The following is a 288,358-nucleotide window of genomic DNA, read 5'->3' as shown; positions in this document are numbered from 1 at the left end:
AGCCTGATTGTTCCACGTAAGGCACTGTGGGAAAAATTTACTCTATGGTCCTTAAAAAAACTTGAAGCTTTTTTGCTGTGGTTCGATCTGAGAGTCGGTTAAGTTCAGTAACTTCGTTTTTAAATAGGAAACGGTTTGAGTGGCTTTTTAGTGCAATTGGAATTTACTTAATAAATTTTAAAGGTTTTCGTTTCAGTACTTATCCAGAGACCTTAATGTTTTTGCAACTAAGGTAAAAAAGTAAAAACATACTGGGCCCATACCAAACATTTAGACATGTGCCAAAGTATCATTCAGGCACTAAAAAATTTGCAGAAGAGCTCATCGGTCCTAGGGGTGCCCAATGCCCACACTGCCCACTGCCTAGAGCCACAGCCAGCTCTACAGCATACAACGAGGCTTCCACGCGCCTCCCCCCGCCCGCCCCGCAAGCCCATTGGTCCCCGCAGGCCTCCGACCCGCCCCTCTCCCCCCCGCACCACATAAATACCGCGCAATCACCGCGAGCTCCTCATTCCCCACTCGCAACCCGTGTACGACGCACGTGTGACGCGCCCGCGTATTATCCATATCGAACCAGTGCTAGTATCGTGTGTGAATTATGAAGGCTATAACAGCAGTGTGCGCGACCGGCGCTTCCGTCCCCGCTATCGCTGGAGGCAGAATCCACAGACATCGGGATGGAGAAAACGCAGAAATCCAAATGTATCTGTCGAAGCTACAGGACCTGGTTCCTTTCATGCCGAAGAACAGGAAGATTTCCAAGTTGGAGGTGATCCAGCACGTTATCGACTACATCTGTGACTTGCAGTCAGCATTGGAGTCGCACCCTGCAGTGAGCCAGTTCGACGCGGAGACGGCGCTGGCGGCGGCCGCGCAGCTCCCGCCCGCCCCGCCGGCGCCGCGGCGGCAGCCCCTCGGGCCCCGCCCTGCGCCCAACACCATCCTCCGCAAATCTCCCGCCACCCCCACGGAACACAGGACTCATCCGACGGTAAGTTCCTACTTTTTATTTTCGACTGAAACTAATAAGTACCTACTTACATTTTAAGATTTCAATATAACCAATCCTACAATGTTCAACTGTGGCATTAGATACAGGTACAAATAATTTGAGTCAATGCACAAGATTTTCCTTATACCATACGTAATCATTCTGTATACCTAAGTACCTACTCATCAAACTTAGCATTAGGATACAATACTAAAACAGCAACTAATGCCTACTTGTTTATAATCCCACAAGAACCAGCGCGCATAGGCCGCTGTAAACTTAAAGTAGAGATTCGAGTTGTTGCACAAAAAGTAAATGATCTCTGGCTGGTTGGCGTTTTTATTGCGCGCACCTGCACAAGTTTCGCAAGCGAAGCGCGGGAATGTACAAGCGGAGATGAGTTTCACAATGCGCCGGCGATGCGTCGAACGCACCGTTTACTTTTTTATGGTAACCATAGGTTTTACTTTCAAAGACCGTACAAAAAATATAAAAGTAGGTATAATACCAAATGTTGGTCCAAATACAACAGCCACATATCTTTCCTTCTTTTTCATGAATACGACACTTTAAAAAGCTACACCTACTAATAGGAGCCTTAGAAGGTAGTGATTTCATAAAGTATGTTCAAACATTGTTCATAACTCTAAGTAAACATAAACTCGCAATCTAAACCGCTGCTCACGCATGCGTGACGGCTGTTTTGAATTTCAGCCTTGAGTAAGCCACCTGCGCCGGCGCCGCATAAACGACCATGTACCAACACACAATCTGAATATTCAACAACTATTTATGTAGAGACACTTAAAATTCCTCTTGACACCTGACTGTGATTAGCGTTTCGTCAACTCTATTAAGGTTAACAGCGTTTCAGAGGATTCCTCTTTTTCCTTCGTGCCAGCAAATAATTAATATATTTTTTGTAATTTTTATGTCAGTTATACAATGTAGATAGATATTTTATTGTACAGACATTTTAAGCCGTGACTTTATAAGTATGACCAGCAGGTGCGTCCCAAAGGATTTATGCATGAGCCGGTTCTCACAAGTGCGCCAGTTGTTAATACTTACGAGCGACACCTAAATTTTAATCACTGCCAGGAATGCCAAAGCGAGTTGTTTTTGCTATTTAAGTCCATTTCAAAACCAAATAATCTAAATTCTTTATGATCCATAAATGAATGTCATAGTATACTACAACAGATTCATTTTAATCATACATGATGTTACGCGATGACAAGATCATACGCATTTTTCTATTGATTGTTTAAATCATCAATCAGGAAAAAATGAGTTTACCCACATAAAATATTATGTTTCTGACAGAAGATCTGTACTGGCTGACGCAAACCCCAAGAGAACTAATAGGTCAAGCAAAATAACAAAAGTCATAGCCGCGGGCGCCGGCGATATCTTACTACCTTCAATAATATGCTTGTGGAATGTGGACCAAATTCTTGGAAAAAAGCGCAGAATTTCTCTGTAGGATATGGTTTCATCTATATTTAATAACCAAATTATGCATAATTTAAGAAATACCATATAGGCCTAAAATTTGATAAAAGTAATGCAGGTATATTTTTGGAATATCTGCAGTTTCTTAGTCTTGATACTCTCGATAGGTAAGTCGTGAGGCGGCATTTCACGGAATTATCGGGCTTGGCATCGGCGGGCTCTCGCGTTCCAGCCTCGACGGTCACGACCATACGCCACAACCGCTCGTGCACTAACCGACAGTAATTGTCGTGGCGCAGCTGCCGCCGCGGGCCTGGCGTCGATCACGACCCCGTGAGAGCTCTCTCTGTCTAATAAATACACGTACTAGATAACTGCTCTTCTTTAATGCCGAAGCGAGATTCACAATCGCTCCCACATATAGTTCAACTACAACTACACCGCGAGCATTGTTTCCTCGCTGCCCTTTCACCTTCACGACTGTAAATGCCAGTGCACTCATGAATGTTTGACTTTTCGCTTCGACCGTAATAAGCTGTTAAGTAGCATAATGAGTAAGGTTAGGCGTGTAATCCACCACGACACCCTATTATTTTCTGTATAAAGGGTCTCACCCCATTCATAATCATATCGCTTTTATCGTTGAGTTTATCTATGAACATTTATTTGTGTTCATTGTGCAGCGAGAGAAAGTCTCACGTACTTGATCTCATCTCAGCTTGTTAAATAACCTGTCAATATCACTCAGTCACCCAATTAGTAGCCCGCATACCGCCTTTTATATAGCATTTCAAAATTGATTGTGTCCAAAGATAGTTTATGTTTTTTTTTATGAATCAGTTATATTCTTTTTCCAACTCCAATAATAATCTCAATAGGAATATAATAAGTTGATAAAACATCGCGTGTATCGCGACAAGAAGCAACACTAACGAACCGTCGCCAGGTGTCCCTCACCCTCGCATTTGCTTCTCTCAATATCTTTGTCTCCGCAAAACACCTATATAAATTGAGTACGTGAAAGTTTTACGAGCGGCTTATGTTCTCGCTTCTTTGAACGAATAAAGCGAGTGCATGGTTGAGAGCGGCTATAGAAGGTTCCCAGCAATGTCCAACCTTCACCGCAAATGTCTCCGCACACGTGCAATGATTTCACCGATAGCTGCGATCGATGGATCGGCCGAGGGCATTGTGCGAGTAACGGTCGCTCACAGCTGCGCTGTATGAACATAAGACACGGCGCCGGTGGCCGGATAGCTAAATAAATGCGACGTATTCATTATCCATCCGACAATGCGTGCTTCATAAAGGGATTTCACGTGTGCGTTCTCGCGAAGTCCCGATCCGTTTCGGGACATGTGTGCGCTCCCTTTGATACGTATGTGTCCGTAAATAGGGTGTCCGCACGTGGCCGCGACGCTCAGCTGCGCGCCAGCCACGGATGTACCAGATTGGACGGGAAGCTCCGTGACGCTTAGTACATAGGTAGAGCCATTGGAGTACCGCCCCAACTCGACCGCATTGCCACATGTCACTGCAGCACCGGCAATTCGCTTAATCAAGCAATCTTTTGAGTTGCGTCCCATGCCACTTCCTAATTTAGGGTGATAAAACAACCGGTACATTGTTCGAGTACTAATGAATTAAAACTCTGTTGAAACAGAGCACATATGCGATGACAGATGGCCGGACGCGGGCAGGCGGGATGCGCATGTGCCACCCGATACTCTATTTGTCGCAATCACTAATAACTCGTTAAATGAAGAGGGGTGTCGAATACATTCAGCTACTGTCTAAAGTGAACATTGGGATGGTTTATTGTTATAATCTGATATAGCCAATAAAAAATAATATTAGCTCAAATTAGAACAGTTGTTTTAATCTAGAATCAGTAGTTGACATGGCATGTGCGCGCGCATCTGTGCCTTGATTGGTGCCTCCTACACCCTCTTCCCACTAACGGAGACTCGCCCTCTATTGTTTTGTTAAATTAAAACGTCCATTACGAAAATGGAACTGCCTTCTTCACTTTTACTGATCGATTCTTTTCTTTTGTTACAGACGCCTGAAAAACACATTGATCGGCCGATGTCGTGCTAAGCAGTGTTGAAAATTAAAAGGACAGTACAATTTTCGGTAATTGTTCAATGTACATGTAAAAAGCTGCTGCTATGAGAAGCACGGCAGAGTGAGTCCTCGGGAGTGGAGATGAAGAGATATCCAGTGTTATTCATCCTCGGAGATGATGTCCTAAGTACGATCTCGTTATGATCAATGTATCTTTATTTAATTGTATGAACTTGTGGCATTACATCAGAAGACTTGTGCATTACAATGCAATCGACGTCGTCGTTGTGATGACAGATTGTTTTGTTATCATGTTATGTAAAAAGCTTTATTAGTTTTTAATCCACTTGTAATTAGACATGTTTGTACATAATGTTGAGTGATTTGAGAACAACCTGTATGGACTGCCACCTTGTATTGCAGCTTGACTGTATTTTTCCATTTATTTTCTACGTTTGAACTTAAACCTTATTCTTTAGTTTCTAAAACAATGCTTCCATTTATATCAAAGATGTAAACCAATTATAAGTTGGTTTCAATAATTTTATTACTTTTTAAGTTAATTTCTTGAGTGTGATTTGTATAGCGACATGTTGCTATTAGAATAAATGTATGGAGTTTATTTTGTGAATTATGAACGCAATTTATTTCTAATTAATTTATAATTTGCGTCATCGAGAGTGATGTATGTAAATAATGTAAGTAATAAAGTGACTATAAAAATTAGTGAAAACTATCGATTTGAGACCTATATGATTTTTATTTTGAATATAAGGTGGAAATGCTTTAATTATCTTTTATGATTCTTATTACTTTATCGCGTAGTTTAATTTAAAATAGACTGTTATAGAATTAGTTATTGAGTATTGTGTTATTTTGATAATTGAAGTGATTGTTGATGGATGTGGAATGATATCTGAAGCAAATTATGAAATGTTACTTACAAACGCTGAGTGTCACAAACATGTAACTATGAACTAACAATTGTCAATGTGTTCCTTTTTTGTTTTAAAAAAATATCACATTTTCAAACATCTGGACACAAATAAACAACAAAATAAAATATTCTGATATATTGAAACCTCTGATTTTCCTTTTTTATATCCTAACCCTACCTATTACTGTAGAATCAAACAAAATTCAACTTAAAATGCATTTTAAAATGAAATACAAACATGGTAATATTAACCCGCCAGTGGTGACGTATATGTCTGTGAGACCGGGTGGTTTGAAAAAGTCGAATAACTTTCTTATTAGCCATCTATTTTTGTTGTGATTTCGGGTAGCTGCCTCATTTCCCATCCCCCATCGTCAGTCCACCCCGCGACGATGACTCGTGCGCAGGTTTCGGAGTTTTGGCGCCAACCCGGTGCGTGAGACCGGGGTCACCGACTATGTAAGTAAAATTTAAAGGTATTTTTTAAATTTTTCATTTATTTTTATATTTTTCTTTACTATATTTTTGTTTTGTTATTATATTTTTCATGATTGAACTATTTTTAATAGATATTTGTAGGTATATATACAAATATAAGTACTTTATAGATTTCAACAAGTTTTTATAGTAATATCAGCTAGTTTCAGCATGTCCTTGAAAATGAAGACGGAGACAGCTGGACCTTCAAGAAATGGTCAATGTTATGAATGTGGATGGTGAAATAAACAGAATAACAAAATACATTTGTCACAAAATGTAAGAAATATTTGTGTCACGAACATTTATAGTGCCGTCTTGCAGAGACTGTTTGGCTGTGGAGGAACAATGACTTTTAGTGTATTTTTTAATTATTTTTTTGGTAGAAGTATAACAATTTTTGTTATTTCTTATGAAGTTCGTAGTGTTATAAAACTATAAAAGGCAGATTTAGTTATAAAAAATTACATCATTGTTTTATTTTTAATTTTTTAAGATGATAGGTGAAAATTTATCTAAATATTAAGTGTTCTAAGTACCATCGTGAAAGGACTAATAAACGAGCCGTGATTTATGATAATGCTTTGTTTTATTGTCAAACAAATACTTATCTTTAAAATTAAACTAATTTTGGGTAGCATGTGTAGTTAATTATGTAAAAAAAATAAGTTTGAAAATCCCGGTGCGTGAGACCGGCGTCACCAACGATGTAAGTCAAATTGACGTCACCACTGGCGGGTTAATAACGAAGACATGATGATATCTAAAAAAGATTTTGAAAGATGTCTAGATGTGGTAGACACCTAGGCAACTTTCTAAAAGCTACATTCTCTAAATGAGACCTCATCTTAGTTAAAATCTTTTAAAAGCGTGATTACATCATGGGCAATTATCGTTGTCATAGAGTAAATAATTTGCAACGACAATATTTGATCAGCTGTGCGCTGTGCCTATATTAACAATTGAAAATTACGATTTAAACTTAACCATAACATGATACGATAAAGACTAAATTCCAATGAACAAGATAACCATGACTTGTGTAAACGAAACAACACCTTATGTTGTTGGCACAGAGTCAAAACGGGGTAGGGTAGGTACATGTGAAAGTAAATATGAAGAAGTTTGTGTTGTATGTAGGTAAACGCGAATAATTCATTGTATTGAACACGCACAAAGAGGTAAAATGATATGAAAATACATTAATACATAAATAAGTATCTGATGATGAGAATACAAAATAGAATCAAGTGTCAATCGTTTGTTTCATAAGCTACAATATTATTGTATAATGAAGTTAACTTCATGAACCAATTTAAGTACTTATAAAAAGAAAATATGATTATAATGGAATGAAAATTACAAAAAGATTTCGCGACCCTGCCAGGATTCGAACCTGGAATCTTCTGATCCGTAGTCAGACGCGTTATCCATTGCGCCACAGGGCCGGTTGAACGTGGGAGCCAATTATGCCGGTTCGTTCGCAGTCAATACAATCTACCCTATAAATAGTGGCTAGGCAGTTACACTACACTTGTTAGGGTGCTTTTCCACCAGAGATGTGCTATGGTACGATGCTATGGATGCGTTTGATATCCACCAATCATATTATTGGTGCACATAGCTTAGCACTGGTGGAAACGGATTCAACTAAGATATGTTTTTTGTATGGAATGATGCGTGCTATGGATGTGTGCTATGGATGCGTGCTATGGATATGTGCTATGGACCATCGCGAGTAGTGTAGCTATGTATGTGCAGAGCAGACCTACAGTATGCCCGCGTTTTTCACTGAAAGTAGACATGCCATCGTGGAAGCAAAAAGTTATTTTGTATCTCGCATGCGCATCTTTCTCGCACAGCTACTTTGCGGCGGCGCATCTTCGTAGCGCATCTTCCTCGCACAGCTACCTAGCGTAGTATTGGTGGAAACGGTCACATATTTTCGTAGCGTAGATATCACATCTTCGCAGCATAGCTGCATAGCACATCTCTGGTGGAAAAGCACCCTTATGCGTTTCGAAAACAAACAAGCACATCGGACTGCGACAAAAAATTTGGCAAGGCAAGATTGAAGGCTAGCGAGAATACGATCATCTCGGATAGACTAATCAGATCATTCGACTACGGTAGGTACGGTTCATTAATAATTAGAATATAGGTAGGTAAGTACTTGACAGTTGATCAAACTGTCTGAACTAGTTATAGTTATAGGCGGAAGACATCAGAGAAGGCTGGCTGCAAAGCGCATGCAACATTGTTGGGTCGTCTGTATTCGGAAAAATGTCTATCTATGTAACTTTTTATTCTTTTCCACTTCTATTGCTCTCTGGTATATATCTTTTCTCCTGGTCGTTCCGGATTGAGCCACACTCAAGCATTTCTCCGTTCACATCATTAAATGAGGTTTATCCCTCAGAGGGCTAAGGTAAAGGGTATCTCTGGTATAGTAGGTTATCGACGCATAGCCGTTAAGCTAGTCATATCTTAACTAATTATAGTGTAAGTAGTTAGTATAGTTTTCGATTCAATAGTTTACTTGACAGCTGTTGATACATTTTGATGATGTTTTGTACGAATTTGACCAACTGTCAAGTAAAATCATCCTTTAGTCATTCTAAAATAAAAATTTGAAGCGGTGGCGGAGATCTGCTGTAAATAATATAAGTGACTAAAGACATTTACTCACTTACATAGACTTAAAAACAGGCTTAGCATAAGTCTAACAGGAAATTCCATAGTGTTGGGTGGGCATATTTACAGTTGTTGTTAGTACACCGATAAGACGGGCAGGTGGCACACAGGTGGCGGAAAGCTCCGAGCGGCGGTGGGAAATTGTTTTTGGAAAACATAGGAAGTATATAATGTACTAAGTACCTGCTTGGGTTATATGCCATTGATATGGTGCTGTAGTGTTAGTGGGCCTTGTAGTGTTTGACTCACGTGAAACATTATTCGCTTAGACCTAGGTAGAAAAACAGAATCACACAAGAACTCTGGTTTTAAAAATAAGAACATCAAAACATTTAGGGAGTCATCCTCATTGATCAGGTCTTAATGAACATAATAAGAATAAGTTAAGAATATTAGTAAGAAGTCACACAATTAATTACAATAGTGATGCAACGATAAATTATGAACACGGTAAAATAATTGTAAGAATAATAGAAATAGCCTAGAATGTGGCATAGTACCGTATTACCTATTATATTTTTTTTTATAACCTAACCTTGGTGACATAGTAGTAAGTAGTGAATTTAACTAACGAAGGTGAATGAGAAAGTGGGTCTAGATCTAACCTAAAAACTCCGACGGTCAAAACAAATTAGAGCATAACAGAAATTCGTGAAATATGGTTAGGTACTTCGTAGAATACTTTCTATGAAGTCACCTCTCAGAAAACAAAACACAACAATATTCAATCGCATTTGTGGTCGGCGCTCCCTCATTATTTACTATAAGTACTTACTTAAATTTCGGAGGTGAGTAAAGTACCAACATGGTTTTCATAAAGCGTCATTCATATAATTCCATAGACATATACTAAGTCTATGACAGTCTATGTATAATTCTATGTTTAAGGTTCTGCGGGTTCTCAAGTGGGACGCCCTCCAGTCCGCCAGACTACTGGGTAGTATAAGAGGGGTTTTACTTGGAGGCGTTACTTGGGAGAGTCCTATATTGTGACTCTTCGTATATGCAGCACTGTCAAATAATTTACTGATCAACAACCAACAACTGAACAGCTGAACGTTTAGGTCAGGAAGATATGTTCTTTAATATTCCCCGTATAATAATTTATCGATAATGTTATCATCTTACGATGGCTATAAATGTATACGAGTAATGTATGCTATGCCACTCCTTTACGCCACCATCGAGTAAAAATAAGGTAAATATGTAGAGACAGGTGTCTGCACTTGTAGAAGCAGTGTATGTGTACCGACAAAGATAATGATAACTGTAAAAGGCTATAGCGATAACAAGTAAGTAGGCAGGTTCTAGTAGGTAGAGATCGTCACGGCTCAAAGGTGCCATTGCATTGGGCCAAAGATCAGTCGTTTGTCGGTTAGTTTTTGCACATATGCAATTATGCATGTCTATAACCATTGACCACGAATGTTAGCTCCAAAAAGGATAGACTCATTCGATTGTATTATTTAAGTAAGATTATAAATTAAATAAGTAGGTTTGTAACTTACTTAGCTTATTTGATATTTAAAAAAAAGTTGGAAAAAATATAGGCTATAAAATTGGTGGAAGACAATAAATTAAATAGTTGTTTTAGATACTTACCTATGTATTTTTACTTATTAACAATGAACTAGTTTTTTTCTTTTTTAATTTTTCGGGTTAGTCAGTCCAAGTCAGTCAAACCTTCGGATAGTCGTACTCTAGAAACCTAACTAAAAGTATTAAGCCAGATTCGAGGTATACAGCCGTAAATATTGATAGGTACCAAAATGCTGCATGATATATTAGGTTCAAAGTCCACAAGTAATATATATGCAATATCGTCTCCAAAGTAATTTAAGTACCTTTAGATTGGTTTTTTATAAAGTGAGAACTTTACATAAGTACTTACCACATCGGACGATACTAAGATAAGTATGGTACTTTAGTTAGGAGATTAAAAATCATCCAAGGAACTGCGTAAAAACTGTGTCAGGTGTTTGCACTTGCCGTTACCAGTACATATGTACTTAGGATTGATACAATGTGATAAAACAATACACGTAGCTAATATTTATAATGAGCACGATAAACTTTTAATCTATTCTTTTGAATCAACCGCACTGAAGTTTTCATACCTAGATGATTTATGCTCGTTACGAACAAACGGACAGACAGGTGTGAAAATTTATCACTGAACTTCCTGGAAGCAACTATTATTAGGCCTTACCTAAGCAAAGTTGCTTTGAGGAAGTTCAAACAACCAACCACCTATCAGCAGAAAAATATTCACGATAAAATTATGTAAATACTCTAAGTAAGTCAAAATACGAGTACCTACGTGGTTGGTTAAGGTTTAGGCACTGAAAATAACACATTATTGTGCTTTAATTTGTTTTGCTAAAACTGTAAACATGAGGCAGTTCAACTTCTCAACACAAAGCAACACAAAAGTGTGAGCCAGCACGGAAATCACACCTACTACACTCACGAGCCATGAAAAATTACCATTGAGAAAATCACCAAATTATGCCTAAATGGAAAAAACCAACTTAATGACACCTTCTGCAATATTTAAGTACATTTAACGGTGCATCAGAATATCACCAACTATTCGTAAATATTTTGTTAAATATTCCTTTCAAATCATTAGGGCCATTTGGTGTCTGAATTTTGAAAGTGGAACTGTTCTTTGCCCGTGACTGTATGTGGTAATATCTAGGCGATACTTTATACAAACAACTTAAACAAAAACAAAAAAAAAACAATAAGCATATGTTGGTACTTATGTAAGTGGTAACTAAAGGATTTAATACTTACTTACATACTAATATATGTACTTACACATATATACAGATGTCAGATGTAATTAGTTACTGAAACTATGTCAATTTTAGTAACATTACTGTAGCACGTTATAGTAGTAATGAATCCCTGTCAAGTGTTTTAAGGGTTTTCCTCGTATTTAGGTAAGTATTTAGTAGCTGGAGTTAGTTCACATTACAATAATTCAGTACATTAGGTACAATCTGAGTGCTGAACACCTGAACCTCCGGGTAGATAAGCCACCAACACTCATGGCTTCATCAGATAAACCTTGTAATTTAGATTTTAGATTTCTGTAGGCCTAGAATACATGTATTGATAGTTTGTATGAACTATGATAGTTTATGTTTTCTCGTATGCTCGTTCTTGTGGATATTATCTTAAAACGTCGGAAAACAGCACTTTTTGAGGTTAAGGCGGGATCAGATGGTTCATTCGAGTGAACATTACAAGAACACGAGTGAACGGTTCATTTTTGTTTGCACTCTTGTTTCATTTTGTGTTCACGTTCACACGTATCATTTCGAATGAAAGACAGAAATGAACGAAAAATGAACCGTCTGATCCCGCCTTTCGCGAAAAGGTGTCATACTAGATAGGTACTTACTCATATTTAATGGTTTTTTATTTATAAATATTATAAAGTAGCTGTTCCCGCGAGCTTCGCTTCGCCTTAAAAAGTTTTCCCCGTGGGAATTCCGGGATAAAAGTAGCCTATGTTCTTTCCCAGGGTCTAGATCATATGTATACCAAATTTCATTTAAATACGTTTAGTAGTTTTGGCGTAAAAGAGTAACAGACATACAGACAGACAGACAGACACAGTTACTTTCGCATTTATAATATTAGTTAGGATTAGGATAAAACAAAATCTACAACAAAAACTGAAATACTAACATTGTGATTGAAATGGAATTAAGTACTTATACCTAATTGCTTCTGACCTACCCCGGTACCCAGGTATAACCCTGTTAATTAAGACTCTAATTCGCGGATCCCTAATTCTATACTTAGGTACCACGAATAAACAAAATAGGCCATGATAAGAGGCAATCAGTAAAGTAAACAGCAATCTAAATTAAGTGGTTTATCTGATGTCAACGATGACTATGTAGACTTATCTACACTGAGGTTCAGGTGTTAAGCACCTAGATTGTACCTAATGCACTAAGCTCTTATCATTTCAATACGTAGAAAAGCATAGTAAAATACAATAGTATATAGGGGATTTTCCTTACGGGAAACTTTAAGATTTAAGTGCTTCTTGCACTGCTACGCGGCTACGAATGTGCTACGGTCAACTTCGTAGGCTTTCATAATTTTAAGCAGTGAGAGTGATCTTCTTTGACAAACACTAGAGGGTAGTAACCGTTGTAAAAGCATTGTGATATCAAATAAATGTATACCTTATATCCTTTAGTTACATTACGACTAGGTATAAGTACTTATTATAAACAATATTTGGGTCAGTCAACACATTACTAGTTTCCAGCATAACTATTTACCAGAGTAAATTTAATACGAAAGTGAAGTAAAAAGTAAAAATAGCATTTATTGCCAAAAACCAATGAAACCTACTACATAAATACTTAATTCTATAGTAAAAATTAACACATGACATTTTTAACAAGGACAGTAACTAGACTTAACATAAGAGTTATAAAATAGGTAAGTAGGTACTACAGTTCTGGAAAATGGCATCATGCTCAACAATGTCGACTGAAAGCTTGTTTCATAACGACGCTGTTTTTCAGCATGCTCCAGCTCCAATACCTACCTACTTCCGTTTGTTAAATAGTACTCTATCCCTCTTATTCATAAAAAACTTACAGAACGTTTTAGCTGATGCATAGCTAAAACGTTCTGTAACTTTTCTATGAGTAAGGGGGTATATGCCTACCGAAACCGCCATATTGAATAACTAAAAGCGAAACAAAGTTAAAATGTGAACATGACTACACTACAGCAGCACAAAGGTCGGGGGTGACGGCTGCCGAGGCTCCGAAGGGCAAGGCTTTAAATATTCAAAGGGTGTAAAGGGCAACACTCATAAGGAAATTTCCCCTGAGAACTCAAAATGTCTATAGCACCCTATGAATAATTTCGGGACGGGAAATGGGTAGACTATTGTTTTTGTTGGAAGTCAATATTATGTTTTGACTTTGTGAGAATTTACATATTTTTTGTCACTATCATGAATACCAAATTATAGTCACACTTTCCTCAAAATTATTTCGTCCAGAAAATGTCAAATCCATTTTATTTTCACTTTATTTTTCATCGATGCAGATATCGTACGATTCGTATGCATTCGACCCAAGGTTGCAGTGCAGTGTAGTGAATAAATTGATTGAAATTGAATCACGGCTAAATTCAGCTCGCGTCATTGTCTACTTGCATGTGTTGTTGTATACATAGAACAATGTCTGCCCACCAAGTCGAGCAAAAAGCGGCACGGCCGTAGCATCCTTTTCTCGAAGCAATTCAGGCCTTTTCCGTTTAGCAGTAATTTTGTGCTTAACATAAAGATGAGTGAGTATACCTAGAGTAATTACAACATTTTGTCGAGCATTTCTATGTAAATGTAAAGTTTTTACAGGCCAAAGACAGAGATAGTGGTTTACTTGTCTAAGGCCAAAGATGACTAAAAGTTCGTAAAAGCATGATACACTATCAGAGAGCGGCTCGTTGTTCTGTTACAAGTAAATGTTGTAGTCTATCTATAATCACCTCAAAAGTATTTACCTATATAGTACCTCTACGCAGTACGTACCTTCTACATGCATTGAGTATAGTGGTCTGAATCAGGGTGAGGTCACGGAGCGAGGCGGGACTGGAGGGCCGCTCCGCCGCCGCCGCGCCATTGTCCACGTCACGGCGGCTGCGTGTCATGGAATCCCTGCTACAATACAGTGAATGAATTTGACACACACCATGCTATTACGTGCATCCTACCTAGGTCAATATGAATGGGATATGATGCCCTTTGCATGAATTTGTCCTATTAATGATAAAATTTCTAAAATTATGTTGAGTAAGTAAGTACCTAAAAAAATATTTTTTTGAATCTAGACGTAAAATAAGACTGGGGCAGAATTTATAAACTGTAAGTAAGTAATAAGTACAAAAACTTACTTGTCATGTTTCAGTTTAATCTCGCGAATGTAGGGACGGGGATGGGTCCCTTAATGGGTCTTTGAACTGAACGACATTTTTCATAAACGACAATAAATAAGTCATAATTTGTGTCATCAACTTTTTAATTCAGCACATTACTGCCTAAAGTCTAAAAAGTAATATGATAGATAATTTCACCTCATTGAGCATGGCAGCCGTGGCCGAGCGGTTAAGGCGTCTGACTAGAAATCAGATTCCCTCTGGGAGCGTAGGTTCGAATCCTACCGGCTGCGAATCTTTTTGCAATTATTTATTTCATCAATAAAATAATTACATTTTGTTGTATTATTTTTTTATTATAATACATATTTCATACGAGGTTTCATTATTATAGTAGACAGGATACAAATTAGCCGAATCAGAAAAAATAATGAAGAAATATTTTATCTCCTCCATCGAAGTTGTCTGGAAGAAATTACTTTTAGTTGGATAACCGCCAATTGTAACATATATTTTTGTTTATAATCCTTAAATCCTAATGTGTATGCACGTGTGCAACAAAGACATCAGCCTATCTATGTATAATCTGGCACAATCCGTCGCGGGAAGATGAAGTGAAGGTGGTTGTCCGGAGACAGGGCCTCATTAAGAGAGTGCACGTGCAGCGCCCGCGGCCGGACTCAGACTTTTACCGCCCCCGCCCCCCGCTCCCCGCCGCGCCCCCCGCAGGGCTGCGACAAGCGAACGATCGCCGATCCGATAACGTAACACTTGCAAAACGAAGCGATATGATCACGAAAACTGACACTTTTGTTTTTAACAAGCATTTTGTGCTACGCGTAATGCCCTAGATTTTGTAAAACACAACAACGTGTCGGAGCAGTAAATTTTAAAGAGGTAAGTTTTTCAGGTATAAAAGAAAACAAATCCAGAGTAGAAGGGCTTTCAGTAACAACGTTACCTACATAGAACAACACAACAAATCGACTAAAACACAATTTGCGAATCCAAATGAAACACAAAACCGCATTAGCTCCGGCCAACTGGCACCCCTGCACTAACTTCTCGTCATGGGATTACGAGTGCGTACCAGGGATTTAAGGTTTCATTACTTTGCTTCTCCCCTCCGCACCCCTCCCCACCCCAGGCAGCGGGGGAGGGCATCCAGCCGAGACCTCTAATGTACAAATATTGCGGACGAAACAAAATATACGCTCCGGACCCTCCTCTAAAAGCGAACAAGTGCACGTTTTGATTAAGTTGTACAGTGTCACATAAAATCGCGATATGAATACGATATGACGTCGTAATTTGACAGATGGCCTGTAAATTCGTCGGTGTATGAACATGTCATTTCACTTCAGTAGTTTTATAAATATTGTGACACTTTACAAACATAACTTCAATTACTTAAATATATGTACAACATAGGTACTTACATGAATCGAATGCGAAATGGGTTTGATTTAACGAGGAAAGACAAAAGCCTTTAAAACGACATAAAAAAAATAAAACTCGTTTAAGAAACTGACCTACAGTAAAATATCTTTATCAAGGTGATTTATACGTGTAAGTACCTACTATAGGTATTTATCTGCCGACTAGTGCCGATACACCTTGTTATTCCATAATAATACTGAAACCTTATTTACCTCTTAAAGGTTTAATATCCCTACTCCACGGCATAATAAGGAGTATGTACCTACTAGCTACGCTACGACTTTTTTAAACGAGTTAATCATAGAACAACCCGGACACGTCCTCAACGGAGTTAACAAACAAATGCATCCAACTGTCGCAAAGTTAAAAACCATGTTTGTACAGAACATCGCCAGTTGCACTCCACCGAACCAATCTCGCGACCGGCCGTCCCAACAGACCTAACTCCTAATACTCCATATGGCGTAACACAATGTGCAATCCGTAAACAACCATCCCTCAGTACCCCTGAAATCTTCTGTAACCCTTACACGCCCGCTCATGAGCGAGGGTCAACAGAAAATGGTGATGGTCTATGCAGATAGCTATAGGGTGACTATGGTGCGGGCGACATATGCAAGCATTAGCCCTGATGAGACAGAGGACACCAGCGGGCTTAGCCACTTAATTTGGACAACTGCCGAGCGCCGCTATTGGATATGGCACGGTCAATGGTCATAAATGGTCAGTTGGCTATAAAACACGACACTCAATTCACTTATGATTATTATAATTGCTGGGTGGGTAAGCTGTACGCCTGCATAAATATCGCGCGGTGGTATACAGAACATCTACTTAGGTAGGTACTAATCTATCTATTGGTAAGTATCTGAAAATTACCGATGGATAGAGGCTAAAGGCTAGGAAAACTGGCAGTTAACATCGGTCGATGACTAAATTCGCTGAATTATTTCTTCATTAAAATCACACGCCAGATCGAATCAGTCTCCACTGTGGTCAGCAGTCTCCTGTGTCCACAATTCTTAGAAATATCAGGTGCTGGCGCCATCAACGATATAATGGCGGAACTCGACACCAAGTCGCATGCCGCATTCCTTCCGGGCGAATACATGAACTTTGATCCTTGTGGTCAAGACCAACGAATAATGCATGCTATTTCAAACCATTCTTAATCAAGCTGCAAGAGGATTCTAGATTGTTAGGTACTTATTATCTAGTTTTATTTTAACATTGAAATGAGTCTTACTTGTGCAGATAACTAAAATTTTAAAGACTTTACACCTACAAGTTTGTTAGGTACTTATTATCTAGTTTTATTTTAACATTGAAATGAGTCTTACTTGTGCAGATAACTAAAATTTTAAAGACTTTACACCTACAAGTACTAAAGGCTGAGGATAAAGACCTCATAAACTATACATGACATGCAGTCCTTGGAGCTTGGGCAATGGTCACCCAGTTGTGTTTGTGTTTCCCACGGCGCCCACGCACCGCGCTGACCCTTGATAAGCAAACACCAGCTATCAACCTCTAGCCGGCAATGCCGGACCTACCTATCCTATACCTATTATGATTGAAAACTTTTTGTTATGACTAATTGAGAAAACTGAACAGGAGAATGAATCGAGAATTAATTTTAAACAACGTTTATGCCGATAAAGGAAACTTTAGAAAATTTTGAATTTCGTACCACCCAATGTTACTTTCAAAATGTCAAAATGAATTCACAATACTATGGCTAATGTGCTTTTGTAATTATCAAAGCTAAAGCACCATGTACACTGTACAGGCATTTCCTTTTACAATGTTTATATTAGTCGACATTAGTTTACATCTCGCATGATGGATCTGCAAATTTCATTAACTCTGTAGCGTAGAGTTCATGATACTTAGCGGTTAGCGTAAACACTTCATCTCACAGCGCTGGAGCTCAGAAGAAGTGTGAAGTGTATATCTGTCATCGTGAACGCTCTATGAAGCTTGTTTATTAGATCTCAGAATACTGGAGTGGTTGGCGATGATATGCGCTTTTCGCGTTTATTTCAACGACTCGAGTCGTAAATAAACTTTGTTGTAATTTTTTAGTTCGGCCATGAATCGTTATAAAAATACTAAAATTTTTGTTTGTAAGAGGTAGGTATATTAATAAAATAAGACTACTCTAAATATGGTTGACTGATAGAAAATGCTTAAGTACTTTAGCATTTATCTTTGGTTCATATAAATAAATTAAACTGTATTTTGTGCACAGATCTTTTATGCAGTATAAAATATGTTTAAGTATATATAACTTTATAGGTATAGTGCAGATATGAGTATATTCTAGAGGTAGGTAGGTACTATCGGTAAGTACTAATAACTTTTTAGTTAAGTACCTACTTGCCAAAAATATTTAGCTATCTAAGAGAGATGAAAAGAACATAATAAGGTAACATGATATCAGCTTACCTAATTTAAATATTTTTTGGTAACATCGGAGGTTGAAACTTTTATCATAGTGATGTATGTATAGTGATGGCGCCAACTTGGCCTCCGATGAAATGCTAATGGCCTACCGTGAAATCTCAACTGCTAATTTATTCAAATTAGATTTAGTGAATGTTGTATAGGATGTAAAATATCCGTCAGTAAAGTTAAGATTTATCTGTTCATAAAGACTCTTGATAGTAGACGGAGCTTGGTGTTAAGTATATTTTTTCTTTCGCATATATTTTCTATAAGCATATAAATAGACGTAAACTATATAGTTATGCTGCATCATAAAAATAAACAACTATAAATATTCAAATTAAATCAGCATTACAGCAGTGGCAGCGTCGTAAATAACCAAAAAGCACGTACAAAACCTTCTAAATGGTGAACAATCAATAGCAAATTAGAAGTGCTTGCGCAGTAGCGCCGCCCCCGCTAGCGGCCGGAGCGTGTACTAATGAGCGCACGTGAGCTGCACGCGGCCGCGGCCTCTTTTATACTAATGGTTTTTATTGAGTACTATTGCACTAATTAGTTTAATGATCTCTATTGATCACAGCTGCAGCTGAACTACATTGTGTAACAAAACAATACAGTTTCGTTAAACTAAAGTAAATAAAGCCACGTGACAAAACTCTGTGTCGTAAATAAAGTTATGCGACTTTTCAGCATTTTGAGTCTGATGAAGATAAAACCATAAATTAGTGGAAAATTATACAATTATGTTGTACACATAAATTTTGACCCGATTACCAACTGGCCCTGTGGCGCAACGGATAACGCGTCTGACTACGGATCAGAAGATTCCAGGTTCGAATCCTGGCAGGGTCGCGATATTTCTTTTTTGTTATTATTCATAAAAAATTAAAATATATTCGTCACATTATTAAACTAATATTTTTTTAATCATAGGTAGATTCATTATAAATAATATGCTTTGCTAAACTTAGCAATATCTTATCTACCATATTTATAATAGTCCAAGTGGAGCAAAAAATCTACTCTTAACAAATCCACAACAAATCTTTCTTGTGTTGAAATTTTTATTGCTCTTGTTATCTCCTCCGCTCCTCAAATGTGTCAAAATATTGGAATAGCTCCATAATCTTTCAGATATATCGTAGCATGTATAAAAAACAGTGCTGTACCTAAATCAACCATAATAGTTATAAGTAGTATTTTTTTACATTAAAATTGTTATTTTGTTATCAATATAGTTATGTCAGCGTTATCGTGTAAAGGTCAAGACCACCATCCGCTCAGTCCGTCATGATGAACGTATAGATAACACCAACGTATGATATGACTAGTACCCATAGATGTTAATGTAAAAGGCCGTACTGCAGTATAATAATTTAACGATCAATTCTAAATAACTGCTATAATCATCTAGATTCAAGGCACAAATATAAATAAAGTATGATTTGAAATGAAAGATCTAATGATATCAGTATTCATTATTACAAAACTATTGGAAAATTAATTACCTAGTTATAGTTAAATTTTAAAATAACCCAATTAATTGTTTGTATGTAATAATAAAAGGTAAACTAGCAGGTATTTTATTTCAACAAGGACTGAATTTTGCTTTAACATTCTTACATATAGATACATACAGCATACAACATCCGAAAACAACATTCATTATTTGATTAATTTTAAACATTTTGTATTAATAACTTCAATCTAAGGAAGTTATCCTGTTTTACATATGTTTTACATGTGTACTTACCTAATACATACGAAGGAGATACAGGGGGGACCCTCTCTAAATCGTTGCAGTTTTGTTTTCACGAAGCTTCGGAGCGCTGCACTAACCAAGACTCTATCCTTCTATCTCGTTGTGCGGATTGAGTGACAATTCTCGTTCGTTCGTCGATTAAAGAGTGATCCCCAGCACCCTTGATCTTCACGCATAAATCTGACTTTAACCGAGAAGTTTGTAAAGTTTATCTTATTTAAAAATGAGTCTTTCAAATATTTCCGTAGGCTGTTAGCACACGGTTGTTGTTTGAGGTCAGAGCGGCAAACATCCTGCCACAAATATTGACGGCTCATCTCCAAGTCAACCTCCGTCGGATATCGCGGACACTCGCTAAACTAGTCAGTGTGAATGTGATAGAACATTACTAATGTATCACCATTCTCTTACCTGGTAGGGTCGTAGGTAGGTGAGTAGCATAGTGAGTAGGTACCTTAATCTGTCATTTTGAAGTTTAGAATTAGAAGTTTATCTAGAGAACTTCCAGCCAGTCAAAGTCGCCAGACTGACGCTACGAGTAACTTTAAAGTCCATCGTTTCACTAGACAACACTAGCATTAGTTTGTCACTGACACGCTTAGAAAAATTGTGACGATATATAAATAAATAAGATAGGTACTTACCTACATTATTATATGACAAAATATGTGTAAGTATAAACATACATAGATAAAGCTAAAACCATTAAGTTAAAAGCCTAGGATGTATAACATTCCGTATCGTGCGACCCTTGATAGAAGCCACGTGGCCACGACATTTCGCTTCCTAGCTCCTTATGAGTGTGGTAATAAGAGCTACAATAACGTGTAGGGTGAATTTTTTTTACATATCTTAATGCATGTCGTGTGGACACAGTAGGCGCGTGGCCGGCGGGTGACGGGGAAATGAACTTACAATATTAAATGCATTACAGGATGAATGGGTGACATGCCATTTTTAAACCACCCCGGAAAAAATAAGGGTGTTACAAGATACAAGTCTATCTGTCTGCGGCCTGCGGCAAATTTGTCTAAATTGGAGGAGCGGTTTACAATTTCATCGATTTTGATATTCATGGTTGTACAATAGTCATGAAACTATTATTTTTCAACTTCAAGAGTGTCTAACATGGATAAGTTAAGTAATTTACTCATAGAGACATCCCACAACTCACAACGAACGAGCCTTCAAAAGCCCACATACATACAGATTGGTGTTATACTTACATACAGTTATGACCAAAATATCGTAATACTATAAGTACCTAGGTACATAGGCATGTACCGCATAATACGCAAGCACAGAAACGTGGAAACGCATAGATTTCCATCACATTGAAAATGGTGGAAACTCACGTACTTCCGGCGGCGCACGCGCAGGCACATCCGGCCGACACGCGCCGGAAGTGACGGAGTCAGCGCCACCCTCCGCCGCTCCCCACGCGTGGGAAACTACATTTTCTACAAAACCAACTTTTAATATAGTTTTTGTAAGTACTTATCTTGATTTAAATCATTTAATCAAACTGTAAATATCTATGTACACAATACAATCTAAATAACTTATTCTAAACTTAAGAAAAACTTATGACTATAGGTACCTAGCCTAACTATAAACAAAACAAAAAAAAACTATATGTCTTCGCTCCGGAACGCATCCGACGCAAAGGGACCTAAGGCGCTGGCAGCGTTGCCTCGCTGTACAGCCAGAGAGATCCTCTGCATCTTGATTTTATATTTTGATGTAGGGAGTGTATAGGTACTTCAGCTACATATTTATGGGAAAAACTTTAAAAACCAGACAACCCGGCTATTAATATACTTCATGTGCCACCAGTATGACTTGATGGCGAGTAGTCCAGTGATAAAATTTCACCATGTAAATTGGTATCTATGATGTACCTAACTAAACTAGGTAAGTAACTAACAACTTTTTATAGTTATAGGGCATTGCCTTTTTGATATTCACCTGACTCTCTGTACAATAATTCGTCACTGAAGGTCGCGAGATGGTCACTTGACAACAAACAATGGGCAAATTTTGACTTATTGCGTTCATATTTTTTATGTAATTGTTCGTTTTAATGTTAATATTGCTAAGGTACTCAAACGTTGCGATAATTATTTAAAATTATGAACAATATATGGACAGCAGTCAATCACAATTCAAAGAGGAGGTAGGGGAAATTTTGCGTGTGGAGCCATGTAGATAAGTGCATAGATATCTGTGTACTTATTAGTTATTTATTTTGGGCCGAAGTTCTTGTGCTCTTTGCATACTCATGTTGTTGGGGTTTTTAAAGTGTCCATAAGTACACCCTATATGTATAACATTGGCACTATTAAAATAATCGCAGACGAAAATGTACTTAAAGCAATATAAGTACCTTTTATGCAGCTACAATTTAGTGATGACTTTATAACTTGTAATTTTTTATCATAGGCATTATTGTTTTCGATGGATGGTTGTTCGTCCCTAACAACCTCATGTGACAAGTGAGTACAATCACCTTAAAAATGACGCCATCAATGCAAAAATCTAATATAAAAACTTGAAATCTCCAAGTAAAATCATTCATTTCAGAAGAGTCACGCAAGTTACAGTGGTATTCAGCATCATGTGGAAGATAACTATTGTTTTATTCGCTCTGGCATTTTGTGTCTATGGTAAGAATACTTAAATTCAAATTAAGTATGATAAAGCCAATACTTGAGTTATTTCCAAAGGTATCATTGCGTCTATAAAAGGCACACTATCTAATAATGAATATTTTATTCCATTCTATGTAAAATATTTTATGTACTTTAAATATTTTTTCCAACCTAATCAAACATTTTTAATAGTTGTACTTATATCACGGATAACAAATCATTTATTATTTTCTCAGCTGAAGAGGCCGTTGCGGCAGCAGCTGCAGCGGTCGACGGTCCAGCTGATGCAGAAGTAGCACCGGGGCTCGACGATACTGGAGCTAAGCCTAATGATGAACCTACTGGCACAAGCGATGCCACAGTCGAAACCTCTAGTACAGTACCGGAGAATCCTGACGACAACGAAACAGACAACCTCGAAGACGCTAACACGACTGAACCTTCAGAAGTCAGTGAATCAACCGGATCTTCAGTAGCCTCTACTGTAGCCTCTTCAGTAGCCACTGAAGATCCGAGCGCCCCGGCTGATGCCACGGCTTCCGGAGACTCAGGCAACAAGGAGAATGGTACTGACAGCAAAAGGGACTCGGAGAACAAGTTCCCATTTAACCTCCTGAACCTGCCCTCGATGCCTTCGATGCCGACCATGCCTTTGATGCCAACCATGCCGCCCATGCCGTCGGTCGCTGATATCATTGCCAGTATGCCGACTATTGTAAGTACCTGCATTAATTATACTCGTACTTTTGCATAACAATACTTTTAGTGTCGACTTTTATTGAAGTTGTCGGTGAACTTGAGGTTTGAATACGGACCAGATGTACAGATTTTAGGTAACAAAAATCATTGTGTTTGTTAAATAATAACAAGCATTTACATATTTATACATTACAATATTTCATCCGTTTCAATGAGATTTTGCTGACATATTTGGGATGAAGTGCTCATATTTTCATTTTAACTAAATACTTCTAGAGCTCCTAGTTTTATTTACATACCTATTAACTACAGTCCACATGTATCCTATCCTACTAATATTAGGCAACAGCTAGTAAAACATAACAATAACAGAACATGAACCGCCAGACTCAAACCCCAACCTCCTCTTCCAGAAGCCCCTGACCCCCGAGGACATCGCCAACATGACGCCGGGCCCCGACGGGCAGGTGTACGGCGCCTCGTCCAGCATCAGCAAGAACGTGGTCATGGAGAACGGCAAGGAGGTGGTCCATGACGTCACCGGGTCCACCACCATCAACAACAACGGCAATGTCACTACTACCACCTTCTAATAAGGTGATTCAGTAATATTCAGTATACATTCCGCTCTATACTTACTTCTTTTCAGCTAAGATGATTCCTGTGACGTTTTGAGGTTTACGGTACAGTTATTAAAGTCTATCAACTTACTTGCAATATGTAATACAGGTACACAGCAATGATCTTATCCGAAAAGAACTAAAAACGAAAGCAAAAGCGAGCGTTTTTCTGGTACGACTGGAACGGTGGGAACAACTCACTGACCACATCCTCATTTGGACCTTATCTAACGTCATCTTGCGCTCTCATCTTCGCTTTCTTCTAGGGCGGAAAATTTTACTGAATTCCATAGCTGGTAGTAACTTTGTTCGAGCGGTGGAAGGGAACGACAAAGCCAAAGAGTTTCCAAATACATATCAAAACATATCTTCAATAGCAAAAAACTGATGATACTTACATACTACAGTGTACAGTTTTGAATAGTATTTTGTTTAAGTATTATTATCACAAATCCACATGTTTTTGTTTAAAAGTTGCCTACTTTTCAAGATTTCAGCACAGCGCACCATGTTTTTTTTCGTAAGACCTAATTGTTATTTCTATGATATGCACCACTATACTGTAATGCATTTAACTTATTCACTAGTATCTCTAAGCATAATTTTGTACATTAACTGTTTATATTTTCAAAAAAATAAAATGTTTTAATAACAACAAGTGCTTTGCCTATTTTATTCATTACAGTAGGTATTATCCTTCTCCAAGAAATAATGCACAGAAATTCGGTCCATTACCTACTGTAAAAACATACACCGTGGAGTAATAGAGTACCTATAACCACGGATATCCAACCAGATGAATAAAAAATACATGTCGAAGAGTCAATGACGCCTAGCATCGTCGGGGCGGGGCGGGGCGGGGCGCGGGGCGCGGGGGACAGCCCCCGGGGACCTCCACAGCAAGGGTTGCAAATCGTCCGAACAGACTGCGACTTTGCATAGAACAAATGTTCCGTAACAAACAACCCATCGAAACGAAGAATGAGATCGGTCCATCTGCCTAAATTGCCAGATATTTTATTATAGAAGATGAAATAGAAAATATGCGAATATATTGGTACGATAATGAGCATTGGGACTAACATAATACTCTGGCGAAAAGTGGGTGCAGCAATGCACCTCTGCCTACCCCGCAAGGGAGTACAAGGTGTGAGTGCGTGTTTTTTTTTTATAATGAGCATTATTAGGAAATTGAGGAATAACTATTCCTACAATTAAATTCATGGTTTCACATGCAAGAATTTAAATTTTGATCGGTAATTTCTGAATACACTGGTAGTGGTGGGTAATTGGGTAACTGACTTCATCTCATAAAACTTGTGGCATAAAACTCCTCAATATCTCGCCAACAAAAATTATTATCATTAAACGATCGAGTAAGGTTCACTCCGACCATTTGTGCTAAAGACCATAGTCGAAAGTGCGTGGTCATAACATTTTGACACGTTTAATTAAGTTCTTACTCAATGCCAGTTATAGCGGCATGGCCAATCTATGCCTTCACTTCGCTCATTATAATTTTAACTTTAACACTAGGGCGTACGGTATTATTTCGAAGATTTATTGTACGATCAGTAACATCAGCATCACCGTTGGCCATTGGCGCAGATGTTTTGAAGTGTTTTTTCTTCATCAATTTTGAGCATCAATGTAATGACCGTCCAGTACCCATATTCAGCACGAGTTGATCTCCCCTGGAGGCTGCACTGTGAAATATAATCATAACTGCTTGTTCACAGTATGAGGATACTGTGCAAAATACGTAAAATTTCTTTACTATAGTATCGCTACTGAACATGGATGCAACCACTAACCCTGTAAATACTAAACACCTTGGCAGTATAGCTAAAAAATATACAGACATCACTTAACTCGTACCATCGGAAACACATATAAACTTCATACGATAACCACAAAAGATAGGTGCATAAAATTCTTAATACCGTTGTAGTAGCGTTGCGTAAATTCCGCCTAGAAACTGCAAACAGAAAAACAGCTAGCTTACTTATACAATACAATACACAACCATATCGCGTATTATGAACTCTGACGACGCAACACTTTTATTTCCCTTACGAGAGGTGCACGTGCAATATTGGCATGAAGTCGTCTTACACCGTTTTCCACTTGCCTCGACGGAATTACCCGAAACGTGATCGGAATTCACAAATATCCCTCATCTCGGCTGGCGCCCCTCCCGGCGGTCGAGCGTAAAAATATTACGATAAACCATCGATGTATCGCACCGCAGTAAAAGCTGAATATTTTATGTCTGAAAAAGAGGTTCTCTAAACAGGACTAAATAATGTATTTGGTGCGATAGATTTTCCTAAAGCCGTAAACTTTTTTATGGACGCTTTATCCGACACAGAAATAGTAATAATAGCAGATGGTGGAGAATTTAATAACGAAACGAATGCACGCAAAAGTAAGTGATACACCAAACAAACGAATCTAATTTACGTAAAACGTCAATGGAATTAATCATACGGGCGAGCCCATACAAGTCGCCCAGCTGGCCGCCCCCGCCGCTCTAGCAATTTAATAAAAAGGTTTCCATCGAGATTAGTGCTGTACTTGCTAAGACCTGCCAATTTAGATGTATCGCCCAATAGATCTACTGGAACTCTATCGTGTTTGTCATAGGGACTATTTTCATATGGGGCACTACTTGTGTAAATTTGTCGAGGTGTAAATGAAGCTCCCTGCCACTGTACACGTGCGGTCGTATTAATGCTGTCGTCTGCGACTTTCTCTGGTTTCATTACTTTAGTTTAATTGATTTAGAAATGTAGTAGTGCCAAGTAAAATATACTTAAGTATGTTTAGTTATTTACGCTTGTTGTTGCCATTTTATGCATGAAAAGAGCCTAGAGGTATTAACTGTATCTTTACATTGTAGGTATCTTGTCAACCTTCAGTGTTTGCTACCGACATAACGTTGTTTTTTAATCGCTAACTCTTTTAAATATACTTCTTAAACTGTTTATTGTAAAACAACATACTTACTTACTTAAATGTAATACACACTAAATTGTCATATTCGTAGTCATCTGTTCTATTAGGTCCATGATAGGGGTTCTTAACGAAGGGTTCTGATTAAGTTACATGACATGGACTCGACAATTTGTATCACAAAGTGTTCACCCCGAGTCACAAACTCACAACCCTATAAGTTATAAAATCTTCATGCAAATATGAATTGTATCCCAAAAGAAATAAGGGTAAAGAATAGGGGTGTTAGAACATAAAACACTATAAACTAATTGCATTACCTTTTTATTTGTTTAGTAGTAAATTAAATTACCTATTTGCTAAAAGGGTGGTGAACTGCACTGTAAACCAGCTACGTACTAAAAACAGTATTAAATGAATAAATAAAATCCCATGTAAATCGGCTGCAAACGAAAATAATTCGCATAGATTTTTTTAAACACCAACATACAGTGAAACTATAAAGTCCTGAAATTAAATGAGGGCACTGCTATCTTTCATGTAGCAACCCTATATAGCGAAACATAACTGACTTTGATACTTGAAATTTTGCCTGTTAACTTCCTACCTATTTATGTATTTTAAAAACAACTTACCATCCACAAAAAAGCTCTTACTTACAAGCTAGAAAGTGTTAATATGAAGGCTAATAGTGAAACCAATAAATATTTATTTAGATAACGTTATTACAACTGTATAAAAAACTGGATCTGTTGACGAAGGGCACACATAGTAAAGACATCAATTTCTCTTTTTGGACGGCCAGTTCTGTTTCTTCCAGGAGTTAGAAATATTCCATATTTTGCCCTCTTTGGCACGCTGGTCCGATATAACTATAAAATAAAATAAAAAAATCTTTTTGAGTTACACAATGCCCCCCAAATTCACACAATGTGAATTTAGTGAGTAAACAAAAAATATATCTTCAAGTATCAAAAGGTTAAGGTTTGACTCAACTGAAACCAGATGAAACCTACAATCAGTGGTATGTAAACAATGTTCGACTTGGGCTCTAAACCTAGGTTTATCGATAAATGAAGCTTTGTTACTAATATAAAATGAGTTATTACAATTTGTACAATGCTACATACCCGTCATAGACGCTATACGAGCGTAAACATCCTCCAAATTCGACAAAATGTGTCCATCTTGATGTTCCGCTAAACATTGTATTAAAACTCGATAAATAACTTCACTAGCTTGACTACGAATATTTTTCTTCATCTTCCTAATCGCAACCAAGCGTAAATTGTTGCTTTTATCTAGATTATCCTTATAATTAATAAGAAAATTCAAAAAACAGCCAACCGCCTATTGACATAAACAATTATTATGACTTTTATGTTTCTTTTCTAATGGTGCCAGGCTCCTGAAAATTTTAGTTCTTCAAACATTAATTTCAGGACTTTATAGTTTCACTGTATGTTTTATCGCAACTTATTACGATACACAGTAAAAAAAGAAGAATCTGGAAAGGAAGCAGTGTACAATGGCTGCCAAAAACACACAGGCAAGTAGGTAAGTAACACTCTTTTAGCTCAAAACATACTAAGTTACCAAGATTTTCTTTCGAAAAACCTTAGCCCAGAGTCCGACTTATTTCTGCCGACAATTCTTTTTTCTCCTCAGCTTCCTTCCATCAAGACTTCCTTCCCCGATGTATATTTGGCCGGTCGGTTAGACAAACAGCGGGGCGGCGCCGGCGCAGCGGATTATGATCTCGCATGATTGATGGCGAATACACATCACCATCACCACGTGCACTAACTAGACCCGCTTGTTGTTAGAGAGTTAGAGATGCACAACGGATTATCCGTAATTATATTACACACTTTACCGTACTGGCAATAGTTCTTAGAGCTTCTAAGAGCATTCAAAACAGGAAAGAAGATCGCAGTTCCACAAAACGTGTGGCAGCAGCCCCGGTCAATAAAGCAGCAGACTGAAACGACGTTAAAATCATAAATTGAGACAATGAAATAAGACCGACCGGTGTTATAATTACCGTCTCATAACGAAAACTAGATTGCACATGTTTTGGTAGAATTTATGGATGCGAGTGGTTTAATAAAGTGAGTATATTTCATTAGAAGGCACCTATCGTTCCCACTTCGTTATGATAGTGGAGACGCGAGCGCATGTGCGGCGCCGGACGCGTCCAATAAATCACGGGGAGCGCCCGCGCGCCGCCACACTGCAGCGGGCGCATGCCTCGTACTGATGCACTCCTGAAAAGTCTGAAACGAGAGGAAATAAGAGTATATTTGCTATGTATTGAAAATCTGGATCCAAGTTGATTGTAATACAAATGGGAGGCTGTTTCTCAAACAACGGTAGTATTGTTAGAAAGATAGAACTTGCGTTAGAAAATCTTCCAAAATGTGAAGTACTAAGTCATAGAAGTCTCAAAAGGATGCGAATGCGATGTGCGACTGAAGACTGAAGTAAAAGTCAGAGTAATGCCATGAGCCCAGGCGTGCCTGCCGTGACGGACGCGTGCCAGTGGCGGACAGATGTCTCCAACTCGCCGCGTGACTCACTTACACCTCGACTAATTACGGACACCAACTGATGGACTCATCCGATATACGGTGCCAGATAACAAAACAGACATGGACGAAAACACAGCGGGTTTCAGCGTGGATGCAGAAAATGCTTTTCCAAGAATGACCAATGTGCAATGTGAAAACTTTTCCAGATGAAATTCTTGGAATGGCATGTTTATAACGGGGTTGATCCGAGCTAATCTGCGACCAGCCGGCAAGATTGATGAGTGCTTTATTTATAAACATTGACTATTAATTTGTTGTAATACAAAGCCGTGCAATTCCCGTGAGTAATGTCGGACAGCGGGTGTGACAGCCACTCTCGGTTACAAGTGGGTCGCAGCTGCGGCGGGATGCGCAGACAACAGTTGCGCGCGCGCATGAGCGCCGCTGTGTGCGCAGACTCAGCGGATCTAGAGCTACTTAGATAGTAGGATAACGGTTCTGACGGTACGGAAGACATAATATATAGGGTGTCCCAAAAGTCAACGTCATCCCTTAAAGGGCTGATAGGTCAGCTCATGAGAGGCCAGAATATCACAATATGACCTTAGTAAAAACTCGATAATTTTCGAGATATTGACACTTTTATAAATTTGCTGAAAATCGACACCTTGGATCAGTTTTTTGCGTGCCGCCGGTACAAAAACCATATTGTTAGAATTTGTTTGGTGTTGCATCACCCTGTATAGGCCTGCTATTGATCGCAGTCAAAAAAAATATCGTGTAATGCTGTATTTTTAAAAAAAACACGGTTTTCAAAGTCATAAAAGGTAATCGTATTTTTTTATAAACAACTTTGACTCTACATACTGTAAAAAAAAATATACCTCGCAAACCTGGCACCTTATTTGAAAAGATTGTTCATTTAATGCAGTTTCCAAAATGGTATAAAACGTTGCTATTGTTTCAATTAACAAAAAAGTTATTGCTATTTTAGTACAAAACGACCTCGATGTAAAATTGTTTGAAGGAAATTTATCTGACTGAATTTATTAAGGGTAAGTCATGTTGGAATGAGTAAAAGTAAAATAGGTGGTGTGGCCGGGAGTGGGAGAAGAGACAACGTTGTCACAGTTAATGAAAAAAACGCATTTTGAGTATCTTTCTCTAAAAAAGTGGACTATAGCAACTCCACATTCCCCATAAATGTAGCGCATGGTAACGTACATTCCTGGATAGTGCTAATGTGTGATATTGTACAAGTAAAACGCTTACACATGTACATTGTACACCCACAGTATCCAAAAAAGGGACAGATCAGTTTGTCATTAACATTACCTCTAATTACTTGTTATTTATATTAAAGTTATTTTTAAACAAAATCAAACTCTCAAAATTATGATTATGACCATTAATGAGTATTAGTTTTTGCTGATTATGTACTTAATATAATAATGTGGTGTTATAATATTTAGAAATAAAAATAAAAGTCAATAAATGTTTGTTTTTTTTCAATAAGGTGTAAAAAACGCAAAATATGTTTTATAAGAGTTTGGTAAGTTTTTTCTTAGCTATTTTTGCGTCATCTATGTTGCCACGGCTGACCCCACCACCTATTTTACTTTTACTCATTCCAACATCACTTACCCTTAATAAATTCAGTCAGATAAATTTCCTTCAAACAATTTTACATCGAGGTCGTTTTGTACTAAAATAGCAATAACTTTTTTGTTAATTGAAACAATAGCAACGTTTTATACCATTTTGGAAACTGCATTAAATGAGCAATCTTTTCAAATAAGGTGCCAGGTTTGCGTGGTATATTTTTTTTACATTATGTAGAGTCAAAGTTGTTTATACAAAAATACGATTACCTTTTATGACTTTGAAAACCGTGTTTTTTTTAAACATACAGCATTACACGATATTTTTTTTGACTGCGATCAATAGCAGGCCTATACAGGGTGATGCAACACCAAACAAATTCTAACAATATGGATTTTTGTACCGGCGGCACGCAAAAAACTGATCCAAGGTGTCGATTTTCAGCAAATTTATAAAAGTGTCAATATCTCGAAAATTATCGAGTTTTTACTAAGGTCATATTGTGATATTCTGGCCTCTCATAAGCTGACCTATCAGCCCTTTAAGGGATGACGTTGACTTTTGGGACACCCTGTATAAGGCACCATGGCCCCTACGTCCGTAACGTTCCGTTGGTAAGAAGACCATCGCAGTGTACGCAAAAGTGTACAAGAAGGGAACTTTCCAGGCCTTTCGGGGTACCGAAACTTCACTAAGATTCACTAAATAATGCAAGTCATTATTTACCACGCTTTGTACTCTTAAATAATTTTACTCATGGTTTTTAAGTTAGTATAAACTCTTTAGAAGAAATCTGCTTTGACAGCAAAGATCACAACGGTTTAAATTTCCACGACCCAGTAAGACATTTACGGTCACATAAATATTGTATTAATTTCTATAATAAATGTGTAACATTTGCTACAACAGCTGCTGACAGACAGACAGACGGCAGTTGTCGCGGATGTGGACCGCGCGAGTGTCTCTGCGCAACACTCCACCAATCAAACAACAGACGCCATTTTCCCGAGTGAAATTATTACAAAAAACAAAGGAAAAATTCTCCAGCTGAAGGCAACCTGAAGAATGTTCTTCGATTACGTAATACCTTAAAAAAAATGAATTATGTTGCAAATGAGGAGTCAGAAATTGAATAAAGGCTCATTTATAATGACTTTAATGACCGAGCCGAATGTGAGATGTTCAAGAAACTTGTCAGGAATTTCCCGTGGAAAGCCATTAGTAATGTTTATAAAAAATGTAGAGGTTGTCACACGCTGAGCAGTGGCCGCTCGGCCGCGGCGCCGACGACCATTCATTTGTTCTGGAATTCTTTTATGACAACTGTCAAATTGATATTTTAAATATTTCGATGCCGCTCACTTGTTCTCATTCCATTAACTTGTTAAAATTGTTTTATAAAGGTATGCGTGCACATCGCATTCAGTATTATTTGTATAGAAATTCACACAACTGCATATTGCTGACGCCGTTTCTTCATGAAAATCTGTTTAGTCCAATACGTACGATACCGATAGGTGGACGCTTACCTTAATATTTTGACACTTATTTTAGCATATCCGCGGCCAACTCTAGACCTGGACTAGTGTGCCGCAGTAGCCAGTTTTACAGAGTACACCGTTCATACGATCATACGCCTCTTATTAGCTAAAAAAACGCATTTATAAGTGCTGAAACATCCATCATTGTAATAATTCCAGATTGGTTGTACTTGTACGTACCTTTATAAATACCAGTGGAAGTAAAATACGTACAACACCATTACAAGTCATGAAAATCAATTAGCTAAATCCGATGAATAGTCGATAACAGTCAACAAAGCCATCAGTGTCGTACACAAGTTAGCCGGCGCTGGTGAAACATGGAGCTAATTGGCGGACGTCTGTAGCTGTCTCATTGGTCCTTCTAAATGCGGCGCGATGCGGCGCCCGCGCACCGCAGACACAATGAGGGGCCTGTCTGCTAAATTCCTAATGTTAACGAAAGAGTAACTAAATCTGTGGCGGTCTAGATAAGTGCCCAACAATAAATGTACCTTTGAGACATAAAATGTACTTACCTACCTTTTATTTCAATATAAGTATAAAGGCACCCCTTCTGTAGGACATTGGATTTAGAAAACATCGTTGGTATTTGGTTAATTATATACGGCTGTTGGGATTGTAGTTTATGAAACCAATACGAACAACTGCGACGTGTGGCATTCCTCTCGACTTGTTCCCAAACAATACGGATTCCTCAGAATCAAAACTGCTGCTAAAATGCCAACAAAATGTTTTCCATACAGTAAGTAGTTAAGTGTTAATTTTGTATTTCTTTCTTCAGATCCTTTGATCTTTTTCACAATATATTTAAAGCTCTCATTAATTATTCTTTGCGACCATAACCAGGGCTTAAAATATTATATTTTATTAACAACTATTATCAAGCATCCAAAATATAACAGCCGCAATCTCGGGAGATTTATTGTAATTCAGTTTATTCAGGGCGCAATGTAGCAAGCTGACTAAAAATATAGCTGGATAAACGCACAATGGTCGGGGCTAAAAACTGTGGTCCTCCCGTGATGGACTGCCGGCGCGGCTGGATGGCAGCGATAATGCGAAAATCGCTGCGCGCGCGCCGCCTCGCCGCCGCCGGCCGCCATCCATCACCGGTGAAACGCTCCGACTCCATGAAAATTGCTAGATGATTTGCATGTAACAGCGAACGATGAGAGATATACGCGGCCCACTACCCACTAGCGGCGTCGGTAATGGCCGGATTGATCGGCTGTGGAGCGCGCGCTGGAATTTCCGTCAACAAGCTGCGCGCATACGCTTTCCACCGGAAGCGCGTTACGCGGTGTATATCGGGCCATCGGGCGGGGGAGAAGGAAAAATGTCCAGATGAGCGCTGTATCTTGTGACATGAACGAAAATAATTTGACGCAGCCGGTGGTGGTGCGGCGACATACGGCGACACGTGGCCGCGATATATTACAGGCGGCCGCGCACTAAAAATATTGTGTTGGCAAATTAATGGGCATTCTGTTTGGTAGGAGGTGGGATGAAAGGAGATGGGTAAGTTCGTCGGCGGAGCAGCCGCCCGCACCTGCTCGGCGCGTCGCCGCCCGACCGCGGGCCCGGGCTGGGAGGGTCGCTGGAGCTTCATGAAAACGATAATATTTGTTGGAAAGCTTGCTATGCCATTTGTTTTAAGGTAATACGACGGGGTCGTGGTTAGCGCAGCAGAGAGTGACCCTCAAGTAGACCCATAAGCCCATAAGTAACGTATTGGGATTGCCGATTGGGATGATCATTCATCTGATCTCATTAATATTCTGGGCTAATGAGGTCTATTCTTGGATCCTAGGTCCAATAATAAGACAATTTATCATGGAGAAATAAATAACTGACTGAAATAACTGCATATTAGGTCTAGCAATATGATGTTCAATGGGTCGATTTGAACTTCTTATCTACAATAATTCACGATAATGTGATATCCCTTCCATTAGAGCAGTAGCTAGCAATAAGTTCCTAGTGGTAGCCCTATCATGAAGCTCGTTTTGTGCCCGGTTGTCACTAAACAAGACGTCTGCCGGTCTGCTGATGATAAATTAGCGGACTTTACATAGAAGCTGTCTTCATATAATTTCATGAATCGTGACATGTGTAATCATGACGATAAACAGGTAAATTGTATAGGTACGGTACTTATTTAATTTTATCTAACAAATCTTCTACTTTTTTTTTTGCATTACAGACACAGACTACCGGAGACCTCAGGCAGCCAGCAGCCAGGGATGTGTCAGCAATCCCATGGACCAACTGTTTGTTGAGTATCTCTTGGGAAGAGGCATATGTCCAACAGTGCACTAGTGTATTAGCTGCGATGATGATACATGGTGAATGTACAAGTACAAGAAGGCGAATCTGAGCCCTGCCTAAGTAGTGAGAGGGGCGTCGATCATCGTCCTGGTATAAATACGTAACATCGCACGTGCGCGGGCGCAGCTGCCGGCCACGTGGTCGCCTCTTTACGCGATCCACGTAAAAATAGATCATTGTCATTGTAAACCAGACGTCAGTACTACAACCAACAACTAAACCAACAGAACACAAGTAGATAACACCAGGAACGCCGGTAGCTCCCGCACTGCCGACCGCTTTACCCCGCATTGTCTTGAGCCACCGCGAACACGCCCACCAAACAGATAAAACATCAAACGTTGATAGTAAAAAGTCGGTTCATCCACCGGATTTGACGTTCCATTGTATGATCGTGATCACACGTGCAACAATGGAAATAGGAGAATGTTTTATTAGTTCAGTAGTCTGTCTAAAATTGTACGGTACTGGTAACGGATGTTATGGCAAACAAATTTGAATTTGGAGTTTGCTGTTTTTAAAACAATGAACGTGCCTGCATCGATGACTGATACGGAATAAAAAATATGGACATTGGTAGTGTTTTGGTACCGTTTCCAATGAGTAATTTACACACTTTCACTACCTTTGTAGGTAACTACTTACATCAAGTAACGACAATATTAATACTAATAGATAAAATATGTATGTAGCCACTAACCATTCATTGTGAAACAATAAGGCCTAAGTGTTTCATCTTTGAGCCATCGGTATACTATGCTGCTAGGTAGAGTTCGCTGGGCTGAGTGACACACGGCTACATTGTCCCGCGAAGTATCAACAAGGGGCAGGAGTCGACTCTACTTCCGCCACGGAACGAGGAAGCCAAGACAACGAAGAAGCGGAGAGGTCAAATGCCATATTGGGGTTCGTAGTCAGAAGATTTTACTAAAGATTTAAAACATAGAGACTATTTGAGATCTTTTTCATTACATGTACAGAAAATAAGCAGAGTGATAATATTTTCCAAATAAAGAAAAATGTATTCTTCGACACTTCGGTGTGTCTGCCTGTTCCTCTATGTAACTTTGCATCATAATAAAATTATAATCTACGTCCAGCCTACACTCGTGAATCACTACAACTTATCAAATTAATGTAGGTAGAAAAGATATGTAACATTCTCGTATAATGAGTCCATTGTTTTGTTCGGCGTGACATTTAGTGTCAGCCAATCAGGAGCTAACGCCGGAACATCTTCTAAATTCAAAAATACACACGCACGTGCGTCTGTGCGCCTATTGTTGCGTCGAGTAACGATTATTATGATACCATCGGGCTTTGTACATGTTATGCAGTCTTCACTGGAGAAAGACATTTGGTTTACAAATATACGTCTACGCTGACGACACTCATAACTCATTTCTGCTGAACTTTTGTGAATGGCAAGAAAGCCTCTTGCGTTTATGATTTTCAGTTTCAGAAAACATAATAATCTTCTACTAGGTATTCATTATGTAGAAAATTGCACTTTACTTTCAGGTAAAACCTAAACTATAATCTAAATACAATGATAAAATCATAGAAATACTTATATGTTCATAATATTGTGTATGGTAGCAGCGGTATCAACATTATGTCAGGTTCAACCTCGAGTCGACGTAACCAGAAATCCACTGAAAACGAGACGGGGTGGAAAACTGTGTCTATTGCGAAATTTTCGCCCCTCACCTTCGCTCCCTCCTACGCGGCGCGATCGATAGCCGCCGCCATCTTGAATTTTCCGACCAATGCGCGTCGTAGCCATGGAAAGCCGTTGCCTAGCAACCGCGTAGCCCCTGTCGCCTGAAGGGGTCGTGAATAGGGGAAGGTTCTATTTCTAAAAAGCGTTTGTTATCGTTGTAGGTGGATAGTGGCACCTACATTTAGATATACTTACTGCTGTTTGTGTTTATCTATGTACTTACGAAGTATGTAGATAAAAGTAAATAGGTTTGTCGGAAATTTTCATTTGACATCTGAATTTCTATCTGAATACAAACTGAATTTCTTCAGTTACGTTGGATCCTTCTTTCCCTGAATTACTTTATGTTTATGGAGGATACTGTCCTGACCTACCTACTGTTTATTTCTAGTAAACCCTTGTTAAATTTGATTTGATCGTATAGCATATAATATGTATGTATTGAAGATACAACTAAATTAAGTAAGTAGAAACATTTGTTCTTTTTTACATTTAAGATATAAAAGTAGACACCAGACTCCTTTTTATCTTCGGCCTAAGTGGCCATTGTCGACGAAACAATGGATAGTGATATCTACAAACACATAAATAGGCTTAGGGTCTGTATATAGCCTATACACCATCCTCTTCAAACATAGCGTAATATTGCTCCAACACTGTTACTTTACAATACTTACATCATAATTGAAATATCTCCGTTTCGCTAAATGAGAACAATGCACAACGAGCAACTTCCTCTCCTTTCATAGTAATCCTTTAACAAACCGCATCGGGCATTGATGCTTTATGGGTGCTCGACATTGTTTATTATTGGCTTGTTTACAATTGCGGAGGCCCTTGTTGCAGCGACACCTGCGACCCGCCAGTACCTGTAGTACGGGGAACCAGCGTCTCTCCGCCGACAGGACTTTACAGTTTCCTGCGTTTGTGAAGGAACAATGGCCAATAAGCGGCGCGGGCGCAGCGCTTGACAGCCGATGCGTATTGCATTCACACCGCCCGCCGCCGCCGCCGCCGCCGGCTCTCTCCGCATTGTCCCATTCACCATGTAACAAGAAACTCACCTGAGAATACCTCCATTGCAAAGTCTCCTTTATTATTTGCTAACAAACATAAATAGAAATGGCTGGAAACTTTTGAGAAATCCAAGTAGCCTTTCAACTCAATGAGCGCTTACAGTGTACTCTGTTGCGGGTGTCTCTTTATTACTGTAATACTTTAAGCTATACATGGTAAGCTATCTGTGCGCCTCATTGAGACACGGTAAAGCATAATGCCGGAGTAACGAACTACTATTAGCCACATTTCGCTCAAAGGCGTTGGCGTTGTTTGTAGAGCGCGCACAAAAGGCCAGACAAACTCTCTCACGCTCGCTCGCACATAGGTAAGTACCGTAATTACTGAACGGGACCAATTGTCTGCTACACGACTGCCAAATCAATCACCTCCGTGCTTGAAAGTCATGTTGGCCGTAATCAAACGATCAAGTAGAGTCATGATTTTATGGATTCGGTATTCAAAAGGTTACACCAGTTATTTTGACCGAATTCTAAAAAAAATTCTAATACATGTTACATAACAATCTGTTTACCGATATTGTAACTGTTACAAGTTCTTTTATTACGTTTTATTTTTGTATTTATTATTATTCTTGCCCACATTTGTGGCTCTACCTGGGTCTATCTTATCTGTGATCGTGTAAAGAATGAACAAAACTGAATTCCTATTGACGGCGTGTGCACGTGTGATGGTGGGAATGATGGGATCATTGTTAAACTTGTAAAATCAGTTTTTCAGTGTTTGCTTGCATAATGCTGGATGCGATCACACTTCCCAATATAGCTAATCTATCTATAGGTAGGTATTAAAAATATGTAAGTTAGTAAGTAAATATTTTTGTAAGTAGGTATTTAAATTTAAATCGAAACATTGTTTTCTGAATCAACAATTATCATCAATTAAGTTCTCTATCTTACTATGATCTTAACAATCCCACTCCTCCGGTGCAATTCAATTTATTTATCCAGCCGCATCGCAACAATAAATCCGAGTTTCAGTAAGAATAAAAATAAAGCAGAATCTCAAATGGAAGTAGCAGACCGCACAGGCCACACACGTGCAGCGCCGACGCAGGGGGGTCACTCTATGTATACGACGAAAAACTAACATTCGAAATGTGAGCCACGACTCTATCTCGTCGTGCGGCTTGCACGACAGGCTCTCTTTCGTTAGTTTTTCATCAGTATAGAGTGACCCTGCAGGAGCGTTGACTCTGCGCAGGTGCCTCCGCCCCCGCCCTGTGACGTCATCACGTGCATCGAGGCCTCTTGCTAGAGGTCTAGGGTTTCAGCCATGGAGCGGCGGGCGTGTCCGTGCAAACACTATACTGCTGGTATAGCGTTTGTCACCGTGTTTAAAGGATTACTTAGGCAGGCACGTTATGAACATGCTGCATGTTGTTGTCGCTGAATCCACAGAAATGAAAAGCCACAGAGAAAAATAACACTAGCGGTGATGAGAAAAATATATCTATTGAGTTAACAGTACATCTACTCGTATATCTAACAGGTACTACGGAATCTGGGTCTGTGTGTTAAAAGTGCCCAGCCATACAATGCTAATCTGGATCTGAAAGAAAACAAATAAGTACTTTTGCCGTGAACTTATATACAATAGCATTTTTTAACCACCATTAATCGAGAATAAATTCGGACAAATATGAACACACATAAATAAAACAGCAGGTAGTTAATAGGATCAATTATGTCAATTAAATCTTGATTCACTATACTTTATATGTAGCTGGGTAAAAAAACTCAACATAGTTTGCTCGTTTTCCTTTTAGACATGATCGGCCATATATTATGTATGCCTCGGCCATATACGGAGCAAGCATTCGCCCGCTTCAGGAGAGAACGCACTGATTTCTTTTACTACGCCCGTATAGTCAGTTGAGAGGAAACCTGCTTCATTAAAGTCACCTATATCATATCTATGTAGGGTCTGGTTCAGAAACAAGAAAATGTATCCATAGCTGAAGAATTATCATCATTATATTTAGTGCGGCATGAAAGAAAATTCACTGCGCTAGGAGATGTCCTTTAGTTTATACTAATACTTCTAAGCATACCGATATCCGAGATAACTGCCAATTTAAGGTAACATCAACTTTTCTTCTCAGGACCGAAGTAAAAACTCCAAGCAGGAGATACAAACATGGCTGTAGCACATCACGATTCACGATCACGCCAAAACAAGCTTACGAGAAAAAGTCTCGGCAATAAATCTAAACATCATGCTCCTTACGATCTCAGTCCTCCTTATTAAAACAAAACCTATACCAGGTTACCAGGTATGTATTTAACTGCAGGTTTAACCACGAACTCATGTAAGGTTTTTTTCTAGTAGTGGTTCAGTTTTTCAGCTCTTTTTTATGAAATCTGTTGTAAGGAAGAACTTCTAAGTTCATAAATTAATTTGCGTTTTTCACCGACATAGTTTGTCCCGTAAATGGTATAAAGATCTCAACCCAAGTAACCGGGGAAATATATGATGTGACATCATACACGGTTACATCACACATCAGTTATGCCGAACTGATTTAATATACATACGTATATCAGTCGGAGCCCGACCCACTGGCGCCTATACTTATCACTTGTCCCTCTAGCCACAGCTCATCAGTGCCGACATGGAATGCGTCGGTGACCGAGCCGACTGGCACGCAGCCGCGTCACCGCCGATAACTACACCCAGGAATAGTAAACAAAACGAACCATTGTTTACACTCACAGTAAGTTTATTCAATAGTTTTCTCTATGAAAGAAAGATTTCATTGATCCTGTCGCGAATATCAATCATGTGGTCATCATGAATGAAGGACATTAACTGAGACAGAATGTTTTTGTTTCTATTAATAAAATTAATAAATAAGGCATTACGAGCCTTTTACAAAAACGAACGACCCTAAAGATCCAATTTAGATTCCTCGACATAAACTGCCCCAAATTTATAACGACCCTGAATGACTAGTCGAAATTCACTTATTAACAAATCTTGGGAAACTTCTTGACGCTACAAAACCCTTAAAACATTACAAAAAAATCAAAAGTTTTTCTGTGCACCTGACAATGAAGGCGGGGACCGCTTAACTAATATGCCACTAATGTGACTGAGGCAACCACAGTCTCCTCCACCTACGATTCATTGAAGAGTATCTTAAAACAGTCTGTGACACCATCACACTAGAGCAGCAATGGTACTAGAACCGGAGAAATATTCGTGTAGTATCGATCTATTCGGCTGCTGAGGTGGGGCAGGTAGTGGAGTATAATTCGTTTAGTCCGGGGTGCGCCCACATTTTTTCCTAAGGCCCACACAGGTGCGTCTGGGTTCGATTCTCAGACGAGACATTCATATTTAATGGTCCTTTGTTGAACAGATTTCGTGGCCCGGATTCCTAATTTGGACAATTTATTTGGGGATTAACTCTGAGTTACTTTGGACACTTTAAGATAAGTTGTTAGATGCTTTAGAACTTCACTTTTAAAAGTATCTACCGTTTCATTACTTTGCAGACAACTTCTAGATGTGGTGGATCTTCTCTTCACAATTTTGCCAGGAGCCTTAATTGTGCCTAGTCACTGCCATCCAGTTGCTTTAAGACCTTCATTATCTGGTTACAAAAGACTTGATCGATTTACCGTCTCTTCGTGATCGGTGCATGTCGTGGCAGCCACGTGCGTCACGACTGCCTGCAGTCTAGCCCGGTCTACCTACTGTCCAGTTTTTACCACCGCTAACGACTTATTGTTTCCTACTGAGGAAAATTATGATTGACATGAAATTCGCGGGCGGCTTGCGAAACAGCTTCGAGCTCGTGTGTTTGTGTGGGCACGGCTGGGCAACGTTGGCGTTGCAAAGCAGTGCCCAGAATTTCGATTTTGTATGCTATGCTATTTTTAATTTATGAAAAGTTGGAGCAAGCATTTTCATTTCCCTGCTACCAGTTAGATACTTATGTAGTTGTTCCTTACGACATCAATAATTATCGCTGACAAAGACAATGCATGGTGGCACCTATACGGTTCGGAAAGCCTGTTTCTACGTTTTACTATTACATAAACATATTATAAAATCAAATGTTAATCATAACACGTACTGGCAAAGGAAGTATTTAATCGTACAAGTCAGGAGGCGATAGTCGGCTCTGTAATGCAATAAAACTGTGGCGCCATTTTGAATTCGTTTTGAATGCAATCGCATTGTCGCTGGGAGGTCCGCATCCGGCGCCATTTGCATTGGGCGCGACAGGAATCGATGATTAAATTAACTAAAATCGATTTCGAGTCGCCTCCAGCTAGCGGCGGCGGTGGCAGCGGCAGCGCGGCGGCGGCGGCGGCGGCGCTGCAACCGTGGCGTAATTTCCTAGTGGATTGTCGAAGTAGCGAGACACTTGGGTTGGTTGGAATTGGAATATTTTTCGAAACGATTTAGGAAATCCACGATTGGCAGAATGCATATATCTCAATGTCTTATATCTTTATCACTAGCGTCCTTTTGAAATCATTGTAAGCAGTATACTTGATGTTGTATGTTAGCGAATGCATCCCAGCAGTAGCTACGTCACTACCGGATGTACATTTTAATATTAGTAGGGATTTGAATTATTGTTTATATGTTGATCAAATTATTGTTAAGGTTTATAGAATATGATTTATATCTGAAATTATAAATATACAGTTATAAATAGCTTTATAATATTACATTATTTTCGCACTAGCGACAGTGGCGCCATTATACTACCGGAACAGTTAAATTAAGTATCAAGTTTTGTTATATATTTAAAAGAACCATTTTAAAAATATTATTAATATGTAGTAATTATAATCTAAATAATTAATGATTTTACGAGTTGTTTTGGATTATATAATTTTAATATTTAGAATATCCAGATACTGTAAGCGTTTCCATTTCCGTTTAGATTACGATACTTTTCAAATTGTTGGGAGTTCTTATAAAACTAGATGTAAGGGCCGAGAGAGCCTCACTCTTTACTGCACCGTCACCTAGACACCTAGTTAAGGGGAACCTCTGCCCGAAAATAAAATAAAGTGAAAGTGCCAGCCATCTTTATTTTTCGCCATCCTTCGCCACCTGTTATACCTCAGAAGTGGGATCAGCCCAAGATGTCCGGCCCATATGCTGCTGGTTTGGGCATGAGGAAGAGGACAATCAGCCACGTGTCCACCACCGACGACGAAGAAAACGAAGAAAATTTTTTTTCTTCCAACGACGCCATGCCTGCTCCGACGAAAAGACGGCGAGTCACGCATGCCGACGCTGAAGTAGTCCCAAAATTTCGACCAGAAGACAGCAACAGCAGCGTCAGTAGCTGGCTACACAAGATCGACCAGCTGGGAGACGTCTACGGATGGGACGCGACCGAGAAGCAGTTCGTGATGCAACTCCGCCTGCGAGGTTCAGCTCGACGTTGGTATGACGAGCTAGAAAACTACAATCTACGCTGGGAAGATTGGAAAAGTGCACTACGAACTGCATTTCCACGATCAACTGACTACGTGGATCGTCTTGAGGCCATGTTGTCGAGAACAAAAAGGGACACGGAAACCATGACAAACTATTTCCACGACAAAGTTTCACTCCTCAAAAAGTGTGAAATAGAAGGTGAAAGTGCAATCTCATGCATTATTCGTGGTCTGCCTGTGGAACTGCGCGCTAATGCTAAAGCGTATCAATGCGAAACACCTGAGCTTCTCTATTACGGCTACCTGTCGTCACTAGAAAACTACCGAAAAGTCGAAGCGGCCGCATCAACCAAGCGGTCAACATGGAGAAGAGGCGCGACTGACGTATATGTCGCAACATCACAGCCGTCTGGAGTGAAGCGGTGCTACGCGTGCCGACGAGTGGGACATGACGCACGGGACTGCCGGACTCAACAACGCTGCGACACCTGCCAGCGGGCCGGCCACACCTCTACCACCTGCTGGTTTGCATCCGCCCCAAGTTCATCTCGGGCACCGGTGCAGCAGGCGCCATCACGGGTGAGTCGTATTATGTTTACAACTATCAGTACCTGTCAGGACATCTATAAACGACTAGTTTACATTGGTGCGATTGTTCTATTGGCATTCATTGATACTGGCAGTAAATTGAATATACTTACATCAAAGCGGGCCAAAATGCTAGATCTTAATGTCGTTCCATCGGATATAGTAATGAGAGGATTTGGGGGTGCTCATATAAAATCGTTAGGCAGAACGCGCATAGATGTATCAATAGATGATATTTGCTTAAGTGGAGAAGTTGAAATTACTGATTACGATTTATCAGATATAGATCTAATCATAGGACAGTCTATGATCAATCAACCTGGTATTAGTCTAGTCACTACCACAAATACTGTAGAGTTCGTACAAACTAAGGAGGTAGAAAACTGTCTTATGAATTGTAAACTAGAGGACAATGATTTCAACTCAAAGTATTGTGTGTATCTCAAGTGTGATGTTAAAATACCAGCTCAAAGCGCCTGTTACATTAACGTATTTGTAGATATTGAAAGTAATGACAATAGTTGTTGTTTTCTGACTAATTCGATATATGTTCATAACGGTCAGATGTGCTATGCTATACCCGGGCGAGTTATCTGCATCGAGGGATATTTGAAATTCATTAACTTAAGTGATGAGGTCATATTTTTACCAGCCCATAAATTAGTGGCCCGAGCCGAGCTTGTTTCGCTGGTTCCTGATAATTTTCGCGACGTCATGGCTGTTGAATTACATACAAAGTCCACACGTAACGTGCCATTATTAGATCCTAACGAAATTGACATAGGTGAACTTTCAGGAGAAGATAATGATAAATTATTGACCTTGCTTAGTAAATATAGTCATATGTTTGCCAAAGATACGAAAGACTTAGGCTGCACAGATCTAATTAAGATGCAAATTCAGACAACGACTGACAAACCAGTTCATTTTAAGCCATACCGATTGTCACTGAAAACGTGTACCAAATAGATGAGTCTGATTGGCTTGTGACCCTTCAGTTACAGGATGATAATTTACAAAATATTATTACCCAATTACGAGAAAATACAACCAACCCAGATATAACCAACAATTATATTCTGAAAGAAAATCTTTTGTACCGAAAAACATTGCACGGAGAACGCTTTGTAATACCAAAATTAGCAAAATATGGCCTTTTACAAAAGTACCATGATCAAATAGGACATCCGGGGTTTGATAGGTGCGAGAAAACTATTAAGGAACAATTTTGGTTTCCGGGTATGACACGGTTTATCAGAAAATACTTGAATTCCTGTCTACAGTGCGCTTATGGCAAGTCAGAGTATGGTAGAGCGCAGGGTGAGCTATACCCAATCGAAAAACAACCGATCCCCATGCATACTTTGCATGCAGATCACTTAGGCCCCTTTACAAAAACTCGAAAAGGAAATACATACATCTTGGTGGTAATAGACTCTTTCACAAAGTTCGTGTTTGCAAGACCTGTCAGAAACTGCAGCTCTATAGAAACAGTAAAACACATGAAAGAAATTATTACAATGTTTGGAAATCCAAATAGAGTCATTACAGATCGAGGAAAGGCCTTTACGAGTCGTTATTTTAAGCAGTTCGCGGAAGAAACCCAATTTAAACACATTCTCAATGCTATAGCTAGTCCTAGGTCGAATGGCCAAGTTGAGCGTGTCAACCGCACTATCATAGATGGTCTCAATACAATGTGTGAGAGCGAGAGTACTTGGGACGATAAACTTGCTGATATTGTGTGGGGAATCAACAATACGCCTAATGCTACTACCTCATTCCCCCCATTCAAACTTATGTTCGGACACGAAAACTCCCGTTTGCCGGCCTACCCTACTAATAGGCCTACTTCTCAAGAGGAAGCTTTAAAAGATAGGAGAGAGAACGCAAAGTTACGTATTGATAGGAATATGACACTAATGAAAAGTCGATTCGATCGTTCCCGTAAGAAGTGCAAAAAATACACAGTAGGTCAATTAGTTTTGTGGAAAGGCGGCGCTAGTAGAGTAACGACAGCAAAAGTTTCACAAAAACTGAAAAGTCCGTACAGCGGGCCGTACAGGGTATGCAAGGCAGAACCAAACATAGATCGTTATACAATATGTAGTGTAAAAGGGATGAAAGGATATAAGAAATTCAGTGCAGTTGTTCGGGGTGAAGTATTAAGACCATATAAATCATGTGTTTCCGATGCAGATAGCTGTTCATCTAGTGATAAAGATGTGGATAGAGATGATTTAATAGACTTGCTAGAGAGTTAATGATGTATAAAATAAGTAAAGGTTAATCCTGTAAATAGACTGTTCATAATCAAAATAGAACTTCGCAAAATAATGTCGAATAATTACGATGTTATAGGCTTGATTCACTAACTATTAACTTATATCTTGTGTACGAGTATGAAATTAAAAGCAGGCCAAATAGTATGTTTAATAGAAATAATGATTTACAGAGTCTTGGTATTTTGAATATATGGTAAACAGTACAAACAATATTATGGATATAAGTAGGTACATTATCTGGCTGAATACTTGCAACTCCACGAAGATCTTCTTATGCGGTTAACTCGGTAAACTGCAATTAAAAACATATATAGCATTATTGATAACCGTTACCTAACCTAAGTCTATGTGACAAAACTAGTCTGTGTGACGTCATGGCGCCTTGCGAATTTTAAACATACTTAGCTCTTAAGGTCTATGTGACACGTAGAAGCAAGCACATGGTGTGTGATGATGTGTATAACATTTAGCTCTTAAGGTCTATGTGACACGTAGAAGCAAGCACATGGTGTGTGATGATGTGCATAACATAATAATGGGTCTATGTGACAATTCTAGGTGCAACAAAGTCTGTGTGACAATGCTAGGTGTTATTTAAAGTCTGTGTGACTGCCAATAAGTCCATGAGATCAAAAATGTCTGTGTGACATGTTTTAACAATGAGGGGTACTTACTAATAAAAAATAAGTCTGTGTGACTTGAACAAAATGTAGACATGAAAGCAATTGAATATACATATTATACTTTACTAACTTACCATTCGCTTGAGGAACGAGATGTTGCTTCACTTTCAATAATATAAGTATACTTCATCACTCCACTTTATATTTTATTCGACGACCAATTTTCTGCCTGAATTTATTATTTTTCAGATACAAAATGGAGGCAGCGGCAGCGGCAGCGGTGGAGACTCCGGGTGCAGCCCGAGCGACGTGGGACACGCGCTTTCCAGGATGGCCGAGTGTTAGCGAATGCATCCCAGCAGTAGCTACGTCACTACCGGATGTACATTTTAATATTAGTAGGGATTTGAATTATTGTTTATATGTTGATCAAATTATTGTTAAGGTTTATAGAATACTAGCTGTCCCCGCGCGCTTCGCTTCGCCTTAAAAAGTTTTCCCGTGGGAATTCCGGGATAAAAAGTAGCCTATGTTCTTTCCCAGGGTCTAGACCGTATGTATACCAAATTTCATTCAAATCCGTTCAGTAGTTTTGGCGTGAAAGAGTAACAGACAGACAGACAGACAGACAGACAGACAGACACAGTTACTTTCGCATTTATAATATTAGTTAGGATGATTTATATCTGAAATTATAAATATACAGTTATAAATAGCTTTATAATATTACATTATTTTCGCACTAGCGACAGTGGCGCCATTATACTACCGGAACAGTTAAATTAAGTATCAAGTTTTGTTATATATTTAAAAGAACCATTTTAAAAATATTATTAATATGTAGTAATTATAATCTAAATAATTAATGATTTTACGAGTTGTTTTGGATTATATAATTTTAATATTTAGAATATCCAGATACTGTAAGCGTTTCCATTTCCGTTTAGATTACGATACTTTTCAAATTGTTGGGAGTTCTTATAAAACTAGATGTAAGGGCCGAGAGAGCCTCACTCTTTACTGCACCGTCACCTAGACACCTAGTTAAGGGGAACCTCTGCCCGAAAATAAAATAAAGTGAAAGTGCCAGCCATCTTTATTTTTCGCCATCCTTCGCCACCTGTTATATGTACCAACAGTCCTAAACCTCACCTATTTTGGTAGTTCTCCGTATGATAGAAATCCAACCTCCAACAATAATCCACATCACCGCACCACTGACAAGAATTATAACATCTGACAACCGCTTGATCCCTTTCTTTGAAGGCTGCAATTACTCGCAGTGCTGTATTCATTTGCGGAGAGAACAAGTGCAGCATCGGACAGGTGGCCCCGCACGTGCCGACTCAGATATAACGCAATGAATGTCAAATGTCGCCTCCGACCTCCGACCAAACCGCGCCTAAACAAAAACAATCCACCTCCCAAAAGAACCCTCCGCCAAAAGTAATAAAACCCTATTCACACGCGCCGACGCCGTCGCTTCGGACCCTCTGTCACCGTCCACTTCGAAGATACTATCTGATTCTATATCATCCAAGTTATTACCAGATACGAGGCATCGTTTAATTTTAGCGACTCTGCTTTAGGTCATAAAACTTAGTTTCGCGGGCGCGAGGGGAGGGCACCCTCGCTGACTGCCTGACTTTTCATTATCGAGATGTTTTATTAAAGAAGGGCAACTGGTAGGAGGGAAGTTAGGGTTGTATTGCTAGTCTGGACAATTATATTAGCATTTAGGACTTTTATTGTTATGTTATATAGCTTTTTCTTCAAATTTAAGGCCTTGTTTTGTTCTTAAATATATTTTTCGTATATAGGTATATATAGCTAAGTTTAAATGGATTCCAAAACCAAAATTGTTAATAATTATAAATTAATTTTGACACCGCTATCATTTTGGCAACCCTAAATGCAAACTGGGGGTGGACGTGTACTGTGGTGTGGGCTTACACGAGGAATATTACATTCCTACACTCATAGATCGCGAGACTACCCCTTATTTTATCTTTTTACATTTCAGAATCACGTCAGACTATTAGCAAACTATCTTTGTCAGATGAACCACAAAACTCAAAATGGTATGAAACTTTCAGGAATTTTATTTTGGCCTTGCGCTAAATTATCGCATTCCTGAAGGCCAAGGCTTCAAGGGTATTATGTCGTAATAGCTATTACGTATGTCCTACTCACATTTATTGCCTTTTAGCTGCTAAGTCTACCTACTTTATTGCTACTGCATTAGATCTACTAAATCTGACAATGAAAATGTAAACTGCATTCAAGTCATGTTTGATCGTCGTGATCATGCGTGAGTCAACAACCAACGATCCATGTTCTAATAACATTCACTTGTTGTGCCACAAAACAAAGACCATTTCAGTGTTAATTAATTAATCAAATTCAGTGAATGCAAGACATGACATGCGACTACTTTTAAACAATAGCGAGTCATCGATATTATTCGATGTGAGTTTAACGATGCAATTAATACTTACTCCAAGAAATTACAATTATATGAATAAATAAACATTAAAGTATCATATCATAACAGGCAAACAGCTAATTATACCGTATATAAGTTTTTTTTTTCATTTAGTCTCGGTACCAGTACCTGTACCCAACGTGCCATATACAGATTTGGTACCGACTTATTCGACTTGTCTCTTATTATTTTCACTGCACTAATTTACCCGTAACTGGCATAAAACGGACTGTGCATAATAACGAGGCGTGCGGTAAATACTGGTTAAAATGTGCGAAGAGGCTGAATTATGCTGTACCTCATCAGTAAATCTGCATTTTGTGCAATAAACTTCATTAAGCACGTTGCACCGACAAATAAACGTATTTTTTTCCGGCACTCCTTAATTGGGCATCGAGCGCCCGACGCTTCGCACTATAAACATACTACGATTGGTATCAAAAATGTTGCACGCGTCGCATGTTACGCCATGAGGGCTGCTTTCATTTAGTTACTGGGCTTCTCGGGCTTTAAACGGGAGTATGGTATATATGTATAAGGCAAAGAGAAGTTTTTTTTTTACACACACTCACGCCTTGTACTAATGTACTCCCTTGCGGGGTAGGCAGAGGTGCATTGCTGCACCCACTTTTCGCCAAAGAGAAGAATATTATCAGAAAAATATCAAACCTTCAAAAATATCAAAAGTCATCATCCACCTTCTGTTTATGTTCGCCGATTAGGTACCTAACATCTTTAATTTTATTCAAAAACAAATGTGATTGTTGATATTCCCGGGTCCTTAGACACGCTGGATCACGTCATTAACAAAATGTTCCACGAACCAGATACGCACGCAAAAGTCCTACCAAAGCAGTAGTTAGCGTACTTCTTATAAAATTACGAGTTCCTCGCAGCCTCACGAGATGGCAGATTAAACTCGTTGCATTCATAATGCCCGGGAGCTGCCCGATATTGAAATTCAAAGACTTCTGTCCTGTCGCTTTGCATTTAAAGACCTTAGAAACCTGCAGCTTTGATCGTTTTCCGAGGATTTCGCACACAAAACTAACCGTTTAAGTTCTCGTATCCCATAGAATCGCAATGGCTTTAGAGCACTTTTGCGAAATGGCATATAACTTCACGACTTTCATTCGAACAGTCCCACGTCATATCGCAAATCGATGTGTCAAGAGTTGCGCCTCCCGTGCTCCGTCCGCTGCCATTAGCATTAATACAAAAAAAAAAAAAAAAAAAACACGCACTCACGCCTTGTACTAATGTACTCCCTTGCGGGGTAGGCAGAGGTGCATTGCTGCACCCACTTTTCGTATTAATACCTGCTGTCGATAAACCCGATGATAACTCCTGCCGACCACATAAGTATATCTGTCGGGTTTGCTCGAGAACGGCCAAGATGCATTATCCGGGCCCGGCTGTGGGCCGGCGTGGGCCGAGAGATACGGGCTGGCTGCACAGATAGCAATGATGCTAATAAATAGGCTGCTTGCTACCTATTGTGCTATTTGTTGGTAATAGGATAAGTTATGGTTATTCCTTGTAGTGGGAAAGTGGGTATGGATGGAGATTAGAGGTGACTCTCATTGATAATGATAAGTTTCTTTAAAATATAGTACCTTTGCTACTACGATGATAACTTAGAGAAGTAATCTGGATGAAAATGAATACATATACCAAGCTACTGTGGAAAATAAGCACGTGTTATGTCATGTCTATACCTATCTATCTATCCAATAAGGACCAATCTTTTGATTATTTTCATTTGGTGGTGGTCATCGGCGGCATCAAGGTGGATAAATGTATTTTTTTATTCACAATATTATAATAAGTAAGTACTTATTGAGTTTCGATTGTAAAGCAGTCTACAGCAGACGTAAAGCATAATGTCTAAGCAAGGACAGAAATACCAATCTTGGCATAACTTGGCTTCTCAGTTATGGCTGCCTTGTCTATTTGAAAATAATACGTTGTCAGAGTCGCGGTGACCGGTAGGTTGGCTTGTCGAATCGACCAGTCTATCTATACGATCGATGTCGGCTACCGGTGTTCGACTAATTGCTACGATTGGGCCGATTGGCCACGCTACAACTAAACAACGACACGGTTGCCTAGATAAATCTAGATAGGTATAGGTTTAGGATTGAGGCCGTCTGGGCAGCTGCAAACCTCTTAGCAAGAATCGTAACTAAGATCACCTAATAGCACTTAATATAATAGGTACTTAAGTATATACGAAATTTATTTAAAATTAATACAATATCGCTTTATTTTAAAAATACACATCATATGTTAGTATTTCAAAGTAAGAATAAGCACAATAGGCGGCCTTATAGCTCTCTTCCATCCAGGCAACCTTTGGACGAATGAAAGACACACTTGCTATAAATTACATCGTGGTAAGTACCAAGTATTCTCATATTTTCTCTGAATCGGAATAACATCGGCAGAGAGAACGCTTGACATTCGAGCTTTTATAATTTAGAGCCCACCAAACATGGCGATACTTTAAATGCCGAGCGCCATAAGTTTATCCTGAGAAATGTGGTGGAGATTTAAAGGAGGCGGCTTGACAAAGCCCACGGTCGAATACTCAGGTGCGCCTCGCTACAAACTACAATGTGCCGGTCGGAGGCGGCGGCCGCGACACAAAATAGAATTAAAAGACGCCGCGCCATCCCACAATGCAATGAACAGAACCGAAGCTCTTTCAATTTCAAAACCTGTGCACATGTAAGTATTATTGGAATTTTAAATACTTAGTTAATACTTAGCGCAAAACTTATACTATCTAATCAACATAAATTATGTAATATCTGCTACCATACCACCCCCAGTAAAATGAGAGTCTGAGGTGAATCCTAGATGAGGGCTGGGCTGATGAATTAGAGAGCTTTCATCTTATACAGGGTGTCACATAACTACGGCGATGCCATACGAAGGCCTTCATCAAGGGGAAGGGGATTTAACTTTTTAGTGTTAGCTTCACTATGTAGTGATGAACGCATATTATTTATATAAATATTATATATAAATTTGTAAAACAACACTATATGTATTGATATAATCATGAATGTGGCTGAGCCGGAAACCGGAAATCAAACCACCTCAATGAGTTAAAAAAAAACTTGCGTTTTTACATCTAGTTCTAGGTACTTACACGATTACGCAAACGGAGGTGTTAGCATTTTTGTGGGTCACCTTTAGACCATGGACTCTACACCACATTACTGTATTTTACTAAGGTATACTTATAATGGCATACATACTCCACACAAAATCTACGAATAACAAAATACATCCACCACTACCGTGATTCTGATCCAAATCACCATGTGCTGCCATCTAGGATTCGGAAAGTAAACTAATAAAATGTGCGTCATCTGTTGTTGAGTAGCAAAACTAATACAATGAGTACCATGCACAGAGGCGTGCCATTCAATATTTATGATAGATGCGCCATCTGTTATTGAGTAGCAAACTAATAAAGAGCACCATAGACATTCTATAGACAAGCCATAGACAGACTCAATTTTTTAACACTGGTAACCTTTGCATATAAAAGCGAACGCCATCTTTCAAAATTCTCTTTCGTGATTGGTCAGTGAAGAATAGAACAACTTGGTGTTCGTGAAACAAATCGAAATGGCAAAATTCGGCGCCATTTTGTGCCGGTATCAGCGTCGTTGTGAATGTGGTGTTCAAGAAAGAAATAATTTTATCGAGCCGCATAGCGGCCATCGGCCCTTCATTATAAACGGTAAGCTCTCCTGACTTCCTATTTTCAGTTTTCGTTACGGATTTCTCTATTATTTGCACTACATGGTATCTCCACAATGATTTTGTCCATAATTATCGTGGTCGTTATATTGGTGCAATACTAAAGTAAGCTCACCCATTCGGAAACACACTATTTCTTTCTGTTTTCGTTAGTTACGAGCCCAACATTGAATACAAATTGTAATCTGATCTGCCGAAATCTTGATAACCTCGTTCTCTACTAACCTCTTCAACCATTTTCCAGGTGTAGGATAAACCGATACAAAGATGTATTTGTATAACTTGACCCTTCAAGGCTCTACAGCCATTACCCATGCTGTCCATGGTAATTTTTCTGGGACCAAACAGCAAGAGATAGTGATATCACGTGGTAAAACTCTGGAGATGCTTCGGCCAGACCCTAACACCGGAAAAGTACACACGCTCATGAAAGTGGAGATCTTCGGCATCATAAGGTCCATGATGGCATTTCGACTTACCGGCGGAACTAAAGGTCAGTGAACTCTCATTTTAGTTTAACCTAACCTCTACGAGTACGTACCGCATGTCCCCAATATGCATTGTCTTGCTCCATGCGTCTTATAAAACGATAGTATGGGATAACTAGATGCATAGATTAAAGTAGCCATCGCGTCGCTCGTGGCAATTAATAACAAACATTGCCAGGTCTGAATGGTGTTTGGCACATTTGACCTAGTTTTAGGTATCTAGTATTATTTACGAAGGTAGGCTCTTTTCTAACTTGAGGAATTCTTTCAGATTACATCGTGATTGGATCAGACTCTGGACGGATAGTGATCTTGGAATACATTCCTGCTAAGAACATTCTAGAAAAGGTTCACCAAGAAACATTTGGGAAGTCTGGTTGCCGTAGAATTGTACCTGGACAGTATTTGTCCATTGATCCAAAAGGCCGGGCTGTAATGATTGGTAAGTTTATTTTTATGTTTATCATCTACATATTAAAAGACTACTACTTAATGATGCATAACCCTAGTCCTCCAATTTATCATAAGAAACCTTGATGCCAACAGCACCAGATCTGAATCTACTTTTTATGTTATAACTTGCAACCAACAGTATCTTACAAATTTTCATAAATTCTTTTTATTTTTAGGTGCAATTGAAAAGCAGAAGCTTGTTTACATTTTGAACAGAGATGCAGAGGCTCGCTTGACAATATCATCACCACTGGAGGCACATAAGTCCAACACACTGGTCTACCACATGGTCGGAGTAGATGTTGGCTTTGAGAACCCCATGTTTGCTTGTCTGGAAATAGACTATGAAGAGGCTGACTCCGATCCTACTGGTATGTACCTACCTATCTCCATTATTTTTATTTCACACTGTCAAATGATTATTTGAGGTCCGTGTTTCCGACTGGCAGTGATGTAAAATCCTCATTAACTTTTATGATGATTGTATTATATTAATATCCATTTATGAAGATATTGTATAAATATTAATTTATATTGTTTTTTCAGGTGAAGCTGCTCAAAAAACACAACAAACCCTCACATTTTATGAATTGGACTTGGGATTAAATCATGTTGTCCGAAAATATTCAGAACCTTTGGAAGAGCATGCCAATTTCCTTATCACAGTTCCAGGTGGCAATGACGGCCCATCTGGTGTACTTATTTGCTCAGAAAACTATTTAACTTACAAGAATCTTGGAGACCAGCATGACATCAGATGCCCCATACCTCGACGAAGAAATGACTTGGATGACCCTGAGAGAGGAATGATCTTTGTCTGCTCCGCTACTCACAAAACAAAATCCATGTTCTTCTTCCTAGCACAGACTGAACAGGGAGATATTTTCAAAATAACCATTGAAACTGATGAAGACATGGTGACAGAGATCAAACTGAAATACTTTGACACAGTACCTGTAGCTACATCTATGTGTGTTTTGAAGACTGGATTTTTGTTCGTAGCTTGTGAATTTGGAAACCAGTAAGTATTTGGTTTGTCTATTGATTAGCATGTGAGCCTGTGTGGTTAGATTTCCGTTTTATCAACACAGTTAATTTTATAAACATGCTTAAATTAGAAGTCTCTGAACCAAGGTCTCTCTTTAATTATGGAGAGAGTGCACACTGATATGAGACACACAAATGCTCCATGCTAAAAAAAAATACCATACGTAACCAACAGAACAGCCCATTTATTCTCTATTGTTTCTTTCCAGTTACTTGTATCAGATAGCTCACTTGGGAGATGATGATGATGAACCAGAATTCAGCTCTGCTATGCCCTTAGAAGAAGGAGACACATTCTTTTTCGCACCCAGACCATTGAGGAACTTAGTGCTGGTGGATGAATTGGACTCTCTTTCTCCAATATTATGTAAGTTAAAAATAACCAAAAAGGGACATATTAATGTTCGAAACTTGCCTTGAAATAGCTTATGATGAAAAACTTTTTTCTAACCATTCATATTTTGTTGTAGCTTGCCATGTTGCCGATCTGACTGGCGAAGACACCCCTCAAGTGTACTTGGCTTGCGGCCGAGGACCCAGGTCCTCCCTGAGGGCCTTGAGGCATGGTCTGGAAGTGGCTGAAATGGCTGTTTCTGAACTACCTGGCTCCCCTAATGCTGTGTGGACCGTTCGAAGACACAAAGATGGTGAGTTAACTAACCTATTGACCTCAACACCTTCAGCAACAGATTTAATTAGCAATACTAGTATTTGTTTATTAGATCCAGATTATAAGGAGCTTGATGATTATACAAATTGGTCCGTGTTACTGATATACTGTGACGTTACCAACAAACCACTTATGAATGCTCCTCCTTATAAACAAAATACTAATAAAACCCTGGTTGTTTGTCATACATAAACAGCAGTGGTTTTTCGTTTTAGAATCACCTATGCGGGGATGAACGAATTGAGACCTGGCCAATGGTGAACAGGTAGGCATCTCCAGACCAGTCATTACATCAATGGACACACCAGCATCTGTCGACTCTATACTTTAAATTACAGGACTTGACTTGTAGAACATACTTTACCATTGATTTTTTCTTTGGTTGCAGAGGAATTTGATTCTTACATCATAGTGTCATTCGTAAACGCCACCCTTGTACTGTCTATCGGTGAGACGGTGGAGGAGGTGACTGACTCGGGGTTCCTGGGCACGACGCCGACGCTCAGCTGCCACGCGCTCGGCAACGACGCGCTCGTGCAGGTGTACCCCGACGGCATCCGACACATCCGCGCTGACAAGAGGGTCAACGAGTGGAAGGCGCCCGGCAAGAAAACTATCGTCAAGTGCGCCGTCAACCAGAGACAAGTCGTCATCGCCTTGACGGGCGGCGAACTCGTCTATTTCGAAATGGACCCTGTAAGTTTCCACTTCCACTTACTGTTTATAATCACCGACGTGTTTGTGCGAGGCGTCTGCCTTCGGGTGGATGCTTCGTATGAGAGTGGTGCGTAGCTGCACCATGCAGTGATAAGCCCACAACGTCGCAGAGCATACTAATCTCCCATTTATTTGGTTGAGGTTAGAACTCGGCATATTCCATAGCCAAACTGGAGTCATTCAGACTGTGAAGGTGGCAAAACCATGCCGTGGACAAACTTATATACTTTACATTTAATTACAATAAATGTATAACAATAAATACTAATAACATTATTACGACTTTCCAGACTGGTCAACTAAATGAGTATACAGAAAGGAAGAAGTTGTCATCAGATGTATCCTGCATGGCATTGGGATCTGTAGCAGCAGGAGCTCAAAGGGCATGGTTTCTGGCTGTTGGCTTAAATGACAACACAGTCCGAATTATATCTTTGGATCCAGCGGTAAGAATCTTTCATGAGTTTATTTTTTATGCCAATTTTAATAAATAATTAAATATAGATTTTGAATGATGATAAAAGGACACCACTGATTTTTTGTGATTATAACAACCCAAAAATGCGTTATTCTTAAACAAATACTGACTTAGCGCTTACCCAATAATAAAATATTGGTTTTATATTCCTCTACTAATGACATAACACTTTCAGGACTGTCTGGCTCCGCGCTCCATGCAAGCTTTGCCGGCGGCTGCCGAGTCCCTATGCATTGTGGAACAACCATTTGAATCGGGAGCAAAGGCTGCCCTTCACCTCAACATTGGGCTGAGCAATGGAGTACTACTTAGAACCACACTAGACTCCGTCACCGGCGACTTGGCAGACACGAGGACAAGGTAACTACTCCTCATTGACTTAATACATTATGCTATCTATAAACTACCCAATGATGTAACAACTAGCTCCGTGTTTCATCTGAAATACATTGACGATTAATTAACCAGATCTGAGGTCCTTAAAAACACATAATTTTGTATGATACACATTTATTGTTACTATAGCCAAGTCATATTTCAGATACCTGGGATCGAGACCGGTCAAGCTGTTCAAAGTGCGCGTCCAGGCAGCCGAGGCTGTGCTGGCAGTGTCGTCGAGGACCTGGCTCGGATATCACTATCAAAATCGATTCCATTTAACTCCACTATCCTATGAATGCTTGGAATATGCTGCCGGTTTCAGTTCAGGTAAATATATTTAATTGTTATGATGTAGGTCTATGAATGCGGCAACACATTGAACACAATGATGACAAAAAATATCGCTCCTTTTATCACCGAATGTTTGTGACGATCCATTAACCAGAGCTGAGTTTAATACATAATATTTTTGATTTAGTACTTATATCTTGAAATATTCTAATCACTTCCATTTATTACAGAACAATGTGCGGAAGGTATCGTCGCCATCTCTTCAAACACGCTTCGGATTCTCGCACTAGAAAAGCTCGGCGCAGTTTTCAATCAGACCTGCATACCATTAGAATACACTCCCAGGAAGTTCGTTATCAACCCAGACACCAACCATATCATAATATTGGAAACTGACCATAACGCGTACACTGAGGAGATGAAGAAGCAGCGGCGCGTGCAGATGGCGCAGGAGATGCGCGAGGCGGCGGCGGGCGGCGGGCCCGACGAGCAGCAGCTAGCCAACGAAATGGCCGACGCCTTTGTATCTGACGTTCTCCCAGAAAACATATTCTGTTCACCTAAAGCTGGTGCAGGTAAATATCTCCCTCTTCTATTTCACTTAATTAATTCTTAGCCACGTTCTCTGGGCAAGAGCAGAACTTGTCAATGAGCATACTGTCTCTAATCGGATGTGGCAATATCATATCCCAGCGTTAATCCCAGATTACCTAATATAGGTTATTTGATTCTAGCTAGGGAAACATTTCACTTTCTTCATACTATAAATTTATTGTAATTTGGCAAGTTTTTAATTATTGATTTGTTGTGCAGGCATGTGGGCGTCGCAGATCCGCGTGGTGGAGCTGAGCGCGGGCGGCGCGGGCACGCTGTGCAAGCTGCCGCTGGAGCAGAACGAGGCGGCCGTGTCGCTGTGCGTGCTGCGCTGGGCCGCGCACGGGGACGCCGCCGCGCCGCACCTCGTCGTCGGCGTCGCCAAGGACATGATCCTGTCGCCGCGCTGCTGCACCGAGGGCAGCCTACACGTCTATAAGGTGAGATTAGGTACCAATCTAGTGAGATGACTGATGGTAGTTCACATGATGACAAAATTACACAAGTAACTGATTTTTGTGCGGATACTCCTGCAGTCCTGACTTATTTATCAAACACATTCATATTTACGGTATATAAGACCAGCATTACAATAGATTGTTCACTATTTCAGATCACACCTGGTGGTAAACTAGAGCTGGTGCACAAGACGCCGGTGGACGAGTACCCGGGCGCGCTGGCGGCCTTCCACGGCAAGCTGCTGGTGGGCGTGGGGCGCATGCTGCGGCTCTACGACATCGGCCGCCGCAAGCTGCTGCGCAAGTGCGAGAACCGACACGTGCCCAACCTCATCGCGGACATCAAGACCATCGGACAGAGAATATACGCATGCGATGTTCAAGAATCAGTATTTTGCGTCAAATATAAGAAGCGGGAAAACCAGCTGATTATATTTGCTGACGACACCAATCCCAGATGGATCACAAACAGTTGTATTCTGGACTATGATACAGTAGCCATGTCTGACAAATTTGGGAACATTGCTATTATAAGACTGCCGCACTCCATCAGCGATGACGTAGATGAAGACCCTACTGGAAACAAGGCTTTGTGGGATAGAGGTGAGGAAAACTCCTTTTTTTTTATTTTATACTTATTGGTAATAATACTATGATGATATCAAATTTTCACATGCTAGACTAATGAAATTCAATGATTATTTTTTCCGATCTGATGTTTACTTCCGTAAATACAATGCTATTTTTCAAAGTGATTTGTTCTAAACCCTAGTTTTCTTTACCAGGATTACTGAATGGAGCGTCACAAAAGGGTGAAATAATCGTAAACTTCCACATCGGGGAGACGGTGACCTCCCTGCAGCGGGCCACGCTGATCCCGGGCGGGTCGGAGGCGCTGCTGTACGCCACCGCCAGCGGCTCGCTCGGCGTGCTGCTGCCCTTCACCTCCAGGGAGGACCACGATTTCTTCCAGCACCTGGAGATGCACATGAGAAGTGAAAACTCGCCACTATGTGGTCGGGATCACTTGTCGTTTAGGAGCTACTATTATCCAGTCAAGGTAATTATAGCCGAATTACATGTTATAGGTATCCAAAGTTTGTCAACAACTGCATGCCAAGCGGCGGCAGCTGTGTTACACTGTTGGTAGAGCATGCGCCGGCTGCGGCCGCCGCGTGCTAGCCGTTATGGCGGGCCTCGGCGCGCTGCGGCCGGCGGGCCTTCCGGAGAGTCGGGCGCGTCGCTGTCGGCACTCCCGTAGTACTTGGAATGAACATTACCACCCACATCACTACATCATTATTATCAAATCAACCTCTTCACATGGATTTTAATGTTGTGTTATGTGATTGTTACAGAATGTGATAGACGGCGATCTCTGCGAGCAGTTCAACTCGCTCGAGCCGGCGAAGCAGAAGTCGATAGCGGGCGACCTCGAGAGGACTCCCGCCGAAGTGTCGAAAAAGCTAGAAGACATAAGAACACGATATGCGTTCTAGGATGATAGTGTGTGTGCTTTAGAATATAATTTAATTTAATAAATAAGGACTTAACTTTACAATTATTTCTCTTGTTCCTATTTACATCCTTAGTAAAATAATATCACTTACATCAGCTTAAGGCCTCTACACACCAAAGCCTTTACTCGTAATTATTACAAATATTGATTATTTATACGTGTGTAGATATTTGGGCAATTAGCCTTGACTCTTGACATCACGCAAGGTCATCGAAAACGAAGGATTGATGATAGCTCAGATAGGAGTAGGGAGGGGGGGTATAATTAGGCTGCCATGGTGGTGTAATCCATCTGTGCTTGATAAATCAAACACCTACTGTTGGACATAAAATTAGGGTGGAATTTTATCAGTTGATTTCCTGAAAGCTGACCCCGTAGTACCCAACGCATAAACTTCCAAAGGGACTAAATTCTAGTAAATTACTACCTACCTACGTAATCACGAGAAAAATCCGTTCATACTTCGGAGTAGGTATTCAAATTCATTTTGGTTTGTTCCATAAGCAGATAATAGGTAAGGGACTTAAGTCAGTCGAGATATTTTATGTTATGTTTAAAATTACGTGCGTCGGAACAATAAGAAATCCATTACATAGTTATTATCGACAGATTAAAGTTCCTTCGACAAACCATGGAAATTACATCTCATTGCTTTGGACCGATAAACCTATGAAAATTCAATTCATTACAATATAAACAAAGAACATTCTACTTTTGTTTCCGGATCGGGATTTAATCCCGGCCGGGGCGGGCCATCGACTCAATCAATAAAAATGTATACCTGGTAGTGATGTAACGAATATTCGCATTCGCGAATATTCGCATATTTTTGGATATTCGCATTCGCATTCGCAAAATTTTGTGCGAATGTTTTGCGAATATCAGTAGGTACTTTTTAGAAAAAACTATTTGAAAATAATGGTAGGTTAACAAAGTCAAAATCCATTGTCTACAACTTTTTAAATACAAGTTACCCTTTTAATCACATAACCAGTCTTACTTTATCATATTTAGTTTTATTTAGGTGATGGCAAAGATAGCCCTATTCCTTAGATAGAACGCCCGGATAAGTTAAAATTTCGCTCTAATGTTTGGTTAGTTCCATATAAAAATGGCCTACGATTTACAACCTCATGTTTACAAACTTTTTAGTATTTCTTTAAAACAACAAACTATTTTCGTTTTTTTTCCGATACAGACTTTAGTAGGTTCTGCATGTATTCTTTGTTCTTTTTTAATTAGTTCTTGTCGCCGTGAAAAGCTCCTATGAAGGCTAACCACCAAGATGCCAAGATGGCCTGGGCCTTATAGGACTGTACACTATACTATATCATTGTTTCTTTGGAAGATGAATGAGACAATGAGTGATTTCGGCTATATTTTTTATTATTATGTTTTATTCAAATATTTACACTAAACTTTAAGCGTAGTTAGGGTCTTTTAAGTACCTACTTTCCAATTTCAGTACATACTTATTAAATTAATAAAAAATCAAAAATATTTCTTTATAAACCCAATAAAGCCCACAAAAACATTGAAGCATTGTTTTTATTTTTATGAATTTGTAAAAAAATATTTTTACTTTAAAAAGTTGTTAGAATAACAGAAGAACATTTTTATTATTTTTCAAAAAAACGATAGTAATTGACTAATTAACCAAGGACAAAGAGGCTTATATTTTTGTTTATTTAAGTTTTACGTAAAAAACATGTTTTTTTTTTGATAGCATTTATAAATTATTTTATTAATTTCGGGCCATGATAAGTGCCTATGTTCCTAAGAATTAGAGGCCACATTAGAGGTTTTTGAAAATGATTTTTTCAGTAAAGAAGCTTGATTTAATCTGACGATTTATATGTTGATTAATATTCAAAAATAAATGGAGAAAATAGTAATCAATTTTATTTTCTTAAATTGTTTATTTTTTTATTTTTTGCAAAAATATAGGGGTCGTACATGTATACCTTACGTTTAAATGTTCCGTCTAAGTCGCCCTCAAAAACCGCATACAGTCGCAATATGTCGTTAAAGTTACGGAGCTAAATAAAAAAATTAAAAAAAAACTGCGACTAGTATTGGCTAGTCTGATTCGGAATGCGCCTAGAACGAAACGTACCTCTAGTTCAGTACGAGACTGCCACCAAACCATACAAATGGCGAAAAATTTGAACACAAACTGGATATTCGCATTCGCGAATGTCGATATCAGATATTCGCATTCGCGAATGTCCAAAAACACACATTCGTTACATCACTAATACCTAGTTAAAGTATGATGTCACACTCCCTATTATGATATCATTGTGCCTAGTCCATTTAACTTTCGTCTTCCGGTCATTTCACTCGTGCCGATAGACTGACTCTGAATACCAATAAGTGAATGTAGGCTGGAACTTTCCAGCAGTCCCCGGCGGCGGCGACCCTCTTTTGTAAATGTGTAGGTAGTTACAGCACAGCTACTCGTATTGTGGGTTAATAACTCTTGTACCCACTTAACCACAGTAATAATTACGCGTCACACCTCTTGGCCTGAAAGCCTGAAATGCAAATAAGAAAAAAGCTCGCGGCACGTGAAACAAACGTCGTCATGGCGACCGGGCTATCGACCGAAGGTTTTTCCGAGGCTTTCGTCTGAAAACGCTCGCATTCGCGTGACGCACGCTGAAACCACCACGCTGAAAATGGCTTGAGATTGTCGGCTCGATAAAGGAACTTAATATGGTGGTTCGTCTGGTGGTATATGAATTGGGTCATTATGTTTGTTCAGTCGGCGTCTGACCGGTGAAGCGATGTGTGGTGGCCGCTGTAACTGTACCTGCAACAGATGAGCCGCGTGTGTGTGCCGGGAGCAGCCGCCGCCGCCGCCGCCGCGCGGTCGAGCGCGACCGACCCCATACGGAGCCGCTCTCCGCTGCACCGTAACTGTCGCGGACCATAGAAACGCATCCAGTGTGCAGTGCGAGGCATTAGAAAGTGTAATGTATATTGGTGTAGTGCAATGTTGTCAGTGAGCAAGCCGGCGTCGCTCGTCCAGCAAAAGAAGCAGCAGTGGGCGCGGGAGAGAGGTGGGTAGCGGCAGTCCGCGTGCGCCGGCGCAGCCAGCATGACTCGCTGCAATACGCGCTCATTACGATTGTTGCAATAATTGTGATTTCACGTGTCCATTCCACTGTGTCTCCCTGATATGTTACTGCACGCATATCGCACTAGGATTTGTCATTTTTAATTGGATTTCCAATTGCATGTAAGTATAGTGATTTATCGTACCTTCTCATCGCGAAATCTGGTTACTTAGGCATTTTTAATAACTTGCCTAGCGCATTTTAAATATAAATATGTCACGTAAGTAATAAGTACACTTAGGTACTTATAAACTTGGAAAGTTCCAAGAGTACCTACCCACATCCTTCATATTTGCATACATACTTACACGTGAATTTCCATTTCCACCCACTATAGTACCAGCCACCCTGGCTTGGAGTGTGTGCATTCAGCGGGGTAATTCTTGACTCGACCACCCTCTGTCATAATAACGCAATAAAAATACTGTTTTTGCAATGAATTTCAACACCATCTAGGTACTTAGACTTGAGAGACAAGATATTCTCTAGAATAGGGTGGCCAAAAAGTTGGTGCGATTCGGACTCACCCATGAAGGGTCCTTTTTCTCCCGTTACAAGATAAGTATGAAACTGTTCTTTTGTGCTATATGTAAATGTAGGTTAACCTACTGGTTCAAAAAGATTAGAATAAATAAGTGGTAGAAGCTTACTCCGGGCCCACGAAACGCTATAATTTCAGCATTATTTAATTTATTTATACCTACGCCTATCTATGTGTGTAGGCAAGTCATCTGGAGAGTCGGTGACAAACCCAAGACGCTCTCTAGTGTTTGTCACCGTGGTGAAAGGATAGCAAGCCTAAAGATAGCAAGTCACAATAGCGTCATGCTGACTGCGCCGGTCGTAAGTAGTTATACTCGTAAATTAAGAACTTAATGTGATACGTCACTCAGAAGTCAGGAGGCTCCTTTCGTACCTACACCCTCATCCTAAATAAGAGGGTAGGTAGGTACATATTCTATTATTAGAAGTGTACGGCATGTAAAAATAAGCATCTGAATGAAGAACAATATGAATTTGAATAGCAACTCGGAACTGGCCAAGGATTTTCAGTGAAAGATTTGATGACTTTGTCGAAGCAGCAACAATGGTCGCCGAACGTGATTTATTATTAAACGTTCTTGGTTGTGTTTTCGTCGGACAGTGAAAGAACTTTTAACATAGAGTCTTCAGTTTTATCGATTCAACAATTTGGGGCTGATATAACACTGGCGGCTTCCCATGGTGTTGTGTAGAAACATAAGTATGTATACTTGTGGGCTGAAGGGTCTGACGACCTTTGACCTTGTTTGCTGGCCGACCCCGCGCTGAAACATTCAGAGCACGGCGGCAGCCTAAACACAATGATTGACGTTGTCATACGAGGTAGGTACTTACTTACTTTAAAATAACTACTTTTGCAGTTCACTGTACAGTCAGTTGAAAAAGACGTTTTTAAACAGATCCATCTGGCTTATTAAAGGTACACCTAGCTACCTTTTTTAAACACCCTGTAAGTATCTATATCTTACTATATTTAATACTTAGGTACTACATCCGTAGGTCGTAGGTACTTACTTCTTTCATCTGCTCTCAAATAAACTATAAATGTACTTAAGTAATAAATGTGTTCTACTTTTGAATCTAAATTACCAACGAAAATCTAAAGATATGAATCCAATTACTGCTGTTGTTTCCTAATTGCGTAAAACAAAGGATACAGTACCTACGGTATCCATTTACTTTACCTAGTTATCATAGCATGAAATAACAAATAAAATATTTTTATTTCATACGTTGCTTTAATTACCTAGAGCAGTGATTTTCAACCTGTGGGTCGCGACCCCCTGGGGGGTCGCGAAGATTCTGTAGGGGGTCGCCAGATTTCGAAAAAACATATTACATACATACATATTGCTCACAAATATACCTACCTACATAATTTTATTTGGCTCATTATAATTTTAGAAGTGCGCCCAACATCATGAAATTTGGAGAAAATCACTGAATTTTGCAAAATTTTTACAATAAATATCAACGTCTAATATTGTTAAGAGCTGTCTAGACTGTTATCACGTCAGCAAATGCCTAATTTTGAAACAATAAAACATTTTAATAATATTATTTTTTCTTTTTATGAAATTTGCCAATTTTTTTAATTTTTCATGATAAATAAACATAAAAACAACTAATCAGGCTTTTTTTATTTAACGTTTTAACATTAATTTGTAATATTAAATACTATTATTAAAATGTAATCAAGGTTTGAATTTTCTATTTTTCAATTAGGGGGCACCTCAAAACATCAATACAAGTAATCAATATTTTGTATGCTAAAATTGCTAAACCAACTTAAAAAATGCAACTTTGTATTGCTATTACATCGGAAAACAATGTAAAAACAATTTATTCATACATTATTACTCCACCCAATACACATACATACATGATAAAAAAAACCGAAGGGTCAAGGGGGTCGCGGAATAATTTTTTTATAAGAGGGGGGTCGCATCATGAAAAAGGTTGAAAAACACTGACCTAGAGCAAGAGAGCGTGACTAGTTTATCAAAATCTTTATGTGTCGGCGCCGGCCTCAGAATGCATTTTACATAAAGCTGGTAGTACGTTGCTAAAGTATGAAGATAATGTACAAAAGAAGCATTTTAGTTATTTACAAATCGTCATTGTTGGAAGGTAATTACTAAAGGAAGGTCATCACATGTCACGATACTATAAACATTCAAAGAAAAAACATTTCAAATAGCTACGAGTGCATTTGTGTTTTTATCATTTCAACTCATGATTTGTGTTCTCAATTATAAACAACAGATCAAGATAAATTCCAACATTAATCCGTGCATTCGTTACGGAAATACATAATACATGTACCTACCTAGTTATAAGTATAAATAACTCTTAACTAGGTAGTAAGTAAAGTAGTAAGTACTTAAGAAGGTCTGTGTACTTAATTGGAGCAAGGTACGAAAATACATACATTAGTACTTACATACCTACTACCACCCTTTCGTAAAGTATTTTAACTACTTTACGAAAGGGTGGTAGGATAGGTACTTATATAATATAAGTATATGTATGAAAGTACCTATTTTTTTTTTGTACCAACTTAATTTGGCATCTATTACTTTAGTTTTAATTATCATAATGTATTCATATTATAGCATTGTTGAGACAGTTTAAGTATACTTAGAAATTAGAGAGCAGGAAGATTATTATCACTGCTGGCTACATAATATATTAGTTATATACTTACCAACGCAGACTACAGAACGAGTGGATAGATAAGTACCTACTTATTGCGTAACTCAATTTAATTCAGTGGATAATCTATGCTACGGATTATCCCGACCCGAAGACTTTAAAAAAAGATCGAAGCTTAAACCGATCGTACCGTCCCGTGCAAGGCTTCCCACATGTGGCCGGGGAGGCTCGTATGTGGCCGCACGGTTTCTTTGCATGTCTTAACGATGCCTTATCGACTAAACTTCAAAACCCTTTATGAAAAAAACTAAGGGGGCAATTTTCTTCGTTTTTTATGAGCCGAATAGATAGGAGCCTCCGCATTATGAATTTTCAGTAGACCCGAATGGAGGGTTCAAGGCGGAAGCGTGTTTTGATAGAGTTTAATAATTTCGTTTCGCTTTCAGAGGAGATGTCACACTTGTACCTGCCGTGGGGCGGCGAGCGGAGCGGGCGGCGGCTGCGGGCGCGGGACCAGTTCGCGAGTTCTCTGGAGCTGCACGAGCGCGAGCCCGCGCCGCGCCAGCGCAGCCCCAGCCTGCCGCCCATCCGCCACGACCACGACGACACCACACGGACCAAGGAGGTCCTCAACAGGAACCTCTCCACCTCCAAGCGGTTCTCCTTCTACGATGAGGACGGCGAGGGCGACACCTCGGGCTACGGCAGCGAGACTGTCAACCACCGGACCAAGAGCGGCGCGTTCCACGACCTCACAGCCAACCACAACCCTGTGCTGGCGTGGCACAACAATCCTGATGATAACAGGTAACCATCTTACCTTAACCTATAATAGCATCGACGGTTAGGTTATGTCGATAAAGATGCTGTAGAATAAGGAGTACCTAATTTTCCTTGACATTAGGCATCTGAATCGCGCGATAGCTAACTATGTACGGAATTGCACCATAACATTAACATGTACCTATACTACCTAAATGTTAAGGAACCGTCCCACCAGCGGCGACAGGTCGCCTGGCGGCGGCGGCGGCTGGGCGGCGCGCAGTCCTCGCGGAGGCACGGCGGAGGAGGGACGCCCGCGCTGGGGCGACCGCGGCGTGGCCACCGGCCGCCTCTGGGAGCCCACCGAGCCCAACGAACGACTGCCCCAGGTACCTACTTAACTAACAAGAGCAACCTATTGAAAAAGTCATAAGTAACTCCTTATTAACCTTTTGATTTCCACTTAAATTAGGTACTTCCACCAAAATTAACAGTGATAGGATTCAAGAAGGATTGATTGCACATTGCACCACAGGACATATCGATCATGTTTATATAAACCTGCATGTATTTTTCAGATGCCGAACCAAAAGAAGGGAACCCCTTCGTGGGTAGAACGCGGGTTGAACATGATAGACAATACCGCAGAAGTTTTGGTCATCGACCAAACCAGTTCAAACAGCTCAGGGTTTGACTGTGACCGTTCGTCTTGTCACGGTAGCGACGAAGGAAGGTATGCAAGCCAACCAACGTTATTTATTTAAGTATGAACTTTCTAACAAAACACTGGGACTACGTATTAACTATTATGCTACTAATATTGAACTATCCTTTTTCAGAACATTTCTTAGAGGACAAAACGTTCCCCTAGAACCAGAAATAAAAGCTCAACGAGAAAATAAGAGGATAAAAGCATTAGAATTGCAAACAGCAATTATGAACCAGCTAGAGGATAGAGAAAAACGACGCCAAGAAGAACGAGAGAGAAAACTGAAAGAGGAAAAACTAGAAGAATTACGCATACAAAGAGAGCAGGAGCAAGACCGACTACGATTAGAGCACGAGAAGCGAAGGAGCCAGGAGAAACAACTACTTGAACAAAGGAAACTGGAAACATTGAAAAAAGCCCTTGAAGACGCTGAGAGAAATGCTCGATTAGAGAAAGAAAAAAGATTCAGTCTACATAAAACAAATGTGAAAAATAATATTCAGAATGAAATTAATTTCAAATCAGAAGAACACACCATGCCTATAGAGGATGATAACATTTCAAGAACTACTGAAACCATAAGTCCTACTAAAACAAGCAGAACGTATGAGGTCCACTCTGCCAAAAGCCAAACTGTACAAAGTAATAAGGATTTTAACTCACATCATACTACAGAATGTAGTTCACCGAGGTCCCTTGGCACAGGCAACTTGAACCTATTCATTCATAGTGTTCCTCCGATATCAATCACCGACAGTCAAAATCAATTCAGCATTGTTCCCCTCGGCATTAATGGAGAAATCATGAATCAGCAGAATGGAATACAACTAGCAGTTCTAGTCCCACAAACAATAGGCAACAGCATGTGTAGCGTGTCTTTGAATTCATTGAACACATTTACCGAATCGATGGAGAGCGGGAAAGTATTAACTCCTAGCAAATATCGCGCAACAAGAAACAACAAGGATGCATTTACTCAAACAGATTCAGTATTATTTAATTATTCAGTTAGTGATAAAGCGAATTCCACTGATGATATTCAGAGAAATATTGACAAAGATTATTCCAAAATTGATGAAAATGCGCCACAAGAAACTCACAACACGTTGAAGAAAGATAGACGTTTCCGGTCAGAGGAGAGGTTCAAGAAAGATATCGAGAACAGACCTAAATGGGGAGTCAACAGGCCCGCAGCTCAATATAAGAAGCAAAGCGAGAAGGATCCATTCTACAGCCAAAAGAGGAAAATGCGAACTAAACACCGGACTCAGACGCGGCAATACACGTCCAGTGAGGACAGCCGGTCGCCGAGCCCGCCGCCCGCCCGCCCTGACGTCGCCACTGACACCAACAAACATCGCAACTCCTTGAGCCAGTCCTACTGGAGGAACAAAAGGTCTAACCAAGAGGAGCTCAAACAAAGTGACCCAGATGGACAGTCCGAATTAAATTGCTCCCTAACTATTAACGAAATTGTCACGGATACAAAAAAATCTCCAACTAACAGCAAAATGTCCCCAAATAAAAGACTGACGTTATCTCAGAAGTTTATCAACGATAAATATGGCAACAGAAAATTATGGGTCGAGGATAGCAATAAAACTCATACTCTAGACAGCGATAATAGAAAGAAAATGCTGGACCAAATAAACACGGCCAAAAGGGACTATTTCATGAGCCACAATGAGGACCAAGAAAACATTGTCATTAGGACGAAATTTTAAATCTCCAACTCCTATATATCTACATTATTTATTCTACCGTGTTCGGCACAGTAGCTAGTCGTGCAATACCAATCCAAAATTAGGTTAACGTTAGTTAGTTACGTTAAGTTTTATTGATCTAACGGTTACTAGGATATGCCAAAACTTTGCTGGATCAATGATACGTAGTTTAGTTGTAAAGTAGTCGTGTGTACTTATCGCTGCTGTGAATATGTCTAAAATAGACGACCTATTCGACAAGAAGAAAGATGAAGCCCCTATGCTGGATTTATCTAAAACTGTCATCAACACTGCCGAAGAATATCGTGCTGTTTTGGATAAAGTGCCCGATTTCAAAACGAGACCAGAAAAGGTAACTTCAACTATCAATTGAAACATTTGAATTTCGAAAGACTGCCCAATGTCTAACGGCCTTTATAAACCCATAGGTGAAAGCGGAAGACGTGAAGATCCGTGACTCTCTCGAAGATCAGAAGACCAAGACGCCGCGCAAGGAGGTCCGAGCCTACGAGAAGCTGGGCACGCGGGGGTACGAGGAGAAGCACTTCACGTTCATGGACCCCGTGCCGGCCGAGATGCGCGGCCTGCAGTTCCACGAGCTGTGCGCTGTGCCCATCGAGTGGCGGATGCTCACCTCCATACGACCCAAGTCCAAGCTCGACGAGGAGTATTTTAACAGGTCAGTGTGTTAAAATAGATACTTGTACCAAGCGAGGATAGGTATATTTGTAGTTTTGTACCCTGTGTAGAGGGATGTTGTAACTAAGTTCCTGGTGTGTTTGTGTTGTGCGTTTATGCGGCATGTTCGTGGTCTATGTTTGTACTGTCTCATAAGTCAGAAAACAATGGACATTAGTATTGTTGGAAAATTCGTGACTTTTAATTCCATTGATTTAACCAATGTAGTTCAGTCTATAGGGATTTCCCAGTCATATCGCTCATCATCATCAATAATCACTACTTAACCAATAATCATCCACTGCTGGACATAGGCCTCTCCCAAGGTGCGAAACACTAGGTCCTCGGCCGTCCTCTTTCAGCCAATACCAGCTACCCGCCTAAGGTCGTCGGTCCAGCCGGCAGGAGGGCGACCCACGCTGCGTTTGCCTGTGTGTGGTCTCCACTCGAAATCTCCACTCCAGAACATATCCCTGTAGCCAGTTACAAATTATAACAGCATTTTGTAACCCCTCACCTACTGTCCTTCCAGACTGATAGAGCTAGGCAAGTCGGAGCTGCGCACACGGGCTCGGGACCGGCGCGAGGTGGCCAAGAACAGCATGGTGCGGCGCAGCAAGAACCGCGCCGGGGTCGCCGAGACCCGCCTCGTGGCTTGTACAGAGTGCGGGGAGGACTACTGCGACGGTCAGTACCAGCTAGGGGTCTCAATTATTTTTATACGATGTTTGATTGATTTGTCCAGGCAGCTTTTAGTGTAGATGAGATGATCAATCTGGAGCTGTCATATAGATAATATACTCACTCAGAAGGTAGGTACATTCAGTACTCAATAGATATTTAACTTACCTGTGTCACAATCGCAGTAAATAGCTACATGTAGTAACGATTGTAACCTTACATAATGCGCTGTTATATAAAACTGACATATCTGAGCTGGTAGCCACATTTATGTACTTAGGTATACGGCCTTATAATGTACAGCTAGTTATAACGACAGCAGGAAGATTTGAAACGCATGCAGGTTGGATACATGTCGGTAATTGATAAAAGCTCACCATCACAACACAACAGCAGGATGTATTCATGTTTAGTAAACAGGTATCCAACCGCATCGACTGTAATGCCAATGATAGTAATGTATGGAATCCATGCTGCTGCACTGATATGCTCATTTATTACCATGGGGAACGGGAATGGTGTTCAACAGACCATACAGTCAGAGTTATTTAAGTATAAAAGTTTGCTGATACTTACATCATGCATGGTCACTGTAGCGGAATGTTGGGAGTCACTCCTTCGGAACCGTTTTAATCTGCAATAGGAATAAAGTATACATGTTAATTCTTTTCTTTATAGTGATATCAGCTAGATATATGGAATGACCTCTTGTGTAAGGTGGTTGGATGCTGAAGATTTTGAATGCGGAATGCTATATACATAGATCGCATCCAGTGGGGTGCTTTGGGAGAGGCCTACGTTCAGCAGTGGACTGTTACAGGCTGAAGAAGTATACCCAGAACATAAAATTATTAACGAAATTACTTATAGATATCGATATCCGTAGCGTCTTCCTTTTAGCTATCAAATAACACCGTCATCAAAGTAAGCTAAAATCCTCAACACTAACCTTTATTTCAGGTAAGATGTGCACAATAACCAACTACGACATGTTTGTCCGCGTGAAGCTAGAAGTGGAGCCCAAGGCGCGGGCGGCGGCGGCGGCGCCTAGCGGCCGGATGAGGAAGCTGCGGCGGCGCGCGCGCAAGAAGCCACGCAGCAAGAGCGCCGCGCCTGCGCAGACGGTGTCGGCTGGCAAGAGCGGCGCCAAGAGTGACTCGGAGTTGTAGTCACTCTGTAGAGGGTCACTCAGAAGGGCTAGCACGGGCGCATTTAAAACGTGACAAAAGCTCAACAAAAGCGAGCACGACGAAAAACTTTTGTCACGTCTTAATTGCGCCCAGTGCTAGCCTTTCAGATTTCGCAAACGTTATTTAATTGCTCAGCGCTTGTGGTCACAAAGCCCCAATGATAACGTTGGTCAGGACTTAATTTTCACTTTTATTAAAAGTCTATCGCCGCTTTATTTATAACTAATTAATGGAACGATTGAATGATGACAGTGATGGTAGGGGTATCAGGGGCAATTGCATCATTTTAAACTACCTTCTTTAAAGTAATTTTTCCATCTAAATCTTACCTATACCTACAACATTGAATTACATAGGTAACTAATTATTTATAGTCATACCTATTTGCAGTCTTGCCGTTTACAATAATATAAGGTTCAAAGTCAATGTCAGTGATTCTTCCCTACGCAGTATTTAGCTCTTTTTGTAAATTGTACTATTCGGTGAGTAGAGTAGTCACCATTATTATCAATAGTACCTACATTATATCGTTATTGCATAACAAATATCTGCACAGTTTAGGTACTCTTAAGATTTTCTAGTTTACATAAATATACTCAAACTAAAGATGTATACCAAAGTTTCATACATAACTAGTGATTTGGCGTCCTATGCACTAGCACTCTAAGAATCATTTATACATAACGTAGTAAATCTCTGTTTTATATGACTTTTGATAGAATTTATTGTATAAAAGTGAGTAAATAAATAATGTGAAACTTACATTAAGGATTTCAATCAAACAATGAATCAATATCACCCTTTATTGGTTTAAAAAAATATATTACACATTCATTCATAGAGCCTATACAACAATAACATCTGTGTCCACATATGTGTGTGTGTGTGTGTGTGTGTCGCACACACCGACAACCGGATTACTACTACACTATCATATCAGTATGAAGCGAAATTACATTACATCTAATGTATTGTAGAACGTAATCGTATCCAACCCATCATTGATAAAGAAATTACAAGTCTGAAAAAAGGGTCTCCACTGGGGTAGGCCCTAAAGTGTAGTAATAATAAAATATTTCTTAAATACATTTAGAGCAACAAAAACTAAGGGAAAGTAAAAAAGCTATTACTATTCCTGTAAACTTAGAATACAAACGTAACAAAATAGTTCGAAGTAGAACTTGAATAGATTTCGAAATTACAGCCGACATTAGTCAGTCAAGAGTTTAGTCTTTTGAACTGTTTGGTTGAATGACACAAAACAGTAGAAAATAAGATGTTACAAGTTTACAAGTAAAGATTTCAGATGCTGGTTGGATGCTGGCAGCAATTTCAAACAGAAGTTTAGGAAAATTATTGTCATTCATTGAAACAAAATACACCTAACTTATAATTATGGAGCAAAATAGATGCACTCAGGGAATTCTTCTAGTATTGGCGGCGTTTCATACACCAGGTACACTCTGATATTGGCAATCACAATAAATATTACATATTATGCGAAAATCTAATAATTTTAATATTTTTTTAGAAAAAATATTTCTATTTTCAATGTTTCTAGATAGTTGATAGTCAATTATATCAGTAAAATATGAATAAAATATTTACACGGGTAAGCACTTGATGGTAAGATCTATCTATTTATGAGTACATTACTATATTATAATTTAGAATAATGTTTTTATTATTAGTCACAATGTATGTAACTTAACTTTTTAGTAGAATATCCTACTATGATTCTCCATTATCATAATATAAATCGATAAAGTAGGTAGTATTACAAGTAATTAAGCTAATCGAAGTCCAGTTGCAACACTACCAATTTTTATCTTTACAAGTGATAATCATGTATGATCAATAACAGGATCCTCTAAATTATACTTAACTCTAGGTTATTAAAAGGAATCTGCAATAAAAGTAGTAAATAAATAGGTTAGTGTTATCGAACCGTAGAAGTTAAGAAGGTATTTTATAGTTTCGATAATTTACCTACGCACGCTAAAAGATTAAGGAGTTTTGCAGAAATAGTGGGACCGAAAACTGCTACATCGGCAATGCCAACATATTATGATCTGCAGGATGCAACTAATTTAAGAAACATTTATTGGTCCAATTTCACGTCTCACCATATTTTATTCGTGGCGACTGAGTAACTCCGACATAATAAATAGTTAGTACATTGAGATTGAGATAATAATTAGACTACAACATAAAGAGATATGGAATGAAAGGGTCTTCCCGCTTGACTAAAAGCACCATTTAACTTTGGGAAATTATGAGACTTATGTTTTTCATTACCTATTTCAGTCTCAAATGAGGACCACAAATATGAAACTTTGACTACATTAGTTAGAAATATATTGCTCCTCGCCTACACAAACAGATAAATCCGTTAAGCATATTGCAGATTCCCAAACGTCGCTAATCTCCCGATACTTACACACGATTATAATCACTCCTACAAAATGAAAACAAATATTATGCTTAATTGAAAACAATCATTAAATTATTATGAAAAAAAACAAGTCAACATGAGCTAAATTTAAAATAAAATATGCAACTAAAAACATGGACGAAACTTGACTGAATGTGTTTGAACAGTTACAATAATAAAACTTAATATAAATAATTATCACACCCTGTAAACTACCACTCTCCGTTTAAGCAACTGTAGATTTATAAGAGTGTTGAATTTGAAGAAATAATTGAAAATACAACCCCTTGTGTCGGCTCTGTGTCTGTGGCGTTGTTTTTAGAAGGCACAGAGTAGCGGGGGCGGTCGCGAGCGTCCGTTGCAGTAGCACATTGAGCTAGCGACTAGTGGCGCCCTCATCATACACTCACTGGTCTTTGCGCACCTTTTTCTTGCTCTTCTTAGGGGCCTTGGCGTCTGTCCACGAGTCTGGAACAAACCACAGGTATTAAATTGTATTTGTGACAAACACGGACCACTGCAGGTACACACACTTTGGCACTTGTGCTCAAAATCACTATTGTCTATAATGTTAGATTATTAAACATAAAATCATCTATTTTTAAGATTGTGTCATGTATTCACTATCATTTTAGTTTTGTGTTCTGTTAATTTAATGTTTTATATCAATATTTATCTTAGATTTACTGAGCTTCCGTTTTTGACTAAAATAATGTATCAGTCTGTCATGATTAAGTTGTATTTCCGCCTAAATTTAGTGATATCTGTTTTCGTACTTCCGTTAAAAATATATTTAATTTAGACCTATTCCATTTCCGTTTCCGTGCACACCATTTTATTGATTGCTGTTTTGACTCCTTCCTGTTGAATTTAACTTAATATTGTGAGTTCGGAAACGGATATGCATCAGGGTGGAGATCGATTCAAGCTAGAAGCAAGTCTTTAAATAGACATTGCTGGCTGTGAATCGGGCTCATTCCTACTTTATCCACCGAACCATTCGGATACATGTATTTGCTTGAGTGAATATATCTTGAAAAGGACAAATATAGTGTTGTTTTATTCAGCGTTGGACTGAGAAAGTTTTTATCAGAAGTGCGCATTATCTATTCCCACACGATGTCCCGCTCGAGATCAAGATCAAGGCGCCGAAGAACACGAAGAGACCGTGGTGACAGCCACGCCACCTCCAGGAGAAGCCGCTCGACGGAGAGAAATCGAAGCCCGAGACGAAAACGGGCAAGAAGATCACCATCAACGTGTCGTGACCGCTCAAGAACGACACAGCGATCTTACCGTGAGGATGATTCTAGACGAAGTGATGCCACGGTCCGGAGATCGAGACGACGTGACCGCTCACATGAAGGTACTGCCCGGAGATCCAAGTGTCGTGATCGTTCGCCCACCACTGTTTCCCGGAGTGTCATACTTCCTGGTGGTGTTAATCGTCATCAACGCGATGGGCGACAAGGAAAATCCAAGGATATACCAAGGACTACTCACAACCACGTGGAAGCACAGGAGGTTCCAAAATGTAACCAGCTACCATCTGCGACCGGACGAGAGGACAGTGGAGTGCTGGCAGCCAATAAACAGCAGTATGCAGAACCAGGGGCCGCTACCCATCGAGAGGATCCAGTGAGTGCCTTGCCGGGTAGCAGCAGCGACGGTGCGTTGGAGCAGAATAGCCAGACAGTGAGTGGATGCAATCGACAAGGTCAGTCAGACAATAATTTATTACTTTCAAAGACATCTATCAATATTGGTGAATTAGCACAACTACTCACATTGTTAAAACCCGATTCATCATCTAAAATTAACTCCAGCGATAATATGATACCTGATTTTGACCCATCAATAAAAAATCACAAAATGGATCTATGGCTAGCTAAAGTAAATGAATGTGCCCAAATTTATGGTTGGGGGGAAACACATATTATGCATTATGCACTGCCAAAATTAAAGGGGCATGCCAAAAAATGGTACCAGAGCCTTACGTAGCTGGCAAGATTGGCAAGTGCTATTGCTTAAATCTTTTCCATGTGAAAGCAACTATGGTTCGCTTTTATCAGAGATGTTAGAGAGAAGGTTGCGATATGGGGAAAGCTTAGATGATTACTTTTATGAAAAAATGACATTAATTAACGCTTGTGAAATAACCGGAAAACGAGCTGTTGACTGTTTAGTTCACGGGATTGACGACCGAACTATACGTTCTGGTGCAGTGTCGGGTCAATTTAAACAGCCAGAAGACCTATTAAAGTTTTTAAAGGATGTTTGCAAGGATCAAAAAGATTCGTTTAAAATGATAACTAGAAATAGAAAGCAGGGTTTGATATGCAACAAATGTAACGAAGTCGGTCATAGGGCAATTAACTGTCGATCAAATAACATACAGTCAGGTCAATTTGTGCCCTCTTCCACAAACACAAGTTGCTTTAACTGTGGGGAAAAGGGCCACAGAGTGCACCAGTGTACTAAGCCTATAATTAAATGCGACGAATGCAAACTATTTGGTCATAAAAGTAGCGAATGCACAAACAAAAACAAACAAAAGGTTTCGGATAAACAAGTTCTTTTAATAGATAGTTCGAAATCAAACGGTAAAAAATATTATAAGCAAGCTTTACTGAACAAAGGAATCCTTTGTTTTGAATTGAATGTTTTGTTGACTTAGGAAGCGATTGTACCTTAATAAGAGAAGAGCAAGTCAAGAAATTCAATTTACGAATTACACATGACGAAATCCCTATTTTACGTGGATTAGCTAACAGTAGCGTATAGCCATTAGGAAAAACTACTTTTACGTTGCAAATTGACTCAGTTGAAGCAGAAATTACAGCGTACATCGTCAAAGATTTCCAATTGCATACCCCACTTTTAGTTGGGCAGAACTTCACGGAACTGCCGCAAGTTATTATCGCAAAAACCAACGAAACATTCACATTATTTTCTCGGACAATTGATGCAGAAAAAGAACAAAATAAAGAAGACCTGTATGTTAACAAACTAAAACTTTATGTTGAGTCTGACTCGGAAATAACCGGATTAGGATTAGTAAAATGCTATTGCCCCGAGGTTAAAGATGCGGATGTTTACATCAGACCTAGCTATCGAAACGTGAACGGAATTGAATACTGCATTCAAGAAGGATTATACAACATCAACGATAATAAGTGCCAACTTTATGTAGTGAGTTTCTCGGAACTGCCCATCTACCTTCAAAAAGATTTGACTATTGCCCGCGGTTATCTCATAAATGCAGATAAAAGTCCACAAGAACCACCTTTACATTGCCTGACAGTTCAAAGTGACTTACCTCCACTTGAGCAGTCTGATATTCTCGTTAATCCTTCCCTGACCGAAGAACAAAAGAATAAAGTCTACAATTTAGTAGCTGAGTATCGCGACTGTTTTGCGCAGAATCTTTCTGAACTAGGGTGCACTAATATCGCCGAATTAGAAATAAAACTTACTGACGATACCCCGGTTGTTTATAGGCCCTATAGATTAAGTCATACTGAAAAAGAGGTAGTCAGAGGAATGGTGAAGGAACTCGTTGATAACAATATAGTTGAAGAATCAGAGTCTTCATATGCAAGCCCCGTACTTCTTGTGTCAAAAAAGACAGGCGGATATAGACTGTGTGTTGATTATCGTGCCTTGAACAGGAAGACTGTAAGGGATCAATTTCCGCTTCCCCGCATTGACGATCAAATTGATCTACTAAGTGGAAATGAATACTTTACAAGCCTAGATATGGCCAGTGGCTATTACCAAATCCCTGTGAAAGACAGTTGTAAACATCTTACAGCTTTCATAACACCGGATGGTTTGTTTCAATTTCGTAGAGCTCCATTTGGTCTAGCCAACTGCCCAGCTGTTTTTCAAAGAACAATCAATAAAATACTATCTACACCTCGTAAAAATGACACTGGAAAAATAAATTCGGAGAAGTGTGCAATAGCATACATGGATGATATACTGATACCAGGAAAAACATTTGAAGAGGCTCTTACTAAATTAAAAACGACATTCCAATTGATCAGGGAGTCTGGTTTAACCCTAAATGTTAAAAAATGCAGATTTTTTGAGACAAATATCAATTACCTTGGTTTTGAAATATCTGCCGATGGTATTAGACCAGGTAAAGCGAAAATAATGGCAGTAGAATCTTTTCCGGAACCTAAGTCAGTCCATGAGGTAAGGCAATTTATTGGCCTTGCAAGTTACTTTAGGAAATTCATTTATGGTTTTGCGACCATTGCTAAACCACTCACCGACTTGACCAAACAGAATGTTCACTGGAAATGGGAGAAAGAACAACAAGAAGCATTTTCCTCATTAAAGGAAAAGTTGGTTCAAAGACCCATTCTAAGTTTATACAATCCAAACCACATTTTGGAATTACATTGCGATGCTTCCAAATTAGGGATAGCGGGTATTCTCTTTCAAAAAGAACATGACAAAGCAGACTTAAAACCAGTTGCATATTTCAGTCGAAAGACCACAAGCGATGAGGAAATAATGCACGCCTATGAACTCGAGACTCTTGCGGTGATAGCGTCTCTAAGTCGGTTTAGGGTATATTTGCTAGGCAAACCTTTTGCAATCGTATCTGACTGTAGTGCGTTGGGCACCACATTCGTCAAGCGAGATCTAATACCTCGTATAGCGAGATGGTGGGTTGCCCTACAGGAATACGACTGCACTATAATACACAAACCAGGGTGTTCTATGCGGCATGTAGACGCCCTTAGTCGCAATCCGAGTGACCATTGCACTGACGGTTCTGATAAATATGATCACTTATCTCGTGTATTAAACATAACACAAGATGACTGGTTGTTGAGCCTGCAACTATCCGATCCCAAAATACAACACATACGTTCTGTGCTAGAGGACCCTCAATACAATGATATAAGCGACATAAAACAAAATTTTGTGATAAAAAACAATCGCGTTTATCGAAAAATTGGAGAAGAGCTCAAGTGGGTTGTACCAAAAAGTGCTAGGTGGCAAATATGCCAACGCAATCATGACGAGATCGGTCATTTTGCATTGGAGAAGACCTTAAATAAAATAAAGAAGGACTTTTGGTTTCCCAAAATGAAAAGATTCATCTCCAAATATGTAAAGTCATGCATACATTGTGCTTTCGCTAAAGAACCCGCTGGTTCGAAAGAAGGTTACTTGCACAATATTCCGAAGATAGATGTACCATTCCATACGGTGCATGTGGATCATCTAGGACCATTTGTTAAAGGAGCAACTGGTAATCAATATCTCTTGGTTATAGTGGACGGATTTACAAAATTTTGTATATTAAAGCCACTTCGAGATACTAAATCCAAACCGACCATTAGGACTCTGAAGGAAGTGTTCTCAACGTTTGGCCACCCTCACCGATTGATTTCAGATAGAGGTACTTGTTTTACGTCGGCAGAGTTCAAGCGATTTTGTACAGAATACGAGTTTAAACACATACTCAACGCTGTATCCGCACCGAGAGCAAATGGTCAGGTTGAGCGATACAACCGAACAATTTTAGATGGTCTTCGGTCGTATACAGATAAATCAGGCGAAAACAAATGGGACCAAAAATTAGGTGACATGCAATGGGGATTAAATAACACCCTAAACAAAGGAATAGGAAAAACACCTGCTGAAGCACTTTTCGGAAAAAGATTATTAGGAAAAGGAGAGGGGGTATTAGCTGATGCAGTAGTAGAAACAAGACAAAATTCTAAAGACATTGATCAAATTAGGGCCGAGATAGTTGAGCATATTGACAAGGATCAAATGGGACAAAAACAAAGATTCGACAAAAATAGAAAGAGTGCCAAAATTTACAAGGTAGGGGATCTGGTAAAAATTTTGAAAAATACTCCTTCAAATGATGGAAAAAGTAGAAAATTGTTGCCAAAATATACGGGTCCATTCAAAATAAGTAAAGTCCTAGAAAACGATCGTTACGAGGTGTCGACTATTCCTGGGTCAACAATAACTAAGGGTCGTTACAGTAATATTTGGTCTGTGGATCGTATTCAACCGTGGATTACGATTCCGGAAAGTGAAAGTTCAGATGATGAATCGAGTAACAATTGATAAAATTTATGTATGTAACCACTGATTTAGTTAGTTATGAATTACTTAGTCTGAAAGATGATTGATGTTAAATTGAATTGTTTGTAAATTATATGAGGATAATTTAAGATATAAATATAAATTAGAAGAGGCGATGAATAGTAATTAGTAAATAATTTTAAGATTAATTAACATGAGCTGACTGATTTTATATTGAATTGAACCGAGAAAGTTATTGAGAGATTCACTATATGATTGGATTAATGATTGCATCTGGAAGGTGGTAACGACTTCAGAATTCAAAACAATATTATAATTACGTTTTTGATTCTGTTGTGAGGGTCCCACTGCAGATCGGTTAAGAAAGTCTGGAAGGTGATTACGATCACCAAAGTGGCGGTGCCGCTTGGTGATGAGGGAATCACTGCAGATGATATTGGAGAATTGAGTTTAACTAATCTGGAAGATGGTAACGGTTGAGGAGTTAAAGATTTATAGTCGTTAACTCTTTGATGAGGGTGCCATTGCAGATAGTATGTACCTATTGTTGATTTGATTTTGTTTAAGTTTGAGGACAAACTTAGAGCCAGGATGGCCGATTGTTAGATTATTAAACATAAAATCATCTATTTTTAAGATTGTGTCATGTATTCACTATCATTTTAGTTTTGTGTTCTGTTAATTTAATGTTTTATATCAATATTTATCTTAGATTTACTGAGCTTCCGTTTTTGACTAAAATAATGTATCAGTCTGTCATGATTAAGTTGTATTTCCGCCTAAATTTAGTGATATCTGTTTTCGTACTTCCGTTAAAAATATATTTAATTTAGACCTATTCCATTTCCGTTTCCGTGCACACCATTTTATTGATTGCTGTTTTGACTCCTTCCTGTTGAATTTAACTTAATATTGTGAGTTCGGAAACGGATATGCATCAGGGTGGAGATCGATTCAAGCTAGAAGCAAGTCTTTAAATAGACATTGCTGGCTGTGAATCGGGCTCATTCCTACTTTATCCACCGAACCATTCGGATACATGTATTTGCTTGAGTGAATATATCTTGAAAAGGACAAATATAGTGTTGTTTTATTCAGCGTTGGACTGAGAAAGTTTTTAATAACAAGTACCTTATCTCCTGCGGATTTGTTATGTCCACACTACTCTTCCTGGTCGGTGCCAATTTTCAGCATATAATTACACTGCCCAAAATTGGTGGGTACCTAGCAATTTCAAAGATGATGTCAAAATAAATAGTTCAGAAGTATTACCTCCTAGTTCATCGAATACGGGCGCGTTAGTTGCTTCTTCCTGCTTCTCGGAAGAGTCAGAGTTGTCCTTCTCCGGAGAGGGTTCAGGTTTGGGGGCAGTCTTGGCGCCGACAGTCTGAAATAACAAATAATGTGGTACAGTTATGAAATTAAAGTTTAAAGCATTACAGATTGAAAGAAATATTCTGCTCCTTTTCTAGATATCAGACTCTATGTAGGGTCGAATAAAAGTTACAGGCAGGGTGCAAACAGTGACGCGTTCTAGTAACAAGCTTATAAGTGCAACATACTGGGTACATATAGGTCCGTGGATGTGTTGTGTGATGTGTGGGCCAGTTTATTTGTGTTTGTTGTAAGTAGGTAATCTGCTTTATTTTAAACGCAGCTATATTTCCTCCATAATTGTACATTTATAATGATTGATGATAGAGACACTAATTTATTTTATGCATTAATAATTTAATTATGTCAGTGAGCAATCACTCCTGACAATGTCTCAAGGTTAAGTTAATGATAAGGTTAATATTATGTTGCATTAATTATATTCTAAACATACATTAATTTGCTAATTATTCAACTTTAGTCTAAACAATTCCACCTGCCAGTGTACGATTTTCTATGTCCTTGGATACTATTAATTCAATATTATGTACTACTCAACATCAATAATCGCGTACAGATCAAGCAAAAGAATGGTTCAAATATGTATTATGACTATTTGATTAAATAGAAGCAGAAAGATGAAAGGAAGATTGAGAAGTTTCTTTCACAATCATTTTCATTGACCAAGCTTTTTTTAAATAAAAGACAGAAAATTAAGAAAAAATCTAGTTTTACCACAAAAACTAGGCTATATTTTATGTTTGTGAAATAGTTTACCTCCTTCTTCTTCTGTTTCTCCTTGTTTTCCTTCTTCTTGTTGCTGCGCAGATCCTTCACGTCGGTGAGCTCCTCCACGGCAGCCTCCTCATCCTCCGCGGCATTCAGCCCACTGAGCACTGCCTGCTCACGACGCTCTGCCTGAAAAATTTATTTTAGAATTACTGATGAGAAAATAATAATAATATGATAAAAAAATATTAAAACTATGACTTAAATTTAGTACAAGATAGATTCTCTCCACATCAAGCTGACTTCAATAGTAAATGATAAATTTAAAATATTATTATAGTAAAAATACCCACCTCCTTCAAGATACGTTGCACTTCCTCAATCTGTGCCTGCAGGGCTCGGTCAGCCTCCTCGTCCACAACGGGGCCAGACACACTGATGATCTTCACTTTCTCCTCCACGGGAGCGGGCCGGGCTTCCTCCACCTCTACTTCCTTTCTTCCTTCCTTCTTGCCTTTCAGGGTCTTCTTCACTGGGCTGTCTTTCTCCTTCTTTTCCTCAGGAGTCCTCACAACCTTTTCCTTCTTCTTCTCACTCTTTTTAGGCACCTCCTGCCACAGACCCTCATCAAAGTCAGCGGGTTTCTCCGCTTCACCCACATTCTTGGCCTTCTTTCCCTTCTTGGGCTCAACGGTCTCCTTCTTCACGACCTTGGGCTCCACTGGCTTGGGCTTCTCGGCTTCCTTCACTTTCTCTTCTTTCTTCTCCTTGGCTGGGGACTTCTTGCTTTCGGACTTGGCCTTACCTTCCTCGTTCGCAGTGCGGTTGGGAGAAGACTTCTAAAAATAATATAAATCACATGTAACTAGGATAAACAGTATTTACAAACAACACGTGAACAGCCGCGGCATGTCCCGGTTAAACTATAAGCATATGCTTACAGGTTAAAAATAAAATGAGCTCCATCAGCTGAGCCGACCGTGAAGCTTTGGTTTGTTTTCGCTCACCTTGTCCTTAGTTTTCCTTTTTTTGTTGGCCGATTTACGATCGTCCACTATTATCGGTAGTTTATCAAACTGTGGCTGCTCAGCGGAGTGGAATCCGAAGACGAACACTAGAGCTGCACATATCAGCACAACAACCACAGCTGCTACAGGATACAAGACCTGCGAGGCCGTTGCGGTTCTTAATAATTCCATATTTTAATCGGAATGATATCAGATGTAATAGTTCACATAAAAAGGCAACGTTAAGTAATGATAATGTTGTACAATTTAATTTCCCCGTGATAAAACCAGACACGGAGACATGATGACGCGGCTGTGACGTGCCAAAAATTGCGAGATTTTTTATGTTGCAAGCATAGGGACTACAAAATCTACCATAAAAACGTATTAGTTTCTTCTTACAAGGCAGCAAGTACGTGATACACAGTGTCATATCTGTGGTGTCATATCTCACCACGATTTATTTATGATACCTTGAAGTTTTATACATATTACCATGCAATTCCCACTTAACCAATGTTTTTGGTTTGACTGTGGGTAAAAGATGACAGTTTCATAAAATATTAATTACATAGATAAATAAATGAATAAAAGACAAATTGTAATGTACATAATGATATGAATTTTAGAGAAAAGAGGAACTTTTTTGAAAACTCATCATTAAGTATAAAAATAACTAAATAAGTAGAGAGTTTGATACATAACTATAATACTTAACCCTGCTCGTCATTTCTGGCTTCCCTCCCTGTTCCTCTGAAGTTCCTCAACTGTTGTTGTCCTGAGAGACATGGAATACCACAGCATCTCTAGTTACCACAGCATCTCATGGCATCATGCCTGCTTGTTGTACATCGACTGTTTTGAGAGGCCCATTTAATGTATGTGCGAGTGCGAATCAACCACAACCTTTTATCTGTGTGTGAAATATAGTAGATCATAAGATAGTATATAGGCAGGAGGCATAGTCCCAGTTACCAATCCATTTAGCACCCCACTTCATAGGGTTAAGAAGTTAGTTATTAATTTTCTCCAAATCCTACAATACAATGGCGTAGGATAGCCGTGTGTAAGATGTCCCCACTTCTAATTATTGTATAACTATATTACAGAAAGCTCTCTTGAGAATTTTACATAAAATAAATCAGGGTTCGCCGTCGTATTTCTACAGTAACATAACTACATAATCAGTAGCTTTTTCCGAAGATGGTAACATTTTGAAAAAATGCGTTTCAAAATCATCTTTAGTGCCACGTTGCATAGGTTCCTTTGTAGAATTATTATTTTGGTACATAATAATTTTAACTAAATTAAGTTTTTATCAAATTATCTATCTCTATTTTAATCAAGTTAATTATGTAGAAAATAATAAAATAACGTAAAAAAACGCTTTTTTTTCGATAATCTGAAAAAGGTGGACTCCTCATTCTAAGCATTAGTCTTTCAAACTCTCTGTTTTTATTGTTTATGGTTAACCTGAAAATCAACTAAATTTAAATTCTGCCTATGCACATTTGCTGAATTAAAATGGCTAAAGGTAACAAAAAACGTAAGAATAATCGCCATAAGAAAAACAAACCTAACCACAAGGCAATCAAGCCGAACAGTGTAAAGAATGTAGATGAAAATACAGAAGATGACAAAGTTGAAGACACACCAGACGTGCAGAGTGAGGACTTGTCTAGAAAGAGGCAACTTAGTGACGATGACTCCGACACAGAAACTGCCCCTAAGAGAAAGAAGAAGAAGAAGCAGCCTGTAGCCACTGAATCAACGGACAAGAAGGGTAAAAAATCTATTAGGCAGATGAAGCGGGAAAAATATTTAGAGAGACAGGCAGAAGCCGAATCAGCTAACAAGGAACAGCTCAAGACACAGTGCCTCAGCTACATCTCACAGTGGAAGCACGATAAGGCCAACTGGAAGTTCATGAAAGCCAAACAAGTGTGGCTCACCAAGAACAAGTTCTCATCAATCATACCAGATGAATCCTGGCCACTACTTTTAGAGTATTTAGAGTCAACTCAAGGAAATGGCCGGAATATCCTCCTAGAAGATGCTAATAAGGTCATTAAGCAGATGGATGAATGGACAGAGAAGAACGGAGCCAACACTGATGGCGCAGAAGATGATGATGAGTCTACCAAACCAGATGAAACCACTTACAAAAGAGCTAGAGATTTAATTCAATGTTTACAGGAATAAATAATTTCATAAGCCAATGTGCTGTTTTTTAACGTCTTTTATGTAACTACAATATCATTATGTACCAGGCAACAAATTAATATATAGAATTAAAAAGCAAATGTTTAAGCTTTGGCTTCAGCTTCAGAAACTTCTGTGGTAACTCCTTCCACCCATTTGCGAAGTTTGTCCGTGTCTTGAAGTCCAACTAGGCGCTGAACTTGTTTACCATTCTTTATGACAACCAGCACCGGTACAGAGTTCACTTCATAATCCAATGCTAGGTCAGTTTGTTCATCAATATCGACTTTAGCAAGTACAATCTTACCCTTGTTCTCATTGATAATAGATTCAATTCTAGGGGTTAAAAGCCTGCAAGGATTGCACCATCTGAAAAATTAATACTCACTATTAATGAAATTGTTGCTGGGCCTTGATGATAAGATATCAAGTTGACGTAATTGTGTACCAAACTTACGTTGCAAAAAAGTCAACGACGACAGGGACTTTGCTGTTGATCACTTTTTGCTTGAAATCTTCAGCGCTCTGAATTTTAATAATCTCTCGTCGCGCTGTTGTGACGGAGAAACTGCGGCAACTGGGTCCATTGCCCAGAATTAAATTCCTGATGGTTAAATTGCTTAAACTTTTTGCAATCATTTTGTATTGTGTGTGAGTTTTGCACACGTAGGGAAGAATTAGGTACAAGAAGATGAAATAGAATCAGGGGTGGGTCAGTGCCTTAATGGCTGAACTTTTAGTAGAAGGTAGTGCCATCTCTTTATATTACTCTTACTACCAAAAAAGATGTAAGATGGCGTTATCAACAAGACCATAGAACAATAACAAGACACATAGATAAGTAGTATTTGAATGTTAACATTGTCATGATCTATGGCTTTTATGAAGAAATTGCGTGTCAGTGTCAGTTCAGTTGTCTTACAATGTCTCGCAAATAACATTTTTGTAATTTTTGTAAGCATATTTATCCGCAAAAAGTGTTTTATGAAATTCTTGTGACCTGACAGATTCCATATGGATCCAGGTTCCATGTGGTTCCACGGAAACCGAGCTGAAATGGCGGCACTGGCAAAGAGCGATCGACATCTTCATATCCGCTGAAGATTAAAATACTATGTGTACCAAACTGATAAATGTCGTCAAAGATTTGCCTCGCGAGGATAAATGATGCACTATTGGATGAAATGACTTTATCACCACAAGTGACAAGATTTGCTTCTCTTGGGAAACATAAACTAGCAAAACATGAATTGGTTTTCATGGTGAAAGGAATACACACACCCACTCGCATATTATTTTTCAAGTGACATGAACAAAACTGAACTGAAACATTGTTATATGCGAGGTAATAAAGAATTATATAATAATTTGTTTTTTATTTATTGTTGCATGTAGGTAGGTACATAAATAGATTGAACTTAAATTTAGCTGATAAATGTAATAACTGTTGTGTGGTGTAACTACGTTAACGCAAATATGTCTTATATCTTTATAGATTGAAGTTAATAGCTGGATCCCCACCAGACGATCCAACGCGATCCGATCGCGCGATCCAAGGAATCTTACATACTAAACTTCTTGGATCGGGCGATCGGATCGCATTGGATCGTTTGGTGGAGATCCGGCTATTAACTTGTGATAGCAATATCTATATATACAGAGTGTCCCAACAGGGCACCCTGTATATATATACAATGAGGTTGAGCAATATAAAGAGATGGCGTTGTAGGCTCAGTATGACGTATAGAGTATGACAAAAAACTCCTCGAGATGCCACTCTTTTCACAATTGTTTATTTTTTCTCTATGAATAGAATGAAAATTTTGCGAAATCGGCGCAGGAAGCAAGATTTTTGACAATAAAATTATACTCTGTTTACATGAAACTGTCATAAACAGCTGTGAATGAATAATATACTCTGTGGCCACGGTCAAAGGCTTAAAATAAGAAATCAGAAAAAGAAGTTGCTATAGAAATCTCAGAATAATAACAGCTTTGCTTATGTAAACTTATCTGGGGAAATTTTCTTAAAAAAAAACTAACCTAATTACTCTGTGTTATTTCTTTCGCTTCGCTCTTTTTGAAAGTGTGAGGTTATTTTTGCCAACAAAAACCTTTTTTATGGTTTAATTTGATGAAATCTTGTCAATAATGTATTCCAGTGACGATTATAACGAGGTATATTGTCATCAATTTAATATCGTAGTGATTAGCAAAGTTCTTGCAAGATAACCTTTTATTTCGTGTTTTTCAGGGTGGATACGAGTCCTATGGAGACTACGAACCTCACACAGGAGACCCTCAATATGACCTGGAATATGATAGATCTTACTATAAAATGCCGGATATGGTGAGTACATTATATTCACATAAAAAAACATACAGGACATTATCAAATTCATGCAAAAGTCGTTACCAAAACAAAATACTTAATGACTCGTGAATATGAATTTCAATAGCGATTTGCTTTTAGGCAGTCAGTGAAACTATGAATCTTGCATCTGTGTTATGCTATGCTATGTATTTAGTACGTAAAAATGTTTTAAATTTGGTTTGTTTGATTCTAGGTCAAGAAATTCCTTGTTTACTTCCGGAACATGATCAACGAGGGAGTAACATATGAAATACAAAACTTGTATGAAAACACCTTCCCCAAGCTTACCGAGCAGTATTTTGAAAACACTCCCTGGCCTGAAGAGTCTGAGGTTGGCCCCTTGGTGGACAATGACCATGTAAGTAATACTTTCTAGCTTTCTACATTCTGTATTGTATTGATTACTGACTAAGTCTGATCAGAAATCTAGAGAATCTGCTGCATCTGCTAGGATGGATTTGTTGATCCAGTATAATCATATTTGTCTTATTGTGTATATAGTTTGTTTTTTTACAATGTAAATAAAGCCTTTTGTAGTATCTATATGAAATCCAGGCTTATCCAGTACATACTAGTGATGTAACGAATGTGTGTTTTTGGACATTCGCGAATGCGAATGCGAATATCTGATATCGACATTCGCGAATGCGAATGCGAATATTCAGTTTGTGTTAAAATTTGGGGCCATTTGCATGGTTTGGTGACTATCTAGTGCTGGACGAGGTACATTCCGTTCTAGACACATTCCGAATCAGACTAGCCAATAATTGTCGCAGTTTTTTTTTTAAAGTACACTTTAGTTAGCCCCGTAACTGTTACGACACATTGCGACTGTGTGCGGTTTCTGAGGACGACTTACACGAAACATTTAAAATATTTAAATCTATGGCTGTCTTGCTCTGACACTTCAGGGTTATTGGTAAAGTAGACCTGATCCTTTCAAGAGGTGATAGAGGAAGACATTTTCAGTCGATTGAACCCTATAATGCATTGTCCGAAACTTAACCATTTCTAACATATTGAATATGTAAGTTTTTTATGTTTTTCAAAAAATTTAAGCTTAAAACTGAAAATAAAAATAAAACTATTTCAATAACTTTTTTGGTTGTTTTGCATAAATAAGTGACACCTAAAATTAAGTAATTAAAAAAATCAAATGTGCGTTAATTGACTTAAATTAGACACAATACCTCAAAATAGTTAAACATTAAAAAAAATATTCAAAACTTAAAAACCAATAAGTTAAATTAAAAAAGAATGGCCAAAACAACCAGAGAAATCGGAGAAAACTCAATAGAGGTTTCCATACTAAAGTCAACAGGACTGAAAACAATCACACTTTTTACCTTTAAATTGGGCTAATATTGTTAGTTTTCCTATTGAATTTTGTCCGCCTGTGCTGGTTGTTTTGGCCATATGTTGGTGATACCTAAATCAATTTGATATTGAAATATCTTATTTGAAAGCTTATAAGTTGATAATGTTTTAAAGCTGAAGTGCGTAAAAAATTGTTGTATGATATTCTTTTTAAATTAAACTTTTTTTTACGTTGTGAATATTTAAAAAAAATGTTTAACTCTTTTGAGGTAAGTATTATGTCTAATTTAAGTCAATTAATGCACATTTGATTATTTTACACTTTTTTATGCAAAACAACAAAAAAAAATATTGAAATATGGCTAGTTTTTTTATATTTTCGGTGTTAAGCATAACAATTTGACAAAAAAATAAAAAAAACTTAAATATTAAATATTTTAGAAATGGTTTAGTTTTGGATAATGCAATATAGGGTTCAATCGACTGAAAAGGCCTTCCTCTATCACCTCCTGAAAGGATCAGGTCTACTTGCAAATAACCCTGTATACTGTCAAAATACGCTTTTTTATTATGTTTAGGTCTTATGAAACTATTAACTATAATATGTAAAGTTTCATTTCCCAAAGTAAATAAAAAATACCAAATGATAAAGTAAGACTGGAAATGTGATTAACAGGGTAACTTGTAATAAAAAGGTTATAGACGAATGGATTTAGATTTTGTTAACCTATCTACCATTATTTTTAAATAGTTTTTTTAAGTACTGATATTCGCAAACATTCGCACAAAATTTTGCGAATGCGAATGCGAATGCGAATATCCAAAAAAATGCGAATATTCGCGAATGCGAATGCGAATATTCGTTACATCACTAGTACATACATATATATTTTATATTTTGTACAAGTTTGTTTTGATTCAACTAGTACATAGAGATGCAATACTGTTTTGGTGTTCCTTAATATTAAACTCTGCAGTATCTCCAAATATCATAACTTTACTTGTGCCTTCCAGGTGTTCATGATCCTGTACAAAGAGTTGTACTTCCGCGACATCTACGCGCGCGTTCCCGGCGGCCCCAAGCCCGAGCAGCGCTTCCACTCGTTCTACAACTACTGCGACCTGTTCAACTACATCCTGTCTGCGGAGACGCCGGTCCCGCTGGAGCTGCCCGACCAGTGGCTGTGGGAGCTCATTGATGAGTTTGTCTACCAGTTCCAGTCATTCGCTCAGTACAGGTAACTAGTTAATCCATAATTAACACATTTTCGCTTTTACTACAAAACATAGTCCAATTTTAAGTCTATGTTTTATAATAAGGGGGTGGGGATGTTATATCCTTATAAGAGTGTGTATGTGTGCGTGTAGCTTGCAGCATTTAAATACTTAGATGTTGTAATAAATTTTTTGTTATGGTTATAATTTTTGTGTTAGGATAATGTGATTACTAGAGAGTAAATTACACTATTTTAGTTTAAAAATGCATTGGAAAACTAATGTAAGCTAAGCTTGCTAGTAAAAGCTAGAACCAGGGGAAAATTACAAGCTACTATGTACGGTGGCCTGCGCCTAAAAGTATGCAGGCGGAGTTTTTAAAATAGCGATCTCAAGCTCACATGCTGCTCAAGCACATCCACATAAACTCCACTGCTACACACATCACACACAACACGTCCCCGGATTTATAACAGATGTAGCTGGTCCCTTCATCATCAGGGATCGCTATTTTAAAAACTCCGCCTGTATACTTTTAGGCGCAGGCCACCGTACAAATATTTTTTTTCATAATTTCTATGTATACGCAATTTTAAATGGTTTTGCTCCCATTCTTCTTTAATAAGAATACACCCTTTACAAATATGATTGATATGTGTCATTTTTTCATAGATCGCGCACGTCCAAGCTGAGCCAGGCGGAGATCGACGCGCTGAACACGGAGAACAAGGCGTGGAACGTGCTGTGCATCCTCAACGTCCTGCACTCGCTCGTCGACAAGTCCAACATCAAGAAGCAACTCGAGGTATGGTGGCTTTATTGCTATTGTCATTATTGTCAGTCTATTATCGTTCATTGCTGGAATTAGGCCTTTCAGAAGGACACAATACTCTCTGTCTCTCTATCTACCTTATTCATTCAGCCATTGCCCAACCACGGCCTACGCTAAGGTCTCCTTACAGTTATTTTTTTCGTTACCATGGACAAGATGAATTATTAATGTATTTAAGGCTTGCTTTCACCGCGGTTACTTACCCTAGATAGTGTCTCTAGCACTTTGAGGAATGTATTGATAAAGTTGTTGTAATATTTACATTCTACCATCACTTTCTAGACAACACCAAAGATGAACTGGTAGAGAGAGAATGCTTGTAACATTAAGTTCAAATATTTATCCTGATTTGTTTTATGTAGGTACAATAAATAATTTTATTAATGTTGTCAGGTGTACGCGACGGGCGGCGACCCCGACTCGGTGGCGGGCGAGTTCGGGCGGCACTCGCTGTACAAGATGCTCGGCTACTTCTCGCTGGTCGGGCTGCTGCGCCTGCACTCGCTGCTCGGAGACTACTACCAGGCCATCAAGGTACGAGTGATACTCATCCCATGTATTACCGTCTAATTATAATAAAGTGTGGAATATTAGTCTGGCGTACATTGGGCAGTCAGCGACTGAAGCTTATCTTGCTAATCCTTTCACCACGCTGACAAACCCTAGACACGCTCTAGTCTCTCGGTTAGTTTTGTCACGTACCTACTACCTATTTGCTAAGAAGAAGACCGTGTGCTATCCCTTTCTTATTTGAAAACCTCAAGCTGAACTAAAGTATGGACTACAGTGACTGGCTTTAAACACTGCTCAGTCGTATTCGCATTGAAGAACATACCTTCTACACACTATAAAATTTAATGTATTCTGTGAGCTGCTGGTAACGTTAACGCCACGACATACGATTAAAATGATACAAACATGTATTCACTAACCTATATCCCCTCCACAGGTGCTAGAAAACATCGAGCTGCACAAGAAGTCTCAATACTCTCACGTGCCCGCGTGCCAGATCTCCACGTCCTACTACGTGGGCTTCGCCTACATGATGATGCGGCGCTACGCCGACGCCATCCGCACCCTGTCTTCAGCGCTTCTGTACATGCAGAGGACCAAACAGCTGTTCTCGTCCCGGTCCTACCAGAACGACCAGATTAACAAGCAGACGGACCAGATGTACCATCTGTTGGCGATCTGTCTGGTGCTGCATCCGCAGTGCGTTGATGAGAGTATTCAGCAGGTGGGTTGGGATGTTTTTATTGTTATTTATTATTTTATTAGCTTTAAATAAAACAAAATGGCAGTAAGATCAGTCTATCTGTTTTTATGCCATAGTGCCATATACATTTTAGAATGGAGTCATCTATTATCCACATTTAGCCTAGACTCTAGGCCTGCCTAGGTCTGCAGTGCCTGTATACATATACTAGCCTGACAATATTTCTTGTCGTATTCGACCATAGACTATAAACATAGAGCGTCTTGTTGCGCGCAGCGATATTTTGCGCTATAATTAAGCCTCGTATTCACTAGGCGACAAATTGTCGCAGAACCTGTCTAGGCACATGTCGTCTACGTGTCGCCGCGACGTCGCGCTCAGTTCTGCGACGTCGCACGCGACTATACAGCGACATCTACGTGTCGCAGAACAGGTTCCGTGTTTTGGCTCGCGAGACAGAACTTCCTGCGACATCAGTCTAGCGCATAGAGTATATTTTTTTTACTAGGTCTAGCGACCGCTGTTGCAGAGTGTGGACGCGTGCGCGACTTCTGTATCACGACATGTTACCAAAATGTTCTGAGAACACGCACCGTAGATGTTCTGTAACAGTCTCAGAACTCGTGCCCTAGTGAATTCGAGGCTATACTTACCGGTTTTGGCGAAGCGTATTTTGCCGTTAACGAAACCGCACAATAAATTATGCTAAACATGGTGTCCTCAGGTGCTCCGCGAGAAGAACTACCACGAGAAGATGTTCAAGATGCAGTACGGCGACCTCGGCGAGTTCGAGGCGAGCTTCACGTTCGCGTGCCCCAAGTTCCTGTCGGCCTGCCCGCCGCCCGTGGACGCCTCCGCCGGCTACGGCAGCCACGCCGTCAAGCACCAGACGCAGGTGTTCATGGATGAGGTACGCATCATGTGACATTGGCAATATGCAGGTTAATCAATGGTAATGGTAGATATTCGGAAAGCAGAAATTCTAACTAACGCTGTCAAATAATACAATTTGCTAGTAAAAATTACATTGACGGGAACACTCAAAGAGTCGAGTTTTAATTAAAGCAATTAAGATTTTGACAGCTCTAAAATTAAATTTTCTGCCTTCATAATCGACATCAATGTCTTTATTGAACAGCATTTAAAAGAAAATTACTAGTACTTGTGCAATATAATATATAATATGTGGGGACATCTCACACACGGCCATCCGACCCCAAGCTAGGCAGAGCCTGTGTTATGGGTATCGGACAGCTGATATATCTACACAAATACATAGATAGATAGATATTAAATATAAATATCAACACCCAAGACCCGAGAACAAATATCTGTCTTTAAACAAATATCTGCCCCAGCCGGGAATCGAACCCGGGACCTTCGGAATAGCAGTCAGGGCCACTAACCACTACGCCATTCGATCGTCAAAGATATATATAGATGAGCTTATACCGCTGGAGAGCAAAGTTAGCAAAGCTTGCGTCGTGTGGTCTTGAATAAAGTCAATAAAGTACCTACCTAGTTTCTAAGAACAACGAATAGAGAATTTCAGTTGTTATTTTATGAATCCGCTGAAAGAGACATCAGTAAAACACGTACAGTTTCAGACGTTTCCAAATCTACAGCCTTTTTACACCCTTTTCCTAACACCTTTATTATCCCCCCACAGGTCCGCCAGCAAAAAATGCTGCCAACTATCCGCTCGTACCTCAAACTCTACACCACGCTGCCGCTGGCCAAGCTGGCCGCCTTCATGTCGATGGCGCGCGGCGGCGAGCGCGACGCGGCTCGGGAGCACGCGGCGCTCGCGATACACCTGCTGTGCTTCAAGCACAAGATGAAGAACGTGGTGTGGTCCAAGGGGCCGAGCGGCTTGGATGGCAAGTTCCAGAGCGGCTCTGAGGTGAGGAACATTTAGGCAACAGTCACTGATTAGCTAGATAGTCTTTACTTATATGTATACAGGTCAGGAAGCATGCGTTGCGTCATGTCGTCAATGGGGCATTACATAAAAAAGATAATGGAAAACTACGCAACGCACTAGCGGGGTCTCGCCCTACAATAGATACTAAAGTAGCCACTCTTCTGGGGACAGTAGATATAGACATATAGGGTGTTAGGAGCCGCCTTCATGTCGATGGCGCGCGGCGGCGAGCGCGACGCGGCGCGGGAGCACGCGGCGCTCGCGATACACCTGCTGTGCTTCAAGCACAAGATGAAGAATGTGGTGTGGTCTAAGGGACCGAGCGGGTTGGATGGCAAGTTCCAGAGCGGCTCTGAGGTTAGTAGACTCCATTAAACGCTGATAGATAGGTATTCGTTACAGACACACTTCTGACTTCTTCACATACACAACAGGCCTCGCGACACAGGTATGATTATCGACAGCGTCATATTTATAGCGATCCATGGAGCAGTGGATCTAGCCGCTGCAGCGTATAGCCACCACAAGGAGAGTCGCCTCGCTAGGGACAGTAGATATGGAGTGTTAGTAGCCGCCTTCATGTCGATGGCGCGCGGCGGCGAGCGCGACGCGGCGCGCGAGCACGCGGCGCTCGCGATACACCTGCTGTGCTTCAAGCACAAGATGAAGAATGTGGTGTGGTCTAAGGGGCCGAGTGGCTTGGATGGCAAGTTCCAGAGTTGCTCTGAGGTTGGTATTATCGAGAGTGCATCAATAGGTGATTTGATGGTAATGTCAGTTCGAATCGCCTTCCACAAAATGTTTTCCTTTGGTGTTTGCCGTCCACCTGATGAGATCAATCACAGAAGAAGAATATGGTGTCGTCCTAGGTACCGAGTGGACTGGACTGTATTGTATTTTTGGTACCGCCAAATGTCCCATATATATGTATGAACGGAACACTATAGCAAGACAAGGCTTTGACACTGTGATGTACAGATTGGCCAGTCAGAGCGTCAGTAGCTGACTGGCCACGGTGCGCAGGACGTATACAAAACAGGTTATTGGTCACTGATCTTTCACCCTTTACAAGAATTAATCTACCAATATCTCGAAAGTTTCACTAAACTCTTATAACTTCAAAACAACATTCAAAATTGTTTATCTTAATTTCCAGCTGGACTTCTACATCGACAACGACATGGTGCACATCGCGGACACGAAGGTGGCGCACCGCTACGGAGACTTCTTCATCAGGAAGATCCTCAAGTTCGAGGAGCTCAACCGCAAACTGCACCACATCAAGATTTAAGCTGTCTCTGTCTATGTGCAGTTATATGTATGGGTCTTTTGTACACGCCCTTTTTGTGTATGGAAATAAAGGTGTAACTACTTATGTGTGGCGGGTTTTATTGGTTTAGTTAGAAGGTTTGTGAGTGGGCGACCTGAAAGTGGGCTAAAGTTATGCCATAGTACAAAAATGCCTTCATTTCGAGCACTTATAAAATTTGTATTTGATATATATTATTATGATTCTTCAGATAAGTAACTAATGTATGATAACGAACTAAAACCGATAATTTGAATTGAAAATAAAAGCATGGTAGGTAGGTCATCTATAAAACTTTATTCCAACTAAACAATCATCTTGGCGTATACGGCGGTACAAATCGTCGTTTCTTTCTAAAGAATCGTTTAGGTTCTTCAATAGTGATGTTTTGCCGCTGCAGTGTGGCCGGCTGCTCCTCAGAGAACTGTCTCCAGGGATGTTCCGCCTGCAAGGAGCCTTCAGCATCTACTTCCTTCAGCCACTCGCGGTACACTTTCAGGAAAGTCTTGCAGCGTGCCATGAACTTCTCTGGCTTGATATGCTCACCTTTTTCATGCTGAAACAAATGAAGACAAGGTCGTGAGCATGATTGAGGCTATGAGTCGATTTCATATAATTTACCACATGCGTTTTACAACTTACCATTTGAATTTCTTTTACACACTTATCAGCGAAGGCTTCTAAATGCTTGACGAATACTTCACTCACTCTGATCTTTTCATGTTTTACAATGTTCATGATGTAGATGACGTATCCAAACTGATTGTGAGCAATCCCTTGCCGTAGTAGAGCACCCAATATTGCAATGTTCACCCTGAAAATGACAATATTTTAGAAAGTCATCAGAAGTGCCGTGCCATAGAACTACACCACGCCGATTGTATTGTTGGCAGTTAAAGATGATGATAATCGGAACTTTTGGTGATAGAATAGATGTAGCTGTTCCCCGCAAGTAAGCCTATTTATTTAAGTTATAGGTAAACAAAATATTAAAAAGTAATACTTCAGTTGTTTTTCCTCCATCTCATGCAGCAGGGCCTCTGCATCTTCCTTGGTTTTGCAGGTCATGGCCAGCACCCCATATGACATGACGTTGAGCTGGAGTCTGTACTTCTTCTTCATTGAGTATCGCGCCTTTCGAAATTCATTTTCTTTTTTAATTATTTCTTTGACTTCCTGAAATAAATCATATTTGGTTACCTAAAATGTAATTACAGCATAAAAAAAATGTTATTACACACTGTTTGAAACTTACTTTTGCATCTTCATAATCAGACCTCATGCACCTCTTCTTGATCAGCATGTTATAGAAATCTATATCGGCTCTTACATTTGCGGATTTCATTTGCTCCAGAAGCTTTAGCTCTGCAGCTTTATTGTCATCCAATACCATTAACATTTGTGTAAATGTTTTAATATCTGGTTTAACTGAGTATACCGCCAACTCTTTTAAGAAGTCATCCTGTCCACCAATGATTGCAAATTTGTCTTGTACTGTACTGACTTGTTGTAATGATAATACCTCACCCATGTTAGGGCATTTAGACAACAAGTTGGGTACACTTCTCTCTTGCTCTGTAGTTACTAATTGATTTGAACAGTTTACTAGTTCAATCTTGACACTATCTTCTGCTGTAACTATGTCTGTGCTTTCCTGTTTTAGTACATTATCATCATCATTTTGTGTTTTTCTAGTATGTTGTGATTCTTTGATGGCATTGTTCTGGGCAGGAGCATCGGAACTGCTACCTGGAGCAGCTAGTGCTGGAGATTTACTTCCCTTCAACATAATTTTGGGCTTTTGAGGGGCAATCATTATTGTTTTCTGCACAACATCTATTAATTCTTGGATATCCTCTAGTGTACCTAAATTACAATCATTAACACATCTGAGCATTAAATTAAATGAATAAATATTAGGTTTTTCTCGTAATTGCAGTAATTTTCTCCAAACAATTAAAGCATGCCTCAACCCATTGTTTTTATCAGAGATACAAGCAGCAAGAAGATGGTTCAGTGTGTGGACTCTGAGACTTATGTTCTTTGATTTCATTTCATCAACTATTTGAAATGCAGTGGGCAGGTCCCCACAACGGCCAAATGCCTTTATCATGGCATTGTAATTAGTTAAATTTGGTTCAATGCCTTTCTCAAACATAAGTTGTCTCAAATGCTTAGCATTCTTTAACCCATCCACTGGCCAGGGACTGTTAGCGCAAGCTGTGAACAGGCAGGTGTAGGTGTCGCCTGTGGGCTTTAATCCGCGTCTCTTCATATCATTAAATAATTTGAAAGCTTTTTTTGTGTATCCCACATCAGCACATGCTCCAATAAGTATGTTGAAAATGTAGTTTTCTGGTTTAACTCTATCATCTTGAATCATTCTTACCTCTAGCACATTGATAGCTTCCTTTAAACGTTTATGTTTTAAGTATTGTTTGATCAGATCAGCATATTGTCTGGTAGTGAGTTTCTGAGACGGAAGGGGGATGTTTTGTGTATATTTTTCTTCTGTAACATCATCATCGTCTTCTGGGAGTTCTCTGTTAATAAGCTTATGAGATAACGTACCAAAAGTGTCGGGGTCTTCCAAGAATGTTAAATTGGCTTCGGTTTTGAACTTTGTTTTATTGTTTTGAATATTTTTATCAGGCAATGTGATGCTTGATGTTGTCCTTATATTGGAACATTTAAGACTTGTGTTCCGCAATATTTTAAGTATTTGAAGACCACGAAATGCCATTTTAAGTCATAATTCGACGGCAAATAATTAAAAGGACTTGTAAAGTCGTAAACAAACAAATTAAATTAACCTCAAATTCGCGTTCACGCACGCCTAACGTCACTTGTCATCTAAACAGCTGATTTTGACACTAAATACGTTTACAAAGTATGGCATAATTTTAGATAAATAAATATAAATCTCTTCATACATGCATAATTTTAAATATTTCATAAAATAATGTATTTATTTTGCAAAACATAATCTAATTTTATAAAATTTTTTTATCGTGTTGCAGTATTTTAACATTGTATAGTTCCTATTTCCTTACGTTATGGACCTTATATCGTTCTTTATAAACTTTTTTTAGCTGTCAATGTCACACTTTACAACTGTCAAAGTCAAAATATTCACTGCGCCGTCCCACGTGTTTGTATTTCCTAAAAATCTAAAGTTACGAATTATCCAGTAATGTCTAATGAAAACGAAGATATAATGGAGGCCAGCTCGGCTGAAAGTGAAGACGACAGCATGGACGAAGGCGAGGAGGGGGAAAACGAGGGTGGCGAAGAGGAGGCGCCCAAAACTTACCTTCCCGGTCAACCACTGAAAGAAGATGAGCACCTGGTGTGTGACCAGTCGGCCTACGTGATGCTGCACCAGGCGCAGACGGGCGCACCGTGCCTCAGCTTCGACATCGTGGACGACAACCTCGGGCCCAACCGGGACGCGTTCCCGATGACGGCGTACATGGTCGCCGGCACCCAGGCCTCTAGCACACATTTGAACAAGTAAGCTGCAATATCTTTGATTTATTAATCAACAGGTTTTTACTCACAGAAAGTTTCCATGTGCAATAATGGTCAATAACAAGAAACTATTTACTTTTCCATTCAAAATCTCTTCGTCACTCATTTTAACTCTATGTTTACTTATTTGCTTATAATTCTGTATCTTTTTCAGTTTGATAGTAATAAAAATGTCCAACCTGCATTCCACATCCAAACCGGAGAATGATGAGTCAGACTCAGAGGATGATGATGATGATGAAGAAGAGGATGAGGAAAAGAAGCCACAAATGTCCTTTGCTTTTGTGAAACATGCTGGCTGTGTCAACAGGATTAGGGTATGCTTTACTTATTTTCTATACTTTGATTGTTTGTCAAGTTCATTCACTATTATTAAGCTACATTATCTCTGTGGGTGCTATGAACTACTTTTTGCTTACCCCAAATTCCTACCCACCTCAAGCCTTCATATCTTTTCAAGGCAATGTGAAGCTTTAAATGAAAAGCTATTCATTCAAAGCTTCATATTGCCTTGAAAAGCATTTCATTGCAATATTATGAGGGGAGAATTAATTTTATATCAGGTTCTTACTGCTCTACATTATGTATTTTTTGATAATTATACATACATATTGATGTTGATTCTGAAGGCAGAAATTCTAATTTTAACGCTGTCAAACTAAAAAATTTGCTAGCATAAAATGACATTTACGGAAACAATCATAGAGTCGAATTTTAAACAAAGAAATTAAGGTTTTGACATCGCTAAATTTAAAATTTCTGCCTTCAGAATCGATATCATTATTATATTAACTTAAGATTTATCAATAATTTCAGGCTACAAACTACAAAAACTCAGTGCTAGCAGCGACCTGGTCGGAGCTTGGTCGAGTTGACATCTGGAACATCACCCAGCAGCTGCAAGCCGTGGACGATCCCACAGTGCTGGAGCGGTACAACCTAGATGTTGTCAAGAACCCAGTCAAGCCAATATACTCCTTTACGGGCCACCAGCAAGAAGGGTTTGGCATGGCCTGGTGTCCTACTGAACCAGGAGTGAGTAACATTTTAGATTAATTTTGATGTAACTCATTTTTTTAATTTTTATTGCCCTATTGCATCCTACTGCTTGAGCAAAGGTCTTATACTGCATCTACCACAAAAACCTACACATTCTAACTTCAGTTATTAATTTTATCTTACATTATGTATGGCGAATTGCTAAAATCTGTCTGAATTTAACAACCTCTAAAACCTATTCCAGTCTAGTTGTATTGTTAGCTTTAGTGTAAAAAGATGATGCAGCTACATACCTGTCAACAATTGTATCTACCATCACGAATTAATATTATCTTTGTATTTGATCAGGTGCTAGCAACTGGAGACTGCAGAAGAGACATCCACATCTGGAGGCCAAATGAGGCCGGCACCTGGGATGTGGACCAGAGACCTCTGGTGGGCCACACAAGCTCCGTAGAAGACATACAGTGGTCCCCAAATGAAAGGTAGTTTTATTTACAAACAAGCCTCGCCTCGCGCAATAGACATCCACGCGGCAAAATATTCTCACTGATCATGGGCCTGGTATTCATTATGCTCACCTTACGCATTGCGATTTTCGTATTTTACATTAAGGGATATCTCATGTCATACTATTGATCGCAAACTGTATGTATATTTTGTTTAATTTCTCACACGTTAATTTGTCTTGTTTCAGAAACGTGTTAGCATCCTGTTCCGTAGACAAAACAATCAGGATATGGGACACGCGCGCGGCGCCGCAGAAGGCGTGCATGCTCACTGCGGAGAATGCACACCAGAGCGACATCAACGTCATATCGTGGAATAACAAGGAACCTTTCATAGCTAGTGGTGAGTACCTACTATAAAAAATATGGATATTACAATTAAATTAAACCCCCAGTTACAGCAATCAACTGTAAAATGAAACCTTACAGAGTGTCCCTTCCAGATTCTAATTATCAAACAGCACTCTATTGTGATTTGAGCATTTGAATATCTGCTCAATAAGGCTTGCTTGCTTTATAAATATTGTAATATCTAAATGTGGCTATCAGTGCTGTTTTAGCACTTCTTGGTCGGTATATGCAATATATGGATCCTCATATCTCGGCGATGGTCATACATTATGCACGGGTATGAGTCCCATATATGTTTAGTTATTGAAATAGAACCCTTCCTCTCACATCATTTAATCCTATTAGTAGAATGTGTCGGTTGTACAATGATTTGTCTTTAAAACACCAAGAGCTAGATATCTTCGAAAGGAGACCTTCTGCATTTATTAAAATAATAAGGGAAATAATACCTGCCTAATGTCCTCAACAACATTTCAATTTCAACATTACATTTCAATTGTAACAATAATAGTATACTTACTTTTTTTTTTGTATAATTTTACGCATGTTAGAATAAGTATTTTTAAGATAGAATAAGAATAATTCTTAAAACTGTATAACTGTTAACGTCTAGATCTAGAACATTTATTTTTTATTATATATGTGCTTTCATACTTTGGTCTACAGGCCAGTACATAACTACTACATACATAATTATCTCATAAATTTGTCTGTAAACCGTTTTGTTAGCCAAATAAATAAATAAACATCCTGAGAAATCATAAACTGTAAAAAAATCTAGTGTTATTTTGCACGAATCGCCGGTAATCTATACTAAAATCTATCTCCCCCCACACAGGCGGCGACGACGGCTTCCTCCACATCTGGGACCTGCGTCAGTTCACCACCAGCACTCCTGTAGGCACATTCAAGCACCACACGGCGCCCGTCACCTCGGTGGAGTGGCACTGGACGGAGCCGAGCGTGCTCGCGTCTACTGGTGAAGACCACCAGGTGGCGCTGTGGGACCTCGCGGTCGAGAGGGACGAGGAGGAGGAGGTGGATGAGGAGTTGAAGGTGGGTGTTTTTTTATGGTTTAGGTGGGGAATAAGCTTTTGAGTGAGAGACAAAGTTTGTAGGTTAATAGGAGTGGAAAATTTAGTAAAAATAAAATTATAACAGACATGGGTTAGAAGCATTTTGGCTGTTACATTTTTTTTAAAAACTACTTTGCAGTGTATCGGTGACTAACACAAGGCGTCAGCACTACAGCGCGTGATGCGCATGAGTAGCTGACTGATGATGGTGTACAGTTGCTTCACTCTGGAAGCTCCTTTCGAGTGCCCTCTACATTATATACTACTGGTTGCTTAAAATGATTTTAACATATTGTTTCAGAATTTACCTCCACAACTGCTATTCATACATCAAGGACAGACGGACATCAAGGAACTGCACTGGCACAAACAACTACCCGGGGTCATCATTAGCACAGCACATTCTGGATTTAATATATTTAAAACAATAAGCGTATAGAATAAAAAACACTAAATATAAAACATTATTTTTATTGATCTAATAATACACTTATACTTAAACTATTTGTATTTATCACAATATTTTTCCATGATTAGTTTTGTTTTGCAATTAACAGATTTAAAAACATAATTTCCATTTACTCATCTTTTGTATGAACCATTGCTAAGTTGACCAAATGACGAATGGTAGGTCTCCCGTGAGGACAGTTCTGAAATGAAAATGAAGATATATTACTGTAAGTCGTGGATATGAGCAGCTAACGAGACAAATTACCATACGAGTATATTATTATGAAGGTTAATTTAAATTTGAAAAGATAAATCGATCAACTAATTAACTAAAACTAGTATGAACTCACACTTCATACGTACATTAGTAGTACTGAAATATGCAAGGGTTGCTACATCAGAAGCCGACACTGTTTGTGTTCTTACTCCTAACCATAAAGTAAGGGGTCCTATCGAGTAGATTAATGCACATTTTCCCCTTACCCAAGGTTTATCAATCTCCGCCATGTGGTCCACCAGCCTCTTCATATCGGCGCGGGCGAGCGCGGTGCCGATCATGACGGACTTGCGGCACGCGCGCGACGCGAACATGGCGCGGACGCGCGACGGACGGGCGTGCTGGGAGGAGGGCGACTCCTGCGGGTAGGTGAAGAATTATTATTACTCGTACTTTGGTTGAGGAATAGGCATTACTTGTAGAATAAGCATGGGAGGTCTTTATCTAAAAGTGGGACACATTATATTGTTTCATGTAATTAGTTGAGACGTACAACGTCCATCCTCCTGGGCCGACCCCTCCCGACTTCAGTTCTATTGTTTTTATGAAAAGGTCTTGATGACTGTGTATAGGATAGTTACTACTTTGGGGCAGATTCTTAACAATACCAACCCTTAACATAAACAGCAGCTCCTCAATGTCCTCTTTGCCGAATATCCAGTTCTTAGACATCGGTAGCGTGAGTAGTTTGACGCGTTTCGTCGGAAGCGCATTTTCATCGATGTCAAATGTGAAGCCATTCTTTTTGAATACCGGCAAGTTGTCCATTAATATTTGCTCATTTACACCAGTTAGTTCCAGTTGCTGTGGACTAAAATTGAATATTTAAATTGATGTAAGTGATAATGATAATATATTAATAATCAATAAAAAAAAATGATGCCTATAAGGTAATGTATAAGTGTATAACTTACATGACAAGCTTTTGGCTTGTGAGTTCTGTGGTTTTCTGTAATGTTTCAAAGTTGTATATCTCATCAGTAGCATGTTGATCAATAATGAAAAGATCATCATCCAATTTAGTAATAATAAATCCTAAATTAAATTGACCAATAATCTGCATTTCTTTGAAGGAATTCTTTGATATTTCTCTGCTCAACTCTTCTTCACATTTCTTATTAAAGACTGGGTTGATAGCACTGCGGAATTTCACTCTTTCAGGAGCTTCCCTACTCTTCTGATTATTGTATATTTCGGCCAAAGCTGTAACATGTTCTAATGAAGTTTTTAAAGTTACCGTTCTTCTATTGTGATTTCCTAAATCTTCTTTATCCGTTTTTACAGCCTTTGTTGTAGGAGCTAATATTTTTTCAGTTACTTTCTTTGGTGAATAATTTTGTTTAAGATTTTTATTTTTACAGACTGTTGTATGTGACTTCAGTACAATATCATCAAGTGTCCTAATTTGAGTTTCGGGTAGTTGATTTGTCCCTTCTAAGTAGAGGAAAGCACTAGTTTCTTTTTCTATTACATTCGTATTTTTTGTATCTTGATCTTCGTTTTTCTTTTGAACTGTTTCATTCACAATTTCAATGGTTTCATCTTTTGTATGTTTTTTCTCTAAGTTGTCTTTATTATCTTCCAATTTAATCTCGTCAATATCTATCAGACTGTCATCAAGATTTACAGCTACTTTATATTCTTCATGATTATTTTTATAGATAGGCTCCTCTTTATCATAACTATCATTTCTTTTAGCCTTGCTGGATACAAAATCTAGCATTGTTGTAGATTTTCTCTTCAATTCAGAACTGCTGTTTTGTAAATTTGTAATGGATTGTTTATTATTTTTACTACTACTTGCCTTACTAGAAAATCTTTGTAAAAACGAATTAAACACTCTAGGCTGATCCACATCTGGCTTAACTTCCTCTGTTGATCTTTGTGAAAGATTTTCTACCTTTAATGTTCTTGGTATGCTTTCAAAAAGTTTCAACATTGAGCACTTAACAACATCGATTATGATCTTTTCCTTTATTAGAAAAACTTGTCTTTTATCTGGTGTAACATTGACATCCACTGTAGACCTGTCTAGGTTGATGTTCAGGAATACAAATGGGTACTGGTTAGGGTTGTATTGTCTGTAGACCTCGTTAATAAGTTTGATTACTTTTTGTGGTTCACAAGGTCTAGAATTAACATAGTAGAATTGTCTATCAGTGCTGGAGCGTCCACTACCATGTGCACAAGATGATATTAAGCCAGTGAACTCTATAGGAACAGCGCCATTTCTATATCCTTGTGAGAGTGTGGATACTTGAGAACAAGTATCTTGTGTTAGTTTATCTGTACCTTCAGTCTCATTTGAATCTTCAGACAGGTCTATTTCAACATCTTCAATATTGACACTTTCTTCCGTTTCCTTCACTTCTCCAGACAATCCCTTCAGTATATTCTCTTTGATATTTGGCTCATACTCAGGTTTGATCTCAAGGAGGGAGAACAGTTGCTTTGCCCCAAACACACAAGCAATATTGTCCTTGTAAGTACCAGTGCCTTGTGTAGCCACTACTACGGATTTTGCATTTGAGCTTGTCTGATTGGTGCAGGTGATTCTGAAAAAACAATAAATATATGTATATTTGAATTAAATCTATATAGAATTTTAATAATAATGTGTAGCAGACATTTAGTACATTTTATACTTACTTAACTCCTAGTGAAATTAAGCAGTAAGCATACAGTAGTTGAGTCATTTTGTTGAATTCTCTTTTAGCATTTTTGTGGAACTCTTTCTGCCTAACTGGTAGTGAAGAGAAAAGATCAGTTAATGTCACCGTGGTTCCTACTTGCCGTGAACAGGGTGTCTTCTTCACAATATTTCCCTTGTGGTCATACTCTATTTTTGTAGCTGGAAAGATAGATGTATAGACTGAGTTAGAAATTGAATTTATAACATGAATACAAGAGAAAAATTGTTTAACCAGTTTTATTATTATTAATTCATATTATTATTTAGTTTCTGAATTTTTATATTTAACTAATATTACCTGAACAAATATTGCTAGCAAAATTATAACTTACCAAAATCTGAGCTATTATGCCTGGTGGTGACGGTGAGATTGGCTAGAGCACACAGTGAGCTCAGGGCCTCTCCCCGGAAACCAAAGCTGCTCACACCAAGCAGATCTGAGTATTCATTCAACTTGGATGTGTGATATTTCATTGCTTTAAAGTAAATAAATATGATTAAACAGAATTAAATTTAAATAATTTATTACAGCAAAAGGTACATAGAAATCTAAATTTTGCTTTAATTTATTATTTAAATAAAGGTTTATAAGAATTAACCGATGAAGGACTGAACAACTTACTAAGGGCAGAAAAATTATCTTCAGTGACTCCTGTGCCATTGTCAGATACTTCAATAAGGTCTATTCCATAGTTCTTTAACCTCACTTCAACATTAGTTGCTGCTGCATCCAAAGAGTTCTCCACCAGCTCCTTTACAGCAACGGCTAAACTGAGTACCACCTGCCGATAAATAAATAAGTTTATAAGAACTGAACTGTAAAGCTAAGTAACTATAAGTATCAAAACTAGAGTAGGAAATTCACTTACTTGACCGGAACATATTTTGTGGACTGTATCGCCGTTAATGGCTTTTATTGACTTGGATTCAGCGTTAGTTTCCAATTCTTTTAAACTCATAATTGAACAATTTGTACTTCCATAAATATATTTAAAATAATTCAAAAACACAACCAACGTAAACAACAACAAATGCGAATGAATGAAACTGACAAAACTGTCAAATTCCGCAACTCGAAACAAAACACAGACTATCTTCTCTACTAGGTTTAGGTTCGATTCACATGTTTACGTTTCAAGCTCTTCCAAGCTTTCAATCTAATAAGGGTAAAATATAGTTTGTTTTGTATTGTTACCATTATAGAACTTTGATGGTGCGCACAGACCGGCCCAACGAACGCCCAACGAAGAATATTTATCGTTCGCTAGCGTTGGCTTCCGCACGCTCGTTGGAGTTCGTTAATACGTCCAAATACATTTAGTGCTCGAACGAACGTTCCTTGGCTCTTGATTCCGGTTCTTTTCTCTTTCATTTGCAATTTAATCATGGAGGACGACAACATTACTCCATTCTTTGTTTTTCTCCATGATCTAAATGGCGGGAAATATCCAAAAATTGTATGTCTACACGCTACGCTCTCTTGCTTCAACTGAGCGTTCGTTCGTTGGCCTTATGGCCTTAGGCGACCGTCCAAACAGAGTTCGTTCAAATAGCTCGATTTCTTTGATGTTGCCGCCACGCTTCGGAGCGCCGGCACACGCCAACGAGCGATTGTTGGCATTCGCTAAGCCGTCCGTCTAAAAGCTGAAAGACAAAGAAAGACGTCCGAGAGCCATCTGGCACGAACTGTCCCAAAAGACCGTGCACACTATCAGTCGCGGCTGACAGCCGCGTCCGTAAGCCGCGTCCGCTTGTGTGTCGGCGCCTTTATCCTTGGTGCTCACAGACTTACCCCGTGCCCGTGATAGCCAACTTGTCACTGTAATTTCTATCAGCTGACAGCTGTCAGTGTCAATTGCTCTGGCAGCCATTGTGCAAACTGCGTCAGTGCGTCAACAAATCGAAATTTCTTGAAAATTCCTGTTTATTTATCATTGTGCAATAGAGTAAATCATAAAATAATTGATTTTACTGTTGGAACAACACCCCTGGTCCCTCAAAATGTCTTTAAATACGGCTCACGCCGACCATGGCGTATTGATCCATGCAGGAGAATGGTGAGTCATTTTCATTATCATGTTATCGTAGATTTTATACGTACTCACTATGTTTATTTCGATATTTTCCTTAAGCTTTTACATACTAAAGTCTAATTTATGCTTTGCAGCATCATTCTGTTTTCGGACAATGTAAGTGTCGAGTTCTATGGTAATGAGAAGCCGGAGTTCAAAAACGCGAAGAATGGTCGTATGTACCTGACCACTCACCGCATGATCTTCAACTCCAAGAGCAACTCGGACCCGCTGCGTTCATTCAGCTTCCCCTTTATTTCTCTCGAAGATGTAAGTACTATTTTTACACATAGGTACTGGAATAACATACAACAAAACATAACATCATGTATTTCATCATCTCATTATGTATTTTCTATGTTTAATCTGTATGTATCCATAGGTGAATGTGGAGCAACCAATGTTCTCAGCTAACTTTATAAAGGGTAAAGTGCGAGCTCAACCCAATGGCAATTTCATTGGAGAGGTGAAGTTCCGCCTCACATTCAAGTCCGGAGGTGCCATTGAGTTTGGAACCGCCATGCTGAAGGCTGCACACTTGGGTGAGTTTGATCAAAAACTGCCTTTGTTGTGTAGTGGTAAAAACTCTAACTCAACACCCTGAGTTTGTGGGTTTGACTCCTTTGTTCTATTTGAATGAAATAAATAAACATGAATCCTCACACATATGCTCTGCATATGGAAAGTTTAGGAGTTAATTAATATACAAAAGATTTATTCAAAAGAATAAAATACACTTGTTACTAAGACATGATAACTATTATTTCATTAGTGCTGGGGGGGATATAAGATAATCATATTTTTTTACTTTATTTAAATTGCTCAATCAATCACTCTGCTTCCATTAGACCAACAGCAAACAACATTCACCAATTTCCCCAAGACCTCATAAAATCACTAACCACTGTTACCTCCTCCACCTGCAGCCTCCCGCCACATGTCATCGGGCGCGCCGCCGCCGCCCTACTCGCCGCCCACCGGCCCGTGGTACGCCGCGCCGCCGCCCGCCTACCAGCCCGCGCAGCAGGGGTACTATGGATGGGTGCCGCCTTACTCTGTGAGTGTGATTCTTTTGTAAGCTAGTGGCGGGGAGCAGTTTATATCTGCTAAAGTAAGAAATAGAATAGTCTATGGATGGCAGTCATGAGCAATGAATTTAATTAATTAATGACTGCCATCCATAGTGGAGATGCCTCTAAACGCTGGATGACGAATGATGATAAATAGTTACATTTGCTAAACTGTATTACGTAAGCATACTGTAAGTACTAAGAGTCGTGATGGCGTAATGGACAAGGTCTCGGCTCTTATTCGTGGGCTGTGGGTTCGAATTCTGCCATGTTTCAATAATATCTTTAAAAATAAGGAATTTAGTGAAAGAAAATATTGTCACCTACACTACATCGAAAAGCCATCTCTGACTCTCTGACTACCCCATCGGGATTACAGGCGTAAGCGTATTTATGTATAAGTACAAAGTATGCATTAAGATTAATGTACATAACAGCAATACCATTTTACAATGTCGTTAAGATCGAATCATGGCCGGAAATTACTGAACTGAACAAATTATCTGTTTTAGATTTATCTAATGTAGCAACACTAACAGGCACCTCTGTCTACCTCCAGGCTTTCCCAGACCAGCCGCCACCGAACTCCGTCTTCGTGTCTCCTAGCCCGCCGCCCTACCCTGGCGTCGGCGGCGCCGGCTACCCCGCGTCCAATGGGGCTTCGGGTATGAACGGCGCTCCTCCCGGCTACCCCGGCTACCCGGGCGGCGCGGGTGGCTTCATGGGCGCCCCCGGCGGCGCCACCGCGCCCCCCGGCTACCCCGGCGGCTTCGCTGCCCCGGGAGCTCCGGCCGGAATGTCGAGCAATGGTGAGTTACTAATAAACATTGACTTACACTTTGTGCTAGGTAGAAAGGCTACACCTAAAACCCTTCCTTCAATGGAAGCAGACCTGTGCCCCAGCAGTAAGGACATGATGGGTCGTGATGAATAGAAATGCAATGAATGTATTGATCAAACAATAAAATTAACTTATGATTTTCCTTCAAGAAACGACATTAAATCTGGCCGGAGCTCCTGTGTGAGTAGGCTTAGAATAGTGTAGTTCATTGTTCAATTATAGTGAAAAATATTGAGTTTCAGTTTGTTGTACCTGTAACTAATAAATAATACATATTAGTTGTATCGATCGGTTCGAGTAAGTGTATGTATCTGTCGTTTAGATTGCGCATTAGTGGAGACGCGGTTTAAGCTGCAATAATTCTGATTCCATACAAATACAGTTGTATATTAACTATACACATTACGTTGAATAGTCGTTTTTAATGTAATGTACCTATAGTATGTTGTTTGCAGTAGTTATTGTACAATTTCCAGATGCTAAGGCTCGCGAGGCGGCCGCCAGCGCGTACTACGACCCCAACCGACCCCAGACAGCCTACGTGCCCCCGCCTTATGTGAGTACCTAGCTTACATAGGCAATGATAACTTTAAGTTGGAGATAAATAACATAAATTAGAATATACTTAAATTACTAGTTGAAGCTGCAGATTAATTACTTATCGTCATTGTTAGAAACATCTTTAAGATTTTGTTTCAATTATGAAGTCCCATATAACAAGCGATTGCAGATTTTAAGCGCTGTAAAGGACTTCTTATGTGGAACAAGTAGTTATAGTATTATAGACAGTTGGGTATTGGTATTAATTTACTTATGTATTTAGTTTTAGTAGACATTAAATAAACTTAGTCGTATAGTTAAGTAATTAATCGATGATCTTCTTCTGCTATCGACAGGACCAGCCCCCGACCTATCAGGAGTCTACTTCAAAGAAACAAAACTAGGCCCTTGTCCTCATTTCCAAATGCAACAAAAAGCTGAGGAAAGTAAACTGAGCAAGTAATATACGTTCTACATTTATTTTCTGTACGTATTATTATTTGTCAAATAGCACATCTACACCGTGTGATGTTTTAATTTACGTATTATAAGATACATTCCTTATCTAAACTCGGTCTTATATTCTATCCGAGACGAATAAAATAACAGAGTGTACTGAAGAAAGTTGACACTCATTTCTAAATTTAATAATGTTAGCGTACCAAGTAGCAAAGAAAGGCCATGCCCAGTGCCGGTTTTAGTATTACCAGCGCCCTGGGCGAGATTTCTACGGTGCCCCCTAACTGCAATTTAAACCCATACGAAAAAAGGCGAAGGATACTTACTTAATAATTTTGAAATAACCATTTACGAAAAGAAATAAACATAAAATTTATTAAAAATAATTATAATAAAATTTTACTTTTCTAGCCTTTCTATCGGCGAACTCTTTTATTTAATTATCAAAGTTGATGTTTTTAGCAATTTCATTTTCGATTGACAAAGTTGCCAAGTTTGTCAATCTTGATTGAGATATAATTGTTTTTATCAGCTTAAGCTTTGAAAAACTCATCTCTCCGCTAGCAACCGTTACGGGAATAGTTAATAATATTCGTAATGCTATCCAAACATTTGGATATAGTTCTTGTAAGTTGTGGTCTTTAACAAAAACAGTAGTAACCACTTTCTGATCAGGCAAAAACGATTTCAGACTTACGAGTTCATCGCACAACATACATCCATCTATATCTGATTTGGAATTTACATTTAATTTCAATTGAAGATCACTACACAGTTTTATAAGGTCGTGTTTTACTGGAATCTGTTTTAAATTGTACAAAAAAGACCAAGATTCCGAGTACTCACATAACTGTTCAAATCTTTCGTTGAGTGAAGTTAACGTAGTGTCCAAAAGACAGTTGAAAAATTCAACCTCAATTTTTTTTTCTGGAGAAGTTATAGGCTCATCTTGGGCAGTTTTACCAGCTTGGCACTTAACACGTCGAATTCTTGTTGTCGCTCTAAACACAGGTTGTATTTCTAACTCTTCAGCCAATTCCTTCGCAGTTAAAATGGCGCTTTTAAAGCCTGTATTTTTATATTCTTCCAAGAAATTTCAGCATTTTATCAACATGTCTGTGCATTTACCGAGATCCATGTCTATTGATTGTATAGAGATTTACTAACGACATTAATTTGAAAAAGTATGTCATACCAGACAACCAATGAAACTATGAAGCCGAAATCTTTTAGCTGTTCGGCTAGAGTAGTAGCCTCATGAGAGACTTGAACATCAGTTTGCTTCATTCTAGTGTTGCCAACACATCGTTTTTTTTTCGCTTACAGAGATAGGAATATAAAGGGGCGCCGCTTAACGGCGCCCCTTAAAGTCCGGCGCCCCTGGGCGGTCGCCCAACCGCGCCCTACCCTAACGCCGGTACTGGCCATGCCACATGTAATCGAAATAAAATAATTCTTATGCGAAATATACTTCTTAAATTAAGTAATGTAATGCGAAATTTGGAATTACGAAGATATAAATGGACTGAATCCTTAGTCGCAAGACTACTTGTTTGTTGATAAAACACAAAAAATATAAATTATAATTATTAATGAATTTATATTTAAATAAGAAGCTTTTTAGTATTAATTATTGCAATCTTTAGATAAATTGTAAAGCGCACTTCTTCAATATAACAAGCCCTACTTCCAGTAAAATAACATAATTTGTTTATTTTAACTTAATAATGGAGTCGCCAATCCGGCAAAAATCTGTCCAGGTCGTCCCGCCATCTCCGTGGGACACATTAAATGGCTACATAAAAAATAAATAAAAAATAATGGAGTCAACATAACAGTCGATATTTTTCTAATGATCTCTTCTAGATTTTGCGCACATTCATGACGGTAACCTATTTTTAGGGTTCCGTAGCCAAAATGGCAAAAACGGAACCCTTATAGTTTCGTCATGTCCGTCTGTCCGTCTGTCACAGCCGATTTACTCGGAAACTATAAGTACTACAGTGATGAAATTTGATGGGAATATGTGTTGTATGAACCGCTACAAAAATATGACACTAAATAGTAAAAAAAAGAATTGGGGGTGGGGCCCCCCATACATGTAACTGAGGGATGAAATTTTTTTTTTCGATGTACATACCCGTGTGGGGTATCAATGCAAAGGTCTTTTAAAATGATATAAAGTTTTCTAAAAAACATTTTTCTTAAAGTGAACGGTTTTTGAGATATCAGCTCTCAAAGTCGTAAAAAGTATGTCCCCCCCCCTCTATTTTTATAACTACGGGGTATAAAATTCTAAAAAAAATAGAGGTGATGCATGCTAATTAACTCTTTCAACGATTTTTGGTTTGATCAAAGTATCTCTTATAGTTTTTGAGATAGGTTGATTTAACTGTAATTTTGGTTAAGTTATTGTGCTTACTACGGAACCCTTTGTGCGCGAGCCCGACTCGCACTTGGCCGGTTTTTCAGTATTAAAATGAACCTGTTGTACCTAATAAGTAGATTTGTTATACTGAAAAAATGCATTCTAACTTCTGTTGTTGCTGTGTGTAGTTTTATTATTGCTTATAAAATTTGATATTTTAAGATGTATATTGTTATATAAAATAAATTATGCCTAGCGTAATAACTTTCTTTTAATTTACAATGAAGGAGGAAGGTCAGGTACAGTGTTGGTACCCTTTGGGAGGAATCTATGATATAATAGGAGTGAACTATGGAAAATATTGTTGGCTGATTGTTATCTAGTGTTGGTTGGTGCCCACCTCACTAATCAGTAGTACAATCTATTTATCCAATCCTGTGTATAATAGACGGTGCGTTTAAATCTCCATCTCAAGATGGCAATGAAATCAGCGAGAGCAAGGACTTTGTATGTATATATACAAAGTCCTTGAGCGAGAGTTTGAAGACCATTGAGTAGAGGGTACACCCGAGTCCGCGTTGTTCTATGTTGAAGACCATGGAATAAGAATCTTGTATACCATAGACATAACTGTAACATAGATAATGAATGAGATGGTGGATAAAACTCTTTCTATGAGCAGAAAAACTTGAAACAGAAGAATGTAAATGATAGATGTCAATCAATATTGAAATTAGAAAATAACAAAATTTATTATGGCACCAAAATAATTTTAAAAATTTCTTTACAAAATCAAAATGGACAAACAATACCAGTGAAAATTACAGTTTTCAGCAATCCAAACTTAAAAGCAACGATATGACTTCAAATGTATAGAAATATCGTAAGTTTTTTCTTCTTATCATAGTGACTAAGTGCGATTGTTATGTCTTATATCCTATCTATATCAGCTTTGTACAAATACGCTTGCTATATAGGTAGATGTAAAATTAAAATAATCGAGTCCATATAGAAGTCGGCTAGTGAGTGATTCAAATCATCTACCACTCACTGATTTTTCTTTACCTATCTATGATATAAAATATAATCAAAGCCCACTATATACTGAGTATCACTTTGATTATCAACAAGGTGCCTTATTTTATAATAATAAAGTGTTTGTTTGCTGAGGTATCTATGTAGAAGTTAGCAAGCATGCTGCACTTGTACAAAGTTGAGTATAGGTACATTTAATATTCCTAAACTTTTAAAATACTTAATGGCTTTCTGGAAATTCCGGGATAAACGCTAATACCCACAATAGATAACTTGAACCATCCTAGCATGATCTAGTGTCCGACAGAAACTGATTTAGCTACTAGAAGTCGTCTGGACTTCGGACACTAAACGGTTTCAACCGGTGGATCCTATCTCCTTAAATCAAAATTATTTTAAGTACCTATTTATTATCAAGAATGTCCAACTTATATGTTTTTTTAAGCCTGACAGGATGGATTCACTGGTTTCGGCTAAAGCCGATCATCATACCTTTATAGTTTTTTAACTGGCATCTCATAGAAAAGCAAGACGGAATGAGTATTGTGTGTGCGTGTATGAATGTTTTGTATTTTCGGATTGTGATTTTTTTTGCTGACACCGATTATTCGGTCGGACACTACATGATGTTAGATCATGTATTGTCAGGTAGGATCTTAATGTTTATTTTCCTTTTCTAATTTAGTGTTATAAACAGAAGCCACACAACCATCTGGGAATCCATATTGGAGTAGACAGCTATGGGTGAGTCTGACTTTATTAATATACTGAAACTAGAAACACAAGTTGAAATGGTTGAATGATTATCGGTGTACCTACGTAGATAAACTAGACAGGATTTACTTAGTACCTATATTATAATCGTCAAAATGTGAAGTGCGCCTAAAAGTCAGGGTGAGTGCCAGTACCGTTTGATTATTCTTCGGTGTGCTTATATGCAAATAATGCTTGATATGTATTTTAGTTTATCGCATTGCTTGTTGTTTTTAGATCGCACTGAAGTGGTGTCAAGTTACCACCGCTTCCGGCCTCCGCACGAGTCGAGCCGGCTGGCGGCCCCCGCCCCCCCGCACCGCTGCTACCCGCCGCTGCCGCCCTGCCAGAACCCGAAGAAATGTCTCGCCTCCGCCAAGAAAGGCTCGGAACCCTGCGCCAGTGCCGTGTCTATCCTAGGATCGAAGGGCCGACTGCCAAACACATACAATAAAGGGAAAAATCCTCTGGACTGCAGTTGTGGCGGAAAGGCAAAGAACCGAGAAAAGGCTTTGAAGAAGCTTGAGAAGAAGAAACAGAAGGCTATTAAGGAGTACCTGAAGTGCAAGGCGAAGGAGCGCGCGCTGTCGGCGGCGTCGGCGGCGGTGTGCGGCGGCCGCTGCCAGCCCGGCCCGCGCGACCGCCGCCCGCCCGGCCCGCGCGACCGCCGCCAAGCCCGCTGCCAGATATTGTAGATCAAACCATGTCATATAGCTATAAAACTTGCTCCGCTGCGTTGTTTTACTCTGGTATTCAAGCTAACAGTTTCCAGCTGATGTAAGGGTGATTATTTTTCGATGAAACAAACTGTATTCTTAACTTAAAAATTAAGTATAAATAAAATAACTATTGTTATTTATTGAGTTTTAATATAGGCCAGTGACTGATTCTATCGAACATAATAGCCTATCTTCAGGCAGGTACACCAAGGGGGTAGGTACACTAGGTAGTAGCAGCGGTTTATTTGACCTTTTCATCATATTCTTCCATAGCGGATACCGAATGTGCTTACGTGTAGGTAGGTACACCTATTTCCACATTCATCCAACCATTACAGCTTGTGGTTTCTAAGATGGAATATGAATGGCTCCTTTTCCGGAGGCTCGTCATCATAACAAAACATGAAATAAAGTTTCCAATGACCTACGCCCAATGTTGCCCCGTTGTTTACCCAGGTACCTGTGTGTTTCAGGTCAGAAAACCGTTATAGTTAAAAAGAAAGGCACATTGAAAGGCGCGCGCTTTTGTACGTCAGCGCCATCTTGTTTCCCGGTGCGTTCGAAGCACCGCGCGGACCCGTGCCCCAACCCGCAGGACTGCCACCGCAACTGCACCGGCAAGGAAAAAGAAGAAGAAGAGCCCGGCTGCAACAAGAATTGCGAAGGCAATAAACCTAAAAGCAAAGAGCTGAACTGCGACTGCATCCGCATCCAATCGACTCACTCCAGTAAGTTGACCTCCAATACGCAACGCCAGAGTTACTCGAGTAGTTTGTCGGAGGCGTATCGGAGTAAGCTGGGCGCTTGTCAGCGACGGACTGAGGAGAAGATCACGTGTCCCCCCGCCCCGGTCTGTCAACGCGATAATAAGAAGAAGAAGTGTCGATGTTGTGTTATTATTTAAAAACAAAACAAGCTCAAATACCTAGGCAGGTTAGTCTTTGTGGTTACTAGAAATGTATGCATGTGATGTGGCTGAGAGTCTTTGAGAGTGCATGCTTAGGGGATGGAAGTCCGAATTCTGATGAGCACTTTATAATTACCGTAACTTATTACCTAGATACAGCAAATACAATTCACAGCGTTTATCCCGGAACCGGATGTAGGTAGGTAGTTATTTTAATAAGTTAGGTACTTAACTATTTAGTATTATACCTATTATTTATGGTGAGCTATTACCCAGTTCTTATTCTAATAATTCCTTGTTAGTTTCAGGTAAAAAAGCGAAACCTATAGTCGTCAAAAGAAAAAGAAGTAATTCTCGAAAGTGTCCATCTGCGCCTTCATGCGTCGTCGCCAGGAAGAGCTCCACCCGGCAACAAGACCCGAACTCGCAACAACAGACCTCCGAATCACAAGAACCTAGAGACCAACCACAGTCAGGGACCGCTCAACCAATGGCAAGCAACGACCCGTCGAAGCCCACCCCCAGTCAGACGGAGTGTAGCGAAGCGTGCAAAGGGTACAAGAAGAAAATCGAATGCCCGAACCCGCACGAGTGCCACAAGAAGTGTAAGGGCTACAAAAAGAAGAAAGACAACTCGAAGGCGTTGTGCTGCCTGCCCCAGCCCGGGCCCTGCTTGTGCACGCAAAAGGCGGCCGAGCCCAGCCCGGCGGCGCCGCCGCCGCCCGACGCATCAGCCAAGAAGGGCGCAAACGGACAGTCAGGCCGGAAACCAAAGGGCAAAGGAAATGACAGCGCACCAGAAAACAATCAGCAGCCTCCTGTGGTGGTGAGCGTATGTCCATGTAAAAAAGAAGAACCGCCTGCCTGCCCTCAAAATCAAAAAGGAAAGAAAAAAAAGGGTTGTTGTACAATATTATAATCACACATAAATGAGCTAGCTACTTCTGTAAAGATATTGGTTATAACTACTGACAAGAAAACATTCCAGACATTATCCAGAGACCGTCTCGTAGACGCAATAAGTGACTCAAATAAGTAAAAGTCTGCTACGTGTTTTATCATAAACTTTTTGTAAGTTAGCCTACTACCAATAATGATAATATAATTCAATAAATCTATACCTATGTAACCAAAGTTAGTATCTGTATTCATTTTATAGCTTAGTAGGTACCTTGTAGGTACCTTCAATGATAATTATTCTTATATGAAAACCCTCTGCTCTGCCAAGACGTGGTGGTACAAGTACAATCAAGGTACAAGGGCCACCGGCCGCCATCAATACGTAGACGCTCTGATGGTGCATGTGGTAGGAATCTCAGACGATACAATACGATACGACACTCGGAATAATCTCTAGGCCTCTACCCTCTACATGATTTTTACTCGGAAAAGGGACTCTGGAATCCGTAGAGCAGTTATTATTCTGATATCTTATGTTTAGTTTATGTTTATAATGTCTACAAAAGTGACTTCGAGCGCTTCGAGCGATAGTGGCTGATTCGGGTAAGAGTAAGCTTACCGCACATATAAGCGTAACGTAAAAGGATCCATTTACGTTACGGTTAGACCCCCCGCAGACTGCAGTTCCTCTTAATCAGTATGGAGATGTATGGTAGTGCGCACATTCAACGATTATGTATAGGCCGATACTCCATACTGATTAAAAGCCCGACCAAACTATCGGCCGACTAAAAGTCTGCAGTCTGCGGGGGTCTTATAATAACATGTGCGATGACCATTAGAGAGTGAGAAGTGATAGGACTCACAATAGAGGTGCGGGTTGAAATCCCATCATTCATGACCATACTTAGGTACCCTACAAATAATTTAAGAGCTGCTTAAAAAGCTACCTACTTCATGGAACTGCTAACCCCTTATAAATTTATATTAACTATATTCATTTTTCAAATCCTAAATCAGATTAGTTACCTCTCGTCTGTGGCCGTGCGTTATTATTCTGAGAGTGTGACTAAAAATAATGCTCTGTGATCTGAGCGCTGCAGCAAAAAAGCTAAATGACACAGAATATATTTGTACGTCGTTCGGGCCGCAACTCGCTTTTTTATTATTTTCTAAATTAATTGTATTGTACATGTAGAAATGGACAGAACAGTGTTGGTTCAGTAATCAAATTAACATCGTAGCGCCGCCTTAAACTTAATTCAAGATAATGTTGTTACCGTAATAGTAGGAGACACCCCGAGTTGTATTCTCAATCAGCGTTTTTATTGACGTTTCATTCATTACTTTTCGTCCCGAGGATGGTGGGTATAGCAAATAAATAGACTGATCTTTACACTTGTAAAAGTAAATTGCTGTGTAAATACTAACGAAGTAAACGTGGTAAGACGCTTGGTGTTTAAAAGTGGTGTGTGTTGATAGTGATAGTGAGCATACCTACTTTGGATTGATGTGGCACACTGGATCAGCAGGCACCGGCAGAGGAAGTGGATATGTGATCAGCTCTTAAGGTTAGTACACTCCACAAAATACTACATACTACTCTAGACATACCTACTGTGCTAAAGTCTGTCCCAAAGTAAACTATAATAGTTGTGTTGTAATTGTAAATAAAACATCTGAATTACTGTGAGGTTTAAGTACACTTTTTACGTCATATGCGGGCATATTAACTATTAATTTGTACTTGTCACTAGCTTGTTATCTGCAGTCTAATTTGATTGTCTAATAAGACTCTCTGTCAAGACCAAGAATCACTTTGGTTCGCTCAACCAGCATCTCTCTTACCACTCCATTTTATCTCATCTGCATTTAAATTTCTTGTTGCCTACATATTTATGCTTTCAAGTATAACTTCTACCGTTAACAGTTTTATTGGTATATTCTTACTATGTTTTATGGTATATTTATGTCTAAAAGTTTTAAGGAAATTAATATTCCATATAGACAAATTTGGATAGTATTGTGAATGTACCTCATCATGCCAGTTGATGCAGGCCAGTTAAAAAAATAATTTAATGCACATTTGCAAGCATGTGTTTATACAATAATACAGTAGGGCCTTATTAATCTGGACCCCAGCATATTTAGTGATCACAGTAATCACCATGATGCGTTAACCAAGGGTCTGTTTTTTGCCAGTCCGATTAGCAACACCCTACTGTACTTAATTTATCCCTTTGTGAATGCTGACTACAATAAAAGGTACCATTGGCACTCAATGGGTTAAAATATAAAGTGTTAATACTGTTATGGACCTCCACCTCCATGTCCATATACCCATACAACATAGAATCTCTAAAAGGCCTGAGGTCTTCGGCAATCAGGAAATAATGGCTGAGTGGTTTTTTTTAAATGTAAAGAAGTCAATGTAGCATCTGGTGTGTGTAAAATAAACAAAGATAACAGGAAAGTGAAATTAGTGTAATATTTAAAATAAAACAATAATTTTTTTGTTTTTAGTGAAAATAAAATTTTCATACACTGTAATATTCATACAAGTGCTTACGATTGGTTACAATGTCCTCATGTTAGGACTCTGGGTCTCCAGAGGATAGGCCAAGCTTCTATTACCTATGGTTTAGACCTTGCCTTACATAAAATAGATTAAAAGGTACTAAAAAATAAGCAACACAAGTGTTCTTGTTTTACATTTAGTAGCCTATTGTTTGGAAATTTTCTCATATTACTGTGATCTTCACACTGTTTAGTAGGCATTATAGTTCACATTCAAGTGCCTCAGCAAAGATAATCTAATTAGATAACTTCAGTTATTCACAAGTTTGTAAAGCAACATAATAAAAACACAAGAAGACTCATTTCCTGGTGCTAAATCCATAAAATACACAATGAAAGACTGGCAAATCAGGACAATTCCAAATTTGTTTTTGTGTGATTGATAAAAGGAATCTCTCTCAAATTACCATGTTCTCCTTTTATCAATCACGCAAAAAATATTGTTCCTGTAGGCAAACACTTGCGTGCATAATCGAAAAAAAAAAACCTAGAAAATGAGTTAGGTAAGTATAATATATATATACTTAACATACTCCACTCCTCCGCCAACACCACTTCTCAAAGTATTGCTACGGTGAACGCAGTAGTTAGCTGTCGCTGCAGTTACGAAGAGGGTGCGGCGGTCGCGTGTCCAAGTGGCGCGGGCCGGCCGCACACACCCCTCTATCGGGAATCCGACGACCCTCGAGCCCCTCCACGCCTCTCAGCCTCGCATCGTTAGTAGCTAGCCTGAGCACCCCGTTTGTGAGATCAGCGGGGTGCCTACGTATGTAGTTCACGCCGAACGCTTAATGGGACTCGATGGGAGCACATTCGCACTCGGGAGATATTTATTCAAGTTAATTAATTGATTGAATGTGAAATAACTAAATTTCTAAATAATTTGTATTATATAGCCACCTGGTAGATAAGATCTGGCCTTCGATCAAAGATAACAATGTAAATGAGTCAGCGACCTTTGCCACCGGCCGGCCCTCCCCGCTACTACAGTAAAGTAATTAACTCTCGTACTACAGACATAAACAACGAAACAGGAAGCGGCGGAGAGACTCATTTCACTAATCAAATATGAATTATTCATCAAGTGCGTTATAGATAGACTAAATAATTCAATTCATTATTGTTGTAATGCATACCATATGTACCGTGAATGAGAGGATCGCGAAGTATGAAGATAGCGGCCGACGAACCGTTTATTCTTCCGTTAGCGCCTTGCGTGTGCACTTTCCTTTTATGGCGAGATAGCCGATTGATTAATTGATTCGTTCCACAGGCTCCTATAGGTTCTTTTGTATCCTTATGTCCTTCATAATAAAACCTACAATAACTAGGAGCTTTTAATTAAATGCCAATTAAATGAATGAAGGGTTATTACAGCCATTCGAGCAATTAGAATTGCCTTCGCTCTCCGTGATATCCAATTAGGTAATAATAAAAGCGCTGTTTCCGCCCTTGGTTCGATTGAACCAGCAAAATGCATGCGCCAATATCGCATAACAGCTGACCCATTGAATGTAGTTTAAGGTGTGTCGTGTGGTGGCGGGCGTGCACTCCGGCTTTACGAATACGATAATCGCTCGGAAGGGCAATGAAATGCTGATTTGTGGTTTAAGGGCAGTGTTTATAAACTCGATATTCGCAAAGCCGGAGTGTGGGCTGGTTGTGGAATGGTTGGCCTTGCGGCTTGGTGTGAGCAGTGGTAACTCTAGCCCTGTGTTGTTGTTCCAGATGGGTGAGCGGGGAGCGGGGGCAGGGGGTCGCCGGGCGTCGGGTGTCGAGCGCGGCCGGGCCTACCGCCCGTACCCACTAGTCCGGTGAGACAAGACGCGAAACTCCGACAGAAACCAGCCGCTTTCACACATGAGTGCATATTACTGCATAGTCCGCCCGACCGACAATGTTACATTTGAGTATTGTTGAGCGTGGAAGAGCCCGGGTTCGAATCCCCGTTGGGCTATTGTAAAATTGAAATAATCTTTCTACTGCACTAACTTGTACGCTACTATGTACTCACTGTTCTCTTTCTGGTAAAATCTGAGTCAGTACATTAATAAAAAAAATATTTCGATAACACCTGCGATGCGATAGCACATTGATAACACAGAGGCAGCGTTCCCACTACGCCGGACCGGCAGATCTGCCGAAAACCGGACACCGGACAGAGTGTTCACATTACATCGGATCCCGGAAGAAATTCAGACAGTCCTCAGTTGAATTTGGACCTGCGCTGTTTTCTTTCTTTTTCATCCAGTTCATCGAAGTTTGGTTTCAGTATTAAACATACTTCACGCCATGCTGCTAACTTTAAGTTTTTGTCTTTATAGACGTCTTCGGTCTTATCCACAGAACAGGTCTCTCTTGGACAAGCGTAATTAAAGTTTCTGCTTGAATATCCATGCTAAACGTCTACTTTTACCAGAACATGCGAGCCGAATGACGTGAGTGGAACACGGGCGGGGCGAGGGGAGCACGAACGGGGCGAGCGGGGGACAGATACCGGCACAAACTCGTTCACATTACTCCGGGCCCGGTCGTTCTACCGGCAATTCGTAGTGACAAAACGTTCGGTAGAAATGCCGGGCTCGGCAAAAATGCCGGACCCGGGATAATGTGAATAGCTTCATATAAATTGTACAGCCACTAGCTCTTCCGGCAGATTTACCGGAGCGGCAGATCTGCCGGTCCGGCGTAGTGGGAACGCTGCCAGACATGTAATCAACAATTAATCATCTTTATTTTTACATACAGTACAGAAAATATACCAACCAAACTATTTTTTAAGTTCTATTCCGACCTAAACTACATCATTGTCGACTCGGTAGCGATACCAAGTCAATACATCATCCGAGATATCGCCTAAAAATCTCGACTTGTTTGCGACAATGATATCGGTACAGTCGTTTAAGCGTAGTCGATGCAGTCGTCAGGCCAGGTGGCGGCATACGGGCTGGCCTGGTAGCCGTCGGAGTCCACGCAGTAGCGCTGCTCACCCGCCTGCTGCTTGGGGTCGTAGTTGCCGTTCGGCAGACACGACTGGCTGACAGACAGCCCGGCCGCGGGGTAGTGCACGGTGGTGTCCAGCGCGCAATCTGAAACGATGGGTTATGAATTTAAAAGGGAGGAAAAGGACGTAAATTTTACTAAGATCTATCTTGATGAACCTCTAGGTGCGTGTTATGACTTCGGTATTCGGTCTAGCTAGAGTATGATGCTTATACAAATACTGTATATCGAGTGTATGTAACAAAAAACGTATTTACATTGGGCCGATTTTTAATCCTTATGCGTGCAAAAATATCGTTTATTTCAAGTACATATTTAATGTGTCAGTATACGCAGAGAGAGACGGTTGGAAATTCCGCATTAGTTCAGGGTTAAGCCGCATTCAAACTGGCGAAGTTCATGGTTTCATATTCCTTTGTCTTGGCTAGAACAATAAGGAGTTTTTGCTAGAAAATCCCGAGTTTTATGGTGAAATATGATGCAGGAAAGCTTTGCGGTTTGAATTTGACTTGGTTTATTAAGATGCTGGTGGTTATGAGATTGTGGATTTATTTATTCATACTTTTATTGCACATTTACATAAAGGAATTATGAACAATTAGGTGGACTTAATGCTAAAAGCATTCTCAACCTGCAGGAGGTACTGGATATGTTTTAAGTATTTGTATTTGAATTTAAGGCCACGGTCAAGTTTAGCGGGACATTGCGCAGCTCGCCCACACAGTTCATTAGGAATGCAAAAGCATATATATAGAGGTATATAAAAATAATTCGAAAATCGCTTATGACCTAAAATGGATAAACCGGCTCTCGTTTGACGAATGCTTAGATCAGTGTTAATTTTATCTGACGGTAGATAAGTGACTGTATAGTTTGACCATATAAGTAACTAACTAACGTTGATTTCATATTCTATGGCTTTAGATAACACGTTGAGTTTATGAAGTGGCTAGGCAAACCCTTAATTGGCACTCAATTTTGGAACCGGATCCGTAAAGGCTAGGCTAAGGCACATGCACAATCATTATATATACTGTATGTGTATATAATATACATATATATGTACAGTGGTTGCACAAATTTAACGATCAAATCTATACGGTTTTCATGCGCGTCGAAGTGATGCTTTCTTTGTTTGTGAATTGTAGACTTATAAAATATTTTCTCCCCGACATTATCATTAAATAGAGCTATTAGAGTTTGAACAGTATTATGCACGTCCGTTGGTTTTCCTATTTACAAAAATGAGAAAATAGTTTTTGAGTAGAATTTTAATTAAATACCTACATCGAAGTAAACTTTTACATAGATACCGTGATTTTCCAAGCCATGGAAACGCCAGGAAAGCCCTGGCTAAAGTACCAGGACAACAGGAGCTGTGAAGGTGCGGCATCGTCCGGTGCTGTAACTGTCGCGGTCTCCGCATTCCTGGCGGCGAGGAGCCGCGTATCGGGGGCACGGTCACGGCCGACCGGTCCGAATTCTACCACCGACGGCACTTGCACTATCGGTCAAACATGCGAATCGAAATCATCGTGATATAGAAATGTCGTATTCACAACTGAGAAATTGAGTCTAAAATGTTTTAGGACTTATATGTTCATGCTTAGTTAGAATTACTCAAATACTGTGTCGCTCTAAGAAACCTAAGAAATACCTATGTTGGAGTTTATAAATGGCCTCTCTGTTTGTACCTACTTGGTTGTTCAAAGTATTTCCACCTGATTGTTTTCCTGAAAACATTGAAACTTCTAACTTTCCTAAAAAAACAAAGTTATAGAGGTTGGACTCGCTGGTTAACAAATCGATATGAGTTATTCGGTAAAACGCGACGAGTCTTATCGTGCGATCTGCACGGACGCGGCATGCGAAATGCGCATTCTTCGCGGGCTGACACGCCGATTATAAATCGCTCGATAACAAATGAAACCATTCATTATTAAAACATGTTTAAAATTATTGAAAAACCCGAAAAAAAATGTTTTATTGATATTAGCTGAAAAAACACACATTTTATAAAACAAACATATCTGTGTGCCTTTACTATAAAAATATAACGGTGAGAAGACCAGATATTCTCCTAGTGACCCGCCGACCGCCGAATCTGGTATTTTTATGCGTGGGCTAGCTTAATGTGGCGCCGTATTGTTTATTCTAACTAAAACGTGTGTGAATGTGATTATCACCTGCGATTTGGAGGAAAGCTGTGACTCAAAAATACTTATATGTATATATATATATATATATATATATATATATATATATATATATATATATATATATTATATATAATAGGCCCGCCCCCTTATTACATTACCCCTTATTACATAAACACTGGCGAAAAGTGGGTGCAGCAATGCACCTCTGCCTACCCCGCAAGGGAGTACATTAGTAGAAGGTGTGAGAGATTATATTATATATATAATATAATCTCTCACACCTTCTACTTATATATATAATTTTATTATATATATAATATAATCTCTCACACCTTCTACTAATGTACTCCCTTGCGGGGTAGGCAGAGGTGCATTGCTGCACCCACTTTTCGCCAGTGTTTATGTAATAAGGGGTAATGTAATAAGGGGGCGGGCCTATTGCCATTTTACGGGCACATCCAAGACCCGAGAACAAATATCTGTGTTTAAACAAATATCTGCCCCAGCCGGGAATCGAACCCGGGACCTTCGGCTCAGTAGTCAGGGTCACTAACCACTACGCCATTCGGTCGTCTAAAAATATATATCAGAAGAAAAGACGCTGCTGGTTGCTTTATCATAGTACTTACTGCAGTTCATGCCGGTCATTTCGCTCTGAGGGGTGCCCCAAGAACCCACGATATCGCCTTCTCGGTTTGTACAGTACGCACTGAAACAATCAATTAAGATTTATATCATGTAGAACTAGATCTGTTCAGTTAGTTTAAATTGTACCACTAAATATTTCTAATCTGATTTCCTGTAGCCATAAAATGTTTTCTCATATATCTTTTCCAGCTCAATAGCAGCACAATATTCTGATAGAGAGTGACAATGTATTCGACCAGTGAAAGTGCGTGTTTGTTTGCGTATACATTATAAATACATCGATGTGCGCTCACGCGTCTAGACGTTATATTTAAATGAGCAAACCAATTGAGACTACGCATTATGAGAAGATTGATGGTCACATTTATTCCATGTCACATGTTCCTTTTAATACAAAACTTGTTGTCGCGGTACTATTTTTCGTTTGCCTCTTTGGCCTTTTTCTTTTCATTATATTACTCGTAAGTAGCTGTGTAACTCGTAATAACCTAGTAGCCCTAAAGACCCATAATGCTCACAACAGTCATAAGCATATTCACAGTAATTATTTAACTTATGCTTTGTAATCAACCTCATCATCAGCCAATAATCGGCCTCTCCCAAGAAGCGCCAGAACTCTCGGTCCTCGACCTTTCTCATCCACGAACTACCGGCTACCCGCCTAAGCTCGTCAGTCCAGCGGGCAGAAGGGCCGCCCACGATGTTCGAAACCGTCTTAAAAATAAAATATAGATAACTTACATATTGTTTCTTATTTGGACAGGCCCGAAGCTGCCGTCGTAGTCGCAGAATATGACGGGGTTCCCCAGGAAGTTGGTCCCGTGTTCGATTTGTTCCCGCTGAATCACCGCCAAAGCGTGCACCACACTCTCGCACTTTCTCAGATAACTCTCGCCCATCTGAGTTTTGCTGTCTGAAAATTTATGTTAAAAAAATATGGGGAGTGTAAATCTTCTTCTTATACAGCCTATAACAGACCACTGCTGGACGTAGGCCTCTCCCAAGGCACGCCACTGGATGCCTTGTATAGCTTTTAAAATCAAATCATTACCAGCCACCTTTCGCAAGTCGTCACACCCCATATAGCCGGAGGGCATGTACAATATGACTATACATGTATGTAAACGTCATCAATATCCTAATTAAGAAAATAAATCAATATTCGGCTCCAAATGGGTCATCTACCTAATTGAACAGCTGACTAGTTAGTCATCTCGATATCACATCACATACTTGGTGAGACTTTGCGGCTTTTGCTCAAAGACTTTAAAACGTGTTTCATATCATAACATGGCAGGATTGTTGCAATTCTAATGCAAGGCACGAAAGTTTAGCGATCAATAGGCAAGGAGTCGGTGGCGGGCCCGCCGCCCGTGACGTCACAGCGACCCGTGCCCACGTTGCACCCATTTAACAAGTGAAAAACGACGACTGCGAATACTGGGTCATCGATAGAAAAGGTCGGCTACGTTTTTCTTTCACTACTATACTACCGTTCAGAAAAACTTCGAATGCTCGCTCGTAGCGTGCCTACATGTATTCGTTAACAGCTATGTAGTACGGCACGGCTACAAGTGCGCAAGGTTCAATTCAAACGGAGAAGAATTTCCTGAGGCGTGTTTGTTTTAATGAAAGAGTTTTATCCGTAGCGCGGTTGGTTCCTTTTATAGTGAAACAGAGCTTCAACCCTCTCTGTGTGTTGGTCGAAATGTTTGAACAAGTGAAAATCACGTTACAACACAATGGAGTGTCTGTATACAGCTGTCCATGATTCACTTGTGAACATTGACTGTATCCTGTCGTTGCATCTGCTTAATAAACTTGGAGCTGTTAGTATGTACATACGTATAAGTACTTTTGATAAATTCTAAGCCGGCTTAATTTGTCGTTTCTCCAGCTGCCTATAATACTTACCTGAAGATTCAAAAGTTTTTCATTAATAAAATATGGTTTCTAATCTTATTTCAGACATCTGCAACCTTATTCGTTTCCTTATCAATATCGTGTTTGCGCATTCTAACTTCACATTAATTGGTCTAGTTGATTAAAGTGGGTTTTAAACTAGCTTAGCGGCAGAGAATTTCGCGAAGGTACCGCGTATAGATACGATTCCCACTAAATGGATTGCTTCGGGATTAGCATCAGACTAATGCATGTTCCGGGATAAACCATATACATACACAGGATCGTGTGTTCACGAATCCTAATCCGTAAAGGGGTAGGTTTTCAGATTTGCGTTGCATTTGTACCCCAGGCTATATGAAGTGAAGATGACTTTATCTGGATTGATACTTAATATGGGAAAGCATTTTGTTCACCCTACTATTCTCAATACTTACAACAAAGCATATCATCACTGATCCTGATCTTCATCAGCAATGTTATGCAAGGAGACCAATTTCTCGCATCAAAGCACACACACAACAAGCAGCCCTACTCATCCTTACAACACGGCAGCCTGGTCATATCAGCCTCAGCCACGGGCGCGACGGTGGGCTGGCCGGTGCTTGGCTCGGCGCACCAGCAGACCCCGTCGTCGCACTGCAGCGGCTCGTAGTCCCCCTGCGCCGTGCAGTGCAGGGTCACGTCCGTGCGCCCCGCAGCCTCCAGGTCCGCGCGCTTGCGGCTGCAAGCTAAGTGGAGGGTTGTGCTTAAAGGAGTTGCAGATGTTATCTGCAGCAGGATAAAATCCTGGTAACATGACCCTCCGTGGTATGCTACTGCATTGTACACGTATAGTTCATGTTGGAATAAATGTGCGGGGAAAAGCGGATGGCATACTCATTTGAGTGTAGCCTCGGACTACCCCCTCGGGGATACACTCATGGGAATGTGTATGATGAAAGGAATTTCTAGTTGGGGTATGTTTACAGTGTTGTGAAGTATTACCCTCGGGATATTCTCACACAATGTTGGTGTTTGAATCGTCTATGTTTCAATACTTTTTAAGAGTTGCGGTTATGATTGCAATATGTGATGTGAAACCTGATAGGGAATCCTTATACAGTTGATACACATAGTATAGATACAAATCTAGTTATGTTGGGTTTTCCGTTCTCTAGTTTACGTATTCACATTCATGAAACCTGAATGTGATTTAGTTGGTGGTGGAATCTAAAGAGGCGTTGCTTACCACAAGTCATTTTGTCTGCATCGCTTCTCCACATTTGTCCAAATATACGTTTACCTTCCGCATTGGTACAGAAACATCTGCAACAAGTGATTTACTTACATAGTTGATAGCTAGAATATATTTTACGAACTCTAGGTAGAGATTGCGCACTGGGGTGGCATACATCTCTTTTGCTGACCATACAGTTAACTATTAATATTTTTATGAACTTTCCAACATATTCTCATTATTTTTTAAGCTAAGCATTAATTTCTTATGTATATGTATTCCATACCTTCCTAGAAAATTATCGCCCTTACACTGCACGGGCGCGTATGTTCCATCAGGCAGGCAGTTAGCTGTTGCCGGGCAGGGCGTCTCTGGATCAGGTTCTGAAAGTAGAAAGGGACGAAGTATGATTTTTCTGAATATATTTAACCTTCTGCGGCTTCAAAACTGACGAACACTAGATTTTAAAATCGAGGCCTTATAAATATGTTGGTTAGATTTATATTGTACTAGCTGTTCCCGCGCGCTTCGCTTCGCCTTAAAAAGTTTTCCCGTGGGAATTCCGGGATAAAAAGTAGCCTATGTTCTTTCTCAGGGTCTAGACCGTATGTATACCAAATTTCATTCAAATCCGTTCAGTAGTTTTGGCGTGAAATAGTAGCAGACAGACAGACACAGTTACAGTTCCCCAAAATTGATAATGCACATAGAAATCTTCGTCATTGTTCGGCAACGGTCGTATTCCCGAGCGTTAGAAAACTATTATGTATTTAGAGTGGTTAAGTGCATTTTCTTCATGAAATTTTAGTACAATTATGTAATTGGTGCTAAAAGAGATAATTGATTTATCAGTAACGAAATTTGATTCGATAATTATTCATAATATTCCATAATATTAAAATTTACTTCGAAAATGTTACAGTAGGTACTTTTCAAGTGTCTTACTGAAGCTGATGTAAAGATGGATGAAAGAAGGTTTGAATAACACAAGGTTTATATTTTAAGGAGAAATAGATTTCAAACACAGGTTTATATAAAAAAATTGAAATCTCAGTTCAAAAGTATTTACAGCACTGATTATTTCACATTAATAAAAATGTTTACATTAAAATCTCAGTTCAAAAGTATTTACAGCGCTGATCATTCACAATAATATTACAATTACAAAATTGGTCTTTTGGGTGTGGCTTTATTGGCAAAGTGAAGTCTATCAATGTGACGCATATTTTATTCTTAAATGTGCCTCATAATATGGCATCGTCAAAAATAATTAAAGTTGAAATTAAATTCACATTTGAAAAAAATAACAAGAACGATGTGTAATTGCAGCTCTTTATAATTCCACAAAAGTAATATTGATCTTGACCTTGAGACCCTTGACTGATCGGTGACAGCCACCAACCGCCCAAATTGTTTTCGATTATGTGTCACATGATATTGACTACTATTTCTTTCGAACAAGGATCAAAATGCAAGTGCTTTGTTTAAGGCACTGATTCGGGTGTTTCCGGGAATACGACAGTTTGCGAAGATTTGCATGCGCATTATTAATATGGGAGAACTGTACTTTCGCATTTATAATATTAGTTAGGATAGTTAGGATGTATTTCCAATTTTCAATTCTTTTACAACGGGCAATGCAATAAACTTCATTTGATAGTTGCATTATTTCCCGGAATCAATGTGAAATCATCACTCGGCCATCAATGCGAAGTGAAGATGCTGACGCTGATGTGTTGATATTGTTATAGAAAATATGTCGGATTACCAAGAACAATATACTTCTTATGATGCAGAAAAGCGGTAGAAAGCCAATGCGCTAACACAGTACAAAGAATAGACCAGTTAACTCGTCATTGTTTGTAATCATTCATTAGTTTCATTACCATTATGCATACATTGTTGACATGATCGAGCTTACGCTCCCATTACCACTCTTAGCTAGAACCGCTTCGCAGTACGTTGTTGCCGATGACCTACATTAGCTTGCGTATTATCTTACGTTTATCTCAAGTTAGTTTGCGAGAGAGCTCAGAGTCAAGTCTGGAGCATTTATTTAATTAGATCTCGAGCTTAGCCGGTGTGCGGTTTTAATTCGGTCGTTTGTTCAGTGCTTGCGGGCAGACATGACATGCAAACCGGATATAATTTTCTCCAAGGTAATGCCTCCTTTCCCGGTGACGGGGCTCGTCTGATTTAACGACATCTAGATCTTGCTTCCGACCACTCAATGTCGGCCGAGTGCGTGTGAAATTACATCTTTGGATGTGAAATACATCGCTCAGGTGAACAAGTAACGCCCAGTTAATTACCAGTTTCAGACATAGATTTAAAGTGACTGCAATTAATGTTTAACCAAATTGGGTTGATTGAAATCATGTAGCGTTATCTAATGGTTCGTAAGTGTGGTCGAATTTGGAGAACGTGCTAATTTCAGTAAGTGGACAACTTGGACAAGTAACCGTTTATAGACTTTATAGTATGTAACACGTTAATTAGCATATTGGGTAGGTACTTTGATTATAATATAATCAAAGATTGGGTAGTTCAGCAATACAGAACAGTGAAACTTTAAATTTCAGAATATTATAGAGGATTTGGGCATGAAAAACCATCATCGTATTGTATTACTTACCAGTGTCAAGGACGCAACGCGGGCAGCAGTTGAATATGTTTGAATTTGGCATCATCTTGTAGCCAGCGCCGCAGTCCTCGTCCGTCAGGTCCGTCACACACACCGCCGCCACCTCGCACTGGGAGTCGCCAGCCCCCGCACAGACATCTCCACACACAACCAACACGAACGCTACACCAAAACTATACCACCTCATATTGCACAAATGTTTCAAGTGCGATCCCGTAATAGTGTTTGCACGCTCAACCCTCGAGTGATAATTGAACTAATAATGGAACTGATTGAATTGTTATCATTTCCGTATCAATTATATCAGTATCATCTTATCTTTTAACAGGATATGCCGATGATTACCTCTGCAAATGTTATTGTTTTAATTCTACTTATTTGTTCGATCTCCATACGATAGTATGAAATGAATTGGTCATATTTTAATTTTTTATACATTATTAAAACGATATTGAAGAACATAATAATCCTTGTCCTACCTAAATATATCGGTCGTTATCTTGAATCTGACAATGTGGGTGTTCAATACCTATTTGATTTATTATTAAAACATCGATTTGGTGCCATCGATTGTTGGTTTGCAAAGTATGTTTTGGTGTTTCGATAGCTGAGTTTTTATTATTCAATAAAATAATTTGTTATCTAACAAGAATTAGCGTTATAAAACAAATGTTTTCGCTAATGGGTTAGTACGAACGTGACGCGGTCGCTCACATAGCTGTGTTATCAACGTTATCGCTATCGCAGGTGATTGTGCGCCACGCTCGCGCCAGTCGCGCTCCGAGCGCCCGCCGACCACCTCATCTGTTCTATCATTGATTATCTCCGTCCCCAGACAACCCGCGACTTCCACTCGTTCTACCGCGTCATAAACATTTGTGCACAATGCAGTCAACTGATTCCCTGCTTTATCTGTTCCACAGATCGGATTGAAGCGGGCGTCGAGCATGGAGGAGTGCAAGAAGCGAACTCATCCAGGCAATAAAGTTTCGAAAATAGCTAACCTATTCACCGCCATGCCGTCCCGCGACGAGGAGGACGCGCGCGGCGCGGACGTGACGGTGGTGCGCACGGAGAGCCACCTGTCGCGCTTCAACACGGCGCGCGCGCTGTTCGAGAAGCTGGGCGAGGAGAACCGCTCCTTCCGCATCGAGAAGTCCCCTTCCGCGGCCGCCAGCTTCGCGGGCACGCGCGGGCCGCACGCCGCGCGCTCGCGCTCCAGCTCCGCCGGCTCCGTGAGCCCGCCGCGTCGCATCGCCACGCCGCCCGCCGTGGCCGCCGCCGTAGCCGCCGCCGCCGCCGCCGCGCTCAACGGCGACCGGCCCAACGGCGCCGCGCACCCGCCGCCCAAGCCCGCCAAGCCGAGCGTGCTGCCCAAGCCGGAGAAACCCGACCGACGATTCAACAAGGAATTGATCGAAAAGCAAAGGAATTGGACCGCTCACTTTAACAAGCCACGCCAGACTCGCAACGAATATGAGGCTAAGATTGAATCCAAATACCCGAGCGGCTACCCCGAGCGCAAGTCGCCGGAAGCGGGCGAGAGGCCCCCGGCGTCCCGCGTGTACTCGCCGCCGCTGTCGCCCAGCGCCGGGGACTCGCAGCTGGAGCGCCCCTCCAACCTTCCCTCCTTTCATACTCGAAGTGCAAAATCTCCTAGTCCTATTAAAGCCGTCACACCTCCTTCCAGATCTAGCTCCTTAATTTCCCCCTCCGTGAAGACAGAGAAATCAGTTTCGCCCGTGAAAAGTGTGGAAAGTGTACGATCGCCCACCAATTGCGTGTCGGAAGTGATACCTCAACAAATTAGTGTTACGGATAAACATTACCCCACCACAAGTGCGCGGTCCTCAGTGTCGCCGCGCAGGGAAACTGTAGAGGCTATAAACGATTACGTTCAGAGGGAGAGTGTGGTGGCGCCGCCGCGCAGCAGGTCGGCGGAGGCCGTAGCTGCGGCGCCGCGCGGGCTGCCCCCGCCCCCCGCGCCCCCGATTGACGTGCCGCGACCCTCCGTCACCTCCAGCGGCTCCGAGCGCTCCCTGGCCTCCCCGCCGCCCGGGGACGCCCCGCGCTCGTCGAGCCCCGTCGCGCCGCCGATACCTCACGCTAGATCTCAAAGTGTTTCCTCCATCAAGAGCCCCGCGTCGCCCAGCGTGCGGTCGCCTCGGTCTCCGCCGCCAGTTAGTCAGGGTGAAGCGGAGAAGGAGCGAGCTGGTTCGGAGAGCCCGGAGGCGGAGGTGTCCCACCGGTCGGACGAGGTGGACAGCGACGAGTGGGAGGACCGGCGGCGCTCGTCCACGCCGCAGTCGCCGGCGCCGGAGCCGCGCGGGCCTGCCTCGCCCGTCGCATCACCCGTGCCGCGCGGGCCCGCCTCGCCCCTACCGTCACCAGTGCCACGCGGGCCCGCCTCGCCTCTCCCCTCGCCGGCACCGCGCTCGCCTGCCTCGCCGCTCGCCTCGCCGCTCGCCTCGCCCGAGCCGCGCGCGCTCTCCGCCGAGCCCGCCCCTGACGCTTCCATTTCCCCAGGTATGTATTGATGTTATATTTTATTTAATTATTCAATGCTGCAGGGGGTTCCCTTTGTTGGTTGGCAAATTTTCTGGTCATCGCTTTAGATTTACAGCTGTCATCGTTCGAAGGATTCTTCACTGTGGTTTATTTTATTTAAGTGATTAATGATAATTTCAATGGCCACTTAGTACCTTTTAGATTTTCTTACTTTTTGTCCTCATTATGTTCAAAGAATAGACAGTTTTTATCAGTTATCTTCATTTTATCTGCAAAATGACGTATACATAATACAGGTCATTCGCACAGACATACAATATTATTTAAAGTTTCCGAAGTCCCTTTTCACTTTGATGATCATCATGTTCACTTATTGAAAATATTAACTGTATATGTATGTCGCTTACGAGCGCTTCCATGCTTGGTAAAGTTAACTCATGCCTATTGGAATGTTGTATTGTTATCAATTTATTTTATCATGACATCACTGTCAATTAAAATCTAAACTCACAGCTTATGCTTGCTGAAATGATAATCAAGACAATAGAAGTTAATTAAGCGCCTCTTTCATTCATCTGGGTTTGATGATCACATAGGATGCGATATGCTTAGTAGGAGTGCGGTGGGCGTGAATCGATGGACGTGGTTTTGGCAGTTTGTTTGGCGGTGTCTTGGCCGGCGGGTTCAATGTAATATTGAGGAAGTCAAGGTATTTGAGTCGTTGAGTCGCTCCCGATTTAGATGCGCCGGCGCCGCAGCCGGCCGCCGCCAGTGCCGCGACGCGCGCCGCCCCGCGCTGTTCCCGACACGACCACTGGGACACACTCTCACTACTATTGTTCCTCACTGCCATTGTACACCGCACGCACTCATGCCAACTGTCGTGTAGACTCATCTGTGACGTGCCTTGTGTCTGTGGCCACACTACTGGGATGAGCCGTATCTGTGCCGCCTATAATAAGACTACGATTTGTTGTGCTCCAGAAGCATTGCAAAACATAGAACAGTGATGTGGATTACACAGTGTTTCCGTTTTCATAAGTGCATTTGAAAAGTTCGCTTGGTGATTAAAAGTTTGCATGTTCAGTGGCCATGTTTATTCAGTTGTGGTGAATTCGCAACGTGCCCCTCGGCCGTAGCCCCGGGTATCCGAGCCGGCTCGCGTCTTCTAAATAACACATTCATTGAGCAGCGTCTCGACCCGGCTGGCGATAAAATATTTATCTCAACGATAATACTCTGACGTTCTCCCTTTTTCGCTATCTAACTACGGCTGCCCGGGAATACTGAACTAAATTATAATCACAGAACCCTAGTAAAGCTTCGCACGAGCAATAAAACCGACAGATATGTCGGTTCCACATTCCTCTAAAATATTTTCGTTTCGCCTTATCTTTGGCGTATTGTAAATATTTAGCAAAGAATATATCTGAATTTCTGTGTTACCCGACAGATGTAGTACACGTTCAGTGATTTGTTGTTGAATTTCGGTCTGGTCGGCTCGTCTAGGTACGGTGCCAATTTGCGGAGACGTTGTTTGTTTACAAGCCGCGCCCGCGCACCGGACATCGGGGATCGTTAACTTTTTTATAGTTTTACTGCTGGTGTCCGGATAGTAGTTATCTTTCTGCGTGCTGGATTAGACCTGTGATAGGAGTGTGTGGTAGTCAAGATACGTCGTTGCGAGGTGCGCGTGGTGGTGCGGGCCGGGGGACAGCCATGGCGCCGCCGACATGAGGCGGGGGCGCGGGCTCGGCGCAAACGGCACCTGGACATGCGCCTCTGCGGCTGCTGCCTCGGTACGTGGGTCTATCGCCTCTTCATTCCTTTTTTAGCCGTTTTGGACCTATACTAAACAAACACTGCGCTGGTCATCTCTTTCTAAGCGCTACATGACCTACATGAGCACTAAGCAGTTGCTATGAATTTAAAGACTCATGTTGAAGTTTTCAAGTCCATCAGACGTTTTTCACCAAGGTCAAGCTGCAATCTTTAAAATCCAGTTCCTGTTCGTTTCTAGCATTCGCATGATTGCATGCGTTTACGTGCTAGTTCCCACAGTGGAACGATAATCCATGCTCTCTAAGCAACATTATTATTAGCCTAATTAACCAGATTGCATACCTATTATTTATACAACGGACATTGGTGATCTATTCGCTGTAACGTATGCTGTTTGCGTGAAGGTGACTTTATATGCGTGAAATTGGACGTTGACGGTTGCATGACTACATCAAAGATCGTTTTCGTTACTGTCGCTCTCTTCTTGAGTAATGTACAATATTATCAGCTCCTTTGGTGTACGATTCTTGTTATCTCGACAGAAATGCTTGCTTACAAAATATGTAGTATGTTGCATTAGATATATCGTGCGAAGTCCAGATCTCCAAACTTAAGTAATATATTATATTATATTATTAAATAAATAATAAATAAATAAAATAAATATGTGGGGACATCTCACACACGGCCATCCGACCCCAAGCTAGGCAGAGCCTGTGTTATGGGTATCGGACAGCTTATATATCTACACAAATACATAGATAGATAGATATTCAATATAAATATTAACACCCAAGACCCGAGTACAAATATCTATCTTTAAACAAATATCTGCCCCAGCCGGGAATCGAACCCGGGACCTTCGGCATAGCAGTCAGGGCCACTAACCACTACGCCATTCGACCGTTATTGATTTCGTTTTTGCTTTAAGTTTATAACTCTTTATTATGTGTAAGTACTCAATAACAATGACATAAAATGCTGGTTTACCTAGGTTACTTTCCAGATAAATAATGGAAACAGAAATATACAGCGTTTGAAACCTAGTAAATGATAAACTGATAAGTCGACACTTTTCTTACGTGCCTCAAAATTGTACTTCACACTTGAGTGAGATGTTAATCTGATTCCTCATGCTTCGACGAGCATGCCTCCGCGTCAATAATTTGTGAAGACTCGTCTAGAAATAGAAACATAATGTATACAAATTTTACCTATAACATTACCAATATTATTATTCCTTTGCACAATAAGTTGCGTTGTTTTATAATGCGACACGTAACCGCTGCGTCCTACACTCGGTGAAATTTGAAACCCCTTATATATAAATAACAAATGAAGCACGTGTTTATTATGTATCTTTTTTAATAATATAGGTAACCCGCGTGGGAATTTCAACACGATAATCGCTTGGCACTCGCCTATTAAGGAAGGTCGTCCGCCTAATATGGGACCACAATGAGCGAATCTTTAATGGGGGCCCTAATTTAAAACACATGTTAGAGGTATTAATATGGACGTATAATAATTTAATTATCCTTTGTTCGATGTTATCTGGGTTAAATTATTTGGAATGGAAGTATTCAGTAAAAGATAATATGTATATTGATGCCATATCCCAGCGCAAACATTTGGTCAATTTACATATACACTGAGAGAAATTTTATTGTAGAAATAAAAAAAACGATTTGCAATACCCGTTAATACTATTTTAAAATAAATACAACAGAACTTTACTATAAAATAATAATGAAACTTAATTATTAAAAACTTTTGTTAATTCCATTTTGTAATATCTATAACATGACTTTTGTTTTCGATGGTATTATTAAAAAATCATATGATTTACAATGCCTATTGATTTCAATACAGTATTAATTATTTTCACAAAGGCTTGTTTAATTCCTATAAAACATCCAAATGTAATAACAACAATAAACATTTTAAAATTATGGTATTACTACATTAAATAAATTTTACAGTTCCCTCTTAATACCAAGTGTATAGTTTTGTGAAGTTGAGTGTCGTTGCTTTGTAATTTCATCCCTGTATATTTTCTAACGTACAATGATTGTTCCGAGTATTTCTTAATACTAAAAATTAATGTAGCCTTGATGAAAAACATAAATACATGTATTTGTGAAATCAAAGAAAGTTTGTAATACCAAATGAATCTTTTGTTTTTACAAGTGACCACAATGATTATTCCGAGTATTTCACAATACTAAAAATTAATGTAGCCTTTGTTTGTATAATAAACATTATGTTGAATCGTCATTATATTATCTTAGTGTTTAGTTCATATGCCCGCTAACAGATGTCACTATGCAATAGTCTACATCGCGGTATTAAGTTTTCTTGTGTTATAATGACTTTCTGGTAAACGTTACTTCTACCACCAAACCAGGGGGGGGTCAGTGCCTTAATGGCTGAACTTTTAGTACAAGGTAGCGCCATCTCTTTATATTACTCTTATTACCAAAAAAGATGTAAGATGGCGTTATGAACAAGACCATAGAACAATAACAAGACACATAGATAAGTAGTATTTGAATGTCAACATTGTCATGATCTATGGCTATTATGAAGAAATTGCGTGTCAGTGTCAGTTCAGTTGTCTTGCAATGTCTCGCAAATAACATGTTTAATTTTTCTAAATAAAAGCCTATATTCTCGGTATATCGTTATTTATAAATTTTATATACAAATAAAAATGATGTGTCAAGAAAAAGCATCTTTATCAGCTAAAAGTGTTTTTATGAAATTCTTGCGACCTAACAGATTCCATATGGATCCAGGTTCCACGTGGTTCCACGGGAATCGAGCTGAAATGGCGGCACTGGCAAAGAGCGTTCGACATCTTCATATCCGCTGAAGATTAAAATACTATGTGTACCAAACTGATAAATGTCGTCAAAGATTTGCCTCGCGAGGATAAATGATGCACTATTATCTTGGACGAAATGACTTTATCACCACAAGTGCATTATGATGCCGCTAGGGGTCAATTGAAAGGATTTTCTTCTCTTGGGAAACATTAAACTAGCAAAACATGAATTGGTTTTCATGGTGAAAGGAATAAAAAAGGAATACACACACCCACTCGCATATTATTTTACAAGTGACATGAACAAAACTGAACTGAAACATTGTTATATGCGAGGTAATAAATAATTATATAATAATTTGTTTTTTATTTATTGTTGCATGTAGGTAGGTACATAAATATGTAGATTGAACTTACATTTAGCTAATAAATATAATAACTGTTGTGTGGTGTAACTACGTTAAGGCAAATATGTCTTACTAGCTGTTCCCGCGCGCTTCGCTTCGCCTTAAAAAGTTTTCCCGTGGGAATTCCGGGATAAAAAGTAGCTTATGTTCTTTCCCAGGATCTAGACCGTATGTATACCAAATTTCATTTAAATCCGTTCAGTAGTTTTGGCGTGAAAGAGTAACAGACAGACACAGTTACTTTCGCATTTATGATATTAGTTAGGATAGTTAGGATTAGGATATAATTATAGATTGAAGTTAATAACTTGTGATAACAATCCTTACTCCTTACTAATATTATAAATGCGAAAGTAACTGTGTCTGTCTGTCTGTTACTCTTTCACGCCAAAACTACTGAACGGATTTGAATGAAATTTGGTATACATACGGTCTAGACCCTGGGAAAAAACATAGGCTACTTTTTATCCCGGAATTCCCACGGGAAAACTATTTAGGGCGAAGCGAAGCGCGCGGGAACAGCTATATCTATATATACAGGGTGTCCCAAGGGCACCCTGTATGTATGTACAATGAGGCTGAGAAATAAAAAGAGATGGCTCTGTTCAGTATGACGTATAGAGTATGACAAAAAACTCCTTGAGATGCCACTCTTTTCACAATTATTTATTTTTTCTCTATGCACCAAACAGTGCTCAGATTTGGACTTATACCAGTATCACATCTTATCGTACTTTGGTACACAGTTCATATACATAGAACATATAGATAGAGTCGGTAGCTACGAGAGCGAAGCTGATCGAACTCAGTTAACACAGTTTTGTTACGTGTCATTCCCGGTGTGGCCTGCGCTATGGCTATTGAGATCACAAAAACGACTACTTGAAATTACATAACACCCACAATATATTTAACTTCACGAATGTATTTCCTAGTCAAGACAATATTAAAGAATTATTAGAAGGAACAAATTTTATGTATAATTATCACAACACAAATGTTGAAATTACTGAACACCCTACTGAATCTCAGTATGCTTATGTATTTCCTAGTCTATACATTACAAAAGGAAAAATATGTTCAGTAATAATAAAAACACAAACACTAGTATCACAAAACAACGTCTGTAAGTAACACAAAGTTTAGTAATATTTACAGAGGTACTACTAAAAGACACTATTTTGTTAAACTTAAAATGACAAAGTTTTATAAAATTCGCTTTATCTATTGTGTAATGTCTACACATATTTTTTACTTATTTATACAAAACTGAATTTACAAAAGTCCGATTGTAACAGTAACAGTAAATTTGTTGTCCTGGGAATAACACCCATTTCAGTAACTTCAACACTATTTTTGTACTTTTTTCTCTCAGTGTAGACACCATTATAGCACAGCATAAAAATTGTTTGTATTGTATCGATAAAATATTATTTGATTCATCTATCTTATTAGACAATTAGTCTTGAGATAAAACTGTTTGCTCTGGAGCGACATACGTATATCTTTTGCTGACTGTACATAGTGTACATGGTAGAAGTTTATGAATTAGTGCGGTAGCTAATTTCAGTCAGCTGGGTGCTGGGTAGTTTTAGTTAATTAATAAAGTGCATGTTTCCCACCGCCGCTCTCGCCGTGGCTGTTCGCGTGATTTCAAAGATAATTTAAATCATACTTTGGATATGCTTCGACGACTTTTTCTATGATGTCTCTGTTTTAACGCTGAATCTAATTAGAGAATGTGTGATCGTTTAACATTTAACTGTTCCAATTATTATAAATAAGCAACTAGTCAATTTTAATTAATGAACACATTTAAATTGGCCTGTTAAACCAATTTAAACGTTACACTTTAATGAAAGTTACAAATGGTAGATGGTTGCCGATGTAATCCGCAGTGCATGATGAATGATCCACATATCCTGTTTCAAAAGTTATATTTATTTATATACCATAGTATACGATTATACGTACGTATGTACTGACTATAAAACACACCATAAATACGGCGCGTATACAAGGCATACGTAATTCATAAAAAAAGTGCAAAAAATTATGTACGTACCCAGTGTGAATTCGCCCTTAATTATACTTTTCTAACCATTTTTGGTTTTTTATTAAAATAAAAAGTCACTTATTCCCCGAGCTCTCTTATAAAATAATTTCGCAACTTTTAACCAAAAGTCCGCCTTACTGCTACCAGTATAACAGTATGTAGGTACCTACATACATACATCCATGAATGTGTCTGAGGCACCTGTGTTCTACGGTAGAGCAGCTCCGTTAAAAATAACCTCATTAGCCTAATTTCGTTCAAGTCTGTGCCATTTCCCCTTTCTGTAGGTGCATGCATTTGCATAATACAGTGAAACAACGGCGTATAATAATGATAGATGTGTGCTGGGAACTTTGCTTATGTTTATTAGTCCCGCTCGGTTGGAACATCTTGTTGAAACAACACCAGCAGTTTGTAAATGGGATGACGGAATATCTTCTTTGTCTTGTTAGTCATTTCATCACGCCTTTTGTTATGTTTCATGTTATATGTATTTTAATGTGTAACTTCTTACAACACCTGAATTTAGTTAACAAGTATGCATAGAACTCGAACAGGCACAACATCGCTTTGAGATATTATCAATGCTGTCCGACTCAATTGCTAAAAAGTTATAACGCCGTAAGAAATAGGTATACTTAAAGTACTTTATGAGTTACCTGTACGTTGACTAGTCGCTCCCTCGCTCCCCAAAAAGATGAAGTTAAATAGCATTACCTTCTTGTGTACTTGCTTACTAATATAGTAGTAACTACCTAATCATCGACGTGGCAGGTAGGTCCATCACCACATCCGATTTCCACCACACTTTTAACTAAACATTCATGAACTCTTCCAGTGGGTGGAGGCAAGTCCCCGGAGGCGGACCGCGGCTCCCGCGCGTCCAGCGTGTCGGACGAGGAGGGCGGGTTCAACGAACCCTCGCCCGAGGTCGTGGCCTGTTTGCGGCCGGCCGAGTACCGGGAGGAGCCGACACCGCTGTCGCAGGACCATAGGGATAATGAGCGGGCTAGGTCCGACCCTGATACGCTCTCTGTGTTGCAGCAGGTGAGAGTGTTTCTGTCTCTTCAAATTTCACACCATCACACATGGTGATGGGGAAATTGTCCCATAATCTTTATAATCTTTCTTCGACAGCTAGGTACAGTACAATATAGCATGACCGAAAATTACAATGAGGTAGTACTAGGTACAATTAGGTAATACTACTTACCAAATTTTAATGAATCCGGTAACTCGGTTCTGTACAAATCCTATGCGATAAGATCGCATTTGTGCAAAAACGCACCAATACCTATTTGAAAATACTTTAATAACAACAAATTTTATTTTGTATACAATAAAAGTGATTAAATAAATTTAATAAGCCCCCATTTCTCCAGGACTCCGGCGTGGTCGTGAGCGAGGCTAGCCAGGGCTCCATCGAGGTGCTCGACAAGTCGACCACCAGCCAATGGAGCTGCTCGGAGGGCGAGGCCCGAGACGCCGCGGACGCGCGCTGGGACGAGCCCGACGCCGCCAAGCAGCCCGACAGCATGACGCCGGATGAGGCCGAGATACTGCTGAGCTCTAGGTGAGGGTTGTGATTGGTCGTTTTTTATTCATCGATGGACAATCCATCGTAGATGTACTGCGATACAAGAAAGGAGCCTCACTGAGTGACGTTCGACGCAACCTAAGAAATCAGAGTTTGTCAATTTATCTCATTGACTAATGCTTTAACTCGCTAAGAAGGAGATTGATAGACTCACCTATATGTACTCCCCTAGGATCCTCGAAGAGTACCGTACTGTCTAAAAAGTCCAATTACATGTCTAAGGATGTCGGTCCAACGTGTGAAGGGTGTACCACGCTACGTTTGCCCGTTTGTGGTCTAAGTATGTAAACATCACATTCGTGCTGAGTACCGATAATATAATTAATCGGACACTATGTTGTGCTTGTTAAAGATTATGCCTATACATATTTGGTTTGACTATCAGGCTCAATTTGCCTAGAGAAGAGAGCTCAAATGAAAGTTGTATTTACACAGACGGTAATGTTTGCTTGAACTCTTCTGTACTACGATACGGGTAGTAGCACTAACTAGACAATAATTAAAATGTGCTTAACGATAAATGAGGTTAAACCAATGTAGGCAAGTATTAATTCAACCGGTAATCATTACCGATCTTCGCCTAGTAGTAAATTAAGGTTTTTGAAATTGAGTGTTCCTACGATTTCTATCTATGATTCATATTAATATGTTTATTATAATTTAAATTTCTTAAGTTGTGTCATTCTATTTAAGAGCTATCTTGCATGTGTCTTAATCTGAACTTAAGCTGACTGTTCCTCATTAATTTATGAAATCTGTTTCATAATTTAATTTGCAGTTTGCATGCACCAGTCTCTAAATCTTCGTTTCTGCAATTATTTCTTAATCGTCTGTTTCCTTTATTGATCATCTCTGTATGCATTCAACACTTCATTTAGTCTCATCTCAGTATTATTGTGTATCGCTAAAGTTATTATTTACTTCGTATCTGATATAAGCGCATGTATATCTCGCGACCTATATTCTTTTTATTGCGTATATTATTGCTCTGTTTATGTATTTCCTTCTTTATTGACTGTAGTCTTGTATTTTAGTTGGTAATCGTGCTTATTGTACTGTTATAAATGTTGATTGTATTTTTTATTCGCATGCTCCCTGTACGCACAACGCTTCATTCTTGCCTCAACACATTTGCAGTATACTGGAGAAAAAACTTAGGTAAGCGCTGCGTATTTCTTATACCGCTTTATGTATGTTTAAGTCTCACACATAGCTCATTATTATCTTGTAGTTTCTTTGTAGTTCATCATTCATTATTTTTGTTTGTTGAGTTTGATAATGTTATGTTAGAAACAAATTCATTGTTTTGTTATCACAAGGTCTACATTGATGTCATGGTTTTTTGTCATTACTTAAAATGTTTACAATTTCATGTTCAATTCATATCATTTAAGATACATAATCAAATAACCACTAATAGTATAACACAATATACCTACCTAGCACACAAAAATATGTAGTGTAAATACTCGTAGTCACATCACGATAACAACCTTAACCCACAACTAACCCACCCAAATCTCAACCTCATAAATCACCCCTGACTTAAAAATGCAACTTGCATTCCAGACAAGAGGCACTCCTCTCGGACGAGCAAGCTCAGGAGATAGTGGCGCTGCTGTCGCCGCACCCGCCCATAGACAACGGCGTGTCGCTCAACGACAGCTACCAGTCCGTGCTGGAGTACGAGAGGTTAGTAAGAGGCTGCTGGTTATGGTTATAAACTCTTTTGCTGTTACTGGCTGCAAAAAGTATACATTTTAAGACTGAATAAGGTTCGACGTAAATAATCCAAACACAGTTTAGGAGCGATTTTTTAAATAAAATTTAGTCAGACAAATTTGATTTAATTCGGTTTCAATGATCTGATGCAAATTCGATATCGTCAGATATTACAGCCGTTATATTACCCGATGTTATGCACATGCAAAAATATTTATTTTGCTTGTTAGCCCAAACTAATAACATATTTATGTGATTCCAGCATGCAGTCAGTGGACGAGAGCTATGAGTACGTATCTCTAGACGCGGATACGAACGGCATGGCCGCCGGCGACCGCCCCTCGCCGCCCGCCATCGTCACAGCCACCAACCAACAGGTAAATAAATGAAAATGTGTCGACAGACAATGTACTCTACGTAAATTTAAAGATCTGAAAAATATGTCTGTTCTCCGAAATGGAATGATTCAAATGCACTTATTCGTAGCTACGTTTCAATAAATTCTGTTCTGCTGTTCAAAAGCGACTTTTCCTTCTTATAAGCGTGTCGCTTACAAACTAGCTGGACTACGATCTGTCACCGTGGTGGAAGGATTGCTCGCTGTCTGTTAGATTAGTAATTGTCAGTCTGCACCGGACGTCGTTCGGGATGGCTCCTTTGATACACCCCTCTGTCGCTATAGACCATAAATACCTTCTACTTTTACAAAAAATCATACCTAAACCTCACCTCACATTTCCCTCTCTTTCTCCCCAGGAGCCGGCGCCCGCGCCCGCGTCCCCCGCCGAGCCGGAGTCCATATTCACGATGTACCCGCCGCAGTCCCTGCGCGAGCTGGGGGAGGAGAACGGCATACACTACTTCGAGGACGGACACTTTTATACAGAGGTCAGTGTTTTGTTTCACTTAATATTTCACGTGGTACCTATAATAGAACGCTCTGCAGCTAGATGGGGTGACGACTTGCAAAAGGTAGCTGGTAAAGATAAGATGCAGAGAGCTATAGATACCTACGGCCAGTAGTAGACTGCTATAGGCTGAAGAAGAAGAAGAAGTTTACAAACAGGAGCCAGCCCCCGCGTCCCCCGCGGAGCCGGAGTCCATATTCACGATGTTCCCGCCGCAATCTCTGCGCGAGCTGGGTGAGGAGAACGGCATTCACTACTTCGAGGACGGACACTTTTATACAGAGGTCAGTGTTTTTTTTAACTTGTTTAGAAACGGATAGATGCGGTGACGACTTGCAAAAGGTGGATGGCAAAGATTTGATACGGATAGCTATAGCTCGCATCCAGTATCCAGTGGCATACTAAAGAACGTACGAAAAACGATGTAATAAATGAAATTTGCCTACTGAAAAGACTAATGTTAATTTTGTTTGTACATATTTGTATTCCAGGTGGCCGGTCTGCCGCCGCCCGAAGAAGATGACGACGACGATTACTACCCACCTGTGTTTGTCAAGAAGAACTCTAAAGTCAAATTCAGGTACTTATCAAACTATATGACATGATAAACATAAGTTTGATTATTTGTTGAGTATACGTTGCGTTGTAGAAATAATGTAGAAGCATTTCAGTAAAATTACCAATTTTTGCCGTACTTGTTACCATTTCGTAAAGGCGAGCATTGCCGCAATAAGAGACCGATAAACTAATGACACCGCTCAGTCTGTACGCATTCCGCCTCATCTCTTACCCTCAAAGAGGTCTAAAATTAGAAGCTCTACTCTCTCTATTTAACTTGTTACATAATATATTCTAATAAAATAACATCTCCCCCGCAGCACAAACCCAATGCGAGTATTCTCCACGCACTCGGTCCGCGAGTACGACCGGCGCAACTCGGACGTGGACCCGGTGGCCGCGTCCGCCGAGTACGAGCTGGAGAAGCGCGTCGAGAAGATGCAGGTGTTCCCCGTGCACCTGCTCAAGGGGCCCGACGGACTGGGGCTCTCCATTATAGGTGTGTTGCGTAGGGGATGACAGCTGTTGTGTAGGTTTAGTTGAAGTGTACTGTGGCGCCATCTAGCATGGATAAGTAAGTAAACAAGTAAAGCTATATAAACAAGTAAGTATAAGCTATATAGATCCTGCGAATAGATACCGATGACTAGCGAGTCTAGCGACAGATGGCAGCAGAAGCGAAACGCACATCATACAAATTTTTCATTATAGGAATAGCAACACCTTCACACCCTTCCGCGCACCCCGATCTGACCAGACGTGTTTACGTTTTGCTCCTACAAAAATAATAATTAAAAATACTTATTCCCAGTGTTATTGTGCATACAGTTCGTTATCAAAAGTCCTAAAGTCAGTGCTTACGAAACAAAGTGATTGTGATAGTCAATATGGTGTTGTTAGCGATCTAGATTCCAGCAAGATACGTAATCTAGCGACGCGCACTACCCTCCAAAAATTGTTACGAGCGTGCCTGCAAAGCGCCTGAACTGTTAATTTAGCAGAACTCAACACGTCAACATTACCATTCATTTAAGAAAAGGGATAAACACTGCTGGTTTGTGGTTATCTTCTACCATTAAAGTTAAAGCATACCATATAATAAGCTAAAAATGACTCAGAGATCACCACCACCATCAGAATTACTGCAGTCAAAGGTAAATCGGAATACTTTATCGGCTTCAAGCTCTGATATTACTAAAGATAACCTGGAAACAAATAATTTCATACGCCAAACAACTCAAAGAACAAAAAGACCAAGATCAAAATGTTTCAGCGACGATGACTCGTGCAGTGACCTGAGTACCTTTAAAGAGGATCTCCTATCCTCTATAAAATCAATGATGGCTAGCCAATCGACTAGACTGGATCAACTTGAGAATCGAATGAAAGCTATTCAAAATCAAAACACAAACATTCAGTCTACGAACAAAGACATAGAGAAAGCTATGAATCATTTATCGGAAGATATTAGAAACATGGAGTGTAAACTTACGAGCCTCGAAGAGGAACGCCACGTTCTCGATCAGCAGATATTATCCATGGAAAATAAGCTGCAGAACCTTGAGATCGCATCAATAAAAACTTGCATTGAACTGCGAAATGTACCAAAAATTTCCAAAGAAAAAAAGGCTGACCTATACGACTACATCCATACACTATGTGATACTATACAGTTACCTATTCAAAAATCGGACATAAGGGATGTGCAGAGGCTACCGTCAAAAAAAGAACAGGCTCACTCGTCCATCTCTGTTGAACTGATGAGTACACTAACGAAGTCTCTTTTTCTCGAAGCAGTAAAAAAATACAACAAAAACCATCCTACTGATAACATAAACACAGCTCACCTAGGATTGTCTGCCCCGAAGCAACAAATCTTTATATCGGAATTACTCACACCTAAAATGAAGCGATTGTTATTCTTGGCACGTGATTTCTCGAAGACGTATAACTACACCTTTGTATGGCCATCAAATGGACGAATATACATACGGAAAGAAGAAGGAAAGCCTTATATTATGTTGAGAAACGAGGCCCATCTTACCGAATTAAAGAAAACTGTAGAAATTCCTATATCTAAGTGACTACTATGTACTGTATTTGTATTGTTCCTTCTAAGATTGTTTGTTTGTAATATTAAGATATGTTACGCTGCATGTATAACTATAATATGTCAAATTCATAAAAAAACACTAAGGCATGTATATCTCCTACACATCCCACACACACACACCTATAACAGCACACCAAATAACACAGAACACCCTTACACATACAACGTACTAAACATACAGTTAACAGAAATAAATTATATCATCATAAATAAACATATTAGCTATTTAATTCACCAGATACCTACCTACTTGCCAACTTCAACTTACTCACTTTATCAACACATAACTGCTGTCAAATTATATTTCAATAAACATACTCACTACCACTTAAGGATACCTATAAGACGGTTGATCAAACTGGGTGCCTTACATAAATACATTGATGACCTACAGAGACTACACCTCAAGAACTTTTACTCATACTTGTTTTATTAATGGATAATGATATAATTCAGACCATTGATGGCATCGATAATTACCTATTATCTGAATCAATTACATGCAACCCTGAAGACTGTTTGAAACACATAACTAATAGTAAAAAACAATTTAAAATTATGACACAAAATATAAGGAGCATCTGTTGTAACTTTTCAGGTTTTAGAACATTGTTACATAGAACGCAGCTTGACCCTGACGTACTTGTTCTCACAGAATGCTGGCTAAACTCTCCTACAAATTCAATTTTACCACACATGGATTACTACACTTGCATCTCATCAAAAAATAATCTCATACAAAATGATGGTGTAGTTGTCTACGTAAAAAGTGACATTACGTCACAATCTTATGAACCAACTTTCAGCGACGCGAACTGTCTAGTTACTATACTGAATAATAATGTTGCCCTTATTTCCATATACAGATCACCATCATATAAATCAATAGAAAAATTTATTCAATCCTTAGATAATGTATTAAGCTCCTTACAAAATTATAAAACAATATTGGTCACAGGGGATATTAATTTGGATATCATACCCAATAATATTGACGATCGTGCCTCAACATACCTAGAACTTCTAGCATGTCATGGTTTACTCCCTGCACACGTAATACCCACCAGAGATAAAACCTGTCTTGATCATGCCATGATAAAATCCCGCCTAAATTCAAAAACACTAATTATTGACAATAGTCTTACAGACCACAATGGGACGGTATTCATTTCGATAGATCTAACGCACTACAATCCATTATCTAAAACTATGGTCTCAAAAGTAGACTATCAAGGCATCTCAAACGATATATTAAAAACAGACCTAGGACATGTAATGAAGTGTACAGATTGTGAAGAAGCTACTAATATGCTCATAAATTCAATTTCAACCATAATTAATAATAATACAACTGTAATAAACTTAACTAGGAGGAAAACTCCTTTGAAACCATGGATCACTGAAGGTTTATTGAGATGCATAAGAACAAGAGACAGAATGCATAAAAAACTTAGGTTAAATCCAGATAATATAAATTTAAGTATTTCTTACCGTAGATACAGAAATTTCTGTAATGCATTACTTAAAAAGCTAAAGCTTCAACACGAAAAATCAATACTAGAAATGGCAAGCAATACTAACGTAAAAAAGACCTGGCAAGTTATTAATGAAATTACTCGTTTCAAGCCGAATAAATCTGCTCCCAAGGACTTACTTTTGATAACTAAAGATCCAATCGAGGCTGTTAATGCCGCAAATGACTACTTTGCGCACGTAGGTGAAAATCTCGCAAAAGACCTTCCGCCATTCAATAATGCTAAATTTACTGAAGACCACAGTCCTAATTCATTTGTCTTGTTGGAAACTGACTTATCGGAAGTAATCACCTTGATAAACTCTCTCAAGAATACGGCATCATCAGGAAATGACAATATTTCATCAAAAATCTTAAAACAAAACATACCCAGTTTGGCTGCCCCTTTAACTCACATATGTAATCTTGCAATATCAACAGGCATTTTCCCACAAGTTTTGAAACAATCTGTAATCACTCCTATTCACAAAGATGGTGATAAGGCAACCTTGAGCAATTATCGACCCATCTCTATTTTACCTACAATATCAAAAATTCTTGAGAAAATCCTTAACAACCAACTCATTCAATACTTAGAAAAAAACAACCTACTTTCACCAAATCAATTTGGATTTCGTCGAGGTAAATCGACTGCCGATGCCGTATCACAGCTAACAGAGAAAATAGCCAGGGGATTGGACGAAAAAGATAGATGTCTCGCAGTATTCCTAGATCTTCGCAAGGCGTTCGACACCATCTCAATACCAATTCTTATAGAGAAGCTCGAAAACATTGGTGTTCGATCACTCCAGCTACAATTATTTAAAAGCTACCTTAGTGACAGAACTCAAACGGTTAAAGTTAGCGATAAGATCAGTGAACCTCTCCCAGTCAAATATGGTGTCCCACAGGGAAGTATCCTTGGCCCAACCTTATTCTTGATCTACATAAACGGTCTCTGTAATCTCAACATCAAAAATAGCTACATTTCCTCGTTTGCTGACGACACAGCAGTACTGTTTAGAGGAAGCACATGGGACTTGGTTTTTAACGATGCCCAAGATGGATTGAATGTAATAACGAAGTGGCTTGGTCTAAATCGCCTTAGTCTTAATATAGAAAAAACCAAATACATGACTTTTTCCATGGTATCGACAACACAACCTAAAAACTCAATATTTTCTCTAACTGCACACTCTCTTTTATGTTCAACTAATGCTGTAATTCCATCTTTGTGTAACTGTAACTCTCAGAAACTAGAAAAAGTTATTAAAATTAAATATCTCGGTGTAATATTGGATGAAGGTCTCACTTTTAGAGAACATATAAACGTCTTGTCCTCGCGCATTCGGAAGTTAATTGGCATATTCAAAAACATCAGATTTGCAGCCACCCCTAAAGTTATGAAAACTATATACTTTGCACTATGCCAATCACTACTACTATATTGTATTGGTGTGTGGGGTGGTGCAGCGAAGACACACCTTATCAAAATTGAGCGAGCACAGAGGGCAGTCCTTAAGGTTATCCACTTCTTGCCTCGCTTAACACCTACTCTGGTGGTTTACCAGAAGTCCGAAGTTTTGACAGTTAGACAGTTGTTCATACAGCACTCGGTACTTCTACAACACAGGCGTGTCAATACATCCAACACAAATAGAGACAGACGTCGTAAAGATATTGTGTCAATAACTGAAAAATGTAGAACGACTTTTGCACAACGTTTTCAGTACTTTTTGTGTAAATTGCTGTATAACAGATTGAATGGAGTTCTTGATATATTTGACACACCGTATCAAGAATGTAGTAGAAGCATCAGGAACTACTTGTTGAAGCTGTCATATATCGAAACAGAGGAGTTGCTTACCATTACTACTTAGATAACACAAACACTGTAAATTTGATGAAAGACAGTCGACCACTTTGACATAGAAATTTACACAATCAATCATACTAACAAAACCCATTTACACATTCACACATATACACTTACACACATACATTAACACACATAGGTACACAGTCATTTACACATATACACAACAAAGCATGCTAAATTATTATAATTTTTTTATTTTCTTTTCATTTTTATGTAATTTTAAAGGTACCTACCTAAAATATAACCTAACTTTAAAAACAAATTAAGTACATAAACATGTAAAAAACGACTACATCCTACCTATATTAGAACAATTCCAAGGAGGGCACTGATACCTGTAATACAGATTATGTCTAGTACAGGTATTGGAAGTTTTCCATATCTTAGTACATAAGGGTAATAGTAATACTGTAACTTCTATAATGTTGAATCAATATGTACCTTTACTTGAACAATAAAACTATTTTTATTTTATTTTATTTTATTTTTATTATTTACCTCCATAATGTACCTATTCTTATTGTTGTACTATGCACAACCGATGCTTGTGTTTTCGACGCAATCCGTGCGCAAATATGCAAGACACAACTCAAACGTAGATCCAGGCATTCGAAATACAAGCATATTTCATTCCATTTAATTATATGACACTTACACTTGGCCATAAAATTAACTATCCTTCCTTCCTCACCAGGTATGGGCGTAGGCGCGGATGCGGGGCTAGAGAAGCTCGGCATATTCGTGAAGACGATCACGGACAGCGGCGCGGCGGCGCGCGACGGCCGCATCCACGTCAACGACCAGATCATCGAGGTGGACGGGAAGAGCTTGGTATGTAACACCCTGTATATGGCAGTGAGAGGTCCTGTAACACCCTGTATAGAGCTAGAGAAGCTCGGCATATTCGTGAAGACGATCACGGACAGCGGCGCGGCGGCGCGCGACGGCCGCATCCACGTCAACGACCAGATCATCGAGGTGGACGGGAAGAGCTTGGTATGTAACACCCTGTATATGGCAGTGAGAGGTCCTGTAACACCCTGTATAGAGCTAGAGAAGCTCGGCATATTCGTGAAGACGATCACGGACAGCGGCGCGGCGGCGCGCGACGGCCGCATCCACGTCAACGACCAGATCATCGAGGTGGACGGGAAGAGCTTGGTATGTACCACCCTGTATATGGCAGTGAGAGGTCCTGTAACACCCTGTATAGAGCTAGAGAAGCTCGGCATATTCGTGTGACGGCCGCATCCACGTCAACGACCAGATCATCGAGGTGGACGGGAAGAGCTTGGTATGTGACACCCTGTATATGGCATTGAGAGGTCCTGTAACACTCTGTATAGAGCTAGAGAAGATCGGCATATTCGTGAAGACGATCAGATCATCGAGGTAGACTGGAAAAGCTTGGTACGATACCTGTGATTATGTTTTGCCGTGGGTATTCCGGGGTAACAATAGCCGACGTGTTCAGCAAGGATGTCAGATTACAACATGTAAAATTTCATAAAAAAAATCTGCCACCTGTTTTCTCAGGAAAAATGTAACAAACATCCATCCTGAAAGCAAAATTTCACATTACATTTCGTATAAACAACACGGATACATATTGTTTTCACACTTTACATTTTAAAGCTATGTAAGCCAATCAGGAAGCACTCTTTCAGCACTGTAATTTCATCTCTTGATACTCTGTAGTAACTACAGTGTAGTTCAACTTTATTTCTTAACTCAATAGCAATAACATTAACATTCGTTTCCCCAGGTGGGTGTAACGCAAGCGTACGCCGCGTCAGTGCTCCGCAACACGTCCGGCCCGGTCAAGTTCCTGATTGGTCGAGAGAAGGACCCCGAGAACAGCGAAGTGGCTCACCTCATCAGACAATCGCTAGCCGCTGATAAGGAAAGAGAAGAGAGGTTAGTTGTACAGCTACCGTACCGCCGTCTAAACATAAAGCCGAGTATTTTGTACAAGACATCAGGCGAATTAGCGCGGCGTTGCCAGGCCCCGACAAACATAAATATGTCGCGATATCGCGCAAATTGCAATCATAGATATGACATCGGGCGACATCGCATCGTGTCCGGGAAACGAACGCAGTCGATATTATGTGCTGATATAGTGTGCCCCCCCTCATCACATATAGTGTGTGATATATGCGCGGTGAGGAGCGGGGCGAGGCCGCCACGAGCGTGACTAGAGACAGAGATAGAGACGTGACAAAGCGCAGCAGCCGATTCTCCCTCCTGTCTTGCCGCGCGCATACCTCAGGGAGTGCACAGCAGTTATGGTCACATTATACTCGTAGTTACCCTACTCACAGAAAATATACTAATGTAAACACTCTTTGCAGAGCGAACCGTCAGCGTCGACAACAACCAGAGGATGACGACACTGGGGGCGCAGAGATGGCCGCCAGTCTGCAGGCGAGGCACCCCGAGATCAACGAGCTCAAGGCCTTCTTGCAGGAAGTACGTACTAATTGTGTAGTTAATGCGACAACAGCCGGAAGAAGACGAAATGTAAAAAAAAAACTTTGCCTAAGATTTTGTGTGCGTTTTCTATCAAGAGCTTCGCTACTTTTCACTGTACTGGTTTAACGTACCCTTTTTGGGTGTTAATAGTGTGCGGATTTCATCAAGCATGCGGGATCGCACTCCATTTTCCCGCGTCCCGCGTGCGTATTCCACGCATTACAATAAATATTTGTATGAAAATAACACATGCGTGTGTCACCCGTGCGGGGAAATCCTGCGTGCGTGATTAAATCCGCACGCTATTAAAAATACCCTTAATATGTAAGCAACCCTTTCTTCATTTCACATAACCTAACCCCCCTTATCTCTCCACAGCTAATAGGCATGGAGGCGGGCGGCGCGGACTCCACAGAAATAGGCGCGCGGGTGAAGGAGTGGTGCGGGGGGCGCGCGGGGGGCGAGGAGCTGCGCGGGGCCGTGGCCGCCGCCGCCGCGCACGCGCACCAGGCCACCGCCAAGTACGACAAGGTAATGTCCACCTTGTGTCTATAGCTGTAGGGTGAATTTATGGGTGATAACTCTTTTTATGTACGGTGATAATGAGGCATATTTTTGTTCCTAAAATGTCAACGTTAGTATTAGTTTGTATAAATAGAGTATAAAAAGGTCGTGTCGAGTCAAGTGGGGTGGGGAGAGATAGGCGCGCGGGTGAAGGAGTGGTGCGGGGGGCGCGCGGGGGGCGAGGAGCTGCGCGGGGCCGTGGCCGCCGCCGCCGCGCACGCGCACCAGGCCACCGCCAAGTACGACAAGGTAATGTGGACCTTGTGTCTATAGCTGTAGGGTGCATTTATGGGTGATAACTCTTTTTATGTACGGTGATGATGTTAATGAAAATGTTAACGTTAGTATTAGTTTGCAATTTTGCATAAATAGAGTATAATAAGGTCGTGTCTAGTCAAGTGGCGTGGGGAGAGATAGGCGCGCGGGTGAAGGAGTAATGCGGGGGGCGCGCGGGGGGCGAGGAGCTGCGCGGGGCCGTGGCCGCCGCCGCCGCGCACGCGCACCAGGGCACCGCCAAGTATGACAAGGTAATGTGGACCTTGTGTCTATAGTAGTACGACGAGGTAATGTGCTATATCTACACTCTACAGCCTGTAGGATTGATGTGTCTATGGTAATCCTTTATGGTGACCTCTGTGTGAAGTGACAGTTCACCTGTCACGCTAACTAATAAAATGACCTCTAACAAACAAATCCCGCAAATATTGATAATCCATAGGTTTGTGCTGGTATAATGTTTATTTATTTATTTATTTATTAGGTTTTTCAACAGACACACACTTTACATTCATAAAAAGAAAACATCACAATACATGCCACATTGGGTATCCAATTACAGAAAAACACAGCATTTACAACACAATCGAGCAAAACTTATGCACTAATAGCCGGCATATAACTTAATACCTTAAATTTATACAAGTTAAAACTAAACATTTTACAAAAACAAAATTTACATGAATTTTTATGAATTACTTAATACAAGTTTTTTTTTTGTTTATTTACATAGAAAATAGAATGATCTATTATTGATTGATACGGCGAATTTGTAGTAACCGAGAGGTTGACTTTGTGGATACTACTTTGCATAAAATGAAGTATAAAAAAGTCGTGAAGTTAAGACGAAGTTAGACCATCGACGACAAGATAATATGAATGGGGTAGACCCCCATTAAATAGGAATTTAAATTTAAACACTTTTCTTACAGCATTGACCGCATCTTCTGATCTTTCACTCATCTCTATTCTATCTACTTTTAGAACCATAAAAAAACTCTTTATTTTATCTCCGCAGGCAAAGCGCGCGCTACGCGAATGGCGCCGCACCCGCGCCATGGTGCGAGCGAGAGAGGAGTGGTGGAGCGCGACCGTGAGGGACGCGCACAGAGAGTACGCGTGTGCGCTCTCCGCGCTGCAGGACCGCGTGGCCAGGCTGGAGGTGCTGCTGCTGGTTAGTGCACCTTCACTGTTAGACAATGAGGTACAGCATGGCGCCATGGTGCGAGCGAGAGAGGAGTGGTGGAGCGCGACCGTGAGGGACGCGCACAGAGAGTACGCGTGTGCGCTCTCCGCGCTGCAGGACCGCGTGGCCAGGCTGGAGGTGCTGCTGCTGGTTAGTGCACCTTCACTGTTAGACAATGAGGTACAGCATGGCGCCATGGTGCGAGCGAGAGAGGAGTGGTGGAGCGCGACCGTGAGGGACCTGCCAGGTGGTCTTGCTGGATAGTGCACCTGAATTCACAAACTATAAAGTAGGTAACTTAACTGTATAATAGAGACGTGACGTCGAACCCTGTCCATGACGCGAGTATAGGAGGAATAGTTGCACTAAAGAATTAACAAACTTATTGAATTTTCTGTACCTTTAAAATCGCTGAGCAGGCAATAAGTTTTACCGGCCCCATAAATCTATTATTATGAAACTAAACTTACGTTACGTATTCATTTGACAGGAAACTCAGAAGAAGGCAGGTCTGCCCGTCATGCTGCCGCACGAGCCGTCAGCCCGAAGAGAAACCCCGCCGCTGCCGAGACGGCCCGACCCGGACCCCTTACTCATTAATGGTAACGTTCATGTTTCTTACAGACTAGAAAATGTAAAGTACTTATTAGGCAATAATCATCCACTGCTGGACATAGGTTAAGGAGCGCCTAACACTGTCCTCGGCCTTACAGATGATTACCGACTAATATTCTATGAAATCCAAATAACACAATATACAGAGTTTGAATACTAACTGCCTGGATAACATATTCACAAAATACATATTACCTACCATTATTTTCAGAATGATTCACAAAGATTAATTCGCTACTTTCTCCTCAGACCCATGGAGCTCAGACAGCGACCTATCAGACCTATCACCAATAGAAGACGAGTACGCGAAAGTGGACAAATCACGAGACCGCGAGCCTCCCGACCTCGGTGACGTCACAGCGTCGCCACCCAATGGGATCTACAGCACGGTCGCGCCACCGAATGCCGCGTCGTCATTGGCCAGTGCCATCTACAGCACCATTGCGCCGGTGAATGCGGCACCGCCATTGGTCAGCGCCGTCGCTTCGCCGAGTTCCGTGTCTGTTACCGCGTCCGTTGCTACTATTGTACCGGCTGTTGCGTAAGTTTATTATTGTTTTAATGAAGTTAAATTATGATGTTATTGGGTGTAGGAGGTATTAGGTCTATCATACGAGTATTTGTCCCAGTTGCACCTGCTCTGGGCCAACAGACGATTGTGCACGATTGTGTGGTACTATTAAGAAACTCAAGTCCTAGGCATTTTTCATATCAACCCAGACTTACTAATACATTAACAACCCCATTCCCCCAACAGGACAGTACCACCTTCGAAGCCAGCGCCGACCATCTCTCCCGAACCTGAGCTCCCAACCACCACAACCACAGACACCCGCGCCTCAACAACAGTGGTCACCGACTCCCGCAGCTCCACAATAGACACGCGCGTGTCCATGGAGCTGGACTCGGCGGTGCCGCGCGGCTCGCTGCTGGACACGCGCGTGCACCGCGCGCGCACGGACCTGGCCCGCGCGCGCCCGCACGCGCCGCAGTCGCCGCACTCGCTCAGCAACGCCAGCTCGGTACGTACCCACACACACTCGACAGTATATAGACAGGCGAGGATCAACAGTAGACACCCGGGTGTCCATGGAGCTGGACCTGGCCCGCGCGCGCCCGCACGCGCCGCAGTCGCCGCACTCGCTCAGCAACGCCAGCTCGGTACGTACCTACACACACACTCGACAGTATATAGACAGTCGAGGATCAACAGTAGACACCCGGGTGTCCATGGAGCTGGACCTGGCCCGCGCGCGCCCGCACGCGCCGCAGTCGCCGCACTCGCTCAGCAACGCCAGCTCGGTACGTACCTACACACACACTCGACAGTATATAGACAGTCGAGGATCAACAGTAGACACCCGGGTGTCCATGGAGCTGGACCTGGCTCGCACGCGCCGCAGTCGCCGCACTCGCTCAGCAACGCCAGCTCGGTACGTACCTACACACACTCTCGACAGTATATAGACAGTCGAGGATCAACAGTAGACACCCGGGTGTCCATGGAGCTGGACCTGGCCCGCGCGCGCCCGCACGCGCCGCAGTCGCCGCACTCGCTCAGCAACGCCAGCTCGGTACGTACCTACACACACACTCGACAGTATATAGACAGTCGAGGATCAACAGTAGACACCCGGGTGTCCATGGAGCTGGACCTGGCCCGCGCGCGCCCGCACGCGCCGCAGTCGCCGCACTCGCTCAGCAACGCCAGCTCGGTACGTACCTACACACACACTCGACAGTATATAGACAGTCGAGGATCAACAGTAGACACCCGGGTGTCCATGGAGCTGGACCTGGCCCGCGCGCGCCCGCACGCGCCGCAGTCGCCGCACTCGCTCAGCAACGCCAGCTCGGTACGTACCTACACACACACTCGACAGTATATAGACAGTCGAGGATCAACAGTAGACACCCGGGTGTCCATGGAGCTGGACCTGGCCCGCGCGCGCCCGCACGCGCCGCAGTCGCCGCACTCGCTCAGCAACGCCAGCTCGGTACGTACCTACACAGCCACAGCACAAACTACAGTAGACAACATGACTGTGGTATAGATAGACACTCCAGGGTCAACCAACAGTAGACACCCGGGTGTCTATGGGGTTAGAATCGGCAGTCGCCGCACTGGCTCTGCAACGCCAGCTCAGTATGTGGAGGGAGATAATGAAATTCGAGATGGGGGAGCAAAATTCGCGGCACATAAAATATGCAGAGTGTCGCAAAAAGGGCATACTAAGCCGGAGGGTGAGGTGTATGAACAACCACTTACCTTTTATTAATTTAGCATTTCCATAGAAACTTTGTTGGTCACGTGAATTTTTATTAGAAGAGCCAACAAAAATCTCAAAAGCTCAAAGAGTCACCCGTTTCGGCTTAGTATACCACTATTACAATATTCTGTATAGATGATACATACAAATACATAAAATATGCTGACGACTATAATCCCCGAAGGGTATAATTAACTAAACAACTACTTCATTTTTCATTTAGAATTCTTTAGTACACTTGACCCCACTTTAATCAAAATATCCTTCCACCCTAAGGTTGTCTTGAAAAAATCGCTTTAGCGATAAGACCGCCATTATTATACATATTTGTTAGTATTTAAGTTTTGTAAGTTTCTTTTATGTGTGTGTGTACAATAAAGAATATTCTATCTATCTACTTAAACTTATTTGAACTTATCGAATAACTTTTTAATTTCAGTATGACGGCCTAGACGACTCGTACAACGAATCCGCTGACGAGTCACTCAGTGAATCCACTTCGGGAGCGCCTCCGCACTCCGGCCATACTACAGTAAGATATTAATAATAATTCACTATAATACCTATTGAAGTTAGACACGTGAAGCTATAATAGCTACATCTGCTAACTTAGCAAAAAAAAAATATCAATGGTCATTTGAAGTTAAACCAAGTAACGTCTCTAGTCTTTATCACCGGTACGCCTTGCGCAACAGAGTGGTTTGTCTTTTGCATACGAGACTCATACCAATACAAAATCTGTCATCTAGGTATTTTGTCAAACGAACCCCCAATGTATATCTGTCGCAGGCATCTGGTTTAATCTCATGTTTGATTGAACCGCTAGCCCGTTCATTGGATGACGCTACTCAGTTGTATGACTAGGCCGAACGTTGATTGTACAAGCGTCACAAAACGTCCAACTAGTTAGCGGACTTAAAATCAGTCAGGTGGTGAATAAAACAAATATGGCGTCTAACAGCGAACAGCTGACACAAAAAGCACTTGTATTGTTATGTTTTGCAAATAAATTAGCTTTAAAGTGCGTTATTTATGTTAAAATAGTGTGAAGAATAGTGTTAGGCATCTGGTTTAATCTCCTGTTTGATTGAACCGCTAGCCCGTTCATTGGATGACGCTACTCAGTTGTATGACTAAAGAACAACTCGTCAAGTGGTTGACTGTAACGTCCAACGTATTGACTGAACGTTATTCAGCGAAGTCGTTAAATGGTTAAACAAAGATCTCATCTCACAAATTAACTAAACAATAACAATAAACGTACCTTGATATTGTTGTTCTTAATTATCGAGTTTCAGCACATTTTTTTCTTTGAAACTATCCGCCGGCGGTGTAATAATGGGTAAATCCATGTTTTACCCATTATTACACCGCCGGCGGATAGTTTCAAAGAAAAAAATGTGCTGAAACTCGATAATTAAGAACAACAATATCAAGGTACGTTTATTGTTATTGTTTAGTTAATTTGTGAGATGAGATCTTTGTTTAACCATTTAACGACTTCGCTGAATAACGTTCAGTCAATACGTTGGACGTTACAGTCAACCACTTGACGAGTTGTTCTTTAGTCATACAACTGAGTAGCGTCATCCAATGAACGGGCTAGCGGTTCAATCAAACAGGAGATTAAACCAGATGCCTGCGACATATCCATCACACTATCATCGAGATACTAATAATTGAATCCCACAGCAACGCGACACGCGACAAAGCTGCGGCAGTTCAGTTGGCAGCGCCACAGACGACGCGGTCTACTCCAGAGACCATAGACACCACCCGCTCTCAGGTACCGACCTCCTTCCGCTTCCGCTTCTCGCTTGCCGCTCTGTCTTGTCTGTGGTACTGTGTTGCCAGTTAGTCGCTCGATTTCTACTCGAAGCAAATTATGATGACAGGCAAATCTACAGCCAAAAATATAAAATCGTTAAAAATTTATACAAAATGAATAATTCAGGAAAACGATTGTGTGTCGTTGTGAAGGTGGCGCCATCTACAATTTGCTTTGCGTGGAAATTGTGTTTATATGTTTTGTTATTTCATCACACTAATCAGAATAAAAGTTTTAATATATTCACAAACATTACATAAAAACAAATACATAATAACGAGATGAACATTTTACATAACATTAAAACTATACATACCTACATACAATAACACAAAACAAATCAGTGTATCATTGTATCGTAAATAACTTGAGCTTTTTGTGATTCTATGTGCTAAAGTCCCTTGCACCTATCCTATACATTCTTATCAGTTTCTAAATGTTGTGTCAACCCATAGTTCATCTTTTTACCTATCTGTAGTACTTTGAGATATTTCCCTCCCAAAATTGGAAAGGAAACTATCCAGAGGCTGAAATAGAGGTAATATTATGAAATGCCACTGGGTCAACTATTCCAAATTATACGTACCACCCTAAAAGGGCGATGAATTGGCTATAATGATGATTTTAAATTATAATCTGTGAAATCTATAATGATTATTGAAATTAAATCGGTTTATTAGTAATTTAATTTAAATGTATACTTCACATCCCGTAATGATTAAAACCTGTAGATTAGTGTAATATTAACTTAAAATGCACTTGTAACTGTATAAATAATTACTTGTACATAATGTTTAAATTGCATTTGCAAGCGAATAAAATGTGTGTTAATAAATAAAAGCTCGCTTAAAGTAATTACAGCTAGATTTAGATTTCACGCATTATAATAATGGACTGTTTGTTAATTTTATGTAAGAGTGGAAATCAACATAAAACTATATTTCGATATATGAGCCCTGAGTCTTACACGAGTTGTGGTTACGTAATGAGAAGACTATGAAGTCTTCCAAATATCAATAAGTACCTGACTGGCTGAAAACGCCAAGCATACTTATAAGTATCTTGCCGAGATTCAAACATTGCATTTACAAACTCCAGAACCTTTTAAAATAGTTTAGTACCTATACTAAATAATAAATCAAGTAAAAAGATTTAAAGAAGTGAAATTCACAATGTCAGCTAGTGAACTCCCCGCATAATTTTGATCTTTAGCCAATTAACCGTGGTTTTCAACCTAATGCTAAAAAAAGTGTTAGTGGAGTCCACAATTTAATTTCTCAAATTCAGCCCTTAAAAACCTTACCACTAAAAACCACTCTTACATAATCCGACACAACGGTCCTAACCTAAACCCGGTGGCAGGCATCGGGCCGCCGTCCTCGCTCGCGTCGCAGCTGAAGGCGGTGCTGGCGGAGCGCGAGCGGCGGCTGGCGGGCGCGCCGGACCCCGTGCAGCTCACGCACGACCTGGTGGACGAGATCCGCGTCGCCGTGCACCGCGCCAACGCCACAGGTAACCACTCACGGAGGCGGGGGGTGCGCGAGGTTTGTGTACAGAGAGCTATGAATCTTGACGGCTAGACGCCGTTAGAGCGGGGTGCACCGCGTCAACGCCACAGAGTCACGTCAGATTGGTGTATAGAAAGCAGTCAGTTGCATGAAAGGCTCGAGATACGGAAATAACAACCGACTACACTACGCCATCGCTAATAAATCCATCGCTCGTTGAATTTATTAATATGTTCTCGAGTGATGGTGACCTGACTTTTCATTCAGGTAGGTAGGTATTATAGTCGTGACTTTGTGCGACTCGTCATCTCGTAAGTTGCATTTCTTCTAGGTATAGGATCCAAGGTCTATTTAAGTTCTAAGATGATGATCAATTGATAAGCCTTCTATGTACTCTTCTTATTATGTAGATGATAGATAATTATACCTAATACCTAAGTGAGAAAGAGTGCTTGCCCGTTATGGTACATTATATCTATGTTATGCTTTGTGGTGAAGGTTTCATTTCATGTATCCTTTAATTGGTGATTGGTCCCTGGTGATGGTTTTATTTGTATCTATGTATTTACTTTTTTTATTTCCAGTTTTCTTTCTTTTATACCATATATTTTCTTACTATACCTTACTGTATCAACGGTGGATTTAGATATTATTCTTATAACTTGAATCTATATAATTATTGTTGTCTGTCTTATCTATCAGACCTTTCTTATAAGTAAATATTTATTTTGTTTCTTTATTTTAAGACTAAATTTTTTGTCTGTATCTTGTGTACTTATGTCAGTAGTATGAAAAATCTTAGGTACCTTATAGGATAAAAAACCACATTATGACGTTGGCATTACTTTTTCATATGGCCTTATATGGCCTAAAATAATGAATAAACAAATCTAACCCACAAAATCAAACCTTACAGTGAAGAAAGCGCCAGCCTGCGTAGTGGGCGGCGAGGTGCCGTGGCAGCCGCTGTCCACGGCCGTGTCCGAGGCGAGCCTGTCCCCCGCGCCCCCCTCCCCGCACCCGCACGCGCAGCCGCCCGTCAACACCTGGACTAAGCAACAGGTAATGTAGACCGTGTGTGTGTGCACTACGGTGCAGTATCCATCAGCCCGTGTCCGAGGCGAGCCTGTCCCCCGCGCCCCCCTCCCCGCACCCGCACGCGCAGCCGCCCGTCAACACCTGGACTAAGCAACAGGTAATGTAGACCGTGTGTGTGTGCACTACGGTGCAGTATCCATCAGCCCGTGTCCGAGGCGAGCCTGTCCCCCGCGCCCCCCTCCCCGCACCCGCACGCGCAGCCGCCCGTCAACACCTGGACTAAGCAACAGGTAATGTAGACCGTGTGTGTGTGCACTACGGTGCTGTGTCAAACACTGGCTGTCTGCAGCAAGCGAGCTTGACATTCGCGCCCTTTCCCATCAATCACGCACGTAGCTGATAAACTAAATAGGTACATACCTATTGCGTAGGTATTAGTATCTTTACCGGCTATATCTGCTGACGAACCCATGGTGAGGCGTTTAGAAAAGCTGTCGAGTGCAGACCATGGGAAAACTTAGATTGGAAGCCCTCCAGCCCTCTTGCCCCATAGCCTCAGACTACGTAGATATAGGTATATACAAAGTAAATAAACTTAATCATAATCCTCGATTGTTCAATCCGCAGGTGTGGCAGTGGGTATCCGGCCTCGGCGAGGGTCTAGAGCGGTACGCGGGCGCCTTCGCTTCCCGCGGAGTCGACGGCGCTCTCCTACTGGCCCTCACGTCAGCAGACCTTAAGCTACTCGGCCTCGGCGGGGACGAACGACGCCGCATGAAGCGACGGCTCAAGGAACTAAGGAACGTACACGAGAAACATCTGAAGGCACTCAAGAAGGCGGAGAAGAAAGCCAAGAAGAAGTAGAGTGGAGGAGTAAAGCTGGTGACTTAGAACGCTCGGACGGACGAACGAATTTACTCGGTTGTGTTTTATGTTTTCTTCGCTGTTTCGTTTCTTTCCGATTCATTTGTCTTTGTCTTTGATGTCAAGAAGACTTTTTTCTTAGATATCTTAGGCAGCGTTCCCACTACGCCGGACCGGCAGATCTGCCGAAAACCGGACACCGGACAGAGTGTTCACATTACATCGGATCCCGGAAGAAATTCAGACAGTCCTCAGTTGAATTTGGACCTGCCACGCGCAGGTGACGAATGACGTGAGTGGAACAATGGGGGACAGATACCGGCACAAACTCGTTCACATTACTCCGGGCCCGGTCGTTCTACCGGCAATTCGTAGTGACAAAACGTTCGGTAGAAATGCCGGCCTCGGCAAAAATGCCGGACCCGGGATAGTGTGAATAGCTTCATATAAATTGTACAGCCACTAGCTCTTCCGGCAGATTTACCGGCGCGGCAGATCTGCCGGTCCGGCGTAGTGGGAACGCTGCCTTACTGTTCTTTAATGTAGTTTGGTGCGTTCTAAGACACCAGTGATGTGTGATGTACTTAGCGAGTGAACCGAGGCTTCCGTGCGAAGGGCTGTGTTGGGTAGCGTCCAGTGCCATCTCACCTGATAGCTTAGGACTTAGAGACGTTAGTACTGCTTCGAACGAAGAAACGAATAATTGTAATCGAAAACTAGCTCTAAGAACAGGACAAGTAGATTGCATTTAAATAGACTGTCTAATGTAACCTGTGGTATACTGTTTACGTATTTGTCGGTAATTAACAATCGAATAACTGATTTATTATCAGGGTTCCAAAGCTTTGTTTTCTATGTCAGTGTTTTCTCTCCAACATGATTTAAGGACTAGGAATTACTGGCTCAATCTAGTCATAAGATCAATTACTAATTACCTATCCGTAAACTATGTAATATTTGAACGTTCTTTCTTAGTAATTTTGGGATATAAATGTAGTTTGTAACATTCGTGTATTACTGTGTATTATTGTATCGATGATTGTATCATGATAATTTATGTTAGATAATGCAAGTAAATCAATGCAAAGTGTAACTTGTATCGATGTTGAGAGGTTATTTCGTGTCGAATACCGACTTATATTGTGACGATGATAATATATTCGTGACAAACCCACGGTATTCGACAATGCTCTCTTTACACGTGGCTAGTACCCATGGTAACTTTTAATTTTGGCATTTACTTTTAGGAGAAATTGCACAAAATGTACTTATAACTATTTGCCACGGATTGAAGTCGAGTTGGTAAGATTTAGGAAGAGTAGCTAATCATACAATATTTTGAAACTTAAATCTTAGTTTTGCATCTTGATTGATTGATTTATTTTTATACAAAAACTATGAATTCTTTTTCTTTATCTAATTTTATACATTCCATTTTATTTTCTTCTGTTATTTCCGTGTGAAGTTTAATAATTTACTCTAGCTTGATCGTTTTCTTAGGCGTCATTCATCGTATGTAATGGTCGTTAATGTGTGCCCCTGTATCCGTGCGAGTGATTCAGTACGGTCGCGTCCTCCTTGTAAATAGTCTCTACTAGCACACAGGAGTGGCCGGTGCGTGTTGGGACTGTGCGACATACTCCGTGTATTTATTTTAGGTTAACAAAGTAAAATTAAGTAATCAAGTCCATAACAATTGCCAAAATTAATCAGTGATTTTGTTTGCTGATTCTTTCTTTGTTTTATTTAGGAATGACAGTTGTACATTGTGTGGTAATTTCTTAAATTATTCTAATATTTATTTTGGGACCAAATTAATTTATTATGATGCTTACAGTTTTATTTAACTTTTTGGGTGTGTGTTCAAAGCAAGATTTTTATTTATAATTTAAATAAACAAACCAAAGTCTACATCACATTGTTTTTTAATATTATTTCCAGTGTGTATTGTGTACATTTTTGTGAGGAATGATAGATGCATCCTCTTATTAAGAGAGGTGATTTAATTTATCAAAATTCCTAAGCAAAATGCTGAATATAATTATGTACTAGTTCGAGGCATAAGTAAATAAACAGTAATATAATAAAATCATTTATTGACTCTTCTTATTTTTAGGTTTTCTGTTTCGTTTTTTTCTTTTGATCTTCTTTGGTGATGGTTCAGTCCCTTCCTTTTCATCATCACCATAGCTTATGGTGACAAAGGCCCCAGGTTTCCGCTTGGCTGGAGGAGACACTTCCTCTGCTTCTTCAGATGCCTCAGAGTTGTCACCGGCATCGTCAGGAACTGTCTCCTCCTCACTGTCACTCTTAGCTTCCTCAACTACATCCTCCTCTTTCTTTATAAACTTGCTCTGCCTATTTAATGTGACACAAGTGATTCTGCAACCAGCATTAGCAGAACATATTTCAGCTAAATTGTTTGACTCTGTGACTGACCACACCTTCATTTCCCCAGAGCTAGAAGCTGAGTATAAAACTTCATTTTCATAATGCAGACTTTTAACTCTTTGCTTGTGTGCACTGAAAGTCTGTGCTTGTGTGTCTGAAACTGTGAGGCTAAGGATGTTTCCATTCTCCAAGCCTACAAACAGTCTTTCATCTGTGATCCATTGCACACATGATGGTTTGGATGTGCATGTTATTCTTTTTTCTATGCCAGCTTTGCTGATTGTCCAGACATCAACATTCTGGAGTGACACCAGAGAGAACCTGTCACCTCCTGGTGAGAATTTTATTTCAGTAGGCATAGTGACACCCTTGCTAGCCAGGTTTATGGTAAAGGCTGGCCGGCCTTTGACTAAGTTCCATGTCCTTAATGTTTTGTCCCCGCCCACACTGAGAGCCATTTTGTCTGAAGGGTGCACAGCAATGTCTGTTATTGGCTGACCTAAAAGGAAAGGTTTTTTTTTAGTAAACATTTGTAATGAATTGAAATTAACAAAACAAAGGCAAACAAACAAACAATATTGAATGATATAAATTTGCATACCTCCATGTGCTTTCTTCCATATTTTTTCAACCTGCCAATTTCCAACTCTTGTTACTATGAGTTTTCCATCATCACTGCCGGTGATGAGGTGGGTGCCTCCGTTAGTGAATGCGACGGCGTTGATAGTTCCATCGTGGTTCATGAGGACAGTGTGCTCCTTACGAGACTTCATGTCTATGACCACTACTTTATCATCAGTACCTCCAGATGCAAGGAACTTCCCGCCTGTTGATACACATCGTACAGAGGATGTATGGGACTGTGTAGCAAATGTCTGCTTCAACTTTGTAACCTGTAATAGATAAAATGTAATGATTACCAGACGGTGTAAAACATGGGCCAAAACTCCAAAAACATCGCTAGTAAAAATAACTAACCTCATCCTGGGAACTTAAAGAGTAGCCGAGCATAAACCCTTCGTAAGTACCCACGATTAGCTCGTCCATTGTAATAAATAAGTAATAACTAGTAAGATTAATACGTTTCTTTAGGTAATTCTTAAATTCTTAAATTTTTTATAAAAATCCCATGTGTGCGAAACTACTCAAAGTGAAATGTGACATTTGACAGATGTCAGATTTGACTTGACAGGGTGTGTTGCGAAAACAATTGTCAATTGTCAGGACATTACATAAAAGAATGCGATGATTACGAGCGACCGAGCGACCCTGTATTCTGAGAATTTTGTAATCGATAGGCCCCATTCAATGCGACACGGACGCGGACGTGGATAGCCCGCGACGGATGGTAAAATGTATGAAACCTCACACCACGTTCAGAGTGACGCAGAGCTGTCCGCGTTGCGGAGAGCGACGAATAATTAATTTATCCGTCACTGACACAAAACGTCATCCGCGTGCTGACGGTGCGCGTCCCACTGAACTGGGCACAGGGGTATAATCGTGACAGTTGTGACATTGCGAAAAAGAGACGCTTAGCTACATTAAGCGTAAGAAAGAAACGTTAAGCTGTAAATGTTTTTTGTCCTTTTTGCTGTGGCGCCTGTTTACGTCAGTTCTCTGTGCCAAACAATGAAACAAATGAAAAATCTGTGCCAAACAAAGGCTGACAGTTACAACAAAATTATCTAAATGCTATTTATTTTTGATTTGCTAGTGATTTGTGGGTGTTTATTAAGTTTATTAGACTATTATCATCACTTAACGAGTGTGTGACATGGGTGGGTGGATTTTGTTCGGTTGTATAGAGCATATTGAACGAAAACACGATGGAATGATGGATGAGATATATTTTCACATGTAAGTAGATACTATCAAGTTTAACAAGCTTACATTCATCATAGTACTATCTATTGGCTCGATTTTAATATAAAACGATACTAATTTTAATACTGTAAGGTCTTTTAGTATCAGTTTTAAGTAAAAATTATGAGGTACCATATCATAACAAATCACATGGTGTTGCAAGTTATTGAAAATTTATTTTACCCACAAATATTATAGTATGCAAAGAAAATACTAGAAATTGTAACGGACTCGGGTTGGGTTTACAAATGGGGCGCACGAATTCGGTTTTTGTGAAGATTGTATTTTGTAGAAGTCATTCTCCTGTTTCAAATGAGGTGCCTCTCATTGTGAGGAAACGTTCGTTTCGTTTTTTTCTTCTATGTGTGATTTCTTCTGTATAATATAAAGTTTATTGTATTGATACGAAATACGTGTTTCCTTTAAAAAAAACCCCATCAAATATTTGGCCCACGATTATAATGCTCATGCTCATCCATTTATCTCTGCTTCATAGGTTTCCGACAGAAAAAAAAATATCAAGAAAATGGATAGACATTACCGGTCGCACAAATTGGGAACCAAAGAAACATACAAAAATTGTGTTCGGCACATTTTGAAGAGGATTGTTTCGATTGGACGAAGACAATGAATCATACAATCCACTCAGTTTGTGAATATGAAATAATTATATTGAAATCAAATAAGTATGGGAGTTGCATTGTGACAGGCAAGCGGGACGGTCGGGTCCGCCGGGCGCTCCCGGGCCCCAACACGTGTTGGCCGCTGGCCCTTGCGCATAAAAATCCTTTGTTTCGCGTTGCCTTTTGTTTATCAGTAACCGTTGTACGAAAGCGCCTGAGTCTTTATAAGTTATAAAGTGATGTCTTATTTATTGAAAAAGTTTTGGAATGTGTATACTAGAGTATAACATTACCTAATCTCTTGCCTTGTACCAATAGTCATCTAAATAAAGTGTGCGGTTTTAGTGTGTGAGTGAAGTGTATAAGTGATTATAGTGTGACGCAGCCCCTGTACCTGTACCGACCCTTAAAGGCTTGATAGAAGTTCGCCATCCGCCACCGTCATACCCTAAAGCAACAATGGTCGCGAGAATCTGGTGAGAGAATTCCAATCCCGATCTAGAGACCGGCTGACGCTGACCTCAGAAATACCAACTATCTGCACCACCGTAGTTTGGTACCATCTAGACCTTAAGGCCTTAATCAGCATACTTTACCATCCTTCCAAATGCTCAATTTGAAATTAAAAGCCTTTTCTCTCAATGTCCTGAACGAGAGTGGTGGTTACCTCAACTAAGAAAAACGTGGTTATTAATGCATATTTTAAAAGGGTCACAAGAATACATATTGCTTTAATCCAAATAGCAAGGTATCTCCAAATGAATTTACCTTTAGTCAACAACAAAAAACCTCAAATTTCTTTGTTGCATGAACAGTGTACCTAATATCAGTCTGTTATATTTTGAAAAGGATTAAGTAATAATGAAACCAGTGCGTATCCAAAAAAAAAAATCTAGCACGGCGCCTCCACCATCCAGCAAATATCAACGAATTTTTTAAAACTTTAGTTGGTAAATTAAAATATCCCCAATTTATTCATTGCATGAACACTAACGTAGGTATCCTATTATACAAACACGTGCAGGTTTAGGACCATAAAAACTAATATTTTTCCCACAGCAAACGTAATTCTTAAAAATAAGCTCTCTTTCAGCCCAGAATATTTTCTTTACAAAAACCCCGGCAGTAGACCCATTGCGCTAAAAGAAACAGAACATCTGCAAGCCATAAAATAGACCCAAAATGAAACAATGGGGTTAAAGTAGACAAAGCCAAAGTTGGTTAAAAAATCCCACATTGCAACAACGATACCTTGAAATAGAAAATAACAAAAATGTTATAGAAAGAAACTGTACCCCTAACACAATAGCTCACCGAATAGTTTAATGGAATTCTTTATTTTTTTTTGGGTAGCAATAAAACGAGTGACTGTAAATTACAGTTCTAAGTGTCAAAATTAATTAATTTGGGTTATAGAATTACTAAGTGAGCGACTGACTGCGAGTGACAAGAAATCAACAGAACAGCAACTTACAAACATTAATTTGAGTTACTTAAAATACAAAATGAGCAGCTTCATAATGTTTGAGCGACCTAATATTTGTTTGAGTGTCAACGTTACGTCCTGCATTTTTTTCAATATTTGGCAAATGTATTTTTTATACTGAGCAGCATTTTATTTTAAATAAAGTGTTTCGAGTACAAAAACCATTTTGAAAAATACACTAATGAGCAGAGTATAATGAGCTCACATTTAAAAAAAAAAATATGAAATAACTATTTGAAGAAACACTATTCTATTAGTTGAGAAATTTTATTATTGAAACATAAGGGTAATTAAATAAATAATCTGAAGTTTTCATTAAAAAAGCGTATCTAAATAAAAAACATAAGCCCTCAAATAGAATATCAGTAACCAATAATCATTAATAAAGCAGCATACAAAACTTTGCTCAAAGTGAACTTTTTAGTAGTTCGCTAAGTATAACATCACTTAGAAAAATCGGATCTATATCTTAATATTGAAGTTGCTCTCTCTGTATTTCCAGTCGCTCACTTAGTAATTTAGTCGCTCGGATAAAATTTTAATATCTGAAATGGATTTATCACAATCCACTTTTTGTAAGCTCGTTCTGGATTTTATTATAAATCAATATTCGTCGTCAGTTTAGTTAATTTTTCGCTTACTCAAATTCATACTGCTCAAGTTATTAAAACAGTATGTCATCATCAGTCGCAAAGTTTTTTTTTGTTCGCTCGTTTTATAATTCCCCTTTTTTTTTTCTTTTGACCACTTGGTATATTATGGAGAGGGGTTCCGCTCATCTGGCATAATCTTTATTGACCAAAACTCATTTCGCATAACTCGTATGGTCTAAACTTTTTTGGCCGAACCATCACTTTGCCAAGACTTATGTGGCATAAGGCTCGTTTCGTCTAAAACTCTTTAGGCACAATCTTTAAACACCTAAGTTTCGTTTGCTCAAATTTATGTTCGTCTATACCTATGTATAATCTTGTTTCTCCTAATGTTATCTTAATAAATAATATATTAAGTATGTAGTAAATGTACAAATTGTGGTATTTTTCTCCTACATCCCGAAAATCACGATATTGTATGATCAAAAAATCGAAAGTTAACGACCAATATAATTATTACAAACCCCTTGAGATCGAAACCTAAAAATAGGTGCGACGACGAGCAAAGCGAGGAGGAGCGTGTTAGGTGCACATGTTCATCAAAACCAAAGCGGAGCGCAGCGAAGCGGAGCGGAGCGTTTTCCAAACAGCGGAAACAATACAAGTCACCAGTTTGCGCTATGTAGGGAGACGCTCCGTCAAAGTTAAAGCCAAACGAATATTATTACTTTGTATAAACCTATGCCATAGCATTATTAGGCTATTCAAGATTTGGCCATACCATTATTAGGCTAAACAATGTTATGCGAAATAACTTTTTACTAAACGAGATTTATGCCATACGATTTTCGGCGTAACGAGACTTTGACCAAACGTTACTATGCAATACGAGATTAGGCAAAAAAATCTTATGCCAAAAAAGGTAGAACCATGGAGAGATGTAGCTGTCTACATCAACGAACGCTATTCAAAGGAAACTGTAAAACGAACACAGGATAAAATACAATAAAATCATTATAGCAACTATAGCTAATATGCAACCGCCGCCTACATATGAACAAGCTAGAACTGAATAATAAATAGAAGTAAACAATCAATTTATTTTCAATCAACTATCACCACCATTCGAAGACGCACAAACACAGAATAAGTATCATCAATCCCGTAAACTACCCACCCCAGAAGCCACAGACGCAAGGCATAGGAACGCTAGATGAATCTACATCCACATGACTGCAGTATCAGACACAGGAACACTGTCACACACTACAGCATCAGCACAGGACCACTGCATCATCAGCACAGGACAACATCAGCATAAGCACAGGACCACTGCATCATCAGCACAGGACAACTGCAGCATCAGCACAGGACAACATCAGCATAAGCACAGGACCACTGCATCATCATCACAGGACAACATCAGCATAAGCACAGGACCACTGCATCATCAGCACAGGACAACTGCAGCATCAGCACAGGACAACAATTGACAACATCAGCATAAGCACAGGACCACTGCATCATCATCACAGGACAACATCAGCATAAGCACAGGACCACTGCATCATCAGCACAGGACAACTGCAGCATCAGCACAGGGAACTGCAGCATCAGCACAGGACAATATCAGCAACAGCACAGGACAACTACAGCATCAGCACAGGACATCTGCAGCATCAGCACAGGACCACTGCAGCATCAGTACAGGACCACTGCAGCATCAGCACAGGACAACATCAGCATCAGCACAGGACCACTGCAGTATCAGCACAGGACCACTGCAGCATCAGCACAGGACAACATCAGCATCAGCACAGGACCACTGCAGCATCAGCACAGGACCACTGCAGCATCAGCACAGGACCACTGTAGCATCAGTACAGGACCACTGCGAGCCACGAGTAAGCCACAGATGGCCACAGATACGCTCTCCAAAAACCTTATTCCTTACCTGTACCTACTCTTCCTATATTGGCTTTTTAGGGTGCATACTCGGTCGATTATACTCACTTTCCCAACCTGTCCCTGAGCGTGTGTTCCCCCTCCCTTAAAAATATTCTGTGCTACCCAGTGGGCCTGGCGTATCCAGGATGCAGGGTAAAACCTGGCTGGGATAGTGCAATTCAATCAATTCAATCAAAAATATTGAAATCAAATAAGTATGAGTAAAGTTTTTTTTCTTATATCGTCGGTTGACAGGAAAAGCTCACTAAGGCAGATTTTTCAATATTCAGATAAATGTTATCTGGGTAATACAAACATTGAGAAACATTGAGACGCAACAGCATCAAAATTATTTCCCAGCAAAACTTTTATCTGGCTATTGAAACATTAGCCTTTAGTGTCTTTTTCCTATCAACCGACGATATACTGAAGTTTTGTTTTTGTTATTATGATAAGTTAAATTTCCCCATATTTAGGTTTTATTTTTTTGTCGGCAACATCTATGGTTTGAGTGAGAAAAAGAATAGTGCACACGGCGATTGCGAGTCTATTTGTAGTTGGTCTGTGGAACTGGGCCATAAAAACTGTCACTCGCAATGAATCAACGTTGCATAGCTACGTATATTTATGCACGTACGTATGTACGTATATTTATGTATTCCATCTCATGCGGTTTATTTATGAGTCCGCTTCCAGCAGATTCTGTACAGCGCCAATCGCTACGAATCCTAATCGCGAAATATGGAGCACTGTGAAAGAAAAACCACAGTATTCAAAAATTTTGAAACGCACTAAAAAAAAAACAAGTTTGACAGCTACGACAGCGTCAAAAAAAGGCTGCATTTGAAGATTTTTGTAATTTTTATGATTTCTGTAAAATTCTAATTGGATGGCGGCCCGTAATTGAAATACAAAAAGGCTGACTAGTGTTTCTAAAACGCCTGCCCATAAATCCTTTCATTCTGGTAAGCAACAGCTCGATTTCACTCTAAATATTTACCACCAACGAGTGCAATATCGATCTTGCATTTTACCCTGCAGTGTTTGTTTGTTTTGGCGCAGGATTCCCAAAAGAGGACTTATTTGGACATCTACAAGATGGATTTGGCCGAGACGATGAAGAATGTTCTGGCGAAGAGTGCAGGCGGGTCTTCTAGCGCCGCGGCGGGGTCGAGCGCGGGCGCCCCGCACGGCGGCGAGGGGTACGTGACGGAGAAGCTGTACATGCTGCTGCAGCTCTACCTGCAGAACAAGGGCTGGAACCCGAGCATCGAGCTGCTGCAGTGCTTCAGCGACCTCAAGGAGTCCTCCATGCTGCCCAGCGCTGCATATTTACAGTGAGTCTTTTGTTATTTGCTTTCTTGTTATATTTCTTTGTTGATGTAAAGTGATATGTAGTACTAAACAGTTCAAATGCACTGAGGTCCAGTCAATTCTGTAAAACTTCCTTGTTATATGTGATGGTTAGCTTACACAATTACACAGTTGTGTAATAAATAATAATTATTAAATAAATCGAAAATACTGATGAATTAATAAAAATGCTGGTGGTACAGTACAGTAGTATTGTAAAAAAACTAAGTTCAAAGCTTCCTCCTTAACAATAAATAAATAAGATTTGTGTTATTCTTTCAGGATGATGGCGTCCCGTGTGGGTTTAGACACACAAGGCAGGCTGATATTGCGTGAAAATGGCAAAATAATTCTGCCATATGAACATTTTGCTAATGCTGTCATGTTGAAGCACATGAATGGACCGCATGGTCTCCATCTTGGCTTAGAAGCCACAGTCAGAGCCGTAAGTATGCCACAGTAACATTCATATTAGAATCTTATTTAGGTCAAACACAATGTAAATGTGGAGTTTGTATTCGCATAACTGTAATGGTAAATCACCTGAGATGAAATTATAAATTGAAAACAAACCATTCTACCCACTTTTCATTATTATAATAAAGTGTACATTTTATATTTTGTGCAAAGGTTTCCCATTTTAACCTTCAAATTTTTCATTACAGGTCATAGAGTCATACACAATAGGCCGTGAACAGTTTGGCATGGAGAAGGAGTTTATAATAGAGGTGGTTCAAAACTGCCCGAACCCGGCGTGCCGCTACTACAAGAACCAACTGGAGATGACGCAGAAGTCCATCCAGCAGCATCTCTCACAACAACCTACCTATATTCCAGGTAAAAAAAATGGCAAGTCAAAGTTCTGTTTTACTTTTTTTTATACCTAGTTTTTGGAATTTTGGAGGCAGAGCTGATGTGTGATATGTGGAGTAATTGCCTCTTTTTGATTTTGAAAATTGAAAGGAGCCTGATTGATGAAGCTAGCATCGAAGAATTACAACATTCTGACTAGCTAATCCTTTCACTGCAGTGGCATACCCTAGACTCACTTTATAATAATGATCAAACAGATAACCTTATTATAATTTAAACATAAGCTCACTAGACAGCGTAGCGGTTGCAGACAGAATGTGGTAGCCAGTGAAATATATGAGAGTTTGTAGTTGTCTAGTATCCTGCTCCCATTCATTGTCATAATTATGTTTTACTGGCTGCAACCAGGCTGCTTAGTTTCTCCTGTTTGTGAACTAAGAAGAAGAACTAACAGCCATCCCCCCACAGACGCGAGTGCAGCTCCGCTGTCAGACACGGCGGCCATGGAGCGGCTGCTGCGCGGCGCGCCAGACTATCAGCTGCCGCTCGCGCCGCACCTCGCCGCCCTCAGTGAGTTGCTATGTAAACGTCAACTTTTGTTTCTTTCTTTATTCTTTTTTAAAATATAATATTATGGATTTTTTATGACCGATGGACGGAGTAGGATCCCACTTCTGAATTGCTAGGTTTTTAAAATTAGAGATTCGGTCAGGACTATTAGTGCCATCTTATAGCGCCTATCCCGTGTAAACCTCACTACATGGACAGTTCAAAGCCAGTACCAGTCTATGGTATAAAATGGCGCACATTCCTGGTTTAACGTCCACCGGCGATGTACATAGCTATCTACCGTCGTGTCGGATAGTTCGTGAAAGTTTTTGATAGCGATAGTCGGTAGTAGTTGTACAAACAAGGCCCCACAGAGTGCTCTCAGTCGCTATGAGACTCGGCGGCCATGGAGCGCCTCCTTCGCGGTGTAGACTACCAGCTGCCGCTCGCGCCGCACCTCGCTCAGTGAGTTGCTATGTAAACATCGCCTTTTGTTTCTTTATTTATTCTTTTTTTTAAATATGGACGGAGTAGGATCCCACTTCTGAATTCTTAGATTTTTATAATAGAGATGTGGTCAGGGCTTTTAGTGCCATCTTATAGCGCCTATCCCGTGTAAACCTCACTACATGGACAGATAATTTTAAAATGGCGCAGATAATTTTAACGACCAACAGAGCTGTCGCAATCTACCTTCGTATCGGATAGTTCGTGAGAGTTTTTTATAGCAATAGTCGGTAGCGGTAGTATGAACAAGGCCCCACAGAGTAGTGCTCTCAGTCGCTATAAGACTCGGCGGCCATGGAGCGATTGCTCCTCGCCGCCCTCAGTGAGTTGCTATGTAAACGTCAACTTTTGTTTCTTTCTTTTTTGCCCTCATATCCATAGTATCCTTTAGAGCCTATACACATAAGAGGTGTTTTGAAGCGATGGCTTGCATGTGTAGTATTATGTAGATATGTACGCCTTCGAATCCAATGTTTATACTCAGTATAGGAAATGTTATATCGTGGTCATAAAACAACCATACCGCGATGTAGAAAGTTTTACAGCAGCGCCATCTAGTGAGAATCAAAGTAAAACAAGTTTAAGAGTTTTGGTCTATAGGTGAGTCAGTCAATGATAAAATTGAGGTTTTTTGGACATTAATATCTAAATAACCGTTTGAGATACGTTTATGAAATTTAGAACACATACAGCCAAATTTCATACGTTTATATTAAATAGTTTTTGATTTATGAAGGGGTCAAAAGTAGCTCCAAATGGTTCGTGTAAATATTACACACGGTGCGGCTCGCCAGTTCTGTTACTCGAAGTTGGCTTGACACGCTACCGCGTGTCTAGATCCACCGTTTGATCCCTACTTTATGTTTTACTGTCTATTTTATATACTAGTTTACAAACAGACTATATTCTTTCCACTAATATCCACAATCTCCCCAACAGCGGGCCTAACCCCTGACAAGAGCGACCGTCGCTCCTCCGACAAACTGTCGCCTTCAGCCGCCGCCGCGTTACTGCAGCAACAGTCGCTGCGGCTGCACTCCACCCCGCGCGACAAGCACCACTACACCGACGACCACAAGCTCACAGACTTCCTCAGGTCAGTGAGTGAATGAGTGTGTGAGTGAGTGAATGAAGGTGCAATAGTTCTGCGGCAACAGTCGCTGCGGCTGCACTCCACCCCGCGCGACAAGCACCACTACACCGACGACCACAAGCTCACAGACTTCCTCAGGTCAGTGAGTGAATGAGTGTGTGAGTGAGTGAATGAAGGTGCAATAGTTCTGCGGCAACAGTCGCTGCGGCTGCACTCCACCCCGCGCGACAAGCACCACTACACCGACGACCACAAGCTCACAGACTTCCTCAGGTCAGTGAGTGAATGAGTGAGTGAATGAAGGTGCAATAGTTCTGCAGCAACAGTCGCTGCGACTGCACTCCACCCCGCGCGACAAGCACCACTACACCGACGACCACAAGCTCACAGACTTCCTCAGGTCAGTGAGTGAATGAGTGAGTGAATGAGTGAATGAAGGTGCAATAGTTCTGCAGCAACAAGCACCACTACACCGACGACCACAAGCTCACAGACTTCCTCAGGTCAGTGAGTGAATGAGTGAGTGAGTGAGTGAATGAAGGTGCAATAGTTCTGCAGCAACAAGCACCACTACACCGACGACCACAAGCTCACAGACTTCCTCAGGTCAGTGAGTGAATGATTGAATGAAAGTGTAGTTTATTGCCTTCCTCAGGAGTTATGGTAATAGAACGCATGTCATCATGTTTCTTGGTGATTAAGTGGAACCACTGCTTTGAGTGCAAATAAGCTTATGCTGCTTATGTTGTACCAGTAACAGTAGCATGGGGCTCAAGCCATGCACGATTTGCCGATTGACACATCATAATGATATCCTAGTTTAGTTGGTATATGTAGCTGTGTAGCTTTTGTTTCTCATTCACTAAACCCCCACCCCCTTCCATTCCAGGGCCAACCTCGAGTCCCTCGAGTCGCTCTCCGCCGCCCCCTCCACCTCCACTGGCTCGGAGCGCGGCAGCGGCGCCGGCGCGCAGGAGCGAGTGGTACGAGCCTTCGCCGAGCTCGCCCGCAACCTGCAGCGCATGCGCCCCTGCGTGCGCCCCGCCATGTGCAAGCCGTACGGGAAGCAGAGCGAGCAGCTGCAGAAGAGTGAGTGGTATTGCTATTTTCGGATCAGCAAATTATCTAAAATGGTTGCCAGACATAAGTAGACAGCGCGTCGAACATGACTTTTCACCTTTCTTCTTATACATTAATATCTTTTATAGCCTGAAATCCTGATAAAACCTGTATAAAGACGGCTTAACAATAATAAACATGTCTGTTGTTTCCAGTTCTCCTGGACACGATCCAGCTGGTGCAGTCGCTGCGCAGCTATCTGCCGCCGCCGCACATCCAGGTCACCTCGTGGAAGAACGACGACAAGATACGGTAGCTAACATACCTATACTACCACCTCATTTGTCTATTTATAGTTTTATACGTATTTCTACTTCCATGTGTGGTCAGTATATTCGCCAAAATGAATGCCGAATTTGCGTGCATTTTTGGTACTTGGCACACTCAGCAAACATCCAATAACAAATACGAATAGCCATGTGTGATGCCAGCATTACTATTATATCAGCATACCTAGCATGGGGCGCAGGACGCGTACGATAAGACACATCGCGCGGCCTCAAGAGCGAGTGCGACAGAAAATGCTGTCAACCTGTCGTACTCCCCATGATAGGCATGCTGTACAGGTATTCATAAGAGACGAAAACCATTGTTGTGGTACTAATTTATTGGAATCAAAGCGTTTGCCTCTAGCGGTATAACATAAATTAATTTGACTGAAAATGCCTATAAAGTTAGACGCTGCGTTTACCTGTTCACTATCACCACCACTGAAAGCGAAGGATGACGTTGGGTTGGATAATTTGAGATAAAAATCATCCGCTTTTGCAATTATACATTACAGTGTACTCATATATTTCCACACATTTTCCAGTTCGAACACCATGGATGAGCTGGAGAGTCGCAAGGTGGTGAGCGGCAACTAGCAGCCGGACCCGCTCGCCGGGTGACTCGCCGAGTGACTCACACAACCACCCAGTATGTACCCGAGTGCATAGGTACGGTCATGTCCAGATAAACCTGACCCCCCTCTCATAGTAACAATGCTTCTGAGAGGGGTCAGATTTCACTGCCTTATACTTATATAGTCGGCTTCATGTGTATGTTATACTTTTGTACCGCGTCAAAGACTTTGTAGCATTTATATTTTGACATGGTAAAAAAGTACACATGTTTATGTGAGGCTGACTGTACGTTACTTCAATGACTTGACTATCCAGGTTTTCCAGAAATGTGGTAAAACATGTTGTATTAAAATTTTACAGTTATACCTATGTTTTGTAAACTAGAGATCTGTTTTCGTGTGGATTAAAATGTAATCGGTTAGTTTTAATGTTTATATCTTAGTGTCAGGTTTTGATACGGCTTTTGTATTTAAGTGAAGAATATTACGTATGTGCTGATAAATTTAATTAAACTATTTGGGTCTCTTTCGTAACATTATTTTGATCAGTCTGAACTAAGGCATATTATATTGAATTTAAATCGCCTTAGCATTTTAGAAGATGATACACGTTACAAAAAACAATTCAATTTAAAAATAGGGATGGTTGGCTCTTTATATTTGCACCAAATAAGTGGACATACCAAGAACCTACGAAAAAAAGCGTATGCGGGCGATAAATTTAATGCTTTTATGATTTGTAGCATATAATATGTATTCAAGGTTTATGTAATCAATTTGAAATAAGTTTCTGTAGCACAAAATGTTTTTCATGGGCTATACTTACTGATATGTCAGTATTTTATTCATGTTTATTGTTTATGAATTTTAGTGCGTCTTCTTACACTTTACAGACATTATATTAGCTTTGTTTCTTTACATTTTATCAGCTATATATTTTATTACTTTATAATGTTTATTTGTTGTACACTTGTATGGTCTATTATTTTTTTACATTTTTACTTGTATTTTGTCGTATGTTAAGTTGATTTTTGATAGTTTGTTAACATGAGTGCATTATTTACACTGTGATAGAGGTGTAATAGGTTGTAGGGTGACCGTGATGTCTTGTAGCCTGTCAGTACATTTATACGCATATGTACGCATAGTAACTGCTGTAGTGATAGAGAAAATCTATGATCTTATTTTTATAGGTGACGATCTCATCTTCTAAAGAATATTTTTATTGAATGAACTAAGTATTTGATTGCAATGGCACTCACTCTTTGCCTGTCAGGACTTGTATTAACACAACAGAATTATAATCACTACAGTGAAAATGTCAGTAAACCTTCTCCGATTAGTTCATTCGGTCTGAATGAAGCTGCTACTATGACGTCACGGTCCAAGCTGAGTCTCCATTGTAGGTAAGGAACGGCTTCCAGGTGATAGGAATACGTAAAAAGAAACGAAAGATGTTTAGGTCAGTCGTGGTGTAGGAAAGATTTGTTATAAAAACAGCTGTATTAAAGCATGCTTCCCTGTTGCATCGGGAATATGAAAATAATTCATGCTTTTCCCTGATTGCTTACGCAACAGGGTCATAGTAAATATCATTGGCTAGTTGAAGGTGATTAGTATCAGAAGAAGACTGCTTTATTGTCAGTAAACAACTATGCTAAATCTAAGTAAAGCTACTGGCACTAAAAAGATAATTTAAAAAGCCCGTTACACAATAAGTGCCCATGTAATGCGAATGCAAAAATTTGTGCACACTAATTTATTGGCTATTTTTATTGTTCCTTCTGGATTGATCTCTAAAAGTACACGTAATTATTAGAATCTTTTTTTACTTGAATTACAAAAATGATAGAAAACGGAGATGTATCTCATTATTAGGAATTACAAATTACAATTATTTGGTCTCATGACGAAAGGATATCTAAGAAGTAATTTATTTAATCACTTGTAGCAGTGTGTATGGCACATTGGCAACGACTGAATCACATACTGACTGTTAGATTAGATCATGTGTTTATTACTAACATACATTTTAGCGCGACGATTAACTTATGTAAATAATGTTTTATTTACAAGAGGTTTATTACAAGTACAATCTTTGTAACTCGAGGTCAGTCGTTTGTCAATGTGTATTACGCTTACGCTTTAGCACAATTGAAACAAAATACGCCTATTTTATGAACTTCCAATACATCACTTTGTAATGATATACATATTAAGATTTAGCTACATAAGTTTGCTAGTGCAATAATTAGGCAAAGCCTATAATAAATTTAAAATTTTGTAACTTAGTATGTATAATGGTTATTCTAAATTAGAGGAAAGGCTATATACCTACCTATAATATGTAGGAGTGTGAACATGCGTAGTGTCTTAATGGAGGAATTGTTAGTTTCGTTTTGCTTCGTCGGGAATGGTTGTCAGGAGCTCAGTCGGTGGTACACATTGAATGTATTTACTTTTAAATGTAATGTATATTTAAATATATATATTTGTTGACTTCCTTTCCCCAATATATTCTATAATGTGTGTCCAAAAGGCTATTGAGGCTTGGGTCCTGTCGCAAGACTAAACAAATAGCGTTAAGTCGATTTGTCCAAATGTTTTCGCTATTAAACTGCTTTTCAAAAGTATTATTTTCCAAAAGAATCTCTCTGTATTAGAATTAAGCGTTCTAGTCAAAAATGGACTTCATATTTTTATGTTCGGTGAAACTATGTACTAACTAACAAAAAACATAATTACTGTATCAGGCGCTTATGTTGTCAGTCAAATTATAATATTAAAATCTCATTTACAACATATTTATATGTTAAACTACTTCTGAGTTTGAAACTTCTGTAATATTATGAATTGTACTGTAGTCGTTAAGAGTTAATTATTTAAGGATTTCTCTTCTTTCAAATTGTTTTTTTTTAATTGTTAGCGCCTTTTGAATTTCACTATCTAACAAACAATATATCCTGTGATACAGTTAAATGTATTTAAATCGACATGAAATTATTCATAAATTTATCCAAAACCATGTATAAATGATCTTCGGATTAATGCAATATGTTTTGGCCTTGCCAGGTATTATAATTTGCCGAATCTTTAATTATTTTATACATATTTGTAAAAGTCGTGTTCGCTGTGTCATGGTACCAGTGCTTAGAAATAAAGATATTGAAAAATACTCCGCTTTTATTTTATCATCATTAGTTTTAAGATTAATGAGCAGAATCATACAGAAAATGAACACCGACTATTTTAATATAACGCCATGGAAGTAGAATAAAGCAAATCTTCAAATCAAATCTGTCTCGAAAAGGACTCGAAGAAATAGTTTGTGGACATGAGCTTCCTTCTATGTTTTGCTAAGCGTCTGTCAAGATTAGTAATGTTATACATTTAAAAAAAAAAACTTTTATCTTGAAAACCGTAAGAGATATGAAATAAAGCAAATTTTCGCCACCCCCTAGGTATCTACACCCCCAGCAGAAACTTTTTTTCTGAAGTAGTGGAACCAAATTTGACTGGATGAAATCGTTTTAGGGCATAAGCCTCCTTTACCAAGTTTTGCTAGACGATAGTTAGGTAAAGTTTTCCATTTTTACTAATTAGCTTTTATCTCGAAAACCGTAGGAGATATCAAAAAAATAAGCAAATTTTCACCACCCCCTAGGTATCTACACCCCCAGCAGAAACTTTTTTCTGAAGTAGTGGAACCAAATTTGTTTGGAAGAAATCGTTTTAGGGCATAAGCCTCCTTTACCAAGTTTTGCTAGACGATAGTTTTAGGTAAAGTTTATCATTAAAAAAAAAAAAACACGCTCTCACGCCTTGTACTAAAGTACTCCCTTGCGGGGTAGGCAGAGGTGCATTGCTGCACCCACTTTTCGCCAGAGTGTTATGTTAGTCCCAATGTAATAGGGGGCGGGCCTATTGCCATTTTACGGGCACATCCATGACCCGAGAACAAATATCTGTGTTTCAACAAATATCTGCCCCAGCCGGGAATCGAACCCGGGACCATCGGCTCAGTAGTCAGGTCACTAACCACTAAGCCATTCGGTCATTTTTACTAATTAGCTTTTATCTCGAAAACCGTAAGAGATATAAAAAAAATAAGCAAATTTTCACCACCCCCTATCTACTAGGGCATGCAATATTTTCAATACCGGTATTGAGATCCGGTTTTACAACTCAATACCGGGATCCCGGTATTAATACCGGTAGTAGATTTTCTTGTAATAAATGGCATATATTGGGTTTAAAGTCGTAAATGTCAAAATAGAACAAGAAAAAGCAATCAAGTTCTGTATTTTGTGAAAGATTCGACGATAATTACGTATCTTATCGTATTAGACTTTAAATTTTATATTATTTTTTTTTACATCCGGTGTCCGTTTACACATGGACAACAGTGGATATCCAATGGCTGAAAACTGCATTTAACGTTGGAAACAAGTGTGCTTTCATAGTATAGGTACAGGAACACAAGGCTAACTATATCTTCATAGCTTAAAAAAGTCCGATTCCGGTATTACTTCAATACCGGTATTAACTTTCAAATTTTCACCACCCCCTAGGTATCTACACCTCCAGCAGAAACTTTTTTCTGAAGTAGTGGAACTAAATTTGTCTGGAAGAAATCGTTTTAGGGCATAAGCCTCCTTTACCAAGTTTTGCTAGACGATAGTTAGGTAAAGTTTTTAATTTTTACTAATTAGCTTTTATCTCGAAAACCGTAAGGGATGCAAATTATCGACACTCCGTGGCGTGGGTATCCACACATACCTTTTATTATTAAACATCATGCCTTGGTGTACATAGAGTGTTAACTCTTATGATCTGTACCCATTTTGTAAAATCCTGTTTCTACCTGTATGTAATAAAGTGTGTATATTAATCATACATTAATCAAGCCTGTAGGGATATTCAGAAAAACACCAAATATTTTTTACTTAAATATGATTTATTGATAAAAAGCTATTTAAAATTTTCTTATAACTAACATCAATTAAGTAGATAAATAGTTTCGGAAAGTATTTTGAATGGAATGCTTATCCTAGAGCCATGCTGATGGGCTAGTACGGAGCGCAATTAAGACATGACAAAAGTTTTACGTCGCGCTCGCTCTTGAGGCTGCTCGTTGGAGTAAGCGCGATGCAAAACTCTTGTCACGTCTTAAATGCGCCCCGTGCTAGCCCTGAAGGGCCTGACCTGAAGGTCATCTTAGTTTCGTGTTTAAAAATAGGAATGAATAACAATAAAATATTAAAATAATATAATGATCCACTGGCCCCTATACAGGGTAAAATGCAACATTAATTCAATCAAAAATTTTAAACGTTCTAGTATATAAACCAACTATTCCCTTCATTTAAGTGATACAGGCAGCTCAAAATAAAATTAATAAAACTGTTGCTTTGGCACTTTTGGGCATTTCTTAAGTGTTTAATTATAAACTCAAGGTGCTCTCAATAAAGGCACACTACATACCCTATTACCGATAACCATTACATTTTGTCATTATATTTGATTAAGTAAAAAATGACACGGACATAGCCTAATTTATATAATTGATTGATAGTAAGTAGGTAAAATAGGTATTCAGAACCGTGTATTTAGAAAGCAACCCAATTTTACATTCAGCTGATATTTTACCGACGTGGAAGTCAGTTCAAATAAGTTTCAAGATTTCGTTCGCGTGACCCACAGTTTAGGCGCCAGGCCTTCACTGCACGTCTCCACATATAAAATACACTAGCACAACATTCAACAACAAATCAGTGCAAATACTAAAACTCGTAAAAACTGTGCATCTCACAAATTTTGCGCCGCTAACCTCAGTTTAGGCTGCATTCACAATAAAATTTAGAATATAGAATAAAGTCACCCATATCCCCTTTGAATACAGTTTCAACTACCAATACCAGCCGTGTCATAACTTTGATCAATTTATCGCGCTGCCTTTCCGTATGTCGCCTCACTTACGAGGCACGATCACGTATCTGACGGTATCGGCTTGGTTCTAAACACATACACGGAGTCGTCGAGCCAATAGTAGGCCTGGGCGAAGTCCCCCTCGCAGAGATAGGGCGCCCGCGTCCACGACGACAGCTCGAAGCCGAGCGTCTCCATGAACTGGACGAAGGAAACCACTTGTTCCTCGAAAGTGCTGCCCTCTATCGGGAGAAGCTCGTTTGGTTTGTGGTTTGGTGTCACTGAAAGATGATAAAAATTATATTAGGCTGGTGTATCATCTGGTACGAAAGTATAATATGTACCTAGCTACCTATTTATGTAAGTATGTAGGTACTGTAAGAAGCTACTAATAAAATGATTGTAGAATGATAAAGTAGTGGTAAATATCGGCTTGTAGCAACATCCCATAGATCAGAGGTTAAAAACATTACAGGGTTGAACGTTACTTAGACAGTAAGAGAGCCTAATAACAATCATAATTCATTCATGACCTTTTACACTAAATTATAATAGAGTCATAATGGCAGATAAATAACTTTCGGAACACCAAATAGATTTAGTCGTAATCCCAAAATATAAATTTAGAATTTCACATAATTTATGCCATAAAACTTTATTTAACTCCCAACATGCCAAACTTGAGAGTATTGAATTATTAGGTAGTTATTGTAAACTAGCGAGCGTGCGAGCAAAGAACAAGATCTAGTGACATAATTATATGGAACGTCAATGACAGGTGGAACTTTTTCATTGCTCATATCGAATTATTCACATAATAAACAGTCGTCTCACCTTCAACATACGGCTTGTACGGGAGCACCAGCGCCAACAGCAGCACCCCGGCCGGGTCGAGCGCCGCGCGCGCCTGCCGCAGCATGGCACGCGGCTCGCTGCAGCGGTCCAGCAGGTTCAGCATGGCCACGCAGCCGAACCGCTGGGACTGCCACCAGGTCGATGTGTCCAGGATGCTGAGGAAAATATAAGACTTAAAATCATCTGTATCAGCCCATGTTAGCCCGTTGGATATGAGCCTATCAAGATTGTAAGACATAGGTAATTAGGGAGACGGAGAGGGATGGAACCGTCAGGTGTCAACCCGACTCCTCGGAGGAGTAGCGGGAATGATGAAGACATAATAATTAGCCTATGCTAGCCCGTTCCACACGAGCAGGGTTTTTGGCATTGAATATTGGAAAGGGAGTTGGAGATTGAGAGTTCATATTTCGCACCGGAAACTACATTTTTTTTCGCATGAGACTGTCTACCTCTACCCCATAAGTTAATGGCCACGTAAGATACCCACAGTTCAAAGGTTTGATGCTATATACAATCCTTACAATCAACTGTAGGTACCAAAAGGCATTTCGCCCTGGTATTCCCTTCAAGCTTAGGTACAAACGAAACTAAATCCTATAGACACTCACGTATAACCCTTGCCGACTAGCACCTTCCTCATGCACGCAGAGATCTCCGTGGCGTACTTCTCCTCGTACAGATGCGCGAACCGGCGGCTGACCTCCCCGTCTCCAGCGCCCACGTCCACCAGGCGGCCGCTCGGGGCTGACGGCAGCAGACGGGTTGCCTGAGCCGAGGAGAGCACGAACATGGAGCCGCGGCCCAGCCAGCTGGAAGAGAGAAGGTTGAAGGTGAAGAGTTGTTGTTATCATTAGGGGTCTCTTATCATCCAGTGATGGATATAGATACCTATCTATTATAAACTCAAGGACTCGTTTATCGGAAAAAGGTTGGATTGGTCAATATAAAGTCTGCAAGCTGAAGTGGCAGTGGGGTGGTCATATATGCCGAAGAAGGTTGTAGAGTTGTATAGAGTTAGCGTAGGATGCCCTCTGCGTTCTGGACTGACGACCTTAGACAGGTATTCGGTAACGGCTGGATTAGGAAAGGTGATGGGAGGACAGAGTGTTGTGATGTTCCTTAGAAGAGGCATAATGTCCAGCAGTGGATGATTACGGGTTCATAGTCAATTCTAACTTGCAATTACACCTCTAAGTAGAATCTGTGTATTCGTTTCTGTGGGCGTACCTGCACTGTACAAAGAGACTATTAATTTACTATTTACTTCCTCATCCAAGTTAATTGTCGAGCTAACAAAGTCGTTGCACCGTTCAACCTTCTAATTTAGTTGCAGGATAACTTCCTTGAAAACGATTTGAAAGATAGTCGCCGTGCAGCGAGCGATGCAACAATAGCGCAATTATCCACTACCGTTGATCGTGTGGTGGTGGCCGTTTGAAGGTGGATAGCGTCGGGGCTGCAATTACTGGGGATAAAGCACAAAGCGCGCTGCGGGGCTCGGCGTCTAACATCCGCGGCAAATTGTGCGCCGCGGGGCGAGCGGGGCCGCGCGGGGCGTGCGGGGCGCGCGGGGCGGGCGGCGGGGGGCGGGGGGGCGACGTCTTCATCGCTCGCCGCGGGCCGGCCAGCCGCGCGGTCAGCGACCAAAGTGGATAATGAGTAGTAAATCCCGCGTTCATTAGCCGAGAGCGAGCGTCGCGAGGCCCGATCGATACGAATTCGTCTTCGCCAAGTAAAGGGATAATCGGCGTGGTGGCCGAGCTCTGTTATTAGGCGTAGTACCATATATCACGCGGGGCATTACGGGCCGCGCCGCGAGCGCCGCAATTACTCGCGCCGAGCCCTCTTCTGCGCAACCCTATAAGGATTAGCAGTATCAGTATTAATCGGGTCTAAAACGGCTTTCTAGTCACCACGCTTTTAACTATACTCTAATTTTTAATTCCGCGGAATTCTGACATTTCATTAGTGATACCCTTAAAAAAGCTCTTCACCGAAAAAAGGTAAAATTTGGATCCATTTAAGGGCAATATTTTTTCAAATGTTTTCATAGAAAAACATAAATCTAAATATTTACTTGCTCAAGTGAAGTAAGTAATACAAACATAACCTATTATTTCAATACTAGCTGTTGCCACGAGCTTCGCTTCACCTTAATTAGTTTTCCCGTGGGAATTCCGCGATAAAAAGTAGCCTTTTTCAACACATAAGCTATTATGTGTTAATCCAGGGTGTCAGCTAACTCCATTCCAAATTTCATTAAAATCGGTTCAGTTATTTTGACATGAAGAAGTAACAAAGGTACACACATACCTACATACATACACACATACTCACAAACTTTCGCATTTATAATATTAAGTAAAATCAAGACTCACGACCATTGTATCAAATTAATTTTAATTACTTTATTTTATTCTTTAGCATGGCATCACTTGCTACTAAATTCAGGGATAACAAACATTTTAAATCGATTTCAAATAAAAGATTCTCAATTCGGTAAGTTCATAATCTGTTCGGTATATAGGTGCCTATGTAAGATTATTGGAACTGCACCATATTAACATATGACAATCCATTAAGCCTAATAAACAAATATGAAATTTTTTATTGTATAAGTATGTTTATATGTTTGTTGGTATGTATATTTGTCCACGAAAATCTCGGAAACGATTGATCCGATTGTTACTATTCTTTTTTAGAGTTCCGTACCTGAAAAGGAAAAAAGGAACCCTTATTGTTGTCCGCCTGTCTGTCACCACCCTTTTTCTCAGAAACGGTTAAAGATATCAAGCTAATATAATGATGAAATTAAAAGGAAAAATATCTCAGGTAAGTAGACTTTTACGGAACCCTCAGTGCGCGATTCCAACTGGCACTTGGCCGGTTTCTTATCGTTGACCTTTCGCGTTGTGATAGTTTGTTGATTTTTATAAACGTTATGGAGCCACAACCTGGCCCTTCCCAGGAAGCGGCCCCATCTGATAAAGCACAAGAGTCAGACTTTCTCTCTCCCAGAAAGAAGCGTCCTCGTGGTTCTTTTGCGCCTAACGTAAAGACCATCATTCTAAATATTTAAAAATATAATATAGAAAATTGTCCGAATACAACTGATGTTCAGACTTGTATTGAAAAAAGTACCCAGCCAAAAAAGGTTTGTGATCTCTGACATGTCAAAAATTGATAACTGTCAGAATTCCGTGAGATTAAAGATTAGAGATTATGTCGTTTCTCTATTTTATGGGTCCATATCGCGGTGGAGAGGTACATTGTTATTACGCGGTGGCTGCGGCGACGGTCCATTACGTGCGCCGGGTTTGTCTGCTGCTTGGCTCGTTTGCGCGGCGTCGCGCGGATTGATTGCTTTATTGTCGTGTCGCCGCGGCGGGGACGCGCGATACATGATACATGAACCTGCGCGCCCACTAATGAGCCCCGACACCGCGTAATTGTCACCCGCCCGCCCCGCGCCCCGCACCCGACCCTCGCCGCCTGCAAGTGCCCCGCGCCGGTTATACTTGTGGCGACGACCTGATTGATTTATTGGGACCATAACTGACAATGAATGTTCCCGATGCCTTCACTTGTTACGATATCAGATGCAGCATGATGTCTTTACTTTATGATATTTGAGACAAGTAAACAATGCGGGTTCTCGATGTTGCACCTCCGGTTACTTCGCTCGTAACCCGACCCTATCGCTGGCAGACTGAATGCCAGACGTATCGAGGACGAGTTGCATTCAATAAATGGTGATATTCAGGTGGGACGTTCGTGGAAATCGAGGGGCATCGGCGGTAGGTGTCTGTGTCAGCGCGGGTGTCGCCGCAAGTATCGCGATTGCAGCGAGAGCAAACAAGCGGGCGGCGTCGCGGAAGGAGGTTCAAATCATATTACCCCCCTGGTCCCCCCCGCGCGTCCCCCGCCCCCGCCTCACCCCCGCGCTCGCCTGCGTTGCTATGGCGACAGGCGCGGCCCTGCATCATATTAGTACGTGTGTGCTTCATCTCCGGCCTTCAGCCGCACTCCAGGGGAAATTAAAACCGGAACCGCTTTCAGATATCGGTTTCGGGCCACGCCGCCGCCGCCCTGGTTGACGGATGCGGCGATTTGCGATGCCCTGTTGTGGGCCCTCAATGTGTTAATAGGTAAAAATGCCTTTTCTATTCAAGATTACAATAAAGTATTTAGTAGCTGAAAATGAAACACCAGAAGGTGTCATCTTCAGCTACTCAGAAAACAAGAAATACAAGTATATGTATTATGCGTTGGGGTGGAAAGTCTGCCTGGCCTATATGACATGATATAAAAATAAAACAAGATATATGTAGCTGAGTACATTATAAATTAAATAAAGGATATTAAAACAGTTAATTTTCTATGCATTTAAAATCCTATATAAACTGAAACTCCACCTACACGCGTGCAAAACTTCTTAACCATAGATAGAGAGTTAAGTACCAAAGTACTTACATAAAAGATGGTATAGGTACCTACCTATAACTATAATCACACATGTAAGTAAGCAGGCATGTGTGATGTGTGAGTCTACATTAGTATGTGACATGGGGGAAAAAATCTTATGTAGATAGACATACATTTGCTTTGCTCAAAGACATTGTCGCTTTCAGGCACCTCATTAGAGTAGGTCCCGTGTGAGCCTCCCCTCCCCTCACCCATCCCTCTACACCCCCTCCCTTACACATACACACATATACACACACACACACACATACACACACCGCCGCAGTCTCTTCAGACGCTCGCAGTCTGGATAATTACACTTAGATAAGGCAAGTACGTACTTAAGCCAAAGCTTTTATGTAATGCCGAGAGACTTAATTTAAGAGACGAATTACTTACGAGAAATTACACAAAATGTCTAGGCAATTTTAAAAATAATTGCTGCTGTAAAGAAAAACTTTGGAATTGGTTATAAATAAAGCGGAGTGGCAAATAACTGGGTGATCGAACTGTCACAAAAAGAGAAACAGAGTTACGTATAGCGCCATAACCCTCGAGTTAACCCTGAAGAGCACTCGTGACTTGTAATAAACTATAAAAAGCTGATAGTAAAATGTATAAACAATAAGAGCACGGCTAAAACGTTTTAGTGTCAAGAGTGCGTCATAAAGCTGTGTCACGCACCTGTAAAATATTAACGAGAGGTTCGGAGACGCGCGGCGGGCTGGCCCTGTATCAGAGTATACTGTGCTCGGCCGAGTACAAGTAATGCCGCACGAATGTATACCCGAATTGCCCCGATTGAATATTTTACCAGGCCACGAGCGCGTCCGCCGATATGTTTCTATTACACCGCACATTTTTACTATCAACTGCTTAGTTTCCCCTTTAATATTATTCGTGCGACGACCGCGCCGCCCCCGCTCCGGTACAACCTACTCACATAAAATCTCTTTTTAATTCTTGTTCGACTTCTGTCTGTAAATAATGATAGCAATCTGAAATATGGGCTAATGTCAATTGGACGGTTGTAGATAAGTAAGTACCTTAGGCAGGTACTCCAATGAAATGTTTGCCATCATGAACTTTTTATGAAATCGCTGAAGATTCAGTCCCTTCCTTGCCGTTTGGTGAACACAATAACCTTTAAAAGGTGTAAAGGCGTAGGTTCAATTCGAGTCCCGAGTGAGAATTTAAAATGACTTCTCGGAGGCGAATGGTTTATTGCTTATTGAGTAGCGCTGACGAAACGCGCCTCAGACGATAAAACATGCCCGGCGTGGAATCTCAGTCAATATCAGCGAGTGTACGGCGACATTGGAATTATCGCGCAGTGGGAGGCGCGGCCGCCGAGCCGGACAAAAGTAAAACAAAATTAGAATCGTTTGAAACAATGAGCATTGTCGCGATGTCTGCGCGCGCGCACGCGGCGGCGGCGGCGGCGGCGGCGGCTCGTTAGCGCGCCGCGTGTGATTGGTCGGCGCGCGGTGGGCGGGGCCCGGGACAAACTGCGCGCACGCAAATAGCGCAACCGCACACAAATTAAAACAATAAAATGAAAGTAATAAAACAAACTGAGCACCGAAGAGTACCACTATCGAGAGGCTTAATGGCCGGCGGAGGCGGCGGCGGCGATTTATTGAGCAGCACCGACTGCCGAATTGTCTGATGGACCCGATGCCCTAAACCGGAGACTTGTCCTATAATACCCGAATTGCAGGAACGGGCTTCTTCTGAGCCAATCAGAATAAAATACTCAGTCATCATTAACATCCATGGTAAGGAAAGAATTATCATAACTGAACAACAATTGAAAAGATCGACGTAAATGACAATGTCCTTACAGCTAGATATGGTAATGGCGTATAATGAACAACTTGCCATTCCAAGGTAAACTAACTTCACACGCGATACGGCGGGCAAACAAAGGTAAGTTTGTCTCAAAAATAAACAACCTCTGTCTCAATATAAGTTACCGCAGAAGTCTTAAATAAAACTTCGATGTAGCATTCTTAACAATACCTATTTTAAATATTCTTATTGCCTTACCCAGTACATCAATAAGTATTATGTAACAAAATTATTTTACTTATAAGTACTTAACAGCTTTTTTGACTTTAGAAAAGTAAAAGTTTTTTGGTGTGTTTTGTCATGTCAAGTCATATTGTGATGACTGTACCTGCCTACATTAAAACCAAGGCAAGACTACTTGAGGCATTGAAACCAATGTATACCTCAGAGTACCTCCACCTAGGCCATGTAAAACACGTTACATAATATTATGAATCTTACTCTTAACTTGCACAATAAAAACTGTGAGGCACGTAGCACTCTCCCGATGAGGTACTCCCTGGCTCGTTCCGATAACGAATGCCCGCTCATTTACTAATGTGTCACATGCAGGCGGCGTTGTTTCTCGAGCCAGGGGGGGACCCCTTCCCAGGGGGAGAGGGGGGAGGGGGGAACGCTGACCAATGGCGGCGCGGCCAGAGAGTACGGATGCAGCGCTAATTACAATGCCTTCCTGAAACTTGGAGGGTGTAGGGGTATGTACTGGAGTTATGTGCTGGGTATGTAAGTTAGGTGGTATATAAGGTGGTGGCTAGGTGTTGGGTCTTAATAGGTTGTTAGTTTAGTTAGGTAATTAGATATTAGAGCAGCTTCAAGAGAGTGATCTTAGAGTGTGGTGTATTGTGTTGTGACAAGTAACTGTATCGTTTTCCTAACATTTAGGATGCTGATTAATGGTTACGTTTTCCTGTTCATTATACGTGTACATACCTATAGGTAATGAAATATGGTTATCTGCCCATTTATCATTTTCAATATCCATAAGATACAGAATGTAAAAATATTTTATAAACAAAACAAATCTACTGGAATCGAGACCATCTCCCTAACTACGGAACAAACGCAGTAAAAATCTCTTTTACAGCGTCTAATATAAAAACATTTCTCTTTAGTATCAACGGAGAACGACTCGCGCCGCTATAGGCCACCAAATTAGCATTTTTCAGGAAAACTCAAGGAAAATCAGCGTGACTTTGTAAGAAGCGTGATTACATTAAGCGCAGTGAGCGGAGGCTTCATTAGTCGACGGGCGAGGGGGGCAGGGGGGGGGGTCTCATCTCGCTGGTGCATCGCAGTTGCGCGCGCAAACAAATTAAAACGTAAGACGCGCCCTAATCAATAGCCCGCTCGCTTCTCCGCCGAGCAGAATTAACCCGCCCGAATAAAAAAATGAACAAAATTATATTCACGCGAGACCTTAAACACCCCTCGCCCTCACGCCACCCCGCCCGCGCCCGCCGGAGGAAATTGCTTTTCTTTCACGAGCACACACGCGCACCGGAGAGGGTTAGCCGACACACATACAATATTATAATTTACGTCGCCGTGTGTAGGTCGCTTTACGTTACCGTTTCGCGCCTCCTCAGCCGCGGCCGGGCCCGCTAAATCTCAGTTTTATGTGTTCACTTGACGTCGAGAGCGGAATATTAGTTCTGTGCACCTCCACTACTCACGCTATATACAGCCACACGTAATGCGATCATATGAGGGCGAGATTTTCACGTAAATGTCGCGAGCTTACGACGGAGCCCATCATGAAAATTGTCCGCCCTAAATCTCTACATTTTCATATCGCCGTATAGTGTTTTTCATAAGAGTTCACTGGATAGTAATTTAGATGGGTATCTCGTTATATTGCTCAAGTTTTCTTCTACGATTTACGTTCCAGTTCTTTTGAAAGCTTTGTTCTTTAAGATCGTTATGAAGTTCATTTTCCAGTTACATTTACTTTGCGTCGTCGTCGCAAAGAAAACGTGGACTTTTGCAATTACGCGAGCGAAGCAGAAATCTCATTTAAATTCACGCTGATAACGAAAATAATTTAACAAATCCCATTATGTGAGGAATGAACATAATTTTCAGTGCCATAGACAAAGTGCGCCCGTAGAGTAGGACGGCGGGTAGGTAATCTTATTTACTTAATCTCGGCTGCGATCTGGTCTAATCTGTGTTCTCCCGGGCATCCAATTAACGCTTGGGCGATATTTCCCGCCCGCCCGCGCGCTATCGCCGGCCAATGGCGGCCGCGCGGGGATTAATTAAGGAACTTCCACTCTTCCGCCGCCCGCGCCCCGCGTCCCCCCCCCCCCCCCGCGGAGTCTGCGGACACGCCCGGAAAACTAACCGCCTAATGAGGGGAGATGACCTCCACTAGTGCCTGCCGCCCGCCGTGTCTCTGTGTGCGGCAGCCTTACATAAGCCACCAACACATGTGAGCTTAATTGCCAGAACAAAGAAGCGGTACCTAACTCGCTATTTTTATGTGCCTCCACGTTAGACTTGTTTTGTCTTGCTGAAAACTCTGAAGCAATAAGCATTTATAGCATCATGACTCATAAGCTCATATAAGTACTTAAATTAGTTTCAATACGATATGCTAATACGAAACGATATGCTTATGTCTAGCCGTAGCATAGGTTATGCTGTAAAACTTTATGATCCGATTTCCACGCGAATAAAAACCGCAACTAAACATCGAAATCAAAATCACAATAGTCAAAGCATGAACTACAAAACTTTATCAGATGTATAACATCGTACTTGATAGATATAGAAGGTAAAGTAAGTGAAAAGACAGTGCTGAAAATCAGTTTATCGTGTGTCAAATTTCACTCGCACCGTAACCGAAGACGCGAACAATCAAACCTATAGCCTCCAGATACGCTCACACAAGTTATTAACGAAACCGATAAAGTATAAATGATCCGCGTAGCCTCACCCCCCCGCGCCCCCTTTTCCCTCCCTCCACCCGTCACCGGCAGAAGAAAAATGCTAACACGCCCCCGCGAAAACTATTAGTTATTTTGGCACCCGCCCGGGCCGCCCCGTGCTTCCTCACGCTGATAATTCCCAATATGTGTATTGGAAATATTGTTTTTACGATTAATCCTAGCACGGTAGTGTGTTTTTTTTTATCATAGATCGGAAAAGAGGGGAACTTTAAGTCTAAATAAGTACTTATAAGTCTGTGTATCCTTTGTATGTCTATGGCGTTGCTTGGAAAAGGTTTTTAATAGGTCAATTGATGTGTTCTAAGCCATGTTTCATAAAAATTGGTTCAGCTGTTCAAAAGTCGCAGTACTGTAACTTGTATGGTAAATGTAGCCATGCATCTATACAGGGTGTCCCAAAAGTCAACGTCATCCCCTAAAGGGCTGATAGGTCAGCTCATGAGGGGCCAGAATATCACAATATGACCTTAGTAAAAACTCGATAATTTTCGAGATATTGACACTTTTATAAATTTGCTTAAAATCGACACCTTGGATCAGTTTTTTGCGTGCCGCCGGTACAAAAAATCCATATTGTTAGAATTTATTTGGTGTTACATCACCCTGTATAGCCCTGCTATTGATCGCAGCCAAAAAAAATATCGAAAAATGCTGTATGTTTAAAAAAACACGGTTTTCAAAGTCATAAAAGGTAATCGTATTTTTTTATAAACAACTTTGACTCTACATACTGTAAAAAATAATAAATACGACGCAAATAATACGACGCAAACCTGGAACCTTATTTGAAAAGATTGCTCATTTAATGTAGTTTCCAAAATGGTATAAAACGTTGCTATTGTTTCAATTAACAAAAAAGTTATTGCTATTTTAGTACAAAACGACCTCGATGTAAAATTGTTTGAAGGAAATTTATCTGACTGAATTTATTAAGGGTAAGTCATGTTGGAATGAGTAAAAGTAAAATAGGTGGTGGGGTCAGCCGTGGCAACATAGATGACGCAAAAATAGCTAAGAAATAAATTACCAAACTCTTATAAAACATATTTTGCGTTTTTTACACCTTATTTAAAAAAAACTAACATTTATTGACTTTTATTTTTATTTCTCAAAATTATAACACCTCATTATTATATTAAGTACATAATCAGCAAAAAATTATACTCATTAATGGTCATAATCATAATTTGGAGAGTTTGGTTTTGTTTAACAATAACTTTAAAATAAATAACAAGTACTTAGAGGTATGTTAATGACAAACTGATCTGTCCATTTTTTGGATACTGTGGGTGTACAATGTACATGTGTAAGCGTTTTACTTGTACAATATCACACATTAGCACTACTCAGGAATATACGTTACCATGCGCTACATTTATGGGGAATGTGGAGTTGCTATAGTCCACTTTTTTCGAGAAAGATACTCAAAATGCGTTTTTTTATTAACTGTGAGAACGTTATCTCTTTTCCCACTCCCGGCCACGCCACCTATTTTACTTTTACTCATTCCAACATGACTTACCCTTAATAAATTCAGTCAGATAAATTTCCTTCAAACAATTTTACATCGAGGTCGTTTTGTACTAAAATAGCAATAACTTTTTTGTTAATTGAAACAATAGCAACGTTTCATACCATTTTGGAAACTGCATTAAATGAGCAATCTTTTCAAATAAGGTGCCAGGTTTGCGTGGTATATTTTTTTTACAGTATGTAGAGTCAAAGTTGTTTATAAAAAAATACGATTATCTTTTATGACTTTGAAAACCGTGTTTTTTTTAACATACAGCATTACTCGATATTTTTTTTGGATGCGATCAATAGCAGGGCTATACAGGGTGATGCAACACCAAACAAATTCTAACTATATGGATTTTTGTACCGGTGGCACGCAAAAAACTGATCCAAGGTGTCGATTTTCAGCAAATTTATAAAAGTGTCAATATCTCGAAAATTATCGAGTTTTTACTAAGTTCATATTGTGATATTCTGGCCTCTCATGAGCTGATCTATCAGCCCTTTAAGGGATGACGTTGACTTTTGGGACACCCTGTATATGTATGGCTAAACCTACGAACCATGTTCCTGTTCTAATAAACGCACGTGCAATGAAAAAGTTCCACCAGAGATTGACGTTCCATATGCCACTGGAACTTTTCATTGCTGTGACCCTCGTGAGTTTCCTTGACTGACTGATATCGGTACTGTATGAACACCAAACTAAGAGATAGAGATAGTTCACTTTCCTCCCATCGAACACTAAGGCTTTTTACTCGTGGCTCTACCACAGCCGTAAACACTTAGGTAATGTGATCATAAGCCATTATGTGTAGAGTTCAGCCGCGTGCTCCATCATCCACCGAGGCTAGTAGAGAGACAAGGATGCTTCCGGTGATTGACCGAAGCTTTTGTTTACACGTCGCATATTGCCAGGGTTATAAGTAGGTGTGTGAGATGCAAGTTAGCCAGAATTCAAAATACATACCACCGCAGACCTATATGTATTAAATTAAGCTATGCATATTAGTCAAGTGCAACTAAGTTAGGCAACTTGCTGAAAATCTGCTGAATTTGGGGGCTATGTTTATTCATAATTACCTATTTGAAGTTTATTTTCTATTGCCGACCGTATATTTGACGACCGAATGGCGTAGTGGTTAGTGACCTGACTACTGAGCCGAAGGTCCCGGGTTCGATTCCCGGCTGGGGCAGATATTTGTTTAAACACAGATATTTGTACTCGGGTCTTGGGTGTTGATATTTATATTTAGTATCTATCTATCTATGTATTTGTGTAGATATATCAGCTGTCCGACGCCCATAACACAGGTTCTGCCTAGCTTGGGGTCGGATAGCCGTGTGTGAGATGTCCCCTCATATTATTATTATTATTATTGCCATTTCGTGTCCATCACCATCCACATAATATGCATACAGTATCACACGTCATCATAGTACATATGTAAGTATAGAAGTGATAAAGTAATCAAGTAAAATCAGTATCAAAGTCATGGGAGCGGCGCCACTCCTACCCATAGACTAATAGCACGCCCCTATCAAACCAAACGGAACGCCCGGGAAAACCAACCCTTTCGTTTTAATTACCACACCTCGCTTCAGCGCCGCCCTCTCATTGGTCGGCCGGCTTCCTGCAACGACAGTTAATTGGTCGACAGTAATTAACGCGGCGTAATCACCAACCGCGTCGCGCGAGGGGACGACTGTCGTTCCTAATTTGAATTTTTAATTACTCGCCGAGCGGCCGGCGACGTCGCCTATTGGTCGACGTCTTTTGTTTGAACTGTATATAAAGTGTATTGTCTTTGTGTGAAATTCTCACGGTGCTCACTCACACAGATTTTGTCTTGATAGGTACACAAAATTTAAAATAACCATGTTAAATAGGTATTATAACTTCAATAAGTAAGTTATAGGAATATTAGCAAATATAGGTTGAGGGTCTGTAAACAACGTTTAGTGTAAGCTTCCAGCCCCTACCTGCCAGCCTTCCCTAGGTCCATTTGAGTCTGTTTGCCCGAGCATAACTCACGAGGCCCCACATTCTGAATTATCTCATTACGAGGCAGAAAGGTTTCTCGGCTCCTCAAATATTTACTCACAGACCATTTCTAGTTGAGGCTCTCCAAATTTTAATGAGCTAGCCTCGAGGTAGCCTAGGCTCTATAGGTACGCTTTGGTTTAGATATAGGCTGTTCATACATAACACACATTGTATTCAGGTGTTACATTTACAGGTAGATAGATACCTACAACGTCCTGTACCATGGCCGTCTATCATCTACCTTATTATCTAATTGAAATGTCTACAATCTACAACTATCACAACTCATTAAATTAAATAGCAATCTGATACAGATTTCGCGAAAATTTTCTGCATTTCAGATTCTGGCGGATTAAAGTGAAAGGCACTGAAAAACTAAATTAATTCGATTTCTTATAATGAAATAAAGGTTTTTAATAAAAATAATCAATTTTATTTTGCAAAAAATCCTCAACTAAATCTTACCAAACCAAGACCGCACGAAGAGCCTTATGTCCAGGTCTTCTATTCTAAATTTGAAATTCAAATGTGCCGTCAGCGGTGCCTCTGTCGGGCTCATTCATTAGTCACTGGCGCATAGGTGTTGAATGCGGAAAGATCCGCGCATACTATGGACCCCTGGTACACTGAACCCAAAACAACTTGCCACCCTATCTCTATTACCACACAATAGTGTTCTTATTCCGTTGGATCTTGGTAATGGTTAGGTGGAGAGTAGGCCCAGGCATAGAGTAGGTAGAGGGGTAGCCCTTAAGGAGGTGTTTATGCGCCGAATGACGTTGAGTGACGCGGCCGGCCGCCCGCCGGAGCCTTAATAAGGTAAATGAGATGCGGTGAGCAAGCGGAGATAGCGGAGGTGCAGGCTGTAGAGGGAAACATAGTAGGTAGAAGAAATAAAACAGCGATGAAGAATGTTGGGAGATTAACCTACCTACTTAAGACTAACCTAATAACCTTAAAAAAGCATCAAAATGATTAAATAGCACTAAGCGTTGAAGAAGCTTTTATTAGATACTGCCTAAAGCAGTGTTTTTCAACCTGTGGGTCGCGACCCCCTGGGGGGTCGCCAGAGGTGAAAAAACTGAGTACTTTAGTAAAAAAAAATATATTATATTATTAAATAAATTAATATTAATTTCTTTATTAGATAGATCAGCGATCATAAGCATTTTACTCCATCCTTGCGAGCATGGATTTTATAGCAAATTACTACTAAATCCGGCCAAAATCTGTAGTTTTCCCGAGAAATCTTTCGTTGATACCTACATACAGAAGAAGAATAAATAATACACCCACGGGCAATTAAATAGTTCCAATCACTAAATTCCGTCACCAAACGACCCCAATTTTTTCTAAGATGTAATTAAAATAATTTACAAACTATTACCGTTATTTGTTGGTAATATCCTGATGCTCTGTTAAATATACTTCTATTTTGCACAAGGCGTCACTAAGCTAGCCTTTTCCGTTTAGGAGTAATTAGGTGCTTTTTTCAGTGGAACCTTCCTTTTCAGGTGAGTGTATTAACTTTATTATTAACATCCTCTGATATGAAATATGAAGGTTTTCAAAATTACGTCTAAATAAACAACTATTTCAGATTTTTCAAAGTGAATCCAGAGGATGTTAATAATAACAGAATTGAATTATACATGCAGGATGTTGCAAAAAGGGTATTTTTTTCGCAAGTTTTGAAATTCTGATTTCATTTTCGGGCTTAGATATACCATGATGCACTTGTAGGTTTCGGCTTAGTATACCCATTTTGCAACACCTCGTATTTAACATAACTAATAAGAAACGTTGACTATATTTAGGACATTTTAAATAGTAGCCAATAAAACAAAACCCAAAAAAATTTTTGGCCCCTTTATACATACCTACATACATGTTATAAAAAACCGGCCAAGTGCGAGTCGGGCTCGCGCACAAAGGGTTCCGTAGCAGCAAATATAATTTACAGTTAAATCAACCTATCTCAAAAACTATAAGAGATACTTTGATCAAACCAAAAATCGTTGAAAGAGTTAATTAGCATGCATCACCTCTATTTTTTTTAGAATTTTATACCCCGTAGTTATAAAAATAGAGGGGGGGGGACATACTTTTTACGACTTTGAGAGCTGATATCTCAAAAACCGTTCACTTTAAGAAAAATGTTTTTTAGAAAACTTTATATCATTTTAAAAGACCTTTCCATTGATAACCCACACGGGTATGTACATCGAAAAAAAAAATTTCATCCCTCAGTTACATGTATGGGGGGCCCCACCCCCAATTCTTTTTTTTACTATTTAGTGTCATATTTTTGTAGCGGTTCATACAACACATATTCCCATCAAATTTCATCACTGTAGTACTTATAGTTTCCGAGTAAATCGGCTGTGGCAGACGGACAGACGGACAGACGGACAGACGGACATGACGAAACTATAAGGGTTCCGTTTTTGCCATTTTGGCTACGGAACCCTAAAAACCGAAGGGTCAAGGGGGTCGCGAAATATTTTTTAATACCAGGGGGGTTGCGTCATGAAAAAGGTTGAAAAACACTGGCCTAAAGCAACTGGCAGGAAAACTTAAGGAACTTAAAATTTTAAATATAATTATGAAGTCCGAATAAAACCTTTCAGTAACTGCAGGTCTAAGATAAGTCTAAACTTTAGACTCTAAAGGTATAAAATATTTGAGGAACCCAGGTACCTCTGGACCATTTTTGAACTGTCTTTTCATGTAAAGGTTGTAAGGTAGAGTTTTCTATAAGCAAAAAGGCTGCCTTTGTAAATGATTTATTTATTTTCAAGTAGGTATATATTTTTATTTTTCTATGGTGGATGTAAAAAGTATTGTAATTGTAATTATTTACATTAAAAGGTAGACCGGGCAAGACATGCTACTACAGAGGTTGAAGGCAACTGCACTACTATATCCCACTTTACCCCACCGCAAGCTCAAATTAGTGGCAGCCACCGCATCCGCGCCTGCGCAGCTCGGCCTAACAAACGCCTTGTTACCCGACGATTTATTCTAAACGAATCGAACGTTCCAGACCCGCTGATGGTATCTAATCTTCGTGATTTACTTCTGCAGGGAAATGTGCTGATGTGCTTGATAGCGCTGCACTGATCCTGACCTTTACCATGTGTTGACGGAGGCTTTGCCGACATAAGAAAAAATATCAACTACATCTAGGTACCTCTACAAAGTAATTGCATATCTACATTAATGCTATGATGGTTAAGATGTCACACCACGTTAAAATATTCCAAGTGAAGATGCAAAACAGTTACAAACACAAACAGGCCGTCCCACCGATGGTAACCAGCGCTGCGTTTATAAAAACGTCGAGACATCGCTCCCGTTTTTTGTCACTTTTTCCCCAATTAACAACGGTTTGGGCAGTTTTTGGTGTAGTTTTTGGTCGGGGCACGGGTCAAGCGGGCTGAGACAATGGCTGCGTGGCTCGCGCGTCGTGAGCCGCGCTTGGTTCCGCGTGCCGGATGGCCATTCAGCGTTAATCGCTTCATTCAGCGATTCCCCGGTTTTTCCTTCAGTGGCCGATCGGTCATGCATTCCCCGCGCGGCTGGCTGCGAGTGGCTGCGAACAGGCGTTAATGCGGCAAATTAACGGAATGCTGTTTCGAGCGCATCAATCAGATGTGAATGCGCCGGTGCTAGCTCTGGAGCGGCCATGGAAATTGCTCATTGGAGACGAGCTGACTATTTTCTAATAACTCATTCCCTTAGGTATATGCTTTCATAGCATGGCATTTTGTCAATTCAACTTGGTGTTTCAGTTACCTATTTTCAAATTGTTTTTATAAAAGTAATATCATCATCATATAAGGGGACATCTCACACACGGCCGTTTGACCCCAAACTAGAAACATCGGTTATTACTGTGTTTCAGGAGTTTATCATAATGACGCCACGCTTCACTCGTATCTTTTTCACCATCTCCCTAGATCTCTATTCAAACCGTTTAATTCCCCTATTACTGTTAATGTGGCTGTAAACTTCAACATTTTGAATGTTGGCAATAAAACAGCCAGGTTTCCTATGCATTCATTGGAACTTGGTCACGTTTTTCATCCGTGAGCGATCCTGGCGCGCTAATTGATGGGGCCTGATTCAGGGGTTAAACACATTTACCTCAAGCCTTTCACACTCCATTTACATTCGAAACTTCGTGCCTTCAGAATCGACATCATTGTGGAGAGGCCGTAAGTACCTATATGAACATCTGTTAATCTAAAAGACTTTTCATACGTAATGAATCTAAAAGGAGTTCCATCTGTCAGCCAACATAAGAGCATATTCTTGTTGCGTGTAATGGCTTGAAGTAGAGGGTACCTACGTAGCTGGTGTGAATGTGGTGTAGTGGTGGATTTCACGGGTAGTTGACACCGGGGCCAAGCACGTGACTTAGTTGTCAGTGGTGACTGCTGAGGCGATCGCTGCTGCAAACGCTATCATGATATTTAAAAAAAACTGCGTTACGTCACACAGAGTGATCAAGATGTGACGTCATTGGCCGCCACCTTCTTTCTTCCTACCTCAGCGTTTATCTGACACACTGCAGGGTATAGGCCTCCACCATGTTTCATCAAGTCCCACGGTCCAGTCACTTTCCTAATGTCATCGTACTGAAGGGTCTGTGGTCTACCAAATGAATGTTTTGTGAAATTATTCTTACGTAATTAAGTATTCTAATTAAGCTAGTAATCGAGTTACTCTATAATGATAATTTAAGCCTTATGAAATAAGTAAATAAATATGTCTCATGGTCCGAATTGGTCGTGTATTAAATACAAACAATAAGAGTATTTGATTTGTAGAAACCAAAGCTAATGGATGCCAAGCACCCATTCTGTGAAGTTTGTTTACAATTTCGAATGCGATACACTACGCTCGACACATTAATGTGCGCACTGATTAACTTTAAGACATTAGATAATGATAAAAAATCATTTATTATAAACTAAAAATGTAGAGAAAAAGTTACTACAGAAATATAATAGTTCTCCATGCTTGCACTATACTTATAATAATATATAATATATAATATATACGTAAAACTTAGATTTCCTTAATATTTACAGTTTAAATTTTATAAAAAATTTCAAACGATTCTCTTAACTGTAATACAGTCATGAAAACATAAGTATACTAAGCGTTAGTATAAACGTCAACACCATGTCTGAAAACATACAAACATATCCAACAGAACGAAGCACATCACAAAGTCAACCTAACAGGTTGTAAAAGCTTGTCGATGCCTTCTTACAGTCGATAAATCAAAATGGTAACACACTAGTCGAGCGAACACACCACCCGGTCTATAAGCTGGCGTGAAATAAGCAGACTGCCACTAGCGGTGTCCATGCTGCTTCGTACCTTCTTAATAACATAATTCTATCTCCGATCATGAACCTATGGCGACGGGCCAGCCACTGACCAGTTACTTAGCTGTAGAGAAGTCGGCAAAATGAACACCCTAAAAGAATCAAGATTTCAAGCTCTTATACTCTATTGGGTGCTAAAGGAGACGGGAAAGTATAAAGGGTGGTGTAACGTGTAAATGACAGTGGTGGACATCACGTGGACGTGAGCAGGGGGGTCACTCTATATGAGTAAAAACGAAGTTTCAGGGGGCAGCTGCGCGAGCCACGACACTATCTCGTTGTAAACGTGTCGATTGCACGATAGCTCTCGTTCGTTCGTTTTTCTTCAGTATAGAGTGACCCTCCAGGGCCAAGCCGAGAGTAACCCAACCCGCGCGGGGACCGCCAGCGCCCGCGCCATAACATAATTAAAAATGATTTAAGGCATTCGCTCCGGCTGCTTTGTTTCGCGCATTATGTTTCACTTGTTCGCGGCCGCCTGCGCCCGCGCAACTCCGTTTTAACGCGCTTATAATTCGGTCGCAAGTTTTTATAACCCTTTTGTATTTATTAATTCCCCCTTTGGCTCCGGTAGCGCTATGGTTCTCGGAACACGATTTTGACGTGACATTTCTTTGGGTCAGCGTGCCCGTGTTAATGAAGCGTCCGATTTCGTAGGAGTTCGGTTTGAGCTAATCGAATGAGGTCACTGCGGTGAGACCTGACGGATTCCCGGGAACCAGGCTCTAGCTAATGAGCTCCTTTGTCCTTATGAATGATATAGGAGAGGCGGCGTCGCTTTTTAATTATGTATGCATTCCTTGTTGAATACCGCAGACTCTATTAATTAGTTTTTTGAACGGTACGAGGAAAGAGTTGCCGAAATGATCCATCGGTCTAAGCTTTCGCAAACGTAATATTCGTTCTGTATAAGATTTATAGAGTACCTAATATATAATGTATTATAAGTTTATAATAATGTTAATCATTAATCCCTCTTTAAACTGCGTGACACGATATAGGAGCCTAGAGCCTAACTTATCAACAGGCATTCAGACCACATTTCGAAAACAATGCTCAAGTTACAAAAAGGTATTAAGTAGCGTACGTAGCATATACCCATACATATACCACAGTAGTATACTGTAAGTAAGTCCTATTAATCAAAGGATTAAGTCCGCCTTGTTGACGGGTTTCGGTCATTTATCGCGGAGTCCGGCCCGTGTCCTGGACGCCGAAATATAATTATTCACGGGTCATTCGGTTGACGACCAAACTTCGGAAACAGGCTACTATTGATTTTGTTGTCGATTTTTCATGAAATAATCTTTTTGCTACAGCAATTTTGATAAAATAATGTTAAATGACACATTTTAATGCCTGTATTTGATTTGATCGACTAGAAATAGGTTTGTGTACTTAAAAAAAAAGTACTAATAAAAATCGGTTAAGCAAAAGTTGTTCCATCGATTATAATCAATATAATTGATAGGGTTTTATCTTTAGAGTAAGATTATCATTCAATCAACCTATGTATCTACAATGTACATGGCTAGACAATGTCCGGCGTCATACATACAGTATACTTATACATAGGCCGTTTGTTTTCAAGATCCCACCAGTGGCAAAGAGCGGGGTGCGTGGCGATCCATCATGGCCGCCATCCATCACCCTGCACTGTCCACATACAGACAACCGGACTATGTTTTATGTATATACGCTAGGCTGCTAAGTAGGTTATGTACACTGGGACAATCACGGGGTTCCATGGCCGGCTTTGGTTGCCCGGTGCATGGAGTTTGTGAAATATTCAGGAACAATGTGAAGGATTAGCGGCAAAATGGTGAGGGAGGTAAATTGGCGATACTAACAATAAAGTTTGTTCTATGTAGCGTGCACTTGCATTAAATATATCTAAACAATAGCAATAGATAGAGTAGGAACATGAACATAATATTGATAGGTATTGTTCATTTATTTAGAAAGCATTTGCTTTTATAACTTGTAGGCATCTCCAAGCACATAATGATAAGCGTAAGTCATTCAGTCATTAATAATGTTAAAATTTTCCCTCTCAAGCGAGGCATAGTGCAAGAGCCTCAGCATCCAGCGTCTCTGTTAATTAGTTTTTTTCTTGTCGGCGGGCGGGGCGACCGACGCCATCAAATTACGATGAGTCGGCCTTTCGGCTACCGGCGCCGCGGCCATAATAATTATACACTCGTTACTACCGTGCTGCGCCCGCGCACCTCGCCGCCGCCATGACGTGACCAATGCTTTCAATCACAAAATGGAAGCTGTTTTGATATCGATTCGATTACGACTACAAAATGGGACAGACGGAATCTTCTTCTTCTTCTTCTTCCTTGCCTTATCCTTATTTAGGGTCGGCTTTGTTGGTCATGTCACGCCATCTTACCCTATCCTCTGTCATATCCTCATTCACTCCACACTCTCTCATATTTTCTTTCACGCAATCAAGCCACGTCTTTCTTGGTCTTCCTCTCTTGCGCCTGAATCATGGAGCGGAAATAATAGACAAACATTGAAAGGTAGAAGCCGCGGCGTACGGTTGCCGCTTCAGTTTCCCTCATTGGAGTGAAGATTTATGTAAATGCGATAGCGTTGGCATCGGCAGTGTCTAACCTCTCCGTCATCGCGGGGCACGCGCGACTCGCCGATAAATTCCATCGATAAAATCGGCGTCGCCGCGCCCGCGCCGGTAATTTCTTAACGACAGCGTAACCCGGTGGCGACGCGTGCGCGCACGCATTTTATTTCTCTCTCGAATCGGGTTTGAGACGGCCATCACTAAAATAATCGTCCGCCACTCAAGCTAGATGGTAATCAACTCGACTATTAAGATGCTCTTAATGTATCTTTTTTGGTTTTAACGGACTGAGATGAGAAGGTTGGCACATAATGTTTATGTCGGATGACGTACTGAGAGCGTTGAATGTTTGTTAAAGAAAAATTAAACGAGACATAAAATAAGATAAGGATAAAGGACGAATGATGGAACTGCTTGATACAGCACGAATCTTTCAAGCACAATGAAGTGATCGTATGTTATGATTAGCGTGGAGATGTAAGAATCTGGAAAGATGAGGAGTTACATAAATAATTTTCCCCGAAAATATATCATGGAAAACGGAAGAAGCGACGCAAAACTCACGAGCAAAAAATAACAATAAATGAGCCGCGAAAAGACTTGTCACAATACACGTCTAAAGACATTCGCAATCAAAGCGCTATAAATCGTTTTAACCCTTCCTAATGATACATGAAGGTTGCACGGCCGGCCGGCTTACAGTTGGTAATATTTTTCTTTCTATAGAGCCGCCGGGTTGTAAGCGGCCAGCACTTGGCACATTGTGTTTTTAATTGAATACTGCCGTCGAAGCGGCTACCGACGTCATTGTCGCTCTATTCAAGAAGCTCGAATGAGCGGCCATCTAATTATTGATATGTTTAGGGTTATCGATACTGTTGAGATATTGAAATGTGAAAAACTCACAGGTTATGTATTTATTTGAAGTACTCCTTTCAATTTCTACGTACGACATCAGTTTAATATTAAACATACCTAATGAATACAAAATTGCAACATATAATAATTGAAGAGTTGTGGATTATGAAATGTGTCTTCGCCACTGCCAGCCCTGGCCGCTCGCTATACTACGTGCAGTTATGTTACTATCTTTAATTAAAAAGCTCAGTCCATCTGTGATTAGCCGGAGAGCTCATAAAAAGGGGTTACGACTGCAGGAGGCAAAACACCATTGTGATTCGTCACGAATCACGGCTTTATTTTTATTTGAAAGAACTCTTTGTTAGTGTTAACCGAATTTGTTGGAAGATAAAAAACGGTTAATTAAGAAATTTTTAAGGTGCCTCCGCTGAGGATTAAGTTTATGGCGGAACAAATTCGCGGCCGAGTTTTATGATCGGATTCCGAGTGTAAATATTTAATGTTTTATTACAATTAGTGCGAGTGTGTGGAGGTGCCTGGCTGAGTTATAGGAGGGAATGTTTTGCGTATGAGTAACAGATTACTGAAAGGAATTTAAAAGGTCAAGGCATTTGAGATCTAAATATATCTCCAAGTTCCACATAATGAGAAATATGAATAATATGAATGCAATATGCTACAAATAAATGAGTAGTAATATGTTGGTAATTGCTTTCAGAAATTACATATTCAAATATCAGGAAATCAATGCAATGGTCGAAAGTTCGTAATTGCAGAAAATAGCTGTAGGTATACTGCATACATAACCGAAGTAATTTTGCAGTTAAAACATTACATATTCATCTAGTTTAGGAACCGCTAACAGGATATTGGTGAAGTGAAACCCTACATACGAGATGCCCTACCTTCTTAGGGTAATTTACGAATTGAAAAAACTTAGACGGCTATTTTACTGGATATAGTAACTAAACTATACGTATTAAGGCAGAACAAATATATTAAACTGACTGTTATAATTTTATAGTCACCTGTAATTCTATATGCACTATGCAGTCCAGCAATCATTCAAGTTCTTTCAATTAATAAAATAAGATTAGGAAGGTAGGGCACATCTCTTTACCACACCAAGAAACATCTTTAAACCTTGAGGCTGTAAATCAAATCCTAATATTTTTAACCCTACAGGATGTTGGGAGCATCTCTTCAGCATTGGAATAAAAATCTCGTGTTTATGATAAAAATATAAGTTTTTTTAAGCAGCCAGTTGTTTTTACCCCATCACACATGATCAACTCGACGAGTCTATGGCGATGGGTTGCGGTGCATGGCCTCTGTCGCCACGCCGACCGCCGCCACTGTGTAGAGGAGGTACTGTACTGGTATTGCCATCTTTCAGACCGATGCTGTTAGGTTCTGTACTGCCTTTGAAAGGTTGTCCTAATCCTACTAATACCTATTATTAACGAAATACACTCACGAACAATGAAAATGATCCACTTACAAAATGTTGACACCAAATGAATGTTGCATTTTAATTTGGGTGAAACAATTTTGATGAATTTTGGTAGGCAGGACTGCTGACATCCTGGATTAACATACCTATATGCTATTCATCCAGGAATTCTAAAATTGCTGCAGTGCGATTAAATTGATTGATTACAAATAAATATGGGAATTTGATAAAGAGCACCAGGTATATCATTCAACCCTCGTGAAATATGATCAACATAATAAACCCTGCAAATTCTTGTAGATCATCTTTGACAAAAACATATATTTGAAACAATAGCTGTGTCCGTTGCTCATTAATAATAAGAGGACAAAGATAAACGATATAATTCAGTCTAGGACAAAGGACGAAAAAAGCTCACATAAAATGTCCTCAATATTTCAACGACCATCTTAGATTATTATAATAGGATCTCAATGAGTCAAGTTAAGTGTCGGCATATAATGCTATACCTTCCATGATACGGTGATAAAAATAAAGCTAGGTACATAATTGTGCAGAGGCTGGTTAGCGCAGTGTGGCCGCAGCCTAATGTGCGGTGTTGCGGAATGTGGCACTTTCCATGTTAACGAGAGTGTGGACGCGCCCTAACGCCCTATCACGCTCACCGCAGCATCCGCCCATATCACACCTGACTACACCACTACATCACTTTACATCTGTAACATGAGGTACCTACGTAGGTACATGTTATTTATGAATATAAAGAAAGCAAAATTTTAACGAATACACGATTTTTCACAAAGCGGAAACTATAATTGCGAACAGCGCAATTTTCATAAATAATGACCGAACCCAGGAAACAAGTGAAGCAATTTCGCGAAATGAATACAGCATTAGGTTTCTGGTACGTCAACCCGCGACGTACGCTTTCATTACGCGGCGAAATAAATCAAAATAATACCAAAGTAAGAGATAGCGCCGAATGGAAAATCAGCGCCGTCCCCCCCCCTCCCCCCGCACCCTCGCCGTGATTTATGTCGGTAATTTTCCGCGCGGCTACGAAAGTAAACTAGCGATTTTTCTCCCCACACACACGTAATTAGATAATTTTCATGTATTTCCGGCGCCGCCGCCGCCGCCGCGCTGCCCCGCACTCCACTACATCCGTCATTCGACGGTGTCCGGAGCTTTTGTAAATTACGCGAATTCGCGCGTTGCAGGCGGCGATTACAATATAATTTTAAAGAAATCTGATACTTTTTTAAAGCTTGCGGTATTACCATGAATGTGAAGTCTTTATTTATAAGACGTAGATTAATAAAGCATACGCGGTGCAAATTAATAACCGGTCGTTGCCCGCCGCCGCCGCCTGCGGCTGTCCCCGTATTCATTTCTGTCACAGATTTAATTGCTCACCTCTGGCTTAAGCTTAATAAATTCGAGGACAGACAACGAAACACGAAGGGACCAAAAAATAATCGTGCAGGGGCGCTCGACCAAAAAAAGGACACATTTTAATTTATAAAAGACAGGACAAACGATTAATAATTTATTTGTATCCACGATTTCTTGCGCGAGAAGGGTCAGAGCGTTAAAAACAACCGTTAAGACCGTCGACTTTGTATAGCTCGCACTTAGCCCGAAATGCCAATTGCGGGTAGACACAGGTATACAGCGGGCGGGAATGCCGCTTTAAAAAACCCGCCATATAAATAAATCGCGTCGCACACATCGGACAAACAAAAAAAACGTCCGCCATATTCGATTCTTTAATGGCACTTTTAAAAAAATAGAAGCGAACGGCGGCGGCGGCAGGCTCCGATTGGAAATGAATGAGGGCGAGCGCGATAGTGGAAATTAGCATTGAGGTAGGATTCAGGAGCGCCTTTGTGCGATCATATCGAGGTGTATTCTTTGCGCTTTTTACGGCGGCTGAGCGCCCGCGCGCCCGCTTTTCAGTCCCCATTATGATCCTGTCGCTTTTTTGTTACAAATAATTACAATCACGTCCAGGATCGACTGTTTTTAGTCGCACAGATTTAGGACCTCTCGATTCTCCATAAATGGAATTTAGTAACCTTCTTAGGAGACCTGGTGTGATATCACAGTTCTGGTTAGATTGAGCACAGTCGTTCACACTGGTATCTATTATTTACTGCAGACATGCAATAACGTGCAGGCCATTACCCGGTACAGCAGCTTTCAAAAGCTGGCTGCCACCTGATTCCCTATTCACATCCTGCAAGCACGGCCGGCCGGACTACAAATCGGAACAGCGCGCAACAACAACGGAATATCGAAAACCGATTTAATGAGCGCCGACCATCCAGCGCCGTGTATGGGCAAAATCCGGGCTATTTCCCTAACCCTGCGAGATTAGATCGCGAGTGACACTAGTGTTCGGCCGCGGCACATAAATTAGCGATTAAACGTATCCAATAATAACGGACAACAATGGAATTGAATGCAGATGAGCGGAGCGGGGCGGCGGCGGCGAGCGACGTTTGTATGCGCTATCTAAACGCACAATTGGTCGTCGGCGCGAGTCTTCGCGCTGCGCCTACACTATCGCGCATCAGCTCTTCGTTACCGGCCACCGGTCACTTTGCAATAATAATATCGCGTTTTAGGGTTATTATTGCTAGCGCTTCCATTGTCAGGTAAATCTTTCATCGGTAGTGTAGCGGGCTCTGTATGCTCAATAGCGCGCTCAAGAGGACGCGTCCTCTTGCATACTGGCAACTTACAGGCAACGAAGATTCTACTGTTCGCAGTTATACACCGATATCTTAAAATACTTGGAAGAGTTTGAAGGTTACGTTTGCAAGTTAACGTTAACATTATGCAGCACTGGCACCAATTGGTAATTTGGTTTACCGAGAAAAACTTTTCATTATAATATTGGAGGAGAGGAGGCTCACATTAAAATCTTTGCTCGACGTATAAAGTATAATTAAGTATCATTATAAATTCACACGATTAAACAGGTCGCAGCAATTAACGTCGCGTCTTACAATCATGTTAACGTCCCTGATACATTTTATGAGGAAATTAACATAACAAGTGAGGTTCCACTTGCGGTGAATTCCCAAAAATGTGACTTCATAAAACTAAAAAGCTGTTTGGTCCAGCTCTCCCGCTGGGCACAGGTGTATGATCGATACTTAACAAATACCAACCTGATGTGAGACAGCGATTAAAGGACTTCATTAATTGAAATGTATGTACATCATTAATGAGAGAGTCAAAGATGTTCAGCCAAACATAAAAGAAACCCACAAACTCAAACGCCATTTTATATTAATTACATGCAGTGCAAGAATCTGCTAAAAATGGCATCTCCATTTTTATGACATTGTTGTGTTGTTCTTTTGGAAATGTTCGCCCGCACTCTCGAATCTCTTGATCGTCATCCAAGATGAAGTTCGTCACACACTTACCCGAAGATCTTTACAGATATGAGCATATGAGAACTAAAAGACCTAGGACAGAATCCTCGGATGACAGAGGCCGAATTTCTAGAAGTATACGATTAGTGGATGATAATTATCAAAACAGCATATAAAATGAAGAGTACGAAATATGGATGCTAATTTTGGACTTCCATTTCTTACGATGACGCGGAAAGCACAAAAGACCAAAGCAACATTGGATAGATTGACCATCAACAAAATGAAGCGTAAGACCAAATTCCCTTTCGGGTATACAATTTTGTAGACGCCATCATCTGCATTGGTTAAAGTTCGGAAACGTCGTGCATAATTCCGCGCCCTGATTGGCCGCCGTAAACTGTGAACGAGGTGTCGGCAAATTGGTGCCGAATTGTTGTCGTCCAACTCGTAAACAGCGGAGCTTGATTCAGATGCTGAAGACATTTTGTTTGCGGTTTCAAAGACGATTGTTGGCTCCATTATTGTGATTTTGACTATGGCAAGAGTACATAGCAAAAATCACATTTATTTTGCCACAAAACATGTAGATGTACCAACCTAATGAATGTCGATTTCCTTAAGAGATTAGGTGGATACGTAAACAGTTCTGTTTGCGAAGAACTATAAAAATCACCAAAACCGACCAACTAACTTTAACTATTTGATAAAGGACTTCGAATCAGGGTTCCGCAAGTGTTGAGGTTGTTAAGCAATAGCGGTGCGTGTTCGCGACAGAATGACAACTGAGAGGCGGCAATGCCAATTCATCTCTCCACTTTGTCTCCACGCACTGTCACTGCTGGCCCATTCCACAATGTTATTGAAAAACAACTATAGGGATTTGTCTTTACGCATTTCAATGAAACGCGGGAGCTATCTGTAACAAGCGAGCCAAGTGCTCGGTTGTCGATAAATGATTATTGTAAAGTAGTCGAATATTCAAAAATCTATTTAAAATGAATTTGAAAGAAGTAGCAGTAACATTGTATTTCTTGGATTAATGCTACTTCTTTCAAAACGGTAAGAAAATTTATATAGAGGTGAAAACGACTGGTCAACAGCTAAATGAAATTAACACTTCACAGACAAATCCTGACCGGAAAAGTCAATTTAACAAACGAACATCTATTGAGCCATTTATCTTTAGTAAAAGCACAATGATTAAATTAATAATATCCTGCGTTAAAAGGGGAAGTACAAATTGAAATGAATATCTTTTCGTGAAACAGTTTTCGGTGGTTATTGCCTCATAAACATAATCATAAATTGTATTTGTATATTTGTTTCTTAAATATATACAGCTCAGCCCTCTCTAGTAGTTATGTATTTGAAATTATTTAAGTGGAAGGTAAGGTAAGAAATGTAAGAATCATAATACCAACTATAGCTTTGCATCAATTAAACTATCTAAAATCATCTCAATACATATCTTACAACCATCACATCTCGGACACGTGGACGCAGCGACCTTAGAACTACACAAGATAATAACAATAGAATAACAGCGATGAGAACTTAAGGACAAATCAAACGGATAGCCGTCGGCACAACAGTGGCAAGTGATAAATAAAGAGTAATTGAGAGGCGGAAACAGCCAATGAGTAAATCTCGTCCGTCAATTTATTTAAATTATTTATTAGCGCACTCGGGTATAGACACCCGGTGATCGCTTTCAGAGCGTTCACAGAGCAGAGCGGACGCGGCTAGTGTTGGGACGAGAGTGGTGGTGAAGGGAGCGATGACATTTTTTTACTCTGTGACCAGATGTATTGTTTGTACATTGGTAATGTTTGTACATCATATCATAGTGTCGGATAAATGTACATATTTCTATTCTATTCCTAATGCCAATCAGATTTGGAACGATTTTATTTCATATTCGTTGCAACGTTGTTACCTCCCATGGAAACAGACGGTCGCTGACCATATGTAAGCAACGACACAACATTGAAAATTACTATTTTATTTATTATAGCAAAAAGAACGCCGTATTAGATCAAATTTTTTATTTCAATTAATCAGGATCTATATAGATTAAGCTGTAAACATATCTAACTATTTCTATAATAACTGATACATATTGCACTTGCATATGGACGTAGTTACGCAGAAAGGACTCAACCCACACAAACCTAGTTCTGAGATATAGACGTTTTAAGTTCTAATCGGTATTCTTCAGCAATGAAAAGCATGTTATATGTGGAAATTATCTTAAATTATGCATATTTATTGTTATTTTACTATTGCAAATCATGGTGTAGCTATAACGAATATTTATTGAGTTATTAATGAAAATATGCACTTGGATCCTTTCTCCTAAATTGCTTTTTCTATGCAAGCAGGTAAATTCAACGTTTCGCAGAAAGGATCCAACCAAATATTTATTTTTATAAAATATTTATTTAAATAACAATATGGTTTTTAAAGTAAAATATTTACCTATATTGTAGACACAAGACATTACTTTTTTACACAAAATAAAAATTATATATCAAAAGTAAACCTATTATTAAATAATTTATATTGAAATGTAATCGGAATCAACATTTCACATCTATATAAAAATCTAACCGGAACTGTATTCCCAAGCGCAAAACTCTGGATCAACTTAACCGATTTCGATATTTTTTTTACAAAATAGAAGCCTACGTTTTTAGTGAGTATCTACGACCCGTTTGTATCCCATAATTTTCAGGATAAGGCATTTTGACGGAAAGCAAACCTCATAGAAAAAAGTTGGGCATGAATAAAATTCTAACCGGAAATGTGTTCCCAAGAGCAAAACTCTGGATCAACTTAACCGATTTTGATATATTTTTTTACGAAATGGAAGCCCACTTTTTTAGTAAGTGTCTACGACCCGTGTTTATCCCATAATTTTCAGGATAAAGCAATATGAATATAAGCAAACCTCAAAGGATAAAGTTGGACATAAATAAAATTCTCTTTTACTCTAACTTCACTTCATCATCCTCGGTATATTGCAACTATCCTCCTTTTAATGCCTTTGTAGGATATCCGTCGTTCCCTGTGCTTACCATACGATCGCTGAAAAGTGGCATTTCAGCGATCGTATGGTCCGTATCACTTCGACTTTACTTTGCGGTTGGATATTAAAATTTATGTCAAGATGCAGAATAATTATAAATCTCATAATCATTAACCATCATCACGACCCGTCACATCTCCACTGCCGGGGCATGGGTCTCCTCTCCTTCCAATGAAGGAAGGTATTAGGCCTAGTCCACTACTCTGTCCCAGTGTGGGTTAGTGGACCCCAACACAAGCAAGCTTGTGCTGACAGAGTTGACGGGTAATTGGGCAACCCGACTGTCAGATGTTTTCAAGCCGCCCGAAGGTCTCTGAGTAGGCTTAACGGCTGCTATCGATTTTATTATAATCATAATGATTACGATTATGCTTCTTGACATGGGAACACCCAAATATTCCGAAAAACATTTTTCCGAATTTGATAACCCCGAATATGTAATTTACGAAATATTGCAATACCGATTTTTTTAAATACCGAATTATAATAATCACGAAAATTATAATTTCGAATATTATAATCACGAATATTGTTATTACGATTGTTAAATATACGAATGTTAAAAAATACGATTACTTTAATATACGAAAAATAAAATACCGATTTATTATAATCACGAAAAAGTCAAATCCCGATCGGAAATATGATAATTCGTGATTTTGACAAAAAAACATAAACGTCATTAAAGCTTTAGAACCAAAACCAAAAGATAGGTGCGACGACGAGCAAAGCGAGGAGGAGCGTGTTAGGTGCACATAGATATCGAAAAACAAAGCGGAGCGCAGCGAAGCGGAGCGGAGCGTTTCACATAATATAGCTTAAAAAATATTGTTTTTATACGCATTATGCTGCATTATTCATATAACCATTTTTTGTTATCTAAGAAACATTCGGGAATTCGTATTTTCGGAATATTAAAACTTCGGGATTCGTAATTTTAACAATTCGATATAATAAAAAATCGTACTTTTGAAACATCGAAATAATAATATTCGGAAAATTGACTTTCGTCATTTTAATAAAGGTGTTGTTTGAAATTTCGTTTATAAACTATTCGTGATTTTCGATATTCGGAAACTTAAAATTCGGGATTGTGAATTATTCGGAACTATGAAATTCGAAATTTTAAAAATCGTTATTTTCATATTCGTAAAAAAGTAATTCGGAATTATGTAGTGTACCCTTCTTGACATACATCAACATCTGGATATACAAGATGCTCCTGGTTTATTGAATCTGCATCCAACTCCTCAGATGCAGACTGGTTTAGATCTTTAAAAACTTCGCCAATGTGGTCATACCATCTTACAAGTCGGTCTTCCATAGTAACAAGGAGATATGCTGGGGTTTGTTGCAAAGTTTATTTGATTCTTTCTATATATAGATCCTTCATGGCAGCCGCTGTTTGTTTTCTCCAGGATATAGAATCAGACTAACAGCGTTGGTCCTTTTTTAAATTACGTTTGATATTTTGTTCACAAAGAAAATACTTGTACGCAACTCGTGCTTCTTTAGAATGGTAGTCTAGTTCGATGTTAAGTCTTCCTTGGAGAGTTGATCATATGCCATGTTCCTTTAGACATCCATTCTTTCTTTAAGTGTTCCTTGTGCCTTATTATTTCTTCGCAACTTTTTTAAAACATGTCTTTAATGCCAGTGCAGTTATCTTTGATTGAGGCACGTCGCCCACACTTAGTAGGTTGATGGTATTTGTTGTGGATCTGGATACTAAGTTATCTTCTGACTTCTGGGTCCTGCAGCTTATTTACAGCGACATCTTTGGCAGATCTTGTGGCCTGCTTCTGAGCTCCCGCTATCGTCAATCAGATTTTTCCAACGACTAAGTGGTGATCACTCTTGACTTTAGCAACCCTTCTTAAGTATTTCTAACATCTAGAAGTGAATGTCTTCATTTTCGAATATCAAAATGTGGTCAATTTGGTCCCCGGTCTGACAGTCGTGTGAGAACCAAGTCACCTTGTGACATTCCTTTGGAGTTACCACCACCGAAAATTTGCCATTAACAATCCTTAGGCATCGTCGCTCGCTTATCAAATCAGGCGTAACTTGTATGAATCTGATAGATGTTTGAGAGTCGAGCGACGCTGCTTATGGATTGTTTATTGCTAATGTGACTTGCCCACACTAACATACGGTGCCGATACATGGACGATGACCAACGAAACTGTGCACCGAATCAGAGTTCCACAAAGACCTATAGAGCGAGCCATGTTAAGTATTTCGCTTAGACGTATTCCTAACGTGGTGATCCGTCAAAAGAGGAAAGTGTTCAACGTCGGTATGCGGGTCGCCGAACTGAAATGGGAGTGGCAGGATACTTGGCACGTGGGGGGACGGAAGGTGGAAAAATGCGGTGACAGAATAGTGGCCAAGAGACGGAACAAAAACAGTTTGAATCCTTTCTGCCAAATAGAATTTGAACTGTTTTATTAAAAACTTATATTCTATGAAACAACTCAGACAGTTTGAGTCCTTTCTGCTAAATACAAATTGACTTCTTTCAATTAATAAGTATTTTGCTAAAACGACTCAAGACGGTTTGAGTCCTTTCTGCTAAATATAAATTGTCTTTTTTCAATGAATAAGTATTTCTCTAAAACGACTCAGACGGGTTGAGTCCTTTCTGCTAAATACAAATTGTCTTTTTTTAATGAAAACGTATTTCTCTAAAACGACTCAGAGCGCTTGAGTCTTTTATGAAAAACTAAATTTTTCATGGTTTCATAGGAAATGCGTTTCTGTAAAAGGACTCAAACAGTTTGAGTCCTTTATGTGAAACTAAAAAATGTGTGTTTCATACAATGTGGGTTGGTCCCCCACATCAAAAAAGTATGTTGTAGTTGGTTTTTTACTGTGTTTGTTTTCTTGACAGGTAGACCCTACATTAAATAGCATGTTCTAGTATATAACTCATTTTTGACAAAGTTGTGGATTGAGGCCTTTCTGCGTAACTACGTCCATATGTACCATAATCTGACGTGCCATATATCAGCATTGGTAAAGTTTTATAGGACGCATTATTAGAGGCCAGATAGCAATTACCTATATGGTCTCTGGCAGGATCTCGGACCAGCCATTAGCTACTGGGTATTGTAATAAAACGGCTACTTTAGTAATAGATTTATGCGAATCTCAATGTCAACGGTTTATGTCAGTCATATTTCAGTCTTGCATTACAGTACAGGTGCGCTGCGCATGCGCGCTGGCGGGATCACTGATCAGATTACCCACTTTACGATTGAGCTCGGCCGGGGCTACGACCGCACCAAGAGACCACCATTATAAACGACTTAGCAATTTTATGTTTTTATACATTTGACATGTTAATTGTGCAACCTTTATGGTTATACTTGCCGACTATACCAATGCTCGTCTCGGAATAAAAATGAAGACTCGAGAACTTTATCGACAACTTTTCATCGACGCACACAATCCCTGCCCCAAATCTCAATTAGTTAATTTGTTCAGATACACGACACAATATACCGGGAAATAATACACTCATACATACTTACAGAGCGGACGGGAGCTTGTAATTGGCCTAATTGGTCAAATCTGGGCACTCTCGCTTAATAACGCTCAATTGTCCAGATTCAAATGGCAATTCATGTGCTTTTCATAGATTTGATTCATTACTTTTAAATTAAAAAAAGGTTTGATGCTACATTAAAATAACTAGGCACGCGCTGATTACCCAAAGTGGCCGAGTATATGAGGAAAAGTATCGTGACTCACAATTTGACGATAATATACGAAGGCATGTGGAGTTATTTCTATAAGTGGTCCGATTTTAGGTGACTTCAGATTGCCCAAATTCTGAATGTCATTGTCCATTTTAAAACGAACTTTGAAGTCGGAATTATGTCTCCAATTTTGAAAAATAAAATGTTTACTTTTGTTGCCCTTTTGACTCTTTTTCTAGTTGGTAGTCTACCCTTTCCCTTAAATATATGACAAGCTTTAAAACCGAGGAAGGCCGATGAAGTGATCTTTTAACATCCTTCCAAATATGGCCAATGATGATGCTTTCCGAATATTAACTGGGAGATCGTTCCATAAAGTGATTGGAAATTGGGAAAACAAGGACTCAGTACTCACCCATTAATATCAGTGACGGACCAGAACCGGCGCAGCACTGCCTTGGCGAGGAGGTACCAGATCTGCGTCCACACCCACGACGACTTGTCGATGGAGGCCGACAGGAACTCCTTCGTCTCCTCATCAGGCCCGAGCTGAACGAACTTCTCCTTCAGCTCGACTGTCAACAAACTGCTGTTCACCTGGTACCACTGCAACAATACAGAGATAGATCTGACCAATGGGCAGAAAAAGTCAACGAAACGAATTAACTAATTACAGTTCGCAGTTGATTGAGCAATGTAAGCAAGCAATCCACGTCCATTGTGGTGCCATCGGATCTGCTTCTCGAGTGTAATTGTGAACTACAAATTGTTGTTTAACGACTCTCGGCTCCCGTTCTTAATGAAAACTTTATAAAAAGAGTTATTGGAGTGCCAATAAGAGGGAGCGGAGGCGAGCGTCGCGTTGTGTGTTTAGCTCGCCGGCGCGGCGCTACAAAGGGCGACGCGGCCGCTGTTAATTTCACGCTGCCTCGAATTAACATTTCTTTACGCCTCAGAATAATGACGAATTAAAAAAACTTCTCGCCTCTACATGTAGCCGTAATGACGCGGCGCGGTCGCCGTCGCCGCGAACTCATCAGTCCGACTTAATTAATGCCCGATCTGTCTTTATATTTAAAATCGAAGCAAGACGGGTGGATGATAAAAAAGATAATTATCTAAAACCGGTAGTCGAAACAATCGTCACGCCGGATCGAAGCTCGGGTGCGAGTATTAAAGTTTTATGAGATGTGAGCGCGCCTCGGATTATACTGCCGGCTCGCCGTGCACGTGTGGCATAAACACGCTTTACATTATGTACCTTACTAACTACCTACTAGGACTACTAGGACGAGGATATATTTTTGTAGCCAGACTAACTAGCTCTAAACTTTTAGTAAGGCTAGGTTTTTTATCAGCATGATGAACACGGTAATTTCAGTAATTTGTGGTAGACAAACATATAGGGAAATTTTATAACAATTTATTGGAAGATAACTTTGAAAATTACAATATTATGTTCTGTAGGAAACACACACAACATTTATAAAAGCAACGTTAAGATGCAAGAAAATCACCCTGAAGTAAACATAACAAAAAGCACGTCAGGAGATAACGGCCAACTTAAATCCTTCAGCTGTCATGAGTTTTTGACACCGCTTTTTATAGCGGAGAACCAAAACTCTGCTCTAGAACGTTTTGAAAGCGAATACATTAAGACAAAAGGGGCTCAGTAAAAAGCTGGAGAAATAAATATTTAGTGCCGAATACTGATAGCGAATCACGTTGTGATTATGCAACGCGACAGTTTTACATTTAAAATGACCTGCATCGGAACTACAAGTCGGGCGAATCCTCCAGACGGAATACCAATCGTGGAAAATTCTGCATCGCACTAACTCATTGATGATATACCGTGCATTTGTCGTACGGACCCATTTTGCATTTTTCCAGTTGCATCAATAACAATACTAAACACAATCTATCTGTAATTCTGTAGCTATCTCATCTTAAGAATTAATATGTTGTTTCAGTAATAGGTACAGTAATGCTAGTATTGTATAAAATTTAGCCAAGTAGGTGTAGTAGAACGAAAACAATTTCTTATTCAGCTATTATAAAAGCGGAAGCCTCGAAATAATACAAATCAACGTGATATTATGGATAGGAAGCCATATCTAGGTTATTTTCCACGAACACTTGATAGTACAACGGCGAGTAAATGAACGGACGTTTCTGGTGAAAAAAGACGATAAAAAATATTCGAAACGTGACTATCGGGCGACTGAATTACAATGATACAGTAACAGATTCATTTATTCCACTATGGTGTGATGCAAATACGAAGGTTTCTCATCATAGAAAACAGATTTATAAATCTTTATGTATGTAAGTTACTAAATTTTCTATTGTTAGGCATTTATTGTCTAATAGTATGTAAGTGTTAACATACTGTATGGAGATTATATCTGCGAATGTTAGCTGTATTTTTCCTCAATCATAAGATTCATAAGTTATTTCTACATTGAGTTCAAACGTTTTGGATTTTGAAAAGGATTATATGATGTTTTAGATATCTATACCTACTACCGACCAAATTTTTGTATCTTAAACGTGGATTCCTTTCACGGTTTAATTGAATTTATCGATAAATAACAAATTGATTACGTAAACATTGTTTGTTACAGATAGGAAAAGTTTTTCAGGAGTATTTACCGTTACGGTTATTAAAATTTAACTAAGAGGGCGATGAATTATTCGACTGTGCTAACGTAAGCAGAATTAATTTATCAAGAGAATTTTCCCTAAATATTTTATTATTTACTTCGGTTTATAGTACCTACTTACTGACGACCGAATGGCGTAGTGGTTAGTGACCCTGACGGCTATGCTGAACGTCCCGGATTCGATCCTCGAGTCTCCTTTTGTAAAACTGCTGAGTTAATCAAATCAGAGATCCTCAGAAAGGTATAACATTAATCTATGTAGGTACCTATAGGGTGATTAATCCTTTAGTCCTCGGTGTGGCAATGTTTCGCCAGTCACAGGGCCGCGGCTTCAATAAGATCATTAACCCAAGCCTCGTTAGTGCGCGGGGATGCACACTGCACACCTTTGTGCGCCGGTCGGCAACCCCGGCTAATGAATCAACAGCCCAAGGACCATATTGTCAATACCGAGCGAAATAATAACACCGCCAGCACAATACCAACTTAATTCCCATTTAAATCTGCAAACTCTTAATGACGCTACACCGGCGTTGTGCGACCACTGGCCCTGAATGGCCGTCGTTGAAAGCCGATGGCGGACCATTTGTCCTGACGTGAGATATACAATTTGAATGCTTTTAAGATGTGGAGCATTGTAGATAAATCTTTACGTTTCTTAAGTGCTAATGAGCATGAAGAAGGCTGTACACCGTGACATTTCAGTTATTTTTTTGGGGAGAAATCTCGTGAGGCGGCTGTAAGACAGTTCAGTTGTGTAGCGGCAGACTAAGTGGCGCATAGGATCCCGCGGGATTGCCGGTAAGCGGCTCCGGCTTGTTTGCCGGCCGTTCCATTAAAATGGGATCATCCCCGAGATGCAGATCGTGTGCGGACTGTCGGCCGCAGCGCGATGTGCTCGCAGTAAATATTTACAGCGAAATGCCCGAAACACGGAGGAGGATACTAAATTTTAAAAAGCTACCAGCTCGCCGGCTCGCCTGCCTTTCTTGTCAAGAAATATGAACATTTCCCAACTTATTTTTGTTTAGATTTTTACTTGCTTTGCCGCCGCTTGAAGCCGCAGAGTCTAACACAAATTGTTTTATCGCTTGTATTCACAAATGAAATGCCAGGAGCCAAGGCAAAAGATATATTGTGACTGCAATAGACTCAATTAAAACTTCGTATGACTTATGGCTGCATAACAATTGATTTTATAACACTCGATAAAGCTGCTAGACTAGCATTCTATTATCTATCTATGTTATAATATGTGTTTTAACTGGTAGATCTGTTATAGATACGACAATAGCATTAGAAAATACCAGACATGGCACAGGCTATAGAGTAAAAATATTAGATGCTTAACAGAATAAAATCTCTTTTCATAAACCACTTCTTATTTATTGCTATGTTACGTATGTTTTCCGCATAAATATTAATTTATTGTATAAATAAAATATATAAGTGCACAAAAGGTGGACTTATGCTAAAAGCACTTTCAGCAGGCTTCTTTGAGACAATGAATTTTCAAAAACCCTACAGCATACCGACCGGTACTTTTAACCTTCCATGTATTAGATATTTTGTTACGCTGATTTGCATATTGAGAGAATAATACCGTAACGGGAAGCGCTCGGGATCCTAGCTCTACGTCACGACCCGCCCCGAGGCGTCCATTGCGTAATTGTTTTAAACTCGTCTTTTAATTGTTCTATCGAGCCTCTCGATTTATGTGCCGACGTGATCTTCGGCTTAATGCCGTTCAGATTCATTTGCACTATTATTTCCGCGTCGCCGGCCCATGGGAATGTTGCGCCTACGCTCCATTCCGGACCTAATAATTGGAAGCTCACCCTTCGGCTATTAAACGCCTGCAGATAAATTAGCCTTTACATTTCGGCTTTATTTGCAACAGTACATTTTAGCACACAGGAGACACAATATCACCGAAGGAACTCCACAACAACAGGCGCTGAAAAGGAACGTTGCAGCTCGAGACACTCAAGTATGACGTATCAGACAAAACGTCTGCTAGTGGGCACGCGCTCGAGAGATTTACGAGTGTGTTTAAACTGGTTTTACTTTAATCCGTCGCACCAACTGGGTGGATTCGATCGTTAAATCAGTCGCTCTGCTGGAAGACAATATTGTCGTGCATTACCACCCAAGCGGTAGGCAGTTAAAATAACTTCAGGTTAACTATGGGTCAGCTGTGGCTGTAACGCGAGGAGGCTCGCTCCGCCGGTGATTGGCTCGTTACCTGAGCGTTCGAAAATAGAATCCTCATTCAATTACGCCGAATGGGAAGTAAATAAAAATTAAGCTGTTGCGCGGCGAATTTTCTTTTTGGCCGCGTTCGAAATTTAAATAATTCAGCGTCAGTAAAAGGAGCAATTAAGGTGGCGTGCGTCGGCGTGGCGATTGTTCGGGCGCGATCGGCGATCGCCGCGCCATTGTCCGTCGATATTAACAGTCGGAGGCGGCAAAAACCAGCTGCTTTAGAATGACGACGCCACGGGCAAAAGCTTCTTTTGGTATTTATTTATTTAAATCTTCTAAAGATTTTATTATTATAGTATTGATTTAAGTATATAATTTAATCTACGATAATATCCTGAACAGCGAAGTCCTAAACAGGAGAAAAATGCTACGTTTAGCATAATTTGGTGCTTTTATCGTCTAAATATTCGTCGTTTAACCATACCAACATCAGTGTGGATAGTACAGAAATTTCATGCAAGATATTTCCACATTTGTCAAAATTCAACCGCCAATCGAATAGCGAGCTGTTGATTGAATTCGTATCGCGAGGGCTCAGCTCCCTCCCCCCCGCGCCCCCGCCGCGTCTCAACTTGTGGTATTTTTATCGTCTGTACACGTCTAAGAACGCGCGGGCGACACATTCCAAGCGAAGCTGCTTTTTTGCAGCGCCAACTTTCATTAGACGCGCGCCGCGAGCCCTGCATCCCCGCTTAATAAATGAGTTATGCCTTTATATCCAAGATGGCCGCCGCCCGTCCTTGGCGTCTCAGCATTTTAAATTGAGCACGACTTCACCTCAGATGAGAATGTTGGTTTTACTTGTCCTTTAATTAATCATGCTCCTGAATGTGTAATTTATGATGCTGCGATCTGGGATGGCGTGAGAAACATCAAATCAATGCGGCAATGACAACTACATTTGGACTTTAATAAAATCCGATCACCCGAAGATGGTAGGAGGGAGGAAAAAAGAGAATATCGGTCAGTGGTCGGCGGTCCGGCCGCGCTGTCACCTTGTACTGATTCTTCAAAAATGCGCACAAATATTTCCACATTCGGCCTGCACGTACGTACAGCCTTTTTGTAGAGTGTAAACTTCCTCGAGGCTCGTTGATGTCAACTTTCGTTGTATTTATTTACTCATTCATAGCTTTCTTGTATCCCTGAGGTCTTTGTTATTACTCGTTTTACAATCGTATTTTCCTGTCGTAAAATGTACGTCTACAGGAACATCGCAGCGCAGGCATCGACTTAAAAGTTAATGTTAAATTTTTACAGACGTATTTATATTCTGAATTTGTATAGAATAAATTCTTATTAAAACACCTATCAACGCAGAGACGTTCTGTTAACGGGCTTTTTTTCAATCCGAGATTTATACTGCGTTCTCTTAGGAAATAAAATAATCACGGCGTTGATTTGCATACAATGGTAAAATAATTTTACGCGCGTTCCGCCGCGCTTAATTCTACTTTTTATTTGTCTGCCGTCCTGTGCCGTGCCCTATCTACGAATCAAACGGACGCTCCATCTCCGCGTAAGTGTTAACTTTAATTCGCAGTCGAATGTATTTATTATATTGGTCCGAAATCATTTAGATCGCACTCGATCTCGTCTGGATGGGCATTTTACGAGGCAATAGAGAGGTGTAAGCTAAGTCGGCAGTAAACGAGATAAATATAACAGGTTAATCGGAGACAGATTATTGCTGTTAGATAGCTAATGTGATGGTTGCATGCTTGTTACATCAATCGAGGGGCATAAGCAGGTGGTATCATATCATCTAATAAACGAGTTTCGGATGCGCGGAGGTGCGTCAGACTGCGTGGCGATGGCGAGCCTCGCCCCCCGCGCCCCGCGCCCCCGCCGCCGTCCCCGCCGCCGCCGGCGACCGACGACATCCAGTCTACACCAGACCATTGTCTAATATATCCTACATACGTAAGTACGTAACTACGTACTACACCTACCCTTTGTTGGCGCATAATGGGAGCACTCTTCGTCTACTTACTCCAAGAGTTGCAAGTACTTTCATATTTATAGGAAATGTTGTTCCATCATAAATTTAGCACGAAATTGTGGCGACGGTCCACCGGACACAAAAGTCACGACTCCTCCCGCAAAAAGATGATCCTTAATCTGATTAAATCTCCATCGCGGCGGACGTCGGGCCGTGAAAGATTAATGAATATTTGTGCGAGGAATCCCGGATGTCCCGGAGATGGGTTGGCACGTAGTACTGTCATAATCATGTTAGCGGCGACTGGCCGGTAGCGGCACGCACGTACGCACGAGCGGCCGAGGACGCCGAGCCCTCACACCTTTATTCAGACTTTACGACGTCTCCACACGAACTTCACCTCGCGTCGCTATTGGACCAATCTCCCCAGCCACAGCAACCTGCAAAGGCATCTAGTACCCAATTAAGTGAATACGATTAAGCTCGCTTCTGTCATTTTTCAGTATGTACGAACCCTCAACCATAAAGCAACTAAGCAAACATGGAGACGCTGATAGTCCGTACGTTAATATAAGTGTTTTCACAACATGAATTATACATGGAGCTGTGTATTCAGAAGGAGTCTTTATCTCATATACCGCGGGTGCATCGAACACATTATGCCATGGATGCGCTACATTTTATTACACCCTAGAAAAAGTTTAATGCTCAGTCCGCCGGGTATTGTGTGTCTATACAGGTATTGCTACACACCATCCTGTGGCTTTAGTGTCGTTTAAGCGACAAGTATAACTTACGGAAAAGTATAAGCATTCGCAGGTAGAAAATCCAGATTGACGTATTCGCGCATTGAGTGACCTCAATAAACACAATCGTAAAATAATCAATTGTGACTCGGGAGAAATTAAACGTGAGAATGTATTGTTTCAGGCAGGCGTAAACAAAAACGAGAATCGCCCGTGTCGCGCTAACCAGCTAGCAGTTCGTTTCCGTCGCTGCGAACGGCCTTCCAAGTGAAGTGCTTTTTAATAAAACTTTTATGCACCTTTACCATATTATTGTTACTTTGGAAACAAAGCAGTTATAAAACCAATAAGTACATTGTTCAGCAGCCTTCCAAATGCTGAAAATTTATTTAAAAAATCGTCTGGTGTCGACACCACCGACGTGTGACGTAACATAAGGCGTCCAGTCTGGTTCGCAGCCAGCGGTAATCAAATCAGGGAAGTAAAACGATACGCATCTCGCCATTTTCCCACAACGACGCCGTATCAGATAGCCGTAAGCAATAAGGACATTTATCCTTCCTTCTTGAGGCGTACAGGGACTGATAGGTCATATTAATAGACCATTAGGACCGACTGTAACTTTGTATATGGAGGCTTTGGGATAGTCTTGAATAAGTGCACCCCAGGCTTTAAGGCTCCTTTCACGAGTTACTGACAAATAAATTATGCATATGCCAAAAGAGCAATACGACGCAAAAAATATTTAATCAATCACAAACCACTGCAGTTTTGACCGGCTCACCCAAGCAGGTGACGTCTGACATACATACGAAGGTGGATTAATTAAAATCTTATAATTAAAAATTATACGTGGTCATTCCCTCCAACGTGTACCGGTTTGTTTGACATACGCACTTGAGTGCAGCGTTGGAGCCTATAAAAGAAAGTGATTACTTTGGGCCAGGAGCCGAAGTAATTAATTATTTGATGGCAGGTTGTGGGAGCAATAAAGCCGAGTCATCAATGATTCAGCCGCGCAAACAAACCACGCGTGCGGCTCTCGCATTATCCGACATAAGACATCATAAACGGGGCACCATCATCTGGTCTTATAAAAAATTCATGCTCATCTCACATTTCGGCGCCCCTCTTAATTTCGCGTGAGGCTCTTCTAGGTCCGTGTAAAAACTTCGGGTGTCTTTTTATGACTTTTACTGCGGTATAATTGGGGAGGGGCGAGCGCTCGCGTCCCCGAGGTGACATAAATACACCCCCACTCCTCACCCCCGCGCCACCCGGCCTTTAATCTCATGTAAGACTGTACAGTATAATAGCACGGAAAGCAATTTCGCTCATGGAGCGCTTGAAAGCGCTGTCACCGCCGGACGACTGACAACACCGCGACTACTGGTTTTCCACTACCTCTACCATTAACTGGGGACATATTGTATCAATCCAAATAAAGGCCATGCAAATATACAACCCGAAACCCTTTATCTATAAGATTAGAGGCTGTTATTGTGGAACCTTTTAGGTAGTGATCCGGGTGTGAGCGACACACGTGTAATATATCTAAGTAGCGTCGTTGTAAATAGAGGAGACAGCAAAGAGAGGTGTCGTAGAGCGTCCCAGGTGGGTGCGTCGCTAATGGCTTTTGTATGTTACGTTGTGTTGCACCGCTCCCGACACGCCGATTTACAACCAAGGATCAGCGGTTCAAACCGAAAATGACAACATATTTTAGCTATAATATTATATTTATCTCTGGCGAAGTCAGTTCAATGAATATTAATAGCGCCCGATCTATATCGTTTCGCTGAAAAGCACTATTTGAACAATGGAAGTGATATAGAGAGCGCTGTAGTTCTCCGGTATCAAAGAGAGGCATGACCTCGAGAGAGTCAGCAAATGCGATTTCAATTTTATTAGAGGCGTCACTGATGCGCGAGGTGGCGCGGCGAAGGTGGTGGCGGGGCCGTGCATGTATTTATTTGCGAATTCCAAATAGCTTTCAATATGTAGAAGCGCGAGTGACTCCCGCCTGTCGATCCACTCCAATATCGCACTCTTTGTGAAAGTCGACGAGCAGACGACGCCATTATTTGAGTCGAGACGATTGACTCCGGGCAGTGCCGGTGTGTGGACGTCCATGATAGATCATCCGACCCAAAAACATAACCGTAATTGAGATTTCTATAACTGAAATGGAGAAGCCGATCCGTTTTTTGTGTTTGTTTGCATAATGTGAGTGGCGACGGCGCACTATCGCGTATCGGAAGCGGCCGCGGGCGGCAATTTGTATATTGTCATTATTAGATTTTCAGGGCGGAAAGTTCGGGTACGTTCATCCATCATAGAGTGACGGGCGTCCGATATCGCGCCTAATACGTATTGATTTCCCACTTAGCGTTTTTCTTGGGAATCGCGGCGCTCCACCCTTCCGGGCGGCGGCTAACGAGCTGTTTGTCCTCACTCCGCGGAGCCGCCGCCTTAACGAAGCCAAGCCTGCATCTCCATTCCGATTCATTACCCTACATTGCAAAATCTGTGCAAGATTGAAGATTTTGCTCATTTTGGAACGTAAAGCTAGTTTAACAATCAAACAACTTGGAAAACCTACAAATATTGATATCATTTCTAAGAAGCAATAACACGACATGTTGCGACTTAGGAGATGCATTTCAAATATTGAAATGTGGAAAGTGGTCGTCTGGGCGGGAATGATAAGTTTTATATTGGCTTCATTTAGAAAATGTAAAAGTCCGATGCTGCAGACACACTTTAGTTTCGAATCTCGCTGATGCTCGTATGATGGGACATGAGACATGATACTTAAAGGGTGTCTGAGATGCGTGTGGGAGGGTAGGTGGTAGGCAAAGGTGTAGGTAGGTTAGGTACTTACATTTACCTAAGTGCTGAAGAAAAGATTGCGTCACCAAGGTCCCCGGTGGGGGCGGGGGGGGGGAGAACAATGGTTTCGGTTCTCACACGTGTGGAGGATTATTTGCATTCGGAAATAAAGAGAGGAATGATAAAAGAAAGGCGCGAGTTGTCCCCCCGCGCCTCGGGCGGGGGTGGGTGTGGGGTGCGGGGGTGCGCGGCGCGCGGGGAGGGGGGAGGCTCGTTACGCGAACAATGGAGAAATAATGTACAGATTGCAGTGAGCGATGCGCCGGGCAGGTGCCGCGCGCATGTGTGCCACACTGCACCCGTAACTTGCCTAAGTATACGGGCGCGCTTTTAAGAATCAATAACAACGTATTCAGTCTATGTAAAACTATTCTCAGAGCCAATTTGCAAACAGTCGCCGGGCTGGACTCGCACAATTCCACGTAACGAGGCACATGCGACAAATCGCTGCTAGATGCTAGTGGATGCGAGGACGCCGCATTAATGCTAGATTGTTAACTAACACGGAGCCGAGGCTGAACCGTTTAATAGAGGATGCCCTCATAGGAAGCGCAAGCAATCACAACACAATCACCCCATCGTGGCGTGACACCGAAATCGTCCTCGCTCATATAAGTATAAATTAATCCATTTAGAGCGCGCGGCCGGCACCGACCGCTAACCGACGATTAACGGAAGCGTCTACTTAACTAATTTAACCCCGGGTGGTTTTAACAGAATGGATAGCCGTGATTACTGCGCAGTACGACCGGCGACGCGCTGACGCATGCGCTGATCCTGCCCGTATTGCCCTATAATATTTGATAGTAATTAATGATTATCTACATAAACATGTAAATAGTATAAGATAAGACTCTAACGCATACCAAAAACGCTTATTTTGAAACTTTTCATAAAGAAGCATGAAAATTTTCCATTCTGAAAATTCGTCTCTACCTCTAGTTTTGCTAGTCGCAGCCGTGGGGAATAAAGCCTGTGCCTGGCAGGAGTCAGCCAAGGTTCATATTTAATGTGGAGCGGCAGTCAGGCCTCCGTCTTCTCACTAGCCTGCAAGATTAGTCTTCGCCCGCGACATTTTAATAACACTGATCAAATACAGAACAAAAGTATGTGGACAAAGCTCTCGACTCGGATGAAAGTTAAAAGGGTCGCGGCGGGAGGGGGAGCGGCCCGAATGCCTTATTCCCTCCACAATTCCGAGGTATTTCGTGTTCTTCATACGCAAATATATCCTCGTTATGACGGCACACGTGAGCCGGTATTGCGTGCCCGACAGATGTAGTCTTCGAGCAAGGAAAGATTGGGCAAATTGTCTCCGCGAGGGAAATTGGATCTAGCAATCACTACGGCAACGCCGCCCCCAGTGCGTCAGACAAATTGTTACACAAACTGTGTTCTTCAGAAACTAAGGTGTTTCAAAGGCGCTCGCGGATTTGCTTTTATACACTCGTACGGCGCGTAACGATCGCCCAATGTTCCGGGATTGTATGAAAGTGTGTTATTTATTGCAGTTTTTCGTTTCAGGTATTTGGCCGCTGTATGCTGTATGTTCTGCTTGAACTGAATTTGAGTAAACTGATGTCATCAATTTATTTATCTAATAATTATACATTGTACATGTTCGACAGACGGACCGACACATTTTTTTCGGTGATTTTTGAGATTATGGGATGTATTTTATTTTAAGTCTCAAACCTATGTTCATAACCGAAAAGTTACTAAGATATAAGTATATTTTTTTCTACTACTTCAATAAAAATAAAAAAAATTACGATTGTATGGTTAATGAAATTGCATGAATACTTTAATAAATGTTAGGAAAAAAAATACCATTTAAATATTTCTTCAATATACTTATACATATAAAAAAATATTTGAATGTGGTTTTGTTTCTAAAAATATACATTACTAACCCATATATGCCCATAACTAGTTTTTTTTATCAAGTTGTTTTACTTTGGGATATGATTAAGATTCAGATTCTAAGTGCAAATATGCAAAAAAACTCAAGTGGGTCGTTAGCGACCCTCTGCGGGCATATATGGGCTAGGGCATGCAATACCGCAATACCGGTATTCGTAATACCGGTATTAGGGACAAAACTCACGCTTTTTTCAATACCGGTATTGAAAGTTAATACCGGTATTGAAGTAATACCGGAATCGGACTTTTTTAGGCTATAATAAAGCGATTAAGATATAGTATTCCTAAGTACTGTGAAAGCGCACTTGTTTCCAACCGTTTGATGCATTTTTCAGCCGTTTGATATCTACTGTTGACCATGCATAAACGGACACTGGATGTAAAAATAATATTTTTTTGTAAAATTTAAACTCTAATACTCAATTCTCGTAAAAATCTATTACAAAAAACTGAATTTCATTGCTTTTTCTCGTTTTATTTTGACGTATACGACCTTTAATCACAATATATGCCATTTATTACAAGGAAATTTAATACCGGTATTAATACCGGGATCCCGGTATTGAGTTGCAATACCGGAACTCAATACCGGTATTGAAAATAGTTCCGGTATTGCATGCCCTAATATGGGCTAAGGTAACATTGCCTTCTGGTGGCATTACAAAATTCCACCTGTATTACTAGAAAACTAGTAGATTTCATGCACAATTTAAGTTTATTAACTACAGTCAACCATAAAATTGTTTAAATAATAATATTTCATTTAAAAAAAAACTTCTTAATTTTTTACTGCTGGGCAAAGAACTCCCCGTTTTACTTCCATCTTTGAACATTGCCAGAATAGCTTTCTTTTTACTTGAGATGAACATTATGTTTGAGATAGATGGAGATACATTTGAGGTTATGTCTGTACCTCCAGAAAGTAGCTTGACTAATTGCATTACTTGTTTAGTCTAAACATGATAAGCCTCCAATATATTTGGAAAAACACAACTTAGAAACATAAATTAATGTACCTTATCTTATTGAACTGAAGCTTCAGATACTACACAAGAGGTGGATGTTTTATGTGTCTAGGGATACATATATTATAATATAATCATATATATTTATGCTTAATGGCTGGCATGTTAGGCCAGCACTTGACAACAGCGTTTTACGGGAGGAAATCCATCCAGAATTCCCGAAGTGTACAGATGGCCATCAGCACTATCAGCAGCCCTTTTTTAGGGTTCCGTAGCCAAAATGGCAAAAACGGAACCCTTATAGATTCGTCATGTCCGTCTGTCCGTCTGTCCGTCTGTCCGTCTGTCACAGCCGATTTACTCGGAAACTATAAGTACTACAGTGATGAAATTTGATGGGAATATGTGTTGTATGAACCGCTACAAAAATATGACACTAAATAGTAAAAAAAAGAATTGGGGGTGGGGCCCCCCATACATGTAACTGAGGGATGAATTTTTTTTTTTCGATGTACATACCCGTGTGGGGTATCAATGGAAAGGTCTTTTAAAATGATATAAAGTTTTCTAAAAAACATTTTTCTTAAAGTGAACAGTTTTTGAGATATCAGCTCTCAAAGTCGTAAAAAGTATGTCCCCCCCCCTCTATTTTTATAACTACGGGGTATAAAATTCTAAAAAAAATAGAGGTGATGCATGCTAATTAACTCTTTCAACGATTTTTGGTTTGATCAAAGTATCTCTTATAGTTTTTGAGATAGGTTGATTTAAGCTACGGAACCCTTTGTGCGCGAGCCCGACTCGCACTTGGCCGGTTTTCTTAAATAAAATTACTGCACCTTCATGAGGCTCTTTAAAAAGTAACGTTATAATGCTGCTAATACCAAATTACTTGAATAATTTCCCTATTGCAAAATATTTTTATGCCATACCATTTTCCTTCAACACACAGATTCATTCTAATATATTAAGAACATAATTTAAAATTTTAGAATGAATCTTAGTTATTGAGTATGTAACTGTGTTCCTAGCAGAATAACTACCACACAAAAGTTTAACTGCATCTTGATGTTACTGAGTAGGTTCAGCGGGAACCAGCACAGCTCTGTACAAGTGTGTTCCGATGACACACGGGCAGAGTGAATAGCACATTCTGGTATGAAAGCACATACATCTCCTTAACATTGTATATTCAGCCCAATATAAAAGATAATAAACTAATAATTTAGCTCACCTCATTCTTGTCCAGCTCTTCAAGGTGCATATCATTCCTATGCTTCTCGTAGATCGCTCGAGCGAGAGCACTTCTAGGCCTGTAGAATCCATTCATGCTTGAACTAGTCATTTCTATGAGTGTTTTACTAAGGGACTGTGGTGCAGGATTCGTCAGGAGACGTGGCGGGATGTGCTCATCTCTCCAACAGATTTATTTACAGTCCTTTCGGTTATAACAATACAAGTCAGTGTTTACATTCGTGTTTTGAGAGTTTGCGCTAATAGTACACAGTAAAAACAAAGAGTTACACAGTAGTGTGAGAGGTAAAATGCTCATTCTTAAATAAACTCATCATTTAAGTGATAACATGGGAAATACCGGCAGTAAACAATGGTTAAGAAATTCTAACCTTATCCGATTATTATGAGGAGGTCACGACATAATGTTTGTGAATATAACTTTTATGGCGAGGATCAATACTGGGACATTAGAAAAGGCTTCTATAATAGTTTAATTTGCCATTGTTTGGGAAATATATTATGAAACTTAAAGGAAATTGAAACTTCGTGAATGTATCAGCGTTTTTTGACATTCATATTTGACAACGTCAGTCAGTGCAGTGTCAAAATAATGGTTGCTTTGCTTCCGTCAGAGGGCGCTTTTGAGAGTGTTTATAAAGTACGCTTTAGTCATCGAAAATAGATTAAGGTTCTTGCTCAAGTTGATAATTTGAACGAATACAATTTATTTACATATTATAAAAAGGAACACAATAGTTTATTATGCTCGCATCAGTTGTTGTTAGATAGAAAAGGATTGTCATTTTAATTAATCTTACTGTTATATTATATTGTGTGTATTAAGTGTCTTCGTAAACACTCTGTAATATTTTCAAATGATGAAAAATTTGAAAAATGCTGAAACCGGAAATACCTTTTACCAAACACAAAGTTACATTACTTATCACGTGATATTCATCCTTTAAATATTCTAATTAAATACTATTTAAAAATAGATTATTAGATTACAAAATTAGATTAGGCAACTATTAGATAATGTTAGATATACTAAAGTGTGCCTTCGGCCTTAAAAGTAAAAATAACTAAGTACCTAAGTATGTAAGATTGTTATTACCTTTTCTTCTTTTGTGTCTCTTAACGCTCTTCCCACTGTTTCCTTTACCATCGACTTCATTTTGATTTAGTAGGTACCTTGGTATTGGTACCTCAAAAAATCTCAGCAGCACTCAATCAAGTCCCGTTTTTCAAAACAAACACCGAATGCTCAATAACAATCAAGCAAATATTATGTTTCTAAGAGTCAGTTAAAACTAACTTCTAAGTTTGAAGTTAAGATAAGTAACTCAGGTGTTTTAATAAATGCACATTTCACACTGATCTAATTGAACTGTTTGTGTTAACTGGCAGTTTTCGTTGCGTATTTGGCTGGTGAAAGGTGATTGTTGTTGATTTGCTTCGAGCTCGAGATCAAAATCCCGGTTCGGCCTTGGCCGTGACTGATTACCAGAATACTGACGTTGCGCTTGAGCAGGTTCGTTGTTGGACAACACTTGTACCTGCACTCAATAAAACCAATATTTAATTCATCCTAGATATAATTAGGTCTTTAGCTATAAAATTGCAGTTCTTCATACGAGTCATTTCAAATAGAAAAAAAAAATGTATTGGCTTTGTATTTTAATTTCAAATTAATTATCTGTTAAAAAATTACATTCTTTTTTCAAACTCAGTGTTTTGTTTGATTGATTAGCGTTGTATTTTAATTACCTACTTACATTTGAAAAAAAATCGTCATAGGTAAATAAGTAGTTAATATTTTTAAAAAATGTGTTGGAATATTATTTCCATCGTGGCATGCACCATCGTAACAACAAAGACGCGTACTTAGGGAAAGAAATGTACTAGAAGAATAAATATTTGTAAATAAAATTTGACTAACCTTTCGTCGAATTGGAGGAATCCTCAGAGTGTGAAAGGGCTCCATTTTATTTTGGTGAAACTATGAATGAACACAGAAGTCTTGGTCCATAAGTAACACTTTTAGCAAGATACGCACTCACTCACATACACATAGGTATATTACTTTATTCATTTTGGTAGAATAAGAGTAATAAATATCTACGATATACTTGGCATATCTATTAGTACCTACTGAAAAAATCTACTATGCAGACACGTTTTGATAAGATACTTATTAGATAACACTTTCTGATAATCTTACTCTCGATATACAGACAACTAGGAAGGTATTTATTTATCCTCATCACAGACTCATATTTATTTATTTAATTACACATTTTGCGTAGGTCAGTTCGACTTGGAAGACAACATTGAACTAAGTAATTAAACGATTTATTAACAGTATTCATGAATATTAATTTAACATTAAATTGTTATCCTTGAATTAATAAACAGTGATAAAATTAATTTTAATAGGTCGATATTTCCTCATACATTTTCCTTACAACCAACTCACTATAGTTACCAGGCAATATAATATTATTATTGTTTATTAAGATAGTATATGTTTGTATTGTGTATTCAAGCACCTACCTATTGGTAAACTAGACGTTTTAGACAACAATATTTAAGTATAGTTAAAGCTGTTTGGATTATAACTAAGACGCACTATATCTTATAAACACTTTTTATAGTTCAAGATGTGCATGTAAAGTATATTATTTAAGTAACTTATTTACCAACAATACCTTTTAGCTTTTTTCAATTCAGGAAAAGATATGTGTGTGGAGTGGCGGATAAGGTCACGTCCTCTCAGTCAAGAGACTGTTATGATGTGATTTTTGTGTTTTAATTAAATTTTAGTGCAATACACGTACTCTCACGGTGAGGGAACATATCATGAGGAAACCTGCAAATCTAGATTTAGATAGATATCTAAACTCACCCACCCGCAATGAACAAGCATGGTGCGAAATGTTCTAAGTTTGAGACTTTTAGACCTTAGGGATTCCATTCGAGGTACCCAGGCGCAGGCGGTACTCAGGTATACTCCCCCGCAAAGTACCTATAGAATAGTTCATAATGTATAGGTACATACAGTTATGGCATACCCTTTTAATGTGGCTCCTTAACCAACTTCATGTGAGTTAATAACTTATGCGTGATAAAGGTTTAAAAAATAATACAGTGTAACCTTACCAATAATTAGTGGCCTGTGCAGGAAATTACCCTCAGATTGTCATTACAATTTCGAAAATTGCGGCTATTTTAATTACTTAATATTACGGGTAAGCCGGCCTGCAATTAAATCATTTGTTATTATCGGAAAATGGCGGCATTTACAGCAATTTTGAATTACGAACGAACAATATGGATTCCCGATCAGTCGGCCGCCCCGGGCCTGCCCTGGCGATGGCGCGAACTCAGGACATTTAAAATAATTACAAGCCGTTGGAAGAAACAGCCAGTGTTTCGAGACCATTACTTATATTTTAATCCCGAAAATGGTCTTAAAGTACACACTTAGTGCCTATTGGCACGGCCGGCTATCAATGAAAATTATAAATTTGTAATACTTACCCTCAAATGAATTATGACATGATGCATATTATTCAGGGTAGGAATCGCCTTAAATAATTTGTGTTTTATAAGTATAATGTATCGGGAAAATTTACTAAATTACCGGGCCATCTCATGTAGAGCATTGAATTTATTGATCGTACCTTGTAAAGATGCTGTGGGTATCGGCCCACCGGACGTCACGGGTAATTTGGAAAAGAAAACACATCGCGAAAATTGTCGCTAATGAGAATTTTGTAACTGTTAATTCAGCAACCGTGAGAGTTGATGCTCTACATGCCTATAGGTAGGTACACATAATAGCCATAGGTACTACCCGTCTCTATATACTTATTTGCATACCAAATATTTATTATTATTTGCATAAAAACGAGTTCTCGAGTGGAGACCACGAACAGGCAAACGCAGCGTGGGACGCCCTCCTGCCCGCTGGACTGACGACCTTAGGCGGGTGGCGGGTAGTGGTTGGATGAGGAAGGCCGAGGACCGAGTGTTGTGGCGCTCCTTGGGAGAGGCCTATGTCCAGCAGTGGATGATTATTGGCTGATGATAGCATACCAAATGCGGGGGTTTATCTAGAAAACGTCCGGTCAGTGGTGCAGTGGTTAGTTATTCTTACTGTAGTGCCGAGGGTTCAGATATGGTTCCGCACCAGGGTGGACGGCAGTAGGCTCTACCCATATTGCATACAGCCTTAGCTGAACCTTGGCGAAAAGTGCGGAATTGAGGTATTTGACGTGTGTGTTTTGAGACAGTATGTTTACAGACAAACCTTACCAAGTCTCATGCCAATAAGCATAAGGATCTATAAAATCATATTTATATACTTTATGGAAACCTGCCTACACACAGAGTCCTTATTACAAATTAAACAATAACCTCAACAAGATGAAGCGTATCAGAAAATAAAAGCAAGTGGTCAGTTTCATTTAAATCCGTGCTCAGTTTTTGCACCCCCAACCGCATTCTCACAGAGACCTGATGCACTTCACTTCTGATTGGATCATTACCGAGTTCATCATACCGACTACGATCCTCGGGGCGAGAGCGAGACAGCTACACCTCCCCGCCTGCGCCAGACAGAGACGCACGACCTGCGCAAGCGCATCGCCCGGGAATTATTTCATATCATGATTATTGGAACTTTATTGCACTTCGTAACTAACAATTGACATTAGGAAATGCAATTTCATATTGATTTCGATATCGTTTTGTTTTTAAGTAATGCTGCAAATCTTTCTATGATTTGCGGCTAACCGGTGCAAATATGGGGCCGTGAGTACTTGAGCGGAGGTTTTCCTCTCGGCTTTTTATTGGTTCAGAGAAAACAAACTGTCTATATTGTTTTAGGTATCGTTATAGGAATTATACTTAGTCGTAAGAAAAGATTTTTGGTAATACCTATATTAAATTAAGTATTGTCAAAATATAATGTATGTAGGTATATTGTTTAAGTACTATTTATAATTAAAACTATGTGAAAGTTTACTACAGTATTTTTGTACACCTTCCTCATCCATTGTTCAAGTCATTCCTCCGCACAAAGATCGCCTGGTAGAGGCTTTTAGCGATTAGGCCGCCTATGCCTGTTGATAAATATTCACAGTATAAAATAGATATTTTGTGTTTGTTAACTCAATAAAGTAGTATTATATTCTAAAGCAGTTATAAGAATCTACATAGTTAATTTATTTCTTTATAACTTTGATGTGGCTTCTGTTAGCCACCAGTAATCCATGCCAGCAATCATCAAATCGTTGATGCCCGATGAACGTTTAGTAGAGACAGAAAATTGCCTTAACACAGACCGCTGGGAATGGAGAGCTTCAGCTGAATAAAACCACTAAACAAGCAATTACAGCGTTACCGGAGGCATTAAGTTATCGAAAATTTAGTATTTCTCACCGGCCGGAAGATGGCGCAGGGGTCACGTACCGACGTAATCAGCCGCCAACAATGACTCAAACACCACAAAATATGTACCTAAATGACTTTTATTTAATTTGGTAGCTAGCCTGGTGTACTCAACCAAGGGTATCAAGAAGTACTTCATTGGTAGTGGTAGCATACTATATAACACTTTACATTCCACGTAACTTACCTTAATAATTGATTAATTTGTAGTAGGTAAGTATGTAAGTAAATTAATTTTTCATCTATGTTCAATGTTTCAACTAAGCAATCATCACACACACGGTGTAAATAGTTTTGTGATGCAGTTGAATAAATTAATCTCTACCATTTGAACTTCGTGTTCAGTATTTACCTCTACAAATTGTGTATACTGACTGTTAAATTTATTATATTGAGGAGGTCAGATATCTGCGTGGCAGACCATACATACAGCCGCTTGAGTCAAAATTGAATGTCTTCAGTAAAAACTAAATCTAATCAATCTCGGCCGGCATCTGTTTACCCGTATTGTGTAACCGCATTTATTGCCATTAAAGGCAGCTTTCTTCACTTTAATTTATACGCAGTATTCGTGGCTGCCACACAGTATCACGTTCACGATTAGGCAAACGACGAAACGTATAAATTTCGTATACGTCGCCTACCTATCAGATGGTGAGACATTTTAACTCGGTGAAAGGGTTAACAAGTCTCAAATAATTGGCTGATAAATAAAGGCTGCCGAGATTGACGCTTTGGTTAAAATACTATTTACCATTCTCACTGGAAAACACATTAAACTCATGTCGTAAAGTAGGCCACTCGATGCCGGTTAATGTATCAAGTGACATAACTAAATCGATCGATTCCAAAACCATAGTGTCTCACCACGAACCATAGACTATAGGGGGCAATACCCGCAAGATGGAAATGAATTAACCGTAATTGGAATAATCGAGCCGAGTAAAACAAAACAAAGGGTAAAAGTCCGCCGCAAGGATTTCAATTTGGAACGTGATCAGAGAGTTTTCATTTACCGGCTGGTGATTCGATGTGTCTATCTCGGTAATGACTGCCCGACAATCGAATGATCCTGCGATTCGATTCTACCTCTATCTGCTCTATGGGAGCTGTCATTATGGGCATGGCGTACTTAGGCTTGTTAATAATATGCTAGGGCACAAAAAATATGTAAAGCCTACCGAACAGTGTCGCTCACATCTGCACTGGCACTGTCGGGCTTGCTGCCTCTCGACCTCAGAATACAGGAGGCAGCAAATCTGTACAAATCAAAAAAACTCTTGTCAGCTGACTACCTCCCACCGGGCAAAGATCTCGAACAGAATGTAGGGTACTTGGACTTACCACATCCGTCCACACTTACCTCTACCAAGTACGAGATCCTTGAAAACACCACCCTGCTGGACACCGGCTCCCAAATCTTCACGGATGGAAGCAAGATAGAGGGAAAAGTCGGCGCCGCCCTAAGTTGGTGGGAGGATGGCAAAGAAAAACTGTCCGAGACTTTTGGTCTCCACCCATCGTGCACGGTCTTCCAATCGGAACTTTATGCACTTCACAGGGCAACAAAACTGGTGAGCTCTAGCACGGATAAAAAAGTGAACATCTTGAGCGACTCGAAATCATCACTCGATCTGCTCCAAAATCCGAAACTCAGCCACCCCCTGGCAAGAAGCATAAAGGAAAACATTGCGAGGGCTGTGAGCGATGGCGGAGAGATACAAATGTTCTGGTTGAGGGCGCACGTAGGAACTGCCGGGAACGAAAGAGCCGATGAGCTCGCCAAAACAGCAGCACTACACAGCACCTCCCACGACTACGACAAAGTTCCCCTGTCCTATGTCAGAAAAAAGATCAGAGAGGAATCGGTCCGAAAATGGCAAGATCGATACGCGACCTCCAGTACAGGAGCAGTCACGCGTAAATTTCTACCGGATGTCAACCAAGCATACCGAATTACGCGAACTTCTAAATTGACCCCTGCTCACGTACAAATGCTGACCGGACACGGGGGGATAGGAGAATATTTGTACAGATTCAAACTTAAAGGAAGCCCTGGATGTGATTGCGACCCCAACATCAGTGAATCGGTATGGCACATCATTCTGGACTGCCCCCGTTTTCTTGCTGCAAGACATGATCTGGAGACATCGATAAACAGGAACTTGGTGGAGTCGGAATTAAAAGATATTCTGGCAGACACCAATCACAGACCTCATTTCCTATCATACGCAGATCGAATCTTCCGAGTAGCAGCAAGGAGAAACAGCACAATTTCTCGCCCTGAAGCCCAATCAACATCAGTATTCCAATCATCAAACCCGACCATCTCAGCACCACAACAAGTGACTCCAAAAGCAACAGCGACAAACCAGCTGTTGTCTTGTGGCGAAAAAGGAGAAGCCGGACTAAGACGCCGAAGTGTGGCTCTGTTCATGGACAGTAGCAGCGAAAGACTCGGCATCAGCTTCTGCGTCTCGGGGGCGCGAAAGCGTGTAGCCATATCACCCGGCCTAGCCTCTCTCCTAAATGGAAGCACATCCAAAGCTACCATGAAACGTAAAGCCTATGACGCATTGCCGGTAACACTAGTGGGAAATCAGTCCTGCAGATTAGTACGATGCCGTAACAAGACCATCGCACTATTGGAATGGGCCGATGACACCCCGTTTGTCCAGGCATGCTCATGGCTCACTACGCTTGGAGAGAGAGCACAAGATAGTAACGTCCCCAAGATAATAAGCGTAGACGCAATGGTGATCGAGCATAAGAAAGGTGAAATTGTTGACCAGCTGGGCTGCCTAAAAGCCTCAAAACAACACGAAATAGTTGTGTATGAGGACAGAGGTGAAGACCTAAGCTTTCTCAGTGGACACATACCCGTGAGGAACAACAACCACCAACAAACTGAAGCGGTCACCGGATCAGAACGCCTACAGGAGAGGATGGCTTCCGAGTCCGTCGCTGCTGCTGAACAGCAGGAAATAAATATGAGGATGCAGAGCAGAATCTCGCAGGGGCGCGCACAAGGGTTCCTTCAGGCATTCAAATCAGCTGCCCAAAGCCTTATGGGGAAACCACAGAGGACACCTGAGTGGCGCCAAATCCCCAAAGGCCCCATCCGAAAAAGAACGGCCCAAAGAACCATAACAAGAGCCGACATGGGTCAGGTGGTCCCACCGAAGCTAAAAACAGCAACCTCCCCTAAAGAGCATTTGGAGAATGCCGTCATAGAATTTGTGGCAATAACAACCGCCACAAAGCAGGTAAACCTCTTGTCGTGCAAAACCATCATGCAGACCTACAGGCAAGAAAACGAAGGCCGGCTAAAAATTCTACTCGAGGAGGCCGAAGCCTGCATATACGATAACAGTAGTTGCCAAGTCCTCAGAGGCAAAATGACTGGAGCGTATATGGCGGCTTACAGCGAGGAAAGCGGATTTGTACCCTGGGAATGCAACTCCTCAAAATTTACTGTGCCACACAACAACCAAATAGTGGTCGTCGCCCAGTGCACCAGGATTATGCTAGAGGATAAAATCCTAGCAAAAGTGGAAACCATCAACGCCAACTGGAATCACTGGACGATGCCCACTATCACTTGGGTGAACGGGGTACCTGGATGTGGGAAGACAACCTGGGTGATAAATAACTTCGATGTGAGCAAAGACACCATTATCACAACAACAACTGAGGCGGCCATCGACATAAGAAACAGGCTAGCGCATCGTATTGGTGACATGGTCAAAACTAGGGTGCGTACGATGGCATCAGTCCTGGTAAACGGCTTTAGAGAACATGTCGGTTGCCAACGCCTGATAATTGACGAAGCCCTGATGAACCATTTCGGGGCAATCGTAATGGCCGCCCACCTGTCTCGTGCCTGTGATATTGCTCTGATCGGAGACATCAATCAGCTACCATATATCGACAGAGAGAACCTATTCGAGCTTAGGTACAATCGCCCAACACTGGTAGCAAACATCACCCAGGAGCTGTTGTGCTCATACAGAAACCCCATGGATGTTGCATACGCCCTAAAGGAAGTATACTCAGGCATATACGCAGCCACAGCGCGCATCCAATCCCTGCAGCTGAAAAGGTTAACAGACGCAGTAATTCCCAAATCCCAAACCAACACTCTGTTCCTGGTGCATACACAGGAAGAAAAAGAGACCTTGACCAGCCAAGGGTATGGTGAAGGAATGGGCTCACGCGTCCTAACCATACACGAAGCACAGGGATTGACGTACGAATCCGTTATTATCATAAGAACAAAAGATAAAATAAAGTTGCACGATAGCATACCTCACGCAGTAGTGGCGCTGTCGAGGCACACCACCGCCTGCACCTACTATGCGGATGACACCGAGGACGCTATCGGCAACCTCGCTAAAACGGCAATAACAGCGCCAAAGAAACGCATCCTCGAGTACAATCTAAAAATGGCAGTTAAGAATCGAGACGAAGAGGTCATTGCACTTTCTGGGGAAATGTTAAGAAGGCAAAACGGGGCGGAATAAATCATAAAATATAATTTTGGTTAAGAGCGCAAAATATAGGTCAAATTGGGAAAATAATTTATATAACTAACCTATTGATTATTATATCATAACTAACAATTAAAATAAGTTATCTTTAAGAACAGAGTCACACACTAACATCAGGCAAAACATGACCTATAACGACTGAGGGGCCGAGCCATTGCCAGGTGTCTACTAAGTTCTCCGAAGACAGCTGGCATTGGCCCTGTACTTGTTAAATTTGTTGCCATTACTAATGTAAGTGTGACTCTGAAAACCATTAATTTAAAAAAAAGGAAAAAAAAAAGAAAAAAAAAAAAAAAAAAAAAAATTCTTGTATAATGAGATACACGGCTGGGGGTTTTTAGTCGGTTAACGCCCGACACTACCTGGGTCCTCTTCCCAGGTGTCCATGTGGATTTTCCCCCAGCAGTGGAAAAAAAAAAAGGGAAAAAAGAAAAAGAAAAAAAAAAAAGAACAATATATATATAAAAGATAGAATATATATACCTATATATAAATGAAACTTCCTTACCGAGTAGAAAGTAGATAAAAGAATTAAAAACTATCTCATAAAAATTACCACTCTTCAAAAGGCACGGACATAAAGTCTGTGGAGTGATAACAATTTCTTAAAAAAAAAAAAAAAAAAAAAAAAAAATATGCTAGGGCTGATTACGATTTCAGTGGTTGCGTAATGTTTTGTGATATACTGCTAATGTTATTATTATTACTGATACAATTTTGAAATTATTATTCATTTGAGAAATATAAATGCGGTTACAAATCTTCAAGCTAATATACAACTGGACATAAGATTGCTCTATGACAGAAGGAAGGCAAAAATATCACAGCCACAAGTTACAACTAAGCTTCCACAAATCTTTCACTGCATAAATCCAGTCGCAATTATTTATTTCTTGCTACAAATTACAACGCGAATAATAATGAGTCCGAGTCATATCTCATTACTTAACTTAAAGCTCAACCGCGCGGACAGCCCAGAATGCTGTGGATGCCATCTGAAATTATTTAAAAAGCCTTACCTGCGATAGCACTTTGGAGTTTGAGCTTTACATACCTACGTCGCAAGATTGAAAGTTCTCTATCACGGTTGTAGGACATACGTTGTTTTTCCCAGGTAATATTAGCTTGAAGGTGTTCGTTAGGCAGTTCCATAATTAAAAATTCAAATTGACGCACTCCCGGCGACGTGCTGAAAAGTTGTATGCGCTTTATGCGCGAGCGCAGAGCTGACATGCTGATGTTTTAAATGCTGGCTTTTGTTTTTTTTAATGCTTTAATTTATCATGCTTTCTGTGAGCGGTGAGATGGTATCTTATTATGGTTTGAATAAAAAAAAACAAACTAAACTAAGTACTTTGGTGTGCTACTTAGCCATATGCCATAAAATGTAATTAAGTAAGTACTTAAAGAACACCATAATTAAAACTGCATTATGTAGGAAATGACCTTTACCTAACCAAGCCTTACTTTAAATCGATTTCATGGGTGAGTGTTGGGAAAAATAACATTTGTTGGTGATTATTTCGCGAAAAATCGCAACACTTGCATGTGACAGTTGTATTTTGGAAGGTGTGAAATTTGACACGCAATCACGATGCACTTTTTAACAAATTGTATTGTTTTGATAAATGAAAAGTGCACTGTAAAGGTTTTGATACTTGTAAATATTTATGTTTATGAAAAAGTTCTGTGCTTTGGAATACATTCATTTTAATAATAAATAAATAAATAAATAAATATGTGGGGACATCTCACACACGGCCATCCGACCCCAAGCTAGGCAGAACCTGTGTTATGGGTGTCGGACAGCTGATATATCTACACAAATACATAGATAGATAGATACTAAATATAAATATCAACACCCAATAATATTATAATAATATCTATGTGCTGTACCTAGCCTGTAACCTGTAATATGGGTGTTGAACAGCTCTACACAGATACATAGATACGTATATACATATTTGATATGCTACATTTAATATCTGTATTCAAACAAATGTCTGCGCCGGCCGGGAATCGAACCCGGACCTACAGCATAGCAGTCAGGTTCACTAACCATTACACCATTAAGCCGTCAATATATACCTTTGCACCTATTAAAATACGAACATTATCGTCATGTTTTATCATACATTGAATAATTCATTAACTCATAAGTAATGAAAATATTTAAGTATAAAATATAATCCAAAATTACCAAGGTCATTTCAGCACAGTTAGTTGCACCAACACAAATTCGTCACAGAAATTAAAAAAAGAAATGCAAAAACTGCGATCGTTTTCGAGTCAAAGTCTGCGCATTACACTGTAATGGAATATGAACTTTGCGGTGGGTTTGGGTCACGGAAGACAGAAGCAATAAATTTAACAAACCGAAACTGAAAATTTTACCTTGTCAGCGCAATACTAATTAAGTAGAGACGCGACCAGCCAAGTGCGTGGCAGCCCATAGATTATGGGTTCCGAATTTGATTACTTAAAACAAGTTCTTAACGTTGTTGAAAATTTTACTAACTGACTAATCTTTGCAGCCAACTAAATAACGAGCTTATAAATGCTCTTAAGCAATTTAAATTCTGTCACTGTTTATTAACCTAAATAAAAAAGATTATACCTATTTTTTAAAATATTTTTGTTGTGTTGTGAGGTAAGTAATGCTATCTAACACCCATGCTGGAACTGAAATAAAATGAATAAACATCAGCAACAGGATGCTAAAACTATCCGAATAGCGATTCGTATTTCACCAGAAAAATGTACCTATCGCAAAGAAAAGACGGTCACGGAGGCAACAAAAGATTACGAATCCTGTTTGTCCTAGCAATGGCGACCGTGATTTAATACAAATTATTATTAGACGACATAAATAACATTCTGGCTAGGGAGAGGAGCACACAAGCTTCTTAATAAGTAATAAAGGGGTCATTTCTCATACAGCTCTGAGGGAAGAATTAAGTCTGGACAATATGGTGTTGGTGATGACGACACAGGCTTAGTTAGTACCACGTCTGGCCTTTTTGGTGTTTTTATTCCGGCTTGTAGACATGTGTTGGAGGGTTATTATTATTTTCAGGGGCCAGTAAATTAATTTAGATAGGTAATCTGGTTTAGATAAATACAAAAAATAATACCGAATTATTTATACATATATTACATGCAGATGAAGCCATAGCATAGGAGTATTATTCTAAGTAATATGGCTTCATCTGCATGTAATATATAAAACGTACCTAATAAACACAATTAGGTTCTAAAAGCTCCGTCTTACTTAATCAACACCCCAAACGCTGCCAGTAGCAGAGCAATATTAAAAATAAATTATCATCTACCTGTCGAGAGGTGTTGCGTTGATAGAATTTTATTTTCCGCTCATAAAGGCGCTAAGTTATTTATTGTACGCACTTCATTTATCGGTTTATTAGTGGCCCTCGTGCAGGGAATGTCGAGCAGACCTGGCAATGCGATGAGCTAATGAACGGAAATGGAAAAACATCGGCCAATTCTATTGCCTGTTCTACGGAAAACATGCCTCCGTATGAAATATCTAGCGAATAATATTATGTACCTGCTAATAGATTTCATATAAGATTAGTTTAACATTTTTACCTCCTATATCGGATAAGATTAACTTTTCAAGATAGGAAACGTCGAAGAATAAAACCCAATAATGACATATGAAATGTTAGAGCCGCTTGAACTCCGGTAAGTATGTAATACCATATCCCTTTATTGAAATAATATAATCCGCGAGGCGCATTCGCATTGCCATGCTGAGCGCGGTATGGCGTGAACGCTCGGCTGCTCGCAATCCAACTCGCACTAAATCCGCTACGGAATTATTTTGATAGTCTCAAAGCTGAAAGGCCTCCGTCCACAAAGCTGCGCCAACTCCGCTGCCCACGGCCGACACTAATCGGTGGAGTGCTTTAAATATTACCCTTTGCTCATATTTATCGAACCATAAATTACGACTGTATGAAAATATAAATTTCCCCTTTTTCTATCGCTTTCCGAGTTGCGTATTTTTTTTTCATAGAGTCAAAAGCCTAAACAGACCACTTTCGCATTACGGAATTGCCAGAATTCCATTCGTGCTCGCTGTTTCAGTAACTTACGTGCGAAACGATCATCGAGCGAAAGAGGACTTTGCTGCGATGTCGTTAAGCCCTACCTCACTCAGCAACAAACGGAGTTGTGACCTTTTGCTGTTTATCGGGAGCAGTAAGCGTAGAAATGAGATATTTTGGCAGTATTACGCAAATTGGATAGCTTTCAACACTCGACGGAGTAGGTTCCGAAGTTCGTGGGTAAATTGAATTAAAAATAATATCATAAGCAAATGTGTGTGGAGCTCGCCACGATGCAGCATTTGCGTCTTTTCTAAGCCGCTGCTGTTGTTTTCAAAATATACACAGTAAAAATTATATAAAGTCTATTTTTTAATCTCAGATACTAAATTGACAGATTATGAAGGGTTCATCAACAGTCGATTGTCCCGCCAATAGAACGATACGTCACTAATCGAGGGAAAATCAACTGTTGATGATCCGTTCAGAGTCTGTCAATTTAGTATCTGAGATCAGAAAAACGATTTTATGTACTTATTTTCTATTTCGGATAAATCTTTGAATATTATAATACGCATATTCCTATTTATTGATGTAAGCCAAAACATCTCCCTGTTATGTCTACCTGAGATGCCTTTAATCCTTAAGATGATGATGGCCCAATCGAGAGCTAATGATGATTATAATAATGATCTCATTTCCATACCTAATTCTGTAGCGGCGACTTCGTCTAAACATTCGTGTTTTGGATTCACCAAGTGGGTATTTTAATGTATGGATAGGATGAGGAACACGATAGCTATCAAGGGCACTTCGAACTTAGCAAATACAAAATATAATTTTCTATCATTAATATGAAAAAAAAGATATTTATCTTAGATATATATTTTAGAGTCGTGGTGTGACTGGTGGCGTAACTGATAAGGTCTCAGCTCTCTTTCGTGACGTGAGGCCGTGGGATCAAATCCTGCCATGTACCAATGAAAATGGTTCTTTAGAAATCAGGAAGCTGAAACGAAATGTGAATGTGAAGTTGACTTCTGTTAGTGATTTACTTACAGTATGATTGTGGCTGATTAGTCAGTTGCCTCACTGTCGGGCGGAAGCAGCCACCGTTCCCACCGCGCCCGCACCGCTGCACGTATCTAAACCAGCCGTAGACACGACTGCAAACAAAAAACCCAAATTACAAAGAAAACGCCATCAGTAATTTTTGATAATTACAAATAAGTGGAGGTCGAAAATTAAGCCGGCTCCTACCAGCGTGGGATGTAGATATATAATTGTTTCTTATTAAAATCAACGTTAATCTTTTTTCGGTCCAAATTCCGATGGAGCCAGCACCATCGCATTATGTTTAAGAATCGACAGCTATAATTTGTGTTCAATCAAGATTTAATTGTTTTAATGAGCCAACGTGCGTGAATCGTCGGCCCAATTACTGTTTATTTTTAATCGCCTCAAGTGGTCGCTGCGCTGCGCCGGCCACGCGGGCACGCACGGGGGCCTCGAGCGATCATTTTCATTATTTTAATAATGTAAACTTCCAATAATAATTTACAGTGATTTCGGGTTAAAACACGTTAAGAGATATTTATGAATATTTCGACGTTTAGGAACGTTGTTAGCACTGGATTTTGTTAAAGAGTGATCCTTATGCTTTCGGTTTCATTATTGAAGCTTTCAAAAGTTTTCATCGGGTTTTATTAAGTTCAACTGTTACTCGTAGTCTAATATATACGTATATATGTTCTTATGTTACTAACTGATTCATCTAAACTTCAAAGGGCGTTTCGGTACTATCGGCGCCAAATTGATCCGTCCATTTAGCTTCTGCTTCTCTTATCTTACAGTTGAGAATCGTAGATAAAACTAATATGCTCTGGTTCTCCGCATGTGTTGGATAGCACTAGAAGGGGATGCAACGGTCTAAGTAACAAGTTAATCCAGCCCGGGGCCGATATAAAGTATTATAAACTTTATATCACGCTTTGCATTATGGTTCATTATCTTAGCAATTTTTGCTTTGTTATGCTTTCCAATGCAGGGCTGGCGGCGCTGGCTGAAAATGAAATAACATGGTACAAATAAGATAATGGGTTCATAATTTCTTTTGTATCTTTAACAAGTTATGAAAATTGTTTCGCCATATTCTAGCTCGTATAAAATTAAAATACATTTTTCTTTAGCCCGTCTCGGAAAATATTATTAACGCTAAGTAAGTTATAAACATTGGCAAAGCGCTGGATCTTTTTATTTTAAGGTTCCGTAATAAAGAGTTATTTCATATTTGGTTCCTTTTGTGAATAATATTATGTTAACGTGTTTCGGGAATCGTCAGTTCATGTAACATTACTACAAATTATTTTATTAACCTCGAACATTTCTATATAATTTCGTAAACAATTGCTACAAGTAGAAGACGAGACTGAAATGGGATCTCGTTCTAAGAACCCTTTAAAAGATGTTTTCAACAACTCTCCATTCGATGGAAACCGGAAAACTTCTTATTCTCAAGTGTTTGAAGAATATTCGCATTTTCCACAATTTCTTCTCATAATGATGAAGTTTTATGAATATAACCTACTACATGCCTATCCATGTACCTATTCCGCACAAAATTGTTTTGGTTTTTGCCTAGTAGACATGAAACCAAATAGGTCACAATAAATTATTAATTAGAAATTGATAAAAACATTTAGTTATATATTGAATTATAGGTTTTACTCACGAGCTTTGTATTTTACATTTGTTTTCAATAGTAAGTTCGCAATGATCTAATATTTTTTTTGGTACTTAATTCATAATTTAAATGCTACAATTTTAATAAGCTGGATATCCATAAAATTCCTTGTTGGAGAAAAGAAAATTCTTTTGTTTAAAGAAAATACAAAACCATATTGCATTTCTTACATGAAAAGTAAAAAAAAAGTTTTATTTTTATAATACGCGCATATTGGCTTGTGTATTTGTACATTACGTGCACAGCCCTATTGTCATTTTGCACGTGAGACTGAGAGTCGCCCGCGGCGCTCCACCGCGACGCTGCGCCCGCGCAGGTCGCCCGCTTCCCAACTGGTGCCCTTTAATTTAAATATTTGTTTTCAGAAGATGTGTACAATAATCTTAAACTAGCGTACATATTATTTGAATGAAAAACGTTGATCTGTCCCATCCTTGATAGGTTTTTTTTAAATCTGTAGTAAGCGAGTCTTAGGTCTTCGGATTTCACAAACACTGTGTGTATCAGCTCCAAAATCCTAACAGAACCTAATAAATAAAGTGCAGATAAGTGATAATTATGCAATAAAATTATAAAGACAAAGGCCGTGTGATCCACATAAGTACAGAACCCATCTAGCTAATTACAAAGCAATTTATATATGAGTAAAAAATATGCATAATCAAATATGAGTACAACACACATTTGCAAGTTTCCTCACTATATTTTCCTTCGCATTAGAGTGCGTGGTAAAATTATTGTACTTGAATTTCTTATTTCTAAAGAATCATTTGGTACATGGCAGGATTTGAACTACGCTCTCAAGAATTAGAGCCGAGACCTTATCTGTTACACCACCACGATTACAAAATTTTACAAAAAAATATTTTTTGTTAGTTTTAATCCGACTAGGGTGTATAGCTTATATTATATCCCGACGAATTGAGAACCTCCTCCTTTTTTTGAAGTCGGTTAAAAATACCTAGGTATATTTTTCATATCATCATATTTTTCGTATAAATATAATTAATATCTGAAATATAATATCATTGAAAATACGGTGTGTCAGGAACAAGCCACCAGATGCATGCCCTCACAGATCGATCACTCTCGCAAGCAACAATTAAACCGTATTCTCCGTCTAAGTACTAAACTATACGCTCGGCGCTAATCATCGGACCTCTGAACGCTGTACGAAGGGCAGAAATTGAGAGCTTATTGAGAGGAAATCGATGCTTCAGGGGAAATGACTTAAGTTGGAAATGTTTGAAACTTGCTACATACCTTCCTTCTTTTATTTTGAAATTATTGATTTAGGTATATATATGTTTAACTAGCTGTTCCCGCAAGCTTCACTTCGCCTTAAAAAGTTTTCCCGCGGGAATTCCGGGATAAAAAGTTAAAATAGCCTATGTTCTTTCTCAGGGTCTAGACCATCTGTATACCAAATTTCATTCAAATCCGTTCAGTAGTTTTGGCGTGAAAGAGTAACAGACAGACAGACAGACACAGTTACTTTCACATTTATAATATTATTATATATAGTTAGGATTAGGATTGTTTGTTTGGTTTGTTTTTGTTTGTTTGTTTGGATCAAGTTACCTATATGAAATACCCAAACCAATCTACGGCTATCTCATTTTTGATCTGTCTGACAAACTTTTTCCATTGTTAACATCTATTAGCTACTTAAAAATATATACCAACTACGTAATTATATCAATTGGCTGCACGATGCACTGTCTCGCGATGTTCTCTATAAGGAAAATCGTTAACCTTCTAGTTGAAATATCTATTAACTATGAACTCTATCTGGACAGAACAAAAAACTAAACACTCTTAAAATAACGACACGACCATTAACGTACTATATAAAATAAAGTATTATATATAAATAAAAATAACCGCTTTCCTAGCAGACAATCTTGTGATATTTAACAAAACACAATGCCGGCAAACAGCTTTAAAACTAAATTATCCACTTTACTAAATGCGGACAAACTCAATTAGGTGCAATTGTAATAGTGACGCCGTACAAATAAATCAAAGTTGTGGTTCCTGCACCAGCTATGATACCGCTACAACAATGTCTGATAATATGCCAAGCTATATATAGATGTTGCTGTACAGCAATGTGATTTTATTAGTGTTTTCATTAGTGTCGTAAAAAATCAACGTTTTAAAATGTATTGCGTCTATGCACTATCCCTACGAATAACTTTGAAAGTGTGTGGAAAATATTTACAAATAATCACGAGCAATTATCATTGGAGCTTTCTCATTGACAGTGAGTAGGTATAGTTACAGAAGAGTAAAATGATATAAAATATGTACACAAAGACAGACTTATCGCCTAAACGCGATCATCTTTGAGTACCTAATTGATGCGATCCTTGGCCCAGGACTCCTTGCTAGTGAGCTAGCTGTCGGTGGGCGCTAGCTTAAGGGCCCGTGTCCATTAGAGAGAGTTAATCTCGATGACGGAACACATTACCGTCCTCGGCAAATGAGCGGCGCGTGAGTCTCGCAGCGAATAATTTACCAACTCCTAAAGGGGTTTCAGACAATTCGGTACTGCCATAACTAATCCGCCACAGATAACAACTCTACTAAGTATACACGGCCCACGGCACACGACAAAGTTCAAAGACTCCTTCCGCAGTGACTTGCAGTCTCCGCTATCTCGATCGACTTTTTTGAAACAATAGCATCGATACACGACCGTTGCATAAGTAACAGACAGATTATAGAGCTGAAGCAATAAACACAATTCACTTACACCTCAATTTCAAAATTTAAAGGTCTATAAAGTTGGTGGAGTGCTGTTGTGATAGAAAATTAGCAACATCCTGGTAGAGAGGGGTGAAGTATGGCTGGCCGGCGGCGGCGGCGGCGGCGGCGGCGGCGGCGAACAATACCGCGCGCACGCAGCGACGTCGCATGCCCGCCGGCCACCTGACAAAGACAGACATATGGATAGCTGATCCGACAGACAAAGACACCAGACTTACACTTGCGAGATTTTGATTTATCTCGCTTAATTATCGAATAATATCTGCTTTGCATCTCTCGTTATAGCATTACGATAATTTGGTCCCATTACATCTGGTTCTAAGCGGCGACCGTTCGCTAGCCTCCAACGATTGATAATAATCACTCGCGAAGCATAATGGCGTACACCCACGGGTAATTATTGTTGTGCAGTCGTGAGTTCGTGAGCGGTGGAATGGCGGAATGCATCTCCTTCGGGGGTTGCGCCGTAAACCAACACGTCGGCCGAGAGCGTAAATAAGCACCGATCGCTTTCCGCGCTAATGATAGTGCAGCCTCGCCGTCCTCTGCTCTTTAATCGATCCCGATAAAATAATTACGAGTATTTATAACTGCACGCACTTAATGCACACCCAATGACCCAAACCCGATATTAACTGTATTGCACGAGCACTCAAGACTCGCTTTACTCGTCTCGAGCTGGGAATTGCAGCCGCAAATCAATACAGTTGATCTCTCACTGTACAATGTTGCAGAACGGAGAAATTCTGAAACACTAATTCCGAGTACGCGTCTTGAAATAACTGCAGCCGCATTTTATTTTAACACCACACGAAACGACTCATAGTTTCGATGAAGTCATTCCTTTGTCTGCGGCTGGAGTCGTCGGCGGTCGCCGCGGGCTGCATCTTCGACTACCCAAATGTAAGAAACATACGCGTAAAACGTAATCTCGCATTGACGTTTGGTCACGGGGCATCTCGCGAAGCCGCCGAGACGCTAATGGCCGCCGCCCGACCACTCCGTTATCCCTCGTAGCTAATGATTGGCCGGCATTAAGTCCAGGCTGTTCCGTGCGATTATTGGATCTAACAGATAATTTTATACTGCATTGTCCTGGAGCGTAAAATTCCCTGTTGTTATTACGGGCCGGGCCAGCACGCGCGGGACGCCGACTCCGCCGAGAGCTGTTTGCGAGGGTATCTCCCGATCTCTGCAAAGGGTAAGGACGGGGCCGCTCATCGAATCTATAAAATCGATACAAATGGCTATGACACCTCGAGTAATAGCTTTGGGATGAGTTTCTAATCAAAGACTGCTCGTGTTCAATCTATATACTGTGTTATACAGAGTTACAAAATATGGTTTATCAAAGTACAAAATCATAATATTACAAAGTCTTAATGTATTGATATTAAAGCAGTTAGAAGAGCTGGCTGGCAGCGCGAACTCACGAGGTGCATTCTTCCCGCGCCCGTAATGAGCTCTCTAAATCAAACAATAGCATTAAAGTGTCAATACGGCCTCGATAACACCTCGCCGTTTTCTTTTGCACACGGAATTATGGCCATAAATCCATAGAAGGGCCATTTAGATTCTACGACTGGTGGCCGATAGCGCCCGATTGTTCCACAGCATCTCGAATGGGTCGGATTTGTTGAGCGACCTATCGGCCGACCGGTTAAATCATTGAATTTTTATGATGCAAACTCCTTTTTTTCGCCGCCGAAAACTATTTGGTGGTGAAGTTGAATAGTGTAAATATCATTTGGGGTCGCGGAGAGAACTCTGGCATTTGGCTGGCTCGGCGCTAGACTCAAATGACTGTCTAAATTATGCAGTTAGCTTGTTGGCGGCGGTACTGGGAGGTTTTCTTGACACCTTTTTGCATTTGACCTTTGCGAGCTTACAGATACCTCGGAAACCTTTTTTCTTGATTATATTTACATCTAGTAGGTATTTCTTTATTTATGATAGAGAAGTTCACGGCGATACGGCGCGCGACCTTTCACATGAGTACAAATGTACCTATAACGAAAAGCGGATGGCTCGCTTGCGAGTCACTTCTGAAAACTCCATGGGTATCACAGTCGTGAGCATATGTAATTTATTATTTTCTGTTATGGTATAAATAAAGAGTATTTTATTTTAAAACTAAATTAATAAAACACGATACACACCTACATACAGACAACACATTTAATGACAGAAACCGAGCAAAACGCGCAACAATAAAACAAAATCACCCCAATCCAAAGAAACATCGGCCGAAAACCGGACTATCAGCGATTCCCAAACGTCGAGAAGTCAACTGGCGACCGACAGAAGGGTTGAAGACAAATACCGGTGGGGTCACTCTCTTAGACAAAAATTAAGTTTCGGAGTGGTGCTACGTGAGTATCTCGTTGTATTAACCGTGCCGATAGCACGATAGCTCTTGTTCGTTTTTAGCCAGAGTATAGAGTAACCCCACCGGTACAGGGGGCTCCAGGCTACATCGTGCTCGCAGATAAACAGCGGACGAGCAATTTGTACCGGCACAAATGCACAACCCTATTGGACGTGGCTAGTGGGGTTACGGCCGGCGACTGTATGGGCGCTATTAGGTACAGTTGTTTACAGTTCTGTGAGTTTCTATTCAAGGAAGTTTGTGTTTTTATAAATCGTGTTGCATGTTAATAAGTAATGTTTATAAAGTATATATTTATTTGTAACTACATAGTAACAGGCTTTTTAGAAGGATTCAGCAATAGATTACGACCATAATGTTATATGAAACCTATTAATACATTAACATCAGCTACAAGTAGTTTTTAGGGTTCCGTAGCCAAAATGGCAAAAACGGAACCCTTATAGTTTCGTCATGTCCGTCTGTCCGTCTGTCCGTCTGTCCGTCTGTCACAGCCGATTTACTCGGAAACTATAAGTACTAAAGTGATGAAATTTGATGGGAATATGTGTTGTATGAACCGCTACAAAAATATGACACTAAATAGTAAAAAAAAGAATTGGGGGTGGGGCCCCCCATACATGTAACTGAGGGATGAAATTTTTTTTTCGATGTACATACCCGTGTGGGGTATCAATGGAAAGGTCTTTTAAAATGATATAAAGTTTTCTAAAAAACATTTTTCTTAAAGTGAACGGTTTTTGAGATATCAGCTCTCAAAGTCGTAAAAAGTATGTCCCCCCCCCTCTATTTTTATAACTACGGGGTATAAAATTCTAAAAAAAATAGAGGTGATGCATGCTAATTAACTCTTTCAACGATTTTTGGTTTGATCAAAGTATCTCTTATAGTTTTTGAGATAGGTTGATTTAACTACGGAACCCTTTGTGCGCGAGCCCGACTCGCACTTGGCCGGTTTTTAGGCTTATGCTTGTTAATAAAGTGATACTGAAGAAATAGTATATGTTAAATTTATAAAAAACGTCAACCAGGGCTCATACCTACTCTTATCGCTTTTAATAAGAAATAACGGTACAAAGTTGAAACTCTAAGGTAGTTTATCAGTACTTACATAAAACGCCGTCCGAAAACTGCTGCGAACTCCATAATACCTTGAGTGCCGATCTAAAACCAAACCTTGTTTCCATATCATTAAAAAGCTCTCCAATTCCACCAGCTTTTATCTTTAAACTAATAAAACAAACTTTGATACGTCACCTCGATCTTTTGATGTACCTAATCTTTATTCAAGACGAAGAATAAACAAGTGTTCCTCATTAATCACGTAAGACGAGCGAAGTCGGAGGAAAAACTTAGTCTATTCAGCGCCAACTTTACCTGAGAGGATATTTTCTTTTAACTTTTAAGCTTTGTTCAGAACTTTTGATGGACTTCCAGTTTTAAGTAAGTTGAATAGTAATATATCTTTCCGTGGCGTTTCTCTAAAAAAATTAAGCAAGTTTAAAGATGATACAGTAGCGAATTATGCTGAAACTCAGGAGAGCCCTCCGAGACGGTAGGGAAATGTAATGGAACTAATTAAATGAATGTAAAGCTGAAACCGCAGCGGCGTCTACTGGAATTATGATTTAAGTTGGAGCGGAGGCGCGGGGGAGCGCTGCGTAAGCTCCATTTCAATCTAACTCCGAATTAGTTCCACCTTATTGCCGACTTGAGAATATTTATCACAGCTAAAGCAATCAGAGCGCCAATAATTTCCCTCATAATGACTCGGCGGTCGTAAAATTTGAGCATTGCGCCAAAATGGTGGTACATTAAAATTCCCTCCCTGTCGTTATAAGCGAGTTATTATCGGCTGGAACTGCGTCTATCGGTCGACCGACAATCGGCATTTCCATCTCAATCGTGCCCCCGCCCCGCCCCGCCCCCGCCCCCGCCGCTTCCGCAGACGTCACACCCGTTAGTTTTCTTTTTTAAATCGCGCGTTAAGGATTTGGCGCGAATGCGTGAAGGGTTGCCCCACACCCCCCCAGCCCCCTCCGGGCCTCCACCCCCTCATATGTCCTCATCGCGGCCGAGACATTCGCGATTTAGGGCCTCCGAAGCAATTTTCCCGTAATAAATAGCGGAGTTAGCGCAACGCCTCCTAATACTAATTCGATGGTATTTTCTTTATTATCCTACGATCTTCTGCCTTTGCTGGGCTTCGTTCTATTTACGAGCCTTTTTGTTTTGTTTCGTTGCCCTGAGTACATAGAACTACGAGAAATAACGATTACTGATCTAAGCCTAATCTGTATAAACTGTGGGAATCATTCTGAACAATTATGTTCTACGACTTTTTGAAATTCGTCGAAAAATAAAATGTTAGTCACTAACTGTTTTACTATGAAATCTTAAAACGTAACTTTGGAGAAGCAATTTTTTTTTCACGAACTATTTAAAGTCTCAGAAAAAATTTGGATAGCCACAGCCCTTGGGCTTAGTATACCACTTTTGCAACATTCTGTAGGTATATGAAGCCATATGAAGCTAGGTAATGTATTTGAAACTCAGGTTTCATGGACGACAATCGCATTGTTTCAAATGTTTGTACTATCATATTTCTATAATTTACAAGTCATAATTAAGTAATATAACCAGCATAAAATAACGATCAATTGTCAGTAAATGCATAAACTGTACTTACCACACGAACACGGCACCGACGAAACCTCCTCCCGAGCCAATCCGTAAATAAACAACACAACTTCAATACAACAAATCACTGCAATACTTTCTACCAAAATATTGCACTACAGACAACATATCCAATACATGTAGGTAGCTACGTGTACAGTTTATATACAACTACCCCCTTTTCTCGACAATCACGACTTCCTACGCCCACACTTGAAAAATTCTTCACTGCAACAATGTCTCATATATGTAAAATAATGCGCCCGATATATCCTTACCCCCTTGAGGGGGGAGAATTGGACCGAAAGGGGTGTTAGGGGGTCCGGGGCCACCCCCGCGAACGACTTATTCCGATATAATCAATAACTTAGTGAGATCCCCTTTGCATCCGGCCGTGTGACAGTTCCTTCTATCGAGTAGGCTAAGGGTTATTTTTTTTTGTTCAAACAGCGTCTGATTAGAGACGTGACAAGTACAAGAGGGAAGAAGCAGTCGCGCTCGTCAGTTTATAGACAAACTTAGTTTTCCACGTTTTTGACGACAAACATTCCGGAGTGACTGAATCACACAAGGTACGTTTATTTTTGCGTGTTCGGTATTTACGCGTCAAATGAATATATTTTATTATTCCGCTTCATTAGTTTTATTCGTGAGTAAAAGCTTGAGGATTCTTCGCTTCGGAACAGTTTGTACTCTTTATAGTCGATAAAACTGTCTGTAAAGCGCTATTTGTAACTAGTTACAGGAACCATTTGCTGTGATCCTGCTTGATTCAAATGCTTTTTGTTATGGATTAAATTTGGATCACGATTGTATTAAAAATAAATATACTTAAAGGCAGGTAAACTATTAGTCGATGTTTCCTTGAAAATTAACTGGTTACTTACTAAATATTTTAAAATAAAAACATTTAACTTGTGCCTACATTAGCTGCCATTTTGCTATAGTGATGTTTGAACGTATGCCATTTGAAATTTTCATCGTTCTGTTCTGAATTATCGTATTATAATTTTGAATTCTATCTGTGTTAATGGGTGTCTAAATAAAAAATTGATACTTTTATAAGATTTTTGAAAGCTAACAGACAGCGTTTAGCATATGTATATTTTTTTTATGGTAAGGCCCTATATATGTCCCATTAGTACCTTATACACTCACGGGCAATGAAAAGGTTCCACTGAAATAATCACAAATTTACTCCAAAACGGAAAAGGCTAGCTTAATGACGTCTTCTGCAACATTAAAGTACATTTAATGGAGCATCAGGATATTACCAAGTAAAATGGTAATATTTTGGCCAAATTTTATATTAATTGTTTGAAAAAATTGGGGTCGTTTGTTATCGGCTTTTTGTGAGTGGAACTTTTTCATTGCCCGTGAGTGTAGTATATCATGGATGTTGAGTTTTTATTTCCTTAGAGAATAATATTATGGTTGTTACAACACAGAAACTGGAATATATATTATATTTCGATGTTTTATTTTCTATTTTACGTTCAATACCTATCATATTTTCTTTAAATAAATTTTAATATGTATGAAGTCACTTACCTTTCTTAAACTCGATCTTTCCTTTAATTTAAAATATACGTACTTACCAATATAAATTATTGTGTTTCTACCTAATTTAAGGTTTCATTACCGAGCAGTGGCGAACATTTATTTAAGTAGGTATTGGGTAATTAATATTTTTTTGCGGTGTAAAAAATATACTTAATTGTCATGACATCCTGAATTCACATATTAAATATCAAATCGATGGGAATCGTGTTGTATGGACTCTTCGTCACTGATTCCGAGTACCTATGTTTTGCTACTTTACTAAACATATATCGTAACTTTTTATAGTCAATGTTTTCAATCATTATTAATGAAAATTAATGTGACTTTAGGCGATAATCCACTGCCTTTGAATACCTGTATTTTCAATTATGATGTGTCTCAGAACATTCTGTACAAGAAAGTTTAAGATAGTGCTAAAAGGTTACATAAGGAACAATAAATAAAACTCCAGTGTCTGATAAACTAACTTTGAGTTTATTTTTACCATTTACACTTGACATTGTATTCGAATCTGTTGCGAGCTACCGGGCGGCGTAGCGCTACGACGTAGCACGTGCTACGACAGTGCTACGAGCGTGCTACGAAAAGATATAGGGTTGACAAAAATAGTAGAACTGCTAAAGCTATACTGCATTCGCTTCTGGAATATCCCTCCACAGATATTATTTTGTAAAGTTATCATATATTTTTATTACAAAGTACGATGATGAATAAAGTACGCCTGTATGATTGTTTTTGAAAGATACATAACCATTATGTATTCTTTATTAATTATGTTTGAATATCTTGATTTTGGAAGATTTCCTGTAGCAAACTCAGTATAGTACACTTTATAAAGACCTTCTTAACATTTGTTTATTAAGTTTATAGATTTGATTCTTTAAAATGTATTTTTTTCATAGTGATATTACTTAAGTTATACAGTTAAATTCCAGTAGATAAAACTCATGACATGTATTTATTTAATTGATTATATTTATGATTAGTGTATAGATGATAAATTCAATGTCAAAGGTCTGCATAAAATGTCTTTAGCATAGTAGGAGGTAAAACAAATTATCATAACATAGGTTATTTAGATGTAAGTAATAATAAACATTACGAATTAGGAGCTATTGGTTCACAAAGATAACTTAAAATAGTGTAGGTTTTAATAATCTAAGTTAAAATTAAATAATAAATTTCACATTTCTAGTAATTTTATTAGGATTTTTTAAAACACAAGTAAAAGTTCGTTTAAGTAAATATAATATTCTCATAGATTACAAAAGTAGGAACGGTATAATTTCACTAGTGCAGGGTTAATATTTTTTATAATGTATTCTCATACAATATTAGGAACTATGATAGACAAAGTTTGAGTGCTACGAGTAGTGTCGTGTTTATAACTTATTCTTAAACATTTTTATTTCCTACTTGATTATGAAACCACTACGACTAAACTGTGAGGATCAACCAACAACATAGTCGACACTTCAAGTTGATATTAGTATACTGAGAAATCACTAGGAGTAAATAATATAAACATATAAAACAATAATAAACAAACAACATGCCCGCGAGCACGGCAGCTGGAACAACAGACAAATCCGAATTAATCTTAAATATTAAAATTTGTATTCGGAAAGTATAGTGAAACTCTAGATGCGATAATATTGAAATATACATAGGAACCATGACTCGCCCGGGGCAGCCCGGGCGCTACACCGCACTACTATACTTACTTACACATACTCCCGATTACAAACTGATCAAAATAAACATCTCCTAGATAATGGATCGCTAACCGTCCAACACTCACTACCGCGGTGGAGCTAAGAACATAACATCATTCGACCAACAAACTATCCGATAGGAGCTATGTACCTCAATTAATATAAACTAGACGTCTTCAACGTAAACTAAATAATGATGTTGTATCGCGCGCCTTCGCGGGGCGGGCGCGCGGCGAGCTACGCGCAACGTGGGCTGTGTAGCAACATAGACTATGTAGGAGCATAGACTAATACACTAATTATTTATTATATTAGCGTATTAGTCTATGGTAGGAGTAACTGTGTGATATCTCCCGCGACGGGGAGGCCCACGGCCGCGCGCCCGGCACTAGGATAACAAGCACCGCCGGCATCCGGCGGCATAAAACATTGCACTTCACAAAAACAAACTCAATGTTGTAGTAGGATTCACTTGTAGATAAAATATTGTAGTAGACTCCGCTAGATAAAATGTAAATATGTAAATATGTTAAATAACGTGATCTGTGCCATCGAAAATATAAGGGACTCCACGCACACAGTAAAGTGATGAATCCACTACATGCGACACGCGGTGAGCGCGCGGCGCGGGCGGCATGTTGCGCGGCCGGCATGTAGCTCGGCTGGCATGTTGCGCGGCCGGCATGTAGCCGCGGCCGGCATGTAGCGCTGGCCTCACACTCTCTTATGCCACTACTAATCATTACAATATCAATAAAAATTCAAGAATCACACTTAGTTCCAAAATAAACTCACTTGTATGCGAGGTAGGCTGAGCGCTGGCGCGCAGCCCGAGTTTCGAGTTCGTTCGTTTTGGAAAAGTTTTGCTACGATATAATAATATTATAATTAGCTTTTACCAATAAGCCTACGCGGTGTCGCCGTGTGTCGCGGTTGTCGCGCGGCGGCGGCGGGCGCGGGGCTAGCGCCACCGCCGCGCCGAGCGGGTGGGCGGCTCGCCGCTGGGACCACCGCTCTACTGCTAACATACGTACCTAACTTCCACTTCATGTTTAAAAAATCATATATGTACGTATATCACTATATATATCTCCATACATTTATGATGCGTCAGGAACTTCTTACGAGAACGTATCTATGCCTAAAATTAGAACGATTATATGTATGTATTACATAGCTTTAAACAATAATTAAATCGTAATTATCAATATCGATAATATTATATGCCATAAAGATAGGAACTTGCTTTCCTGGGAGTTGATGGTAGGTGCGCCGTAGCGCCGGCCGCGCGGGCCGCGAGACGATACAGTATATAATAAGGTCTAACGTATGATATGATGTGCGGGCTGGCGCGGCCTCGAGCCGCCGGCCGCCTCCCAGTGCGCGGCGCGGCGGCCCGGCCGACCGTCTAGGAACGAGCCCACTCACACTAACATATAAAACGGGACAACGACGGTCGGCCACTAAATTAACCTAACTTACACTACTACAAAGCTTTAAAAGTATAATTAGGAAAGTGCCGCTTCTGCGGCGACGTTCAGTAACGAAACGAAGCGTTAAGAGCTAATAGTGAACTGCTGCGTTGTCGGACAACGGAGAGAGCGGGGGCTCTAGTTTAGTAACTATACATAGCGTGGTAGTCTAGTGGCCGGCGCTGGCCAGCGGCAGGTCGGGCGGGAAGCGCGGCGGCGGCGGGAAGGGCTCGGCGGGGTCCTGCGCCGCGCGCGCCGCCAGCAGCGTGATCTGGTTCACCACGTCCTCCATCTGGTGGGACAGCGGCTCGGGCGGCGCGTGCGCGTCGGCGTGGCGGCGGTAGTCGGCGGCACAGCGGAAGCGCTGGCCGGGGCACGCGCGGCACTCCAGCGCGGGCTGCACGACGCGCACGTGGCCGCGCGCCGCGTCGCGCCCCGCGTAGCACGCGCGCGCCTGGTGCGCCTGCAGCGGCACGGGCGCGGGGAACGCCACCTTGCAGTGCTTGCACACGTAGCACAGGTCGAGGTCGGCCTCGCGCGCGCCGGGCGGCGGCTCGGCGGCGGCGGGCGGCAGGCGCAGCACGGACGCTCCCGGCGCCGCCGCGATGTGCCGGATCTGCTCCAGCGTGGTGGCCGGCAGCGGCAGCACGGTCGCGCCCGCGCCCGTCTCCACGATCAGACCCTGTGGCTGCGGCTGCGGCCCGGACACCGTACCTGGAACAACCAAATATTAACTGTTATTTGAGGCAATCGGCAGTATAAATTAAAAGTTAACCTATAAATCTTGCATTCACATCCAATTATGTTTTTCATCCAATTGACATGATTTTTCATTATCAATGTAAGCAGGAAGAACACATGGCATGAGGTATTGACACGACAACGACGCCCCTGCGTGCCGTAAAGGGGTTAATCCACTAACAGCGAGCCGGCCGGACTGACCCCTGTACTCGGCCGCATGTTTTATTAACCCCCTGTCGACTGCGGCTCAACGATTCTGCTGACATAAGGATTTAGCTAAATTGGGGGACGAGTACAGGTGAGATGAGCTTTTTGTATGCCTAAAGGTGTATGGTAACATCCTATTAGTGTAAAATATCCGTTCCTAGTTGATGGTCTTTTGTTTCGCGGCGCTCGCGATAAGCCGTACTGCGCCGCCAACAATGGTTACGTCCAAAAGCAGATTAAAAGGCATTCGGCGGCGATTCTAAATGCGTGATGCGTTTCTAACGAGGCCTCTCTGCCGCGTCCTGTAATTGATTCAGGCGCAACCTTAATGCGGCTGTATTCACGAATGCATAATACATTCGCGGTCGATGTGAATCGCCCAAGATCTGGTATGTATAAGTACGGGTGCCGGGTGTTTTCTTTTAAGGCGCGTTCACAGAGGGATTTGGCAGATTGTATTATTTGATATTTCTAAATGTATTTTAACACGATCCCTTTGCAAGGAGGTATATCGGCTTGAATAATGTTGCATATTGCATTATTTATGTACCTTTACAGTTGGCGTTAATGCATTCTAAAATAAGTATTCTTTATATAAATATACATATATGTAAGTAGTAATTGACATCAGTTAATAAATATATTATTTAATTAATTAAATCCAAAATAAAATTGGCAATAAACAGCCCCAAACGCGTATGTACGTTACATTACAGAATTTATCTCCAGATCACGATACACACTGTAATTATGTCGGAACAACAAGCTATGTATCTATCTCCGCTGTGGCTAAGCCTTACGGAGTCCATCGATCTCGAAACGATAGCAATCTCCAGATCTATACCAGAGAATAACGTCGTGCGAACTTCGCCGCTTTCAATCAGCCACTAATAATGTGGAGATCGCTTCAAGAATAGCAAAGAACCGTTTGGTTGCTTTGTAATTCCAAATTATATCTAGTAATTACCAGAAATTAGGATTTAACATGTGGGAAGCTAGCATTAAGCTAATGTGTGGCCAATTAATCCAGAAATTACGACAAAGATCAAGCTCCGCATTACCTGAGCTAAATAACATAAACACCCACTACTTATTATCACAAACGAAGCCCGGTACAACACGCGAGACCCTGACGTTAATTCTCAACCCTTTCTGCCAATTAGTTTCAAAATAGCCACACAATAGTGCTGCTAAGCCGACCACACACCTCTCTCAAGACGCTGCCACCACCGCGTTAAAGTAAACCTTATAATTATGCCGCCATGGCACAGTATCGTTTGCGCAAATTCGCATAGGTAGGTTCACTATATTCGCTGGTCAGGTTTAAGTCAAAAGGCTTCTTAATCCAGCTTGTAGGTCGTTACGCGTTATTATAACACGAGCGGCGTCGGCTATCTCCTTCTCTCTCTCTTCATTTACATCTCATTATGCGATGCTATTATTAGACCGGCGATCGTATTGTGTTGGCTTGCTGCAGCACCGTTGGGAAAATAACGCTGTCCCATTAATTAATTAGACGACTGCAGATTCCACTTTTGAATTTTTAAAAGAATAATCTAAATTCAAAGTAGATCGCTCGAACAGTCTTGGCGACGCGCACTGATTGGCTAAAGATGAACCGATACAGTTGAGCAGTGCAGTCTTGTCCATCAATCTACCGGTCAGGATGGATGTCACTTAATTAATTAGATCCGAGTGGCAGCAGAAGACGCTGGGAACTTGACCTCCACTGACACTTGTTGGTGTCTGCCATGAATAGGGATGGGCGAGATTGAATTCGGATAAGAAGGCCGACTGACAGTTTTCTAGTAAAACGCCTCCTGTTTTATCACGTCTGAAGTTACAATCTGATTTCGATCAATTGATTTACTGCATGAAGCATAATACATATAAATAAAAACCTTAATATTTTAAAAGCATTTGTATTTGTATTGTGATGAAAGCCTTGTTTGTACACTTTGCTCAAATACTACATTCCTACACAAGTATGACACAAGAACATAACCAAACAAACATAGCCGGCCAACCCCAATTACGTATTTGTTTATCGTTACCGGCCCTTGCGTCCATATTCAACAGGCGCACGGGAGCCAAGGTTCACGATAGTTAGTGTCTGCCTTCATCTAATTGCTACGGTCCTTAAGTGAGCGACATTGATGTCTGTCCGTCTACGGAATACGCCTGTCCGATAATACTGGACGATGCCGAGATACAAATGTGGGAAAGGAGAAAGCCCAGTCATTATGGGCGCGCGTGCTATTTGGAGTGTTTGTTAGAATTGGACCAATAAATCATATTAGGTATGTACATACATACCTGTGTACATTTATAAAAGATCAGAATTGGTATTCGAATCGTCCTTTTAGAATCTGCTAACCAAGTCAAGCAGGGTTTTTTAATGAAATTCTATCAGAGGTAAAGTAAAGTGATATTATATTTTACATTTGGTCATATATGTGCCTTTGCTTTAAGCGTACCTTGTAGCCTTATAGTTCTCCAACATTTAGTATTTGGAGAAATATATCGTGAAACAAGACTAACCCCTAACACATGTAGACCAGGAGTCGGCCGTCATAACTCGATTACGTGGATAAGTAAGCGGGTACAAAGCGGATCCGAGAGTTTACACGCGGGAGCCCGACACCTATGGCTTCAGATCTTGTCACTGCATTATGCTCCATTTACATGACACTGTCCAGTAGCCGTTCCAGTATGCAAACCAGTGATGATGCTGGATTGCTGTAATGGAAGAGCTGTGAATGACTCTTCAGCCTAAGGAGAATATGTCAATCAGGCTTACAGAGAGGAATATGTTAATTTGTAGGTGCAAATGTTTTTAGTTGTATGAGAAACAAGTTCGATTTCGACAGACAGTCTGTCCAAGGGGTGCAATGTTTTGGTAGCGTCAAGGAATCGAGATAATTTTTTTAGTCCCGAAGTATAAAGCAAACCTCAAGCAGTATGTAGTCTCTTGCCGTCCAGAGAGAACAAACAAGCGGCACAAACGACGTGTCACTCGCGATAATCGCAGCGTCGAGCGCACTCGGCCATCAATCAGCCCCGTCCTCCTCAACGACAACCGGAAACACTATTGATGCCAAGAAAAATTACCCGAAAAAACCCCCGATTAAGCATTAATTTATAACAAAGAAAACGAAATGGACTTCCACTTCTTGCGCCATTAACGCGGAATTGTGCCGAATTTTATATCCATCATCTTAACGCGATCCGCCGCCATTACGGTCCCCGCGGAAATCTCACCGCATTCAAATATTTAATTACTTCGGCTCCCGATCGCAAACTCCGAAGTGCTATCATAAAACGCGCTAATGCCTTATAATTAAAATATTCTCAACAAGCCGTGCCGTAATGGCACCTCCGGCGTCCTCGGAGGAAAAAAACGCATAAAAAATTACATTCACCCCAAGACGACTCACCCCTTGTGTCGGGAAAATCGATTAAAAAGAGGAGCCGCGGGGTGAAGTGCCCAGGGGGTGGGTTTAATATGTACGAAAAAATGCAAGGCGTGGGGTACTGTGGGGTAGTGTGGGGGCGGGCGGGGGACGGGGTGGCTTCAATTTTTATAATTACGTTCATACGTGAGAGCAGAGAGCCCGGCAGCGCCTGGCAACGCTTGATTACTTATTTAAGATAGTTTTCCTCCTTCGCGAGGGTGTTTTAAATTTTCTTCCTAATGCTTCTGGCAGGAAAATACCTGCCTATTGAATTTCAACGTTGATGTTGTTACTTGTTTTCTTGACAAGAATATTATTGTAATTTTATGTTCATTTCAACTCATGGAAAGCAGACAGACCGTCGACTGAATTAGTAAATTTAATCAATAGTTACTACCCAGCTTTTATTAGAATGATAGAAAAAGCTCAAAGACAATTTACAAGTTTATTACAATCTATCCAATCCGGGCTTCAATTCCGATCAAGGAGAGTATCCCGAATGTTTTGCTCACACAGCAATCAAGGAAAGAAGACGACAATAAAAGCGGAAAACCAAGTGGAGCCCGTCATCTCTGGAGACGGCTTGCAAATGAGTGCACGCACACACGCACGGTCCACACACACACACACGCGCGACCCATACGTACATCTATAAATAGGTATCGCTTTTTTATCCGGCAACAAGAATACGTGTGGGGTGGGCCTCCCCGCGGGGAGACGTGTTGGATTTCAGATTGCTACGAACTGCAAAAATGAGGGATGAAAGAAATATAGCTTAAAACGCAGATATTTCCCGACGTCTTAAGGCGCGTGGGCCCCGGGTGGCCCCAGTGTGTGGAGAGTGGATGGCGATATTGGACCTAAATGAAATGGTAAACGAACCGTGTGCGTCCGATCTAATGTGAATTTATAATTTGGACGTTGCCCTGTCTTTGAACTTGGAGAGGGTGGTTTTACACGGAAATTCGTAAGTTCAAACGTGAGTAGGGGAGATTCAGTTGGTTGTAGGTACTTTTGGATTTTTCTGCGTAATGCATAGTTGAGAAGGTGTGGGTTTGGCACGTAGAGTGTCGAGTGTTTAGGCGTATCCTCATTGGCGGTGTCCGGCGACCTAATTGCCGTCGCGCCGGTCGCTAATCGGGATATGCGCCACGCGATAATTGCGCCTGATTGCCGCGACCGCCGCGCCACCTCACGGAACAACCTGGAACTTCTTACACTAAATTAAGTAAAGACTCTACATTTCTGTTTTATCTGTAGGTATTTCACATTCATGCCTTGATTAATGGTATATTATAAACCTACGTATCTCTAAAAGTGTCTACATGACCCATAACAGAGTCTAGATCCGAGACGCGACAGTCTTAGATTGCGGACGTAAACTTTATTACCGCATTAAACATTGCCGAGCTTGTTAATTCATTTGTCTGCTAATTGATAATGAGCCACGTGGGCGGCGTGTCCGAGTGACACACTGCTCGCACGAGGCACGCGCGGCGGCGGCGGTGCGACCGTATCGCCGGGACCGAATATAGATTTAGTGTAAGCACGTGGGTCGATGTTACCGCTCGACTTGGCATTTTCTTTGCTGTAACAAAACATTGAAACGAGCTTTCGCAAGGAAAGTGAAAATTGCGTACGTGAACTGGAAGAAAAAATAATAAAAATTAATCAGGAGCCGGGCCCGGAGCCAGGGGCGGGGGCGAGGGGCGCGGGGGGCACATGTGTCGATAAAAAAACGTCTCCCTCTTGCGGACACGTGCGAAGAGGCCGTTACGAGTGTTCCGGAGCCGAGTTAAAAGTTCCTTCGTACAAACAGAGGATTTGTCACAATTACGGGGGGCGAGCGGACCTCCGCTTGATTAAAACCTAAATCACGTGACGTGTTTACAGCCGCGCCGGAGGTGTTTTCAATTTGCCGCCTTCTCCGCCGGCCATTGGCGTGCTGGCCACGTCGCCACGCACTTATCTAGGGTCAGGCGTTTTGAATTTGCTGCGAATTAAATTATTGAAGAGCTAAACGGTCCCCGATCCATCTTGAGGCTGCTGGCCGGGCGCCATCGCCCCAAATCGTACGGAATCGGCCCAAAAGTCACGTCCGTTCATTATTTTAAATGTCGCGTACGTAATCCATCGCAGATTGCCAGCCGTGCCTCACGGCAGCGCTCCCGTAAAAAAGCGATGTGAAAAAGAAGATTAACATTTGAATTAATCGGGAGATTAAACATAATGAAAGAAAATCTCATTACGGCCCGTATAATGGCGGCGAGAAATGTTGCAGACGAACGGAAAGAAGACCGGCCCGTATAAAAGACGAGAGAGGAGAAAATTAAAAGCTTTAACGAAATAGAAAAATGTGAAAAAGTGTAATCGACGCTGGGGCGGGCGCGATCGGGGGGGAAATGCAAACAGGACGCGGGGGGGGGGGATCCACGACTGAAAAGTAAAAAGTTCTCAATTAAAGAGCGGTAACGGAAGATCCCGCTGTAATTAGATTCCTTCTCATCTGCCTCCACCGCCGCCGCCGCCGCCGGTGGCTCGCAAACCTCACCTTGTTTAATTTGTAATCGAGACTTGTTAGCTTCCGTGTTCTTTTAATTTGATTCTCTCGTTTTCAGTATAATTTTCACGCGGGCTCCTTGATTGAAATTAAATTAAGTGTTTGGACCTTCTCTTGACGAGATTCTGATTTCTCTTGAGGCTGTAATTATTTGTCGACTTATCTCGATTTTTTGCGACGTCTACAAATTTTGCACTTTAATTAAAGTACGGCTACCAGTCTCACAGACTAATTTATCATTTTAGAGCCATGTTCTTTTTAAATTAAATGGAACTTACGTCGTTGCACCGTGTTTCTGGACCAGGTTAATCAGCCTCTTAGGATGTAAAGCATCAGACTCCTTAATCTAGTTAAGACCAAACCGGTAGTTACTAATAATGTTGTTATGTATCATCAACGATTGTGTGGCTTACCTAGTCTGCACCATATACCTAGTCCATTGGTTAGATTTAAACATTGGTGCATACCAACCAAAGTTCACTAGCATTTGCAATTTAACTCAGTTCAATGCCGCAAAAAAACGAATCACTTTACAAACCTATCAATCTAATATCTAAACAAACAATCGATTAAAAGCATAGTCACATTCCCTCTTAACACCTCCACGGCCTGAAGCGAGGTGAAGCGAAGTGAAGCGAACGGCAAAGTGTAAAGTGGTAATTAATTCAAAGTCCCACGCTCGGCGCGACGGGGCGTAATTAAACATTTCGCCTTGTAATTACCTACTTCGAGTCCACGATGGTCTTGGACGTGTTAAGGAGGGGACTGAGTGGCGGGATTAGCGGAATGTAAAACGTTTTTACAAGAAATTAAAGGTTTGTTGATTAAAACAATCTGATGACTAGAATTTACCATGGAATTGGAAATAAAAGTTCATTTAGCTTCATAAAGCTCAATAGTTTAGGTAAGTATAAATATATATATTTTATTTTCTGGTAAGTATATCTTAAGGAAAATACGCGCCCAACTCGTGCTCACTATCTCAGTATTTGTTTCTATTTAGTTCTTAATAACAAATATTGTTGATAAAAAGTTTTTTTTTTTCACAGTATGTATTACTGATTTTTCCTCCTGTAGGTGAAGAGGTAGATTAAGTCCACCTTTTGTATATTTATTAATATATTTACCAACAAAGAAGCAAATCAATAAATAAATATTGATTTAATTCTTTGTTGCTAAATATATGCCCTTCCTAATCTGATTTTATTCACAACTATCTAATCCGAAAAGTAAAAACAATTCATAAAACCGCTCCGTCAGCTTATTAAAGCCAGTGTAATCACGGTGTAATCTTGCTTGGAAGTGGCCGGACAACTTCCCTCGCCAATTATCAGCCGCCCTGCTTCACGATTAAGCAATTAGCTGGGTTGGGCGGCGCCCACTCATTTGTGGGCTCATTCCCTAAGCTGACAAATTTGGGCGGATTTTAAAGTACTTCCTTCAGTTTGGGAAAGTTTGTGAAGGTTTTTATTGGTGTTTTTTACGGTGCGAGGGATCTTTGATGTGCTTTTATGAATTTTGTGCTTACATTTTGCGTCAAGATATTGCGAATATTGCGATGTAAATTTTGTTTTATAGTTAGATTAACTGCTTAAAACAAGTCGTTCCCTGTTTAACGCTCCCGCGCCCCTGGCCCATAGCCCTAAATCCCTCTGCGATAATTGCCGAAAACACGACACTAAACCTCAGAAGATAATCACAAGGCTCAACCCTACAGCAGCTACATTCATTAATTACGACGGAGCCCGGAATCTTCTTACAAACAGAATATCATGAACCCTTCCGAAGTCTTTTAGTCGACGCTTTAATTCAATAAAGCGGTGTAAACTCGGCAAACAGACGGCAGTGAAAGGGTTAATTTGCATGTTGGCATTTGCGGGGTTAACCGGCGCTTCGTTAGGGCGCAACAATTAAGAGCCTCAAAGGGTTTGGAGGGAAAACTCCGTGGGAAACTTGCGGTAGGTCAGGCTTTTCATAATTAACTTGGAAAAGTCATATCTGTTTCAAACTCCAACCCGTGAATTAAAGATTGGGAAAACGATTTTTAAATCGACGTAAACTGTAATTACGGCTCAAAAAACTGTAAAAATCGAAATATAAAGCAAAGTGGGTTAGAAAGACAAAATAATAAAAACAGTTTGTAACTGAGCGGAGGCGGGCCCCATGCATTTCTAATTCACTAATTTGTTGTTTGAAGCGGGTAAAATTACAGCCTACCAATTATATTAGTATTAATGAGTCCGGCCCACTGACTGACTGTTCTACGCTTTTTTGTGTGGAAGTTGGAAAGTTTTTTTTAGGGAGGCGGAGGCGTTTGTGTATTTAATTTCATATTTAATAAGCTGGAACGTAGCCGGATTTAATCATCACCTTACCGTACCATTTACGTTTTGTTAATAAACGGCCTATGCCTTAAATATGGTGAGTGACTGTCTATTAAAGTTGTTGCTAAGCATTTTAACACTAAACCCTATCTGTACTTGTCTATCTATTTCATTGGGTATTTTAAATAATTAATCAATTAGACCGTCAGAAAGTTATACGCAAATTTGTGTATCATCTAAACTATTATAGCAATCAACCTTCAATCTACCCACAAAAGTATGAGCTTGCTAAAGTCAAAGCAAGTGTGTATGTTTAACTGCACGTAACTTAAGTAAAAAATGTGATCAATTATTGTAAACAGCGACAGTATCTCATGCAAGTAATGGCGGGGCGTTGAAACTAAACGCTGATAAGAGCTGACAGTGTGTAATTATCACTTTTTTGTAACTATTTCACGCTCCGCCGCCCGTATAAGCTTATTCATAGCCATTTGTAGCACGAGACGAGTAGCACGGGCACACTTCCCCAGTTGAAAAAAACAAGTGCAGTTTTTATTAAAAACGAGCTAACACATTAAATCAATAAGAACACATTATTTCGCAAAGTTTTCGGGGGGCGATCCCGCGCGAACCGATCGACCGATGCAATTTTGATTGATTGCATTGCTTAGTGTAGTGTAACCAATCTTATTGAAAATTTCTATTGTACGGTATCGGAAGACCTTTGCTGCGTTCGACGCGACAAACTAAAAGTTTTCGGTTTAAATTGAAAGCGGGGGACCACCCCACACGGGACCGTGATGTGACCGTGACGTTTTATATTTTGGGGAATTATTATAACTACGCATTTGAAAAAAAAACTCTTACTTACTCATTATTTGTGATTGTGGTTAGAGATACAAATAGGACACATGAAATGAAGGAGTTCTCAGCATCAGATCAAAATAATACATTTTATTAGTTCATGACAGATGTTTTGAATTTACATTTTAAATTAACATAGTGTACTTCTCTATGTTAATTTAAAATTGTCTATATACATAAAATAAATGTAAGCATCCAAATTGAGTAAACAGTGTGTTCTATCAATCGTGTTTGATCGTATCCTTAGCATTAGTCAAAGCCGTTGCTGTGCAAATAAGATAAATTACAAATTATCGACAGCAGTAGGTGGCGTCCGCGGCGCAGAGGGCCGACATGTCACTATCAAATGTCGAACTTTTTTCAATTTAAATCGATAAAAGCAGAGGGCGGCATTCAAAGGAGGGCTGCAATCGACGTTTGAAGTTCAAACAAGATTCATTAGTCCGGACTACTGCAGTAGTGAGCATTAATTATTTATTTTTGTGGAAAATGCTTGGATTTTTTAGGCATATTTTACAAAGGAATGTAAACATCCTCTGAGAAAACAACAATTAGAATAATGCCGATATCGAGCGGCCCCGCGGCGCCCCAGCCCTCGCCTCCCCATTATTTTATCTAATCAAAAAGTTTTAAAAGGAAAAATTATGCCGACCTTTATTATGAGTCAACTTTTCTTTAGAGGGGAACTGGGGATATATTTTTAATAACGACCCTGTTCTAAAGAAACTCCGCGGGATAAGGAATTCTTTGCCAGGGAAATGACGTATTGCGCCGCGTCCGCCGGCCACCAAACAACTTGATCTTTTACACTTTTCAGTCACTTTTGAATGCCCTGTATAATATTATGAAAAATGTACGTATCTGGTACCATCGATTACTATAAATTCCCTAACAGTCATTACATGCATAACAAAATACACGCAGAAAACTTATTTTAATTTTTCAAATAACTAATTGGAACACGATTATTCTAACTAGAATATTTTCTTTCAGCTAACATCAAAACACAACTAACGATACATTGATAACTTTATATTAAAACAATGCCAATTTGCCCAACAAAGGCTAAGGGGAAAAGCTTCAAATTTCTATTAGCAAAACTAAAAGCAATTTCTTTTTCTTTGCTCTACTACTTAATTTTGTTTTCATCACAAAGCTTGGTGCGTTCAAAGGCGTCAGATGAGACCAAACATTTATACATAGGTAAATTAAGGAGGCTCCAGGAGACGAAAAAAATGGAGGGTGCCACCTCCCTAAGCAGGTTTCTTTACTCAACGTTTTCAGTAAATATGGTTCGTTTATTAAAACCGGATAACGCGAATGCAAGCTCTAGCTGTACATACTTAGGGTAGGTTTCTGATTGTGGCGCGTTCTGTGTGTTTTACTAATATTTTTTCTTGGATGTGTTATTATAGCCGGCCCCGTGTGCGTAAAGCAGTGCCGCTGGGTGCTGAGTATTTTTCACGGAGAAAGATGCAATTATATGCACAGGGAGGGCACTCGATTAATGAGAGTAGAATTCGCAATTTAGTTTTCGTAGCCGTCAGCATTTATTTGAAATTCATTTTTTATTCGACTCGTTAATCTTTCATGGTGAATGATGGCAAAAATTCTATCACTGTAATTGTAATCTTCTGTTGCAGGAAAATCTGTTCAGTTTTAGTTCTCTCGTAGTAGTCTTATATAACTCTATTTCCTGTTAAATACCACTGCGATTCATGAAATTAAAATAAAATTCTACAGAATTAAGTTGTATTTGTACCTAAAACCATACAGGGACACCAAAGCTCATGCAGTTTCACTAAGTGTTTCATTTCATTTAACGTACAAAACGTACGCAAAAAACTCATGCAGTGTTTTAGCGGCGGGAGCCACGGACGCACACATGAGGGGACTTTTCCTCTTCTCTAATGCGGTTAATTTCCTTTTTCCTTTTATTTATAGTAATCCCTTTATAAGGTGATTACGGAAATGTGTTTTGTGGACGTAAAAGAGCGCAGCGGGGGCCACACTACCCACATATCTTTACGTGGATTATGGTTTTTTTCTGGGTAAAACGCGCGTGCGTCGGGCAATATGCAGTAGGTACCTATTATGGTAATGAAAAGTTGCCTGTTTTTGTTTTCCACCGATTTCCGCCTCGATTCCGCGGGGATTTTTCAGATGCTTTTATGGGATTAATAAACGTTACGTAATACATCATTATTAAAAGTTTTTTTTTATGAAGAAGGCATTTATCGCTCTTTGACCTAATATAATGAATGCATTAGATTACACATCAGTACTTCCTGTCTTTCAAGATCCATGTTTATGGGAAAAGTTAAAAAGAAAAACGTGTTATAATAATTCAGTAACAGGACCCTTAAAACACAAGGAGATGCGTGACGCTACATACAAATATGCACCTACCCTGTATCTATAAGCTTTTACCCGAAAGGCAGCGGCCGTAAGTAGGGGATAAAAAACGAAATGAGGAGTTATGTTTTCGGTAATAAAGGACGGACCAGAGAAATCGTTTAAGACGACGTCAAATGAGATGGAACGAATATATTTGATTATTTTTATGGCGCGGAATGGCGATACGCCGACCACGCTCTCCTAAATGCTTATTTGTTTTACCATAATTTAATATTATATTTTTAATGTGCCGGCTTTTATGGCCGTAAATTTGGTGAAAATACGACTTTAACCCAAACGAATTTGTATATTAAAATATGTACTTATAAAATTATGGGTTGGTACTTACTTACTTACTTACATAATTTTAATGGCTACATTTTTTGCTCTGTGTAACGGATAGCTCATTGTTTCGTGTGACAGTCGATAGAACTCATTTTTATGGCTCGCAATAAAAAAATGCAATCAATACTCGATCGCATAAAAAAAGTAATTTATAAAAACGCTTGTAGAGCGGTGAAATATGACAGTTCAGTTTCACCCATGACTGTGTCCCTGTTAATTTGCGCAGCATCGGTCATGCCGGGGGTCTACGCTTGTCACATATGACTGCTTTTTATTTATGTCCGTGTATTATTTTGGGAAAAGTCCCTGTAAATACGACTTATCCTCAACGAAAATCGATTTATGAAGAGCGATTAGAAGCCTGTCGCACACACTTAAAGATTTCTTGTTTTACGCCACTGTAGGAGCGAAAGCCTGCAGTGTGGACACACACACATGCGTATGACGTGTGTACAGACACGAGCGGAAAAAATATCACACACACAGACACAGCCGCGACCCTCGCGACGTAATGAACGGAGGGTACCGTGATATAATGCAGTTTTTTATTGCTTACTCCTTATACCCACAAGTAAAAAATACTAACTATACGTGCGTATTGTACATTTTAACTATTAGTGTTTTTTTTGTATGGACTGGAGAAGGGTTCGGATGGGTTGGTCGGAGGGAGGCAGAATGGCCTGATAAAAAATTGACGTCGATTCAAGTTTCGCGAGGATGCTCAGGGGTCACTGCCAGCTTTTTTATCTTTGTTGTTTTATAAACATTTCCTTTTTGCTTCCATGTTTGCTTTCTTCTGCTTAGATTTTATGCATTATGGGCTTAATAATATTAATAATACTCTTAGTTTAGTGACAGGATGAATATTTTAGGAGCTCTTAGTCATCTTCATTTTGTTGTACAAAATTTCAAACAAAGGCTCGTCGGATTATTGTAATGAGATGCGGCGCGCTCTCGCCTGCGCGTTATCTGCAGGTAGCGTGGCGCTTCTACGAAAAAATATATTATCTCTTTCTATTAGAAATCCCATTGTTCATGCGGGGGTCCGTCAACACGCGACAAAAGAAACATTAATTATAATATCCGATTAAAAAACGCCATTTAACGGGCGCCGGGGAGGCGCTTTGTTTGAAATGATTGAATTTAGAATTACCAACATTAGCTCCCTGCGAGGGAGAGAACACCTATACGTCATGGGAGTAGGCAGTATCGAGTTCCTCAAGAAAGTGAATTGCACCCACCACGGACAATAAAATACGGTGCCAAGAGACTCCCGAAATATGAGGATCCAATACCATAAACAGTGGCGGAGGAGCCGAGTTACGAGTGTACGTGCCGCGTCATAGTAATTAGATATTACAGCTTCCAGCTAATCGCGGCCCGGCCGTTGTTTCACCACGAGGGGGATAAATCACGCAACACGACACACACAAAAAAACAAAAGAAACAATACCACCCCGCGGAACAAAAAATCAAAGCGTGAATCCAACGCGAAAAAAATAGTCATAATGATAATAAAATGAATGCGACAATAATAATGTTAGAGAACAATGAGCACATTTTTATGTGGACGCGTTCGTTGCAGTTTATTTAGTAGGCTACAGATAACAGTTTTTGACGTTTTCCGGGTCGCAGCTGTCCCGAATTTGTGGATTATTTTCGCTTCGCTGAAGTACTGTATTTTAATGAGTCGTTTTGTTTCGCTTGCCCGCTTCAAACAATTTGTGTGTTCGTTTCTGCATTTAGAATTGATTAGGAGCCGAATAATTTATGTTATTCAAACAGAAACGGGGAAGTGTGTCTCACGACCGGCACATATTTTTATAATAACCGCCGCCACAGATGCACTATCAATCTCGGCCTCACTGCGTAGTTATTAAATCTTGGAAGAGTGGAACGATGTCGTCCCATGTTATTATTAATGGAAGTGTATCACGGGAGCCATTAGATACGTAATTAACGTCGATCTTGACGCCGGGAAAAAAGAATGAAAAAAGAAAGTGCTCGAAGGAAACGCGGCCGCGTCTCGTCACTCGCGAACGAATAAAAACGTCATTAAAGATTGATCGCCTCAAGGAAGTATCATTAATATTATTCAATTAATAAAATGTAATTTCGCTTGGTAAAATGCGCACCCCGAGGAGGAAAAAGCAATTAGTGGCTAGATTGCGCTCCGTCAAAACAACTGCGCGAGTGCTAAAAAAAGGCGAGGAGCATTCATTAGGAATCGCGAGGGGTGAATACGTAAGGACTTTTTTGCATAAGACGTGGGGCCCTCATTTTTTTCAAGTATTTTTTTTACTTTGCAAACTACGTATGTAGGCGCAGCATAAGCGGTTTTCGCCACACTCGCGGGGTGTAAACATTGGCGACGTTTTTTTTAATTGTACTTCAGTAATGACTGTTGTTATGGTTTTATGATACCATAATGAGAGTTGGGACATTTGCATGGGGATTTTTTTCTTCATCACTTTTGTTGACGAACTTTTTATAGTATTTTTTCTGGAGTTTGTAATTTATGTAGAGCGATATGGCTTTATTTCAAGCTTGTGGTTAAATATTTAGGTGGCACCCCGTTTTGTGTATAGAGAGAAAGGGATTATTTTTTGTATGACGTTTTTTTGTTTTATTTGTTTTTGTCGTGTCAAACTAAATTAGCATGAAATTGTTAGCACTTTTTCGGACAGCTTTAATGGCCATATAAAATAAGTAAGTACCACGGTTGAAATGATTTTAACTACTTAATATAAAGCTATTTGATATAGGCAAAGCTTTAAGTATAAGTATTTGATACCATTGAAATGAGTCTAAAAATAGCATTGGAAGATTTTTAAATCTAGGAGGTAATGATCTTCGCGACTTAGCGTGTTCAGTGCCTTGTGAAATGACTCTATGTATACTCAACTTTTTTTTAAGTTGATTGGTATAATTTTCCATGTTATAAAACATATTTGTAAGTATTGTATAGTAACAGGAGGGTCGCTACAGAAATCGAGCTAACGAACGAAGCTTAGGAAAAACTAAATCACTGCGCTAACCACTCTATCTCGCTGCTTTAACCGTATCGATTGCGTGACAACTCTCGTTCGTTCGTATTTCGATCGATTTACGAGTATATAGTGACCCTCCAGTAACTAAAACTAAATGCCTTCCCATACGATGACGTGCCAAGAGCCGCCGTCGTCGATAATATTAGCAACAGCGGCCATTAAATTGGAAATAAGGCATAAGGCGGCCCCGTCAATACTGTTTATAAATATCACGTGATCTGGCGGTGCCGTCACGTGACTCCAATGTCGATCCGATAGAAGTCATTCAAATGACGATGTAAAAAAGACAAGTTGGGTAGCATTTAAAAAGCTTGTTTATGCGGCGACAAATCGCTTCTTGACATGAAAAGATTGCAGCACATCCCTAGTCGACTTGGATGTATCTGTCCCTTACCGTTAAGTTGTTTTACGGAAAAATCTACGCTATTGTCAAGGAATAACGGTCATGGGAACGGTTTTTGTGTACAGCGAAGGTTCTAACTCTGTGAATGAATGGGTGGAAGGACAATATTGCTTCTGTTTCATTTTTAAGAAACTATCTATGTCAGTTTACTATTTAACAACATATTTGGCTAAGAAAATAACTTTCGGTTTACCTATAGGTAATATAATAACTGATTGCCACACATGCAGAAATAAAATCAATTGTTAATTTGTTGCGTTATGTTCATTCAATAAATAAGCAACATAATCGTAAATTCGTTATAACAATATATTATAATGTATTTTATTATAAAAAATATAGTAGCACGTGTGGCCTCCATATCATTTCACATATAAATCAATACAATATAATAAATAATATTTAATTTAAAACCAAATTTAATACGCACAGTTCAATATACGTAAATGGCGCGACGTTTCATTAAAAATAGATGAATATTCATATAAATCAATAAGGGGACAATAGAATTGCATTTATATCGGAGCAATTTATTAGGCCATTTATTAATTTCGATTCAATATTTTTTCCCTGGCAACAGTAGTGTCAATTTATTTTTTATTCTATATTTTAAACTATAAATTGTAAGATTTACAAATAGGCATGAATACAAATAGGACTTTTAGCAAATAACGATAAGATCATACCATGGACTTTAAGTTATATTAATAGAACCATTTTTAACAATTGGTCATAATGTATTTATGTATACGAGGTGCAAAAAACCAACTAACGCCATCTACCTACATAATAAAAAAACCGTTTAAAAAAAACTACTACGTAGCACTATGAATTCTTATAAGATTGCTGAATGGAAAATCTTCTTAGGTAGGTATTATAGTTTTCATAAAAGACGCAGGACTGAAAATATTTAGGTTTTTACTTACCTACTTAAATTTCAATTACTAGCATAATAAAAGACATGAGTTTTAAGACGAAGACTTGTTGCAACAAAACGTCACTACCGGTGTCTATGTATTTCAGTGGGATTAATTAGGTGGCTAGCGACTTGCCGATGACACGTCCGTAGAGACCATTAGTAAAGTTGCAACACGTCTCGTCTGCGTCATGTCGACCGTTCGTCTGATGGCACCCTTAATAAACAACGAAACGAGCTGAGAACGACTAAATTCCCAATACAGTCGCAATTTTAATGTGATCGATTTTGTCATTGAAATGCACGCATTGATGGGATTTTTAATGGTTTAAAAAAATTGCAACAATGGCGCGGATTGCAGCGGCTGTGTTATTTATGGGCAGTCGTAAATTTTGACCGAAATTAAATCGGTTACAAATACCCCGTTTGCTTTTTACAGCGAACTAATCAGTTTTTTGGGATGTTATTGAATACAAATCGGTTGCGTAAATTATAGAAATTTGATTTTAGAGCTTCGGTTTAGTGCCATTGAATGTGTTTTCCTATTTTTGCATATTATATCTAGTACTGAGGTTAATGGGGTTATAGATATAGTAATACATATTGAGACTAAAAACAAAATACTGTGTTTTATAGTTCTTATAGCTATTCAGTTCCTAGATTAATTTGAAGTAAACAAAGCTTTACAAACTAACGCAAGAATGCAATTTTCACAAAGGTTAATTAATCTGGCAGGTTTTTCTACACCCAGCAAATCCATTTTAACAATCCAAACAAAAGTGTCCTTTGGGAGACAAAACAAGGATCCAGGAATTGGACAAAAGGTTTGAGCTCCACAAACGCAACCACAGTGTTCCGAGGTGGCAGAGACAATGATGATTGTTCCACGTGAAATATTGTCTTCCCTTTGCCACTGCGAAAAAAAACTCGACCATAGAGAAAAAATAAAATTTTATTGTATCGACTCGCTCATTCACAACAGGTAAAGGTGATCCGGGGTGGGCTGGACAATGCGTTCTATGAATGGGCGATACCATTTTTTGCGGCGAAAATGCATTAGAACGAAAGCTCGGTACAATAATTAATTATTTACAAAATCTGCTTTTCATTTTCACCCCAGTCATCGTGCGTTAAAGAAAAGAGATACGTTTTATGTATTTCTACCTACTGATGTTGAAGTTATTCCGTTTTATATCTGTAAAAATATAGTAAAGAGACTTTAAACTTCCCAAGCAGAAGAAAAGCAGTCGGTATCTACGTAATGTCTGTGATTCGCAGCTGCCATACTGTGCCTATCGAAGTGCGAATTCGATGAAAATAAAACAAAAGGAACGTCTTGATGAAGGCAATATAAATAAATAAATGTGAGTGTGAGTTTGTAATGTATTGTGTAGAATATATAATCTTGAGAATGTAATGGGACTGATGGCTATGCTAGAGAGCTAAATTCAATTCTTGGGACATACTCATCTGTTTTAGAGAGTGACATATGTGTGTCATGAAATTATATTCGTACGACTGCACCTAATAGGTGTATATATGTCTAGGTCAACCGTTATTTTTTCAAGCGGTTACTTAATTCGCTTTTTTTACGTGTTTTGCCATAAGCGGGTACAAAGTGCCTTTTAATGAAACACGAATCTTAAAATATACGATACAAAGAAACCTGTAACTGGTTGTATACAATGGAAAGGGAGTCACCGAGTAATAACTTCACTCATAGAAATTCGGTAGCGTAGCGAAACACAGTGACAGAATGCTTTGAACCTACCTACGCTTTCTAAAACCCCGACATAGTAAGACGGACGCAATAACACTCAATTTTAAAATTAAGAATCGATTTCAGTACATTACAGTTACATTAACAGTACATTATTACGTAGAGCTATTTAATTAAGATACTCAATTAAATAAATAAAAAACATAAATTATCTATGCAATAGATTAACAAAACAGATAAACAAAAAACAAATTAAAAAATGGAAAACAAAGGTGGTACACGTCACGGTTCGAGATAAAGATTTCGTTTGTTGTCCGAAGGATTATGTACCGGCCCCGAGCTCTAGGGAATTAAACCTCTATGGAGTTTTAGACTAAACAATAGACAAATATTCAGGTAGCCGTTTACGTTAGGAAAGAGTGTGCGGAATTCAATCTCTTGACAGTTTATAATGTTTTATAATATTTCGTGGCAAACCGCGACTAAAAAAGCTGTTGGAGTTTTGTTGATAGGTCTATAGATATTCATTTATTTTATTGATAAGATGTATGGATTCGAACCATCCGAATGTTGCTTTTTTGTCTGGTAAAGTGTCGTTAACTAGAACATTGTGTCATAAGTACTCGTATTGTTAATCAGAAAACATTGCTTTTTAAACACGTTTTGTTTTAAATCTGCTTGTTAGTGATAACGATAACGACATTGTTGTATAAATTGTTTAGACAGAAAGGCAGGTGATTATGTGGGTATTGTCTTAGTACAATGCAAAACTACTGAACGTTATGTAAGTCAATGTAGATAAGCCGTTTATTGTCTTTCTTTTGTTTGCGTGTTAAAATAACCTTTTAACGGAAAAGAGAAAAAGATAAGAAGATTATACTTGGTTGACCATCACGATTTTAAGACAAAACAAACAGATACATAAATATTGCGTGTGTGATGAGACGAGTCTAAAAGGTTCAAAAATCAATAACTAACAACGAAATTCCATGGAACTATTTGGATTAGATAAAATTAGTTGGGTAGATGTTAGCTTAACATATCGGCAGGCGTCACCCTGCAAACAGCACAAGCTATAAACGAAGATATAAATTATGACCGCATATTGATCCTAAGTTTAAGGTAAAAATGGAAACAAACTATTGACGTGACTTCGGCAAACCGAGATAGAATAAATATTTTAGGGTGGGCTCGGCCTAAATAAACACCGCCAGGATTTGCTGACCGTCGATATAGTTTCAATTTAATACGACGAATTTTCATCACGTCTCGCCCTAACACTATCCAAGTCTTGTTACCAGCAAATAAGATACGATATAGCTTGAGAGATTTCTTGACTCTTTGATCTTTTCGAAGCTGTTGAATAAAGGGATGGATCGGTGGGTTATCTTAGACGATATTTGTAAATGTTTTTTTTTTGTCTCTGAGAAATCTTGTCCGAAATAAGACGGAAATTTTATTGCGGTTTTGTTAATTACAACTAAAAGTTGCAACATCTTTTTAATTTTCTGATACGATCAGGCAGAGATGTTCTCTTCCGTTTCCGTAGAAGGTATTTACTCGGAATTATGAAGGTTTTTAATTTCGATTTTGGAACCGTTTGCAAGCTGACATTTGCTTTCATCAGATAGTGGGTGAGTCTTGGCTAGAGCGCAAGTTTACGGCTCGGCTTATAATTAATGCTGGCCGGTCTGGCGCTCGGGGCGGCTGCTTATCAGAGCGGTATATCACAACTTGCAATATTTCTTCATTAACGACGCGCCATGAGGTGCAAGCTTCATCCTTTACCTCGCTTCTGATGCTCCGCGAAAAATATAACAAGACAAAACCAAATAACTGCAAATATTGCTTATAATCACAAGTGCTAACAAAGAAAATATTCAAAGAATTAAGAATATTAAACGCAAGCCGTAACAAAATATTTATCGGTTACGTTGGTTACGGTTGTTTTTTTTTGTAAATTAAACAGAAGGCACACAAACAGTCCGCCATTTATCACCAAGATGACAGCGGGCCACGGACATAATTTTACGAAAATTGAAAAGAGTATTGTGTTTCATAATTAATGAAGCAAAAGTCTTTCTCGGTAACAGAATATTCCCGATCTAAGATTCGGATCGTCATTACTTGTCTCTTTGTGCGACATTCTTCTTCGCCCAGGTGTTCACATAATTACATTGGTAGGAGAGAGAAAGAGACAAATATACGGCGTTGGGGACAGGTAAAAAGAGATGGAAAGGGCCCGTTGATTGATAACTGTGACAAAAACGTAGCAGATGAAAAATAATAATTATTGGATCTATTGTTAAAAGGTGTATGAACTTATGTAGGGCTGTCTCTAGGTTTGAGTTTTCTGAGATTTAATTAAGTACCTAATCACCTATCATATTAAAAATCATAAATTAAGATATCTAGAATTGGTAACTTAATATACTATAAGTTCGTTGGTATGTTATGGTAAGATTTAGTGACCTTTTATTAACTAAGACATCATGTTACTTGTTAGTACAGAATTTACAAATATTAATAAAGCTTTTGACGAAATTAATTACATATCTACGACAACAAAAGCTGCAATTAAAAGAAAATATGCAAATTTATACAACATTTAAATTTTTATTGGACAACCCTAATTTCGCAGATCCGCGCCGGCTGCGCAGGGATAGACAAAAGTGCGAAGCGTGTGCGTGTGCGCAGGTAGACGGTACACTTCTGTATCACTGTATGGCGAAGGTACAGTATGGGGACTATAGATTTTAGGACTCATTCTTGGTTATATGTATACATCGCTTTAACCTGAATGTTTTTTTGTTTTAGATCGTTAATTGTAATAAGTTTGCATTAAATTTATAGCCCTTCGGACTTTATCGTAACAGTCTGTACTTGACCTTTTTATTCAGCCGCGGTGGTAGTGACTGAACGTATCGTATGATCCTGGGTGAGTACCCAGAATCATACCATTAAACATTATTAGTTAAAATTTTATAAATATTTTATACCTGCCTGTACCCTCTCTATTCTAGCGTCAATGTTTTTTTTTCTTTCATTAGCTCTGTTCGCGCTTTATGGATCACGATTGAGGGTTCGACAGGAGACGAGTCTATTGTTTCCTCAAACACATGAGAATTTCACTTACAAAAACCCCACGAAGATCCACGCTACCTTTTGAGAAAAAAACTTGAATCAGGCAAAATACTTCACATTCACGATCATCGGTCAAAATTAATGTGTGTTTGCTCACGCTGGAAACAAGACGCCGATTTATGTTAAATAATTTAAGATTTTTACTACTTATGGATTATTAATGCAAATAGACTCTCGACTTATTTCCATGACAATGGTTTGGAAGAGTTAAATATTGATATAATCTAATATTTATAGACCAAATCCATATCGGTGGCTAGTTAGCGTGACATTCTTTATGTTACCGTTAAGTATTAGAACACATTAATATGCAGAATTCCTATATTTGGAGTGAGAACTCGTGGGGTTAATGAGGAGGTGTGGTGCTGATGAACTCTGCTTACAGATTTTTTCATCATCAATTTAAATGTGAATGAGTATTGACCAGTTTCTCATTTGAGTAAATCTACCTAAGCATGAAATTAAGCCGTGCTAGTAAGTTAAGCAGAACTTAAATGTAATGTGACTTAACGGTCAGTGAGCAGGACCTATTAGGTACATAAGTACTTTGATATTTATGTTAAAACTTTAATAAATCAAATATTGTAGATGTGAATGGATGACTGTGGATAAACGAGACTGTCCATAATATAACTATCTATTCTTAGTTCCGGTAGGTATGTTATATTTTATACGAAGCACAATAGTTTTGTACCTGCAGTAAATTTATCCCTCACCTGTGCAGTTTTATTACAATTTCTTAAGTAAGTAGGCGTGTTTTACTTTAAAATTAGCCGCCATTGCCATGCTATTGATGAGGAAAATAGTAAAGATATATTGTGACGAAATTAATGTGGCTGCTCCTACTTTTAGGACCCTTTGTCGGTTAACATCAAAGGCGTAGCGCCGATTCGGTTTGTTTAACAGATTATTGTTAATTGTTTTGGAAAACGCAAATTTTGCCATTCCATTGTGACATTTGGTTTATGCAGCTACCTGGATTTCTTACTCAATATTTGCCGTACAAAATTTTACCACATTTTTGGCTTATATTGTAGTTGTTACCGGCAAGAGCAGTTTAGCTTATAGCAACACATAGAGTTAAAGGTTAAGACAATAAGGTCATAATTCCATTACAACCACAATGTAACTAGGTATGAAATTTTAGATTTATCTCGTTAAAATCACGACATTTGATACACAATAGAATATCGTAGTTCGTTACGGTCATTATTTGCCGAGCTTAATTACGTACTCCATGGGGTCTTATCGGCCAATCGATCGTCGGAATAAATCAATTTAATCTAATTAAAAGCGTTACATGTTTTTTGTTCGTGAACGAAACAAGACGGTATTAGGAGATGGAGTCGTGGAGATTAGAAGGTGAAGCTTGTACCAGGGGGTCAGAGATACCATCAGTGCGTCAAGCCATCCAACAGACGTCTACGAGACTTCAATATAAATTATTTATCCAATCTAATTTAATTTACATCTCTCTTGACCTGCCCTTGGTCCTGGGGCTACTCTTGCTTGATGAGGTACAACATTTCGGAGAACTGCAACGGTTAGGTTTATTTCAACGACATAGAGTCGTGGTTAACGCAACAGTGCTCCGAAATGTCGTTATCGTGAAGTTAGTGCAACCCCCCTCGTACATCTCAGCTCGACTCTACATGACTTGTACAAATTTGATTGTGTTTTTCTGGATGACGCTGTATTTATGTAAAAGTTCAGTTTGACCATACAGATGTAAGCTTCGCATCGTCTAGTTCTAGGGTAAAACAAATTATTCAAACAGTGAACGTAAAAAAGGAAATAGGAGTACAGGGTCTCATAAATATTATTAGTACATAGTACCGAGGAGTATTCTGACAAGCGAATGACGCAGCAGGTTTAAAGCAAATGTATTCGCCGGTTTCAAGGCTGAATGTGTAGTTTTTCCATTTCTATTTTTCCGCTATGAAAACTTAATCGTATGGAAATTTTGTAATTTGATATACAGTAAATTATTGACTGGGAATCTCATTTGGTTTCTTATGAGTTTGTTAGTGGTCGTGACGTCTGCGTATCAATCTATGTACTTTACTTTTGAAGCGCATATGATTATGAACTTAGAGTAAGAAGAATGACCAGACCTGACCGCTTTGCGTAAGTTTGAAAAAAGTGTAAAATTGTAAATAATTACTATACAAAAATAAATTCTTGGCCATAATACAACACACACAACTTTCATAAAGTACCTAGGTATGTGTGGTTGTTAATTGCCCAAATATAATTTACCTTTCTTTTACACCTAATTTTAATTGACTATCCACCGATCCTAGTTTATTGAACTATTGAACTTGCAGCACATGTCTACAGCGGGGGTACAGTGCGCGCGCCACGTATGTTCAAGGTTACAGCAGTCGCCACGCAGTCTGCGGCTCCGCTTTATGACCAGTCGGCGA

The 288,358-nt window shown here is 40.0% G+C and overlaps 21 protein-coding genes and 3 non-coding genes across 42 annotated transcripts; 15 read left to right on the top strand and 9 right to left on the bottom strand.

Annotated features, from left to right (window-relative positions):
* The first annotated feature begins 498 nt into the window (after nt 1-498).
* LOC105398131 (protein extra-macrochaetae) lies at nt 499-5,597 on the top strand. The gene is made up of 2 exons (XM_011570185.3): nt 499-994; nt 4,511-5,597. Exons 1-2 carry the CDS (start codon nt 602-604, stop codon nt 4,547-4,549), a joined length of 432 nt encoding a protein of 143 aa, XP_011568487.1. The 5' UTR covers nt 499-601; the 3' UTR covers nt 4,550-5,597.
* A 1,708-nt stretch (nt 5,598-7,305) lies between these two features.
* On the bottom strand, nt 7,306-7,378 carry Trnar-acg. The gene has a single exon. It is a non-coding gene; the product is annotated as a tRNA-Arg (tRNA).
* Nucleotides 7,379-14,757: 7,379 nt separating this feature from the next.
* Trnas-aga lies at nt 14,758-14,839 on the top strand. The gene has a single exon. It is a non-coding gene; the product is annotated as a tRNA-Ser (tRNA).
* Nucleotides 14,840-19,216: 4,377 nt separating this feature from the next.
* Trnar-acg lies at nt 19,217-19,289 on the top strand. Its single transcript has one exon. It is a non-coding gene; the product is annotated as a tRNA-Arg (tRNA).
* A 3,467-nt stretch (nt 19,290-22,756) lies between these two features.
* Nucleotides 22,757-24,827, top strand: LOC105398132 (synapse-associated protein of 47 kDa). Its single transcript, XM_011570186.3, has 3 exons — nt 22,757-22,865; nt 23,087-23,565; nt 23,963-24,827. Exons 1-3 carry the CDS (start codon nt 22,817-22,819, stop codon nt 24,140-24,142), a joined length of 708 nt encoding a protein of 235 aa, XP_011568488.3. The 5' UTR covers nt 22,757-22,816; the 3' UTR covers nt 24,143-24,827.
* A 17,625-nt stretch (nt 24,828-42,452) lies between these two features.
* On the top strand, nt 42,453-44,897 carry LOC125491008. Its single transcript, XM_048631770.1, has one exon. The coding sequence runs from the start codon at nt 43,041-43,043 to the stop codon at nt 44,895-44,897; it is 1,857 nt and encodes a 618-aa protein (XP_048487727.1). The 5' UTR covers nt 42,453-43,040.
* Nucleotides 44,898-52,902: 8,005 nt separating this feature from the next.
* Nucleotides 52,903-60,239, top strand: LOC105392082 (splicing factor 3B subunit 3). 2 transcript variants are annotated; one of them, XM_011563674.3, is made up of 16 exons: nt 52,906-53,078; nt 53,343-53,591; nt 53,858-54,028; nt 54,216-54,410; nt 54,586-55,060; nt 55,296-55,453; nt 55,557-55,733; nt 56,145-56,452; nt 56,764-56,919; nt 57,127-57,311; nt 57,493-57,659; nt 57,854-58,198; nt 58,437-58,657; nt 58,831-59,278; nt 59,461-59,735; nt 60,034-60,239. In XM_011563674.3, the coding sequence occupies exons 2-16, from the start codon at nt 53,366-53,368 to the stop codon at nt 60,172-60,174; spliced, it is 3,648 nt and encodes a 1,215-aa protein (XP_011561976.2). In that variant the 5' UTR covers nt 52,906-53,078; nt 53,343-53,365; the 3' UTR covers nt 60,175-60,239. The 2 variants fall into 2 exon arrangements, with proteins under 2 accessions (XP_011561977.2, XP_011561976.2); XM_011563675.3 differs by lacking the exons at nt 56,764-56,919; nt 57,127-57,311; nt 57,493-57,659; ... (3 more) ...; nt 59,461-59,735; nt 60,034-60,239 and adding an exon at nt 55,972-56,021 and having other exon boundaries at nt 52,903-53,078; nt 56,145-56,285.
* Nucleotides 60,240-62,457: 2,218 nt separating this feature from the next.
* Nucleotides 62,458-69,714, top strand: LOC105392093 (histone-lysine N-methyltransferase, H3 lysine-79 specific). 2 transcript variants are annotated; one of them, XM_011563686.3, is made up of 5 exons: nt 62,458-63,259; nt 66,961-67,321; nt 67,500-67,665; nt 67,855-68,009; nt 68,116-69,714. In XM_011563686.3, the coding sequence occupies exons 1-5, from the start codon at nt 63,193-63,195 to the stop codon at nt 69,707-69,709; spliced, it is 2,343 nt and encodes a 780-aa protein (XP_011561988.3). In that variant the 5' UTR covers nt 62,458-63,192; the 3' UTR covers nt 69,710-69,714. The 2 variants fall into 2 exon arrangements, with proteins under 2 accessions (XP_011561988.3, XP_037970715.2); XM_038114787.2 differs by lacking the exon at nt 62,458-63,259 and adding an exon at nt 63,302-63,438.
* A 182-nt stretch (nt 69,715-69,896) lies between these two features.
* On the top strand, nt 69,897-73,020 carry LOC105392081. Its single transcript, XM_038114790.2, has 4 exons — nt 69,897-70,061; nt 70,138-70,388; nt 70,920-71,074; nt 72,029-73,020. The coding sequence occupies exons 1-4, from the start codon at nt 69,921-69,923 to the stop codon at nt 72,235-72,237; spliced, it is 756 nt and encodes a 251-aa protein (XP_037970718.1). The 5' UTR covers nt 69,897-69,920; the 3' UTR covers nt 72,238-73,020.
* A 27-nt stretch (nt 73,021-73,047) lies between these two features.
* LOC105392080 (caldesmon) lies at nt 73,048-84,214 on the bottom strand. The gene is made up of 5 exons (XM_011563672.3): nt 83,890-84,214; nt 83,236-83,721; nt 82,931-83,071; nt 82,052-82,166; nt 73,048-75,160 (listed from the first exon to the last, which is right to left on the bottom strand). Exons 1-5 carry the CDS (start codon nt 84,079-84,081, stop codon nt 75,099-75,101), a joined length of 996 nt encoding a protein of 331 aa, XP_011561974.3. The 5' UTR covers nt 84,082-84,214; the 3' UTR covers nt 73,048-75,098.
* Nucleotides 84,215-85,296: 1,082 nt separating this feature from the next.
* On the top strand, nt 85,297-86,108 carry LOC105397253 (uncharacterized protein C7orf50 homolog). Its single transcript, XM_011569269.3, has one exon. The coding sequence runs from the start codon at nt 85,414-85,416 to the stop codon at nt 86,089-86,091; it is 678 nt and encodes a 225-aa protein (XP_011567571.3). The 5' UTR covers nt 85,297-85,413; the 3' UTR covers nt 86,092-86,108.
* LOC105397254 (thioredoxin) lies at nt 86,054-88,024 on the bottom strand. The gene is made up of 3 exons (XM_011569270.3): nt 87,908-88,024; nt 86,549-86,794; nt 86,054-86,460 (listed from the first exon to the last, which is right to left on the bottom strand). The coding sequence occupies exons 2-3, from the start codon at nt 86,728-86,730 to the stop codon at nt 86,196-86,198; spliced, it is 447 nt and encodes a 148-aa protein (XP_011567572.2). The 5' UTR covers nt 86,731-86,794; nt 87,908-88,024; the 3' UTR covers nt 86,054-86,195.
* An 89-nt stretch (nt 88,025-88,113) lies between these two features.
* LOC105392079 (eukaryotic translation initiation factor 3 subunit L) lies at nt 88,114-96,344 on the top strand. 2 transcript variants are annotated; one of them, XM_048631832.1, is made up of 11 exons: nt 88,114-88,269; nt 88,346-88,441; nt 88,659-88,823; nt 90,797-91,020; nt 91,670-91,802; nt 92,223-92,363; nt 92,779-93,066; nt 93,770-93,955; nt 94,715-94,800; nt 95,179-95,326; nt 96,126-96,344. In XM_048631832.1, the coding sequence occupies exons 1-11, from the start codon at nt 88,243-88,245 to the stop codon at nt 96,258-96,260; spliced, it is 1,629 nt and encodes a 542-aa protein (XP_048487789.1). In that variant the 5' UTR covers nt 88,114-88,242; the 3' UTR covers nt 96,261-96,344. The 2 variants fall into 2 exon arrangements, with proteins under 2 accessions (XP_048487789.1, XP_037972579.1); XM_038116651.2 differs by lacking the exon at nt 95,179-95,326 and having other exon boundaries at nt 94,715-94,948.
* A 211-nt stretch (nt 96,345-96,555) lies between these two features.
* On the bottom strand, nt 96,556-99,157 carry LOC105397252 (pentatricopeptide repeat-containing protein 1, mitochondrial). Its single transcript, XM_038116643.2, has 4 exons — nt 97,534-99,157; nt 97,282-97,454; nt 96,921-97,092; nt 96,556-96,834 (listed from the first exon to the last, which is right to left on the bottom strand). Exons 1-4 carry the CDS (start codon nt 99,019-99,021, stop codon nt 96,592-96,594), a joined length of 2,076 nt encoding a protein of 691 aa, XP_037972571.2. The 5' UTR covers nt 99,022-99,157; the 3' UTR covers nt 96,556-96,591.
* A 235-nt stretch (nt 99,158-99,392) lies between these two features.
* Nucleotides 99,393-103,206, top strand: LOC105397255 (glutamate-rich WD repeat-containing protein 1). The gene is made up of 7 exons (XM_048631635.1): nt 99,393-99,791; nt 99,964-100,126; nt 100,626-100,844; nt 101,157-101,293; nt 101,506-101,660; nt 102,507-102,724; nt 103,046-103,206. The coding sequence occupies exons 1-7, from the start codon at nt 99,472-99,474 to the stop codon at nt 103,181-103,183; spliced, it is 1,350 nt and encodes a 449-aa protein (XP_048487592.1). The 5' UTR covers nt 99,393-99,471; the 3' UTR covers nt 103,184-103,206.
* On the bottom strand, nt 103,200-107,203 carry LOC105392077 (mismatch repair endonuclease PMS2). The gene is made up of 8 exons (XM_011563668.3): nt 107,033-107,203; nt 106,786-106,945; nt 106,496-106,639; nt 106,121-106,322; nt 104,386-106,026; nt 104,084-104,282; nt 103,678-103,830; nt 103,200-103,394 (listed from the first exon to the last, which is right to left on the bottom strand). The coding sequence occupies exons 1-8, from the start codon at nt 107,120-107,122 to the stop codon at nt 103,323-103,325; spliced, it is 2,661 nt and encodes an 886-aa protein (XP_011561970.3). The 5' UTR covers nt 107,123-107,203; the 3' UTR covers nt 103,200-103,322.
* An 806-nt stretch (nt 107,204-108,009) lies between these two features.
* On the top strand, nt 108,010-111,363 carry LOC105392091 (WW domain-binding protein 2). The gene is made up of 7 exons (XM_038117912.2): nt 108,010-108,220; nt 108,331-108,505; nt 108,618-108,777; nt 109,162-109,292; nt 109,865-110,114; nt 110,623-110,702; nt 111,043-111,363. Exons 1-7 carry the CDS (start codon nt 108,165-108,167, stop codon nt 111,088-111,090), a joined length of 900 nt encoding a protein of 299 aa, XP_037973840.1. The 5' UTR covers nt 108,010-108,164; the 3' UTR covers nt 111,091-111,363.
* A 2,251-nt stretch (nt 111,364-113,614) lies between these two features.
* On the top strand, nt 113,615-118,063 carry LOC125488474 (nucleolar and coiled-body phosphoprotein 1-like). Of its 4 annotated transcripts, none has more exons than XM_038117927.2 (4): nt 114,174-114,396; nt 115,246-115,292; nt 116,494-116,748; nt 117,230-118,063. In XM_038117927.2, exons 2-4 carry the CDS (start codon nt 115,289-115,291, stop codon nt 117,844-117,846), a joined length of 876 nt encoding a protein of 291 aa, XP_037973855.2. In that variant the 5' UTR covers nt 114,174-114,396; nt 115,246-115,288; the 3' UTR covers nt 117,847-118,063. The 4 variants fall into 4 exon arrangements, with proteins under 4 accessions (XP_037973866.2, XP_037973858.2, XP_037973855.2 ...); XM_011563667.3 differs by having other exon boundaries at nt 114,176-114,396; nt 115,234-115,292; XM_038117938.2 differs by lacking the exons at nt 116,494-116,748; nt 117,230-118,063 and adding an exon at nt 115,539-116,487 and having other exon boundaries at nt 113,615-114,396.
* Nucleotides 118,064-118,947: 884 nt separating this feature from the next.
* LOC105392075 lies at nt 118,948-164,607 on the top strand. Of its 10 annotated transcripts, none has more exons than XM_048631695.1 (26): nt 118,948-119,398; nt 122,133-122,218; nt 132,903-134,505; nt 142,398-142,606; nt 142,942-143,132; nt 144,294-144,314; nt 144,726-144,848; nt 145,141-145,255; nt 145,635-145,766; nt 146,278-146,366; nt 146,665-146,843; nt 152,544-152,680; nt 153,615-153,766; nt 154,204-154,321; nt 154,703-154,745; nt 155,028-155,137; nt 156,183-156,224; nt 156,387-156,500; nt 156,841-156,952; nt 157,215-157,506; nt 157,723-157,987; nt 159,675-159,767; nt 160,928-161,021; nt 162,426-162,575; nt 163,488-163,633; nt 164,237-164,606. In XM_048631695.1, the coding sequence occupies exons 3-26, from the start codon at nt 132,927-132,929 to the stop codon at nt 164,471-164,473; spliced, it is 4,743 nt and encodes a 1,580-aa protein (XP_048487652.1). In that variant the 5' UTR covers nt 118,948-119,398; nt 122,133-122,218; nt 132,903-132,926; the 3' UTR covers nt 164,474-164,606. The 10 variants fall into 10 exon arrangements, 8 of the variants coding, with proteins under 8 accessions (XP_048487652.1, XP_048487651.1, XP_048487653.1 ...); XR_007268037.1 differs by lacking the exon at nt 156,387-156,500 and adding an exon at nt 163,692-163,899 and having other exon boundaries at nt 118,949-119,398; nt 156,183-156,338; nt 163,488-163,558; nt 164,237-164,377; XR_007268038.1 differs by lacking the exons at nt 156,387-156,500; nt 162,426-162,575 and adding an exon at nt 163,692-163,899 and having other exon boundaries at nt 118,949-119,398; nt 156,183-156,338; nt 163,488-163,558; nt 164,237-164,377.
* LOC105392074 (thyroglobulin) lies at nt 123,117-132,244 on the bottom strand. The gene is made up of 7 exons (XM_038117907.2): nt 131,971-132,244; nt 129,622-129,718; nt 129,348-129,424; nt 128,662-128,847; nt 126,956-127,127; nt 126,196-126,275; nt 123,117-123,493 (listed from the first exon to the last, which is right to left on the bottom strand). Exons 1-7 carry the CDS (start codon nt 132,164-132,166, stop codon nt 123,306-123,308), a joined length of 996 nt encoding a protein of 331 aa, XP_037973835.2. The 5' UTR covers nt 132,167-132,244; the 3' UTR covers nt 123,117-123,305.
* A 1,945-nt stretch (nt 164,608-166,552) lies between the features above and the next one.
* LOC105392073 (p21-activated protein kinase-interacting protein 1-like) lies at nt 166,553-167,998 on the bottom strand. Its single transcript, XM_011563664.3, has 3 exons — nt 167,843-167,998; nt 167,466-167,757; nt 166,553-167,363 (listed from the first exon to the last, which is right to left on the bottom strand). Exons 1-3 carry the CDS (start codon nt 167,909-167,911, stop codon nt 166,567-166,569), a joined length of 1,158 nt encoding a protein of 385 aa, XP_011561966.2. The 5' UTR covers nt 167,912-167,998; the 3' UTR covers nt 166,553-166,566.
* A 6,176-nt stretch (nt 167,999-174,174) lies between these two features.
* On the top strand, nt 174,175-182,832 carry LOC105392072. 2 transcript variants are annotated; one of them, XM_048631680.1, is made up of 9 exons: nt 174,175-174,344; nt 174,442-174,716; nt 175,015-175,177; nt 175,398-175,569; nt 176,014-176,115; nt 177,541-177,697; nt 178,584-178,783; nt 178,969-179,065; nt 179,628-182,832. In XM_048631680.1, the coding sequence occupies exons 2-9, from the start codon at nt 174,478-174,480 to the stop codon at nt 179,677-179,679; spliced, it is 1,182 nt and encodes a 393-aa protein (XP_048487637.1). In that variant the 5' UTR covers nt 174,175-174,344; nt 174,442-174,477; the 3' UTR covers nt 179,680-182,832. The 2 variants fall into 2 exon arrangements, with proteins under 2 accessions (XP_048487637.1, XP_048487636.1); XM_048631679.1 differs by having other exon boundaries at nt 176,014-176,127.
* Nucleotides 182,833-185,533: 2,701 nt separating this feature from the next.
* On the bottom strand, nt 185,534-236,504 carry LOC105392071 (protein-L-histidine N-pros-methyltransferase). 3 transcript variants are annotated; one of them, XM_048631579.1, is made up of 6 exons: nt 236,336-236,474; nt 234,395-234,598; nt 220,177-220,367; nt 187,052-187,252; nt 186,420-186,595; nt 185,534-185,866 (listed from the first exon to the last, which is right to left on the bottom strand). In XM_048631579.1, exons 2-6 carry the CDS (start codon nt 234,503-234,505, stop codon nt 185,646-185,648), a joined length of 900 nt encoding a protein of 299 aa, XP_048487536.1. In that variant the 5' UTR covers nt 234,506-234,598; nt 236,336-236,474; the 3' UTR covers nt 185,534-185,645. The 3 variants fall into 3 exon arrangements, with proteins under 3 accessions (XP_048487536.1, XP_037972278.2, XP_037972282.2); XM_038116350.2 differs by lacking the exon at nt 236,336-236,474 and adding an exon at nt 234,786-234,982; XM_038116354.2 differs by lacking the exon at nt 234,395-234,598 and having other exon boundaries at nt 236,336-236,504.
* A 24,568-nt stretch (nt 236,505-261,072) lies between these two features.
* Nucleotides 261,073-267,080, bottom strand: LOC105398709. The gene is made up of 2 exons (XM_048631769.1): nt 267,071-267,080; nt 261,073-264,520 (listed from the first exon to the last, which is right to left on the bottom strand). Exons 1-2 carry the CDS (start codon nt 267,078-267,080, stop codon nt 263,976-263,978), a joined length of 555 nt encoding a protein of 184 aa, XP_048487726.1. The 3' UTR covers nt 261,073-263,975.
* Between the last annotated feature and the right edge of the window lie 21,278 nt (nt 267,081-288,358).

This window comes from Plutella xylostella, chromosome 29 (genome assembly GCF_932276165.1).
Source record: "Plutella xylostella chromosome 29, ilPluXylo3.1, whole genome shotgun sequence".
NCBI classification, from domain to species: Eukaryota; Metazoa; Arthropoda; class Insecta; order Lepidoptera; family Plutellidae; genus Plutella; species Plutella xylostella.
Note: the sequence above shows the minus strand (reverse complement) of the source record. Positions and strands in the feature narration are given on the sequence as shown.

What these genes read in the sequence shown, in the direction of transcription:
- LOC105392080 (XM_011563672.3), bottom strand. Translation starts at nt 84,081, where the DNA reads ATGGAATTATTAAGAACCGCAACGGCCTCGCAGGTCTTGTATCCTGTA. An exon ending in TGCAACGTATCTTGAAGGAG is followed by an intron (nt 83,072 to 83,235) that starts GTGGGTATTTTT and finishes TAAATTTTTCAG; the next exon opens with GCAGAGCGTCGTGAGCAGGC. An exon ending in CGTATTCGATGAACTAGGAG is followed by an intron (nt 75,161 to 82,051) that starts GTAATACTTCTG and finishes GGTTTGTTCCAG; the next exon opens with ACTCGTGGACAGACGCCAAG.
- LOC105392072 (XM_048631679.1), top strand. Translation starts at nt 174,478, where the DNA reads ATGGATTTGGCCGAGACGATGAAGAATGTTCTGGCGAAGAGTGCAGGC. An exon ending in CCCAGCGCTGCATATTTACA is followed by an intron (nt 174,717 to 175,014) that starts GTGAGTCTTTTG and finishes TTATTCTTTCAG; the next exon opens with GATGATGGCGTCCCGTGTGG. An exon ending in AAGAACGACGACAAGATACG is followed by an intron (nt 179,066 to 179,627) that starts GTAGCTAACATA and finishes CACATTTTCCAG; the next exon opens with TTCGAACACCATGGATGAGC.
- LOC105392077 (XM_011563668.3), bottom strand. Translation starts at nt 107,122, where the DNA reads ATGAGTTTAAAAGAATTGGAAACTAACGCTGAATCCAAGTCAATAAAA. An exon ending in ACAAAATATGTTCCGGTCAA is followed by an intron (nt 106,946 to 107,032) that starts GTAAGTGAATTT and finishes ATTTATCGGCAG; the next exon opens with GTGGTACTCAGTTTAGCCGT. An exon ending in GCATAATAGCTCAGATTTTG is followed by an intron (nt 106,323 to 106,495) that starts GTAAGTTATAAT and finishes CTATCTTTCCAG; the next exon opens with CTACAAAAATAGAGTATGAC.
- LOC105392093 (XM_011563686.3), top strand. Translation starts at nt 63,193, where the DNA reads ATGTTGTCAGTGAGCAAGCCGGCGTCGCTCGTCCAGCAAAAGAAGCAG. An exon ending in GCAGTGGGCGCGGGAGAGAG is followed by an intron (nt 63,260 to 66,960) that starts GTGGGTAGCGGC and finishes TTTCGCTTTCAG; the next exon opens with AGGAGATGTCACACTTGTAC. An exon ending in AACAATCCTGATGATAACAG is followed by an intron (nt 67,322 to 67,499) that starts GTAACCATCTTA and finishes CTAAATGTTAAG; the next exon opens with GAACCGTCCCACCAGCGGCG.
- LOC105392081 (XM_038114790.2), top strand. Translation starts at nt 69,921, where the DNA reads ATGTCTAAAATAGACGACCTATTCGACAAGAAGAAAGATGAAGCCCCT. An exon ending in TCAAAACGAGACCAGAAAAG is followed by an intron (nt 70,062 to 70,137) that starts GTAACTTCAACT and finishes ATAAACCCATAG; the next exon opens with GTGAAAGCGGAAGACGTGAA. An exon ending in CGGGGAGGACTACTGCGACG is followed by an intron (nt 71,075 to 72,028) that starts GTCAGTACCAGC and finishes CCTTTATTTCAG; the next exon opens with GTAAGATGTGCACAATAACC.
- LOC105392091 (XM_038117912.2), top strand. Translation starts at nt 108,165, where the DNA reads ATGTCTTTAAATACGGCTCACGCCGACCATGGCGTATTGATCCATGCA. An exon ending in CCTTTATTTCTCTCGAAGAT is followed by an intron (nt 108,506 to 108,617) that starts GTAAGTACTATT and finishes ATGTATCCATAG; the next exon opens with GTGAATGTGGAGCAACCAAT. An exon ending in CCTACGTGCCCCCGCCTTAT is followed by an intron (nt 110,703 to 111,042) that starts GTGAGTACCTAG and finishes TGCTATCGACAG; the next exon opens with GACCAGCCCCCGACCTATCA.
- LOC105397255 (XM_048631635.1), top strand. Translation starts at nt 99,472, where the DNA reads ATGTCTAATGAAAACGAAGATATAATGGAGGCCAGCTCGGCTGAAAGT. An exon ending in TCTAGCACACATTTGAACAA is followed by an intron (nt 99,792 to 99,963) that starts GTAAGCTGCAAT and finishes TATCTTTTTCAG; the next exon opens with TTTGATAGTAATAAAAATGT. An exon ending in AGGTGGATGAGGAGTTGAAG is followed by an intron (nt 102,725 to 103,045) that starts GTGGGTGTTTTT and finishes ATATTGTTTCAG; the next exon opens with AATTTACCTCCACAACTGCT.
- LOC105392074 (XM_038117907.2), bottom strand. Translation starts at nt 132,166, where the DNA reads ATGAGGTGGTATAGTTTTGGTGTAGCGTTCGTGTTGGTTGTGTGTGGA. An exon ending in GCGTTGCGTCCTTGACACTG is followed by an intron (nt 129,719 to 131,970) that starts GTAAGTAATACA and finishes TTCTACTTTCAG; the next exon opens with AACCTGATCCAGAGACGCCC. An exon ending in TGCAGACAAAATGACTTGTG is followed by an intron (nt 128,848 to 129,347) that starts GTAAGCAACGCC and finishes CCCTCCACTTAG; the next exon opens with CTTGCAGCCGCAAGCGCGCG.
- LOC105397253 (XM_011569269.3), top strand. Translation starts at nt 85,414, where the DNA reads ATGGCTAAAGGTAACAAAAAACGTAAGAATAATCGCCATAAGAAAAAC.
- LOC125488474 (XM_038117927.2), top strand. An exon ending in CATCCAATCGACTCACTCCA is followed by an intron (nt 116,749 to 117,229) that starts GTAAGTTGACCT and finishes ATTCCTTGTTAG; the next exon opens with TTTCAGGTAAAAAAGCGAAA.
- LOC105392082 (XM_011563674.3), top strand. Translation starts at nt 53,366, where the DNA reads ATGTATTTGTATAACTTGACCCTTCAAGGCTCTACAGCCATTACCCAT. An exon ending in GGCTGACTCCGATCCTACTG is followed by an intron (nt 54,411 to 54,585) that starts GTATGTACCTAC and finishes TTGTTTTTTCAG; the next exon opens with GTGAAGCTGCTCAAAAAACA. An exon ending in CTCTCTTTCTCCAATATTAT is followed by an intron (nt 55,454 to 55,556) that starts GTAAGTTAAAAA and finishes ATTTTGTTGTAG; the next exon opens with CTTGCCATGTTGCCGATCTG.
- LOC125491008 (XM_048631770.1), top strand. Translation starts at nt 43,041, where the DNA reads ATGTCCGGCCCATATGCTGCTGGTTTGGGCATGAGGAAGAGGACAATC.
- LOC105392073 (XM_011563664.3), bottom strand. Translation starts at nt 167,911, where the DNA reads ATGGACGAGCTAATCGTGGGTACTTACGAAGGGTTTATGCTCGGCTAC. An exon ending in CTTTAAGTTCCCAGGATGAG is followed by an intron (nt 167,758 to 167,842) that starts GTTAGTTATTTT and finishes TATCTATTACAG; the next exon opens with GTTACAAAGTTGAAGCAGAC. An exon ending in ATGGAAGAAAGCACATGGAG is followed by an intron (nt 167,364 to 167,465) that starts GTATGCAAATTT and finishes CTTTCCTTTTAG; the next exon opens with GTCAGCCAATAACAGACATT.
- LOC105398131 (XM_011570185.3), top strand. Translation starts at nt 602, where the DNA reads ATGAAGGCTATAACAGCAGTGTGCGCGACCGGCGCTTCCGTCCCCGCT. An exon ending in AACACAGGACTCATCCGACG is followed by an intron (nt 995 to 4,510) that starts GTAAGTTCCTAC and finishes CTTTTGTTACAG; the next exon opens with ACGCCTGAAAAACACATTGA.
- LOC105392075 (XM_048631694.1), top strand. Translation starts at nt 132,927, where the DNA reads ATGGAGGAGTGCAAGAAGCGAACTCATCCAGGCAATAAAGTTTCGAAA. An exon ending in GATAAGGAAAGAGAAGAGAG is followed by an intron (nt 153,767 to 154,203) that starts GTTAGTTGTACA and finishes CACTCTTTGCAG; the next exon opens with AGCGAACCGTCAGCGTCGAC. An exon ending in ACACCTGGACTAAGCAACAG is followed by an intron (nt 163,634 to 164,236) that starts GTAATGTAGACC and finishes TTCAATCCGCAG; the next exon opens with GTGTGGCAGTGGGTATCCGG.
- LOC105397252 (XM_038116643.2), bottom strand. Translation starts at nt 99,021, where the DNA reads ATGGCATTTCGTGGTCTTCAAATACTTAAAATATTGCGGAACACAAGT. An exon ending in CTGATTATGAAGATGCAAAA is followed by an intron (nt 97,455 to 97,533) that starts GTAAGTTTCAAA and finishes GATTTATTTCAG; the next exon opens with GAAGTCAAAGAAATAATTAA. An exon ending in ATGGAGGAAAAACAACTGAA is followed by an intron (nt 97,093 to 97,281) that starts GTATTACTTTTT and finishes TGTCATTTTCAG; the next exon opens with GGTGAACATTGCAATATTGG.
- LOC105392079 (XM_048631832.1), top strand. Translation starts at nt 88,243, where the DNA reads ATGTATTCCAGTGACGATTATAACGAG. An exon ending in CAGTCATTCGCTCAGTACAG is followed by an intron (nt 91,021 to 91,669) that starts GTAACTAGTTAA and finishes ATTTTTTCATAG; the next exon opens with ATCGCGCACGTCCAAGCTGA. An exon ending in ACATCAAGAAGCAACTCGAG is followed by an intron (nt 91,803 to 92,222) that starts GTATGGTGGCTT and finishes TAATGTTGTCAG; the next exon opens with GTGTACGCGACGGGCGGCGA.
- LOC105397254 (XM_011569270.3), bottom strand. Translation starts at nt 86,730, where the DNA reads ATGATTGCAAAAAGTTTAAGCAATTTAACCATCAGGAATTTAATTCTG. An exon ending in GTCGTTGACTTTTTTGCAAC is followed by an intron (nt 86,461 to 86,548) that starts GTAAGTTTGGTA and finishes TTAATTTTTCAG; the next exon opens with ATGGTGCAATCCTTGCAGGC.
- LOC105392071 (XM_048631579.1), bottom strand. Translation starts at nt 234,505, where the DNA reads ATGACTAGTTCAAGCATGAATGGATTCTACAGGCCTAGAAGTGCTCTC. An exon ending in AAGAGCTGGACAAGAATGAG is followed by an intron (nt 220,368 to 234,394) that starts GTGAGCTAAATT and finishes GTATTGTTGCAG; the next exon opens with TGGTACCAGGTGAACAGCAG. An exon ending in TCCGTCACTGATATTAATGG is followed by an intron (nt 187,253 to 220,176) that starts GTGAGTACTGAG and finishes TCTCTCTTCCAG; the next exon opens with CTGGCTGGGCCGCGGCTCCA.
- LOC105398132 (XM_011570186.3), top strand. Translation starts at nt 22,817, where the DNA reads ATGTGGAAGATAACTATTGTTTTATTCGCTCTGGCATTTTGTGTCTAT. An exon ending in TCTGGCATTTTGTGTCTATG is followed by an intron (nt 22,866 to 23,086) that starts GTAAGAATACTT and finishes TTATTTTCTCAG; the next exon opens with CTGAAGAGGCCGTTGCGGCA. An exon ending in TTGCCAGTATGCCGACTATT is followed by an intron (nt 23,566 to 23,962) that starts GTAAGTACCTGC and finishes CTCCTCTTCCAG; the next exon opens with AAGCCCCTGACCCCCGAGGA.